At 32.1% G+C, this 268,165-nt stretch overlaps 25 protein-coding genes, 1 long non-coding RNA gene, 1 other non-coding gene and 3 pseudogenes across 51 annotated transcripts; 19 read left to right on the top strand and 11 right to left on the bottom strand.

Moving 5' to 3' along the window:
* Positions 1 to 3,488: 3,488 nt before the first annotated feature.
* Positions 3,489 to 8,692, bottom strand: LOC114413294 (putative amidase AmiD). 4 transcript variants are annotated; one of them, XM_028377605.1, is made up of 14 exons: positions 8,558 to 8,692; positions 7,986 to 8,179; positions 7,328 to 7,375; positions 7,000 to 7,101; positions 6,700 to 6,924; positions 6,517 to 6,599; positions 6,283 to 6,383; positions 5,749 to 5,872; positions 5,505 to 5,659; positions 5,178 to 5,314; positions 4,934 to 5,104; positions 4,380 to 4,604; positions 3,876 to 4,109; positions 3,489 to 3,790 (listed from the first exon to the last, which is right to left on the bottom strand). In XM_028377605.1, the coding sequence occupies exons 2-14, from the start codon at positions 8,139 to 8,141 to the stop codon at positions 3,692 to 3,694; spliced, it is 1,860 nt and encodes a 619-aa protein (XP_028233406.1). In that variant the 5' UTR covers positions 8,142 to 8,179; positions 8,558 to 8,692; the 3' UTR covers positions 3,489 to 3,691. The 4 variants fall into 4 exon arrangements, with proteins under 4 accessions (XP_028233406.1, XP_028233405.1, XP_028233408.1 ...); XM_028377604.1 differs by having other exon boundaries at positions 7,986 to 8,235; positions 8,558 to 8,691; XM_028377607.1 differs by lacking the exon at positions 4,934 to 5,104 and having other exon boundaries at positions 7,986 to 8,235.
* Positions 8,693 to 9,789: 1,097 nt separating this feature from the next.
* On the top strand, positions 9,790 to 10,649 carry LOC114413293. Its single transcript, XM_028377603.1, has one exon. The coding sequence runs from the start codon at positions 10,099 to 10,101 to the stop codon at positions 10,465 to 10,467; it is 369 nt and encodes a 122-aa protein (XP_028233404.1). The 5' UTR covers positions 9,790 to 10,098; the 3' UTR covers positions 10,468 to 10,649.
* Positions 10,650 to 19,595: 8,946 nt separating this feature from the next.
* Positions 19,596 to 25,487, bottom strand: LOC114413292 (respiratory burst oxidase homolog protein C-like). Its single transcript, XM_028377602.1, has 12 exons — positions 24,774 to 25,487; positions 24,519 to 24,681; positions 24,361 to 24,409; positions 24,097 to 24,210; positions 23,556 to 23,978; positions 23,021 to 23,404; positions 22,833 to 22,928; positions 22,606 to 22,721; positions 22,413 to 22,515; positions 22,266 to 22,339; positions 20,447 to 20,958; positions 19,596 to 20,171 (listed from the first exon to the last, which is right to left on the bottom strand). The coding sequence occupies exons 1-12, from the start codon at positions 25,324 to 25,326 to the stop codon at positions 20,062 to 20,064; spliced, it is 2,697 nt and encodes an 898-aa protein (XP_028233403.1). The 5' UTR covers positions 25,327 to 25,487; the 3' UTR covers positions 19,596 to 20,061.
* A 2,167-nt stretch (positions 25,488 to 27,654) lies between these two features.
* Positions 27,655 to 35,913, top strand: LOC114411394 (annotated as a pseudogene).
* LOC114413291 lies at positions 35,054 to 38,025 on the top strand (annotated as a pseudogene).
* Positions 38,026 to 38,619: 594 nt separating this feature from the next.
* Positions 38,620 to 43,716, top strand: LOC114413290 (protein SUPPRESSOR OF GENE SILENCING 3-like). The gene is made up of 6 exons (XM_028377601.1): positions 38,620 to 38,747; positions 39,571 to 40,623; positions 40,982 to 41,279; positions 41,432 to 41,676; positions 42,402 to 42,559; positions 42,845 to 43,716. Exons 1-6 carry the CDS (start codon positions 38,661 to 38,663, stop codon positions 43,065 to 43,067), a joined length of 2,064 nt encoding a protein of 687 aa, XP_028233402.1. The 5' UTR covers positions 38,620 to 38,660; the 3' UTR covers positions 43,068 to 43,716.
* Positions 43,717 to 44,301: 585 nt separating this feature from the next.
* LOC114413289 (VQ motif-containing protein 31-like) lies at positions 44,302 to 47,051 on the top strand. Of its 3 annotated transcripts, XM_028377598.1 has the most exons (3): positions 44,302 to 44,389; positions 44,470 to 44,554; positions 46,261 to 47,051. In XM_028377598.1, the coding sequence occupies exon 3, from the start codon at positions 46,304 to 46,306 to the stop codon at positions 46,862 to 46,864; it is 561 nt and encodes a 186-aa protein (XP_028233399.1). In that variant the 5' UTR covers positions 44,302 to 44,389; positions 44,470 to 44,554; positions 46,261 to 46,303; the 3' UTR covers positions 46,865 to 47,051. The 3 variants fall into 3 exon arrangements, with proteins under 3 accessions (XP_028233399.1, XP_028233400.1, XP_028233398.1); XM_028377599.1 differs by lacking the exons at positions 44,302 to 44,389; positions 44,470 to 44,554 and adding an exon at positions 44,576 to 44,729 and having other exon boundaries at positions 46,302 to 47,051; XM_028377597.1 differs by lacking the exons at positions 44,302 to 44,389; positions 44,470 to 44,554 and adding an exon at positions 44,577 to 44,729.
* A 5,426-nt stretch (positions 47,052 to 52,477) lies between these two features.
* On the bottom strand, positions 52,478 to 58,092 carry LOC114413288 (calcium-dependent protein kinase SK5-like). Its single transcript, XM_028377596.1, has 7 exons — positions 57,318 to 58,092; positions 55,765 to 55,908; positions 55,491 to 55,643; positions 55,250 to 55,365; positions 53,286 to 53,453; positions 52,802 to 53,026; positions 52,478 to 52,692 (listed from the first exon to the last, which is right to left on the bottom strand). The coding sequence occupies exons 1-7, from the start codon at positions 57,877 to 57,879 to the stop codon at positions 52,537 to 52,539; spliced, it is 1,524 nt and encodes a 507-aa protein (XP_028233397.1). The 5' UTR covers positions 57,880 to 58,092; the 3' UTR covers positions 52,478 to 52,536.
* A 6,267-nt stretch (positions 58,093 to 64,359) lies between these two features.
* LOC114411393 lies at positions 64,360 to 66,499 on the bottom strand (annotated as a pseudogene).
* Positions 66,500 to 67,322: 823 nt separating this feature from the next.
* On the top strand, positions 67,323 to 78,239 carry LOC114413286 (E3 ubiquitin-protein ligase CHFR). 5 transcript variants are annotated; one of them, XM_028377593.1, is made up of 15 exons: positions 67,323 to 67,569; positions 68,484 to 68,634; positions 69,135 to 69,232; positions 69,885 to 69,946; positions 70,043 to 70,134; positions 70,225 to 70,348; positions 71,426 to 71,512; positions 73,128 to 73,218; positions 74,262 to 74,369; positions 74,683 to 74,783; positions 75,025 to 75,090; positions 75,189 to 75,276; positions 76,372 to 76,424; positions 77,391 to 77,454; positions 77,680 to 77,871. In XM_028377593.1, exons 1-15 carry the CDS (start codon positions 67,494 to 67,496, stop codon positions 77,691 to 77,693), a joined length of 1,275 nt encoding a protein of 424 aa, XP_028233394.1. In that variant the 5' UTR covers positions 67,323 to 67,493; the 3' UTR covers positions 77,694 to 77,871. The 5 variants fall into 5 exon arrangements, with proteins under 5 accessions (XP_028233394.1, XP_028233393.1, XP_028233395.1 ...); XM_028377592.1 differs by lacking the exon at positions 77,680 to 77,871 and adding an exon at positions 77,919 to 78,239 and having other exon boundaries at positions 67,325 to 67,569; XM_028377594.1 differs by having other exon boundaries at positions 67,325 to 67,569; positions 76,372 to 76,432; positions 77,680 to 77,868.
* Positions 78,240 to 82,069: 3,830 nt separating this feature from the next.
* LOC114411565 (myb-related protein 330-like) lies at positions 82,070 to 83,667 on the bottom strand. The gene is made up of 2 exons (XM_028375208.1): positions 83,524 to 83,667; positions 82,070 to 83,183 (listed from the first exon to the last, which is right to left on the bottom strand). Exon 2 carries the CDS (start codon positions 82,683 to 82,685, stop codon positions 82,272 to 82,274), a length of 414 nt encoding a protein of 137 aa, XP_028231009.1. The 5' UTR covers positions 82,686 to 83,183; positions 83,524 to 83,667; the 3' UTR covers positions 82,070 to 82,271.
* A 6,885-nt stretch (positions 83,668 to 90,552) lies between these two features.
* On the bottom strand, positions 90,553 to 91,385 carry LOC114413285 (defensin-like protein 1). The gene is made up of 2 exons (XM_028377590.1): positions 91,248 to 91,385; positions 90,553 to 90,978 (listed from the first exon to the last, which is right to left on the bottom strand). The coding sequence occupies exons 1-2, from the start codon at positions 91,300 to 91,302 to the stop codon at positions 90,809 to 90,811; spliced, it is 225 nt and encodes a 74-aa protein (XP_028233391.1). The 5' UTR covers positions 91,303 to 91,385; the 3' UTR covers positions 90,553 to 90,808.
* Positions 91,386 to 96,270: 4,885 nt separating this feature from the next.
* Positions 96,271 to 99,874, top strand: LOC114413284 (patellin-3-like). Its single transcript, XM_028377589.1, has 4 exons — positions 96,271 to 97,533; positions 97,777 to 97,901; positions 97,996 to 98,131; positions 99,066 to 99,874. The coding sequence occupies exons 1-4, from the start codon at positions 96,433 to 96,435 to the stop codon at positions 99,321 to 99,323; spliced, it is 1,620 nt and encodes a 539-aa protein (XP_028233390.1). The 5' UTR covers positions 96,271 to 96,432; the 3' UTR covers positions 99,324 to 99,874.
* Positions 99,875 to 103,835: 3,961 nt separating this feature from the next.
* Positions 103,836 to 107,498, top strand: LOC114413283. The gene is made up of 2 exons (XR_003666887.1): positions 103,836 to 104,328; positions 106,470 to 107,498. It is a non-coding gene; the product is annotated as an uncharacterized LOC114413283 (long non-coding RNA).
* Positions 107,499 to 117,557: 10,059 nt separating this feature from the next.
* Positions 117,558 to 121,613, top strand: LOC114413282 (serine/threonine-protein kinase SRK2A-like). The gene is made up of 9 exons (XM_028377587.1): positions 117,558 to 118,230; positions 118,756 to 118,830; positions 118,936 to 119,037; positions 119,143 to 119,196; positions 119,292 to 119,384; positions 119,474 to 119,566; positions 119,866 to 119,970; positions 120,056 to 120,154; positions 120,934 to 121,613. The coding sequence occupies exons 1-9, from the start codon at positions 118,111 to 118,113 to the stop codon at positions 121,246 to 121,248; spliced, it is 1,056 nt and encodes a 351-aa protein (XP_028233388.1). The 5' UTR covers positions 117,558 to 118,110; the 3' UTR covers positions 121,249 to 121,613.
* Positions 121,614 to 124,289: 2,676 nt separating this feature from the next.
* On the top strand, positions 124,290 to 130,286 carry LOC114413280 (ferrochelatase-2, chloroplastic-like). 2 transcript variants are annotated; one of them, XM_028377581.1, is made up of 11 exons: positions 124,293 to 124,555; positions 124,655 to 124,793; positions 125,543 to 125,870; positions 125,980 to 126,123; positions 126,295 to 126,396; positions 127,635 to 127,738; positions 127,847 to 127,973; positions 128,336 to 128,488; positions 129,100 to 129,200; positions 129,350 to 129,551; positions 129,761 to 130,286. In XM_028377581.1, the coding sequence occupies exons 2-11, from the start codon at positions 124,684 to 124,686 to the stop codon at positions 129,983 to 129,985; spliced, it is 1,596 nt and encodes a 531-aa protein (XP_028233382.1). In that variant the 5' UTR covers positions 124,293 to 124,555; positions 124,655 to 124,683; the 3' UTR covers positions 129,986 to 130,286. The 2 variants fall into 2 exon arrangements, with proteins under 2 accessions (XP_028233383.1, XP_028233382.1); XM_028377582.1 differs by lacking the exons at positions 127,635 to 127,738; positions 127,847 to 127,973 and having other exon boundaries at positions 124,290 to 124,555.
* Positions 130,287 to 130,767: 481 nt separating this feature from the next.
* On the bottom strand, positions 130,768 to 136,602 carry LOC114413281 (TOM1-like protein 5). Of its 3 annotated transcripts, none has more exons than XM_028377585.1 (11): positions 136,158 to 136,601; positions 135,730 to 135,817; positions 135,183 to 135,286; positions 134,706 to 134,784; positions 134,358 to 134,456; positions 134,146 to 134,259; positions 133,414 to 133,562; positions 133,103 to 133,178; positions 132,565 to 132,650; positions 131,817 to 131,981; positions 130,768 to 131,366 (listed from the first exon to the last, which is right to left on the bottom strand). In XM_028377585.1, the coding sequence occupies exons 3-11, from the start codon at positions 135,278 to 135,280 to the stop codon at positions 131,033 to 131,035; spliced, it is 1,200 nt and encodes a 399-aa protein (XP_028233386.1). In that variant the 5' UTR covers positions 135,281 to 135,286; positions 135,730 to 135,817; positions 136,158 to 136,601; the 3' UTR covers positions 130,768 to 131,032. The 3 variants fall into 3 exon arrangements, with proteins under 3 accessions (XP_028233386.1, XP_028233387.1, XP_028233385.1); XM_028377586.1 differs by having other exon boundaries at positions 135,183 to 135,280; XM_028377584.1 differs by lacking the exon at positions 135,730 to 135,817 and having other exon boundaries at positions 136,158 to 136,602.
* A 3,605-nt stretch (positions 136,603 to 140,207) lies between these two features.
* LOC114413279 (alcohol dehydrogenase-like) lies at positions 140,208 to 146,822 on the top strand. 3 transcript variants are annotated; one of them, XM_028377578.1, is made up of 9 exons: positions 140,208 to 140,283; positions 140,390 to 140,703; positions 141,124 to 141,259; positions 141,374 to 141,443; positions 141,525 to 141,618; positions 142,096 to 142,309; positions 142,640 to 142,781; positions 143,133 to 143,303; positions 146,225 to 146,822. In XM_028377578.1, the coding sequence occupies exons 2-9, from the start codon at positions 140,442 to 140,444 to the stop codon at positions 146,414 to 146,416; spliced, it is 1,281 nt and encodes a 426-aa protein (XP_028233379.1). In that variant the 5' UTR covers positions 140,208 to 140,283; positions 140,390 to 140,441; the 3' UTR covers positions 146,417 to 146,822. The 3 variants fall into 3 exon arrangements, with proteins under 3 accessions (XP_028233379.1, XP_028233380.1, XP_028233381.1); XM_028377579.1 differs by having other exon boundaries at positions 140,235 to 140,283; positions 140,399 to 140,703; XM_028377580.1 differs by lacking the exon at positions 140,208 to 140,283 and having other exon boundaries at positions 140,305 to 140,456; positions 140,570 to 140,703.
* A 653-nt stretch (positions 146,823 to 147,475) lies between these two features.
* On the bottom strand, positions 147,476 to 154,324 carry LOC114413278 (DDT domain-containing protein DDB_G0282237-like). Of its 2 annotated transcripts, none has more exons than XM_028377575.1 (11): positions 154,192 to 154,324; positions 152,920 to 153,073; positions 152,534 to 152,706; positions 150,999 to 151,417; positions 150,732 to 150,807; positions 149,981 to 150,327; positions 149,351 to 149,787; positions 149,040 to 149,202; positions 148,803 to 148,964; positions 148,628 to 148,716; positions 147,476 to 147,855 (listed from the first exon to the last, which is right to left on the bottom strand). In XM_028377575.1, the coding sequence occupies exons 2-11, from the start codon at positions 153,030 to 153,032 to the stop codon at positions 147,705 to 147,707; spliced, it is 2,130 nt and encodes a 709-aa protein (XP_028233376.1). In that variant the 5' UTR covers positions 153,033 to 153,073; positions 154,192 to 154,324; the 3' UTR covers positions 147,476 to 147,704. The 2 variants fall into 2 exon arrangements, with proteins under 2 accessions (XP_028233376.1, XP_028233377.1); XM_028377576.1 differs by lacking the exon at positions 154,192 to 154,324 and adding an exon at positions 153,729 to 153,973.
* A 4,870-nt stretch (positions 154,325 to 159,194) lies between these two features.
* On the top strand, positions 159,195 to 164,659 carry LOC114413277 (phosphatidylinositol 4-phosphate 5-kinase 1-like). The gene is made up of 8 exons (XM_028377574.1): positions 159,195 to 160,559; positions 160,662 to 160,826; positions 160,994 to 161,159; positions 161,292 to 161,402; positions 161,500 to 161,693; positions 161,790 to 161,920; positions 162,013 to 162,052; positions 163,087 to 164,659. The coding sequence occupies exons 1-8, from the start codon at positions 159,529 to 159,531 to the stop codon at positions 163,385 to 163,387; spliced, it is 2,139 nt and encodes a 712-aa protein (XP_028233375.1). The 5' UTR covers positions 159,195 to 159,528; the 3' UTR covers positions 163,388 to 164,659.
* Positions 164,660 to 171,846: 7,187 nt separating this feature from the next.
* On the top strand, positions 171,847 to 178,562 carry LOC114413275. Its single transcript, XM_028377573.1, has 9 exons — positions 171,847 to 172,078; positions 172,276 to 172,418; positions 173,647 to 173,738; positions 174,877 to 175,024; positions 175,647 to 175,778; positions 175,879 to 176,031; positions 176,352 to 177,944; positions 178,031 to 178,200; positions 178,285 to 178,562. The coding sequence occupies exons 2-9, from the start codon at positions 172,302 to 172,304 to the stop codon at positions 178,427 to 178,429; spliced, it is 2,550 nt and encodes an 849-aa protein (XP_028233374.1). The 5' UTR covers positions 171,847 to 172,078; positions 172,276 to 172,301; the 3' UTR covers positions 178,430 to 178,562.
* Positions 178,563 to 179,938: 1,376 nt separating this feature from the next.
* On the bottom strand, positions 179,939 to 186,119 carry LOC114413274 (MACPF domain-containing protein At4g24290-like). Its single transcript, XM_028377572.1, has 6 exons — positions 185,715 to 186,119; positions 185,208 to 185,446; positions 183,078 to 183,279; positions 182,018 to 182,201; positions 181,407 to 181,573; positions 179,939 to 180,953 (listed from the first exon to the last, which is right to left on the bottom strand). Exons 1-6 carry the CDS (start codon positions 185,964 to 185,966, stop codon positions 180,285 to 180,287), a joined length of 1,713 nt encoding a protein of 570 aa, XP_028233373.1. The 5' UTR covers positions 185,967 to 186,119; the 3' UTR covers positions 179,939 to 180,284.
* A 3,251-nt stretch (positions 186,120 to 189,370) lies between these two features.
* On the bottom strand, positions 189,371 to 194,778 carry LOC114413273 (MACPF domain-containing protein At4g24290-like). Of its 6 annotated transcripts, XM_028377569.1 has the most exons (8): positions 194,390 to 194,777; positions 194,067 to 194,113; positions 193,205 to 193,472; positions 192,870 to 193,108; positions 192,353 to 192,551; positions 191,107 to 191,290; positions 190,588 to 190,754; positions 189,371 to 190,130 (listed from the first exon to the last, which is right to left on the bottom strand). In XM_028377569.1, exons 3-8 carry the CDS (start codon positions 193,454 to 193,456, stop codon positions 189,450 to 189,452), a joined length of 1,722 nt encoding a protein of 573 aa, XP_028233370.1. In that variant the 5' UTR covers positions 193,457 to 193,472; positions 194,067 to 194,113; positions 194,390 to 194,777; the 3' UTR covers positions 189,371 to 189,449. The 6 variants fall into 6 exon arrangements, with proteins under 6 accessions (XP_028233370.1, XP_028233371.1, XP_028233372.1 ...); XM_028377570.1 differs by lacking the exon at positions 194,067 to 194,113 and having other exon boundaries at positions 194,390 to 194,778; XM_028377571.1 differs by lacking the exon at positions 194,067 to 194,113 and having other exon boundaries at positions 193,205 to 193,425; positions 194,390 to 194,776.
* A 3,286-nt stretch (positions 194,779 to 198,064) lies between these two features.
* On the top strand, positions 198,065 to 206,459 carry LOC114413272 (MACPF domain-containing protein At4g24290-like). Its single transcript, XM_028377565.1, has 7 exons — positions 198,065 to 198,498; positions 199,089 to 199,327; positions 199,646 to 199,838; positions 200,829 to 200,891; positions 201,460 to 201,652; positions 203,884 to 204,050; positions 205,470 to 206,459. Exons 1-7 carry the CDS (start codon positions 198,247 to 198,249, stop codon positions 206,151 to 206,153), a joined length of 1,791 nt encoding a protein of 596 aa, XP_028233366.1. The 5' UTR covers positions 198,065 to 198,246; the 3' UTR covers positions 206,154 to 206,459.
* A 2,717-nt stretch (positions 206,460 to 209,176) lies between these two features.
* Positions 209,177 to 217,100, bottom strand: LOC114413271. 2 transcript variants are annotated; one of them, XM_028377563.1, is made up of 12 exons: positions 216,317 to 217,100; positions 214,422 to 214,723; positions 214,198 to 214,290; positions 213,998 to 214,088; positions 213,130 to 213,208; positions 212,147 to 212,244; positions 211,859 to 211,928; positions 211,456 to 211,559; positions 210,993 to 211,109; positions 210,465 to 210,541; positions 210,281 to 210,325; positions 209,177 to 210,155 (listed from the first exon to the last, which is right to left on the bottom strand). In XM_028377563.1, exons 1-12 carry the CDS (start codon positions 216,596 to 216,598, stop codon positions 209,657 to 209,659), a joined length of 1,857 nt encoding a protein of 618 aa, XP_028233364.1. In that variant the 5' UTR covers positions 216,599 to 217,100; the 3' UTR covers positions 209,177 to 209,656. The 2 variants fall into 2 exon arrangements, with proteins under 2 accessions (XP_028233364.1, XP_028233363.1); XM_028377562.1 differs by having other exon boundaries at positions 213,115 to 213,208; positions 216,317 to 217,098.
* A 6,535-nt stretch (positions 217,101 to 223,635) lies between these two features.
* LOC114413269 (probable magnesium transporter NIPA7) lies at positions 223,636 to 227,975 on the top strand. 3 transcript variants are annotated; one of them, XM_028377560.1, is made up of 10 exons: positions 223,636 to 224,034; positions 224,149 to 224,205; positions 224,300 to 224,390; positions 224,672 to 224,832; positions 224,923 to 225,050; positions 225,193 to 225,330; positions 226,724 to 226,816; positions 226,922 to 227,039; positions 227,361 to 227,511; positions 227,608 to 227,975. In XM_028377560.1, the coding sequence occupies exons 1-9, from the start codon at positions 223,914 to 223,916 to the stop codon at positions 227,486 to 227,488; spliced, it is 1,035 nt and encodes a 344-aa protein (XP_028233361.1). In that variant the 5' UTR covers positions 223,636 to 223,913; the 3' UTR covers positions 227,489 to 227,511; positions 227,608 to 227,975. The 3 variants fall into 3 exon arrangements, with proteins under 3 accessions (XP_028233361.1, XP_028233360.1, XP_028233362.1); XM_028377559.1 differs by having other exon boundaries at positions 227,361 to 227,975; XM_028377561.1 differs by lacking the exon at positions 226,724 to 226,816 and having other exon boundaries at positions 223,638 to 224,034; positions 227,361 to 227,975.
* Positions 227,976 to 229,641: 1,666 nt separating this feature from the next.
* Positions 229,642 to 229,713, top strand: TRNAH-GUG. The gene has a single exon. It is a non-coding gene; the product is annotated as a tRNA-His (tRNA).
* Positions 229,714 to 232,474: 2,761 nt separating this feature from the next.
* Positions 232,475 to 237,744, top strand: LOC114413268 (ammonium transporter 3 member 1-like). Its single transcript, XM_028377558.1, has 3 exons — positions 232,475 to 233,335; positions 234,019 to 234,304; positions 236,965 to 237,744. The coding sequence occupies exons 1-3, from the start codon at positions 232,670 to 232,672 to the stop codon at positions 237,471 to 237,473; spliced, it is 1,461 nt and encodes a 486-aa protein (XP_028233359.1). The 5' UTR covers positions 232,475 to 232,669; the 3' UTR covers positions 237,474 to 237,744.
* Positions 237,745 to 240,911: 3,167 nt separating this feature from the next.
* LOC114413267 (probable LRR receptor-like serine/threonine-protein kinase At5g63710) lies at positions 240,912 to 247,105 on the top strand. 2 transcript variants are annotated; one of them, XM_028377556.1, is made up of 11 exons: positions 240,912 to 241,194; positions 241,759 to 241,911; positions 242,466 to 242,598; positions 243,021 to 243,092; positions 243,508 to 243,651; positions 243,962 to 244,027; positions 244,126 to 244,196; positions 244,352 to 244,498; positions 244,795 to 245,136; positions 245,338 to 245,732; positions 246,158 to 247,105. In XM_028377556.1, exons 2-11 carry the CDS (start codon positions 241,803 to 241,805, stop codon positions 246,467 to 246,469), a joined length of 1,791 nt encoding a protein of 596 aa, XP_028233357.1. In that variant the 5' UTR covers positions 240,912 to 241,194; positions 241,759 to 241,802; the 3' UTR covers positions 246,470 to 247,105. The 2 variants fall into 2 exon arrangements, with proteins under 2 accessions (XP_028233357.1, XP_028233358.1); XM_028377557.1 differs by lacking the exon at positions 240,912 to 241,194 and adding an exon at positions 241,292 to 241,598.
* Positions 247,106 to 255,123: 8,018 nt separating this feature from the next.
* On the top strand, positions 255,124 to 255,749 carry LOC114413266 (auxin-responsive protein SAUR32-like). The gene has a single exon (XM_028377555.1). It carries the CDS (start codon positions 255,196 to 255,198, stop codon positions 255,499 to 255,501), a length of 306 nt encoding a protein of 101 aa, XP_028233356.1. The 5' UTR covers positions 255,124 to 255,195; the 3' UTR covers positions 255,502 to 255,749.
* Positions 255,750 to 268,165: the final 12,416 nt, after the last annotated feature.

The raw sequence follows: 268,165 nt of genomic DNA, 5'->3' as shown, positions 1-268,165 counted from the left end.
TTCTTGTGAAGATTGAAGAAAATAAATAGACTCTCATTTATGTTAAGAGAAAATTTGGAAAAATATTACCGTTATAGACAAAATTAATGTTAACATATAAATTAACTAATTTTTTTTAATAACCGTAATTTAGTAAACTACATTTATAAATAGGGATGAAGGAAATGTCGTGAATCTTCTTAGTAATTTAATTATATTAGTTAAAGGAATTAAAATGACTATTTAAGAGTGGAAAACCAAACTAATTAAACCTATAAATTAATGTAACAAATATTTTCTGTTTCAAGATACATGTCATATTTGATAAAAAAAAAAGTTCCAAAATAAATGTCACATTGGATTTTAATTTAATATTAATTATTTTTTCACTAATATTCCTAATAATTACTTTTGCTAGACTCATATATAAGCAAAAAAAACATATTATGTTAGACTTAAATATAAATCAATCAAATTAACTTTTCTCTATTAAATATTATCATTCTTAAAATATCATTTTATTTAATATCAATAATAATAATTAGTTTTCAATTCCTTTAATTATTTAGCCGTGCAAATCTGTGCAAATCTGTTATTTCCAATTCTGATTTGTTGAGAATTATTAGGAGATTGGTAGCTTGATTCACTACATATTAGGGCTGTTCACTTGTATATATATCACTGTAAACTAATATCAAATTTATTAATAAAAGTTACAAACTTATTCCTCTATATGGTATCAAACGATCCACCCATTCCCTATTTCTTCAATTAAGGACGTCGTTCTCCACCCTTGCCTCCCATGGCCGACAACAACTCCTTCATTCCGCTGCAGGAATGTTTCTTTCACAAAGGAAATATATCATTGATCTGCTACATAAATCAGGCATGACAAATACAAAATCAGCATCCACTCCTTTGTCAGCGAGTGTTCAATTACTTAAGGATTCTGGTGATCTCCTACCCTCTCCAAATGAGTACCGCACACTGGTTGGAAGCCTTCAATACTTGAGTCTTACACGTCCAAACATCGCCTTCAGCACTAACAAACTCGCACAGTTCATGCAAAATCCAAGAACGGCGCATTGGTCTGCACTCAAACAAGTGCTCTGATATTTGGCGGGCTCTTGTGACAAAGGAGTCTTCATCTCAGCGACTGCTCCTTTGACCTTTCATGCCTACTCGGATGCTGATTGGGCTGGTGACAAGGATGATTATGTTTCAACCACTGGTTACTTGTTATATCTCGGTAACACTCCCATCTCCTAGAGCTCCCGCAAACAACGTTCTGTTGCTCGATCATCAACTGAAGCAGAATACAAATCATTGCCTGACACGACTAGTGAACTATTATGGGTTCTTTCCTTGTTCACAGAACTTGGTCACATGCCCACTGCCAAACCAGTCATATACTGTGACAATCTTGGTGCCACAAATCTCAGTGCTAATCCTGTCTTCCACTCTCAAATGAAACATATAGCCTTAGCCTACCACTTTGTCCAAGAACATGTTCAACATGGCAAGTTTCGAGTGTCTTTTGTATCTACCGATGATCAACTTGCTGATAGTCTAACAAAGCCTCTGCTTCGCCCTCGGTTCGAATCGCTACTGTCCAAGTTGCATCTCTCATCCAGATTATACAACTTGCGGGAGGATATCAATAATAATAATTAGTTTTCAATTCCTTTAATTATTTAGCCGTGCAAATCTGTGCAAATCTGTTATTTCCAATTCTGATTTGTTGAGAATTATTAGGAGATTGGTAGCTTGATTCACTACATATTAAGGCTGTTCACTTGTATATATATTACTATAAACTAATATCAAATTTATTAATAAAAGTTACAAACTTATTCCTCTACATTTAATTCTAATTCTATTTTCAATGACTTATTTTTATTTAGGACAACAAGTTTTAATAAAAGACATTTTAGAAGTAATTTAATTTTTTATTTGAGATTAGAAAAATCAAATAATGTCATCCAACTTTCTTAATTTCTTAATTAGTGTAAAATTAGTTATATTTATTTATAATAGAATACAAAGAAAGTATCACTTTAATTTTTCGATGTAACACTAATACTAAGGTTAGTTTTATAAAATCACTATATCTTTTATGTATTTATTAATTTTTTAATGTGTTTATTATTTTTTTTGTGTGTGTAAAATAACTTAAAATAAAACTTATTTTGAAAAGAAAGAAATAACAAATTTTGGAGTTTACAAATAAAAAAATCAAGAGAATTCACCATTGTGAAATTTTTTTAAAAATACATTAATTAAAAATTAATTAGTACCCTAGACATTGGTTAAAAAAATTTAAAATATAAATGTTTTTATTAGAATGCAAAAATTTGTGTTGTACATGATCTTTTTGTGCTCTCATGTGATTATACAATAAATAATTTTTTCTTTTAATTCTTTAACTAATACTTTAGTGTATTGATTAAAAAAAGCGTTAAATACATAAAAAAAGTTTACATTAAATGATTTTTTATTACCCGGCATTAAATGCATTAACTTTGTTATATTTAATATATTAGGAAAATGTCAAAAGTATTTATTAATACTATTATTTTTAAAATAAAATATATTTTTATCTATCAAAATATTTAAAACTTTTGATTTTAGTCCACACAAAAAAATTATTTATAAAAATTAAAATCACTTGAACAATAGTACTTTTTGTTTGAGAATAAAATGATAATATATTAAATATTTGATCAGGGTATTTTTAATGAGGGTATTTTTAAGGGTTTTTATTAAAGATGATTGTGTTTCTATACAAATTTTCCTATTTTTTAATTTTTTAATCATGTACAATAACTTCCCTATAGAGAAACTGAGTATAATTTTTTTAAAATTTAAAGAGGATTAGTATAATATATAACGAATACCAATGTAAAACAATAAAAAATGACTAGTGTGATAGAAAAAAAATAGATTTTTTTTTGTAATTTTCCAAAATTTCAAGAATAATTCAGTGTAATTTACTTAAATATTTTCTTTTAGTACTCAAATTTACAGTATGAAATTAATTGTTTATAATTTTAAAAAATAAATTAACATTTTTCATAACTAGTTAACTTGTGCATTGTATATAATAAATGTTTATTTTTATTTAAATTAAAATTTATAAAAATAATATATTTAAATATATAAATTAAAATTATAATAAATAATATATTTAAATATATAAATTATATTTCGAATTTACAATAACTTGATATATAATGTTATTTTTAATTATTGAAATTTAATTTAGTAATAGAGATTAAAGAGTATAAATTGAAACTAGATAGTAAAAAACAAAATCAAGTATATTGATAAATAAATAAAAAAAGAGTGTTCCAAGATAATTGAAAGAAAATGTGTAAATGGAGAGAAGAAAGAGATGTTGAAACTTGAAAGTGCTTAATTGAAAGAATGAGAAGCAAGTCTCCTAGACATTCCAAAACGTATTTAATTTATAATATACGATTTTTTTTATTTTTTTTTTGGGTGTGATATAAGAATAGATTTGAAGATTAATGTGGTATGTTATTATTTGCAAAAGTAGTTTATTTCCTACAACTCGATCTCCTCTACCTCTTTTTAACTCCATGTGAAAATGATTACATCCATATATGCAATATGCATGCTGAAGCTGTTCTAACAAGTTGCTTAAGGACCCAAGCCCAAAACCCTGAGAGGGTAAGTAGCAGTAAGTGAATCAGCTAGGAAGCTTATCATTTGGCCCGAGATCGTTGATAGGAGGGCGCTGTTTATGGTGATTGGTGACCTCTTGGTAAGCCATTGCCAACGCCAGAGCCTGGAAATAAAACATGACAAATTGATGATCAAGTCATAGCTTATCCTAGTAAAAAATCTAAAAGACAACTAACATAGTAACATACAATGTGATCACGGTTAGGGGGAGCATAAATGCCCGTGGGAATTGTCGTTCTTCTTCTAGTGCCACCAGGTGGTGGATCAGAGATATTTTTAAGTCCTGTTGGCACTACTATGACTGGTAAGCCAACAAGATTTCCTAGGCAAACTTTCTCCCAGTCAGTTGCATTGCCAATGAATGCATCCACGCTGAAGGACTCTCTTATTTCCTTTATTAGCCTTCCCCGTGCTCTTTGTGCCTGCACACAATATTTGCAAATAATATAACGATATCAAACCATTGATTTAAATTAATTCCCTCACATCAAAGTTTTTTTTCCCCTACAAGTCTCGTCCTTTAGGAGACAATCCTGTTCGAGACACTGATATCAAATTTGGACACCTCTTTCAGCAGAGATTTGAACATTGGTTAATCACACGTGGGAGATTAGTCCCTTCCACTAAACCCAACCTCATGGGTTTCTTCATATAAAAAATGTGTTGCATTTTAATTCTAATAAATGATTAACCTGTACATAGTCCACGGCTGGAATTAAGCGAGCACGGCGTAGTTCAGTGGGCCACTGATCTTGAGCTTCATACACATTATCCTTGCCTGAGCGTTGCCACTCATCAAAGTGGGCCAGCATGTCAACATCCATTGTGAAATTTAAGATACCTTGAACGGAATCCACTGTGTAATTCAGTTTGAAAGGGACCATCTTGACACCTTTTGAATCAAGAACATGAACAACCTGAGTTGACAAATCAAAAGAAGTTTAAGTCTTTTGTCCTAACATGATTCAAGAAATGCAAATAAATGTCTTCATGGAATTTGGCAATATGTAATGTCAAAGCTTGAACCACATGTCTAAGTGAAAGAATAATGATTGGCGAACACCTCTTACCACCAAACACCTCATTAATGTCTATTATTTTTCTCTGTCTCTCTCTTGTCATTATAGATCATATCACTTATCATACTTACACGTTTCTTTATTTCTCTCACTAGTTGTCAATTGTCAAATAGGTTATTAGTGTCCACCAAAATTTTTTGCTGAGTGAAATTACTTGAATGGCTAACCTCCATTTCAGCATCATCAAGATATCCAACAGTCAACTTTGTAATGTCAACCAGGAATGGATCATCCAGAGAGCTATGTTTTGATGAGGGATCATCAAGATCTTTTCCCCGAACAATATCAAGAATAATAGCACAATCAGTTGCAGATCTACAGAAAGGACCAAGCTTATCCTAGTAGAAAGATTACATGTAAGTTTAACATTCACAGCATCCTACAAATAACAAGGGATGATATTGGTTTTACCAAGCTTTCTGAAATGCTCATTACACCACTTCGACCAATAGTACCAAAAGTTGGGCGCAACGCTGTCACTCCACATCGAGCTGCAGGAAAAGTTATGGATCCAGCTGTTTCTGTACCGAATGCAAATGGAACCATACCTGTAATACAATAAATAAAATCACTTAAACAGGAAACTAAAATTTTAAGCACATTCTTGTTTTTTTTTTTGGTGTGCAATAATTGATAAAGATAAACCATGAAATGGAAAGGACCTATAAAGATAAAAATGAAACAAAGAAAGACAAAAATAAGTGCAGGCATTAATGGAAGATAACCTCTGAAAAGTACCTGCTGAGGTGCTTGCTGCAGGTCCAGCAGATGACCCAGTAGAAAATTCCTCAATATTCCATGGGTTCCTAGTTCTACCACCAAACCAAATATCATCATATGCCAATGATCCAGAAACAAGCTTTGCAACAAGAACTGCCCCAGCGGACTTCAACCTGTGTTAAACTATATCATCAACTGTACACAAAATTGTAACCAAAAAAACAATTTCTGGTTGTAGATTTACATTTGTCATAGATATTACCTTTTATAGACCCAAGCTTCTACGTCAATAACTTGATTTTTGAATGATTTTGATCCCCAGGTCGTTTTGTATTTGGGCACTGATATTATGTCCTTCAATCCATAAGGAATCCCATGAAGAGGCCCTTCAATAAATACCATTATTCAATTTAAAATACTCACTCATAGATTATAAAGATCATCCTGAAAGAAAGTAGGTGACAACTTTGTAATCTTAAAAATACGGCTCTGTTTAAACAGAATGAAGTCTATTACAAGGTATGCGATAGAAAGACCTAAATTCTTGTTAATCCTGTAATCATTAATAAAAGGTGTTTTATCCTTTAAATGTGATTTTTGCTGATATATCTTGTTCAGGATGTATAGGAATCTTATACTGATACTGATGATGCTAGGGTGGGTTAAGGTTTCAGAATAGTTAGTTGGTCCATATTGACTTATTGATCCTTCTAAAACTAAAAGCATCAAGTGGAAGGTAAACAAACTAAAAATAAATCACTTTTGAATGTTCAAATGCTTGGAGAAAAATCACTACCCAGATAGACTCCACGGCTAAGCAACTTATCTGCTTCTTTTGCTTGCTCGTGTGCCAACTCTTCAGTATAAGTGACTACAGCTTCAAGAGTAGGGTTGTACCTGATGTTCATTCCACATTACATAGTTAATCAGGAGGATATGTTTCAAATACATGAATAAGTCACCAAAAACACACAACACAATACATGTTACTACAATTGCTAGCAAATTAGCGTTCCAATACTAGTACTACTTTTTCAGTCTCCGCAAGAATATTTGTGTAAGCTCCAGAGAAGTAATTTGTTTTGTTTTGATGAGTTCACCTAACTCAAGAACCTGGTTTGAAACATGGGAGAAAAAAAGCCATTCATGAAATAGTAACACATACTAAAATGTTTAGAGATATAACCAAAGCCATTCATGATGGATCACTTACACTCATAAAGGCAATATCTTCTTCAGATTCAGGGCTTTGTATCCCAGAGATGGAAGGATAGTTGAAGCTTTTGTTTTCAAAATGAGTTGGTTGAGAGTTCCAATCAGCATTGAAGACTAAAGGAGAGGGATAATGCAGCTCCCCATTCTCAGAAGCTACAAGTTTTCGATTAGCTCTTATGATTGGAATATTGAACTCATTTGCACCCTCGGCAATCTCCCCAATCTAAGAGGAAAAGATTATTAGTCACCTCACCAAGCATATCATAGTAACAAGAAGCTCACAAGTCAACAAAATTACCTGTTTATCCTCGAAGAAGTTGGCATCAAGCAGTCCAAAGAAACATCCTAGGCTGGAAACATAACCTTTCTTGTCTGATAATTGACATTGGTTTTTACTTCCCTGATTGATTGCAAAACAAAGATCAGACATAATGAAAGCAACAAATTATAAAGAAATGCTCACAAGTCAAAACAATTAGTGCCTGAAGATTGACCAAGCTCTATACGAATTGCAATAAGAAACTTATTTCATTTTTTTTTTTCCAGTTATAACTATTTATGAAGAAGATTTTCCAAATAAGTTCTAGCAATCCATATTCATAACTCATAAGCAGTCAGAAACTAACCTGCATTTTCTCGCAGAATATTTTCCATATTCTTTTTATGGTTCTCACCTGTTGTACATTTGCCAGGGGTAAGAGAACTGGATTGAATTGATTTCATTTATTGAGAATGACCACATCATTTTTGGTAAACTATACGACCGCAGGAGTAGAGTATCTAAATTTGGCAATTAATTTCTGTACCCCTTAAGAAGACTGTGGGACTGTGTATCTCTAAAGTTTCCTTGATTGTTTCATGGACAACTACTTTCACACCTTAGTCTCTCTAAGCCCTTAAGTTTCTGGGTCGGTCTTCATTATTTAACCTGGCTGGTTTCCCTTGTTTATTTATGACCGGGGCTCCTGGTTGACAGATTAACGTCCCATTTAGCTGTCAAGCGACTCTAACCACTCGCGATGCTTTCGGGGCAACGGATAGACTGTTGCGTTATACTCTTGCCAGGATATCGATTCGGTCAGTTATCATACAGCCCTATATAGGCATTAGCTCGCTCTCGACCTAAAGGGACATGCTACACTCTACACTTTATAATTGAATGTTCTTAATTATCCTAAGTCTCCTGACTAGACACGATCTAGTTACTGGAACAAATTTAAAAAATGTTAATGCAATAGTTGAGTTGAAACTAACTATGCTACGAAAGGAAAGTGAGAAATTTACCATGTTTGTTAGGTTTGCACTGGAAGAGTGAACAAAGACGAGAAGCAGAAGAACATGACAGCGAACAAGTGTTGTTGAAAAGTGGAAGCAGATTGTGGCACCGCTACCACGTGTCCATTCTGTAACTGCTTCTCGGGGACACTTGTTCTTCGGCATGGCGTCCTCCTTTCTCACTACCCTGGAGTCTGTTCTTTCTGTAAATAAATTTTGATGCTTCTTTCATGCTAGCTTCAACTTCACGGTTCGTTGACTAAGTAAATATTTTTTAAAAATTAGAAGTAAAATTCATCTAAAAATAAAAAGCTAGAGATAAAAAATATAATGAAGTTAATAATCTTTTACAACATAAACTAGAGACACCTTCCCTTTTAAACTGAGGGAATCAATAAAATAAAAGCATAGGACGTAGCATGGATCTCTTAGTTTAAAAGCACAGGAAGACATTGCATCTTAATTAGGAAAGAGTCAAGATCCTTTCAAACCTTGAGACGGAATTCCTTTCTTTACTTAAGCACGCAATCTGTACAAGGAACTCTTATAAAATGATAAGAAATTGCATACAAGGAACTTACTGTGGTTTTGTTTTTCAGACTTTGTCTAGATCAAAGCCATCTCGCCCCCCCTTGGCTTCTCGCTGGGGAATGTAATTGCTTTTCTTTTTTTCGTGAAATTCGTGGCCTAATTAGCCAAAAGAAAACAACAACTAATTAATGATCCTATCTAAATATTTTGACACGTAATAATGATTCTGTGGATTGGAAATGGACGGGTTTTGATAAATATGAAGGTCATTTTCAACGTTGTTTGGTAGCCTTTCAAACGAAATAGTTTTTTCAAATCATTAACTGTTTGGTAATGGTACATATCAATACAGAAGGCTGTTAAATTAATTTGATTATAAAAAAATTTATTACTTAAATATCACCCATGAGAAATTCAAAGAAAGTTAAGACATGCTTGATTCACTTCTCATTTTTATTTATTTTAAAAATCATTTTTTGGTATCTAGGGTTATATATAGGTTACAATTATTCTTAAAATAAGACAATCTTACTTGAAATAAATAAAATTATAAGTGTCAAAGTTCTCTGCAAGTGTTTAATGTAATTACATTAAAATATTTAAACTCAAGATTATTAATTAGTTAAGCAAGAATAACAACAAACTTTATGAATGATGGATTAGATAGTATTTTTAAGTTTGGAAGAAGTATTACACATTCTTTCCTATTAATTTAAATTGACAAAAGAGATACATATATTAAATATGATGTGAAACTTAAAGGATTTTGTGATTTTTAATAAATGATATTATCTAAAAGTCTAGACTAGATTTAAATAATTTCACACTAATCAACAATCAATTTTTTATCCAAAATTTTAAAAATTATTTTTCAAAAATAAATATTTTAGAAACCAGCAGAAAATTAAACAAAAATAGTAGTTGAGATCGAGGCTATTAATTTTCCCATTTTTTCTCTGTTTTCTTCGTATAGTATGGCTAAGTGTTTAGGGACAAATTTTAGAATACAATAATATACTTAGGACAAATACTTTTAAATATACTTAGAAAAGACATCAGAATACTTGTGCCACAAGATAAAACATATATGAGATATCCATATTGATACATGTCATCGTCCTTACCTTAATGGCCATAGGGAGTTTATATTTGTAAGATCACAACCAGTGGAGGCTTTTGCGGATAGTGGTTGGTTGGGAGGAATAAAAATAAATCGTGGTTGCTTGTCTGTGCACTACTCGATCTACATCATACGTTTTGTCAATTTCCAGATGAACGGCATAAAAAGTCAAATTGCTGTGAAAAAAAAAAAATTAGGCATTAGTTTCCTCCTCGAACAGCATTTGGATAGTTCTATGATTGGCATGCCTTGGTCTTGCATGCCTGTCGAGTCAAAACTCATTATTATTAATTGTGTTACATGCTCTTCTAGCAAGGCCAGCATATATATATATAAAACCGAAACCTATACCTAACGCATCATAGATCTATAGAATACCAATTGCTAAATTCTCCATTTTCTGCTTTTCTCTCTATATTTATATACCCTTTTGGCCTCACAAAGGAACCAAGACAAGAAGGTAGCATATAGATGGAGGGTCTTCTGCCTCTGGTTTACAAAGCAATCAAGAAACGCAAGACTCGCAGGCAATACCAGTGTCTTTCTTCAGGGGCTGCTCTAAGCTACAACATGAACGTGGCTGAGTTCTACCCTCAAACTCATGATCATGGCCATGGCTATAATTACATGCAGGAGCCTTCAACTTCAATGCAAAAAGTGGTTGATCATGATGATGATGATACAGAAAACATTGGTTATCTGCGATACAATTCTGTTAGAGAATTCTCTAATGGGTTCTCTTCGCCTCATCAACAAAGAACCTGTGCCGCTGACTCACCCGATTCGAAGCAACTCGTCAGGTTTAGGAGTCAGAAATTATTTTCATGCCTCGCTGGTTAATTTACGTACAAGGTGCATCCTCTGTACGTATGACTGTGATATATATATATATATCGTGTATGTTGCAATTGTAATTAAAGACACTGGTGTGGCAACAATTCAGCTAAATTTGTGCTCGATGTAGGTTTCATGTGTTGATTAGATATTAATTAATGAAAAATAATGTTATTTTTGTGTGTTTAGTTTTGGTGTTTGGATGAGTTACAAGATAGATTCGTATAAATTGCAGATTTAGGCGACTTTTCTAGATTCAAAACCAAACTGCTAATTTACAATCATGAGATCACTTTGAAACTAGATATATTTTCTGGGTTTCCAACAAAGACAGGACCTTTTACAGCAGATCCTGTAATTAAGGTGTGCCAAGTTTAGAAACAAGAAAAGAAAGATACAAGATAATACCCTTTAAATGCTACATTTTTTCATTAAAAAAATCACTTTTAATTCTTCAATATTTTTTTTTTGGTTGGCCTCTTTAATAATTAATTAATGTCCTTGCTATGGTAATATGTAATTACTAATTAGCATTCTCCATTTTCTTATTTCTTAAGATCTGCCGTTAGGCTGATTGATGGCACTCACCTTCTTCCCAAAAATGAAATAATTTAATCATGGGATTTTGAGGTTATTTTTCAAATCTAGATAGTTGATAGGATGGTGTTATTGGTAAAAACAAATTTATTGCAATTTTCCATGTGTTATTTTTTTGGAAATTAAAAGCCGCATTTGATGAGTTGAACTAAATGCACTTTTTCCAGAGATATTTTTGTTTTGTTATGTTTGGTTTAAACAATGAAAACAACTGCTCCCATTTGATTTCAAAAATTCTGAATATAGCTATTGATTGTTAACTTTTAATATTAAAAGCACAATCTCGATCGCCAAAGAAGCATTGTGAGAAATTTGTTTGTATTTTAACACATGATGTTAGTAATATCAGTTTTAAAATTCTTACAAAACTTTCTCTCTCAACAAAAAAAGAGATTCTTACAAAACTTATCACGTTTAGTTAGCGCATGCAGATGCACGTAAGCTCATGACCAAAAATGAAAATTAAAGTACAACCTAAAACCAATTCTACAAATTCTTAGATTACAGGATTTATCTCAAAAAGAAAACTTAGATGACATATTTCTTACTCTTTATGATTTCTGCATTCAGAAGGTATAATTAATGATTTTTTTTTCTTATCAAAGAAGAACCTAAGAATTTGTCCACCAATTCTCTTTAGGTGGAAAACATTATTTCTTAAGTTGACAAAAATAACGATAATGACATAGATTAATAAATTATCTCCTTACCTTGTCCACTGAAATAAATTATTGAACCACTTGTTAAATTTCTTATAAAATTATAGTGTTTGATTACTCATTTGTGACGTGACCTCTTGTTTAGCATAACTTTCACGATTTTTTTTAGCAAATTGAGGTAGTTTTTCGCATTTATAATTAGTGTGTCTCCAAACACGCATTTAGTATACATAACAATAACAATCAATTTTTTAATACATTTCTTAAAGGTAATTCTTATTCAAATTTAACCTTAAAGCAACAAGCCTTGGCTCACTTGATTAACTTTCTACTCATAACATGCAAGTTAACAACTGCTACATGATTTGAATTCAATTCCAAGTATCTTTTTGGACAAATCATCTATAATTCATAAATATTAATTACCCGAATTGTATAGTTTATTTGGACCAGATAATAGAAAGAATCCATCTTCAGCTTAAACTTTTATGTACCATTTTTTTAGCTTGGTATAATCTCTAACATGAGAGTTGCTAACAATACATAGAGAAATTTAAGAGTTTTGGTAGGATTATTTTTTAAGTCAATAGTCAAACGAGTTTAGGTACATCAAGAAAGAGAGAAACAGAATTTTTCAGTAACAGTATTAAAAAACTCTTAAATTTCCAAAGGTACGAAACTCTATTTTTCGTTCCACAAACTCTATTTTTTCTTTAGCAAAAAAAATACGATCACAAATATTTCCCTTGATCCTTGTTGAGCCAGTGATTATTACGGGTGTGATGTGGTGACTATGCTGTTGACACTTTAATTGGAGGGCATGCAAACCCGGCCCTTAGCCTACGGGTGAAGAACCTCAAACCCAGCCGGGTTGACTTATTATATAGGTAGTAGTGGTATCATGTTGACTGCGTTACGTCGGGGGTCACACCCTTAAACCTTGCATACATTAATGAGTTATGAATGCCATTCGAACTTTGTCATAATCTTCTAGCTTTGGGTGCTATAGTGTTGTTTTTGCTTTTGATTTTGGTGCATATTTTTTCACTAATATATATTAGCCATGAAGATGGTGGATGTAGAAGTTTGTCCTTTGTCGTTCCCCACGTACCAATGGTTTGTTGCAGAATGATCATGGACTCATGGTGATGAAACTCTAGTGAAGCATTGGAGATATGCCATGATGGACACGATCTCGAAGGGTACTGCCCCCGACTCCCCGAGCTTCCTATTAAGATCAAACTACAGTAATATTAATTTCCTCTGTTTTACGTAAATTACTTGAGGCACTAGGGCTGACTAATGTTCAATTTTTCTTTCAAACTGAGCGGTAAAAACACAGTTCTTAAGAACTGAACTAAATCATTCACCGGAGAAAAATAATTCAGTTTAATTCTTAATAAAACTAATTTGAGTCTAATGGCCATGTATTATTAGTATAAAGAATCATATATTGTCATCGATAAAAAAAACTATTATTTATATAATTTTTAATATAATTATTATAAAATTAATAAAATTAGAGGATATGGTGATTTGTTATTGAATAATAATATAAAATTATTTTAACTTTCAATAAATACTTTATTTTTAATTATTTTAGATAAATTAATAAAGTGTTAATTAATCTAAGAATCCTATTTTTTTTATATAAAACTCTAATGTAAGTTGATTTCTCTCCTTTTAAAAAATATGAATATTAATATTATAAATATTTCTTTATGTTAGTAAACTTTTTTTAGTGTAATAGATACATGTATTTAATTTTTTTTTAACTTATATTGTAAAATATAAATTTATATTTAATATTTAATATTGTTTTAACATGAAAATTATATAATATTATAATTGTTATTTAAACTATAAACGTATCAAACCATGGGGTTGCACGTGAAAAACACACGCTACGAAAGCTACTATATAACAGAACATCAGGGTGAGCTTTCAAGTTTAAATCTCAAAACTAAAGCTGGATTTCTGTTACATTTCGCGCCAAACCAGAGAGAGATCGTAGAAGAAGCGAAATGGTTCAGCTGTGTTTCGTTCTGGATCTGCGGAGATTGACACCTCCATTGCTAACAGACATAAAGCAGGTACAGCCATGGCTTTAGAACCTGCTACTTCGTCTTCGCTATAATCTCAATCTCTACCATTTTAGTCGTTGCTTTCTTTTCTGAACTCTGCAATAGCATCATTCCTAATAGATCGGCGATTTCTGAATCTTCCGTGTCTCCATTTTCAGTCGCTGCTTCAACTCGCTAATTTTTACGCCAACTCGAGTTCGTCCTCGTCGCACGCGTGCAAATCAGTAACATTCGGCGATAAGATCGGTTTGTGCAGTGAACGAGTGTTGTATTCGTGGCGAGGCAAAGATATAGAGAGAAAAGTGATTGTTATAACTTCGACCGTGCCTGAAGACGTAGACTCTATGGTGCAGAAGAGTCTTATGGTGAGTCAGCGTATCCCTTACATGACTTCTATGTGTTGGAGTATAAGTGTGAGGTAAAGTCCCACGTTAATTAGAAGTAAAAAAATTGAGCACCATATAAATGAGGAAAAGATCCCACAACTCATAGTCTTAAGGTTTTGAATTAAAGTGGGGTATCAAGTTTTTTTATGTGATGTCTCATGGCAGACAAAGAAAACAAACACTAGTGAAATATACTCATATGTGTCAATTTTTTATTGGTGATTTCCTTTGATGATTGTTTGGAACTTACTTTTTAGATTTTGATTTCTCCATATTTATGTTACTCTTAAAAGGGTCTTCATGTTCTAGTCATATATCAATGGACACATCATAATCGATACAATTATATGCCAATTTTGAATGTCACATGAACTTGCACCTTGTAGATTAAGCAGAAGACGTAAAGGTTGTACAATTACTGTAAAACAATTCGTAAAGTTATGACAATATTCTAAAGAATATGTTACACTAAAAACAAATTGCATATACTTGTTGGAGTGACCTAACTGCTGAATATTGGTTTTGTCATTCATAAATCCAGAGACAAACTGGATACACTATCCGTGTTTGGGAAGAATGCCTTTTACACAAGTTATGTCTTCAATAACCTTTCTGAAACATAAGAAACAAGAAAACAATGTAGTCATGCAAAATAGTTTCTCTAAATCCCACCTTCTATTGATTTTTAAATAATTCTGCTTTTCAAATGTCTTTTACATCATTTATCATTGTGCTTGTGCCATCTAGTATCTACAGGATATCTCTTTCTTTTCACTTTAATTTTCAGTTCCACTCATTTAAAGGAAAAGGAAGAAGCATTAATTATTGGAATTGTACGTGAACAGACATGCAGATGTCATGGCATTCCTTTAGGAGATGCTGGAAAAAATTTCAGCAGACTTTCTTGCTCAGTCACTGGCTGCAATCTGGAAACGTGTTGTTATTGAAAATTCTGTTCGAGTTGGGGAAAAAATTATTCTGTTTCTTCCCTCATTCTATAATTCCCTGAAGCTCCTGCAAATTTCTTTATCAATCAACATTACTGTTAACGAGAGGATAAATTCGGCATCTCTTGATGAAGGTATATATATGTTCTTGTGGTCTTTCATTTATAACTTCAGTTTATAGCATTATGCAACAAGGATTTTTCTTTGTTTTTTCGTTTCAAGTAAACTGCAAAAGGCAAATGGCGAGGTTAATGTAACCTGTAGGAACTTGATTGAGTGATTGCACAATCAAATTGATCTATCTAGCATTCGTAGTAATAACCTACAGGAGTGGAAGGAAATATCTTCATTCTTTCACTTCCTCCTTTTCTTTTTTTTCTTTTCACTTCAAATTTTAAAGTTATTTCACACAAATTTTATTCCTCTTTTATGATCGATTAGAGTGACTGATTAAGCAATTCTGTTAGACTGCATCTTGTTTGAAGCCCCTCTATATATGATTTCACTATCTTTCCAGTTTCCACCATAAAAAAATTGATTCCTTAATTTAAATTTTTATGCAGGTCTTATAATGGGTGCCTCATTTGTTGTGATACCATCCTCTTATCATGTGATCGAAACCATTTCGGATGATGCTAATCAGTCCGATCTGAATGTTCAACGTGTGTAGAAAGCTCTGCTCCCCCTTTTAAATTCATTTAACTGTGTGATCATTACTCCTGAACTGTTGTCATTCAATGTATACTGGTCCAAAATTCTTCACTAAGTTTATGTTTCTTCCATCACTGCTATAATTTGACAGTTTTTCGAAGCCTTTCCAGCTTTCTACATTCAATGAACCAAGGTTTAGTATGCTCCTCAAATTGTGATTTAGAAACAATGGCAGAGGCTCCTTATCATTGCTATTATATTCTGCAGCCATCAGATATTGGACCAATGCTTATGAGGGTGAGAACTAGCCCCCTTTTGCTGCTTTTTGTCCCTCTTGTTCTCTGCACATTCACACACAGTAGAACAATTACAGTAGAATGTATGAATTCTAGCTTGTATATCCTGATGGTAATTCATTACTTTCAATGTAACTTCGTAATCAACATCCATAAAACATGCAGCTCCTAGCAGGGGCAGAAGAAATCCTACGAGTTCCTGACAATCAATTAGTTGATTCATCAATCAACAAGGAAATTGAGAGCTCGGTTCAAGCCTGTTTGCTAAAGGTTAATTTAAACAATTTCCTCAAAATATATTTCTTTTTCTTTTCCCCTCCAATGAGAGACTGATGTAGATAAATGAAATTTTATGTTGGCATTATATTGGCAAGTTGCAAATAACTTAACTCCTCATCTTCATGCATGAAATTTTACTCTATGTTTCTTCCTCAATGTGCTGGGAGCTCTTCATTTCCGAATATATCTGAGAAAATTTTGTTTGCTCATCTTCTAAAATTTTTACCAGTGGGACGAAGTGGCCTGTTACAAACATCTCGAGTTCTGGAAGAATTAATTCACCAAATTTTGCAGAATCTTGAACCATTTTTGTTATCAAATTTTAGACGTTGAATTTGAATTGAATCATTTAACAGACTATGATCCGCTGCTGCATGAAAGAGGCTTTCATAAAAAACTAAATGTGCTTGTCAAAGAGAGCCTACAATTTGGGTGAGTGTCTACGTCCAGCTGACGTGTGACAATGCATGAACTTAAGAACACTCTTTGGACATGATACACGAATAACCTCTCAAAACAACAATTTTTTTAAAAGAATTAAAAATAATAATTAAACGACCAGTCCTTTTTGAGAAGATGCTGTCAAATGTTGCAACAGACTAATTTTTTGAAGATAGTCATTACTACACGACCTGAGAATTCTTAAACTTAATTTTTCTGAAGAAAAAGATGACCTTAATTTTAATTCAAGACTTTTTTGGCTGGTTTTTCTAAATGAACCATCTTAGCAAACCAGTTGATTAGCTGAATATTCAAAGTTTTCTATATGCTTGTTAATTAATGATGATATCACTATGTTGTAGGTCAGTATTTTCTAAATCAGAAGATGCATTTTCAGAACTAAGCTCAAGTCAACAGCCTTCGTCAGAGGTGATCGGTAAAGCAGAAGCAGCCACCGGTGTCATAGTGGATGAGGAAACTTTGGCATTGGATATTACGGATCAAGACGACAAAACCACGGCCTGTATTACAGAAGAATGGAAGCAATTGGTTGTAAGCGAAGACCCCAAGTTGTACTCTCCCTCTTGTATGCCCAAAGCCAAGTTGGGTCAATCGAGTGTATCACCACGAGATGGTAATAGGCAGTTAGACAGGGAAACTTCAAGGATTTTGGAGACATTAGAGGTTCAAATGAAAGTTGCATGAAAAATACCAGTGCGCCCGTAAAGAAGCCTCTTATACAGAACAAGTCTTTGTCGGCAGCCAGCTAATGAAACCTAATTTCCAGAGGCAGAAAAGGAAACATAGATGAAAAGAAGGCAACTCCACGTTTCACGAAAACGTATCTTCGAAAGTCGATAAGGTTAGTGTATTTCTTTCCTTTTCTCCATTCTGCTGCAACTGCAACTGATTTTTTTTTTTTTATACAAAACATGAGTAAGCTAATCATGAAACAAGTTTTAAGGGGCAAGAAGTGTGAAAATGTTTAAAAACTAATGTTCATTTGGGTTTGAAAAGCTTACCAGTACACTAGAGTAGAAAAAGAATAACAGCTGATATTACGGGTCCGTAGTAGTCTCAAGCGTGACCTTTTATAGGCCTACTATGATTTTTATGCAAGTTTTGTATGGTTTGTTAGCTTATTTAAAAATTTATTTCATATTAAGATTTTAAATAAATTGATTGGCTTATCCTTAAACTTACCAATAAGTTTAGAGCCTAATGACATTACTAAAAATATTAATAGATTTTCGAGTAAATAAGTCTACAATAAACATATCAATAAACTCATAGCTTAACATACTAATCACACTAGAAACAGTCAAATAGGAGCGTTTACTGAATGAAATTTTGTTCGGGTAATTGGTTTTAATTTTAAAACTCGCGAACCCAATACCTAATCCGTTAATGTGATATTCTCTAATAATTACTATTTATATATTTTTACATTCATTTATTTATTAAATACAATTTATCATTTAAATACAATTTATCATGTCCTATTTCATTATATATATTATTTTAAACAATTCAAATAAGTCTAAACATAACTTAAAACTTCATAATGGAAAAATTCAATGAAAAAAAAAAAGAACATCTGCCATGGTATCATTAAAAAAAATTGAAACACACAGTATCACTAAATTGTTTCATCTTCCATTCTTATTTGCATCTTCCTCGATGTTTCCAAAGATTCAACCAGGGCAGCCATATGCAAATTTTTGTTTGTCATTCGTGTTATTGATGATGTTTCCTTTAAAAGACCGATTTGTGACTTCCAACAACTTGAAGCGCGAACCATGGTGCTTTAGATCTTAAAGATGAGCCGTGATGGATGAGAGTGAATAAAATAAGGTCTTGCTTTTTCACCTATTCAAATTGAGCAGTCATTTTCCTTGTTAAAAATGACATAGATACTCATAGTAGAAAATGGAATCCTGATTTTGAATTTGGGTAGTGTTTGGACCTCCTAGCTGATGCAGACGTATTGACGTAGGCAAGCTGCAAGCACAATCCAACTTGGACAAGTAACGTGTTTGCTTTTCCGTTTAAAAAGAGAGATTAACATGCATTTGTCAAAAAGCATTTTTTTGTTGGAAAAGTGTGTAAGATATGTTAGAAAGCAGCTAATTATATATTAGCTTCATCTACATGCTTATGACACTAACAAAAACTAAAATACACTAACATTATGATTGGATTGGTATAAATAAAATAAAAGAAAATAGAGATGCATGAGAGAGAAAAAAAGATGAAAATACTGCACTTCTACTGTTTATATAATAAAAAGACATATTTAAAAGCAATTTTTTTCTTTTATTTTCCTTTTTAAAAATAAGAAAGCAAAACGATTAGTGTGTATACGATCAAGTGTTTCTTTCATTGTCTGGATTCTGGAATTCTAGATAGGATGGAAGTGTGGTGTCAACGCAAAATATTTGTCTCTGAATTCTTCCGACTTAACTCACAAACAAACAGAGGTAACGAAAGCAAATTTGTTTCCTGCATGGTGACATAAGTTAGCAAATCTATATAATTTCAATGAAAGTTATTGAAGCTCATGCATTTTTTTTTTGTTATATAGTTTAGGGGAGCTGGGATGGGGAATTTGTTTCATTAAACTCAAAATTATGACCATATAAGAATGATTAGTAGGCATCTTGTTAAAAGAATAAACAATATGACCAGCCATACTAATATCTAATTGAATAGTTGAATACTCCTGAATTGTAATTAATCAACGAAAAGGCATCAAGATTAAGATATAAACTACTACTATTAGGTTCACTCCGAGTGGACAAGTTATGTATGATATTTATAATGAATCTCTGAATTCTGCAATTGATCAACAAAAAGGCATTGTGGATTAATACAAACTATCAAGTGCACTCCGGCTGGACATTATTCTCCCTTCTGTATTACTTTCTAGTTTCTCCCAGGTCCTTCCAAAAAGAGAAAAAATAAAATACCCTTGTGGTTATTTCTCCTTAAATTTACATAGACACAAAGACACGCAGACACAATAATAGGGCCATCCAACCAGACGCCCACACCTTTTGTAATTGGTAGCCAACTCACTACTTCAACCATTTAGCAGCCGCCAGCCTTCGTGCTTTTACAAAGCCATAACAACCAACCATATGTAGAAACTTAATTATTTATAGGCAATCATCTAGGTGGTGGGGAATGGGGATCAAGGTGGACGCCTTAGCTCGTTCCACATCATCCTTCACCTGATCTCCGATAATTCCCCTATCTTGTCAGAAATTTTCTTTATGGAAGTCGTACTTGGTGGATGTGTTGTGAGAGAAATCCAATGCTAGCTGACGAAGCTCATGGGTGAGGGCTGATGGCCCACAGTAAAATACCCCTGCATTACATAAATAAAGCATGCTGTCTAAATCTATCTAAATTGTAATTTAATGATAAGTCTTGAATTCGATGAAACATGTCAAAAATCATAAATGATTGATGTTGATCGAAATGCAATCAGCCTAGTGACAACCACAAGCATGCGTCTTTTGAAAAAAAAAAAGAAAGAAGCATATTCTATAATGGATCCGTAATTATTGAAGTGGCTGAATGATAGAAATTAACAAACGCAACGTGATGAGTTGAAGGAGTGGAGTGGGGGTGGGAACTCACCAACTCGGGCATCTGGATGATTAAGCGCAATGCGCTTGTAGACACTGCGCCAATTGGGTTTGGCAAAGTGAGACATGACGCGTGTGCCAGAGACAATGTCCACTCCATTCTTTGCATGGTTTAGGGACTGCAACATAGCAATAAGAGCAGAGCGAGCATCACCCTCTTCGTAGACGCTGGTGCAGTAGCTGTGGAGTTCAATCACTTTCCTTCGGTCCTCTTCGGCCACTTCGTTCATGACCCCTTTGAACCAGTCAAATGAACCCTGCTCTCTAGTCACCCAATAGAAGTATGCCCTACTTGTCTTGAAGTCACTCAACCTCGTTGGTGATTTAGCACCACCTATTCCCTCCTCCTCATCAATGGCCTTAAAATTGTTCACCATGTCCTTTAGTATACTTATCATTGGGGTAGCCCCAATTCCAAGCCCCACTAGCAACACCACCTCATACTCCCTGTAGTCTTGCGCTGGCGCCCCATATGGACCATCCACCAGAACCTTTGGAAAGGAACTGCACATATATATAACACATGATCATAAATAAAGAACCCCTGCTTTTTGTCAATCAACGCATAATTAAAAGGCTTTGTTGCTATCCAAGTGTGATCGACTCCAATCCTCGCTGCCAGCCTGTGCGATATATCTTCTGGGTCATGTGTTTCTTTCTATTTTATTGGGGTTACAGGGTTACTTATTTTTCAATATCTTATGAACTCGACTAATTAAATGCTTGAACTGACAACTTAAACTTGCATGCAGAAATTTTCAATAGGCGTCCTTATCACCCTAATATTTTTTTGAGTCCAGATAACAACCCCACCTTTTCCCCCGCGTGACAATAGAATTTGATTATAAAATATAAATCATACACACACACTTGTAGTAGATAATAATATGATACAACAAGAAGAGCCGAATAGAAATTAAAAGTGTCTAATAAGTATGTGTAATATATGAATGTCCACATATTCTTATTCTTATTTGAACATCAAAAAACTAACATAGTAGTACTTGATATTATATATAATTTTCTATATTTTTTCATTTTGTATTTTTTGCATGTACACATTTTAAAAATATATCTCAAACTCAAGATTGACAGCTTTTTATTATCTCATTTTAATGTTCACATAACATTTTCCAAAATACTAAGCATGTGAGCATGATGCCAAAGTTTTGTTAATTAATTTCAAACGAACGCGCTATGTGCTACCACCAACTTGTTATGTGTTATCCAGCAGTCATCAATTATTGGATCGCTAATTTTCCCTATATAAAAAAAAGGTCAAAATTTGGTGAAGGGTTTTTCAGTATACAAAGTGTCATTAATTTCTACACGTGTTTTTAACAGAGTAGCATCCTAACCTTAATTATAAGTGGTTCTGGTGTGATTTAAACTCCAAGTTTACTAGCAAATTTTACAAATATGGAACTTTCGTGGGTTTTCAGAATAAATAAATTAAAGCATAAACTACATAGTAAAAAGAGTTAATATGATAATTAATTAAATTAATAAATATTAAATTCAAGGTGTTCTGAAACTTTTATTACAGCGCATTATTAAATTGATAATTATTTTTAACAAATTAAAATATATAAACATTCAGTTAATTGTATCTATATTAGATTTGATTAGAGTAATTGATGATTTTTTTTTGGTGAATTAGTAACTGATGGAATTGATACAAACTTTTATATATTTAATGTTATCCCCATCATGGTGAAGTGCCAAACTATAGTTTTTGCCTTGGCTATCCATCATATACTTAGTAAATTTCCCTATTTAAAGAAAGTAACTGAAAACAAAATAGGACTTACCTTGGGCTGTTATCTCCTTTCAAGCATTCAGCTCTTAGGAGTCCACTCTGTCCATTGAGGGGTTGCTGGCACGCCTGAAAGAAACCAAAGCAATATGGATTGGGAAATTACGAGAAACCCACATTCAAGGGGAGGGGTGGAATTCACCTGTGTGAATTTGGCTTTCAGACTTCGAGTCCAATCACCAAGTATTTTTATGTGAACGCTAAGGTAATCATCATCAGGGGCGGAAGTTATGGAAAATGGATGCCTATGAATGCGTAAACAAAGCACCTCAGGGTGTTATGAAGGTATTTACATGCAAACATTTCATTTAGAATATGTTTCTTCAAATGCATACCATTCAAATGGAGACACAGCAGCACAGTTCACAAACATGTATTGTCCACTTTTGTAGCTAAACCCATGCGGCTTTGACATTTTAAGTGATAACACGTTTCCAGGATAAAGAGTCACCTTCAAAGTTGGCGATACGCATACTTTTTAATCTTGGCCAAAAGTAATTTTGATGGAGTAATGTGTTTCTTCATATAGAAAATAATTGAATTTTAATTATTTGATACTTACCTTCAATATTCTGACGGACTTAATGCTCGATCTGAATGCTCTAACCAGTCTTTCCAATGCATAAATGGTGATGGGAATAGCCAGATACATCCAGGTCTATCAATCACATAATGTCAAGTGCATTTTAATCGATTATTTTTCAATCCAAAACAACTACATAAATATAAGGTTCAACTGAAGGTGCTAACCGTTTTCTTGTACCATTCCTTAGTTAAGTAAAGTTTGATTCCATGTACAACCAACAGGGCATAGACAATGACGAAGAGGTGATGCGAATACCAAAAGGCATTGAAACCTGTGAATTTGTTGAAAGGTTTGGGTAGTTTGGCCCGGCCTCTCCTGAACCTAGGATTAGCCAGCGTAAAGGCTATTGCCATTAGCACAACTATTATGATCCCTGTTACTCCTTCCCATGATTTGACAAAATACCAATAATCTGATGGTCTGTCTCCGAAAAAAGGTTGCATCAGCTTGTACTTTTCATCACTTGCATGAAGAAGGCGAGGAAAATCACAAGTAAGATGATAGATGGAATGTACAGCAACAGCAACTGCTATTGCCACAGCTATCACCTGCAAAAAATACTCCCATTTGTACAACTATAAATTTGCATGCCTTGTTGACTTGTGAAAGCTGCTATATAACCCAACAAACATATGAATTGAAGTAGATATGTTTCCTTTTTTTGTCACTCTTGAAGGAGCAATCAGAAGTAAAAATTACCTTGTGGAAGTTGATGTTGTCATCCAAAGGAACTACAACACCTAACTTGGTCTTATTCCTCAGCCAGGTGATGGTGTTGCGGCAAACAGGTAACAAGATAAGAGCCATGTTCAATTTAAGTGTCTCGGCTGCACCTTTTGCCATGCATACACAATGGCCCATCACCTCATAGGCTGCTTTTCTCCTATATTGCACAAATTTATAGGCAAAAAGACCTAACATCACACCAATCCAAAGTGCAAGTACCCAAGATCTTTGCCAATTGTCCAGCAAGAAGTACTTGGCATCTCTACACCACCTCATAATTGCACTGTCGGCAAATGTAGACTTAAGTTTTTGACTTAGCATTTGGCTCAGGTATTTACTTTCTCCTCTTGTGGTTTCCTCTGGTTCATGCAACAAGAGCGTCTCCAGGTTGTCTATCTGTTTTTCCAAATAAAATATGGCCAAACAGCTAAAGGAATTAGGCTAGGTGGAGAATTCTATAAAAGTTAATGGGGCTTTTCCAATCTGGAAATTGCAGGATAGGCTATTCATTTACCATGATGTATCCTGTGTCAGCAGGGTCCAATTCTTCCATGATCAAAGCCGCATATTCCTCTGCTTGTTTCTGGATGTTTGACAGTTTGTTGGCAGTGGCGCTAAGGCAGATAATCTGAGACCAGAATTGATCACATGTGATCAAGGAAAATCTTAATCGGATTCAGACTAGAAGAATTTGCTAATAAAACAACTTTTGTATGTTGAACAAACTTGGAAAGTGAAGTCTGTACAGTTAGTGGTGAATTAATGATTTGAGCTGTACCTCTTTAATTTCTTCCTCGGTAATTCTGCCATCGGCATCTTTATCAACCCTGCATTACAAATCCAAATTAATATTGATCAGGTCAAGGGTGATATATACTTACAGAGAGAACCCAAACAATTGCGTTCATGTTTATATTAACCAAAACATTAAATTACATGTCAAAGAATGTTTTGAGCCTAGTATCAAAGCTCTGGTCAGAAATATGATCCCAGAACTCCTTCAACTGGATCTTGTTAATGGAACCCCCCTGAATACCTCTCTGCCTAGCAAGAGTATCAAAAAGCTTCTCTGCATAAGCCTCAGACTCCTTGTTCAACCCTACAATCAAATCCAATTATATGATATACTCAGAATTCAGAAACTATATATTTACATTCCTATCATCTGAAGCAAGATGGGGGTTTAGGTACCTAAGCATTGGGCAAAGAGAGCACGAGGAAGATAGCCACCAGTGGTAGCAGTAAGCTTGTTAAACTGCTTCTCCACCTCACCCCATCCTGCGCCACCATCGGTCTTGCTGATAAACTTGAGCCCTGTGAGAGCATGACCCACTGCAGACTTGGTCCTTTCAAAGTGTTTGGGCGCTGGTTTTGAAAATGATGCCAAACGCTTCAGCTGCTTCATGCGATTGGCAGCACTCTGAACCACAGAGGCACCAAAGGTTGTTTTCTTCTCAAGCCTCTTGCCCATCAAACCCAATTTATCACCTTCTTCTTCCACCATGTCAACACCGGCTGCAACAGTTTTAACACTGTGTAATGCCACAGAGTCACGATGAATGTCCATGGTCACCTCCACGTAGTGTTGTCCTTCAGCTTCAGCCTGGGATTTGGTGCCACTGTCAAGTCCAACATCATTGCCAGCTTTTGAATCAGAAGCCCCTAACTTCGTGTCAGTCCTTTCAGCATCAGTGAGTTCTATATCTGATTCATGGTGGTGAAGATCTGCAGAAGTGCCTCCCATTGTTGCTGGGTTTTTTTTTGTCTGATGAACACACCGGCTCAACAGCACTTTCAGGTCTCTTTCTTCACACTCATTTGTTTCTCTACTAGCTACCTGCTCGTTTTGCCTTCTATATGTACGTATGCTGCTAACCTCTTGCTATGGACAACAATGACAGCCATGTTTATCAAAGAAAAAGCCATTCAAAGTGACTTTATTTTCTAGTGTATTACAATGGTTATCTTTATTTATTTAAAGTTATTTAACTTATCTAAACACTAAGTTGCACTTCTTTAGAATAAGCAATGTATAATTACAGATACATCATTTTGACTTGACCTAAATCAAATTTATCATATTTCAGAAATACAAGGATTAAAATAGCCCTTTTTAAAATACATATGGATTAAAATCATTTTTTATCAAATTTTGAGAGATTTAAAACACATTTTACCTTCCTTTGAACTATAAAGTTGTATTAACACCTGTACCTTTTATAGTTGATTGTGATTACACTCGATGTTTTCTCCCAATATAGGCTTTCTTCGATTTATTAGTAACATAACATGTACCGTTCTCATTAATTAATATATAGGTTTCTGCTAATTATTTGTATTATTACGTGAAGTGAAAAAAAGAAGTCAATATAACATCACAAAAAATAGGAGTTTCGAATGTAATTTTGCAGAACATGAATGTAATTTGTCATTAATTGCAATGTTTTTAAAATATAATTTTTACCTAAAATCTAAAGATCAATACAATGTAAAAAACAGTGTATCACTATTGATTTGACAGTATTAATTTATTTTTGAATTGAATATACCTGTATTTTTACATTTTAAAAACGAGTTTTCCATTTCATTGGCTTTAGCGAGATAGACGACAAGCTAGTGAGCTACTATACGGAACTGTGAAAAGCAAAGATAATCATTGAAGGGTTCGTTCGTACGAAGCTCATTTATTTGTGTTGCGAGACAAAGGTGGTATGCTTGGAGATGGGCGCCAGAAAATTCTAACAATGATACAGTTTCTTGATAGATATTCTAACAATCATACTAATAATAATGAAATAATGATTGATAAATTATATATACTAATAAATCTTTCTAAGCATTTCTTATCTACTTTACAGAAAACAAAAACTAAAAAAAAGTCACATGTGATGGAATAAAAATGTGATCATGACGGCAGCACTGAACGGCATTCAATATAAATTTTTAAATCCAAGACTAAAAATCTTGCACATGCATGTAGCCACTAGTCACAACATTGGTGCTTTTAATTATTTAATGGGTTCTGTTTTAATAAATAGAAAAAATAGTTTATATATTTTTTTAATATAATAAATATTTTATAGTTTTTAACTAAGGTCTCAAAGTCATTCCCAACATATTGTCTTATTTATTAAAGGTTTGAATTGAGTTTAACGCAGTTAGTGTAATTTTTTCCACATATATATTATCAATCGATTAAAAATTATCTTGGATATAATTTTTAAAATAACTATCATAGGAGTCAACAGTAATCTTATCATACATTATTATACGAAAATTAAATTCTTAAGATCATTCAACTTAATCGGTAACTGCTAAATGTTTTTAACCTTTTTTTCTTTTTTAGCAACCCAGAAATAAGGCTAGAACATAATGTACATTTTTACTGAATCTATAACATTTGCTGATTCAATTAATCAAAGATAATCATGATAAACTCGATAAACAGCGGAAGGAAATGGCTATCACTGCTCCACTTCACATGTTCAAAACAAAAATAATGTTGTTTCTCTTCATTTTGAATTTGCCGGTTGACTTGACTTTTGGTCACTAAGAACAAGCTTTTTAATTAGATGAGTGAAAAGCAATCATTCTAACGTAATTTTTAGATGGGGGGGAATCTTTGCAGTTTGCACAACTAGTCAACACAACCACTCAACAATGCCTTGTTTGGTAAGAAATAATGGAAGTATATTAATGCATGTACTTAATTAACTAATTAAACCAAAAACTTATATAACATTATAACCTAGACATATGCAGTACGCCATATTACTTCTTTATCCTTTAAAATAGTTGGCACACAGGATAACAAGTAAAATTCCATTTCAAGACTGTTGATGAATTAAATTAATTCGGTTTAAATAAACAGTTTAATTCCATTTTTTTATTTTAACATATAGTCATAGATAGAACAAATAAGGCAAAAAAAAAAAAAACCTTTATAATTGCACAATTTCTATTTTAAAAATCTGCACTCAATTACTTGAAGCATGTTTGAGACAAAAGTAATTTCATGGATGAATTAAGACTCTGTTTATTTTATTTTTATCTGTATTGAAACTCCAAAAGCATGCTTTCATCTATTTTTGGTAGAAGTTTGCACACTGCCCCCGAGTTGCATGGGACAGTAGTTTTGATGGCAAGTGACAAATGATTCCTCGCGTCGATTGCTTTCAGCATTGAAATCCAAATAATTTCAATTTGATGATGTACTGTATACACGGATTCTTTGGTGGTGCTAGCTAGGTGGCTACAGTTCTAACATTAATAATGCTCGATACTTTTGTTCATAAAGTGGAAGATGAAGCAAACACTCAATTGATATGTTCAGTGGTGTTTCCATCTTTTGAAAAGTTTGAACTTCGAAGTTTCACACTCAAAACATGAAAAATCTTTTGGTTGAAAGAAGTAAATAAGCTTTGCAATTTCGACATTTTCTCTTGGAAAGGGCCCATGAGACAATCATATCGTATTATATTAATCTATGTTTTGTCCTCATTTTATTTCTACCAACCTGGACAGATCACTAGCCTCCACGCTATTAAAAAAGTTGAAGACATTTTACAATAACAGATAAGAGCTGTGAAAAAAGAATAAATTAATTAGTTGCGTTTTTTAATCTCTTTAATATGAAATAATGTACAGTTTTAATCTTTTAAAAAACCGAGTTAATTAAATTTCTTTATTTTTAAAATTGATTAAATTTGTTTATTTTTGTTACATTTAAAACTTCAAAAGTCTTATTTTGCATATAAATATTTGGAAGTTTATGATGAATTTGAAATATGAAATAGTTTTAAAATTTTCAAAATAAAATAATAATAAGATCTTAAAAAATATTAGATTTTTTTTTTTTGTGTGTGGATTTGAAGTTTGAATTGTAGTTTTCTCTCACCATGATCGGCCCCGATTCCAATCACAGGAGAGCCTTCTCTCAACAAGAAGCTCACAACTATATTCTTAGTCTGTGTCCATTTTAAATCCTTCCGTGTCCCTCTCCTTTCCTCCACCCAAAACGCCACCGTTTCGCCCTGCGGCTCCCTCGATCGGCCACTGTCCCCGCGACCGGCGCGTGAGCAAGCGCCACTGCCAAGTCCTCTTCGACGCTTCCCTCCGCAAGCTCTACATCCTCAACGGCGTTCTTCCGCACGGCCACGGCGACTCCACCGCCACGTGTCGCCTCGTCCACGAGTTCAGAAAAAGGGCGATGATTTCATTTCATGGCAATGGCGACGACGGCGACGGCGTTGCGCTTCTTCGAGAAGCCTCCAACGGGGTTCTAGTGAACGGCGTCGAGATTCAAAAGGGAAAGGCGGTGTAGTTTTCGGTTGGAGATAGGGTTTCACTGGCTTGTGGGAACGAGAAGGGTTCGTGTGGGGTTGGGAACGAAATTGAGTTTGTTGTTGAGAGAATTGACTTCGAAGAGTGTGGTGGTGAAATTGATGGGTTAAAAACATTCGCGGGACACTCGCAGAGTGGGAAGGGGAATAAGAGGGTTTTTGCTGTGACGGCTAATGATCCGAGGTATGAGGGTGTTGTTGGGAGAGCAAGGTTTCTTCAAGATAGGTGCAGAGATATATTGCTTAGTAACGATCCCGTGTCGCGCATTCTGCGCGATGAATCGAAGTGTGCCCCTGGCAATGCTGAAGTGCAATCAAATTTGGAATTGATTGGTGAAAGTAAAGTGAAGAATTTGGATCCCAAAGCGGTTGCTGACGAGGTTCCTAATACGGTGAGAGTGTTAGATTCTGTAGGGAAGGATAATTGTAATCCTCCTTCTGTTGGTGGTGATTGGTGGCAGGGAACAATTGGTGGTGGCGGCTGCAATTATCCGCCGCCTGGCAAGAAGTTTTATCTGAATCGCCTTGAATTTATGGACCACAACTCCTCGGTGTGTCATCTGTCGATATCTCTCCTTGAACTTATTCATCCCGTGGAAAGTGTTTCGAGGATGTTTATTGCAACGTTTACCAGCGACATAAAATGGCGTGACTGCCCAAAATTTTCAATGTACTGTTTTCCTTCCACAGTGCTCTTTCTTCAGACCATGTTGTATCTTTACTTGTGTTTATATGTTTTACAATCCTAACCGAGGTGTCTTGTTAGGTTCTTGACATATTGCAAGGTGCCTTCATCTACCAGTTACAATTGCATGCCACAATACTGAGATGTTGTAGTTCAAAACCTGATGACGGAGTATTTATGCCTTACCAGGATTATCCTAACCTAGTTGTCGTGTGATTTTTTTTTTAATCTTCTTTTTAAACATCTTTTTGGAGGGTGGGGGAGATATGCAGATTAAATCATGCCCTTACCATACGCCACTTTATTTTTCCTATTTGTGAATGTACTTTCTTGTTGGATATTACGTGTCCTCAATTCCCTGAAACCATAATAGCATTTGGTAATAACTGCAAGAGACAGGGGATTGCTTGCCATCATCCAAAGTTGATTGTTTTGCAAAGAAAAGATAGTATTCAAATTGTTATTACATCGGCTAATTTGGTGGAAAAGCAGGTGTTCTATGAACCAAACTTCTAGTTATTAACATTCAGTTTTGGAGGCCACTTCACTCGATTAAGTTAACTTATATGATACTTCAGTTCAGTATAAAAACATTGTAACTCTTAGCATTATACTTGTAAAATGGTTATCTGTAAGACATCAACTGCAATTGCCTTAGTGTCCCTAATATAAACTTTGAAGCCTATAATAGCAACATTTGTATCATCAGGTTATATTTATGTAAATTAGCATTTCTATAGGTACCTTAAGTCATGCTTATAGTAGGTTTACAACTATTATATGATTCTATGTTTGTATGTCATTAACATGGCAAAACTGTTGATCAATTTTCATGGTTATGTAGGGGAACAGTGTGACTAACACTATATGGTGACAAGATTTCCCTCATGCCACTTCTGTTGATTTTGCATCACTTTTCCCAAAAATTGGCAATGCTGACATTCATCAAGGCTCAAACTGTGGGGACAAGTTCAAATTTTGGGAGGACAGATGGATGGGCGGGGAGGTTTCGTTGATTGCAAGATACCCTAGGTTGTATGTTATATCTTCACAACAAAACCATATCATACAACACATGGGGGTCTTCCGAGATAAAGGGTGGGAATGGGATTTTAGATGGAGGAGACCATTATTCGATAATGAAATAGACATGGCGGTATCATTTCTAAGGGAGGTCGAAGGCCACAGAATTCAGCCTCAGCAAGGTGACCAGTGGGTGTGGAAGGCGGATCCAAGTGGGCAGTACACGGCCAAATCTGCTTATGGTGTCCTATGGGGGGAGATGTTCGAGGAGCAGCAAGATGGAGTTTTCGAGGAGTTGTGGAAGCTTAAGCTTCCCTCTAAAATCACCATATTCGCATGGAGACTAATCAGAGATAGGCTACCAACAAGATCAAATCTGCGAAGGAAGCAAATTGAGGTAGACGATCCAAGATGTCCATTCTGCAGATCAGCCGAGGAGAGCGCAGCCCATCTATTCTTTCATTGCAGTAGGATAGCTCCTGTATGGTGGGAATCATTGTCGTGGGTGAATTTGTTAGGGGTTTTCCCAAATCATCCAAGGCAACACTTCCTTCAACATATATATGGAGTGACAGCGGGAATGAGAGCTAGTAGATGGAAATGGTGGTGGCTAGCACTGACATGGACCATTTGGAAGCAAAGGAATAACATGATCTTTTCTAATGGGACATTCAATGCTAACAAAATACTGGATGAAGCAATCTTCTTAATATGGACATGGCTCACACATCTGGAGAAGGATTTTAGTATTCATTACAATCAGTGGTCTTCTAATATCAGGGCAGCTTTTTCTAACAGCGATGTATAGCGTTCTTAAGTAAAGGATTGTACTAATTTTAATCATTTTCTCAGTTGGTGGTTCTGAGAACTCTAATCTTGGGACCAACACTGAGAAGTTTCTTGTACCTTTTAGTACCCCTGGTACTTCAATTAATATACATATTATTTTTGCTGATAAAAAAAATAAAAGGCTCAAACTGTGACTTCACTGCTCAGTTGGCTGGGTTTATGGCATCTCTTGTTATTGATGTACCCAGCCAGGCTCACTGGATTACTCAGCTTACAAAATATGACTTTGGAGGTCAACAGGACATCTTGTTACTTCAGTACCTGGAATTCACTTTTATAGAACTTCTGTTCTGTCAGAATCTTTTGAGGCTTCTCCTGTAAGTACTCAAGTATGTCATGCAGAGATATTGCTGTTTGCAGTGCTGGGGTTGGCTTCCCTTGCCACTGCCTCTGTATTTATTTTTGGATATAAACTAACATACTTTTGTGCTTTTAAATTTAATATTTGCAAACTGTATCAAGTGTTGTTAAATAGTGGCTATGGCCCTGCCATGGTGGATTTTTTGCCAACTGCCGTAGGCAATTTGTGAAGGAAGTCTGGCCATGGTGACGCCATAAGGCGCAATGGCATGTTTATGTGGTGGAATTTCAGCCTTCTGCCATGTTCCGCAGCCATCCGTTATTGATAACTGATGTATTCACCTAGCTTGAGTTAGAATAATATACCCCGAAACCTGACTTGTGGTTAAGGTATGCTAGTAGAATATCTTAGCTTTCATGTTAAATTCCAGCAATAATATCGTCAGCCAGGTAATCATTTGGTGGCTTAGGTGAAGCCACTTCTCCTCTGTTTCTGGATTCTTTGACTGCTATTTATACTCTTGTAGATGCTAATTCCTGTGCATTTTCTTTATCGGGTTTGAAGTTTCTTGGTTCAGTTGTGGCATCTGTGGTTGGTTTGAGCCATCTTTTCCGCACTGTGGCAGACTCAAATAGTGCAAGACTAAAAGAATTCTTTCCTCGGAAAGTCTTGTAAGAATGTTTATCGGAAGTTGGAGATTGTTTTAAGAAGAAATCCAATTATTTCTGTTGATGAAAATGCTGTTAGTGTTCTTGTTCCCAACCCAGTTCAAACTTTTGAGGGAGGTAAATACTAAGTTGCTTGAGAATTCTTTTTGCACCATGTACATTGGATTCCCCATTCATGTCATGATTTTCAAATTTATATTTTATTTCCATTATTTTTAATGTGTTTGGACTCACAGTTATATTGTTGTTTTGGACTTACGCTGCAAGAGCCAACCTCATCTAGCAGGATAAGGCTTTTGTTGTTGTTTTGAACTAACAGTTAGATTTTTCAGGCTATCCATAACGGTAATAATATCTATTGTTATTTGTCCCTTTCTGTAGATTGTGTTCAACTTGGTTTTCTGCCTAGAAACGTAGCAAAATGGGTTTCTCCTCTTTGGGATGCCAGATTCTTCACGTTTTCTGGATGTTTGTCCAAAAGAGGCACTTACAGCTGCCTTAGGAGAAAGCTGCAATAAAGTACAACTATTTCTAAATTTGTCAGAGGTGTGTTGGATGTGTCTTCTATAGGATGACCTGTTATGTGACTTTGCAAGGGCATCATTTTAAAGATATGTCAAAGATGATGCAACCCGAACAAATTGTGGCGTTTTGCTCACTCATTGCTTCAATTCAAAGATGTTATGGCCTTTGGAGATTACAAGAGATAAATGGTGCCAGACCAGGAAGTTCTTTTTGCATTGACTGTGTTAAGATGTTCCACACTAGCTAGGAATTTGGTCAAAATGCCCCTTATAAGACTTTGACGACTCTTTCCCCTTGAGCCAACTTTTGGAATTGAGTTAGGCTTAACTCATTTCTAATATGGTATGGGAGCCTATCTAATCTCTGTGGTAGGCTGCCTGCAAATTTCCAAACCTGTAAATTTAACGGTTCAGATGTTTTGGATGTCCAGTCTTGGGTGTATATTAAGATGTCTCATATTGGCTAGAAATATGGCCAAAATACTCCTTATAAGGCTGCTGCAATCCCCCCTCCCCCTTGAGCTACTTATTTCTAATAGATTGAAATAGTCACACTTTGTTTATTGTTGAAATTAAGGTTATGTTTGATTCCTTGTTTTAGTTTTGTTATCTTTAAGTAGCACTCTTGATACTGCATGCGAATGAATAGATTTATGCTAAAATATTTTTTGAAAAACTCAGTTATGAATAGTTATTGTTACTTTCTGTACTAGGTTCTAAATCAATACAGATGGCCTGAATCATTCAAGTCTGAAATTATATACAGTAAGTGCCCATTTTGAATATTATTGAGTACAATGGCAACCTTTCTTCATTACAGGTTAAAATCAACAAGCTGACCTCATTCTTTTTTCCTCCTTTTGGACTATATATTGTTTGATACCTTTTCTGTCTATCAGGTGCATCTTCTATTGGTTCATCTGCCAATTCAAAATTTCTTGCTGATTTTTCATCTTCTGTTAGGAAGAAATCATTGCAACATTTTGATTCATAAGAGTCTGATCCCAAAGAAATTTGAAGGCCTTTGCTCTTACGTTATATTTCCTTGAAAAGTTTTACATCTTTTCTGCAAGATGCATGATTTGTTGAAATTATGTTTATTATTTAATTCAATAATTTATTATGCCTTGGCAGTGGGGCTGCTGGAATGCTAGCGAAGAACTGAAGAATCCTTCTGTTAGGATTATATTCCCCACTATTGAGAGAGTGAAGAATGCTTATAATGGGATTTTGCCTTCAAGATATATTCTTTGTTTCACAGAGGTAATATGATTTTCTTATCAGCTTTTAATGAATGAATTAGATGTGTCAGGGAATATATATATATATATTAAGCTAGATTCTTGGGTACCCTTTATTTTCGTGATTGTGCTGGTTCCCTTAGTAGGTTGTGGTCAATATTTTGTCAAATGTCTCACTTAATTGAAATAAGAAAACAAAAATAATGTATTATATTTATGTTTTCAAATAACAAATAAGCAGATATTGACCATTAATTGTTTAGGTGTTATCACCAGTACCCTCATTATTAAAAAAAGGGTTCCAGAGAAATGTCTTTTAAGATAATTCTGCATGATGGAGACAAGGACAAATTTGAGTTTTTAAAGTAACAGGATCACATGGAGAGAGAGGCACACACTCTTGCAAAGATTGCATGGGACAATTTGTAGGTCCCTATTTAGGATGTCCATCTCTCTTAACATGTGGAAAACACATTTTCAAAGGGTTATTTTAAAGGAATATATCGAGTCAGCAAATACCCCCCAAAAGCCATTTCAATTTAAAAAACAAATTTGTTTGTTAGTTTTGAAATCTGTTTGGCATCACAGATGTGAATCTCATTTAGCTTGTGACTCTTGTATTAGTATTGAAATTTAATTTTAGAAATTCTTTTCAAAATTATCTTAGGAAGGTGAAGTTTTGACATTGTACATAGATGTAATTATGTGGACAATGCATAGCTGATTCTCTACTTTTGGACAGAAAACATGGCAAAGGTTGAAGACTTAAAATATACTTCATGATGCCATCCCTCATACACATGAAAGAATAGGTCATCCAATGCATATCAAGGTAACTAACTTTATACTGATTTATATTTTATACTCATGTATGTATTCTTGTTATGGAAACTATACTCAAAAGTTAGTTGCTGTATTTTTAGGGACACGCTAGCAAAAAAACATGGTAAAATGTGCAAAAAAAAACTTAGTAGTAAAATTCACAAAATGAAGATAATTGGGTAGTAAAATGTGCAATTAAGCTTTATTTATTTTCGTTTAGTTACATGGAGTGTAATATTTAATATGCTAGTTCTTTTACTCCTGCTGTAATAATTATCAATGTTCTGGAGGCTCCCCACCATTTTTTGTCATATATTGTAAGTGCACATGTTCTGTGTTTTTCTCTCCGAACACGATACTCATGTTTCTAAGGAAAAGGACAGTATCCAAATCTGTCTGTAGGATGAACTTTTGTCATTTCTTTGTTTATGCTTTCCATCTCACAATTGTGTAGTTAATTAATGAGTCGTTGTTGATGCAATTTTACTCTGTGTGAGCATGGTTTCAAAGGACCCAGATATGAACTGTATTAGTGTATTCATTCATATGATTGTCACTGAGTTGCTTCTGTAATCTATGCCCCTTATAATATATATAGGATTTGACTTGGGTGATTAGCTTATCAATTACTAAATGGTGGGAATCTCAAACTTGGGTGCGATCCTTGGGGGTGTCCCCAATTAACACAAGACAACACTTTTTGCAGCATGTACATGGGATGCCAGGATCGACAAGGTATAATAGATGGAAGACTTGGTGGATAGCCCTAACTTGGTCTATATGGAAGCATAGGAATCAGGTCATCTTCCAGAATGCACAATTCAATGGAATCAAGCTGCTGGAGGATGCTGTGTTTTTGCACTGGACGTGGCTTAGAGCTATGGAGAAAGATTTTTCTATGCACTATAACCAGTGGTCTAGCAACCTAATAGATGGTTTTTGTAATTAGGAAACAAAAACCTGTGGGGCAAGGTGTTGTACTTGTTGTTGAGAATTCTGGATTGATCAGACTGATACACAGCCTGATTCCTTATATCCAGTAGCCTATCTATAACTATAATGTATCTTTAATACCTCTGGTACTTTTATCTAATAAAATCTACTTTTGCTGTCCAAAATAAAAAATAAAAAAATTAGTAAATGAATCTGTGCTTTCCTTCCCACATCACAAATGTATGTTTCGAGTGATTTGATTGAAAATGGTTTGCTCAGGTGATGCGTAGATGCTCCTGGTCTGGGAGGGATGCACCTTCTATTGGTTAGGTATACTGTGGGTCTCATAATTTTAGTGCTGCTGCCTGGGGGCGACAAATTTCAAATCCATTTAGGACAAAGGATGATGGACCTAAAAAAGAGGATCCTTCTGTGAATTATGGGTTTCATATTTGCAATTATGAACTTGGGATTATATTTACTTTTCCTCCTACAGAAAATAATGGTTGTCCCGAAGTTAAGAGCCCAAAATTAGAAGATATAACTCTGCCGTTTGTTGTGCCTGCTCCTAGATATAGATCTTGTGACGGCCAGCTACAAACCAGGCTTTGAGGGAGGTTATGGTTGAACTTGCTGAGCGAGAGAAGGAGAAACATACAGAAGAAGAAATGAAAGATGAGAATGATGAAGAGGAATATGTTGAGCTTCCAGAAGAACTGGAAGCAACCAATTATGTTGAACAGGAGAAGGAAGATGAGAAAGCATATGCTGATATACTCTGGAGTCAGGTTGATTCGTTCCAGAGCAGTTGAACTTCTGCAAGGAGCAATATTAGGAGCAGGAATAAGTGATTATGGAGCTGTCAATAGGACTATTTATACACGATTGTTCAGGTAAAAAATAGATTGCAAAAGGGACTGTATTTGTGTTAGGGTACTTGTGTAAATCTGGCTTCGGGTCATAAAATGCAGGTGTCACTTGGAAATTAAACAGAAATAGTGGCACATATTCAACTTGTGAGGATGTGAAGACTTATCCTGAGATATTAGGATTAAAGAGTGGAGCCAATGACCTTTCCTGAAAAAGTGATTAGGAACACTCATCAAGGTTGATTTACATTTGGAGCAGAAAGTGGTATTTCAGACCTCTTGTGGTTCAGCCCATTTTAGACTTGGTGGAGTACTGATACCATTCTATAGCCTCAGGTCCCTATCCTAGTTGCTTGGGTTCCACCTCAATGCGAGTTTCTTAATGAAAGATATTAGGAAGGTAGATTGAAGGACCTACTGTAGCATTTTCCCATAGTTTAAGGATTCAGTTAGAGTGAAAGTGGTGGCTACAATCATGCAATAGCTCCAACAGTGAAAACTATGCAATAACCCCAAGAAGTACAAGGTGTAGGACCTATCATAATTAGATGATAAAAATTATGTAAATTCTAGGTTATGTGGGTTTGTCAGCGTGTAACATTATTCTTATCTGCTAAGATCTTGATACTTTGGAAACGTGCGATTTGACAAGAGGCTGTTGCTTTGATTTCTCCGGCTGTTAAATGGATTCCAGGTTGGCCTTAAGGATCCCAAAATGAATAGACTAATAACAGCAATACCATTCTGTTGTCCAACTAGGGTTGGAACTTGTAAAAACTTAACCTGCAAAATCTTTGGCAGCATCAGCATGCTACGTTGGACCAGTAAGGCTTTATGTTGTTTAGCATTAATATTGGATTCCAAGACATTCTTTGCCGGTAAACTTCAAAAGGATGCGACCGCCTCTTATATTGCAAGATCAATTGGTGGGTATTCCGATTTATGATGCAGCGGAGACAAATGAATGTTGTATTGTTGGAGTCAGTTGACTGCATTATGTAACCATTTTTTTAAAATAGTTTATGTAACCATTCTATTCTTTGAAGGTTTATGTAACCATTCATGGTAGTGTTTGCTTCCATTTTTTTTTAATTGTTAAGATATGCACGAATCACGGGCGAATAAAATGTATATATGATCACTGATTAATGGTATTTGTTGTGTCAAATGTAATTGATTTCCTAAATTTTAATAATTTTCCAATTGTATGAGACATTGGTTGATATTTACATTTTAGTTATGTTGTAAACAGGTAATAAATAGTTAACAGATAATATAAATAATAATAAGAAACAAATAGTGATTATCTTTTTTCATTAAGTATAATATGTAACAGATAACTATTTTTTTTCTTTTTTACAATAGCATAATGAATCCTAGCGTGTTCATTATTAATTTACGTTAGTTATCTAAAAAACAATAAAAATCTCATTAATTTTAAAAAAAATATAAATTTAAGATAAATTTAATAATACTGTTAATTACATTAATTCCATAAAAGAAGACTGAATGAGTATATAATGAGAAAGCGGGTAAAGGAAGATAGATAGATTTCGTAGCAGTAATAGATGATTCGGTGTTGTAAAATGATTCACACTAGTTGTAATGGTTGTGTCTTAATAAAGTTCTTTATGATAAAGATTAATTATAATTTCTGACGAAAATAACTTGGTACTAATATTAAGATTTTTTATATATATAAAAAAAAAAAAGATGATTCGGTGGATCGGACAGCGTTGAAATTTAAGACGCGTGTGAAAATTGACAAAAAATGAAATTTGATAAAAATTTCAAGTCCGAAAATACAACAAATGAGAGAAAATGCCAAGTCAACTTAAAGTTCACTTAGCTATCAGCCCTTTCGTTTTGCTTCACACAACAGCCGGCGATCGCCTTCGGATCTCTGAGGTACCAAGTTCTTTGTTCCTCTCCAACATTCTCTTACTCTCTCTTCTTAGATTTCAGTCTTGTACTTCTATTTGTACTAATTTCTATATAGTATCGAATTTAAGCATAAAGGGAAAGATTCTCATTCATTATACATACACGTAATTTCTATACAGAGACCAGACAGGCATAACTACCTGACCCAAAACTGTCTAACCAACTAACAGAGAAACTAGCTAACTAAATATTACCAAAAATAGGCTTTGTGCAATTAATTAGAGAAAATAGCCTTTTCATTAACAGATTAAAGCATATTTATACCGTTATTTAATTACAAATGATTAAATTTATTGACTTTTATTAAACTCAATTCATTATTGACTATATTTGGATATATCATTATCCTGTAATATTATACGTGATATCATGCTTTGGGTTTTGCATTTTTTGGTCCTTAATATTTCTTTATCTTACGTGAAAAATATCACGACTTTTTTTTCTTTTTTCTTTTGAGAAACGTTGAGTTTCCACGTTACGTGATGAGGTCATTTAGAGAATCTCTAAACTCTAAAGGGAACTAACCATGATAACTTGAAAGTAACAAACATATGTGGTAATATATGATAATACTAGGAAACTTAATTAAGTTGAAGACGAATGAAAAGTTTGTTTGAGCATCATGTATTTTATATTAGTATTGTTTATATGCTATATTAAATAATAGAATGTTAAATTTTGATGTGGAAAGCTTTTTATGCCAACCCTCAATCATTTGTTTGGTGATTCTTTATGAATATTATGGATTCTCTGTTTTTGTGTTTGACAAACAAAAATTGTGATCCAGAAAAGGAATTCAAAAAGAGGGTGTGAGAGACCTTTCACTATGGCAGACATTGGTGATTCTTCTTCCAAAGGGAAAAATGTATTGGAATCTCTTCCAAAAATTGAGCAATTAACTCAAGGTGTTGCTGATGTTAACATAGAGTCAGGACAAGATGATGGTGAATGGGTGGTATATGCAAAGAAGTCCAAGAATAGAGCCCGAAGCACAACTGTTAAACCATGGAGTCCTCCGGTTCATAATTCTAGACCCACTGGAAATACAAAGATGGCTCACAAGCCAGTTACTCGGAATGATGGAGGAGTTGGAAGGGCTTCTGGGAGTGGAAATCCTTGGCAGTCCCAAAATGCTAACTTCAAGAGACCTGCTGGCAGAGGAAATGGAAGGCCACAGTTAACTGCAAGTGAATCTGAAAGCAGCAATAATGTGACTTCTAATCCAGTCATTCGACCTCCCCTCGAGCATGGGTGGAATTGGCAATCTATATCTGGCTCCAAGCAGTCCAAGAGTGTTGATGATAGCCTGGTGAAGGGTGAAATTACAGAAGAGTCCCCTATGAAGAATGATAGTGTTGATGATGAAGGGGATGAAGAGGAAGGGTTTGATGCTATGGAAGATACGGATGATGATCTAATGAGTGATGATTATGATTCTGATACTAGTCAAAAGAGCCACGAGACTCGTAAGAAGAGCAAATGGTTTAAGGATTTCTTTGAGAACTTGGATGGCCTATCTATCGAAAAGATCAATGAACCGGAAAGGCAGTGGCACTGTACAGCTTGTCGAGGTGGTCCCGGTGCTATTGATTGGTACAGAGGACTGCAGCCTCTGATTACTCATGCCAAAACAAAGGGGTCAAAAAGGGTGAAGATCCATAGGGAGTTTGCTGAGCTTTTGGAAGAGGAACTGCGCAAAAGGGGCTCTGCAGTAATTCCACCTGGGGAAGTATTTGGTAAGTGGAAAGGTTTAAAAGATGAGGAGAAAGATCATGAAATAGTTTGGCCTCCGATGGTTGTCATTCAGAATACAAGGCTTGAACAGGATGAAAATGATAAGGTATGAGTATTTTTTTTTCTTTTTTGCATCAAATGATGAATAATTAGTGATAATAAAAAAAAAACTTCGTACCCCATTGCCCGGAGGCTCTTCGCTATGCGAAGGTATGGGGGAGGGATGTTGTACGCAGCCTTACCCTTGCATATGCAAAGAGGCTGTTTCCGGATTCGAACCCATGACCAACAAGTCACCAAGGCACAACTTTACCGCTGCACCAGGGTTCGCCCTCTGAATAATTAGTGATAATAATAGTATTATTTTATTATAACCTTTCGTGTTAATGTAGCAAAATATTCTTAAATTTCCTGAACTATTTCTGGATTTTGTGTTAAATTCTTATTTTCTTCTTTGTATGTAGTGGCTAGGTATGGGTAACCAGGAGCTTCTTAATTATTTTAGCGCATATGATGCTGTGAAAGCTCGACACGCTTATGGCCCCCAGGGTCATCGGGGGTTGAGCGTTTTGATATTTGAAGCATCAGCTATAGGTTATCTTGAGGCTGAGCGTCTACACAAGCACTTTGCAGAACAAGGAACTGACCGAGATGCTTGGTTTAGTCACCACCGTAGATTATTTCTCCCTGGTGGCCGGCGACAGCTCTATGGATACATGGCAATAAAAGAAGACCTGGACTTTTTCAACAGACATTGCCAAGGTTCCTATTTCTCTTCCTTTTTCAGTCCTTTTCCTTCCTGTGCTGCTGGTTGTTTGATGTGATCTGGTTGCGTGTTAACAAAGCCAGTTCTATGGAGAAAGTATATTGACTTGTATTTTGGGGGTAACTTTTTAATCTGAAATTGTGTATAGGTAAATCTAGACTCAAATATGACATGAGATCATACCAGGAGATGGTTGTAAACCAACTTCGGCAAATGAATGAGGACAACCAGCTGCTTATTTATTTGAAGGACAGGGATGCCAAAAAACAAAAACAAACAAAAGCTCTTGAAGAATCTTTGGGTATAGTGACTGAGAAGCTGCGAAGGACAATGGAAGAAAATCGCATTGTGAGGTTGAGAACTAAAATGCAACATGAAGAGAACAAGGAAGAGGTAATACTAACAGTTGACAGTGACAAACTTGTGGCTTTGATTGTGGCATGTACTTTTAGCTGTTGATAGATGAGTTTTGGATGTGCTTCGGAATGAATTGTTTCATTGAAAGGTGTTAGCTGTAATTTATATTTTTATAGTACAATTGCTGAAGTTTCGTTAGTATGTATAAGCTAAACTTCTCACATTTTCCTTCAGTATAATAATGGGCCTTTGTGTCAAAAGAACTTCAGTATAACCTGTCAAATTAGAGGAGCAAGGAAGAAGAGATCTTCTTTGGCTATTTGATCTATGTGCCTTCTCTCTCATAATAAATCATTGAGCAATGTAATGAAATTCCTAGAATTCTTTAGTAAAACAACTGATATTCTTAATTCTTGTAATGATTTAGTAAATGGTGGTTGCTACTGTTTTGTTGTGGAGTCTGTTGCATACTTTCCGTGACCCACCCAGTTTTCCAGATCAGTTTGTGTTGATTAATGAATTGATCCAATAGCTTTTCTACTGAGTGCCCTGATAATTTCATGTGATTCATAGTTAGTTAGCTCTTTTCTAGCTATCTGAAAAATAATTTATTCTTTCAGACAGATGATTTCAATCCCAATTTGCTTTCCCTTCTGGTTATTCCTTATCAATATTTCACTAATATTTTTTTCTAGGTTATGAAATATTTCTTCTTTTTCTTGCTATTTTTTCTGACCATTGGAACTTTGTCTCAATGAAAGATGTACATGCAAGAAGAATTTTTTAAGGAACAGATCAGAATCATTCATGATTCAAGGGCTGCAAAGGAAGAAGAGTTTGAGAGGATGCAGCAGGAGAAACGAGAGAAGGTGAAGCCGTCAAGTACTAGCCCTTTAAATGAAGAGGAAGGGAGAGTTAAGTAAGCACTTTACATTCCTTGAGGTTATATGTTAGATTCAGTTGAAGTGTTGGACTAATCCCTATAATTATTTATTCACATCTGGTGGCATGCTAGTATGTTGTAATTTTTGGGAAACACAATATCAAAGAAACCTAAATTCACGATAGTCTAACAAATTAATATTTTGAGAAGAGATGTATATACATTTATAGAAACACTGTAGTCCAGTTGTTTTGGTTGTGCACTCGTGCTATTTAAATTTTTCATTGGCCTATGATAAATTTTCATTTCTTTGGATGATAGGGTGGACGAATATCTAAAATTTGTTGAGTTTCAAGATAAAGAAATGGAAAACTTTGTTGCTGAAGAGGAGAAACTCCGTCAAGCTCATAAAGACAATGTTGATGCAATGACGCGGAGGCACTGGGAGGAAAAGGTGCAGTTGGAGGAAAGGTTTAATGAGGAGCTAGCCAAGCTCATGGAAAAGTATTCCCTATCTCACCCAGAAAAGTCCAATGGTATCTGATGACAGTGTGTTGCACATCGCAGACAAAAAGATAAATACAGCATTATAAACAGAAGATAAATGGATAGAGTGATTGTTCTAAGTTGAAGACCCTCAGATATCTGCACTTTTGTACTTGAATACAAGGACATGCCTAGAGAATGGAGATAGAAAGCTTGCTAAAATACAAATGACATTGCTTATTTTCTCCTTTGGTATTAGTGGCTTGAACTTTTGATGTAATTGCTTTTATGCAAATTTTTTGAATAGCAGCAATTTGGATGGAGTGAAATACACCACTTTAGGTTATCTCTGGCTTTGGTGAATCGTATGAATGGAAGCCTGATAGCTCTGCTGTAAGAGAAGTGTTAGCGACACACTCCCTAACACACTTCCTATTATTATTAGTGAAAATTTATTGGAAATTACAAAGTTTGAGTGAAACTCATTAAATAGTTAAGACTTACCAATAAATTTCAGTCACTAATAAGTGTGTTAAGTATGTTGTTAACATTTTTCTTACTGTATTCATCTGTGAAGCCTGCTTCTGTATTCATCTGTCAAGCCTGCCTCTGTTGCTTCAAAACTCAAAAGGCCTGAATTCAACGTTGTAATAAATATTGAATTTTGTTTTTATAGGGGTTAATATTTATGTTTATCCTTGTGTTCACTTGTCCGTTCGCCCCATGGTTATGTTTTTCAAACTTTGAGGTAATAGGTTTAGTTGCCTTTAAATGTAACTGTGATTTATACCCGCATTTTTTCCCTTGCAAAGTAAGTTCCTCGTGAATGAAGCAACATTTGTTCACGCAACCAGACAAAAGATACCAATTCTGGTACTATGCATAAGACCGTTTTAACCATTTTATATAAAAAAGAAAAAGATATTTAGATGATTTTGATAAAGGTATTAAACTTAGAAACAATCTACATAATTTTTCTGGATTTTATTTAAATTATTGGGATTCTTTTTACCTATTTAACCAAATGCATTTTTTATGTACAAAAAAAAAAACTAATGCAACTTTATTTATGGGTATTTTTGTAAAAATAAAAATCAAACCATTTAAGAAGGAATCTTATAAAAATAATGGTAACGTTTAAGTGCCCAAACAAAATATAATGTGATGCTAGTTGCATATCAGATTACAGCACGAAATTTTTTTATATTTTTTTCTTTTCCAATGTGAATTGTTTCATGTTTTTTTTCTTCTTACCAAAGTTGTGGTTTAGATGTAGCTGGTAACCTTTTTAAGGTGAATTGGGCAGATAACATTCCAAACAAATGGTTCTATTCAGACGGTGGTGGTTATTGGTTGCTAGGTGGCTGTTATCTAAAAAAGGTAAAAATCCACAAGTTGTCTCTCTCTTTGGAATCATTGTTTTTCTTTGAATATGAATTAAGCCAATCCATTTTTGGCAGTAACTAGGAGGAAAGTGATACGGTACATTGCCCTTTACAACAGGTAGTTGATGTGGCAAAGCTAACGGTAGGACTGCTTTATGAGGTCAGAAATTCTCTGTCCCAACCAGAAATCGTTAACTACACTCAGTCTCTCCCTCCCTTTTGACACTTTTTATTCTTCCTCTTCCTTTTCCTTTCTTTCTCAACTTGTTTTCTTCTTTGGATATTAAGATACAATAACGCAGCTGCATTGTTTACCAACCATCAAACCATCCTAGGTAGGCTAGGCTAGAACCTGTTCTTGTCATTTTAGTTTCCAAGTTTCTTAATTATGGCTTTCTGGAAGTTTGACATGTTATAGTTTTGATTCTGGTCAGCTTTGTTAATTGTTATAACAACAAAGAATTTGAATTTGTGTGATTTTGTATAGATAGAAAGCCCTTTTCCCTTGAATACCGCACAAAATAGAAACAGTGTGACTGAATATTGGTTTCCGTTGCTAGTTTGTGTTAGTTTCTGCTTCATTTCTAGCAATTTCATGGTTCAATTTTTTTTTATCGAATTTGTATCAAAAGAGAAAATAGAAGACAAATTTTTTATTGGACAAAACTTGTAGTTTCTTAGGCGTTTTGGTGTTGTTCTCCAACTAGAATTAAGTTTCACCTCGAGAACTTGTGCAAACTATTGATGTGAAACTTCAATTCTAATTAAAACACGTAAGAATTGTATCTAAGTTTTCTCCTTTTTGATCAGGTCGAGTTCTGTTTTCAATCCATCCTTAATGTTTGCTCAAACTTCAGCTGAATAGGATTATAATAGTTTTACGATGAGCTGAAATTTTATGGAGCATTTTTTTTCAAGCTGGAGCCGTAGAGAAATTAAATCATTGCACGCACATAATTTTAAAAAAAAATAACATTATTTCGAGGTAAAAAAAAAAGGCTTAAAAGTTGGTCTGTGCTCCCTGGCTAAATTTATGAGTTATCAATTTCAGTCAATAAATGAGAGATCAGAGAGTCAATGAGAAACAGGTAATAGACAGTTAGGCATAAAGTGTTTTGAGCTGCAAAATCTCATCCACATCCTATTAAAAGAAAAACACAATTCACCATTTTCTTGACCTGTTGGGTCAATAAATGCCAACCCTCCACCAAGAACATTATTGAGGGACATTTGTATGTAGTGGAGATTCACATACATGTCCCGTGTTTATGGACACTACTTGTGAGAAATCCTCTTAATCTAACTTGTTAGCCATACCCCATTCTCAGAATTATTTGATATGACATGCTTTGGGCAGGACAGAGAACATTTGGCCTTTTCATTCCGAAAGGAGATGTGGGTCATCATGAGTCACCAAATTATTTAAGTTCGCATTTGTTCACAGCCCTCAGCTACAATAGGTCTATCCATGGTTCTCTAATCATATACTATATAACTTCTTCGTTTAGCTTCTTTTTTCATAAGATAAAACTCTTTGCTAAAGTGGCTTTTTGTTTTCTTTTTTGGCTGAGATTGCGAATCTTCTGCCAATAACTATTGATCAAAACATACCATATGAATGATATTTAATTTATCAGTTTCATGTGTTATACCGTGGATCATTTTGTATCTGATTTCCACCTTCTCTTGGATGCAAGTTTGCTTACAATTTGAGTTTAATTTACAGGCATGCACTGTCAATGTAATCATTATGCAGTCAACAAATTAAAAATCATTCTTATTCTGACAGTTTGTGATTGGATGACAGAGTAAATTGCATATATTATTTATTCTTAAGATGATCATCAATCATGATCAATATTGCAGGTGATATGCTAAGTGATTGTAAATCTGATTGTCAAATGTAGTGATGAGAATGGAGAAGCCACCAATCTATGGTGCAGCATCAGATTGCAAACCACTAACCACCTTTGTTCAGACAAACTCAGATGCATTCAGGGAAGTAGTACAACGTTTAACAGGTCCCTCGGAAGCAAGTGCAGCAAAAGAAGGAGATGCAAAAAAGGTTGCAACTATGAAAAGGACAACCTCAAAACTCCATGAGAGAAGGAAATACATGAAGCCAAAAGTTGAGATTGTTAAACCCACTTTTAATTATAAAACAGGTGCATGTTTGTCACCCTCTAAGTCAAGAAGTTCTAGCTTTCCTCCAAGCCCTGGATCAGGGAGTTCAAGCCTTCTTCCAAGCCCCACCACCCCTTCAACATTGTTCTCTCTGTTGAAAATTTTGGAAGATGAAAAGAAACAAGAGTCAGTGATGCCTGAAGTGAACAAAGAAGAAGAAGAGAAAGCTATCAAAGAGAGGAGATTTTATTTGCATCCATCTCCAAGGGCTAAACCAGGCTACACTGAGCCAGAATTGCTTAATTTGTTTCCTCTGGCATCTCCTAATGCAAGTGAGAAAGTATAATTTTGACCATCTGTGACATGATACTCTTTTATGTTCAGCATGATTAATCATATACCAACGTATGGGAGGCAAGTACTTCGAGTAAGTGAAAATATGTAATGTATGCCTCCTATTTATTTATTTATTTATTTATTACCAATTTGTAACACATGCTATTTTAAGGAGAGTTACTTTAGTTCTATCTTCACTTCAAGGTTCCAGAACAATTGCTCATATAGTTTTTTTTATTGTAAAAAAAATATTATAATAATTAGAACTTAGAAGTCATATTAAATGATAAAACTTAGCTACAATATCTTAGATATGTTTTATATTGATTTAAAATTAAATTAGAGTTTATTTTGGTAATTAACGCTGATATTTAATGTAGTCTTTTATTAAATTAATTATCAAGGAAAAACTTCAAATAGTAATGGAATAATAATAACAATAATAATAATCAAGTATTAAACAAATATGAAAACAAGGCTCTTTCTTACTAATTTGCAAAAAAAAAAATATCTAAGTTCTACTTCTCCTCGGATTTTATTTGAAATGTTTAAATTTTTTGGGTCCTTTTAATGAGTGTCATGAGAATATTAATTGAGGAATTAATAGAAAAAAAGGTGTATTAAAAATACATAAAAGATATATTGAAGATTACAACGAAGTATGTTGATAGCATTATCATATACTTTTAAGGACACTCCGTTTAACTTACGGATTGAGCATATTAGGACTATGTAATGTGAAGGTCTGTTTAAATACGAATTTTTTTCATCCAATTTATTTAACCCGTGAGTTATAAAGTTGAAGTAAAACAAATACAAGTAATAAAAAAAAAGTAAAACAATTATAGGACCAACAAGTAGACTATTTTATTTAAATACGAACCATTATTTGTTGATTTGGTATCCTAATTGGCTTAGTTGGGCCTGGACTGAGGCCCATATCCGTTTTTGGTTATCAAGGCCCATATATTAATAAAAATTTAAAACCCAACCTAAATATCTTTATAAAAGATCCATCAAGAACAGCGCATACTTTGAGTTTCGAATTTGTGGTACTTTCTTTCAAAAAAGGCACTTTATCCTAAAACCGTGTTTGGCACATTTTATTTTTCTTTTGGATTTTTTTTTTGTTTGCAACAGTTGCAATTCTATTCTCGCCTTCTGACAGTCAACCACAAATTCCATAGCAGCTGTTCTAGGAAAATACATTGGTTTGTTAGGTGGCTCTCTACCATTTAATTTAATGTTTTTCTTTGAGGTCAAATAATTATAACTAAATGATGAGAAATGTTATAAGCTCGTATCATGGAAGATAACATTGACCATGTTGTGGGTATTGCAAACAAATTAGGTTTTATCACTGTCTGAATGAAACTGAACAATGAAGTTGGTAAGTAATATAGACTATAGAGTGAAGTGAACCAAAAATCCATAACGAGCATATGTTGCCATGTTATCATTAACCATCATTATGACAATAGATCAACCTAATTTTGTTAATTCAGTGAAGAATTACTCTAAATATAATCAAACTAATTTTGACAATCTATTGTTGCTTGTACAAAATGGTTGGATTTGTTTTTGGAGTTTATTTTTTTTCTATGTGGTTTGTTATCTTCTCTGTTTTTAGTGAAAATGGATGGGAGGTGGGTTCTGTTTCTTCATTGGATTTTTATTTTGAGAAGAAATTAATAATAGAATTTCCGTTTTGACTTTGGCAGCGTTGTTCTCCCTTTTTCTTAATTGGAATAGAATTCTCTACACAGTTAGCCAGTCTGATGTAATATTGGTTCTTTACTCTTCTTTTTTTTTTTATTTCATGTCCATGTGAATCTTTTATGTTTATAACAAATATGTGGCTATGTGTTATCTGATGACACTAAGCTCATAATTATATCCATGATATTATGTACCATTACTTGAACTCTCTTATAATGTATGGTAGTTTAGAAAATATTTATTGCCTTTGGGTCTCCCCGAAGCATAAGTGGTTGGTTTATCATCATTATTCACATTACTCAAGGTTAATGATGCTTGATATGGCTCTGATTTTTATCACATGTCTGTAATTCTACTTGTGTCTGTTTATGCCGACAGTCAATCATGTGTAGCTAAGAAAATTTCACAAAAGGTTGAAGGACAATTGTCAAAATCTCAGAATTTCTTCTGTGCTAGCATGTTAGCTTTCTCACACCATCTTTTTGCTAAATGTAAATGCAGGGGTACAGGGGCTATATTGATAAAGATTTACACCTTACTTAAATCGAATTACAAGTTTCAAGCCAACAATTTTCAATGATTGATTATGACAGCTGAATATCCCTTTGAGCATTAATTTACTTTGGACTAGATCTAGAAAGCATTTCCTTTAGTAGTTTGGGATTTCATATTTATATTCATATGTAGGCTCTATCTAAGTATTTAGGTGATACAAACTATCAACTAGCTGTAAGAGATAGTAACTTGGTAGGCATTTTTAACACATGGTTTTGTGGAAGTTATCTGTGTGCTCACTGCTTAAGAAATCATTGTTATGCCTTCTACAATTGATGAGAACAATGGATTGGGGGTTTGCTGCAAGCATGTTATTTAAATATTCTTGGTCTTCAAGCCATCAGTTGTAGTTAAACTTAGATAGTACTATGATAAAACTACACTTGGGTACTTCATGATTATTATAATAATATTCGAAATAAGTGAACAATTGAATATTTATTTCTCTAATAATTTCTACACAGGGAAAAAATATATAAGCCGACTAACTCTAACTTAGTAATTACAAGCACAAAATATGTTGATTTGGTATCCTAATTATATAAATAAAGTAAACTAATTATAGCTTTTTTTAATTTCATCTAATCACAGCTAATAATGAAGAGAAACTACTCTAGTGATCGAGAGCTGAGATGAGAGAAGGACAAGAATGCCTATAAAGCATAGCAGGAGCTGCAGAGTAGTGTTAATGATGTTTACATTGATGACTCACACTATATAATAGGAGTGATGGACTCTTTTGGGTTATTTTTACCAACTTTTAACTAAAATGGATTCTTCTTAAAATAAATTATTGGTATGGGTCTGTTTTCATCAAAGTTCATGATCAAGTTGATAATTTGAGAACCTATCCGGTCAGCAAAAAGGATGAAACAATAATTATAAATAGTTATTTTGTACTTGATCATGCTCGTTACACTAAAGATACAATAAATTGAATTTGTTGGATGATCACTTTAAAGGAAGTAGCAATTTGAAATTACTGATTTATTATGTCAAAATAAAGTAACAATTTGAAATGACTGGTTTATCACGTCAGCATTCAACAAAGGGTTTGCATATATAATTCAAATGTCAGGACCCACACACAATCTAGTTGTTATTGCTCAAAATGGAACTAAACAAATTGTTATTTTGATGTTAAGTATAATATTGTTTTCACGTATTTTTTTTCACGTGACAAACCTGTAGTTTTGAATTACTATTTTGTTTTGACATAACAAACTAAAAATTTTGAATTGCTACTTCTTTTAAAGTGGTCATCCAACAAATCCAATTTGTTGTGTCTTTAGCAAATTGTAATGAGCACGAGAAAGGTGGAACAACTGGTTAAAATTATTGTTTCATTATTTTTGCTTACTGTTAGATTCTGAAGTTATAAATTTGATCATGGACTTTAGTCAAAATAGAACATATTAGTAATTTATTTTAGAAAGAAACTATTTTGAATAAATAAAAAATTGTAAAAGTGACCCAAAAGGTCAACCGTTCACACAAATTCTTCTGTTATAAACTATAAAAACTGAAATAACAAAAAAAAATAGAATTTAGTTTTTTTAGTCAAAATTAAGTTTATTCTTTAAAGCATGTTCGAGTAAAAATGAAAATATAAGAGTGTGTTTGAATTATATTTTCAGAAAATGCTTTTAGTTTTCAAAATGCAACTAAATAAGGTTGCTCATATAGTTATATAATTGGTGAAGGATGGTGCAAGACACAAAGCAAAGGATAAATAGGATGGAAATAAAAGAAGACGAGAAAACATTTTTTGGCTGTTTATATTTTTTAGTTTTTAAAATGCTACTTTTATAAATTATTTTCAAAACATAATAGATTTTGGATGAGAAATTAATTAGTGTAGTCTGTGTAGAGTGTAGACTTGTTTTAGAAAACAATTTTAAAAGCAAAAAATTGATATTGGAATCAAGCAGACCATAAATATGTAACTTTTGTATTTGGTTTTGAGGTTTTATACAAAGTTTTATAATAAACTTATTTTTGAGATAACAAAAATTATAAACATAAATCAGTTTTGTTCAAATTCATATATAATTAAAATTAACTACAAATTTAAGATAATCCAAAATTAAATCTGAAAGGCTCACAACATTACACACTATGCAAATTCATGATGAAAACGTCATTATTTCCTATCAACCAAATGGAAGGAGTAGAGTAGATTAAGTTTTTCAAATGGATAAAGCATTGAAATATATTTTTTAAGGACTGAAGAGCCTTAATCACTGCGAAGAAAATACCTTGATAAAGAATCTACATGGCATCACGATTATTTTTCGCCTTTTTTTTTTATTCAGGAAGCTTACTGCCTCCAAGAGAAACAAAAGCACGGAGATTTTAATTCTCTAATTTATGTTTGGGTGGAAATTAGGGAAAGTGGGTGTCCCACAGCATTTGTAACAAGTCATTTTCTTCTTTCAGGTGATACATCATTCATTGATGATGACAACCACTGCTAGTGAAAGAAGGTAATGATTGTATACCAATCCTTTCCAGTCTCATCCTATCTTAATCGATAGTAGTTTCTTAATCTCCTTGAACTAAGCATTTGTTTCAGTAATCTTAAAAAGAATTTTAGTTTTATTACACTTTTGATGTAAAAATTTAAGTCATTAAGCTAATGGGCCAATGACATGATACCTTGTAGGGAAAAAATGACATGATACCTTCTTTCTAAACGGGTATACAAAAACTATTGTGGGGGTTTATTAGCTTAGTAATCAATGCCTAACAACTACCACAGTCTAATCAATCACCTGTCCATGAGATGAATCAGCTATAATTGAGGTTGTTGACTGTTTTAATAGTGAATATTCTTATCCAAAAAAGTTCAGCATGGTTTTCATTGGTTTGATGATATCAAACTTTAAAGATTTGAGAAGATATTAAATAATCACAAAGAATGAGAGGAATTGCCAGTTCAGCGTGGTAACGTAGCAAAACAATGCAGTGAGGACTGAGGGCAGATTCGTGTTATTTCTTTTTTGTTATATATGAGTAATAGCCATTATTACTGATTAATAATATGTTTGAATAGAAGAAAAGAAAGAGAGAAGTGAAAACATGGATAATAATATAATTTTTTCTCTTGTTTAGTTTAGAAGGAAATAAATCAAAATTTTCTTTTCTTCCACTCTCTTCAATTCAATTTTTTCTCTCAACTCCCTTATTTTTCCATTCACCTTGTCAAATAGACCCTGAAATTAAATGGCGCATGATATTAAAGGAGCTGCAATTCGTTGTATGGACCATTTCATTTTTTCATGGACCTCATCCAGATCAAGATGAAAAACTTTTCCAGCAAAAGATACGCAAAATTTGGTCAAGCAGCTACAAACAACGTAGAAATTTACTAAATTATCTTTAGTCAATTTTGTCTCCAAGTAATTATTACTTAAAGTAGCCCTCAATAACTTGATTGGACCCATTGTCTACTAATCCAAGAGCATCTCTTAAATTTAGTGTTTTTCTCATAGTTCGCCTTCCAATTCCTCCATTGCCCTTTCTCATCATGGCAGCAAATTCCCCATAATCTATTTGCCCATCCTGCACCACAAACCTTCCATTAATACCCCCAACAAACAAGTTGTCACAAACAGAGACATTACAAGATGAAATTTGAGAATCTTATGTGTCATTACAGGACATTACTTACGTTATCTTGATCAATTTCCTTGATCATGTCATCAATATGGACATCATCTAAACCAAAGTCCTTACAGGCTTGTTGTATCTCATCAAGGGTTATGTAACCACTGCCATCTTTGTCAAAATACGAGAAGGCTGACACTAGGTTTTCCTCTCTCTCCAGCTTATTTAAATGAACAGTGGCAGCAATGAATTCACCATAATCAATTGTCCCACTTTTATCAATATCCGCCTGCCATTGCCAAATAAGATCTTATGTTAAGTTCAAAAATTAAAGGCAAAGCAGCAGCATATATCAAGAAAATGGACTAAACGAAAAAAATAATTTACCCAAAAGAAAAGAAAATGCTAATAACAGACACTTTTCAAAATACTCTATTGTGAGATGAAATTCATGTGATCCCTATTTAGGTCAACCCACATAGATTTCACCTAATGATAGTATGTTGAGGAGTGTTACACTTTTATTAGCATTCCTAAAAAAATCTTACAGCATCCATAAGATCCTTGATTTCAGACTCCATAAGTTCAGATCCTACTCGCTTCAAGCCATCTTTTAACTCATCAAACGTTATCGTTCCACTGTTGTCTGTGTCAATCATCTTGAATAACTCTTTCAGGCCACCAATTTCTTCTTCAGATAGCCTCTCCGCAATAACCTAAGTTCAAGCAAGCAAAACTGTAAATGTTTTGGTATTGGAATGACATTCACATGACTAATATATGGATCACATTCAATTTCTTGTTTCCAGGAAGACTTTATGAACTCCGATGTTTTACAAACCACAGACAACATAATGATGCTCGAAGTTCAGGCTAAGGTTGCAAAGTATTTCATTTCTGCAGATTAGCATTAATTTAATAGATAATTTGGCATAGGAACAATGGGGAAAAAATCATAATTTTAACAAGGAATGTAAAAGAACTTTCAAATTATATTTGTGTTAGCTTTCCGACCTTGGTATTCTCTACTTGAAGCAACCAAAACTTCCATGAAAAGAATGGTTCAAGTTCGTTCAGAACTGAACTGAAATTAAGAAATTAAACAAAACAAAAATCATCTAAATGATCTAATAATAAGGATGAGGCTGCCTTGTGGTCCATATCCAACACTCGAAAAAAAGAGACTTCATAGGTCAAATCAGAGAACCAAACAAACAAAATTAGGAAACAGAATCCAAAAGCACGTGTATAACAAGAATCTATATAAAGTAAAATCAGTCTTTACATCAATGAAATATATCTAACCAAAGACAGCTATTGAGAAATCCATTAGGACACAAGGCAATTGTTTGATTCCAACCATGTACTAGTAGCTTTTTCTAGCGCCCATGCATGTAATAATACCGTTGGCCTTGCTTTAATGGTAAGGGTGATCAAGAGTGAAAGTTGGTGTTTATTATTTATTTTTACAACAAAACATATCTAGTAAAACTGAAGTCATCAATGATATGTCATAAAACAAAAATTCTTTATACAATACTTTTTAATTTTCCCATGAAAATATATTAAAAAAAATATAGATACATGGTCAATATAGATATTTTTATACTATTAACCAATTAGACAACACTACTTATCAAAAAGAGAAAGAAAAAAAACAATTAGATAACACTCTTGCTACGACTTTTAGTGTAACTATCATAAAAGTCAATGATTTTCAATGTTATGACAATCCATGATTGGTTAATAGTGTTAAAAACCTTTACATTAGCAATGCATTCCAATTAAATTAATTAAAAAATTTTGGCTCTAGTAAATAACTCCACCAGTTTCTGAAAGGAAGCCAAACCCATTATACATGAGAAAAATAAATATAGTAATTATTGCATTCCTTGAATGTAAGAGTAGGTAATAGGCTAGTCGTCTTTCTTAGGAATCTAATACCTGATGGTGCATCTTGCATTCTTGCAGGCATCTCACCATGTTTTGTAATAACCTTTAGAACCAAGGAACTTTTCTGAGTCGTGTTAAAAAGAATGCACAATAAATTGGCTAACTAAGAAAAGATAGCTCCCAAATGGATCTTGAAATAATAGCAATCTGCTTAGCTGAAATTCTAATAATAAATATGCATATGAAGACACACAACTGAGAACTCATGGAAGCAAACTTGTTACTAAAATATCCAAAAAAATCTCCAATTCTAAATAATGCTTAGTTAGGATGACTAATTATATCTTAGGGTGACAAATTATATTTCCTTATCTGATTATAATTTGTTTCTCTAATTAGATAGGATTTTCATTAAAATAAATAATGGTTGTTGGTTGGTACTCTAGGTCTTATAAACATATAACATAACTTCAATACATTGAAATACATCTTCGTCATTATCAATTTATTATTTCATTCTCTTTTATCTCTTTTCCTCCCTCAATATCTAAATCTCATACTATTCAACAACCACAAAGAAATTATCTAGACTTGGCAAAAAGTTCTAAAGAAGCCTTACACGCAATGCCATCTTTTTCAATTTATTCATTGCAGAGAATTGTTTCAGACGTGATAAAACTGCAGAATCAAGAGGTTTATCAGGTGCAATGTTGTCATCAACAATCCATGGGTGGCCTGACATAGAAAGACATCTTACAGCTGTTAAGCCATTCTAAGAATTGTTACTTCGTAGTTTGTAGTGATCTTGTAAACTTAATAAAGTTACTTCTGCTTGCTCATAAGGAGTTCAAGAGACTTACGGAGTACTTCATGTGCTGTAAGCCTTGTTTTTGGATTTTGATCAAGCATTTTCCGAATTAGATCCTTGGCACTGTCTGAAATGCTAGGCCAAGGCTCAGATTGAAAATCAAGTTTTCCTAGTAAAATCTGTCGGAAGATCCCTGGTTCAGATTCTGAAGGTAACAATTTGCAGATCAGTATTATCAAAGAAGAAGAACTAACATGAAGAAACTACAAATATGCTAACATCCTCAGCCGATATTTCAAATTTTAACATAAATAACAAATTGTTACCAGCCCAAAATGGTGGCACCCCACTTAATAAGATGTACAGAATAACCCCAGCACTCCACACGTCTGATTCAGGTCCATAGTGCTTGCGCAAGACCTCTGGTGCAACATAGTATGGGCTCCCGACAACATCACAAAAGGATTCACCTGAAAAAGTATCTAACTGTGTTAGGCATAAGGGCATATACAGCTTGAAAGCATTTCCAGTTGATCTAACAATGACTGAAATGAAGAAAGGTAGAAAAATCAAGTTGTAACTGTAAGACGAAGATAAACAAATACTTTTCTAAATTTTAAATAGTTAAGTATATTTTACTAAACAAATACTTTTCTTTATTCATAATTTGCACGAAGATAAAACAAGTGCACCTTTTCCCAACACTTAAAAGAGGACTGTTGCAAGAAAGCAACTTAGAGTCAACTGCCAACCACAGGGATGCAGCTACAATACTTCATTTAAGGAATCAACTATTTTCCATGTTTTGCATACAAAGCACACTTAAATATGATTCTAAAAAATTACTTTGACATAGAAATACCTGTTCGACATTATACTCAGTGGAACATATATAGCTATTTCCCAGAGTCCCAGCATATAGCAGTTAGAATGGGAAAAGGTTCATGCGTTAAGACACCAAAGCCATGGAACAAAAAAAAAAAGGTTACTAACTGCCCTGATCCATTTGAGCTCCCTTTACTTTTTTTTACCCATTTTAACCCTGCTCAGATCAACTAAATCCAGTTCATTCTTTAGTGCCTACAGGGATTTCTCACACAACACCAAGCCCTAACTCAATTTCATTGACAGCATGAAAAAGGAGGATAAAAAAAAATTTAGGAGTCTCTACATGAAACATGACACCTGAGGACGATATTCTTGGTGGTTCCACCGTGGAAAACCACTTGTGAACCCCTTAGAAAAGGAAAACCAATATTCTCTTCTCAAAATGATCACATTTCAAAAAGAAACACACCCCACAAAGAACCACAACTAATCCCTACACCCAGTGGTTTCTTTTATCCCATTCTATCCGCAACGACCAGCTCACAATCAACTCCAAAAAGCATCCTTCCCAATCACGCAAGCAAACGGAACAATCATACCCCACAATATAACCAGACCCCTTTCTCACCAAATTAAAACAAAACAAAAAAAAAAAACATTTACCCCATTTCAGTAAAAATAAAAAAAATTGGTAGAAATATTCTTTTGCTGAATCTAGAATATCCCTTGGCGGAGAATCAGAGACTAATATCTCAAGCTACCGAAATCCTCATTTAAGGGTCTGATATCTCCCTAAAGATATTCTTCCACACGCAAGTTCAGAATTGAACCCTTGATCATTAATTACAAGCCAAGAGATAAAACTTGGAATAAGGAATCCATCCACCTCCAATCAGATCAACAATCTCCACACCCGAATTACTAAATTTAGAAACCAAAAAACTAACAAAGAAAGAAGTCATCCACACTCTGACACCACCACAGCAAGCAAAGAAGACAGTAACAAACAAACAAACAAACACAAGTTCAAAGCATAATCAACCAAACCCACCAGGCTTGTAAAAAACAGACAAGCCGAAATCAGTGGCCTTAAGCTTAGCATCCTCATCAACAGTATCAAAGAGGAAGTTCTCAGGCTTGAGGTCCCTATGCATGACCCCAAGCGAGTGACACGCTTCAACAACCTCAACAATCGTCTTTATCAACCTCGCCGCCTGTCTCTCGCTGTAGTGTCCCTTCTGCACGATCCTGTCAAACAACTCCCCACCCTCACACAACTCCATGACGAGGTGCACCGCCGAGGAATCCTCGTACGTCCCTTCGATGCGGACAACGTGCGCGTGCTCCGACAAGTGGTGCATTATCTGAATCTCCCGCCACACGTCCTCGTAGTCCTCCTTGCACAGCAGCTTCCGCTTGGGAATTGACTTGCACGCGAATTTCCCCCCGGACGCGCGGCGCGTGCACTCGAAGGTAGTCCCGAATTGACCCTGCCCCAACTTCCGCCCCACCTCGTACACCTCACGGATGTTCTGCGTGCGCTGCGGGAGAACCCACGCCGCCTTCAGAGTCACCACGTTTGTTGTCGAACTCGAACTAGATTTCGCCGCCATTGTTGTTGTCCAACACGAAGGAAAGGAGATTGTATGTATCAGTTGTTGGAGGTCGTTATACTAAGTTACAAGTGGGAGCGTGTTTTTCGGCGTGCTATATTTTCTCTCTCTCCTTGAAAGACGCCATGGTTTGGTTTGAATGTTCGATTGGTTTCTCTCTCTATATATATGTAGAAACAAATTTCGGGAACTGAACTGGTAAAACTTAAAAGTACTACCTCTTTCGAAATCAAACTATATTGAAATAAATTAACTTTTCTATTGAGATTACTAAAATTAAATAAATACTCTTATTAAATATGTTGTTGCTATTCATTTTATTCAACTTCAACTTATTTTTTTTCCAATAAGAAAAACATATATCGTTTAGATAAAAAAATATTCTTACTAACTAATTTTTCTGATCAATATAAATTACTGCTTTTTGTAACTATGGGCCGGTTGGACTTTGAATGTGATGATGGTTTTCCAGAACTATATCCGCAGACGACTGCTCAACTTGTCAAACCCTCTCTTTGCATAGTATAAAAGAAATAAATAAAATAAATTTAGTTTTGTTTGCCTAAAAGGTTTAATTACTATTTAAATTTTATATTTTACAATTTTTATGTTTTATTTCTTATATTTAAAATTTATTTATTTTAGTTTTTTTTAACCAAAATTTGTTTTAGTTTTTATATATACACTTTTGAACTTCCTTTAATCTTTATATATACACTTTAATCTTACAATTTTCGGACTATAGAGGTGTCTTCGTGGAGCTAGCTACTTTTACTATTACAAGGTGTATTTGCTTTGGGGCACTGGTAACTGATGTTACGTGCCTCATTTTCTTAAAATGTTAAAAAAATGTTTTTGAATGAATAAAAATATATTTAGTTATGTATTAGTCACTGTCACTGGTTTTTAAAACAGCAATACTTACTTAAAAATGGAAAAGATACTCAATTTTTTTTTATTTGGGAAGAAAAACTCACGACGGACATGAATTTCTAAAGAAATATACAAAGAACAGGGTTGAGAGAGAGAAAATAATAAGGATGGGTAAGCGGATCGGTCAATCCTGCATAAGAAGGTATGCTCGCATAAGTCTATATTGACAGCAGACTAGGCGAGAAAATAATAGGGGTGTATAAGCGGGTCGGCTCGTCCCGCGTGAGGCCTGCTCGCATAAGTCCGCATTGACAGCGGACTGGGCCAACCCGTTCCGCATTCTTATACGGATCTAATAAATTGGTCTGTCTCGCCCGGCGGATCCCGCGGGTTAAATGGGCGGGTCCGCAGACCTAGATTTAAAAGAATTTCAATTTCACTAAAAATACAACACAATCAAATTAAGTTCAACACAAATATAAATAAAATATCAATAATCAGTCAATTACATTAATAAAATAAATAATGTCTTAACAAAAAAAATCCAAACAATAAATCTAAAATATGAAACTTAAACATCTCCAACAACAAATGATTTCATATTTGAAGTAGCTTGAGTTTTCTCCATCTCCATATCTTTATATTCTTTTCCTAAAACTCAAAATGATAATAAATATTAGAATCAACTTAAGTTAAATGATTAAAAGACAACAATTATTACACATTATTTACCTTGCTCGTCAAATCCTAGTAACCAATTTTTAGTACATATCAAGGCTTGCACATTATCACCAAGAAGTCTACTTCGATATTTGTTAAGCACCCGTGAGTCAATACTAAATGCCGATTTGGAAGCTATAGTTATAATTTAGATGCTCAAAATATCATAAGTCAACAATGAAAGATTTGGATTAAGCGAGATTTTAAGATGTTGTAGTTGGTGAAATTCTTAAACCATGAATTAAGCAAGCTTACGGGCAATCCGCAGGTCAAACCCGCACAGTCCACGAGTTAAGCGGGACGGACCCAAAAATATTACATAACCATGGACTATTTAAAAAAATAGATCCGCTATCCGCGCGAAGGGTGAGCCCCGCGAACCAGTCCATGAACTTAGATCCATTTACCCATCCTAAAAAATAATGGATGTAAACCTTATCCTTTCATCAAAGATCCCATATTTTAATTATTAAGCTAGCTGTTGATGACACTTTTTCTTCTTTCATTAATGACATATGCAAACCATAGGTGAGAATTTCAAACTTCTTGAAAGAGCCATCATAACTCTCCCATACCACGACGAGCTACCCTGTATCTGGTAGATGGAAACATTTTAAACTTGTTTTTGATAGATTACCACATGAAAAGTAACTAGGAAATTATTCAATAATTATTTAATTTTTGCTCGCATCAGAGAAAATAAAAACATAAAGAAAGGACGAAAGCTTTTCTTCGTATTTTCTTCGTATTTTTTTATAGAAACATTTTTTTTCTTCGTATTTTTTTTTTGTGGCTACAAGAGATAAAAATATTTTTTTTCTTCATACGATAAATATTCAGGAAAAGAGTTTTGATATTTATAATAATTTGATTTGAATTGATTTGCTTAAAAAAACAACAAACTCAACCTAATCCTATTGTGTTTTATTGGGTTAGATCTTAAAATAGATCAAATACAACTCAATCTGAATCACTTGTATTCTTAATCAGATTGAATTATAATTAAATTTTATAAAAAATTATAGTAATTGAATTGAATGATTTTTTTACTTAAAAACTGATTTAATCCAATCCATAAATACCCTAGCTATTAGGCAATGTATTTCTTGCAAAATAATTAAATAACTTAGTTAGAGCAACGTATAAGAAAGAATAAAAAAAGTCAGGTACAGAGCCTAATGATAATAGGAGTCAGAATTATTTTTATTACGCGAGTGCATGTAAAACCAGAAGAATCACATGACCTATAAAGAGGTTGAAAAGGAAATGGGAGGACGCACTATAGAATACAATTGATCACGTGTGTGACTGAATGAACGAATACAAATGTTTTTAGTTAGGAAAAAGTCTTCTAAACGTATCGAATGGAGGGTTTTTTTCTCAGACTCAGGCAGTATTTTGTTGATTTGTGCACTCAGTCACGTACCATTCATCTGTTTGCCATTATCGCTACGCTATTCATGTGCTCAAAACATCAAATAAAATGATGACATAAACATTTTTTTTACTTACTTTCTACAACTTGGCCTATTTACAATTTAAATATGCATAATGCCATGATGGGCATTTTTTGTTTTTACAGGGATGTCGTATTCACTTTAACTCCCTAGAGTAATTTTTTTTCTTCTACGCACGCGAGTCCACCTGCCGCCATATGGTCAGGTATTCATAATTCGAGGATAATAATAATTTATGTATGATCTATCCTTAAAAAACGATATATGAGAATAATTTAAGTTATTTAAAAAAAAACATTTGCTAGTTTCAAAAACATGAAATCAGTAGAAGCAGTATCCTGTTCCCCTCATCCGGGGAAAGAATATTTTATTTTTAAATGTTTGAATAAAGTTTCATAATTTTTCCAAGATTTTAGTAAGGCTTTTTAATATTTTCATTCTATATTCTTTTAAGATATAATCTTCAAAAGAATCCAACTCACTTGGGCTGGTTGCACTTTGGTTTGATTCAATTTTTTCTATAGAAAAATTATTCTAATTAAACTTAAAACATGTGATTTGATTTGGTCCAATTTTTATTTAAAGTAGAATCTAAATCAAATCAAATTAATATTTTATAGTTTGGTTCAATTTGATTTTTATAATTTTTATTAAAATATTATTTCATTAAAATTGATATATTTTCTTTTCATATTTTAAATAAAATTTTATTAAATAAATTATTAATAACAATCTACGAAACTTATTAATATGTTAAACTTTTTACAATAAAAAATTGTAAAATTTCATCTATTTTAAACCAATCACATTTTTAAAAAATCATATGAAAAAAATAATATACATTATATAAATTTCGTATATATAACACAACAAAATATTGTAAAACTTAAGTAGTTTACACATAAAATACATATCAATAAAGTAATATAAGTATTGTGATTTGCTTCAATTTGGATCAGTTTCAAGAACACAAATCACAAATCAAACCAGTCCATTTGAGAAAAAAAATCATCCAAACAAATCTAAAAATAAAAATCAATTTCGTTTGATTTTTTATTTTTTTTGGAGCAATTTTTTATTTTTATTTTGAATCTGTTTAGATTTGAATACCCCTAAATCCACTTGTGTCCCGATGCCCTGAAAGTTTTGGTATTTGTTTGATATACACTCTTAATTAATATCTTTCTATTTGATATAAATATAGATGAATTAATTTGAACCATGAAGATCAACCTAGTAATGGACTAATGAAGAGTTTGAATAGTTTTAGAGGCAAACTTATGTTAAAGTGAAGGTGTTGTTGTGGAAATACACCTGCACTTTGAGAAAATTATAAGTATATATCTAAAGTTTTTTTTATTATGCCTCATATATATATATATATATATATATAAATCCATTATCTCCAATTTTTCACTCTATTTTCTAATTTTTTTAGTGGCTGATTTCTTTCTTATATTTGATTTCATTTTTAGCTCTTTAGGTACTTTACAATGGATATTTTATTCCATTTCACTTTCCATTCCGTTCTATTATATTACTATTTTATTTAAAATAAATTGACTTAGGGTCCCAAATTTTAGATTCAAACCTCAATATCATTATTATACATAAAAAGAAAATTAATTTGATTCTTTTTCTCAAATCAATAAATTTATTAAACTTTCTTTTGATGTTGGGATAATCAATTATCTTTAAAGTATAATTGATTGTGTTCATTCCGTATTTGCTTCATGTTATACGATCTTTTAACAAGTCTTTGATTTGAATGAAACTATATATGTCTCCCTAATAAGAATTAATGAATACTTCACACAAATAAATTGATTATAAAAAAAATGTTATATAATCTGATGCATCATAAGAATCATTATTGATTATTCATGTCCCAAATAAACAAACTTTTTTTATACATTCAAATCAACAAACTTGATTATTAAGAAGTTATAATTGATTATTGACTATGAGTTATGAAAGTTCATAATATAATTGAACATTTAATTAATTATCTTATTGGAATTTCCAATTTAAAAATAAGTCTCTTTTTTGGTTTTTAATAACATGATAGTTTCCTAAAATAGTTTTATTTTATTTAATTGCACCTCAAGGTTTCTGAAAAACAAGATAAGAAAACATTACCTTCTTTGAAAAACCTTTTGTACGTTCTTGTTCTTGTTAATTCCGTTCATCCAAACATGATTCATTTTTGTGAGATTTTAAGTGCTTTAATTTGTGTTATCACATTATTTGAATTACTCTTATTTGAAAATTCTTCACATATTCATTATATTTTTATTTTGAAAAATTTTCAAACAAAACTGACCTTCTTGAGTTTATTGGCTATTTGGATTATAGATATGCAAACAAATGTCAGCCATGTAAAACGGCAAAAAAGAAAAGGTTGAATATCAATAAAAAAATTCAAAAATAGTTTGCATGACAATAATTTGTGGTTATTGATTTGGTTAACCAACTTCTCAGAAAAAAGAAAAAGAAAAAGCAATTCTACAAAAGAGAGCTTAAAATGCAGGCTGAAGGTCGTATTAACCATTTAACATAGAGTATAGATTAGACGCTACCTCCAATTCCTAAAGCAGGGTACTAAGTACTAACGACCGTCTGCACTCGGCAGGTTTGAATCATGAGATTTCAATCAAAGTGAATCAAACCCTAAAATCAATGCCCTCCTTGAAACTGTTTTCTTCGGTAGAAAGGAAACTTGATTCTTACGGTGTAAAATATTCTAAAAGTTTTAAAATTTTAGTGAGTTTAACAGATGCCCTATCAGTAGTTCAGTATATAACAGATCTTACACCATCAACCAATAAAAAGTCATTATCTTAAGTATGATTATTTAGATAATTATTATAAAAATGAATAAATTTACGATATATATAAATAATGATATGAAAAAACCATTACACTGATATATTATTCATTCAATTTTACTTAAAAGTAAAAACTAAATAATAAAAACAGCGTCGAGCTGAGGTTGTGAAGGATAAGTACCACCAGCTACAGATAGTAACTTATCCCCCAAATAAGGTTTAAGGCTTTAAGCACATATGTTCATGGGTCACTCCAGCTAAAAAAGTTTAAGAAAAACCAACCAGAAGAGCTACCAAAAGGAGCTTAATTTTTACTGAACAAAACTAGAAAACTGTCACTGAAAAAAACAGCCCTACCGATGACCTAGTATCCTACCTTAAAACCACTGTACTTTATAGGACAAGGGAAGAATATCAACAATTTGCAGCTCACAGTGGATGACATTCAGACTTCTATTTGTGGTTGACAAAGGATTTCACTTCAGCATTAGATTGGTAACACTGTACAATATCTAAACCCTACACTCTACGAGAGTAGCAAAAGAAAATGTTATAAATTAGAATCCTAAAGTTAGGCTAGATACTTCGATTCGATGTAGAGTCTATTTCATTGTCAGCATGTCATACACAGTATTTGATATCTCCAATAACTGCTGCTCCATTTTATCCCTCGTAAATAATTCCAGGAACATTTCCTGTGAGAAAAATATTATACGATAATTATTAAACTGAAAAATATAAAAATTGAGAAAATATTATATACACACGTAATACTATTGACATCACCTGATACAATGTCAATGAATTGTCAAGGTCTGACTTTGCATTAACAGTCATAGAAGAATCAGGGGTCACATTAGGTTGATTTCCTTTATATTAGGCACCAACTCCGGCAAATTGCTATAATCATAAGAGAAAAAAATGCGAGGGCTACTGAAAGAAGAAAAGCAACATTTTTTCCTCCTTTATCTTTTTTGCCCTGAAAGGGAGCATGAAATGGTTTTAAAAAATATAATTTTACTTGTATTACCTATTCATGTTAGTCAGTTCTACACTGTGCAGCTGAGTTGGTAGGGATGAGTTCAGATCTTGAAGTACAACCTCTTGTGGAACATTAAGCAGCTCAGGATTCCCAAACCAAGGCGCAAGTTCTTTTCCCTGAATATTGTCTATGTTGGTGCTTTCTAGCCAATCCTCCCAACTTACCGGAGGATAACTTAAAGTGGTGTCTTCTCTCAATTTCCGCACATCACTCAATTTATTGGTTATTTCCATTAGCTGTTGCTCAACTTTAGTTTTCCAAATCAACATGTTTTCATGCATGCCTGTCAATATGTAAAGCTACAGTAATCCATATAATACATTCAACATAAATGAATCCCATTAAGGCCTAGTTTGTTATCGTGGAAAACAGAAGATTATAGAAAGGATTTGAGAGAAATAGAAGAGGAGAAAATATTAAAAGTTTTTATTACTTGAGAAACTTTTTGTTTTGATTTTTTTTTATTCACTTACAAATGATAGCGTCTTTCTCTTATAGGAAACTTTTAGATACATCAAGAAAGTTTTCACATATTCTAAAGAAGAGTTTTACACACTTTTTTTAATTATTTAATTCTACATACTTCTTTAATTAAATATTACTTTTATTTATTTTTACACTTTTCTAAAAATTCTTTAAAGTAATAGCACAAACTTAATGAACGAAACACCCGATTAACTTACACGCTGCTTAGTCATAGCTTTCCAATTGGCAACTTTTCTGTGTCTCCAGTCAAGAAATATAAAAAATAAAAGTTCATAAAGTTCTATTCGACACAACAAACCATTGAATTATTAAATTATTCACCTCCATCAAACACATTTCACTTTTTTCTTGCTTCTTGGAAATGAGCTCTTGCATGTCTCTGCAATGCAAATTAAGTTATTAAAATTGAACATATAATAGTAAGCGTACAAAATTATTTATGAAATTTGAGTTTCCAAGTTCAATACTTCTTCATCTGGGCCATTTCTATTTTAAGAATTTTCAGTTCACCAATATAATCAATATTCTCAGTAGGAACACCGCCAGCCCCAAATGTCGATGGTGGTATCCAGTAAGGGTCTTGCACCCCAGTCTCCTGGTGAATCTCATCCAAATTAGCACTCTCCAACCAATACTCCATGATTCCCATGGTGTTGAAACATCATCGGAACCGCTCAGTTCCTCCAGGTGCCACTTTACCATCAATGTGCTTCAGTAAGTGGTCTAATAGTCCAGTATCACCAATGTGTTTACGGGCAGCCATTCTTAGTGCAGGTCGGGTTAATTGGATTTTCAAAAGTTGCACCATCACCTTTTAAGACCTCCCACATGCTTTGCTATGCCAACTCATACCTACATTACATTACTGTCTCAACTTAATATATGTTAGAAGATAGTAACAAGTAACAACACAGAAAGAATATCATAAACTATTTACCTCTTAGCTGACCATCTGTCTCTGCTTTCACATTTCTTTGTTTTATGCGTGCCACTACTTTGCCTCGCACACATATCTGCTTTAATCTCTCTTAAGACAATTAAGGCTAAGGCGTTTTCTTTTCTTAAAATTTGGCATGAAGATAGGTTTAACTTTAATGATTTTTTCTTTATCTTTTGATCCCTCTACTGTAGGAATACTGGAAGAAAGTCTACTTCCATTTTCCTCATGCTGACCAATGAAACTGACTTGATGATAAACACCCAAATGACCCATCCCTGCAGCTCTTAGTTAAACTCTCTTAAGTTCTGTTGGTCCTTCACGACTTCTGTAAACTCAATCAGCTGCATTCCTGCATTAAAAAGCATTAAAATAACAATTCTTTTAATCATATATTCCAGAAAATATAAATCCAATATTTGCATCATGGCATTATCATTTAAAAGTTCAAGAAAAGAATCATGTGGAACCAAAATGCTTGGAGCAATTGCATTACCTTAGATGTGTAATATTATATCCAATGGAACACAGTAAGCCATATATTGTAATTATATATTTTTTAATGACTATATAATTTCACATTAAATTTTAAATTTCACTGATCAATTTGTATTTTGTTGTATGTAAAGTGTAATTGTCAAACTTTTTACAAATTTAGATATTAAGTCAAAATTTTCTTATTCTTTCAAAAATTAATTTGTTATTGATTTATACATTTAAGAATCAAAATAATCATATGCCAAAATACACGAATGACATAGGTTGAGACATATTCATACGTATGATGTGCAAAAATTAATTTGATAAAAAATTTAACCAAATCGATTTTGAATAATTTCAAATCTAAATAGTCAAATTATTTTAAATATCGATTTGGAATTGAATTGGTTTTTAAAAAACTAGGTTAAAGGTTGATTTTGAATCAATTATAAGAATTGAACTGATTTTTAATTGATTTTTAAATTATTTTTAAGATCGATTCAGACTTAATTGTCCCAATCGGTTGAAACTGAAACCGGTTTTGTAAAATGAATTTGATTAATCAATACTACTTTTGTACAACAGTACAATTTTTCTTTTCAATCCAGTTTGAGTGAAAAACGGTTCTGTCTCGGTTTCGAATTCGGTTTCAAACCGGTTCGACCGAACCAGTTTATTTGCACACCCTGGCGATACTGATCCGTCCCATGCACGCTTTTGGACACTATAATGACGATAACCCATTGAACTTCAACTTCTCAGACTCGCAGAAAAGGTCTTTCTTTTGATCAATGGAGGAAAGAGGAGAATGCTCTGCTTCAGCTTCAGCTTCAGCCAATCCCTCAGATGAAATCTGGGCCAAGCTTGGTAATAATCACTTTTCAGCTTCAATTTCTTTCTGGGAATCCACAATCACACTCGCATTTTACAGATACCAAATAAAGTTTCAAACTTGGGGCTTTGCATGTTTCCATTTCTTCCCCTCCCCTCCTTTATCGAATTTCACTTTATTTCTTTGAATTCTAAACGGAATCAGATGGTAGGGTGTAAAAGTTTTTTCTTTTTAGTTTAACGGCCAAGTTCACATTTTGTCGAATGATAAAGCTTTCATTTCATGCTAGCTTCCCGAATAGTTCCACTGATTAATTAGTCGTACATGGGCTGTAACAATTGGTAGTTGTGGATGTCATTTTGGGGCTTTGATTAATATAAATGAAGACGTTAAACGTGCTTCCCATTATCGGGGTATAAAACAAACTAACATTTATCGATTAAAAAAATATGGACGGAAAGAAGAGAGAGAGAAATGGAGAAAAAAATAAAGGAAAAGAGAGAAATCGGATGTATGATAATAATGACCCTAATTTAAAAGGTGCTGCTGTCTTCATGATGACAAGAACTTTGTAGGTTTGGATAGAAAAAGGAGTTGGACATATGTGTCTGTTAGATTGAAGTGGGTGGCAGGGAATGCAGAGGACAGTGATACAGCTGACTTTATACATTTCAAGGGGTTCTTGAGACTGTAATTTGAATGCTTTTTACAGGCATTGTTGTTTTAACTGTTGGTATCCGTGTGGTGTTCCCTTAAACATTAAAGTTTAAAATACATGGATGAACTTTCTTTGAAAATTTGTATGAAAAACACATCTGAGATTTGCATCCCAATTTTAAGGGGATGCCAAATTGACTCCTAGATATAAAGAATTGAGGGGATAAATTTAGTTTAAAGTTTGAAACTCCCTTAAGGCTCTTATTTTGGTCAAACTATTTCCTTCTTGCAGTTCTGTCAGATGAGAGATATTCAGATGTGCAGATAAGTTCAGATGAAAAAGTAATATCTTCAGAGATATCAGCTACTTCTAATGACAAACATAGCTGGTGCAAAATAGTAAGGAATCCTGATCTATGTTCAGCCACAATGGAAAACAAGAGGTGAAGTCTTGATAACTTAATAAATTTTAAGAAATTGAGTATATCATGCTCCCTATTAGCAAAGATAAATATTTGTGGTTTATTAGAAATTATTAGTTTGAGAAGAACAGAGAGCTATTACTTTTAAAACTAAAAAATGCAATCTCTATGGCCTTCTCACCCCATGTTTTTCATCTATTATTGGACAAATATCATTCAAAATTGCAGTTGGAGGAGATAAATTTCTTGATGATTGTTAGTTGGGGCAATCATATCAGTAAAATCAGTTCTGCTTTGTGAGGGTTGAAATCCCTAAAACTTGTTTCAGCTTGATGATGGTGAATGAATACTGATTACTTAAATAATTATTTTAAAATGTTTTTTACACCCCCCATTCTGGGTTGAAGTATTAGATGTTTATGTATCACTTCAAGAAGGGTGTTATCTCCTTTCCTTTTCATATTTTACTCCTTTTATTTTAATTCTTTTGTTTCTGGGTGTATCATGCATTCATGCTGTAGTCAAAATACAATACTTGTTGATGGGGTCAAGGTACACAGTGATGATACCATTGTCATTAAGGATGGAAGTCAAATTATCCCAGGTCCTGATAGAGAAGGTCAGAGTCTTTTAATATTTATGGCAGTGTAACAATTCCTATTATTAACAAGATATATGGAATAGAAAATTGTAAAATTGTGTTGTATGTCTATCATTCAGTTGTTACAGTTCCATAAAGTAGTATTGCCATTGTGCTATTGTCAATCCATTGATTTGTTTCAAGCAAAGTTGTATTGTTTGGTAGCATGTTATACTGTTTTCTTTAATAAGATTTAAACTTGGTTTCACAAAAGTGGTAATATTAATTGTTCAGCATGTTAAATTACTAAGTTAATAGAGGGCTTCAGGATGAAAAACAGGTGATTGATTGGTTATCATATTGACTTGGACAGTAATGTGGGCATAAACTATAACATATTTGTCCCTGTTTTAATCCTTACCCAAATAATCTTCCTAGCAAGTGGGAACTACTTGTCTCAATAGTATTATGCTTTCAGATAGTTAAATTATAATTGGCAGTATCAAATTTCAACTTGTGGCAGATTAACATGATTTTTGTGTCTTTTAATTATTGGTAAAGATCTTTATTGTAGTGTTGGACAAAACAAAATCTGAATGCTAATTATTTGGTTTTTTATACCATTTTTTAATATTTCTAAGCTGGTTATTAAAGTCTTTAATGCAATCTTTCTCTCTCTTCATGGCACTAGGATTTGTCAGCTACAAATTTCATATAATGTCTGGCCCAGATATCTGCCAGAGGCAGCTAAAGGTTGACAGTATCTAATTTGCTCTGCCTCCTGAATGTCTTCTTTAATACTGTTTTATGTGTAGCAATATTGATGACTTGACGGTGTTTATTTTCCAGATATGTGTAGATGTCAATCATGCAAAGTGTAGCATTTGCTTAAACTTATGGCATGATGTTGTTACTGTTGCTCCATGCCTTCATAACTTTTGGTATTGATAGTTTTTTCTCCCCCTTTTCTTAGTATTGTAGTTCTGTTTCAGTTCATTGACTTTTGCTTGAATTGCTATGTGGCATTATAGCAATGGTTGCTTCTCAGAGTGGCTAAGGAGATCAAAGGAAAGACACTCAGCCGTTCTTTGTCCTCAATGCAGAGCAGTTGTTCATTTTGCTGGGAAAAACCACTTTTTGCGTACCATTGCTGAGGTAAATTTAGCTGATTTGTAGAGATAGTCAAGCATGTTTAACTATTAATTGGAGTGTTTCTTGCTTATGGGTAGCTGCAAAAGAGGAGGAAAAGGATGATGTTGGGCATGGATTAGAAGATAGTTTGATACATAAAACAAAGTTTAAGCCTTATTCTCATGCATAATTCCTAGGATGACATGTCCAAATTATAGTTTTCTAAAGCTACCATGCTTGTATTTTTAACAGATTTACAAAATACTGATGAGACAGTTTTGTTTTATTTTTCTTGGGTGGGTGGGGGTGGGGGAGTGATGGAACATGAGTGTCATTGATTTTTTCTCTGCTATGATCTTCTGATTTTACTTAATTACAAGTCCCAAGCTTTGGGGTTCAATAGCCCCTTAGGCTCAGCTCTAAATGCGTGTACATCCTTAACCATGAAGGGGGAGGAACTTGTTCTGATTAAATTAATGTTAATCAGGTTTGATATGAGATATTTTGATCTCTAAAAGCTTCATCCGTTGACTTGTCTTAATCATAAATCTGTTTTATTTCTTTTGCCTTGACAAAATAGAAACTCTAGAGCTTTGCATATGCGATAACTTCTCAGCTTTTAACATGTGGGTTGTTGTTATCATAGATATAGATTTTACACACATTTTTAAATATTTTTATAACTGCTCATTGTTCATGACTAATGATGAATTCTTGAATGAAACTCAATCTACTCTACTTGGAGGAATGTTGGCATCGTTGATTACTGACATTAAGGATACCATCCAGGCATGATAGTTAATATTTGACTGTATTCATGGAAGATGAAATATTTTTCCCATAATTTTGATGAACTTCTAGTTCATACTTGTGATAGTTATTTTTCAGTTTGTTGTTGTACCTTTAGTTTGTTTGATCTATTGATTTTCTTCTCTCTTTTTACTTTTCAGTTTTTTCTAAATTGTTTCACTAAAGATATGTTCTCTTGCTATTGCCCAATGATGTGGATTATCCATGCAGTTGATCCACCTAGTGTTATAAGGCTTTGTTGTTTTCACTCAGTAGTTTTCTCTTTTTTAATATACATATAATTTTTTTTAGGATATGCTAAGGGCCGATTCTTCACTACAACGCTCACATGACGAAGTTGCACTTTTAGATACTTATGCATTAGTACGATCAAACCTGGTGAGTAAGATGATTCTTTTAGTGGTCAAAATCTTCTTCCCTTTGCAATGTTATGACATTCTTGTCCAACCTTACTGAATTTCTCACACACACACACACGTGATGCTATCCTAATGATCATTTGTGTCAAACTTGAAATGATTTAGGCATTCTTAAATATGTAATCTAATAATAGATAGGTTTATTAGGTTAAATCATTTGGTCCCTATGTCCCAAAACCCTAACTTTTGGTCCTTATCATATGTTCTCGACATGACATCGTAAGTTGAAAGTCAATGTGGCTAATGGAATCCCTGCATGGCACTAAAAATTGACAATTACGATAAATGATTCAACCATCCTTCGAACCATTGAAACCCTAACATGTTGTCCTGTTGCCTACCACCCATCATTTGAGTATTATGGTGCAAAATTAGAAAGTGATGAAGACGACCTGGAATGGGAGCTATTGGTTTGACCAGGAAACAAGTGAAATGAGTAGAAATCAAAGGGGTCGCTGGAGGCATGTGCTGTGAATGTGGAGGTAGGGTGAAGGTGTATACATCACGGACTTCTCAGAATCCTGATTGTAGATTCTTGAGGTGTCCAAACTATAGGGTATGTGATATTATGACAAGCAATGCGCATTACCAAGGCTATCTGAATTTTGGTTTTCATGGTTATTGATTCGAGTTTTAGTGTGTTGATACAGGAGGCATGGAGTTGTGGGTTTTTTTATTGGATGGAGGATCCAACCTCTGAAGGCACGGAGGAGAGATCATAGAAGGGCGACAAAGGCTGGTGGTGGCAGATCTGAGAAAAAGAAATTTGTTTTACCAGCTACTTTGGTGGTGGGGTTTGACAGTTATCGTTGTGGTGGTTGCTTCATTTGTAGTAAGATAGGTGGATTTGGAGGAAGAGAGTTGTGAAGAGGAATTTTGAAGTAGGTTTGAAAAATTAATGATATTTTGTAGTGATGTGTAAGTTGATGTTATGATGTAAGGATTGATTTGAAGTGTATCTGAATAGCTCTATAACTATATCTGATTTGGTGGATGCGGTGGTTCTGATTTATTGCTCTATAACTATGTCTGATTGTTAAAGAGTTCAAAAGATTCAATGATGGGTATCTGAATTGCTTAATGACCAACAATAAGCAAGACTTAAATGGCCAACATTTTAAAAACTTGATCCATCCTTTCATTTGTGAATAAAAGTAGCATTAGATAAACAGCACCGTACAAAAATATAGCAAAGTGAATAAAATAAAACAGATTATTGAGTTTTTAAGTAGTATGAAATTATGCAGATTTAATCTATTTTGTTTTAACAGTTGTATTGGTGAAGTTTGCTTTTTTAAAAAAGTGATTAATGGTGTAATTTTACGAAGTTTAGTTAATTCTATCCCATATCTGTGTCTGTATTTTGACGTCGAGGTGTAATAAAACATCCTGTCCTTGCCATGCAATTTTATTGAAAGTTGGTTGGATTGTGATTAAGTTCATATGCCAGACTCTTATATCTAACCCTATAATACCTTTGTTTTTTGGGATTTTATTATCTTGTTTCATGGTTCTGTTGTTAGATATTGTGTGTTTATATTCTTCTTCTTTTTCACGTGTGTTTTTACTATTAGGTCATTGGATCTGGAAAGAAGAATCGAAAGAGGGCCTACACACCACTGGATGATCAAAGTGATGGCACATACCATCAGTGCCAACAGTGTGGTAATAAGAATACAGCTCCGATCTGTAATAATGTCCCTTGGACAATGCAATCTATGTAGCACAACATTTCCCTTTCAATCTCCTTAGTTTGCATTGCTAATTATTCATGGTGTTCAATTATCAGTTATGCTGTCCATAAGAATATCATGCTTGTAGTCTGTGCTGACCTGCATAAAAGAGATTTTTATTATTTTCTTTTGTGCTATGTTTGGACCTATGGTTCTCTCTTTATGTGTAGTTAGCAAATGCTCTAGTAATGTCATTAATGTGTACTTACATTTCAATGAATCTTACGGTGTGGTGGGAAGGAAAGAAATAGGTGAGAAATAGAGTAAATGGAAATAAGGCTGTTTGGTTTAAGAGAAGAAATAAAAATTATTTTTAAAACCAATTTTTGAGTTAAAAAATCGATTATGAGAAACTGATAATCTGATTATGAACAATTCATAATTGATTAGTCCATCATTGGAAAACTAATGATTTTACTTAAAATCAACCATTGATACTCAATTATTGGTGACTGGAAACGAGTTTACTGCTGAATTTCTGTGTAAATAAGTGGAGAAATTAAAAGGTGTGGGACCCACCCCTTTTAATTTTCTCATCCCCTATTTCCACTCTACCAAACACATCCTCTTTTCTATTTCCCATCTATTTCAACTCCCTCTTCTTTATTGTTCCTCTATTTCACTCCTACCAAACACACCTTTAGAAAATAATTCCAAATATAGATAGGAATAGGATGCTCCAGAATGTTGAAGGCATATTTTTTTTTCCAGAAGCTTCTCTTTTTGAAATGACTTATTGAGCTGATATGTTATTTAGATTTAGTTACTTTTTTTGTCTTTCTTTTTGTGAGTTGACCCTAGACCTGAAAATGGATTTGAGTTTTGTTTGCTTGGGTACTTCCCATTAGCTACTGTGATTATGCTCTTTGAATTTCATGACAAGATGCATCACATGTCATAAAATGAAGAAAAATAAAATGTAACTTCTTTCTTTGTCTCATCATACTCAATGAGCACATTACTTGTAATTTTTAGTTACTGAAGTTGCTGGGTTTCGTTGCAAATATGACACTGTTCATCTTCAATGTCAAGCATGTGGAGGAATGATGCCTTCCCGCACTGGTTTTGGCATTCCTCAGTATTGTAAGTTGTCATGTTTGATTTAGTCAATGGCACTGTCAAATTTATGTTTCTGTTTTTTGATGAATGGCTTTTGAGTTTTGATTATGGTCAAGATATTTTATGCTAGCTTGTAGCAATGTGGTACCTTGTATGTTATTCAAATTCATGCAGATGAACTGAAGTATTTTATTTATGGTGGGTTTTTTTTTTTTTTGTCTTAGTCCTCTGGTTCATCAGGGAAAAGGGACCCTGACTAATCCGGGATGGGGTTTGATATTTACATAATTACATTCATTGATAATGTCAGATAATTCATGTTTTTCTTTTATCATAGGTTCAGGATGTGATAGATCATTCTGTGGAGCTTACTGGCATGCTCTAGGGGTAACTGGGAATGGCTCTTACCCTGTCTGCTCCCAGGATACTTTAAGACCTGTATGTATTATTGTTCATCACAATTGTTAATTTTAATGAATGTTTCTTTCTGGAAAGCTCTTATGTTTTTGTGTAATTATTATTGTTCCATTACAGGGTGGATATTTTTATCAATTTCCATCATCCAGTTAACTGTGCAACACAATGTTTCCTTGCTTGGTTCTTTTCTGCCTAGTGAATTAAAGGCTGTGGATATGTTTTAAAGGTCACTTAGTCATTATCTTAGTCCTTTTTTTTTCAGATCTCAGATCACTCTATTTCAAGAATTCCATTGTTAGCACATGAAAAGAATCTCCATGAACAGAATGTATGGGCTTTCTGATCCCTACATTTTTATTATTTTTAGTCTGTTTTAGCTTACTTTGGTTACTAAGATATTATCATTTGTGGTTTGTGGTTTTCTAGATCACTGATAGTTGCATTAGACAAATGGGGAGGACATTGCCGGATGTGATATCAGAGTGGATAGCAAAGTTTGAAAACAGAGAAATTGGTAAAGTGATAAATTTGCCTTCCTTGTAATGGTTAATGAGAACCATTCTTCTTTACAGGTCCCTTGTTGCCTTGTTTCAGAAGCATTGTTAGCAGATATTTTTTACTAATATTTACAAAATGTCGCAAGGTTCAGTGTGATACTGAATAATTGCTGCAAGAGGACTGTATTCCTCAGGGAGACCTTCAAGAATATCATTTATGTGGTCACAATGAGAAACAGTATCTTCTCTGGACAAAAGGATATCAGCGACAGCTTGAATCCTTGCCAGATTCTGCAACTGTGTGATCTCTCTTTTTGTAATGGATTTTAACTCAGTGAAATTGATGAGATTGTGCACACTCATCTGAGAGTGAAAGAATTTGTGGATTTCTTGCCAAACCTGCCACGAGTGCACACAATGAACAACCCTAGGAAGAACCATCTCTGACAGCATTGACAGAAACCATGTAAACAGCAATAAATCTTGCTGTTCCCAATCTGAATAAGCTGGATTAATTACATCAGCATCACAACCTTGCTTTGTAAGATACCTAGAAGGAATAGTAGGGTCAATTAAGAATTCAAGAAACGATGAAGTTTGTGACCACAAACCGTGACAGAATTTTTTTGGAATCAAGCTTGATTGAGATTTGATGAGAAGCCATGACTTGGACTGATTACAAGCTCATGATACCATAATAGAATTCAGAGGGACAGAAAACTGAACTGTGAAACTTTCATTAATTTGAATGTACAAAAGAACCGGATATATATAGCTGTACAATGTGACTCACTGCTGAGTCAGCAACTAACTAATCAGTGACAGTAACAGAATTATAACATAATATAACACCAATGAATTTGCAGTGAAATGAAATTAAAATGAAAAATTTATTGAAAATATATCAACTGAAAATGAAAAAACAAACCAAACACACCCTAAGGTTTCTGTTTTACATTAACTTGCATGTACAATGCAAATTTTCAGTCTAGCAGTAAATTTTGCAAAATATTTTTAAAATTTAGTCATTGTTGTAAATTGATCTGATGTACACTGACTATGTCAACAGATCTTTACTTACACATTCATTGGTCTCCTTTTTCTCTTGGCAGATAGAAGGCGGATGATGCTGAATCATGCTGAGATGATTACTGCTCGAACTTTTGTATGCCAGTAAGCTTTGCCCTGAAAGTGTAATTATCTAAATGTTGTAACAGGTTCAGTCCCAGATTTTTTAGTTATTCAAACAATAAGTTTTATAGCATTCTGTGTAATGTGATACTGATACCTTCACAAAAAAATTTCACAATTCAAGTGGATGCACACTGAGGCTATTACTGTATAATTCCAGCTCTTTCCCATTACTTGCTAAGTTACATGTTATTTTTGGTTTGAAAATGTGGTCCTGCTCCTGGATTACTGCTGTAAATTAATGGAATAACAATTGAAAGTAGCAATTTAGGCTAAAATATAGGGTGTCTATGCAAGCGGTTGGAATTCTCCTTTGAGCTTATTTTCATTTAGCTGTCTTTTTTAAGGATATATTTTATTGTCACTGATCTGTACCTCATCAATTTGTGTTAGTATATCATATATTCCAAGTTTGTGTTGTTTTTTATATGCTAGTTCTCAATATACATCACGTACAAGCATTACATTTTTTTGGGGCGGGTGGGGGAATTTACAAGGAAATACGTTGGAGTAATTTATTTTGTTGTAATCTCTTGCATTTGCTTGTGCAGTCTTTTCTTTTTAGTCTTTGGACTCTTACCACTTTTAAAATCAACTTTCTAAATATAATGACCAATCAGCTTCTTTAGTGGTTTCCAGAATTCTATTTTAAAAAATAACTTTTGATTGCAGTGTCAAAAGGTGGTGTATAATCCACAAAACACACAAGTTCACACTTCACATGAACTAAGTTTTTACCGTGTACAGTCTTCTTTTTTGGCCGTTAGCCTTTAAATGTTGACTAAACTTTTACGAATCTATTTGAAGATATCAACACCTTGAGCTGGTTGCTACTCTAATGGCAAATAAAAACCGGTTGACTATAGTATAATATAGAATTAAGTCTCTAAGTGTCATTTCAACATTTTCATATTCATAATGCATTCTTGTAATCATGCAGGGATTGTTACCACAAGTTGGTGTCATTTCTCCTGTATTGGTTTCGCCTCTCTATACCCAAACATGTAAGTACCTTCATCTCAAAGCATTATGCTAATGAACAGATTCTAGCTCTACTAAAACTATTTATTGGTTTGTTTTTCTGTTGCTCAGTGCTCTGTACTCTTTAGTAATGGATTAAATTTCACTTGTTGCAAATATTAGGTGAAAAAATGGCACACCAATTCTTTTTTATAGGTTGAAATTCATGACTAACAATGATCTTACTTTCTATGTATACTTTTATTTAGTAGGTTCAGCGTGAATTTTAACCGATAACAAAGAAAGTATTTGAATTTGGAATGGTGTCTTGTTCAATATGTTGCTAGCATTCTCCATGTTGCTTGGTTTCTGAATTTAGTAGGGCATGTAAGAAACCAATTGCATGTCTAATTACTGATTTTTTTGTGATACTTTTAATTTTTATTTTGAACTTTGTCTGCAAAGTTGATCAACCCTTGTGTTTTTGTTTCTGTGTATCTACGAAAAGCTTCTTCCACCAGATGAATCAGCAAGAGAAGATTGCTGGTATGGATATGCATGTCGGACGCAGCACCGGAGTCAAGAGCATGCTCAGAAAAGGAATCATGTGTGCCGTCCAACAAGAGGCTCAAACATGTGACTATTGTAAACATTTTTCTTTCAAGTAGAATCTGTGTTCTTAATCTTGTCCTTTTTACAAAAACAAAAGTGCTGTGTCAATTGGGTTTTTTTTTTTATTATCTTGTTGGTTGCTACGAATGCCTGGATTCAAAGCAGTTCAAAATTATGAAAACTGATTATTCGTCATTTAAAAAAAATTCTAAACCAAGGATGTATTTGGTATGCTAATAGGACTTAATGGAGGAAATTTTAAACTTAAAAGGTAAGATTTTCCACAGAGTGAATGATGGGGTAAATTTTAACTCCCTTAAAAATGAAAAATGTTCGGTTAAGATTCTCACTAATTTAAAGGAAATTTTAACTCCTTGGATTCGTAAGACCTCATGTCGAGTGAAGCAACTTAAGCTTTACACACGTAGATTTGTGATCCTTTTTCTATGGAGTAAGTTTTTAATTAATCCTTGACAACTATGTTAAAAATTATATAAGTCAATCTATAACATGCTCAAATACTTTTTTAACATATACTTTATTATTAGTTAAAATAGGAGAAAAACTCATTAAATAATAAGTAAAGCCTAAAAATGATTTTTATAAAAATTTAGCCAATAATAGAGAAGTACTTAAAAAACATGTGTTAGAAATATTTATATAATATTGGAAACTTAGTATCATGTTCTAGTAATATCATGTAATAATAATTATAACTTGATGAAATTATCGCAAATGTCTTCAATAACTTTTTTTAAACATAAGGAATTTTTTACCTATAAGAATCAAACTTAAGTAACATGGAGTTTGTATATTACTTAATAAATTGAGTTAGATAAGGTTAACTTCATATAACAAATATAGTCTAAATAAAAGAATAAAAAATTAGGGCAATGAACTAATCTAATCCAAGGTTAAACTGAATTAAGATTTATACCTTTTTTTTTAAAACTCAACCACATTATTAATAACTCTCTACCTATCATTTTAGGGATTACAATTAAAACACAAATTAACAAGGGGGAAATGTTTTTTTTCCCCTAATAAGTTGCAATTTTAAAATATTTTTTATAACTCGTTTTGTTTCTATCTAAGACACCATTCATCTTATTCGAGACATCTTTTTATTCTGTTGTCTATTCTTTTTTTATTCTTTTGAAACTTTTTTATTCATTCTTGTCTCTTCTAATTGTAAAGAAATTTGTAGAAAGAATTGGATTTAAATGTAAGTACAAATGTGTCATTTAGATGGAATAAACACTATGAATTGAGCTAGCTTAATAGGTTTATTTGCTTAATATACTAATAATTACTAATTATCAATTAATATGTATCTTAAGAAATGTAGGAGCAGCTACAGCCGAGACATAAGCTAAAGATGACAAATCATAAACATAGAGTTAAGAATTGCCATGACATGGGTCAAACTAGTTTTAATAATCAATTTGGTTTTTCAAATTATTTTAAATGGTTTAATTTGATGTTTTAATTTTTTTAGAAAGTTTAATTTGATTCTTAAGTTTTTTAAAATGAATTAATTTATCCTTAAAATTATTTTAAATTGTTCAATTTCATCATCAAATTCTTAAAAATTTGAAAATCAAATTAATTTATTTTTAAGAATTTAATAATTAAATTGATTTTTTTTTAATTTAAAAACCAAATTGATAATTAAGAGGCGAATCTAACACATAGTAGTAGTAGAGTTCCAAACTTGGAAGGCTCACGTGGAGATGAAAACGAAATAGTTAGGGGAATCACGTGGGCTTTTCTTTACTCCTAAACCTTCTGGAACACTTATTGATGCACTTCATTTGAGACACGACCATATATATAGAATGAATATAGTACACTAATTCAAACATATCCATATAAAATCTGTTAAAAACTACTCCAAATATTTTCAAAGTCGCCAACTTTAGTAGCGAAGCTTGTGCTAATGTGATAAATAAAAATAACTATTTTCAAAATGACCACTTTTGAACAGTAATTTGTAATTTTGCATCAAGTTGGTCAATCAGCCCTTCCTTTAGAACGTGTTTTGTTTTAACGTGTTTGTACTTTGCGATGAAGCAGTTGAACGTGACTGTAACAAATTGTTGTGATTCTTTTTGTTTATGTAATAAAGGATAAAATTGTTTGATTCACACCATAAACCCAACACCCACATATTCTGTTATGTGTTGTGTCTGCTGCTGCTCCTAGAGGCTTCACCCTTCACCAAACTCTTCTCTTTTCTCTTCAATCACGCACGCCCTTCTCACTCATTTTCCAGTTCACTTTCTGATATTTTAGGTGGTTGCAAGACATACATGCATGCATAACCATATTCCTTTCTGATATTGTCACACTCTATCCTACGTGTAAATAATAATTCATTTTATTTTACTTATCATTTAAGATTATACACTTTTTTTAATAAAAAAAAAGGCAACTTAAATATAGTTTTATAGATATTTTGTTATTGTTAAAAAATTAGAATTAAAGTAATCCATGCAATAAAAAAATTTCTATTAAATGCTATTGTAGAATATTGAAGTTAAATTTCAATTCAAATTAGAGAATAACACTAACTTCATCTAATTTTTTTCCTTTATAAAATATTTAATCGTATTACAGATAAAACAAACTTATTTAATTAAAGTCAATAATTTTCTGTAAATGACTAAATATATATTGTATGGTTGTAACTATACATTTATTATTTAGTTTTTTATTGCAAAAGAATTCATATCATTTCATTAATAAGTTTGCGGACTAGTATAGAATCATCAAGAAATCCATCCTTGCAATAGAATGAGAGACTTGATTTGTTTGTGGATCAAACTCACTAAAGAGTTGTTTATAAGACTAAGATGATGTTTACAAGAAGTCAAGATGAGCCCTATAGTTGATGGAATGGAGCAAATCATGCACGTGCTTGCGGTCAATTTCGAAGATAACATTGCTGAGATCTTTATCGACGATCCATTTGATGGCAACTAGCAAAGCTGATGCTTCCATCTCTGCTACAGGGACTGCGCCTATATGAACTGAAGATCTAGCAGTAATGAGTTTCTGAGGACCGCACCCATACCATAAAGAGTAAAGACAGTGATGCAGGCCTTTCCATATTCTTCAATATTTTCACATTTCACCTTCTCCATATACATACAACAAAGAGTGGATACAAAATTAACTTGTTGTCAAAGTTGGTTTAGTTTTCTCATATTGATATTTTATATTCCCTTGATTGTATTAGACCCATGTTATTGTGCAGGGGATGTATAATTCTGCCATTCTTCTATTCAAGTTACCCTCGTTAATAATGTTTGATATATAAAAAATTGAAAAAAATTATAAGGTTACATTTAACCATTATAATAAAAATTGAATTTTGTTTGCTTTGTGTTCAAAAACCCAAGTTCGCATTATATTCTTTAATGTGTAACAATAAAGATTTGCTTATTATACAAAACAATTAATAAAGAGTGCTTAAAATTGAACGCGTGAGAAATTTATTGTAGATCTTTACTAGCAACACTTTCTCTATTGAACATGTCAAATAAAAATAACATGTTTAAATGTGTGTGCAACATTAAAAAAAAAATGTAAATTCGCGACCAAGACAAAGAGAAAAGTTTATTAAAACTATTAAGGCGAAGATTCTGTATTGTTTTATATCTTCACCATTAACAACTAAAGAAATTGATGTACCAGGGCAAAGAAGAAACCCTTACACAATCAGCATGCGCAACAGTGTATTAAAACGAAAGCACCAAATTTCGTACGCCAAAATCGTACGCTTAAGACTAGTTGGTCAGTCAGTCATTGCTCATATTGAAATTGTTCATTATAAGCACTTGTAATTGATATAACATTAACATTTAAAATAAATGAAGTTTTTCAACATTTCATTGAAACCAAAATCATCTGAAAATTCCTAATTAAAGAAAAATGTTTCTTAGACATTTCATGTGTTACTCTTAAGGAGAAAAAAAATATGAAAAATATAATAAATATTTAATGTGACAGACATAAAAACAAAAGAAGAATATCATTGGAGTGTCTAAAATTTAAAATTCTACAACCAATCATTGTTACAAGTAGGTGGAGTAACTATAGTAGCATAGTATCAAAACCCTTAGTTTTTGCAGAAACAAGTTGGGTTACTTTGCAACCCTACATTGCACCACAGGCACACACATTGACTCATTAACATTTCCATTTGTTGCTGGCAAAACATGCACTTCTTGTTACTCCTGTGGTTTCAACCATTCAGGGTTTCTTTCATGGAAGCATCTTCAGGCTGAGAGGGTGGAGCAATGGAAAGCTCCAAGTTGACTTGAGGAGAAGCTTCCTCTATGGTAACACCACTGCTGCCATTTGAGTCTGCACCATCAGCTGAACAATCATGATCAGCGCTAATTTGCACCTTTGAATTGAGAAAGACATTAAAATAATAGATGCGGGGGATATTGCTATCGGTGTTGTTAGTTCCATTCTTGCTTGTGGTGGTTACCATAGACACTTGAGAATTATTAGTTGGTGGAGTTGTGGTGGCGTCCTTGAATGGTTTATGGGTTACAGGGTCGATTCCTAGGGCAGTGAGGTAACGCTTGAGGTGGCTTTTCCAGTAGTTCTTGATCTTGTTATCTGTTCTTCCGGGTAAACTTCTAGCCATTTGAGACCATCTGGGAAATCATAATTAATTAATGACATGCACAAAACATCATCAACGCATTTCAGAATTTCTCTTTCAAAACCTTAATAAGTAGAAGAATCATATATATAAAATCATTTAATGGTGAGTGTTATGTTAATCTAACTCAAGCATAGTTTGGTTTACACTATTTCTTCAATTAAATTTGAGTAACTCAAGTCATGTTAACACTAAATTAATTTCATGCTCACACCAAAAGCTTTTGAAAATCTACACACATACAAGTCTTTTGCAAATTATTTTTGTCGACTTTAATTTCTCGTAGAATTGATAAAATTAAACAATTATTTAGTAGATGGAAATACAGAGAACTTGGTTTGTGTTCATTCTTGTTTCCAAGTAAGCTATGGAGGTGAATGATGAGGTTAGATTCTTCTTCAGTGAATTTCCCTTTCTTGACATCGGGTCTCTGGTAATTCGTCCATCTGAGTCTGCAACTTTTGCCACATCGAAGCAAGCCTGTGCACATAATCAATTCATTAGTTAATTAGAACTATATACATACATATATATATATATATATATATATATATATATATATATATATATATATATATATATTTGTGCATGAAAAGGTGCATTCAAAATTCACCTAGCTAGTGAGAGAATTCAAGACAAAACCTGGATGCACTTTCATAAATGTTATTGGAACTTTTTCCATCAGAATTGAAGTTTTATCATAGTAATCTACACTGATCTATGTAAACTTTAATTTACAACATAAGTCATCAAAATGAAATTTTAATTCTGATCAAAGAACAATAAAAAAGTATAATTGTAAAATCTAAAACTCCAATACCTGCTGCTTTGGGAATGGATTTCCAATTGCCTTCGCCATGAAGGTTGATCTAGTTGATGAGGAATTCATCTTCCTCTTTGGACCAAGGTCCTTTTTTGCTTATTTGCTCTTTGTCACAGTAAGGAGTTCTACCCATTGGGTAAGTGAGAGACTGAGATTTGTGGGGTAAGAGAGAGAGGGAAGAAAGAATATAAACGGGGGCCGGGGTGCGATTTGGGGAATTTTTTTTTTTCTCAAAATAACATATACTATTTGACACCACTTTTTATGTCTTTCAACATCTTTTTGCTATTCTCTCCAAATTTACTTTCATTTCTAGTCCTTGTTTTTCTTTTATTCATACTTTCATATAAATTTCATATAAACGTGAAAGAGAAAAAAAATAAAGAAAAGTAAAAAGAAATATTTGAATTAAAATAGAGAAAAAAAATTGTGACATCCAAGTTATTTTTATAAAAATTTCTTTCTTGAATTATAATTTCTTCTCTTCAACCAAAAAGGTTCTTTTAGAAAAGGATTAAAAGTGTTATCATTTTTTTTAACTTATTATTTTTTATATATATAAAAACACGCGGGTTGTCAAGGGTCTGGTCTTCTGTTCATTTTAAATTAATAATTATTACTTTCCATAAAGTTGCATTAATTTTCGATCAAAATTTATAATTTTCACATATTTAAAATGGCTTGTTGTATATTTTACTTTTAGGATTTTTTCTGTTTATTTTAGATTTCTACACTCGGCTGCAACGATCAACTGTGCTGTCATCGCAATTCTGGTCAAATTGGTTTAAATGTCAACGATGTCATAAACCAATTAAAGACATATAAAGCAATCTTATAAAAATATTAGAAGTAAATACACGCCTAAATTGCTTCGAAAAAACGCGTAAATTATTATTTTTTTTGGCTCTAATTTAATAGTAGCATTGATCAACTTAGACCATCTTTATCATTAAGGAGTTTTATATTTTTAATAATTTTTAATCATAAATAAATAGTGTACTGGTGAGTCTTTCCACCATCTCATCATTTAATTTGTCATCAATGCTCCCTTACAAAAATGATTATTTATATTGATTCTCATAATAAAATATTTAATTCATTTGGATTAAATACATTTATTCCATAAATGATTTTATTACATTGTACAATTGTAACTGTATTTCTTACATTTATTTATTTCATTTGACTAAAAAGGATATTGTTCCATATATATTAATAATAATTTCTTAATACTGACATATAATTTAAGATAAAGAAATATTCCAAAAGCTAGCTAGTGACACGTAAAATGAGAGAAAGGAGTACATTGTTAACATTTTCTTTTTATATTTTTATCCAATTTTTTGTTTCTTAAATAGTTTAGGATACGATAAAGATATTTATAACTCTCACTGAAAAATCAAATTAATGAAGCGAACCAGATATAAGTATTATTCTTTGAAAAATGTTTTTTATAATAGTCACACTACTGAGATTTAAATCTATAATTTCATACATGCTACTCTAACTTTTGACCATTGAGCCGACTTTAATGGTTATTTGAAAGAAGCTACTACATGAGTTTTTTTTTCTTCTGAAGTGTAGTACATAGATAATGAAATATGTATGCAAAGTCAAATTAGCCAAAAGTAGTACTTAATTAACTTCCATCAATATTTTTTTTTCAGTTTTTATTTTACTGTGCCATTGTTTAAAAAATTGGATTAGAAGATAGATGACATTTCTTAATTGAATCGTGAATATATATTCAACTAGTTGAATTTATAATTAAATCGACAATTTCACTAAAAAAATAGTCGTCAATTCACGATATAATAGATTCAACTAAGATCATCTCTAATGTCATTACTTATACAAGAATTACTTCAAGTTAAGTGACGTTGTCTATTAACAAAATTTATAATTGAAGCATACGACTTAACATTATTTATGCAAATACAATTATTTATATAAGCAAAGTTGCTTATAAGATGTTAAGAATAAAAAAAATATTTTTTAAGCTCTAAAGAAAAGAAATTAACATATTATAGACCCAAAAAATTAATTAAGTTATGTATTCACTTTAACAATTTTATTATTAAAGTAATATTTTGTGTGAAATACTTAAATTTATATGACATAAGGTCTATAAAACTAAGATAAGCAACTATTTATTCTAGATGTTGTGATGCTATATATAATCATGTTTATTCTTATTAATTAATTCACCAAATATTTACTGATGATGCTATTGTTAGTTAAGAATAGCTTAATAAAAAAAAACCAAGTGAACCGTACACATACTATAGAAAATCAAATGAAGAAAAAAAGAAAAATGTTTGCCTTTTTGGGTGGTCCCATTACCAACTTCGTTTCATGCGACGTGTATGTTCTTTGTGCTGATGTCCCTTGAAAACAAAATTGTTCATAAGGGGACATGGCAGTAACAGTGTGAGTTCATACAAAAACATCACATGATCCATTTATCTTTTTATTACATAACATTGCCAATGACAAGTATCTTCATAAAAAATTTGTCAAAAAAATTAACTCAAAGAATGAGGGTTATTTCTCACTTACAAAATGATGATTATATTGTTAATTGATATGAGATTTGAATTATTTTTAACACATATTCTTATTTTTAAAATCTAATATAATTATATTATTAATTAATATGAGATTTAGATTATTTTCAACGTAAGCACTGAAACAAACAGAAATACATTTAAATAAGGCTAAGAATCTGCGAGGTTGGTGACCCACCTCCTCCTATCCATGTTTTCCAACTTCATCCGTAGGAGTCAGTGTGCCACTCATTTTGTGTGCTCATGATACACGCTATTTTCAGGCTTTTCAAGTTCTTCACCTGATTTGTAATCTTATTTTAAAAATTATGGAATTTTTTTATTGCTTATAGGCTATTTTAAACATAGAATATTTAAATCACATGTTTATTGGTTATTATGTATCCATAATAAGTGACGAATTCATAATTAGATTTCGTGAACGTGAACATCTGAATAAGTTTAAGAATTAAATTTAATTAGATTTAGGAAAAATGAATAAAAAAAGTGAAAGTAAGTAAGATTTTCTTTTTTAACTTTACTTCTTTTTAGAAGTTGATAAACTTCAATTAATTTTTTTAAACGATCTATTTTAACTCTATCATTAAAAATTATTTTAAATTCTAAAATTTAGTTTATTTAGGTTAATATTTGGCAAATATGAAACAAATATAGTAGTACTTCAAGTTAACAGAAAATGGCATGTTAGTTAATTTAGTAATATTTATTAATTTGATGGGAAACCAGCAGTATTGGGTGGGAAACAAAAATCAATATCCCGTTTCGGATAGGTATGTGTATCAGTACAGCACCTTCTGTTTTCCTTTCTATTCTGGGTTTTGTTTCAATGTAAGTCTATAAGAAAATTTGTGTTAAAAGCCTCAACAAGTCAGTTATTTAAATATGATGGGTAAGAAATTAAATACTTTTTACAACCTTTTAAAGTATTGAATCATGTGTGTAAATATAATGGAATTAATGTCAAGAAAGGCAGAATTAATATATACCAAATTCAATTTATTGCTATTATGACCTTAGTTAAAATTGATTACACTATAATATATATATATATATATATATATATATATATATATATATATATATAAGTGCCGGTTAGTGCTATTTATTTGTATATTAATTTGTGACAGTAGTTATATTATATATGAATCTTACCAGTAGCTAAGACAAGGACGATCAAGAACAAAATATAGCATACAAGCTAAATGTTGTAGTTCTATGATTACTGTTCACCACAACGAAGAAATAATATAGTTTATATGTACATAGTAGAATGAAAGTTTTTATAAAGTTATTATTCCTGAATACAAGTTTATATGTAATTTTAAAAAATTTCAATGGAGTATACAATAGTTTTTAAAAGTGAACTGTATTTATTTTATTTTTGTTTAATATCATTTAAATTCTTTTTGGATGTAAAAACTTATGTTATGTTTATGTTTGTGCTTTCTTTTCAGTTTGTTTTGAATTTTATGCTCTCACTAAGTCTTCCTGATTTATCCTCTACTTTCATTTTTTTTCTTAAGATGCATAGGTAGTCAAGTAATTGACTTCATGGAATTTGCTAACTTATGGAGGAGTTTGCTTAACTTTTTGGTAGGCCTCCATTACGTTTGATTGAGAGTATTTTTTGTAACTTTAATATAATGCAACTATAGGAATAAGAGTATGAATAAATATAGAGAAAATCTCTTTATTTTAAAATGTAGATAATCTTATCTCATAGATATGTTTATGGTGTAATTATGATATTTTGAGACACTTTAATGATTAATATGTATAACCAACCTTACTATTAGTTGATATTTTGGATAATATATCAAGGATCTATATTGTGATTTGTAGCTTTGATATTTAATTGTTAGACATGAATATATGTATATATAAATTTATATAAATATATGATATGTTTTTACATATTATTCAATATAAAATTTATCTTATTTTTAGGAGAAATTTGGTTGAATTTTCAATAATTCTTTCCTTATTGATCTTTTAATTATAATTTAGAATAAGATACTCTTAAACTAATCAGACCTTGGCTTATAGAGCTGGAAAAGAAGATCAGTTTCGCATGCAAAGCTGCAACACGTGTGCGTAGAGAAGGCTGGTAAGCTGCCACACGTACGATAAGCTTTCTAGACATAAGACATGCATGCAGCTCCAATAGGAGAAATTAATGACCACGCACATTAATTTGTCGGTGCCTTTATAAGCTATGCTTCTTGATACCCTAAACAGATTGTGTTTTTACTTTTCAGATTACATATTAGAATTGAATTTAGAAGTGATCGAATGGTTATTAAGTGGTAAATCCAGCTATAAATGCACAATATCTTTTTGTTGAGGCCAGTAGCTATGTATGCTTGAACTTGAAATATGGATATAATCTTTCTCTTTCTCTAAAATTTACTTTTGAAGAAAAAAAAACAAAAATCAAGAAAATGACGCTTGCATATCAGTTTTCTTATATGATTTTGAAAAATATTATTCATGGAGTATTTTAAACTGAGAAAATAATTTTCAATGGAATTTAAAATTCTTTATACTATACCAATCTTTATCTCGTTTGGATATTTTATTAGATGAAATTTAAAATTTAGGTTAAACTTAATCTTTATGCTTGTTGCAGATTTTAATTCGTTCCCTGTACTTAAAAAAATATTAAATTTATTCTTAAATGTTAGGATGGACATAGAGAAATCCAAATATGCTCTTAAAAATTAAATTATTGAAAGATTATACAAGATATAGTTAGATATTTGTATTATAATTAAATTATAGTTTTATTGTTAAATAATAAGAAATTAACACATAGATAAATAATACTCATTAATTAATATCAATTATGTGTGTATATATATAATTGAATGAAAAATATTTCAATCTTTATTTTATGATTTATTTCCTTTTTACCTTAGTTTAAGTTATTTTTTTAGACCTAATTTTAGCTTTGTATCATTATACATATAAATGTAATCGATTAGGTCCTTCCCATATATTATACGTTAATAGTTAACTCCTGTTCACATTCTTATAGTCCGTGTATCATTCTTAATATGATCCCTATACGTAAATATGCATATTCTTAATTTAGTCACTACCTATAACATACATAAGTCAAATTAAGAATGTTCAACATGTATATAAATCAAATTAATTAAAAATGTACTGCCTCTCTGATTTTTATTAGAAGATATCAGAGAGGCAGTACTGCCTCTCTGAATGTTCAACATGTCATTAAGATTAACAAATTTAGTTAAAAATATAAAAAATTATCTTAAATTAATATTTTTTAGAACTATCATACAAACAAAACTAACAAACATTAATTAGTTTTATTTCTCTTGCTATCATATTATTCTAGAGCTGACCTTAATAAATGATATTTTTATAATAAAAAAAAATTAATGAAAAGACATTTTGGATTTGATATTATAAAAAATTCAAGACACATTCTTAATTTAGATCGACTTTATAATAATTAAGTAAGGTAGTATAAAGGAATTCACAATGATAGAGATCAAACCGTACGTTTACATGCACATGGATTGATTTAATAGATTTTTTAAATATAGAAAATAAATTGCGAATCCATGACATGTACATTGACAAAATTATATCTTTAAAAATGAAAGTATTTTAATTAAAAAATTTGCTAAATTCTTTAAAATTCTCAAATAATTCATTTAAACACACTAGATTTTTTTTTTCTGAACAAGAGGGACCAACAGCCCAAACCAGAAACAAATTAACTACAGAGACCCAACTAAAGCTGCACAATCTGCAGCAATAAAGTCCTTAATAAACACACAAGATGAAAAGCAAAGAATCAAGAAAATGACACGCGCTTGCATATCAATTTTCTTATATGATTTTGAAAAATATTTTTCCCTCCACTCCTCAATTATTGCCTAATCCATACGTTCACCCTTTTGATATAAAAGGAAAGATAAATCTATATATATGAAGTTTTTATTTGCTCCTTAATTACTTAAATTTTTATTATAAGATTTGGCAGTAGGAATAATAATAATAAAAATAATAAAATTAAGAAATGTGCAAATTGAGTTTCTTAAAATCGTGTCGCAAAACATTTTAAAAAACGAAACTAGTTCACAATTCAGACGACGTCTACAAAACTAACGTCTTGATCAAAATAAAACATTTTTTCTATGTTGGAGGCAATGTTTGAGCTAGTGAGGTGTCTATTTTTACTGCCTTACACTCAAGCATGTGTAGATTGAACAGAATAATCTGACTTTTAAATCTCAGGGAATGCTTGCGTTGCATATGAGGAGTAGTATGGATTGCGTGTAGGGGGTTTTGTTTGGAGTATATATAAATTATCCTCAAGAGAGGTGTTGTAATTTTGTTTAGAGTATATACATTACGGTTATGGTGGGCACCACGTACATCGGATATTAATTTCTCATTTACCACTAATAATCACATCAGGGGAGAATTGAAAAGGCATAACTAATTTATTAATTTCCATTATAATTTATTGCTGAACAGAGCAAGATGATCACGACATATATATATAACTAGATCATGATGCCACACTTGCTCCACCAAACTAGGATCGATAACAAAAGACACACGTACCTACCTAGCTAGCTAGAACCCCGACACTACGTACATATGTGTCGGTTAGAGCTATTTATTTATTTGTTTGTTTGTTTATTTCATGGCCTCTTTGGCAGTAGTAATTTCGATCAACATGGCCTGCTGCAAAAGCATTTGCGAAGAGGGCCTCGGCACTGACCACCGATGAAACCATCGCTCCTGCACACATGTGCACATTGCCTGTCGAATAAGCATCTACCCTGGAACCCGTGCCTCCTTGTCAAGCAATCTTTCGCCTCTGCTCTCTTCACCGTCACATCTATTTTCACACCATCAGATTAGTCACAAGAGAAATTAAAAGTTCATTATATCAACTTGTCACATATATGGTCAAGATATTCCTATCTTCCCCCCAAAATAATTATTAAATAAATGAAAAAATAATATCAATATTAGATTAAAAAAATTAATTAAAGTATTAATAAAAAAACAATTAATATTAAGTTAAAAAATCAAATACCATACGTGAAAAATAATTTAATTATGTGCCCCAAATGAATAACACGGAACTATAAATATGTATCTTACCAGAAGCTAAGACAAGGAGGAGCAAGAACAAAAACCCAAATGTTTTCCTCTCCATGATCGAGGCAGATTGAATTGAATTGTTTAGTTCGAACTCAAAGTGGAAAAAAGTGTGGCTCTTTGGATCTTCTTATATAATATGGATTGGAAGTGTGAATGACGTGTGATCAGACCTTGGCTTACGTATGGAAAAGATCAGTTTTACATGCAAACCAGCAACGTGTGCGTAGAGAAGGCTTGTAAGCTGCCACGATAAGCTGCTACTCATGTAACTCCAATAGGAGAGGAACAGAATGACTACACACAATATTCATAAAGTTGTCGTTCGGTGCCATTTTATGGTATGCATCATCATATCTTGCTTCATTATTAAACAGGTTAACTGCGTGCGTTTACTTTTCGAATTACATATTAGAGTTTACAAGTAAATGGTTAAGTGGTAAATCCAGCTACACATGCATGCACATCTTTTGTTGAGGCTAGTACATAGTATGCTGCTTAATTAATTGAACTTGAAATATGGATAATCATGTCTTCCTCATTCTATAAAATTTTCTTGTAAAGAAAAACAAAAAAAAAAATCAAGAAAATTAAGATGCTTGCGAAAATTACGTAACGGAAACTAATTTTTACAATAAAAAATTACAAAAATTAGTTTTCATAAGATCACTCTATGAAAAGTAAATAAAAAAATAAAAACGAAAGAGTTGGGATGAGTTTAGAAAAAAGAGTATGCGTATGGTGGGGGGAGTGAAGGTGAGAAAAAGGTGCATGGATGGCCGGGGTGGGATCAATCGACGGGGGAGGTTAGAGGGAAGAGAAAAAGGTGAGCTGTTCATCTTCATATTGACTCGATGAACTCGATAATGCAAAGTTCAAACCAAACAGACAAATAAATTTAGCTCGAATTGGCTAAATTAATCAGTAACTTTCACTAGTTCAAAATACGAACAAAGCCAATTATAATTGGTTCAGTTCTCAAATATATCTTTTTCCAACTCGATGACCAGTTCAACAACTTCTTTAACTTTTACGCTAATACATTTTAGTATACTTTAATTTTTTTTTTTTTTTGTCTTTTCTTTCTTTTTCATTCACTTTAATCTTTTTATAGTAATGTTTCCGAATATCTTAATTCAGTCATAATATTTATTATGCAGTTTTCTTTCATATTTTAACTGAAAGAAATAATGACATGTATAAAAGTGATAACTATAAAAAAAAATATTAAATAATATAAATAAGTTCAAATATAAAATAGAAACTTAAAAATATAATATATATAATAGATAATAAGTTCAAATAGAAACTTAAAAATATAATAAATTACTTTTTATCATAACTTGACCCTAAACACGTGTATGTTTTCACGTAGGAATCTCCTCTCCTCGATCTTAGAATTGCCATTGCCTCGCTCTCACCGCTCCTCAATCTTAGTTTTTTCCGTTTATATGGGATGGATATGGGTTTTGTTAATTCCAACGAAATCAAATTATCACGGTGTGGGGTGAGATGGATATCATTTGTGTGAGATTTCCGTGTGATTTTATAATGTGAAATTAAACTTTGTATCTTACACGCATAAACATTACATTTTCATTTAGATGTTTTGTGTTGAATCGTCAAAGCGGTAGGAAATTAAGTAGTAAGAGAATCTCTCGAGACCCATTTGTGAAGGGAGGCACTCTTGGCCGCATCGGAACAAAAGGGCATTTTTTAACAAAATAAACAAAAGGGAGAAAGAGATGTCATAACAATTGAAAGATGTTTAAAGCGCTTCAGATGATTCTCAGCGTGGATAAAAGCAAAATTAAAGGGCATTTTTTAACAAACAAAACCAAAGGGAGGTACATTATCAAAAGAGTGAGGTATATATAACAACTGCCCTAATTTCGTTATGAGTTAGCCCATGATGAATTGAAAGAGTGTTTAAAACCTGACAGGCCATGGACGTTTGTCCCATGCCGAACCCGGTTTCGTTTAGGTTGTTGCTTACTGCACCTCCAAGTTGCTTTCTACACCCTTTCTAGAATGCTTATTTACCTTTTGGATTGGCCATCCTGAAAGCCACAATCTGTAATCATTTTGAATCGGTCATTCTGAAACTAAAAAAGAAGTGCAGAAACAACAACCTTTTATTTATATGGGACAAATTTATGATTTCTAGCCTGAGACTGCGAAATCTACGAGCCCATGTAGCCATGCATTGCTTCTCTTCCACTCTTCGCGCTACATTTTTTTCTTTTTGGTATTTACACTACATTTTTACAGTTTTACTTCTTTCTATGTTCTCTAATGCTTCCTTTTGAAAAATATACTTGTACAGTAAATCGTACCATAAATTTTATAAAAGAAAAAAGAGAAAGGAGGGAGAGAAAATTGAAACGAAAAGAGATAGACAAATAAATGATGATGGGTGCCGATTATAAATAATGATGAATAATAATTGAGAAAATAATAAGATCAATTAAAAATCTGTTAAACGACCAAAAGTAAACTTCCTGAAAAATATGAGAATCTAAAATCAGTCAAAAGAATATTAAGGGAATAAAAGTGAATTTTATGAAAATATGAGAAATTATATATATAATTTTCCAAAAAAATATTTACATTTAACTATCACATCAAACTAATTGATGATATAATTATCATTTGACTATCACCTTATTATTTAACAATTTTATTTGACGAGAGAATCTAAAATGTTAACAGAAAAACAAATATACAAAATAAGATTGATCCATTTTTTTTACTAAAAATAAAATTTTGAAATTGTTTAAAGATAAAAAAATTAAAATAAAAAACATTTTTTTATCAACACTTCGTGTGACCATCTACTTTGTCCGATTCGAATTATGCCGGACCGAGCGATACCGTAAAGAGAAATCCCTCAGTAGGCGAATCTTTACCGTTTCCATTTTTTATTCAGAAATTGCGCCAAGCCCAAACAGTTTTAGTCCATATAAACGTAGGGGTGTTAAAAAAATACTGTTATATAAAACCATTCCATAATGATTATATGTAAATCACTTTTAATCCATTTTAATGGATTGATTTTATATTCAAATTATTTTTTTGGATTTTAAATCAAAATTAATTATTTGGATCTGAATTGGATATTTTATTAAACTTTTAGATTTTAAAATATTTATGTGAAAATAATCTAAATCGAAGTCGGTTAAAAGTAAATTTTTGACTGACATCGATTAAGATTATTTTCGACTCATATTCATCAATGTTTTTTCCAATAGATGTTAGTCGAAGTTTTTTTGCCAACATCGATTGATAATGTTTTTCAACCGATATCAATTGAGGATATTTTTCAAATGTTGACTATAAATTTTTTCAACCAACGTTGCTTGGGATTATTTTTTTCCTATGTTGTCTAGAGCTTTTTCGATCAACATCGGTTGATGATATTTTTTATTGATGCCATCTCGAGTTTTTTCAAATGATGATGTTTTTCCGCCAACATTGATCGAGGTTGTTTTCCTGTCGACATCAACTAGAAATTTTTGTAGTGTATGTCAACCGAGACTATTTTTCGACCAACATCATCTAGGGTTTGTTTCAATCGACATCGATCAAGACTATTTTTTGGCAATGCTATTTTAAAACTGATGTTGACTAGGTTTTTTTAGTTGACGTCAATCAATGTAATTTTTTTTGTCGACACTAGATAGGATTTTTTGGTCGACGTTGGTGGGAGCTATTGTCTAGCGCCAAATGAGATTTTTTTTGGTCAATGTCAACTCGGATTTTTTTCTGAAGTCAATTAGTGATGTTTTTGGTTCGACATCAACTAGACCTATTTATGGTTGATGTCGGTCGAGGCTAATTTCAACTGATGACAATTAGGGTTTTTTGGTCGACACTGGCTACAAATTACCATCATCCTACATCAGCAAAAAAAATCCTAGTCGATGTCAACGAAAAATAACCCTAGCTGACATGAGTCAAAAAATATCTCCCACTAATAGTCTTGACCAACGTTGACCAATAATACCCTAATTGATGTCGACAAAAAATAGCCCTCATTGTTGTCTACCAAAAAATATCATCGACCAACGTCAACCAAAAAAACCTTAGTCACCATTGGTTGAAAATATTTTCCACCGACACCAATTGAAAACACCCTAGCCAAAGTTGACTGAAAAATCCTAGCCTATATCAACAAAAAAAAAATAATCATGTCTATTATCATCCAAAAATAGCCCAAACTAATGTTAGCTAAAAAAATATCATCGACTAACATTGATTAAGAATCCCTAACCGACCACAACCAAAAATAATTTTGACCTTGGGCAAAAATAGCCTCGATTGACTAAAAATAACCATAATCAAAGTCGACCAAAAATAATTATGATCGATATTAGCTAAAAGTTGTCTTAGTCAAAATAGGTCAAAAATTAATTTAAGATTTAAAGCTAAATTTAAAACAAAAATGATTTTAAACTATAAACCGATTTTAAACCCATTTTAAATCAATTTCAAAAAAATAAAATCCCTTTTATCTAATTAAATGAATATGAATTTTAAATCCAATCTATTTAATTGGATGTAAATTTACAACAATCAAATCCATAAATATTCCTAAATTTCTTATATTATATAGTTATATCAATGTTGTGGTTAGATAAAATAAATAAAAAATTGATTATATACTTACGGTATAAAAAGTTTTATAAATCATTCTATCATAATTTATTATATATAATAAATTTATTAATTTTTAATATAATTTAAATAATAATTTATAATTAAATAATAGAATATAAACATTAAACTCATAAAATAATTTAAAAAAAAGTTATAAAAAATGAGTTGGGGTTGGAAAGTGGGGAGTGAGTAACTGGTAAGTAGGGCCATGATCTGTTGGATAATTGAGAAGGTGTAGCCAGCAAAACTGCCGATGATTTGCCTAATTACAACGTTACATTACGAATGTACAGAACAAAACGGGTCCCACATTTTACGTTAAGGTTGCCCTTTCCTAGCTGGCACAACGCAACACGATCTTTTCTTACACCCCCTCAACTACACTACAATCCACACTTATAGTCATGACTCCCCCACCTTCACCACTCTTTATAACTCCTCTCTCCCTCACATTCTCACCACCACCACTATCTCCATCTACTACTCCTTCCCCTTATTGACGACACCACATTCATTTACCATATCCAACATGGCCGAGGAAGCTCCAAACCAGACAACCACACCACCACCTCCTCAAGAGTCAGTGGCGCAAGTGGAGGAAGTGGTAGTAACCGATGTTCCACAGCCACCAGAAAAAACAACAACCACTGTTCCAGTTGAAGAAACCGTCACTCTCGAGACTCACCTCTCCAAACCCAATAATGCTGACGACAACGACAACATCATCCCTGAATTCAAGGAAGAAAGCACCAAACTCTCTGAACTCCCAGAAAACGAAAACAAGGCACTCCAAGACCTCAAGAAGCTCGTTCAAGACGCTCTCAACAACCACCACTTCTCTTCCAAAGAAGATAATAAGAACCCACCACCACAAACTGCTGCTCACAAGGAAGAAGTTGTAACTGAAACTAAAACTGATGCTGCCCCAGCAAAAACCGAAGAGGAGCAAGCTGAAACAAAGGAGGAAGAGGAAAAGAAGGAGGAAGTGAAAGAAACGAATGAAGAAGCTGCGGTGGATGATGATGGAGCAAAAACTGTGGAGGCCATTGAAGAGACCGTTGTTGCTGTCTCTTCTACCGTTCAGCCTCAAGCTGAAGAGAAAGCTTCATCGCCACTTCCACCTGAAGAGGTTTCCATTTGGGGGATACCGCTGCTTGCAGATGAGAGGAGCGATGTGATTCTGCTGAAGTTTCTGCGCGCGAGGGAGTTCAGGGTGAAGGAGGCATTCACCATGCTGAAGAACACGATCCAGTGGAGGAAGGAGTTTGGGATGGAGGAGTTGATGGAGGAGAAGCTCGGGGATGAGTTGGAGAAGGTGGTGTTCATGCATGGCTTTGACAAGGAGGGTCACCCTGTGTGTTACAACATCTATGGGGAGTTCCAGAACAAGGAGTTGTACAAGAAGACTTTTTCTGATGAGGAGAAGAGGGAGAAGTTCCTGAGGTGGAGAATTCAGTTCCTGGAGAAGAGTATAAGGAAGCTGGATTTCAACCCTGGTGGCATATGCACCATTGTTCATGTTAATGACCTCAAGAATTCCCCTGGACTTGCCAAGTGGGAACTTAGACAAGCCACCAAACATGCCCTACAATTGCTTCAAGACAATTACCCTGAATTTGTTGCCAAACAGGTACTCTCCCACACTCCTTCCAATTCATTGTTTCTAATGATAAATTGTTGGAATTTCAAGTATGAGTAGCTATTATTCTAGATTGACCAGAGAAGAGATATAACCTATATAATGTATTCATTGAATCGGAATTTTGAATGACAAAGTGCAAAAATTGAGATTGTGACACAACACATTATTTCAATAGACCTGCTGATCAAATTCAGATGTATGTTATTCTAATTCTTTGTTTTTTTGGTTCAGGTGTTTATTAATGTGCCATGGTGGTACCTGGCAGTGAATAGGATGATAAGCCCTTTTCTTACTCAGAGGACCAAAAGCAAGTTTGTCTTTGCTGGGCCTTCCAAATCAACGGAAACCCTTTTGAGGTGAGGACATAAAGTTTCAATTTTAGCCTTTTTCTTTGTTGTTTTTCAGTTTGGTTTGTTGGTGATTTTGATTTTTGTCCCTTTGCACTTTCAGATACATAGCTCCGGAGCAGCTTCCCGTGAAGTACGGTGGACTAAGCAAAGATGGGGAGTTCGGAAATATCGATGCTGTCACAGAAATCACAGTGAGGCCGGCAGCAAAACATTCGGTGGAATTTTCAGTTACTGAGGTGGGTTTTCCATTGCTTTTTTGTCGTAGTAAATTGGTTTTTGAGAATCCAAAGAATGCAGCATTGGAATGGGGAATCTTTCATAGGATTCCTTTCTTCTCAATATTATTTAATTAATTCATTGTTTGCATATTTCTCATATTTCATGCCACAAATTGTGCTATCCAGAAGAAAAATTCAGGAGCAAACACTCATATTAGTAAATTAAGAATAAATAAAATAAATACAGAAGGGTATACTCCAATTGAAAAAGAAAGGTGAAAATAAACATAGAAAGCAAGTTTCTTTGGTTAGCTATCTATTGCCGCTGGGAGGTTGGAATATTTAAATTTTATTTCATGTAATTCTCATTTCTCAATATTGCTAAGAGCCAAATTTCTTCTGTGTTTAGCAAACCAATAAAACGTGTGGACCACTTTGATGTTTGATTAGCTAGGTTGTACAAAAGATAAAATAACCTTGAATATTAAATTTGTCAGATATTCCAATTTTACCTCAAAATGATTGATGAGAGAAATTCATGCTCAATCAAGAGCCACCAACATTTAGCAAGGATTTATAAATATGGGAAAAAACATTATAGAGAAAAAGAAAGAGGCAGTAGGTTCAAGAGGACAATTAAAGTGCTAAAAGGACAAAAAAATTCAACAGCCTATAAACTCTATCAAGTCTTGATAACTACCTAATGATGTTGATTTTGACATTAATGTCCATTCATGTATAGGGTTACATACTTATGCTCTACATCTTTTATTTATTATTAGAAGCTGTTATTGGACTTAACTCTGCAAATTAAAGCCACATGTAGCAATTAAATCCTATACTGTACCTTATTATTACAATTGATGAATAGATAGAGACTTCATGTTTGCCTTGTATGGTAGAATGGTTTTAATGTTATTTATTTATTTTTGTGTGTATTGGGGACGTGCAGAACTGCTTACTCTCTTGGGAGCTTAGAGTAATAGGTTGGGAAGTAACTTATGGGGCAGAATTTGTGCCAAGCTCAGAAGGAAGCTACACAGTAATTGTCCAGAAGGCTAGAAAGGTTGCTTCATCAGAAGAACCAGTGCTTTGCAACAGTTTTAAGGTTGGTGAACCTGGGAAAGTTGTTCTCACCATTGACAACACAAGCTCTAAGAAGAAGAAGCTCTTGTATCGCTTGAAGACCAAGCCTTCCCCTTCTGACTAAAATCATCATTGTTATGTGTATGTGCAAGTGGGAAGGGGAAGAACAGTGCCAGAATTGCTTGCTTACATTCCTGCATCAACTTCTACCAAGACACCAGTGCTTCAAAGATTAACTTTCCAGCTGTTCATATATGAATATAAAGTTTTTGTTTTTAATTTTTTGGCCTTTTTGTTTTGATGATTATTATGTGTTCAACCATATTATATAATTATATATACCTCTTTCTGTGTTTTTCTTGCTATGATTATTTATTGTTGTTGTTATCACTGAAGATAAATATCAAGGTCCTTCTTTCAAATTTGGGGTATCTTTTGAGTTGTTCTTAGGGAGGGACTTGTTGGCTGTTGCCCTATTTGTATGTTATAAATATCATGTAAATTTTTGTGGGGTCTCTCTCTCTATCTCTGTCGCTCTGTCCGTACCTAAGCATGAAGTGTGTTTGAGAGCTGTCATGATCTGTGTTCCCACCAGGGAAAAAAAATGATGTGAATGTCTATCATGGCTCTGGACTTCTGTAATATGTCACATTGTTACATTATGGTTGAGATTTAGATCAGCTTTGTTTTCTTGTCACAGCCAGGATCTTTTGGTTGTCTATTTAGACACATTATCAGTTTGGTTCACAGGATATGTAACTGATAATTTCTCTGCTGTTAACAAACTTTTTAAATCAAGTTCTTGGTATGACTAAATTTCACACACAACCTTAATTGTTGAAAATATTCTTCAGGAGTCGACCTAAATTGTCTCTTATCTTTTGAAAAAACTAGGTCCCATTAGATATTTAGAATTGGAGAGTTGGAATCAAATCTTAAAATTATAGCCGAACAATTCCATTTGCTGCCCATATTAAAATTTAAAATTTAATTTTATCTTCAAATTCTATAAAATTAAAATTAACTAATTCATAATATATTTAATTCCAAGTTCAGATCTTGAGAATTATGATTCTAATTAAATATCACAATAAAAGTTTAAAATTCTCAAATAGTTATCATTGTAGAGAGCTGTAAAAATAATATTAAAGAACATAAATATTCACCAAAAAAAAATTAAAGAACATAAATAAATTTTCCTAAAATTTGAAGTTAAAAAATAATAAACATTTCTTTGATAATAAAAATTGAAAAACTAGAATATTTTTTTTTTTTAAAATAGAGTATATTTTATTGTTCATCATCTATTTTCTCTATTACCATGGACAACTATTTTTGGTGGCACCAACCAAACATTGTCGCCGATGACTCTCGGCTACCACAACACAACTACTTGCAACCATTAACATGGTTGACATTTTTAATTAATCATTGTTGCCGTTCAAGTCCCTCAACTCTCCTTGCCGGCCGGCGTCTTTTAAACCATTAACCATGTCGTTATCGGCGTCCTCCATTCAAATTGTTACTCTATCTCTCAATTCTCTATTTGTCCTAAATATAAAATATTTTTTTTAAGCAACTTTAATTTCAGAGCAGTGCTGTTTAGTACAAAAGTTCTTTTGTGCGAATCACACGAATCACAACATCTATGGTAAGATTTTTTGTAAAGCATATCTTGGTGAAGATAATTATAAAACTAAAGAAGAATTTCATGAAAATCAACCTTGGTATTTTGACTAAAATAAATTTCGTAATTTTTAGCATTTTCCTTAATTCTATCATTAAAATAGACGCTTCTTCACAAGAGTGCCTAGAAGTCGCCAAGAGATTTCACTATGTGCAATTAAATTTTTCTAATACCCATCCATTTAATCAATAGAGGGGACAACGTTACTTCGAAGACTCAAAGGAAATTTCATTTTATTAAAAAAAATCAACTATATTTTCTCAATTAAAAAATGCCAGAGTGTGATTACTTATAAACATGATTAGTCTAATTATTATATTTGTAGCCGATTTTTCTTACCAGCAACCAATATTATAATTCGTATACCATCAGCAAGGCAACCACGTATTGCAAGATATTTGTATAATTATACACATACTCTATAGTATTTTCCCCCTTTTTTTCAGCTATCATATGCTTTTAATTAGTAGTAAAAATGTACCGTCAAGCTTTATCAAGTATATCGACCCTTGAATCTTCGACGAATTGGATATGCCAGCCATGAAGAACAACTCGCATGTGTAAATTGACAAAAATGAAGACATTGAAAGAGCCCCAAAGATCTTCAATATCCATGAGTGCAGTGGCTACTTTATCTTTTGTGCACCGAATTTCACCATAAAGCCCACTGGCCACTGATTACTTTAAACTAGCTTGTTTTTTTTTTATCTGTTTAAATATTCTTTAGGCACTTGTTTGCCTTCTTTTTTTCAAACAAGTTTTTGATCCTTTTAAGGCATGAAGTGCAAGAAGAGGAGGACGATCATACCATCATTTAGACCAGCCAGGCAGCAAAGTTATAGAAATGTTTTTGTTTCTTTAGTTAGGTAAAGGCATAAAACATCTTGGTACTTTTTCTTCGTTGATCATGCCTGTCAGATCATCAATAACGTTACTTGTATAAGTGGATACACTGCTCATTTTGCTTTTGTTTGTTTAAGGAAAAGTGAAAGTAAAAAAGAAAAATGGTTTTATAAATTTGAAGACATATTGTATCTTTACTGCTTAGTTATAAGAAAAGATAGAGAAATTAATATTTTATTGGATTTTTTTTTTAACCTGGGATATTCTCAAGTTGAAAATCAGAGATTAATATCTTGTAATACTAAGAATCATTTAAAAAACACGGATTTTTTTCAATAAATGTTCTTTTAAATACTCATGAATAAAGAAATCAAACCTAATTACATACATAAGAAACATGTTATTTGTCAATCTCTTAATCATATCTTGTATGTAATTTAGATGGAACCTATAATAACATTTTGGTCTCTACGTGTAAAAGAAAGAAGAAAAAGAGAAATAAAATGTGTTGAAATAATACATTTATAAATTATTATTTTAAAAAATATAAAAATTATTTGACAATATATATTGTATTTCTCTCACATTTTCTTGATTAGATAAGAAGAGAGAAAATTAATTATTTTTTATTTAAACAATAGAAAATAAATAACTTTTCGGTTATTTTATTTTATTTTCTCTCATCATTCAAAGTCCAAACAAAAACTTCTCTTTCATTTTTTTTCTCTCTCGTAATTTTAACTAACTAAAATCTTTTGGAGTACTTGTGGCAATATTTTCCCTCTATCCTGTCATCTACTTGCATTATTTATATTTATGTAAAGTGGCAATAGTACAAATATTGTTATATCTTTGGGTCAAGTCAAACAGAAATTTTTCTGGAAAAGAAAAGGATTGTTAAAGGAAATTAGGAAAGGAGTAACGGGATTTAGAACAATACTGTAATTTACCTCAATGGCGGAGTTCACATTACTTTTACAAGTGTTAATGAAGTGACAAAAATATGATTCGGTGATAAGGGAAAGGGTAAAAGTAAAGTGGTAAAGCAGAAGGCATGGCTTCCAAAGATGTTATGACTAATGAGGAGGCTAGGGAGATTCAGAGACGCCAAGGCAACAAAGTAACAAACATGGTGCCACTTTAGTTGACTAGATGCCTTTGCCAGTACTGTGTGCGAGGCTTCATCTTATTGTTGCTTTTATTTTTTTATGTACCTTTTCTCATGGTCATGGACGTGCTTTCAGCTGCAACTATGAGCCTTGTATTTGTCCAACAGAGTACGTTATAACGGGTATAAAATGCTTCTCTTGTCGGATCATTGAACAAAATAAAGCACTTTTAGAAACTAATAAGACTGTTATGAAACATACTATTAAGACTGTACCAAAATCTAGGGTTGTTTTGACCTGATTAAAAACCCAATGCTTAATCACACCAGAGGGTTCCAGGCCACATCAGCATTTTTATTTTTCATTTCTTAAATTTGGATGGAGGGCCCTATGTAGCATGCCATGTGTACAAAATGACAACTAGAGATGACAATTGAGTGAGATGAACACACATAACAACTACATATTACTTGTCTTGTTGGATAAAATACTCACATATTGTTTTAATTTTCGGGGGTATCTACACTTGCATATTTGTGGATACCCATAGATATTTATTAAAAAATAAAAAATAATTTACAAATATCTTAAAATACAATTAAATTATATTTTTATTTATTCTAATTTTTTATTTTTTAAAAATAGTTTAAAAGACAAAATTAAAATTATTCAAATATTTTACACAATTACTCTATATAAATATACTAACGAAGATTATTCAATCTAAAAACTAAATTTAAATTTAAAATACTTCAAACCCATATGTCCAAACAACAGTTAATAAAATAAAATAATTCAATCTCGTAAGTTTAAACAAAAATTAATAAAGTATAATACTTCAATATTACAAGTTCATACAATGGATCATGCGCTTTAACCTGGCACAGTTGGTTGTTTAGGTATTTTTTTTTATATAATTTTATGTCATTAATATTTTAATAAGTGGAAACTGACCTTTTTACCCTTGATAAAAAAATAAGCGTGGAATTCCTGTTCGGAAGAAAAAAAAAATAGACCAAATTAAGCCACATGGGTGGTCTCGTCCCCGGCGTCATCTCCAATCTCAGACTCAAAAAAGTCTTCTTCAAACCTCCAAAAGAACACAACTTTGGACCAGATTCGACAAAACAACGTTAAATAGAAGTGGCAAAGTTGGCACATTTTGTGGATTTAGGAAGTGGTTTGTGGCCGAAGAGTGATCGGAGATCAGAGGGGATCTGGGTCGGAAAGTGTCTGAAAATCGAAAACTGGAAATGGTTTTGATTAGAGTGTATGTGAGTGGATAAACACAATGATGATGGCGTCGATTTTAAGAGCGACGAGGATCTCGTCGACGACAACGGCGACGATTTTGACCGGCTGGCCGCCGAGTAGGTGCTGGGTAATGCAGAGGAGAGCTTTCGACTGGTAGATGTCGTCGTCGGAATTGAAGAACAAACCCCCAGACAAGTAGCGTCGTCGGTATAGGGCATAGTTTGTGGTGTGAACAGGTACAAATTGAGTGGCACTTTTTGTTAAGGAAAAGGAAAAGGAATTATACAAAGCATAATGGTTAGCATATCACAAATGGTGACGGTGGTTGGAGAGAAGAAGCCCCTTCAACGACCATTGCCATTAGTCTTTTCAATTTTTGAATTTGGAATTTCCCTCCTTCAATTTGATTTTGGTGGGTTTTGTTGTTTGCTTTAATATTGTAGAAACCAATATCTGAAATACTCCATGCTTGATTATAATTGTGATTTCGGTTTGTTGTTGACAAGTGAGGTTATATTGTGGGGTGTTTTGATCACCAATCGAGCTTTTCACAAATGGTTTGGGAAATCAAAATTGTAGATCAGAGATTTGGAACCCTCTCAACTGGTAAATTAGTTATAAATAAATTAGGAAGGAGAAGGATTGAAAGGAAATAGAAAAAATGGAAAAAAAAAAACAAAACAAAACACCAACTGATAGGAAGATGCAGCGGTAGGCCCAAGAGGAACACTATCAGACCAGCCTATTTGGATGATTTCGTGTAGTGTATGCAGGAAGCACTAGCAATTGTATGTCTTAGGAAAATGCCAAATGTTGTGTTATAGGTTGTTAGTAGTGAAATGTTAAAGCTGTTATATTGGAGAATCAATTCTGTTACGATGCAGCCCATTATTCTTATAAATACACAAATGTTTGAATAAAACAGAATGAATTTGATCAAAGTGATTTAGTGCAGTAAGGAGGTCCTTGTCCTCCAAACAAGGCTAACCACTGTCCTTGTTTGTATCACCAACTGTTCCAAATAACAAAAGGACAAATGAGTCAAATAACAACTTAATTTAATTACTTGAAACTGGTATAAAGGGTTCATAAGACAAATCCTAATCGTCGATTATCTTACAAATAAATCTAACGGATATTATAAAATGTACCAAAATGAACAACTTAACTCACTGGTTCACTGTAGTCTAGGCCCTGAAACAAAAACATATTTTAAGTAACTTCAATATCACAACAGAGTGCCTACACTTTCTTCCTTAACAAGTTTCCAAACTACTGTAACACACACCACAAGCATATAGTGACAAGGCCTTATGTTAGCTATGAACCTGCATCAGGTTGTTTGTACTGATCCTGATTTTGCTTCAATTGGACTCATCTCTTCACCTGTGTTATAAATTTCACAAGATAAACATCTTGTTTGCATATTTACTAATTACTAGACTCATACACTCCCTCTGTATATGTATGAAAACTCAAAGGAAATCTGTGTAATATTCAACTTCAAAATATTTCATAGGAGTTCACTAGAAAAATTTCAATATAAATATTGTAATTAATATTTAATAATAATTGGTCTTTGAGTATTGCCAATCAAGAAAATGGAAATGTATAATTAATTTTTAATATGTCTTGGTAATAAAGTAATGGTGAATCGACTTTGTATATATGTCTCTTTTTTTGGTACAGAACTATGTATGTCCCTGGTGCTTTGGTTTGTGCCTGGTTGGCTGGGTAAATTAGACCTGTGCTTATGAGATCTGAGATAAGAGAAGACATTTGAGTTGAACAACTTTATAGAAAATTGTTTTGGGATATTTATTGAATGGGATTGTCATAGAAGGTCAGGATATTGTCATGCTTATTTGTTTGAAATAAGGTATCTCATATTTATAGTTGCATATGCTGATGTAGTAAAAAGAAGGGTTAGTTAAGATTTTAATTCTCAAGTTTTTAGTTTCTAATTTTTAGTCTCTTTTTTTTACAACTTTTATTTCTTTATTAATTTTTTTTTATCATTTTTAGTCTTTTTAATTTTTTTTGCCCATTTTTAATTTTTCATTTATTTTTATTGCTTAAAATTAGTCTCAAATCTCAAATATAAAATAAATGAGGGACTAAAAATAGATTAATTTTGAGTAATAAAAATAAACAAGAGATTAAAAATAAATAAATTTAAAATGACCAAAAATACTGATGAAAAATTAATGAAAGATAAAAATTTATAAAAAAATTGAAAGACCGAAAATTAAAACCTAAAAAATTTAAAGAACTAAAAACTTAATTAACTCAAAAAAACAAGTCAAAGTATACTATATTAATTATTTAATTGCACTTGATACCTCTTAACTAACATTACTTATGATATTTCTCTTAGGTATTTGCTACAACAGTTATCTGCAAGAATTTGGATGTGGCTTCAAGGGTTGCTCGTACTTATGGTCTGGATTGCATAACACTAGAAGGTTGGCCTAGTTCTTTTCATTGTCGGTAACACTGCATAACACTGTTTTTCCCTGACAAATTGTCTGACTTATTACTGGCGATAAAGTAATTAAGCAAGAATGGTAGTATGACTAGAGGATTTTATGATCACAGACGATCAAGATTGAAGTTCATGAATATCATTAAGCAGAACGAAGACAAAATTCACATTAGAGAAAAGGAATTGGAGAAAGTTAGATTTAATCTACAAAATTCACCTGTGATTTACGGCATTTTACATTTACAGTGGTTCTTTTGGGGTCTATTATCTAGGGGCTTCTTTTATAAGAGAGCCTCAATTTGTTTTAGACCCGAACTATTCCTTGTCGAGAAACAATTTCCTCCATGGTTGTCAATTCACAGGTGGTGTAACTTCGGACAAGCTTATTAGGAGGTGGAAGATCCTTTGGTGCTCAGTTGTTTGGAACACATGGATAGCTAGAAATTCCTGCATTTTTAGAGACCAAGCTTTTGACAGAAAAGTCCTAATGCAAAACATCATGTTCCACACGTGGTGTTCGCGTTAAGGTTTGCTAGAAAAGATTTTGAAGCATCCTTCCCACAATGGTCATCATAGCCGAAGTTGTTCCTTTGGGATTGTGTAACCTAGAGCCATAAATTATGGTAGAGCTGTATGAGGGCCACGTTGATGATATTCGATGATATGAAGAGTGCTTGCGGATGCTTGTTCATTAGGAACGGTGAAGAGAATATGATATTCTGTTATATGGGACAGCTAGTTGTACTATGTTTTTTCTCTTTTATCTGTGGGTTATGTTGAATTTATAGGTTCATAAGTACCCTTAAACTCTCTATAACCCTTGTCTTTGTTTGTTGTTTGTATCTATGGGTTTAGGTAACTCTTGTGCGTGTGTGTATATATATAGGTTTTGTTAATATATATATTCTTATTTTTTCAGTATAACTATATCAGTAAATTATAATTAGAAAATATCTTACAACATATAATGGTGTAACTAGTTAATACACTTATATAAAAAAATAAGGATGTGTAAGTTGGCAACTGCCCGTGGGGTTTGCTTTGCTAACATATACACTATTGTTCTTTAATATGAATTTCTTAATAAATTATATGTAAAGACATATTATAAAAAGATGATGGATTGAATAGTGATTTATCATAATTGTTGATGAAACTTTTTTAAATCAATAAAAAAAATTGTATGTGAAGATAACTTTGTAAAGAAGTGTAATAATCTTTATTGCAAGTACACCTCAGACGATAAGAGAAACCAGTTCGCAAAAATACGAAATAGAATTCAGATTCAAAGTCAGTTAAAAAATAGAGAGAAATCAAAAGGTACTTATACTTCCCAACACACCACTTTTCCTTTTCTTCGTTGTGTATTTTGCCCATCGAATCATATTTTCATAAAGAGAATATTTTTGGAGAATAAAATTTAAAACACACTTAAGAGTACTTAAGAGTAGTTAATAACAAATTTAGAGATGGGAATCTATACCCGATCTGTCAATATAAACTAGATGACAAGACCCAACACTTTTGTTTGGTCCATTAACAATACCTCTTATCTTAAAAAAAAATAATAGGGTGTTAGGAGTATGTTTGTCTCATCTTATTTTTAGCTTAAAATTGACTTTTGAGTTTAAGTTAAAAATTAGAGTTAAAATATAAGTAAAAATTGTTTGTAAAATTTGATTTTTTTTAGCTTAAAAGTTCATTTAAAGATATAAGTTAGTTGGTAAAATTATATTCATAAAATCATAGAAAAAAAATATATATATATATATAATGAAAAATTATATATATAATTAAATTATGGAACTTTTTATTTATATACAATTATTTTAAAAATTATAAAAAATAACGATGATTTAAAGCCTTTAATTTTTAAACAAGTCAAAATTACTTTAATTAATAGAATTTTATAATAATAATGATTTACAAACAATATATATACATATATTATTAATTAAATAAATTTAAATATTAAATAAAAAATTAAGTGCTTAAGTTATTATATTTGTTGTTCAATGATTTTTTAAAAAAAGTTAAAAAAAATAAATTTTTTATTTTAAAAACAATATGAACATCACGTGAAATTTGTTGGTGTATTTTATTTATATAGATATTGATAGTTTGAAAGTGTGGGTCTCTTGTCTCGAATATAAGACCCATAATGGTATTCAAAGAGTAAACCATTAAAGCTAGACACACGTAGATAATGTTAGTTTCATACTAGGTGCATAGGTATATATAATTTCCTTAATATGAACATTATGTGTGGTATATAGCATATCTGATTGTGAACTTTTTGATAGTTTGCACTTTACGGTATTTTATATTTTATATGACGACACTTCACTTAACATATTTATTAATCAGAATTTTTTATTGGTCAAAATCTTTCATAAGTATCCCTTTTCAAAATCTCAACAATTTGTTTCTCTTACTTTGAGGATCAATGACTATTCCCACAAACTAACATGAGATTTTTTAGTGTATGTTGTCCTCACTCACGTTTTCTGGGAAACTTCTTAGAAGGTGAGTCATCTCATAATTACTCAAAGTCAAACAATTGAGGATGCATTTTATTGGTATGAGTAGTATCAATTAATTCCTTTAAGTCATCTTCTTAACACCTCTTCTCCCTCTTTCCTATGCCACCCAAGGTTCAGGTATCCAACCCAAAAACTAGCTTAAGGGGTGAGGGTTGTCCCTCACTTATATATTCTAATGTGGGATTACTTTTAGCCGATGTGGGACTTGGATTATTTCCAACAAGCAATGCTAATGACAAAGCCTTAACTTCAACATATACCACCACCTTCCTTAGAGGTAATCCCATATCATGGCACTCCAATAAACAAAGAAAAGTTGCAAGGTCATCCACAGAGATTGTGCAACTATCGAGATTATGCGGCTTTCAAAATTGCTTACTTAACATCACATCACATTGTATGAAACTCTTGAGTTGTTATGTGATAATATTGGTGTTACATACTTGTGTCTAAACTTAAAACCTAATAACACATTCTTGTATAAAGTACATTTAATTCTTTGGATTCTTTGTAAGAGAACACGTTCACATGACAAAATTACTAGTTTCTCATGTCTCAACAAAGGATCAAATAAAAAACATACTTACCAAACCACTTCCAACCACTAGATTTGAAGAACTTAGGTTCAAGATTAAAGTTACATGTGATTATAATTTCATCTTGAATGGTGTAATGACTCAACAAGTGTTGAAATTCAAAATTTAAACGTAATTTCGTATATCTCTTATATCTTTGTAATTGATCAATCATTCTTTGTATCAATCCTGTAATAATAGTAACAAATCTCTCTATGCATGTTGTATATCTTGGATGAAAACCTATTTTGCATAAACCTCTATACATAATACATCCATTAAGGGAAATTTGTTAAAAACTGTGTGGAGATTTGTCTCTAGGAGAATTTGGTTCTTACTTTTAATAATTAATAATGTAAAATCGAGTATGATTAAAAAGTAACAAACAACACATACAATTAATATGACAGGTAAGTTTTATCTACAAATAATAAGGATCTTTAGGTAGCATCTCCAATAAGGAATCTTATAAAGAGATCTTAGCATTAAAATCTGATTTTGTTAAGATTCATTATTGGAGCATAATGTTGGCTCTCCAAATGAAAATCCAATAGAATAATTGTCAAAATCCTGCATTCATCTAAGAAAAGGATTTCTCGCTCTCTCTCCACAAAATTGATTCAAGATCTCAAGATGAGATATACTATCCAAGTAAAAAGTAAAAAATGAAGGAGATTTTGAGAGTGATGCAATACTACAGGATTCATACAAAAAATGATTAAGATCTCAAAATGAGATATTCCATTGAAGATGCTCGAGAAATGTTGCATACCCAGCCCCAACCAACTGTCAATGGGAATTGAAGGACTAGGTCCAAATTTGGAAAAAAAATATTTTAAAATAAGTGTTGCATTTAATTTTTTAATGTAATATTAATTATTTTTTCCACTAATATTCCTAATAAATGTCACCTTAGTTTTAAATCTAATATTAATATTTTTTTTCATTTATTTAATAAGATTAGTTTTGTAAAACTAATATTTTTTTTCGTCTATTTATTAGTTTCTCTTTATCTATATAAAACAAATTAGAATGACACTTATTTTGAAATAAAGGGAGTATTCTTTATATTGTTTTATTTTTTGTTTTTTTACAATTTATGCTGCATATACTACCTCTAAAATCATAAATTTTATAGTGCGCGTGTTTTAATAGAAAATTTACATTACAAATACAGTGTGATAATATTATAGATAAATAATCTTACTCCTGAATCATGTAGTTATTAGAGATTTGATTTCTAAATTTTTGTGTATGAAAAAATATTTATTAAAAAAAAGTTTGTTTCTCAAATAAAATTTAGGTAAATGTTAACTAGTGGGCATTGAATAAGAAATTTAAAGTATAAATATTTTTATTGGGAGATAAAAAATTGTGTTATTCATGATTTTTTTATATTCTTCTATGATTTATATGATAAATATTTTTTTTCTTTTAGTTTTTTTTAACTAATGGTACATGTTAGTAATATCCTAAAATTTAATAGGTTGAGAGATTAATCTTTAACTTTTTATGAAAGATAAATACAAAATGTATGATTTAGATTAATTTAATATTACCTTTTATATTATATATAAGCAATATAGTAAAAATTATCAAGATCAAGCAAAGTGATGGTTAGATTTAATATTTCATAAATTAAAATTTTATTTCAAAAGTATCCGTAAATTTAAATTTTATAAGTGATTATTTGATTTAATGTTAATGTTCATAGTCAAATGAATAGGTGCCTAATAAATAAAATTAGTAATAAATTAAGAATATAAAAAATATTTAACTATAAGTTTAAAAATTAATCATTATTACTTATAATTAACACAAAAAAATCATATTACTTATACATAAGATCAGAACTAATATATTTTAATCATAGTTAGTAGTTTAAAATAGTTTTTTTGTTTAATTTCAAGACAATATATAAACCTTTTAGTATCAACTTAGTCTGGACTCAACAAATGAAGGGAAGAATTCAAGAGACCAAGAATGAGAGAAGAAGAAAAAAGTGAACGATAGGTGAAGATAATAAATGCAAGCAAATGATTGGGTAATGAATAGGAAGAACATGAAAAATTGAGAGATGACACATGATACTGACAATCGCATGTGGTGAAAACGTGTGACGACGTTGCACAGATTGAGAACAATAACACCGAACATTTCTTAATTGTTTAAGGTAATACTACACAGGTTAAAAATAAAATAAAAAAATCTTGCTCATTAGTAACTCAAAGAAAACTAGTTAAAAAAATTAAATTTATTTATTGAAAATAATATAAAATGCGTTTAGAAATTATAAGGAAATTAATTTTTTATATTCCAATAAATATTTTTTCTTCTACTTTCTTAACAATTACATTAACTAATTAGCATTTGTAAAAAAAAATCAATGTAAAGACACTAATAAAAAAGTAAATTTCTTTTTTAGAAAACACGTAACAATGTACTCTCCTAAGATTTTAAAATGTCATCTCACATTATTTTAATAAAAATATTTTAAAATGTAATATATAGGGATTGAAATAAGTAATGTTTAGATGTAAAAACTAAAATGAAAAGAATGTATAAATATAAAGAATAAATGGATAATTAAATTATTTCTTAAAATGTGAAATTTATTTGAAGAATGATAGGAACATATTTTTTATAACACGGTTTTTTTCTTGTGAACATGTATATTTCGGTCAAAAGTAAAAAATTAATATCATTTCATTTAAGAAGTTGATATTTTTTATTATATTTTTTTCTATGCACATATCAAGAATTGAATCTATCATCACATACTTAAAAGATACTTCCTTGGAATTCATATATAAGAGAAAAGTGATATTGTTTATTGGATTTAAATATAATAAACTTTAATTAACTTTGTATTATTTAATGTTATCATTTCTAAAATATCTTTTATTTAATTTTATTTCAATTTTCAATGATTTTTTTTATTCATGATAGCAAATTGTAATAAATAACATTTTAGAAATAATTTTATTTTTTACTTGAAATTAATAAAATTAAATGATATTAAATACTTTTCTTAATTAATGCAAAATTAATTATTTTTGCTTATATATGAATATAGAAGGAGTAGAGTATAACATACTCTTTTTAATATATTTTTTCTTATTTTTTTAACATTACAAAATTATAAGGATCATTTAAAGGGGTCTAAGACTTGTAATTTTTTAAAGGAAAGTATATTCAAAATAGTGTTAAAAAAATATATTTCTCATATTCTAAAATATTTATTATAGTACTTCCTATGGATTTACATATAAGCAAAAAAGTGATATTATATGTTAAACTTAAAATATAAGTAAATATAACTAATTTTATCTTATTTAATGTTATCATTCCTAAAGTATTTTTATTTTAATTATAATTTTATTTTCAATAACTATTTTTTATTCATAATATAAAGTTTCAATAAAAGACATATTAGAAATAACTTTATTTTTTATTTGAAATTAATAAAATTAAATAATATCAATTAACTTTCTTAATTAGTACAAAATTAATTATTTTTATTTATATACAAGTTAAAAAAATAATGCATATTTGACGGACGGAAAGATCCACAAAGCCTGATATAAGTGATAATTAATTATTTTTTTGACAAACCAATAACTAGTTTGGATCATTTAAACATATGTTAGAAACTTAGGGTGTATTTAAGTTATATTTTCATTTTCTGTTTTTATTTCTTATTTTCATTTTCTAAAAACTATTTTCATCTTTAAAAGATTAGAAGTATGAAAATATGTTTAGTTTAACTTCTTATTTTCTGCTTTCAAAAAAATAAAAATACTGAAAATGTGTTTTCAAAAGAAAATATATTTTTAGATTGGCTTAAAATTACATTCCTTGTCATCCTGTTTTTATTTTATCCAAAATGAGATTCGTGGTTTCAACTCAAAACGAGATTTTAATGTTTTCAGTCTTTGGTTCGTTTGAGAAAATATTTTCACTGAAAATTAAAACAAAAATCCAACCAAACACATTTTCATCCTCATTTTCTATTTCCAATAAAAATTTCCAATAAAAATAAAAACAGAAACAACCAAACCAAACACCAATAGAGCCACACATAGGAAGAGAAGAGTTTCTTCTTAATTAATACTCTATTTGTTTGAAAGATTAGTATTATGATTCAGTAGAGATTTACTTTATTTAGTGACATTTAGTATGTGTATGGATCTCACAACTTCTGTCCTTTTCTTTTTTAGTGGAAATGTCAAATATCTGGAGAGAAGGCTACTCGTGACTTCTAACGGTGTCAGAAAAAAAAAAAACGTACTTTACGAAGAGAAGTAGGCTTGCAGTAGTAACTGATTCCATACTGTTTGAGGAAAGGAGTGTCAGTTAGCCAATCACAATCTAACGACGGTGGTGCTCTTACGCGCCGACGGGATCAAAGTCCAGGATGCTCAACGCGTTTTCTACATATCCACATTTATTTCCCTTTTTGACAGATACTAATAAAAAATTGCTAAATTTTAATCATTATATTTTAAAATAAAAAATATTTTTATATCTATTTTTAAGTAATAAAAATGTTTAATGAAATATAGTATTTTTTATTCTTAAATTATTCATCATAGTAACTAACAATATAAAAAATCTTATTCTATTCAAAATATGAAAAAGTATTTACTATTTTTAAATACTTAAATATTTAATAAAATATATTTTTACTTAGTAATTAATTATTATTGTTTGGACGCTCAGCTCTTTTGTTTATTATAAAGAGTTTTTTATGTCATTGTCTATCAATGGTATCGATTTTGAAAAATTGATTTATATTTGAATATGATATTTTGAAAGCAAGTTTGATTTTATTTAGTTGGTAAATAAGATCCAATATTATCATTAATTATTTTTAGAAATAAGATTCAGTTAAGTGTATTATAATAAAATATATTGTTTCAATTTATAAAGAATAATAAAATATTTTCGTTTTGCAAATTAATCTTTCAGAAATATACTATCAGATATTGGATGGTACTTAAAACACATTATTTACATGGAATATTTTGTAAATCATTAATTTACTTATGGAATGATATTATTTTTTACAACATTCAGTCAAACCCTCTATGTTTTTAATGAAAAAAATTAAATTAGGAGAAGATATGCCTTTTTGTATGGTTACAGAAGACCATCAACCCCAACAAGAATTTATAAAGTTTAATTTAATTTACATATCCTTATCAATAAGAAAAATATGAGAATTGAATTCAAGGTTCAGAATGTTTTGTTCAGGAGACAAGCTAATGCAATGTGTGTTTGGATAGCCTCTAAATTATGATTTTAATGATGTGAGTCAACTTTAATTTTCATCAAAATTTTCATGTTTACATTGTTTTCAAAATTTTGGTAAAATTAAATATGATACAAAAATATATGATAAAACTGAAGCTTTATTTCTATCAAAATCAATTCTATAATAATCATTTGTGTAAAATCAATTTTATCATCACCAATCCATACACATATTAGCTCCTTCTCTTGCAGGATAGGCTACACGCCATGCTAGTCTTTTTTTATTCTGTATTGCTTTATTAATATATATGAGTTAAGTTTCGTTCGGTAAAAAAACAAATAATATAAGTCTTATATGTCTTTTAAGGTTATAAAATGTAAATTACTATTAAATTTAATTTAATATTCTTATTTATAATTAAAATTATTTGTATCTTTAACTTTTTATCTTCCTTATTTATCATGTTGGTATTTTTTACATATATATGTTTTTCTTTCTAACAAGAGTAACTATAAAGATATTATCAAGTTTTTCATACATATTACGAATATTTTAGTGTAAGTATAATAATTAAAACAAACTATATAAGAAAATATCATTATTTTTTTACATAAAAATATCACTATCATTATTAAATAATACTTGTAAATTTACATATTCTAAAGAGGGTTTTACATATTTCAAACAATAATATCATTATTTTTAAATTGCAAGTAGTTTTACCTAGTTATATACATGTACAGGTTCAATTTAAACAACAAAAATATGTTTAATCATTTCACTAAATAAATTGAAAATTAAACAAGTAGTCAAGGTTGTAAGACTCGCGATTCTATGTAGACTCATTTAGGTTTCGTACACTCGATTTATAGAAATTGAATCGTAAACTTGAAAGAGTTTACTCAATTTAAAAAATATATTAATATTCCTATATATAAAATCATAACTAAATATTTCAATCCTAAAATAAATCAAAATAACAAACTTTAACAATATTTCATCTAAGATAATCTTATATAATCATCATATTATGAGATGTTTCTTAGATATTCTAACTGACCTTATATCTATCGTTTAAGGAAGGTTATATTTGTTGGAGCTGGATCTCACTCATGTTGCAGGTATAACACTTGATGCCTCACTACAATGGCTATTTGTGATTCTGCAGTTGAATGCAGAATAATACACACTCAGGAGATGAATGCAGAGAGAGAAGGAAGTGAATTTTTACACATATACACATATTCTGTTATTAATTTGGGGCTCTGAGTAATATTTATTCACAATAATACTTATTGTTGTTTAACAAAAATTCAATGCTTGGTAAACCATTAATGGACATGAACATGATTAACCATCCGAAAAATTAGAAAAAATACAAACAAATAAACACATTTGGATTTGACAATTGAAGCAAGTTTTGGAAATGCACAAGACTTGAAATGATGCTGCATTTTTTCAAACAAGGAAACAACAGAAACGTAAACTCAAAGAGAAGATCAATAAAGCTGAGTGTCATCAGATTGACCACATCAAGGTAAGCAAAAGAGTTAGACTACAAATTTAACAAGAACCTAAATATTTAACCATCAAAGAGAACTTCAAATAGAGAATAGGAAAAGAAGAAAATCTACCGCGGAGGATGAAAAGGGAAAACACAACACATAAGAGAATAGTAATTAGTGACTCTGTCTGACTCCCTTCAACATCGTTGCGACCACGCAATTCACTTTCATCGCGGACACCACGCACTTGCACGGTTGCAGTCTCACGGAAGAAACATGCACTCGGCGTCTCGGCTACTCACACTTCTGGTTCTCACCGTCGCCGCAACCACCATGTATGAGCACGGAGCACCTTGCCTTCGCTTTCGCAATCGCACCGTTGTGATGGAGTGACGGAATAGCCGATATAGAGTGAGGAAGAAAGAAAAACACAAACCCTCAAACAACAAGCACTGGGGCGTAGGCATGAAGGGAAGATGAAGAAAGAAAAATGAAACAAATGAAATGACGTCGTTTCATTTTTCCGCAAACTCGTCTGAGTCTACTCGAATTTCGATTTTGCTACCGTTTAAACTCACAGAGGCTTTGTAAAATTGTAGAATCATACGAATTAAAACGTGATTTTGATAACCATGCAAGTAGCACAACCTAATAAAAATTTATAAAAGGAAAGATGTACCAAAATTTTACACCAACCTAATGTATATACATGGGTTACATTACCTATTAAGATTGATTAATTAATTAATTAAATAGTGGAGTGGTTCTTGGGTGACTGAAAAAAAGAAAAGATGCTGTTAAATTAAAATAAAAAATAAAAAAATAGAAGGTTTAACTATTCATTTGATCCTTATATTTTTTAAATTTATCCTTTTTAATTCTTGTAGGTAATAAATAAATTTTTTAATCTCTGATGTTTATATTTTTAATTCCCAAGAGGTCTATATCATTAGTTGTAGTTAAAAAAATTAAAATGATAATAACCTTTTAAAAATTAAAATATAAATTTTAAGGACTAAAAATTTATTTATTAATGATAGAAATTAAAAAGAATAAATTTAAAACTATAAACACTAAACCAAAATAAAAAGAAGGGAAGGTAGCTTGTGAAAACGACAAAGAAGATTGAGGAATGAAGAGAAAGGTGTCCCTTTCCTGTCCCCTACAGCATCGGCGTTGTAAGAGATCCCATTCCAAATTTCCAATCTCAATTCTCATTTCTCAGTTTCACAAACTCAAATAAAAAAACCAAAAGGGCAGTTACTAATTTTCACAACTGGATTCAAGCTGGTTTCTCTTCCTCTTCTTCATGTTCATTTATTGAATCCCACCCCAAATTTCTAATTCTTTCTCTTTCACTCTCCCACGTGCACCTTCCTCTTCCCCGCTCTAAATAATTCTCCGTTCCCATCATTCTCTCTCTCTCTCTCCCAATACATTATTATTATATGTGTGTGGAAAAAAGAACCGTTTTTTTTTTCAGTGAAAGCGACCACCTTTATATTATCCTTTTGATCAGAGTGTAAAATGGTGATGTGATTTTACAAGGGTCTTGCATGCCCCTTTGAGTTTCAGTTTTCAATTTTGAACCCCCTTTTTTGTAATCCATAACCATAGCTGGTAGCATCCTTGGTTGAGTCGAGGGATTTGATTATGGATAAGTATGAGGCTGTCAAGGATTTGGGAGCTGGGAATTTTGGGGTGGCTAGGCTCATGAGGAACAAGGAGACCAAGGAGCTTGTTGCCATGAAATACATCGAGCGTGGCCAAAAGGTTTCTTTCTCTTTTCATATTTTTAAATTTTTTTTCCTGATTGTTTTCCTTGCTTTTAATCTTCGATTTTTTATTACCACTCCAACGTTTTCCGTTTGAGATGATCAACGAAGGACTTGTGAGGTTGAAGCTCTGATTTGTGAAAAGTGAAAAATCTAAACATGTGCATTTGTCACAATTTCGTTACACGTGATTGAAATAAATAATGTAGAAGGGGATGGAAAATACTATTATAAACTATTTAGTTTTTAGGTGTGAGGCAGCTCCTTCCCGGAGAGAGTTGATTGTGATTACTAATTAGAATTAAGAAATAAAAAAAAAGTTATCACTTAATCTTTGAGTTAGCAAATCCAACAAATCGGTTGTTCATTTGCTTGTATTCTTCTGTAAGTAAAAGCAGGCTAGATGGGAAAGCATGATACTCCTATTTGTTTCTTGTTTATTTTTTTTATATATGAAATTGAAAAGCTATTGTTTTGGTATCTGTGATTATAAGTTTTTTTTTGCCCCCTCCTCCAATTTCAGATTGATGAGAATGTGGCAAGAGAGATTATCAACCACAGATCCCTTCGGCACCCCAATATAATTCGCTTCAAGGAGGCAAGGACCTTATTTGTGAACTTGTTGGATCACTTAGTATTGACTATTGAGTACTCGATTTAATTAATTATGTACTCTTATTTAAATGGGATTTTGGTTTTGCAGGTGGTTTTGACCCCCACCCATTTAGCCATAGTGATGGAGTATGCGGCTGGAGGAGAGCTCTTTGAGAGGATATGCAATGCTGGAAGGTTCAGTGAAGATGAGGTTGACAGCTTACTCTTAGTATTTTCTGCTTTATTTCACCCTCTTGCTTTTAGTGTCATGCCTACTGTAGCCATATCTCATTTATTTTTCCATTTGATTGTTCAGGCTAGATATTTCTTTCAGCAGCTGATTTCTGGTGTACATTACTGTCATGCCATGGTATAATCATGCTCAAGTTCTTGAGAAATTATTGGATTTCCTGTACTCAGAAATACAGAGAGTGAGAACCTATGCTTTTACTCACTTTTTTGCAGCAAATATGTCACAGAGATTTGAAGCTAGAAAATACCCTTTTAGATGGAAGTCCTGCACCCCGTCTGAAAATTTGTGACTTTGGTTATTCCAAGGTACTGGAATGAATACCATCTACTTTCAAAGTTCTAATAATATGTACTTTAGCCTTCATATTTCTGAATTTTTCATATTTTTGGTTTAGTCATCATTGCTTCATTCTCGACCAAAATCAACTGTTGGAACTCCAGCTTATATAGCACCAGAGGTTCTTTCCAGGAGGGAGTATGATGGCAAGGTATTTAGTCTACATATAATTGGTTCTTTGTAGTTTCGTACATCTTTGTGTGTGTGTGTGTGTGTATGTTGGATGTTAACTTTATCTTTCTGCCTTCTTGCATGTCAGAATCATTTGTTTTCTTTGAAAGGGGGGAAGGGATTTGTTTTCATTTCTTGTTAAGCCTTGCTGATCTATAATTTTGTAGCTTTGTTCCTTTGATCATGCTTCCTGGAAAAGTATTTTATGTGCATCTATTGGTAAGTGGTAACCAATATATTCAGGATTCTATTAATGTTCTATTATAAAAATTGTTTCAGTTGGCTGATGTATGGTCATGTGGAGTGACTCTTTATGTCATGCTGGTTGGAGCTTACCCCTTTGAGGATCAGGATGACCCTAGGAATTTTAGGAAAACAATTCAGGTATACACCCTTTTAATACTGATTTTCATATTGTTTCATGTTACAATCACATCATCTTACCCACATATCTTGCTCTCTTCTGCAGCGTATAATGGCTGTTCAATACAAAATCCCTGATTATGTTCACATATCCCAAGACTGCAGACACCTCCTTTCTCGTATATTTGTAGCAAATCCATTAAGGGTATGCTATAATGGTTAACTTTTTCTTCTTCTATTATTACAATTTGGACAGATTGTTGTGTCTGTTTAGATCATGCATGCATTGTTTGTATTATATTCCAGAAGTACACTTTTGTTATTGTGTTTACTTGAAAACCCTTGCGAATCATTATGTCAATGAAATATAATCAAAAGAAATTTTGCTTGAAAAATAAACTCTGTTGACTGAAAGCTATACCTAGTGAGAAATTCTACACCCATGACCCAACCCCTTTTCTTCTTGTTAGTTTATACCAGAACTTGAATTTGGTGTTCTTTTCTCTCCCTTGCACTGTTTTCCATATTATCTTGCTTAGATTTATGTCGTAGAACCAGACACTGCAAAATTTGAGGCATATACAATTTGAATAGAATTCTTATCATATTTTATTGAGAACTTATGGTGTTTGCCTTTTGCAATTTTGGTGCCATGTACTGACTCAATAATAACTTTGCTGGCTATTGGTTGCATATTTTTATATAAAAACAAACAGATCTTTTTTTACTTATATTCCATTCAGTCCTTATTAATTAAATTTTTTGTAAGGGTTTTTCCATCTATATACAGCTCCCTATTTTGATGTTGCTTAATGTTGTCTTCAGTTCATTCTCCAGTTTTGATGCACATACCTAAGCAAAAGACAATATTTTAAACATAAGCATGGTGCTTTTGAAAATACACTTGCTACATTTGATATTAGGAATCAATATCTTGTTTACATCAAGCTAACTGCCAGATCTTGTTATCTTTGTGGTTTACAGAGAATATCTCTTAAGGAAATTAAGAACCACCCATGGTTTTTAAAGAATCTTCCAAGAGAGCTAACAGAATCAGCTCAAGCTGTCTATTACCAGAGAGGCAATCCAAGCTTTTCTGTTCAAAGTGTGGAGGAGATCATGAAAATTGTGGGAGAGGCAAGGGACCCTCCTCCAGTATCTAGGCTTGTCAAAGGTTTTGGCTGGGAGGGCAAAGAAGATGAAGGGGAAGAAGACGTGGAGGAAGAGGAGGATGAAGAAGACGAGTATGACAAGAGGGTCAAAGAGGTTCATGCAAGTGGAGAATTTCAAATCAGTTAAGCAGTATAATAATTCTTGTGTACTTGGTTAAAGTATTATTATTTTTTATGCTAGAAGTCATCTATTTATGTGTACTATAATTTATAATAACTACTATAAACCATCGAGGCAGTCTAACTTATGGCACTTTCCATGTAATGTATTAGTATTACCTGTATCACCATGGAAGCCGTGTATGAGAACAGTAGTTATCTGATTACTTCAAAATTACTCATGCCTGTTGTAACCCGCATAGTTAAAGCTTAAAATGCTTTTTAATAGTAATATAGTAGATGAAAGAATGGCCTCAGTCATGTCTTGTGCCTAAAGTTCTTGTTCTTGGCTTTGCCTCTACTTTGAGTCGCATATTATAGCAAGCGGATGAACTTGCTCAAGTGTGAAATTAAAGTGGTGATATTTTGATAACCTTTTATTTTAAACACTCAATCAACACTTCTTATTTTTGTCTCTTTCCTTTACTATCACATCACATCATTTATCATATTGATGTTTCTCTCTTTTCTCTCTCTATCTCTCTCAAGTTGTCCGTTGATAATGGTGTTAAAAGAACTTTTTCAGGTTAAATTAATCTTAATCATATAATCCTAAATGGTTAAGATCAGATTTTAAAAGAATAATAATTAGACTAGACATTAAATGTTATAAATCTAAATTTAAATTAGATCTTAGTTACCATTAAGAGTAGTACTATTCTTTTTTTATTATTCATGGGAATCAAATATGATAATAAAGGATTTATAACAACTTATAATTTGTTCAATCAATTAAGTTAGATTCCATGGGCAGAGTATTATTTTAAATACTTTAGAAAATTTTTTAAGATTGATATGTTTTACAGTAGTGACTAAAAAGTCTCCGCTCCACCTCATTTTAGTCATTTCCCGAGGTGTGACAGGTCAGGTGTTAATCTTGAGCTTCGAGGCTCCGGCTAGTAAGACCTAAAAAGAAAAGAAATATTTGAGAAATATGATAGATAAAAAAAAGAATAAAAAAAGTAAAATAAAAAATATTTGATTCAAGAGAAATAGAAACAAGTGAATATATGGTGACAAATAGAGTGAATATAGAATGTGAGTTTACAACTTTAAATTTCTCTTCTCCCTTATTTTCTTATCATCAAACGCATCATTTTTTCCTCCTATTTCTCTTTCTCTTCAATTTATTTTTCCTCGTTCAAGCAAAGCATGAAGGCGATGGTTTAAGTATATGTAAAGATATTTCAATCATATAATTGAGATTTGAGGGAACGCTCAACTTATAGTGATAACATATGAGAAAGTAGGTGTGCTTAGTAGTGTTGGCAAGACTTTATTTTATAACGTGGATGCTACCGCTAGTGAGTCATAATCATAACATAACATTATATATAACTCAGATAACTTTTTTGGGTGAACCTAACTGAAGATAACATTATAATGCCATGAGATAATCCTAACAGAAAATGGGCTCCTTTTAAGTGTTGAATATTATAAAGCCATGGACATGGAGGTATAAACAAGTGTTGAGGGTCTTATTATTAAAACTTAAGAAATACCAAGCGATACAAGTTTGAGTCTAATAATGAGAATCTCACAGGAGTCCTCATCCCAATGGACTTGGACCATTTCTGGGGTTGATGCTGAGTTGGACTTAATTTGTGTTGATTCCAAATAATTACTAGTATTGATAACCTTTTAATATAAGGAGTTCTCTAATCTGAATCTGAATTCTGTGTTTATTACTACATTCAAGCTGGGACTAGATATGGCCACAGGCCACGTCCCACGTGGGATAGATTAAAAAAAATCTGGAATTCAGATTGTGCTGTACTCAATCAAACAAATTATTGTGCACCTTTTTGCGGTCGAGAAAATAAAGGACAAACATTTGTGTACCTATACGCATGGTAGCTTAGGCATTTGTGCCTTACATTACATGGCACCCAGAGTATCTGACTCAGACTTACCTTATAATAGCAATTAGCAATAGCCCAAATCATGACTTTGCCCACATATTTATAGCTGATGCAGTACAGTACAATTTTTTTAAAAAAACTAACTAACACGTCCTAACAGAAGTAAAAACAGACACACACCAATATAAATTATAGATGACTTTTCTTATCTTTTTATTTAGTTTTAAATTAATCAGAATTTCTTTATTTTTATAAATCGAAGGATTAATATAAAAAATACTCATTATAGTTTAACTTGATAAATATTTCATAATTCATTTCACACCAATTTTTTTTTCATAATTCATAATTTATCCACTATTTTTATTTAATGAGAAAGAATCTCATAAATAAAGCACTTTTGCATGCTTAATTACATTTAAAATAAGTTTTAGCCACGTTTTTGTTTGTAATATTTTACTTATATAGTTATATGCCTTTTAAAAATAAGCTAATTCAAATAATGATTGGTTCTTAGCAAATTTTATTAGCTAAATGTTACTTTTACTCTTTTATGCTTTAGTGTTTTAAATTTTCATTCACTAAATTTTAAAAAATCTCATTTTAAATTTTTATGTTTTGAAACTTTTACTCTGATAATTTCTTTCATTTTCTGTTAATTATTACATTAATGTTTCATTAACTTTTGAATTTTGAATAATTAATTAGTTAAAAATAATATTAACTAAAAATTCGTCATTGTACGTTTTTTAATGACAAACTACAAATAGTAAAACCACTTGGAGTCACACTATACTCGTCATAAGAAAATATCAAATTCATCTTCTAAAAAAATCAAATTCATCTTATTTATCTATCCCTAATCTGGAAAAAATTTATTAAAAATATATATACCATAAATAACTGATGGGCGCAATGTGCCTACCTCCAACGGATAATTCAGAAATTCCCTTAATTTTATTTTTTTTCATTTATGAATTTCTTGTATCAAAATATTTGTAAAAACAAGAGCATAAATACAAAATTATTTAATACTACAAATAAGGCCAAAAAAGGTATACCAATCAAGGATAAAAACACATAATCCTGGAAAATGGTGGGCAGTAAAATTTGTTGGAGATGAGATGAGATGATAATAACAAAAAAAAAAAAAAGAAAGAAGGAAGTCTGGAGGTGTGGATTTTTCTCAATCTCACCCGTCACTCTCAACCTCAAGGGTCCCTCTCTGCATTCAGATTTCAGATGCAAATGGCCTTTGAACATTTATAACATTCTCCACCTTTGTATAAAAACCACTGTAATCAGAAAAAATATGTAATAAAATAAACTAAAAAGGAGATTTTCATGGTCTTCATTCACAGTGCAGCCTCTTCTTAGGAGTAGCTCCTTCTCTTCCAGTTTTGTGGGAATTTGGTAAAGTTTATTACTTTTCGGTAAATTATTTCTGGGTTTTGTTTTTTGAGCTTTGAGTTTCGATGCTAAGGGTTCAAGCATGCATTTGGTATTGCGCAGTAACAGAAAGACGAGCAAGCGGTTAAAGTATGAATTCTCCAATTCATGCCCCTTCACCTCCTTCTTCTTCTTCTTCTTGCTCCTATAACCGTCCTCCTCCATGTCTCGCTCATGCTTCTCGTAATTTCAAGTTTCCTCTGTAAGTATTCCTTTACCATGACATAACTATTATTTGCGTTTTTAAGTTTTCAGTAACTAACTTTTTTCTCGGAAGTATTTGAAAAATCGTATTCTAAAATCTGAATTGGTGGCCCTAGCTGTTATAAGATGGCTTTACATGTGTAGATCATGTATAGTGAGGGTTGATCTCTAATGTTATGTTGCGTTGCTTACATGGTATTTGTAGTTGAATACAATCTTTGTATTTTAGAATGAAATATTTTATTACTTCTGAATTGTTGCTATTCAAGAAGTTTTATTTTAAATTAACTATTCTATACTTTAAAAACATGTAAGGGTTTTGTTGAATCCAATTCCAGATTTATTTTAAACAAGAGTTAAAATATCTTAAGTACTCTTTCTTTCCTCTCAAGTTTACCTAAATTTTCCATGACAAGTTTTTTTGCATTTAAAGTGGTCAATTGGTCGTGATTTAAACTCAAGTTCCATTTTCCTGCCCTGTTTTCTTGAAGCCGTGAAGCGCTACAATCATCCAAATGTCTTTATGTTTATAAATTTCTTTCCCATTATGCTTCAGAGCCCAACCTGTCTTGGCTATCTAAATTTGCATGCCTCGAATGCTAACATATAACTTTCATTTGCATGTTTAAAATAATTGATTTTTACAGTTTCATCTTAATGCCAACTGTGTTTTTCTTGTATTTTTATTATTTTATTACTAAATGTAAGCAGAATTTTCCAATGATTTTTAATGTTTTATTTTCATAGGCTGTTGCCACAGGCAATCCGTACCTCTCAAAAGATGTATCGCTGCTCTGGAGGCCATGTGGAGGGTTCTACTAACACTAATCCCTTGAAAAATTATGTAGTGGGCAGAAGTACTTCAGGATGGTTTGAAACCCAACCCTTGGTTTCTGAGCAATTACTCAACAGGCGCTTGTTGCCAGTGGAAGCTTTAGTAACTCCCACAGTTCAAGATTTTTCTGATACACCTCTTATTGGTGATGATAAGATTGGAGTGTTATTGTTGAACCTCGGAGGTCCAGAGACTTTAGAAGATGTGCAGCCTTTTTTGTTTAACCTTTTCGCTGACCCAGTAATACACTAGCTTTAACTCTATTCATTTGAGCTAATTGTCTTCCTCATGTTTCCTTTAGGTTGAGATAACCTAAACTTTTGATTTCATATTTTTGATGGTTATGCAGGATATTATACGACTTCCAAGGTTATTTAGCTTTCTTCAAAAGCCATTGGCCCAATTTGTATCTGTTTTAAGAGCACCAAAGAGCAAAGAAGGCTATGCTTCAATTGGTGGTGGATCTCCTCTTAGACGTATAACTGATGCACAGGCACGGCACTTTCCGATAATTTATTTTCCATATATTACTACAGTACATATATTTCACTTTCAACATGTTAGATAGTGTGCATTGGGAATTTCAAATTTCAAGTTATCAGATATTGAATGTCTTTGTTTTTCATTCTCATTGTTCTAGCTTTTTTGATGGTTCTGTGCACAGGCTGAAGAGTTGAGGAAATCTCTTTGGTCAAAGAATGTCCCAGCCAAAGTGTATGTTGGCATGCGTTACTGGCATCCATTCACCGAAGAGGCTATTGAACAGGTATTTGGTCATCTTGTTCTTAGATCACTATAGCATTTCATTAAGATTATGTCTGATAGTGCCTTTTTTTAACAAGTTTCAATGGGTTGTTATCTGATGTTCTCTGATTAGTTGTTTATACATATACGAAAATATTCATTTTTCACTGATTTGAAAATACAAAATCTGCATGACTGGGTGGGATATGTTTACACACATTCTCTGCCTTTCTCTTTATTAGGAGATTTCTTGGCTGATATCTTTCTTAGAGATGTCATATAAAACTATGCATGTGTCTTTACCTAAGAGCAAAGTTTGGTTTAGTTGGTTCATGACATGGTATTAGACAGTAGAGCCTTTATGACCAAGTGGTCTATACTCTATATAGTTTAGAGTTTGAGTTTGATTCTTGTGACCCTCCTTTTGTTCTAATAAAAACTTGAATTTCAATACAAGGTAGGTGCCCCTGTGCGATGTGCACTGCCCATGCCCATGCTTCAAGCCCAAATGACTATTGTTTGAGGGGGTGTGTTAGAGATGTAATATAAAACCAATTATGCTTCTTCACCTAAAACACGAGCTCTTGGGAATTGGGATAGTTGGTGTAGTTGACCATATATCTAATTTTAATTTTCTAAACTTAATTTTAGTTCAGACTGATACTTTTTAAATAACTTGGTCTCTTTTCATTACACTCTAGCAGACACACACTAATGTGTTTGCAGGAAAAGATTCAGAAAAATTAACCCAAAAAATATATACAGAAAGGGGGATGGTGGAGGGGTAAAACAAGAATATGTTAGTGATAAAAAGTTGAAAAAAAATGCTAAAGTTGCTGTGAGAAAATGGATTATATAATCGGTCAAAAATGTCAATTTATTTTGTTAATATTTATTTAAACAACATTCAAATGAATCAAATGAAATAAGACATTATTTCCATTCTTAATGCATAACTTTTGTATTCTTTGGGACAGTTGAAGGTTGCTATGTTATATAATCAAAGATATGCAGTCTAACAGGTTATCCTCTTGAATAATCTTTTACCGTTAAATTGGTTCATACCTTAATCTATCTATGTATATACGTCATTTGAGTAATAAACTACTGAAAACTAGATTTATTCATTTTGGGGATACGATATAGGGAACAGGGTGGACTAATATTTGTCTAATTAATAGAACTTCATTGGTCCTTTGTCTGTCTGATATATTTTCAATCTGGTATTAATTAATTTTTGCCTCAAAATATATCGAGTAGATTAAAAGGGATGGAATTACAAAGCTTGTTGTGCTTCCACTTTATCCACAATTTTCAATTTCAACCAGTGGTTCAAGTCTTCGTCTCTTGGAGAGTATATTCAGGTGGTTACTATAAATTTAAAAAATGTACTGTTATCACATCAATATCATTAGGCTCCAATACATTATCTAACATTCAGTCTGTTATGAATTATGTATTTGATTCTTTAGAGATGATGAGTATCTAGTCAACATGCAGCACACAGTAATTCCTTCATGGTACCAGCGTGAAGGATACATTAAGGCCATGACAAATTTAATTGAAAAGGAGCTAAGAGGTTTTGACTGCCCTGAGGAGGTACCACATCATGTTATGTTTACTTGACTTAGACAAGAGTGTGGTTCTAGACATTTTTATCATATCATTGTTATTCCCCTTTGAATGTTGATAGCATAATTTATATAGTCAAATTACCAGTTATTTCTGGTTAGGATAGTGGAATGATGATGGTAAGAGTGACTTACTCTACTTTGTGAAATGGCATTGTGCTTCTTTCTTTTTTCATCAAGATCTTTCTGTCACCATCTGTTATTCTTTATATCTTGTTTTGGCATTGTTGATGAAGTTTTTCCTGAACTTGAGTTCCCCTTAGCTTGAGCTAGGTAGTCACTTCATTGTAAACATTTGTTGTTACTGCTGGTGATTGATGCACATTGTAGGTCATGATATTCTTTAGTGCACATGGGGTGCCTCTTGCTTATGTAGAAGAGGCTGGTGATCCATACAAGGCAGAGATGGAGGAATGTGTTGATTTGATCATGGAAGAACTTGAAAAGAGAAAGATAACTAATGCATACACCCTTGCTTATCAGGTCACTACTTTTTTTTTTGATTTGTTATCCTGATATTCTGTTTCAATATTAATACATGATATTGATTTATACTAAGGGAAACTGAAAAAAAAAAACATAAGTACTGGGGTTTAACCTAGTATATGGAATAAGGTACACTGCAAGGGGAACCGTAACATCATCCAAAAATGAACATTCCTATCAAGGATGGCAATTTTCCAGCACAAGAAAGTAAAAAATCTAGACTCTAGAGTGAGATCTCTGTTTATGTATAAACTATAAAGCTATTGGTGCTGAAATCATGATTGGATTTTTTCTTAAAAAATGATTGCTCAACTAGGCAATAATATTCTGAACAATTCATGTAATTCACCCATCAGAACATAAAGAAAGATCTATGCGGAATGTATGCCTGTTTGATAAAAGATCTTGGGGAATTTGGAAATGACTACAAAACAGCATTGTTGCTAAAGACTGTAGACTAGATTACTCATCATGGCCAATAGGTGCAGCAGATTACTTATCTCACACAATTAATCTGTACCAATCTCCTCCTATAGCAAAACCCGGCTACTGCTTTTAGATGCATCCCTTTTTGAATTTCTTACAATTGGCTATTATTCTTGTTACAGAGTAGAGTTGGACCTGTGGAATGGTTAAAACCTTATACAGATGAGACAATAATTGAACTTGGGGAAAAGGGAGTAAAAAGTCTGCTGGCTGTACCAATTAGGTGACACAAGTCTTCATTATTTTTACCGTTTCTTATTTTCTCTATATAGTTGTTGACTTGTTTCCTTCTCTCATTCTTAGTTCCTCTGTCTCATACCTACACGAGAATAAGTGACCCTAGTATTTTGTTAAAATCTGCTTGATTCACAGCTTTGTCAGCGAGCATATTGAAACTCTAGAAGAAATTGATGTTGAGTACAAAGAATTGGCTCTAAACTCTGGTATAGAAAAGTGGGGTCGTGTTCCTGCTCTAGGAACTGAACCCACTTTCATTTCAGATTTAGCAGATGCTGTAATTGAGAGTCTCCCTTATGTTGGTGCAATGGCGGTTTCAAACCTTGAAGCTCGACAGGTAGCATGATATTTACATTTTTGTATTCTAGCCAGAAATATTTTATTCAATGTTCTGTGTTGAGTTGCTACAGAAACACGGACTTAGACAATTTCTTTTTTCAGCAAACTGTTGATACAAATTGAGCTGTATAGGATTATGTGATTCTGTATTTTGTAGTTTTTTACTTGTATCATGTGATCTAATAGAAAGTTTTGTTTTTTTGGCAGTCTTTGGTTCCACTGGGCAGTGTAGAAGAGTTATTGGCAGCATATGACTCGCAACGTAGGGAGTTGCCGCCACCAGTAATTGTGTGGGAATGGGGATGGACCAAAAGTGCTGAAACTTGGAATGGAAGAGCAGCTATGCTTGCTGTGCTTCTTCTGTTGTTTTTAGAAGTCACCACTGGTGAAGGGTTTCTGCACCAGTGGGGAATATTGCCCTTGTTTAGGTGAGTGAGTCCTCACCTACCCTCTATGGCAGTGGAATTTAGTTTTGCTTGTATATGTATACCATTAGCATCATATGGCCCTTGAAGGCGTGCGTTCAGGAGTTCTCAAATGTAGTTTAGACACATAATTTGTGGATGGAAATGAGAGAAAAGTAATGTATAGTGATTTGGTTTGTATACTACGCAGAGTACCTCTTGTACGTATCTAAAGCAATTTTACTTGGGTTCCATGATCCATGATACCTACTCGGTGGTTGTAGCTTAAAAGCAGTTTTTGACATCACAATTTCCTTGTGAACTCTTAAGACCTTCTCTCTCTCTCTCTTGTGTGTGTGCACTTGTATAATGACTGCAATAAGGTTTGAACCTAAATTGTGCAAATTACCCAACCCTTTTCGCCTACTAAGCCAACCTTAGTGGGTTTGACCTTGTCAGATGTAATATTTTGTTGACAAAAAAAGGGTGGTATTTTGAAAAGGGTGCAGTAGTTCTTGTTCATGTTCTCGTGTGGGTCTGAGTATACTAGAGGCAAGATTGTGGAGGTGTGAGACATGGTTTGAAGGGTGCAAAGAACGTGGAGAGCGTTTGTGGATATGTGTTGGTTCATTGAAAGGAGGGAGGGAGATGAAGGAAAATGGTTGGGAGTGAGAGGTTGGTGATGTATGAAGAAGAGGTGGTTGAGTAATCCAAAGGAGGTAGGACTCACACTTTTATACCCTAATATATTAAGAGCTTGTAAGTTTTTTTTTTTTGACAGATAAGTGCTTGTAAGTTGAGAGAAGAAAATGTATAGTTACAGTTCCCTAGAAATTAGAAAGAGAAAGCATTATCACACTAGGATTGCAACTTACAAAACCTCCGGTCTCATAGCACATGATCTCATAAACACCCTTAATTACATGCATTCTTACAAACTGAAGCAGGCATATCACCCCCTCCCCCCACCCCCGCACACACACAAAAGGACTAAATCAGAAACCATCAACTTCAATTCCCAACACCATAGAATTGAAAAATAAAAGTTTAAAAAAGAGGTTCTTATGTTAAGAGATCAATCACTAAAATCAAAGCTTCCACTGTGAGAGCTGCTGCCATTGTGACTATGTAAGGAGAGGCCTCTCAAGTGGCCAGCCAAAGTAGCACCGTCCTTTTTATTTTCCTGAAAATATCTCTCCCTCTCAATGTGCTTTGAAGGCGGTGGTGGAATTGCCATGTGAGGAGGAATCACAGCAGGTGCAGAATAAGTATTAGCTTCTCGAGATGGCTCCAAAGATAGTGGTCTTATTAACGGCCGGTTGAGTCTCTCTTCCAGAAAACACAAGTGAGGAAACTCAGGTTCTCTTTCTTCATCTTCAGGCCTTGCACAAGCCTTTCCTTTGCGTAATCTGCCAGCCATAAAAAAGTTATTAACTCACACTGACCCTATATTCCTAGGCTCAGTTTGGATAAATTTTTTAACAAACTCTTAATGGGAGAAGAAAATGAAGAAATAAAATGAATCAAACTTTGTCTTATAAGTTAACATAAAACTTTCTCCAGTTTGGATAAGTTTTTCAGAAGTTCTGTCATCTAAGTTCTTTATAAAGCTAAGGTGCATGATTTGATTTTAACTTATCAGAGACGTTTGATTCATTTTATCTCCTTATTTCTTCTCCTACAAGTACTTGTTGAGAACTTTAACCAACTAGGACTCTAGTAATCAAAACTGCTTTCATTTGATTACACTGTTCATTTGGTAAAATAAATAAAACAAAAAGGAAATGAATATTCAAGATACAGTTTCGTCCTTCATGAAAAGGAAATAAGTTTAGCATGATAAAGAATAGGCAAGGTACCTCCGGAATAACTGTTCTGGTTCTTCCTCCTCATCCTCAGCTTCTTCACACTCCAAATGATTAGCTATTGTTGTGGGCCTGCCCGAAAGAAGGCTATCATGTCTTGCAAGAACTTTCTGAAGTTGCTCATTTAATTCAATTGCTCGAGAAACTATCCTCTCATCTCTTAAAAAAAACAGAGAAAAAGCAGTTGAAGGTACAAACTAAACATAGAATAAATGCATAGAATAAATGCATGAATGTGCAAAACATGAATATTAGGGAAATTTACAAGAACATTTTTGCATAAAAATATTTCCAGTTTCATAACAAATAACCATTGAATAAATAAATTATATTCAAATAATGATTAATGAGTAGCCATTTATTGATTTAATTTTTTAAAACAAATTTCTAGAAATTATTCCTTCATAATTTTCCCTAAATTAATATATCAATTTTCCATTATATTATATATTAATTGAAAAAGTAAATAAAATGTACATCTAATAAATTGTGTACCTCTTAAAAAAATAAAAAAGAAGCAACATGAAAAAACTAAAAATTATGCCTTTCTTAGTTCAATAGCAAAAATCTGCTGCTTATGAATCGTTAAAGTGGATCAAGTATCAAAGCAAAATCTCTATAGATGCGACAGACCAAAAGCAAAGGCATTATAATCCATCCTGTTAAACATTTCAAGTCTAGAAATGAGAAACATAAATTGTATATGCTTTTAGCAGAAAAGAAAAATTTACAGCAGCCTTACCGAGAAGCCATCACAAGATGCATTACCCTTTGCTTCTGAAATGAAGATTGTTCAACAAGGTCAAGGGTGAATTCATCTCTTGCAGCCTAGAAAAGAAAAAAAAAAAAATAAGTTTTAGCTAATGCAGGAATGTGATTATTTACATTTTACATACGTGTATCTCAGGTTTGGTTCATAAAATAAAAAGTATTTAAAGAACATAATAGTCATATGTCAAATCCCTTCCAAGTGACAGCTTATGCCTCATGATTTTTTTAATTTGTTGTAGAATCTTGAAGAAGTTCCTATTGTTTCCATACTATTTCTGTTTATCATCATCAAGAACTATCTCGAGGCTCTCAACCTCATTCCTTGTTGTCAATCTCAAAAACAGAAGCAAAACAAATTTGAGAGTGAGGCCTATTACTTTGACCGAAAATTGAAGAAGCATCACAAGATGTATCAATGCAAAGGTAGATCAAGTATGAATCAAAATGAAGAGCAAGTCATATCCTAGGAATGCAAAATCTGATTTCAGCATGACAGGTCCTTGGCTCACCTGAGGATGTTGGGCATCGATAGCATCAAGGACTTCTTTTAAAACTTCTAATGCATTACTAGCCTTTTGAATAATGCTGCAAAACACAATTGCAGATTAAGAGATGTGCTTATCTGGATAAAAAAGATGACAGAACAAATATTTTTTAGAATGATATTTCTCCACCAGCTAAGTGGACAGGTCTCCAGATCAAGAATCATCCATGATTCTGAATTTATACAAAAAAAAAAAAAAAGGATCTAATGAAACAAGTTAGAGAAGGATTTCTATAGATCCTGTCCACAAGTTTACCAAAGATGAAGATAAGTCACCTAGATTCAGGAACAGTTTGGGACTCTGCTTGCTGATGTCTAGGCGGGACCTGCTCCCTGTTCGGTACATTGTTAATCCCATTAAGTTGTGAACGGGGACGATTTGATTGGGTCACTTGATCCCTTTGAGGAAACTGCACCCCAGCACTCTATAAAAAAGTAAAACAAAGCGTTGACAAATAATAAACTAGTATTGACAAAAAAGTGTTTCCATGACCATATGATCATTTGAATCGTACATATACACAAAGGGAATAGGAGAGTCATGACTGTCTATAATTCAGGTAGAAAATATGTCAGATTTTTTATAGCAAAAATAGAGACTCTAAAGCCTAATACCAAGCATATTTGCATACCACCCACAGGCTCTCTCTAAAGGAAAAATACCACCATTTTCTGTAAACAGAACTAACTTGGGATCATTCTTCCCATTTAACACAAACTTCTCATACAATAGTTACAATTTTATAACTGTGTTCCATAAACTCATAACGGAGACTACCATATGACCTGACCACCATACCCATACCATATGACCTGACCACCATACCCAAATTTAGCATATATAGTAAAAACCAAAACCATATACATTTTAAAACCCATAACGCTTAAATTACTTCACTTCTTTCATACTCTGCCGAAACAATAGTCTAGCTTCCACTTATTAATCAAATAATCTATATCAGAATCATAAGGAAATCTCGCGGTTGTACTTCACATATCTGTACCTACCACCAAATCATAATATGCATTATAATACTGTGGAAACTTTCCAGAAGCACCACCAAGGGATGTTTGTGTGGCATCTAATAGGAGAAATATCCGCTCCCTTACAGGCAAATCTGACTGCATGCCAAGGAAAAAAAAGAGAGAGAGAGACGATTAAGGAAAAAATGAAAAATAACTTTGCTAAAGAACAATAGTCAGTGTGGAGAAAAACTCACTTTTTTCTTCACAATTTTCACAAGAATAGGAATAATTCCTGTATCAATCACCTGCTGGTGAACACGATCTCCAATATTGTTCATCAACATTTCCAGCAACTAGAAAATCAAGTAATATAAATATTCAAGAAAAGAAAATCACATAATCAATCTTCTCCATTTCAGGTATGGTGTAGGTAAAAACTATTTAGAAAATTCACATGAAAAATTATAAACAGAGAAATACATTCAAGAAAAGAAAATTACATAATCAATCTTCTCCATTTCAGGTATGGTGTAGGTATAAAATATTTAGAAAATTCACTTGAAAAATTATAAACAGAGAAATACAGAAGTTGTTATACTCACCGCGACAGCATAAAGTTGAATGTTTGGGTTCTTGTTACCCAGCCTCTTTTTTATAGCTTTAACAACATCTCTAGCTTGCCTGAATATTCAGAAAAACAAAAATATGATGATCATCAACATCAACATTGCTTGGAACCTAGGATTATTCTGGCACATTTATGATTTCATAATCATGTGATAGGCCAGCCAGGCTAGCGCATCTAGGAGTAGCAGTGAACAAGTACCATAATCAATGAACAATGATCAAACAAAAAGAAACAACATCATCAAGGTTTTAAATTATGGTCCCAGTGCAATTGCAGTTTTGTCACAATCCTTGATATTGTAAAAAGTAGCAGCAATTGATGTAGCTGCAATTGTGATTGCAACGTAGTCAGAAACTCCAAAAACCTTGATGTTGCAGTTGCAATTACAGTCAAGGACTTTTTTTAAAAAACCTTGAATATCATATAAGGAAAATAAAGCTTTGTCGGGTACCTTTGATCATGAGCAACTAATTCACAGATTTCAATATTTTTCATCCAGTCAGTTTCAGCCAGTTTCTCACTTGTTGCAGCATTGACCAGAGCTGCCATCTTTTTCTACATAAAAATATAAGAATTCAATAAAATATAAAATTTAAAAGATAATTCGGAATGGAAGGCAAACATTAAACAAAGAGTAAATATCATTAAAATTAAATTAGGTCCACTTTCACTTACTAGAAACAAACGAGATCTATCTCTAAAGAGACAAAATACAACCTTAAATATTAAGTCAAACTGAATACCAAAGAGAAAATAAGCATTTCTGCCCTTGAATGAATAGCACTACAGAATATAGTACTATAAACTAAAACTTGGATTCCATGTTACATTAGACTGTTAACCATTATATATAATTTCACAAGGGAAGTGAAAGTTAACTGATCCACAACACACAAAAAAGTTGCGATCACACGACTCAGAATTTGTCCTATATAAAACATTTTCCACCATAAGGCAATTAAAGTGACTTAGTGACCTAAGATAGAGATGAAACTCACACGTTGTGGCAGAAGCAGAAGGGTAGTGCTAAACTAAATGCTTAGCAAGTAGCGATAAATTCTGAACTGCTTATATGTCATGAACGACCTGCAACAGCACAAAATTTAAGGCGAGATAACTCAGCATTTAACTCAATTTCGATGTAAGCTCAAAGAAATGTTATTGAGAAAAATGAACAAAAATTATAATCCTTCATGCCCACAACCCAAACGATCAGATCTTAATACTTAACACATCAAAGAAGTAAGTGAAATAAAAAGAAAAAATGAAACCTCAAAAACCAAACTTGCAGTGCTTATGATTTAGGGCCAAGATGAGCACACTCAATAAACAAAAAAAAACTACAACAATAATAATTAAAATATATATTTTTAACTTGTACAAGGACAAAGATCATGAGGAAGATGCCAAGGATTCAGTGATAAACCTCAGAGAGCTTCAGCATTTCAATTGTAACCCAGAACCGAAGATCAATTTGGTTGTTGCTTTTTTCTTTCACAGAGAGCTTTTCTTTATGGTTAACTTTAAAGTTGAAAGCTTTTTAGCATATGACGATGAAATAGTTAATTGGGCAAGTAAGTAGTAAAGTTAAAGTGTGTGACAAATTGTCAGATATGATTATATGAATGTGTGTTGTGTGAAGAATTGAAAATGGTCAGAGAAGAAACGAAGAATGAAATCTAAGTAAGGTTTGGGTTTGGTATGTGTTTGTCGTTGTTAAGGTAATTGTTGAACAAACAAACTTCAGCACCGCCATAAGACCTGTCCCTGTCCCTACTCTTCCGAAGCTAAATCTTCTTTTCCAAGGAGAAGCTGCAATTTGATAACCTCACCTTCCCTTTGTCTACTCGCCTATGCTTCACCCTTTTACCTGTTGACGCGTATGATTCAAGATTTTAATTTAGAAAAAATCTTGAATTCCTCGATAGTACTTTGGGTTGATATATCTAGTCAGAGTATTACCATTGTCAGTAACAAAAATTTGCATTAAAAAAGTAAGAGAAAATAATATATATACTGAGAGTATCATGTTTTTATTATTATTATTAAATCATAAATCATGATAAATATTAAGTTTGTTAATTTTAATAATAAATATTTTTTAGAGGAAATAATTAATATTTTAAAAGCTATGTAAAAGGGAATTTTTAATTAATTAACTACTTAAAAAAGTGATTCTAATACCATGTGATGTAGTTGACAAACAATTGTGCTCTTTATTAACAAACTTTTATTTATTTGACAATGTATCCCAAATTCACTATATCTATATTCCATAAATGTGAGAACATCTTTGTTTAGGGTGCTATAATTGCCCCTTACAGAAATGATTTTCTATTTGACATGCTCAAGTTATTCACATTGCAACGACTCTGTTCAATCATATTAATATTTTCAAAAAAGAATACTTATTAGAAAAATTTAAAAGTTATTTTAATAATAGTTTGTGCCATACATGTGTCCTATAGGTACAACGTACTTTTTTTTTTTGAATGAGAAGTATTATTCAAGAAGCTAAAAGCCTCTAGGGAAGACGACTTAGCCATATAAGCTCTTAACTCACAAACAATAGAGTTTAGAGCAAAAGAATAAACATGAAAATTAACAATAACAGTCATAACATGCTTAGCTAATCTATATGTAACTTGTTAGCTTCTTTAGTGATTCTAAGTGAAATTATAGGTACAACGTATTTATATTTTGCAATAAAATTAGTCTTTGTTGTAAAATATTATTTTATAGTATTTATATGGTGAGGTTATGTCATTTAGTGAAAATCTTTTTCATATATAAGCTTAAAACCTAATAATTAATGAAAGATGATTAAATATGTGTTTACTGTGACTTTTATGGATGTTAGAAACCTGTAAACCATAAAATCAATTAAAAAAATATTGCAATTTGTTTCAATTTTTGGCTTTGGCGGTAAAAATTAAACCAAATCAGAACACATGTTATATTATATTAATCTTAATTAATTAATGTTTAACATTATTTAGTATTGTTTAATTTTTTTAATAATAACTATATGTGATTTATAATATACCTCTATTTACTCTTTTTTTAACCGAAAAAATAAGATGTTTTTTATGAGAGATGGTCTCAAGTCGGTAGAATTACTATATCCACCAAAATTATTCTTTAAAATATTTAATACAATTATATATTTAAATTTGACTTCAAACCCGTTAAACTAAATTTTTTTTATTAAGTTGATCTACATTCAATAAAAAAGTTTGTTTAATGTTTTAAATTTAAATTAATATAAAACATGGGCCAATGTTACAATGAACAATCTTGTATATGATCTATTACGAACCACTTATGCACCGATTTGCACATAGATTAAGTGCATCATATGTGTCAAATCACCGATTAATATTCCTCTCACTCACAACAACTTAGTCGTCGTCGTGGCCAACAAGGATTCTTTTGACAACCGCCACAATCTCATCATGCTGAACCATCGTAAGCCAAAAAACACAGACAACGGGTTTGATTTGATCTGTCTCACGCAACTCCATAGCGGTCGTCCTACGCAACTCTGTAGCTCCACACCTCCATCGCGTTTTCTACCAAGTATCTCGAATGGAACCATAACGGAGCACTTGGCATATTTGTTTCAAATATGATCATTTTTGTTTCATTTTGGAGAGGGATATGCAAATTAAGGCGGGTGGTTTCAGGTGATTGCAGATTAAGAATGAAAAGGGAAAAGAGAGAAGAATAAAAGTAAAAAAAATATACTGTCGGATATTCTCTGATAGCAATAAGCAGGAGCCAGAGAGTTAGAAGAATTTAATGTGGTGTACATATGATAACAACATTAATCTAATCTAATGGTTAAAAAATTATTTATTGTTCATAATAGGTTATTTATGAGGTGGTCCACCTTAACCTACTCCTAAAACATGTATTAAAAAAACAAAGATGTTTTTCCTTTTTTATGTTTGATGTTGATTTAATTTCTTAAGATTACTAACATTATGTTTTACCAAAAGAAGAAAAGAGAATGGTTTCCTTGATGAAAATAATTATTCACAAGATTTTATTTAACTTTTAGTATCATGGAATGTGAAGTTGTCCCGGAGGCCAAGTCATCGAATCAGAAAAAAAGACATTACCAACGAACATAGCTTACAAGTGTCACTCAAACAAAGCGATTAGTAACATTTGCTAGTGACTTTGGTCGTGGTTGGTCCCAGTGTCAGGTATTGTCCTCTGGCTCTGGAGTACAGCACACGTTGTCGTTTTCTTTATAAACCTTTGTTGATTTGTTCACTAACATTACCAACATATCGAAAATACGATTCAACCGTGACACAAATGCATTTGACTAGCAACGAGCAAGTGATTGTACATATATTTATATATTTTTAATTTAAGTGAAACTAAAACTAAAAATATTTAAAAAGATCAGATAAATATGAACAATTCATTTAAAACAAAATAAATCTTACCAATGTAGAAAAGTTATATAACACCTTTTAATCATCCAAAATTTAAAACGCTTTTGTTTATAGCTTTATATTGTCGATTCAATTCGTAAGTGTCTATATCTAATCCTATATAATTACATGAGCTAAATTTACAATTCTTTTTTTTTTCATAATATAAATATATATATATATATATAATATTATATATTTATATATTTATATAATTATCCACAAAATGGATTATTTTGCATGTCGAGCACTCTAGTCTAGTATCCTTTTTAGTTTTTATTATATAAATAAACTGTATAAAAGTAACTGTGTCGTCATATGTTTTATCCGAACACGCCAGATTGGTCTTATCCAAAGGTTATTATCAAAATAATTTACTGACTACTTGCATATTCGGGAAATAGTTTAAAGTAAAAATTCAAAGCACTACGAAGAATGTTTCTTTTCAAGACGTAGGCAATTATTGAAGTTTAATAGTAGGAATTATGGAATTCAATAAAAAAAAAGTATGGGGATCGGTTTGAAAATTGGTGTTTGAATGCGTACACAACTCTAGTATCAAGTTTATTTATTTTTCGGATAAAAAATGTTTATTTATTTTAATTATTTTTTATAATATACCATTTTGAAATAATACAATTATTTTTTCCAACTATAATTTTACCAAATAGGCGTGCGAAAAAGAAGCAGGACTGTGTGTGTGTGAATTTTAATAAGTTTCATGTTTTTTTGAAATGAATATTATTCGGTAAGGAGTTCTTCAAGGGGTGGTAGTCAAAGAAAGCCTAAGTTCAACCAGATTGACCTGAGCATTAAAATTAGATTGGATAGGATACTCTGTTAATTTCAATATTCGACCTATGACTCCAACATTATTTTATTATTTTACAAAAAAGAAAACATTAATTTCTTAAAAAATACCAATGTGAATCATACCATTTATCTATCCTTGATCGCGGAATTAAAAAGTGTTAGAACAAATAATGGTTCACCCACAAAAAAAAGAAGAAAAAGTACTATAATTGATTATACAAATATTATTAGTCGTGGCAATGGATTTGGCATTTGCTGCAAGTTGTATTTAAGGTTGAGTTGAATACTAAGGTAAGATGACACGTCAAGTTGGGATCTCTATCTCATCTCATAGTTGATTTAGTATTTAATTCCTATGTAGTTGTTTGTACTTTGTTGTAATCATCAACTCACTCAGTTCCCGTAGGTTGTCGTGATTCATCACAGCATATTGTCTCTGAAATTCAGAAATGACATCTGCAATGGTTCGTAGGAACATCGCCACCCACTACTCCAAGTTTGCTTCTTCTTGGTCTTTGTTGTCTCGCCATTCCTCAATCCTCAACCCTCTCTCTGTGTCTTTTTCTTCATTTCATAGCCAAGGTGTTGGTGGTGATGCATTGCCATCTTACATGCGTGGAGCTGTGTATTGGGAACCCAACAAGCCTCTCACCATCGAGGAATTTAACATGCCTCGCCCCAAGGCCGGTGAAGTTCTCATCAAAACCAAAGGTAAGGGTACCCTTCAATTCTTGTGCATCCACAACGTTAATGGCAACAAGGGTCTTCCCCGAAATTCAATTTTTTAATTTTATTTTTTGTTATTATCTACTGCTCATCATGTGTCTTTTCAAATTTACCTCATTTAATTTTGTCGTACACTGATATGATTCTGAGGGTGTGCTTTGTACAAGTCAAGTGAGAAATGAAAGGGCGTTAGAAAAAAATGAAACCTGCTTGTAGAGTGTCAGTTTTTAGATACTAACCACTCTGAGTGATTGTTTTCGAAGTATACACACACACAAAAAAAAAAAAAAAAAAAAAAAACAAGAGGGGGCTGGGGAAGGATCCTAGTGTCCAGTGGAGGGAATGAGATGTGTTTTTTTATTGAAGAGGTTTCTTATCATTGAATCTAATTGTGTTTTGGTGTAGCCTGTGGAGTATGCCACTCTGATCTACATGTTATGAAAGGTGAAATTCCGTTTTCCAGTCCTTGTGTTGTGGGGCATGAGATTACCGGTGAGGTTGTTGAACATGGAGCACTCACTGACAGCAAAACCATAGAAAGGTGAAAGTTATTGGCAATGTGATTTCTGTGTCATGATGTTCTACTTAACGAAAATATAATTTCATTCTAGATAATGACCAGTAGGAATGACAATTTTGCTTCTCTGCGTTTCAGGCTTCCAGTTGGATCTCGAGTTGTTGGGGCCTTCATCATGCCTTGTGGCAACTGCTCCTACTGTTCAAAGGTAATACTGTGTTAAACACTTCACTCTGTATGTTAACTGGATTCTTGTTCATTGTTGATGTTGTCTCCAAATGGTATACAGGGCCATGATGATCTATGTGAAGCTTTCTTTGCCTATAACCGGGCAAAAGGAACCCTCTATGATGGTGAAACTCGACTTTTTTTTCGAAACAGTGGTTAGTATGATTTACCTATTATTTCAAGCCTAACTATGTTGCTATATTTGCCCTATGTCTACTACCAGCAGCTGCAGTAGTGATTTGGATATTATTTAAAAGTCTTGTAATTTGACTTTTTTTAATCTTATTTTCTTATCACACTACTACAAGCATCACCACTGCAGACACCTGAGCTACTTTTTTCTTGATAGTATACACATACTACTGATTTTACTAATCCTTAAGCATGCCAACTTCCTTTTTCATCAAAGAAGTGTATTTTCTCAATATTTTCATTTATCATACAAGCTTAACTGTAATGAATTATAACTTCATACTAAGAGTGTGTGTCTATTATTCCCATTTTTTCTCTACTATGATGTTCTATATTCAGCTAGTACATATTTCAATGTTCTTCAAGTGCATTTATCCCTAATTGTGGGATCATTCATTATTGGAAAATTTGGAATACTGAAAAAAGTTTGCTACTTACAGGAAAACCAGCATTCATGTATAGTATGGGAGGGCTTGCTGAATACTGCGTTGTGCCAGCAAATGGAGTGTCTGTATTACCAGACTCATTGCCATATACAGAGTCTGCAATTCTAGGATGTGCTGTTTTTACTGCTTACGGCGCTATGGCTCATGCAGCTCAAGTGCGTCCTGGTGATTCTGTTGCTGTTATTGGAACTGGAGGTGTTGGTTCTAGGTAAATAATCTATTTTTGGAAGATTTTTATGCTGTTAAATCTTCACCTAGCTGTGCCTATTGCCTTTTGTAGTTGTCTTATTTATCTTGAGTTAATAAGAAAAAAACATAGTTCTTGTTTGTGATATGCAAAACATTATATGTGCTAGCCATTGGCAATTGAGAACTTGAGAAGAGCTATATAAATTGTAGAAACCCCACTGGTCACTAGATTAGTTAATACTCATTTACGGTATAATTGGGAACCAGTAGATTTCCTATGTTGACCATGTATCAGCTCTATTGGCTCTAATCAAATTGTGTATCCTTTTAACTTTGTCACCCATTCCAGTTGTTTACAGATAGCTAGAGCCTTTGGTGCCTCAGATATAATTGCTGTGGATGTACGGGATGAAAAGCTACAGAAAGCAAAGACATTTGGTGCTACTCACACTGTAAATTCAGCAAAGGAAGATCCCATTGAAAAGATACTTGTATGTGCATTTCTCTATATGTATCTACCTTGAATCAATATTTGTTAGATAAATTCCATTAGAAAACTTTCAAAGCAAAAAGACCTTCTATGGCTCTTGAATGACTTCTATATCACAAAATTTAAAAGGGATTTGCTGTGTATTTCAATATGTAAAAAGGAAGAGCAGTTCATTCATTACATGTTTATATTGACCTTGACATACTTAATGGTTTGTGTACTCTGCCAAATCACCTTTTTACATACACACACTGCCTGTTGGCTCCTGATATGTTATCTGCTCAAACTATCATGGCATCATTTTGTTCACTTGAAGAGACTCTCTTTTTTAATTGTTTACATTATCACACAGGAAATTACTGGTGGAAAGGGTGTTGATGTTGCTGTGGAAGCCTTGGGGAAACCACAGACATTTGCTCAGTGCACACAAAGTGTGAAGGATGGGGGGAAAGCTGTGATGATTGGACTGGCACAAGCTGGTTCTTTAGGAGAGGTGGATATAAATCGGCTTGTTCGCCGAAAGGTGTGTTCTCTTACTTAACTGTTGTCAATGTGATTGTTACCGGTACTCCCACATATAACCACTACCTCCATTCAGAATGAATTTAAACTGCTTATTATGATTATAACATATTAATGTTTGTTTTGTCATCAACTTCGGTTTTCCTTTTTCCAATTTCTCTTTAGTAGCCATCCTCTTTCCCTGGCTAAACTGAAGTTTGGCTTTTAAGGACTAGAAAGTAGAAGTAATTTGCCTTTACTTGAACAAACTGATTGAAGATGATCTTTTGGTTGAAATTGTACATGCCAAGGGGCCTCTTTGAAACCTAATTCAGTGCAAATTATGAGAAATATTTAGACTGAAAATATTTAGTAGTCTTTGTTGAAGACTAAATGAATCCGTGAGAGAAAATCTGAAAGAGAACTAAATTGAGGTGAAAAGATGATTGTATTCAACCCAATTGAAAACAGTTTACAATTCTGTTTATATAACAGTTACAGTTATGTAACTATCAACTAACCTGAGTTAGTTAGTGACAGCTGTCCTAACTGTTAACAACTCACTATAGATTAACTACTAACTATAGTTAAGCCTTACATATTAGCTGAAGGAAAAAGAAAACTACTACACCGAGTAAGTGTACTCCTATACCCCCCGCAAGCTCATGAGGGGTTGGCAGAATGCTTTTCAACCACTCTGAGCTTGGACCTATATGTAGTAAAATTAGGAGTGAGGGCCTTTGTGAGAATATATGCTCTTTGATCAACAGCTGGAACATGAACAACTTGAAGGTGCTTGGCAATGACTTTCTCCTTGACAAAAAATAAATCAAGTTCCATATGTTTGGTGCGAGAATGCATCACAGGATTATGAGCAAGAGCAACAGTGCTCATATTGTCACAAAATGATAGGAGTTGCATGAGAATTTATCCATGTGACCTCTGCTGTAGCCAAAGCCAGACTACGATATTCAGCTTCTATGCTGGACCTAGCAACCACAGATTGCTTCTTAGACCACCAAGATGCCAGATTTGAGCCAAAGAAACTGCTGCTCTTGAAGTAGACCTTCAGTCATCTGGGTCAGAAGCCCAGTCAGCATCAGAATATGCATGCAGTGAAAATGGAGGTCCAGAAGAGGAAGGAAGGAAGGAAGCTTAAGCCAAAACTAATAGTGCCTGCCAAGTATCTGAGAATCCTTTTTATTGCTGCCCAATGCTGTTCAGTGGGATCTGACATAAATTGACAGACCTTGTTGGCCAAGAAACTAATTTCAGTTCTGGTGATGGTTGCATACTGCAAAGCACCCACAACAGATCTGTATAGAGTGGGATCAGAAAAAGACTCATACCCTGATTTGGTTAACTTGCAGCCACCAACCATTGGAGAGGAGATGGAATTAGCTTCATCCATCTTGGTTTTAGTCAACAGATCTCTTGTATACTTGGACTGAGTTAGAATAAGAGCACATTAGGCTGAGGTCTGACTTCAATACCCAGAAAATAATCCAGATTACCTAAATCCTTTAAAGAAAACTCAGAATTAAGTTTAGTAACCAGGATTTAATGAAATTAGGATTGTTGCCTGTGACAGTAATGTCATCAACATACACCAACATGTAGATCACAGTGCTGGATTCAGTGTAGATGAATAATGAAGTATCACATCTGCTGGACCTGAAATTGTATTGAAGAAGAGTAGCCTTAGGTTTGTCAAACCAAGCTCTAGGAGCTTGTTTTAGGCCATAGATGGCTTTGTGCAGCTTGCACACAAGTTGCTTGTTGCTGTTTTCAAAACCAAGAGGCTGACTCATGTAAATATCCTCTTCAAGAATGCCATTTAAAAATGCATTGTTGACATCTAAATGTTGAAGACTCCAGTTGTGAGTGATGGCAAGAGACAAAAGAATTCTGACAGTTACTGGTTTGATTACAGGAGGATGTCTCATTGTAATCATAACTAAGTTTCTGATGAAATCCCTTTGCTACAAGTCTTGCTTTGTACTTGTTGATAGTGCCATCAGGGTTTTCCTTCACCCTAAACACCCATTTACAGCCAATTGGAGCCCTAGATGGAGGCAGTTTAGTAAGAGTCCACGCAACATTTTTCATCAAAGCATCATGCTCAGTCTTCATTGCAGCAAACCAAGTAGGATTGGAAAAAGCAGTTTTTGTTGACTTGGGCTCAGAATGAGCTAGAAGAAGAGTAGGATGAAGTCTAGGATTGACAACACCAGCTTTAGCTCTTGTGCACATTGTGACAAGATCATTTTGAGAAGTAGTAGCTTGAGGTAAAGAAGCTGTTGCAGGGGAAGGTGAAGGTACCTCGGCAGTAGAAGCCTCAATATTAGTTTCTTCCAAAAATGAATTCGAGTGAAGTGCTAAAATATTCAGTATATTTTACTAAATGACAATAGATTCCTTTAGTGTAGCAAACTAGCCTCATTTATTTTACTAAATGTCAGTAGCATATTTTAAGGGAAAAAGCCACTCTAAAGTGAGATTGTCTCTGAAGCAAGCAAGGAATGTTCAGGGGGTTAAGATCATGATGTACTTTAAATTAAATGAAGGGTGGATTCATTCTAACTTACTTTAGAGGAACCTTGTTTTATCTTAATACACCTTCAGTACCTAAAATGAATATATTCAAACATTACAAAAGTTTTAAGTTTATCAAACACACTCACTTAAGTTTAATATTGTTTTGCGTTTTGTTAACATGTGAAATTAAAATAGAAACTATCAACTGAAAAGTAAAAGCATTTAATATATTGAAAATCCAAAAAGCATTTGATATTTTCTTCAATTACTAGGATAATATAATCAGGGACAAAAATGCTTCTTAGCCTGTGTAGGACGCATGTTAACAAAACCCGTTTGTTTTCTGCAATGTTAATTGATTGTATTCTCTTTTCATCTAAAAATGTTAAATTCTTATTTGAGCAGATACAAGTTATTGGCTCATATGGAGGCAGAGCGAGGCAAGATCTTCCTAAGTTAATTAGACTGGCAGAAACAGGAATCTTCAATCTTGGCCATGCTGTTTCTAGAACATACACCTTTGACGAGGCAGGAAAAGCATTCCAAGATCTCAATGAAGGAAAAATTGTCGGTCGAGCTGTGATCGAGATAATATAGCTCTATATTCCCAGCAATGCTTTTCTGCAGCAGCAATAGCTCTGCTTCTCACACCCTACAAGATATACATGCTTTGGAGTTGCAAGGTGTTGGTGCCCTGAGAACACAAATAGATAGATGTCCTCTGATGTGTCATTGCAGGGACATGTTCAAATGAAAACTGTTTTTCTTTTTGTGCATTGCTTTGCTTCTAAGTTCTAACTCATGTAATCAAATAGGTACACCAAGGTGAAGAATAATAGTCTCTGAATGCTCATCATTGGCATGCCATAAAACTGATGATGAAAAAGCAGGAAAATAACAGAAAAGCTAGACATGCTCCAAGAAAGTAAATTTAAAAAAAATGTTTCCAAAATGAATTTTTGTACAAATTATGGGTGAATGTGGCTTTTACTTTTTAACTTTACGTACTTAGAGCAGCCAAATTCTTGAAGATCCTTTGTTAAATAATCATTGCATCTCCAACAATGTCGGAAATAGGATCCTAATTCACATTTGTTGGTACTCTCCAAGGTATAGATTTAAATCCTAGTGCTTAGCAGTCCCACTAAACAACTCCATAAATTTAATAAACTTGGAGTTTACGTACCTTGAAAATTATTCGAAATATCCAATGTTAATTTTCAACTTCCCAAACTCCATAACAATACAAACAAAGTAGAGAAAAAAATATTGATCAACGGTTTTTCAACTTTCCAAACTCCATAACAATACAACTCCTAATTCACATTTGTCAAAGTTTACACGATCACAGGAATTTGATTAAAAGATTTTACCTATGATTCAACTACATAACCGGATCCAGATCATGTTAAAACACCAATTAAATTAGTTTAACAAATTAAACCAAGACCTAAAAGTCTCGCTTATTGAATTTTTGGTTCAATTTTTAAAATATTGTTTTGAGTTTTGACAAGCACGGTCTCGTTCAATGGCCATTCCTTTCCAAAGAGATTCCCTAATGCCCCCGGGGTATACAAGTGAGTTGTAAGGATACATACATGTGCCTTGGCGGTACTGGAATTACTTATCCTTGCTACGTCAATAAAACAGAGGGAATAAAACGGCATTCAATTTTTGCAGTTTCAGATATTATTGATGAATCGAATAAGTAATGTACAAAATTTCTGAAACAAGCATACACGCATGCTTGTCCATCATCCAAAAATGGATCGGAAAACTGCTTAATCTCTATTACAGTCAAGGCAATGAATCAAACTAAGCTCCTTTAAAAGTTCCAAGTTCCATTCGTTTGAAGGTAACTTTACTGAATTTCCCCTAGCACCACCTATTCTTCTTTATGGTACTTGTTTTTATATCTGAGGCAAGCATCGGAGGGGTTCTGCCCTGGTTGAGCTCTAACACGAGTAGACCTACGAAGAACAGACTCATCTACAAACCTGTGCATCAAATCCTTAGATGTTTTCTGGAGTTCTGAGCTGAAAACATAAAAATAAAAAGAACGAATCTCAGAAAACAAGGGGGGGGTGGATTAAAAAATAAAATCTTAACTAATAAAGTGAACACAGAGGCAGCTTTCAATCTTCACTCTATTCCAAAAGTTTCAAAAAATTCCTATCTAATTCAGATGTTTGTTACCTAAACTACTACAAATTAGTACTATTAAAGTAAATTTAAATCCCAAGAAGAACAGCGAAACATAATTTTTTGGGTAAAAACCACTAGATAGTATTAATTCCATAGCTTCCCTTCCCTTTTCTTTGTTTTCTCAACTCTCCTCTCCACCACTTTTTCTCTTAATTTTGCATGGTTAAAGTTTTAAATTCTTGTACTCAGTTAAATATAGTACGTTTATTCACAACATCTAAATCAGAAACATGATAGATGGAAATAATGTCACTATCATGGTCACTAATATAACCACATTTATAATAAATTTAGAGAATATTATATTTCACTTAAGCCACAGCCAACAACTCCAGAATATTGATTAGCCCAACTTGAAGATCCTTCTACATAAGTAGAACATTATCAATCTAACATCACACACACAACAGCAAAATATCATTTATTTTTATCTGCTAACAGTACAAGCGACCTTAGAAGCATATGTGCACATTGGACAAGTCTAAAAACCAAGGCTTCTGCTGAAGTATGCATCAAGATATAACTTAATTATCATGCAAATAGAAAACAAGGGAAAAAGCCATCTAGGTATTCTTCATACATTGAAAAACAAATCTGACTCACCATATTGTACTATAATATTTTTCTAGCTGCTTTCGCAGTACCCTTTCCCGCTCACCCTTGCAATTCAGTGAACTCATCAATGCATCAAGCTATTCAAGCAAGCCAACAGAAAATTAGGAAAGAAAAATGTGGACAAATAATAATGGGAATATAGAAAGCTGTTTTCATCTAGTACCTCTTCCTTACTGCTGTAGTATCCCCACTTCTTGGAGTCACAGCTTTCAACAAATATCCTCCCATAACGACAGAACCACCAATAATTATTGTAATCTCTGTCCTTACCTAATGGGCTCCTACGAATAAATCGCTTCTCCATCTCCCGTTCGAAATATTCTTTCTGTACAATAGGCAATGTCAATAAAAGATCAATTTAAGGAACAGACAACAATCTAAACAGGGAGATAGGCAGCACCCTCTGTTCGTCACTATTCTTCTCTGATGAATCCTTATCAGCCTTCAACTGTTTTGGTGATTCCTTTCTGGATAATTCTTTTCCATTTTCCGTTGGTTCTTTCAGCTCTGAATTTAACTTCTTAAGTGTCTTTTTTGGAGCAGAATTTAAATGCTTGATCCCACTACAAATTAATTTTTAAAAGGAAATAAAGTGAAATGTAATAACCACCAAATTTTTTTTGGTGAACTTAATAATAACCTCCAAATAGAATAAGGTGTTTTGTAGATATATATTGGTAAGCAGAAACAGCACACATGATAAAATCTAACCTTCTGCCCAATGGATCATTTTGCCCAGATGGTTCTATCTCTATAATTCTTTTCTCTCCCACATCTCCATTTTGTATACTATTGTTTGCTAGGACATTTTCACCGTTCAGATGATACCCATCCACAAATCCATTGCTTTCCGACTCAGCTTTCAACCGCTCCTTTTCTTCTCTTCTCCTTCTACCATTTTCCAAAGCTTCTCCCCTTCTAGTGGCCCCAAGTGCCTGTCGCTGTTCAATAATCTCATCTAACTTTCCCCTGAAAATTGCAGTTTCAAGGGCCCGATTGACCAATTCGCCTAAGATTCTTAATTTAGCACTGGCATCTACAAGGCCATAATGTCCCCGTTTTATAGTTGTTTTATGTTGCCATAGTTCAGGAATATTGATCATCTCTAGAAAATGACATAAATATTCTGTCCAATTATTTGTTGTAATCTGAAAATAAAAACGAATGAGACATTGTCACATTAAAAACAATAATGAAAAAACCATCAACCAAGTCACAAAGGATACCAGACATAGGAAGAAGAAATATTCAACTGGGGGTCAAGCCATCTCACGAAATATGGACAATTATCTATTGCTCATACTAATACTAACAAAAAATTAATGTAAGTGAGATGGTAACCTTAGACTTCAATTTTCGATTCTTCACAGCCAAAGAGTATTCATCGTCATCTTTGATGAGAAGTCGAAAAAGTGCTGCATGAGATTCCACAACGAGAGCCACATTGCTATCCTTATGACAGATTGCAATTTCAAAATCTTCTAGAGAGTAGGGGCTCAGCTGCAACAGTCTACCAAAGGAACTAAGAAAATCCCAAACCATCAAGAGTTCCCCTACACAACTCATTGGAATATTGAAGCTTTTTGCTGGAGAAGGACGATCAGTGAAAACAGGATCATCTGGACTAGGGATCACCAATAGATCATCAATGGGGTATTTGATTGCTGCATCCTTGGGTTGACCATTTTCTGGAAATTTTGTGGTTACAGAAACCTTTTAGATAAAACTAAATCACAAGGGAAAGGGGTTTCATGATTTTTTTGTTAGAGATATTATGTATAGTTATAGGTATATGATGTAAAGGGAAAATATATCTGACCGTTGTAGTTTCTAAACCATAAGAGAAAATGCTTTCTATGTAGTACATAGGTAAACAACAAGAAGAGATTCACCTGCAGTCCCACCACACCAGCCAGCCAATTCCAACAAAATAGAGACAAAGAGGAGATAAGGGAGAAAAATGACTTCCAAAACTCCAGGACTCATGATAAGTATTTTATCAGGAAACAAATGAATTAAACAACTTCACATAATAAAAGGACAGAACCAAATTAACATGTGGCCCAAAATGATTTCAATCTCTAAACTCTACCTTTCTCTTGGACAGAATCATCGACTTGTGCACCATCCAACTTCTTTTTACAGGTATCGGTGTCCTCCCGTGATTCCTAAACATGACAAATTTAGGACAGAAAATAATGCAATAAAATTAATTAAAAAAATAATAAACCAATCATAAAAGCCATATATTAGGATTTCTAAACCATGTTCTTATACTATCTCATTTATCAATAATATAATACTTCTATAAAAGAGCAAAAAGAAACAGAAACTTTCATATTTCCCTTATCCTGTGTACCTCGTGTTTCCTTTTCTTGGAGCAAACTAAAAGTCCATCTTTGTAAAAAACCCTTCCTCTTAACTCTTCAGGAATGTCAGTTGATATTCCATGATTTTTAGCCAGTTCATCATGTAAAACCCAAGGGGCATTCCGATATGTAGACTCACGAATAAAAGACTTCAAAATATTTCTACTAAAAAGCGGCTTCTTATGCACCAAATCTTCTGCACTGACTTCTGCTTGTTCTCTTATATTCTTGTTTTTGTCAAGCCAAGCTACCTCATAAGAGACTGTGTCAACTCCTTTCTGAATGACTTTTAATATTTTGCATGGATGAACTCCATCATCCTTTTTCCAATGTAGTTCAGCACCCACAAACAACTGTTCCTGCAATTTCTCACCAATAGAATCAGCAAGATCCTTCAAAGGGAGCATACCTGCAAAAACAAAAGATCACAAATCAGTCCAGTACAAAGTGAAAAATATTGCAAAATTTTGGATGAAAAGCAATGTATAATCAAACTTGTATCAACAGCTGGCATATGTATCAATAACATTTTATGTAGCAATTCTTAAACATGCATGGTTTTTGTAGTTGAGAATCTCAATTCTCAGAAACATGTCTTCTACTATTTTTCATAACTGTTCACGAAACACATTTAAGTAGTCTTAACTCCAGACAAGTTGTTAATCACTTAACCACTTCAATTTAATCTCAGCAAGTGCTGCCAGCATTATAACCCAAATAGTCAAAAGTCTAATATAATGAACAAAAATATATGATATACAAGGAGAATAATCAAAATGTCAATGCTCACAATGTCAAGGACTTCTCTAAGAAAAACAGAAGTCTTTATATTCATCCAAAAAATAAACCTAGAACACACTTTCATTTTCTGTACAGCATTCTATGATCAAAAGTTAAGACCTTCTATGACAGCTCACAATAGAAGCAATACGTATAAAAGGATATATCAAAACTGAAACTCTAGTTGTCTCAATGTCTAAAAGAAGAAATCTAAACAATATGGGGATTATCCTGGTGGGATATACATGAATAGGCTTAAAATGTATACATGTTTAACCAGCTGAATAGTAAAATATCAACTAGTTAGTCAAAGTCTCTAGTCCACAAAAGTCAGGAAACACAATATCGAGGGCATCATATTGGAGGTACCGTATGTACTGAAACATAAGTTGATAATTAATAGAATAAAAATGGGAACCTAGTTTCAACCCTTTGGTAGACACTTGATAACTACACATCCAGACAAAACAGGAACCCCAAACTTCAGTGCAACACGAAAGTACAAACGTAACAAACCTACTCTCATTTAGTCATTTTCTCTTTTGAATACCATCATTGGATCAAAATAGAATCAGAACCATATTTTGGCTGATGTAGAGGGATTATAATTGAAGACAACATTATAATTATTCATGTAGAACAAAAAGAAATATATACAGAAATGCATAAAGTAAAAAAAAAAGTATGCATAAGTGTATGGACATATATTACTTCATCACAGAACTCAGAAGAGAGTAGTTCTTACTGTATTGAATAATCCTTAAAGCAATAGTCATTAATTCTTTAGGAAACTGTTGAACTTTCTCGGTAGCAAGTTGTTCAGACACCAAAGCCTCTTCATATGTCAAGCCAGTTTTTCCAGTGACTTTACACATCCAAACCCTCTGGCGGTATAGATTCAATCGCTTCAAATAATCACTACTCCTTGTTAAGGAACCATTATCTCTCATTGCCAGAACTAAGGATGGAATGACAAAGACATATATTATTAATTAACTTTGCAAAAACTAGCCTAAAATGCTAAAAAAAACTAGACAAACGAATCAATATATTTTAACCACTTTCAAGTTACAGTTAAAAAGCAACAATGCCAAAAGTAAAACAACAACAACAGATAACTACATAGGATACTGATAATCTTGAAAGATTTCTTTTGTAAATCGAATTTGGTAAACAGGCTCATCTGGCTTCAAATCCTCAGGAGGCTCGGCCAAGGAAAAAGGTTTTCTCCTTAAAAGTGGCATTGCGGATGAACCTCAGTTCTCATCAAACAGAGAATTGCACCCTACACCGACAATTTGATAGAACAGAAACCAGTCAGTGGCATGATCTTAGCAGTTCCATTGATTAGGGGGCAAATAATAAAAGAATCTCAACAGTTCCAGAACAAGCAATGAGGAGCCACAACACAGAAGCCAACTCAAATAATATACATCGGCACTACAGTTAGTTCTAACTGTCTGAATTATTTTTAAGAAAATCACAATATCTGAATTTTGATAAAGAAAGTTACAAAGGAAGGAAGAAGAAAAAAGTATCTTCATTGTTTTCTATTTGGTCTCCTTCCTCAATCACAAGCAGCTTAAAAACTAAACAAATGAAAATTAAGACCAGTCTAACCCAAAACAAGCAGCAGATACACTTTCCTCACTGAAATACACAACTTTGAACCGAATAACAATCTCATGTCACTCAAACTCACTCGTTGAAGCCATTATTCTCAGAAGCAGGAACCCTAAGAAAATCCCAAATCCCAAAATTGATAACTAACAAACAACGAAAACCAATCCGCAACAATCTTAACGACAAAATTGAAAAACACCACAAAAATCCAATCTAAAACCAATGCAACATGCTAAAAAAGCAACACGAGGTCGAAACAAAACCCCGAGACGTCGGTTCAAAAACCCAAAAAACAAAAAAAGAGAGAAGACAATTACACATATTTATTTTTCCAAGTAATGCACGCTACGCAAAGCCCAACATTGAAAATCAAAGCGTAGAGCATCGCAGAATCCCATGAAGAAACCCGACGCAAGAGAATAGAAGAAAACCCTAGAATGCGACCCTATTAGGGGATCACATAATAACGCGTAACTCTCGGGGCACCGAAATAATACGCAAACGCCACTGCAAAACGCGGCAACAAATGTCCAAAACGCAAACAGAGAAAGGAACGAAGGCGCCATCCCGCATTCACGAGAGGCACCGAATCCGAAACGAAGGGACAATCTTGAATCGGCGAAAAAACCCGGTTCCCGCCACAAGCAATTAGCGGTTGAAAATTAAAATTAATTAATTAATAAATGAATAAGTCAAAAGTTGCAGAGTGGAAGAGAGAGGGATTAAGTGTGTGTTGTGTGTGAAATGCGAAGAGAGAGAATGAGAGAGAGAGGATCTTACAGTGAAGAAGTTTGGTGAATGGTTTGAAAGGAGAAGCGAGACAGTTGAGTTTGTGTGTTCGTTTTGTATATTCGGAATTGCGAGCCAAGTTGTTTCTCACGTTTTCGCTTTCTCTCCCCTCCTCGTGTGTGGGAAAAAAAATACACATTTTTATGCACTTGTAACTTTGTACCTAAGTTGTTAGAATCAATAACTATTAATCTATAATTTATAAATATTAATAATAAAAATTATCCTAATTAATGAATATTTTTATTGAATAATTTTATTTTTAAATTTTAAATTTTTCTTTTAATTTATACTAACTTTTCATTATTTTTATATTATTTCTTTTTTATTTTTTTATTGAGCTATTTTTTTATTCAAAAAATTTAGAGAGTCATGCCTCTAGTAATAAAAAAAGAATATATTTCAATTTCCGTGGCAAATTTGCAATTGCATCCCTTGCCAATTTAATATTGTGGCCCGCGACCCCAACACGTGTTTATTCTCGCTGCATCTTGGAATTCAAATTTCAACTTGTCAACCAGCATTTACGTGCTCTTGGAATCAAAGCATTGGGATTAACTAAAAAGGACTAAGTTAATAAACTGGACTGGGTGAGATTATTAAGGGAGGACCATGAAGGGATTTGAACCCTAACCATCTTTATAACCCACTTCTCATCCTAAAAGCTAAAAATCATAAACAAATAGTTATATAGGAGTTAATTAGATGTTTAGTTCATATTTTTCATTATTTGCTTGTTTATTACCATGAGCATTCAAATAGTAACATAGTGTTAGAATTGAGTAAGAGAGACAATAAATTGAATCAACATGAAAATTAATTAATTCGCTAAGAGCCATGATATTCTAAACCAATATTTATGGTCGGCCTACAACTTACTTGCATGACTGACTTGAGTGACAACTTAGGTTATTAGAACTATTAATACAGTCAGGCTTAACGAGCACCTCCTTGATCCAAGCACTTGAAGGGTGCAATTGCTTGAGCGTAATTTAAGTTCTGCTGCAAGTACACGAGCTTATAGAATAGGAAATTAATGGGATGAGAGCTTGCATTATGAAATTATTGAGAATTTTGGGTCCAATTAATATGTGTTGATGAGACCACACAATGCCAAACTTACCGTTGGTGAAAACTCGAAGGCTATCGAAAAAAGGAGAGTCGGGGAATCTTGCTATATGACATTTTTGGCCAACTCCTTAGCTATTGATATTGATTTTCACCCAACACACTAAATTCCCAACTCTTTTCCTATTCATATCGTCAAATATTGTCTTATTTATAATTATTATCACTTGAGTATTTAAGAGATGATGCGGTCGTGCATAATTATATACAGGTCATCTTGAGTGCCTATTAAATTGCCAAAAGCATGCATATATATATATATATATATATATATATATATATATATATATATATATTCATCTCAATTAAGTATGATCTTCTCAAACAAATGTAATTTTTCTCGCAATACGTCAACAACAACAACAATGCCTTATCCCACTAGGTGGATCGGCTACATGGATCAACTTCCGCCATAATGTTCTATCAAGTACCATACTTCTATTCAAAGGCTCAAAATCAGAATTAGGTTTTGCATGACGTTGAAAATGAAGAATATCACTAGTAGTATAAATGTCATGTTACGTGTTATATACGGAGACAGCGTTAATACATCCTAGTTTTTTTTTATTTTTATGATTATACATCCTAGTTATAGGGATACATGCTTATTCTGATTATCCGTAGAAACTTATCCGATTTTGGAGTTTTGTCGTGAGTTTATATATTTATGGTAAGATTAGTTTATTAGTCTTTTAATTTATTTTTTAGGTTTGATTTGATTTTCTAACTTTTTTTAGATTCAATTTGATTTTTTAATTTTTAAAATCAATTTAATTTGATCTTGTCACTTTGTGAATACTTAAAATTACTTAATAACTATTTTAAACACCACAAAACATACATTTAGAAGGTAGAATCAAATTTAAACGGTATGATTACTTAAATTAATTTAGACAGCGTGACAAAAATTGAACTGATTTAATAAATTAGAATATCAAATTGAACCCAAAAAAAAAAATAGAAAACTAAATTAAATTAAAAAAAACAGATAACCAAATCAAACTTGAAAAATAAATTAGAGAAAAAAAAAGCTGATTTAACTTATATTTATTGATTATGGTTTTTGGGATACCAATAGGATAGCCGTTTTCCACAACTTGCAATTCCGTGGAAATCACTTTGAGTGGCTTATGATTTGCTACGTGAATATTATTTTGACAAATTTATAATTAGGACAATAACAAATGCACGGTAAATACAAACACGTAAATATTATAAGGAGTAAAAAAAAGGTTTTTTTTTTTTTTTTCTTTTATAATGAGCCAAACATGGGTGGAGGAAATTGCGCTATGGCAATCACCATTGACTGGAATCTTTTTTGCTTTCGAGTTTTATTCGGTGGAATTATGGGTTAGTGACCTATTGGGAATGCATTGTTGACCTGCCTCAAGAAACTCGAGAGAAGAGTGGTTATGCCCGTGATGACCCTCTTGCATTGTTATTTAGTCTAGTTGACAAAACGTTTGATTATATATGTTTACGAACAAAACAAAAATTACCTAATTAACTTTTTTAAGGACCTAATTAAGACTTTTAAGACGATAAAGATCCAGCATGCATATAGCTAATTTTAAATTTATGTTACAAAAACTTTTTCCTAATACTAGTCCGATAATGAATTCAAATGATACAAGTCATTAAGAAAATAATATACCAAAAGAAGAAGCATTTCGAACTTACATCGTATATAGTACTCTCATAAATTGAATAAAGATGGTTTATTGAGCAATAAGCATGGTACGGCTAAAAAGTAAAATAAAGTAGTATCTATATTTGTAGAATAATATATAATTCCCTCTTCCAATTCACCAAGACACTAACCAGAGAGTATACATTGCGAACTTTGAAGCTGTTTAGTGATAATAATAAGGTTGGGCCACCCAAATGGTGCCAGTATTTCCAATCTTAAAGTTCTCAAATACCCATACGATGACTGCTACCTAGCAAGTATAAACAACATGTGGACATAAAATACTAAGCACTATAAACAACAGGTGGACGTAAAAAGCCAAGTATAAACAACATAAGTCCCAAAAAGAAGAAGAAGAAGAAATCATTGTTATTTATTTATAAAATGGATCACAATGATACTTGTGGAATTTGGTTGGTTGAAGATTTGGATTATTGTCTTTATGGGCACCGTGTGGCCCAGAAATCATTGACCCAAAATATGGACCGATGATCTGATATGATATGCATCATGCATCTTATTTTGTTTTATTTTTTTGGCCGACAATTATCAACAGATCAAAGTGACACACTTTTGTTTAATGCTTCAATGTGAACTCGACCTACTGAATCATGGCCAAACACTAGTTCTTCCCCCATGTCTCCCAAAACACCGTGCTGGAATTGCATTTTGTCCTCACAAATTAGTTAGATGTCCCACACAGGTTAATTGAACTCAATCTCTTGTAATAACTTTCTGTTTTTTCAGGGGGGTTTAAGGACTTGAGATCGATCATTGGCCACAATCTTCCATGTTCCGGCGCATAAAATGAAGTGAACCGATATTTTTTGTAAAAAATAAAAAAGCGGCAAAGATGATTTCTTAGTTCACTACAAAAGAAAAAATCTTCATAATTTAAAAACACTTTAAAAATTATATTTATTTTATTAAAAAAAATGAATAATAACTTAAACGTTTAACAGTTTAACTTGTCATATGAACGATTGTCTTATTTTACTTGACAAATGGTTGGAATGTTTTTATTTCATGGATTAAAAGTCTATTCGCAAGAATGTAAGCATGAAAATGTAACATTTTTATGTTACAAATTTTAAAAAATATTTTCAAATATTGTTGATTAGGAATGTCATAATTTTATTTTTTATTATGTTTTTTCATGTTTTTATTTCCCACAAAGAGGGAGGAGAATGTGATATTTGCATCGGAATATGGAAAGTTATCATATAATTAATACAATGTATTTTTTTATTATTTAAGTTATTTTGAATTTTAAACAATAATCCTAGAAATATTAAAATGTAATCAAACATCTTTTTAAATATATCCAAGAATAATAACATTTTTAGTCATATATAATTCTTTGGAATATGATTCATGAAAATATAATATTATTCCATGAAACAAACTGGCTTTAGAGATAACAAGAAATATTTATACTATTAAAATATTTATTTCCTCTTTTTATCTTTTTCTTTTTTTATAAATTTAATTAATTATTTTTAGTGGAGCTAGTCTCCAAGCTTCTTAATCATATTTTTTTATTTAGAAAATTCAAACTCATGAATCAAGATCATACTCAAGAGATGTACATTTTATCTCTTTTTGGAGGCATTACTTGGTTTGAGATTATTGTAGTTTTGCATACATACAGTGAGTGTTTGTGTGTGTCTTGGATCCATGTTCGCCCTCAAATTCACGTCAAAAGTTGGAAGAAAACGCAGAACAAGGCTTTTATTGATTATGTGAATCCATGTCCAAAGTAGACGAGGCATTACCAAACATACTATATGGCTTTTATTAACTTTTTTGTATAATTTTTTTTAATTATTTTCTTTTTGTTTTTCACATGTATTCTTATTTAAAGGCAAATTTATCTTGAGAAGTTAAATATGGACATTCGGTCAAAATATGAATCTTAATTTATCATATTACGTAGACTACCATCTCTTCCTAATTAAATGACTTGAGATCATAAAGAGATACTAGTGGTGTATTATTAGTAACGGATCACATAGTAAATTGAAACGTGATTTGAGCATCATGCCATTTACCACCGCACTAGTGGCGATTATGTTATGAGCTACGCCCACCTTTCTTTCCTCGCCCTTTCATTATGACTACTACAGCACCAATAATAAACTTTACGTAGTATAATAGTATTAACATCATCATGATAACAATACACACACGAATAGGTAACGTCGGTGACGGAGCACAACAGCAAATAACGTTGCCAAAAAAACATCGTAGTACAACATTACATTGACGTACATGTTGGAAAGAAAAAACAAACCGTAAAAAGCAACACATTACACATTGCTTTGCAGCAGCAATGGGTGAAAAAACCAACTAAAGCAAAGCAAAAACACAAACCTCCCTCCCTCCCTCCACTCTTTGTCTTATTTCTCTTTCTCCTTTTTTTTGTTTTTGTTTTTGCACTTCGCCGGAGATAATGCTGCCGCCGTTGGTTAATTCTCCGGCTTCCCTCCGGCGCCGGTGATACCAATACCATGCAAGAGACCCTCCTCACTCTCCCTCTCTCCCACCACGAAGACATCCACATTCGCGCCAAGAAGAAGAAACCGCAACAGCATCATCACAAACCGGGAAGCGACAACAGCCACCCCACTCGCGTATCGCGGCGCGTGAGCCCGGCGGTGTCTCCGTCCTCCGGCGGCGAGAAGTCCCTCCCGAACGGCGACATCTACAGCGGCGCCCTGTCGGGGAACGCGCCGCACGGCACCGGCAAGTACCTCTGGTCCGATGGGTGCATGTACGAGGGCGAGTGGCGGAAGGGCAAGGCTTGCGGCAAAGGGAGATTCTCCTGGCCCTCTGGTGCCACCTACGAGGGCGAATTCAAGTCGGGTCGAATAGACGGGTTCGGATCCTTCATTGGCGTCGACGGCGACATGTACAGAGGCTCCTGGGTCGCCGACCGAAAGCACGGCTTCGGCGAGAAAAGATACGGTAACGGTGACGTGTACGAAGGTTGGTGGAGGTGCAACCTGCAAGAGGGTGAAGGGAGGTACACGTGGCGGAACGGGAACGAGTACGTCGGGGAGTGGAGGGGTGGTGTTATTTCGGGGAAGGGGGTTCTGGTTTGGGCGAATGGGAACCGTTACGAAGGGTATTGGGAGAATGGCGTCCCTGTGGGTAAGGGTGTTTTCACATGGTGTGACGGGAGCACGTGCGCCGGGAACTGGGGGAAGGAGTTTGTGGAAGAGGCACGTGAGGAGAAGATGAAGAGGTCTTCGGTGGATGGCTGTAAGAGTGTGAGTTTTCCCAGGATTTGCATTTGGGAGCTCGACGGTGAAGCTGGGGACATAACTTGTGACATTGTTCACAATGCGGAGGCTTCTATGTTTTACAGGGATGGTACTTCTACTACTACTACTGGTGAATCTGAGAATGGTGGAGATAATAAGAGTCTTTGTTGGTCTCTTGATGGTACTGCCGGTGGGGATGTTAAGAAGCCTGGTCAAACTGTGTCCAGAGGGCACAAGAATTATGATCTCATCCTTAATCTTCAACTGGGTATTAGGTATTGTTATTATTATTATTGCTTTTTTGGAGTTTTGCTTGCTATGTTTAGTTTCATCTCTCTCTCTTTTTTTTTTTTTTAATTATGGTGTTTTTGTTGTAGGTACACTGTTGTCAAGCATGCTTCTATTGTGAGAGAGCTTAGGCCAGGGGATTTTGATCCTAAGGAGAAGTTCTGGACGAGGTTCCCACCGGAAGGGTCTAAGTTTACACCCCAGCATCATTCAGTGGACTTCAGGTGGAAAGACTATTGTCCCATGGTGTTCAGGTGTGAACAGTAACAATTTTTCTTCTGTGTTGGTTTTTCTTTGTATTGATTGATGTGTTTTTGTTTTTCTTAGTAAGGAAAGATTGGTTATTGGTTGTGGATGGTATACTAATTGTGTCTGTGTCTTGGTGGTTACTTGTTGGTTGGTTGGTTGTTGGGGTATTTAGACATCTAAGGGAATTATTTGCCATAGATCCTGCGGATTACATGCTTGCTATTTGTGGAAGTGACACACTTAGGGAGATGTCTTCTCCGGGCAAAAGTGGAAGCATCTTTTATCTCACTCAAGACGACCGCTTCATAATTAAGACCGTCAAGAAGTCTGAAGTCAAGGTTAGTTAATTGGAATGCATTCATTAATTTGAAGACATTATAATTGAGTGAGGTGAAATTTGCTTTCACCTTTGGTTGGTTACTTGGTTCTTTTATGTGTGTTCAATAGTGATTGGTTGGTGTCCATGTCAGGTGCTCATAAGGATGCTTCCAAGTTACTACCAACATGTTTGTCAGTACAAGAACTCTTTGGTGACGGCATTCCTGGGCGTGCATTGTGTCAAACCTGTTGGAGGTCAAAAGGTATGGTTTCAGATTTTAGTTTTGCAGCAGTAATTAAGGTGCCATCTAAAGGCTTGTTAAAATGTAATAAAAAGTTGTGATGCTATGTATAAAACAGACCCGGTTTATTGTAATGGGCAATGTGTTTTGCTCGGAGTACCGGATCCACAAGAGGTTTGACCTCAAAGGTTCTTCTCATGGTCGAACAACGGATAAGCCAAGGGAGGAGATTGATGAGAATACCACTCTCAAAGACCTTGATCTTAATTTTGTCTTTCGCCTCGAACAGTCTTGGTTTCAAGAGCTTATATGGTATTGATTTTCCCAAGCTCCACATTCTTTCATTTTCTGAGTTTTAATTTTGTGTTTTCTTACTTGTCTTGGTTTTATGTAATGGCTTATGCTTAGGCAACTTGATAGAGACTGCGAGTTCCTGGAGGCAGAGGGTATCATGGATTACAGTCTTCTAATTGGCCTGCATTTTCGTGATGATTGCTCAGTTGATGAAATGAAAAGTTCACCACGCAGTTCACATTCAGGTATTTGTATAGTTGTGTAGTTCTTTGATTCCTCTTCAAATGTTAAATCATCCTGGAGGGATATAAAATCTTCTGGGTTATTGATTTGTCAGGCAAGAGAGACATGCTTGATGATGAGATGCTCACATGCCGGTAAGTTCTTTTCTCTTTATTCGTATTTGAGCTTCCTTCTTGTTACAAATTTATTAATTGTTTTAAATTGTTCTCAAGCTCCTTTGATTTTTCATTCATTATCTAATAGAAGACGATGGTTGGGTATCTAGAGAAATCTTGATGCGCTTTATGTCAGTTTCTGGCTTGAACTATTAATGCAAATTCCAACTCAGCATTTCGTGTACAAATACAGTCAAACAGGAGAATCTGGATTGATTTAACTATACACCAATTTTCAGTTACTAAATGTTACTCCTAGATGATTTATATGGGGGATAACCTTTTTGGCTTTAACATCGTTCTCTTTTTTGTACCCCTTGGTGGCAATTACTTTCCTTGTATCCATGTGTCATGTCCTTGATATGGTCCCCGGTCTAGAACATGGAGAGACTAAATGCTTTCTGTTTCAAAATTTCAATTTGGCCCATGCGTTTGCAAAATGCCAAGAGGATGTGGCCGCAAGTTGGGTACAAACAAATCACTAGCTGATGAATGAGCATTATATTTGCCATTCTCTAGTCCTGTCCATCTATGATTTAGGGTGACTTGTTGGTTTCTTTTTAAGAATATGATGGCAATGGCTGAGAATTGAGATGCACCGAAGGTGACCTACCTGAGTTGTACTACCAAAATTGGAGTTAGTTTTGTTGACATTTGAATCAAAATGTTGGTGGGGTCTTTTTTGATTTTTTTAAAGTAAGGGCATAGCTTTCTTTTCAACAGCCAAATGGTAGCTGACAGGGATTTTGATGGATCAGAATGTTTTCTAGGACATGAAACTTGGTAGATATATTTGTGTGCCAAATGATAAATATTTTCATTGTTTGGAAACGTTCCACCAATTTTTTCTCTCTTACAAACCTAAGTCCATGGTGTAAATCTAGTTTACTTTCAGGAAAATCACTACTACTTGTAAACTCAGTAATCCTGTTTCTGTTTGGCCTGACATATGGTTTGGATCCAAATTATGCAAATTCTTAATCCATAATTGTGATTCTTAATTAATATTCCAGGGGACCTCTAATTCGGTTGGGAATGAACATGCCTGCCAGAGCTGAGAGTGTGTGCAAGACTGGATTGGATCACCAAACAATTAGTGGAAGTATCAATTCAGAGAGTAATAGCCAAATCTCTGATGTAATCCTCTACTTTGGAATCATTGACATTCTCCAAGACTATGATATTAGTAAAAAGATTGAACATGCATACAAGTCACTACAAGTGGACTCCGCCTCTATCTCAGCTGTTGATCCCAAGCTATACTCTAAAAGGTTTAGGGATTTCATTCACAGAATCTTTGTAGAGGATAAATGACAAAATGATATGCTTGGGTGACCAAAGGAGTATAGAATGTGAACCGGGACCAACTCTGGCTTTTGCTAAGGTGATATTCCATGTACCCGGAAATGCTACAAATATGGGTGATCTAAACACACATGTAGATTGGAAAACATCATGGTTGTTGTTGATGGCTAAATTTTTCTCATAGCCATTGCAAATATAATGGTCGAATTGGGACACGAATGACATTTTTTTCACTTTAGTTGGGGGGAGAGGGATTGTCACACTAGCTTGTACATGGCATGTGATTAGAGTTCTTTTTTATTTTATTGCTTTTGTTATGGATGTAGACATTGTGGGGTGTGGAGAGAGATTCAAATTGACCCGGGAGGGGAGGTAATAACTGTACAGACAGACAGTCAAAAGATTGATAATAGAATTGAATTGAACATAAACATTTTTGGTTGGAGCAATCAAAAAGAGTTGAGCAAGAAAGAAAAGTTCCAAGAGGGGGGGCCCCTTGTGGCCCTCAACCTCTCTCTTTGTGTCTCTGTGATGTGCATTCAAACGGATTTTTTTAAAACTTTTGCAGCAATGCATGAAAAGAAGAGAAAAGCACAAGAAAGGAAAGGGAAGAGGTGGGTGTTTCGTTGGTTCATGTCCCTTGCAAAAACGAAGTTTGAAAAAGCAGAATATAACAATAATACACAGTGGTGTATGGTAATGGTAATGTGACCCTTTTACTTATTTTGAACAATACCGAGAGGTAGATGCAAACAAGACGACAAAAGCAATCACGTCAATGTGGACCTGTGTGTGGACCAGTTTGGCATCCGATAGCTATCTATGCATGTTATGCCTCGGCATTTTAATAATGAGAAAAATGATGGAACTTGACAGAGAAGTCTCTGCTTCACTCAATACAAGTGACCCCACAAAGACCAAAAAAATAGTGATATTGATATCTCATCACTCATGTGGTCAAATCAGAAGGAGGAAGAGAATAGTGGATTTTGTGTTGGCAAACAGATCCTACTGTGATTTGGCAGTTTTTGAGCGTGACAATGTCCGACACTAGTGCGAGTGAAACATCCTTGTAGAATAGTAGTAATTAGACTGAATCTGGCACTGTCTACTTGGTATCTGTTGTTGGTTTCCAATTTCTTCTGACAACACTAGATTTGATTCACCCACTCACATTGATTATTTATGATAGAATTTGGTTGGTCAATGAAGTTTCTTTTGTTGCTGTCTTTTCATAAGGCAGTATTATAATACCAAATACCAATATTGGATGATTATCAATTATGTATACATTTTTATTTTTCACGTTGCAATGGAATTGAACCTCTACCTCTCCCCCTTCCCAGTTCGTTGTCATCAGTGACACAAAAGCTGAGCTGCATGAATCACCACCATCTCATCTAGTGGCCTCTACCTGTAATCTGATTGCACTACCACTTCGCAACTTTTCCTATTTTATTATATGCTTTTGATGCTTACTAGGGCTTGCTTGGTTATACGGTTAGTAGCTTAACGTTCTTTAATATAAAATATGTAACTAGAAAGATATATTCCAATCACGTTTAATAGATGTAACATTTTTTTCTTCTCAAATCTTCGGTTGCATACATTGTCACATTATGTGTTTGGTTTATAAAAAAAATTTAGGGGTAAGGAAGAAAATAAAGTAAAAATAAGTAGGTTAGAAAAAAAAATGAGGTTATTGCTCCCATTCACTAAAATAATCTTACATTACTTAAAAATTAAGGTTAAAGGTACTCCTTAATTATTGAGATACTTTTTAAGGACAAAATGTGAGGCTTTGACCGGTGCGGAAGCAAATAATACCTTCGATGCAATAAACCTAATAAAGTAGCATACTAGAGACCAGAACATGTTTAAAGGATAGTTAATTGATTTTGTCATACAACGAGAGCACACTTCACATTTAGTGGAGAAATTCATTTGCATGATCCCACAAATTTTTAAAATCTCTGACCTTTTCTATTGTACTAAACGAAAAAAAAAATTATCAATTTCTGCACACTTCCCTCCTTTTTTTCTTTTCTTTTCAAACTACTTCTAACCTACCAAACATACCATAAAATCTTGTTTCATTAGGAAAAGAAAGTAGAGGAAAGAAAGAGAATACAAAATAGGTTTATTTGTATTTTTAATAATTTATTAAATGAGTGATTTTAATCCCTTTAATTTTAATTATTCAAATTGAGCACTCATATTTTTAAAATTAATGAAATTACATGATGATCGAAAATAAAGTTTGAAAATTGAAAAAAGTGTTCAGTGTGAGATTTAAAGTCATCATACCATACTTTAACATCAACTGTAGGATCACAAAGACACTAATTAACTTAGTATATGTATGAAAAAATATATTATATATACAAAGATGAATCTAGAAATATATTAAAAGAAGAACAATTTTTTTATTTCATTATAATAATTTATAGATAATAAAAATATGATGATTTTTAAGTTGTTTGGTAGGAGATTTTTTTTTCTTTTTCTTTACTTGACTCGAATATAAGTCAGAGGAGATAAAATTAAAATAGTAAAAACCAAAATTCAAAATTACTCCACTGCAAAATCAACATTCAAATAACGCTCCAAGACTCCAGTTGATTGCAGAACGCGATTGGTGGATGAATTGTTTTTCGGTGAATTTTTAATGCTGGTAATAAAGTAGTGGTTTCATGACGTTAAACAAATGATTTTTTCACCGAATAAATGATGTCGCTTTATGAATCCAAAGAAGAAATCAGAAAAGTAAATAACAAAAACATAATAAATTAACTCCATTACTTCGATAAAATAATAAATTTTAATTTTGGTCATGAATTGCATCTCTTTTTCTTGTCTCTTGACTAATTATTACTAACATAACACCATCAAGTGTTTTAAAATACAATAATATTTAAAGCAAAACGTTTTTTAATTATATTTAACTTAATTAAGTTTTTTTCCCCTAAAAATAAAGGATTTTTCTTTTGTCTATTTTTTAATTACAATTGATCAAATTACACCACTACAATTTATACTAACTATCATGCGTACCGTGTAATAACTTTTTATTGAGTAATTTTGTCTTTAAATATATTGTTAGACTACGTTTTTATCATATTGATCGTGTATATAAAATCTTATACTACGTATTAATATAAAGTTATTTAATACTCCATTAATATGCACCAAAATTGACATAATATATATCTTTAAAATATAAATATATAAAATGATAAAAAAAACATAGATATAAAAATAAGAAGTCTGTGATTAAATATTCATATTTGTTTAGTTTTTATAAATTTTGATAGAAACAGTGAAGGTAATATGCAATTATATTTTAATATTAAATTGATAAAAAAAATACGTTCTGTATAAAATTATTAATGATGCAATTTGATTCCTTCCATTTTTTTCAAACGAAACTCATAAAAATTATCATTTTATTAGTCTTTTTTTTTATCATTTCTTTTAAACATGACTACTTATTTAATTTTGCTAGAATAGGAGTGCAAATGTAAGATTTGTAACATTTAAAAGAACCCAATAAGAGACAAAACGAAAAGTAAATGAAATATTAACAAAGAATGAAGCAGGGCTTAGTCCGAATGCTATAGACTTGATAATTACCATCATTCCATTATGTTTGGATCTCATTTTTGTATTTTTGGTTTGGTCATTTTATCATTGTGAGTTTTTAGTTATGTTATATTTTTTTTTATCAAGCATCATTCATATAAAATATTTATTTATTTTATTAATAATTAATTTCTATCAAAAAATTTAATTAATTATATTTTTCAAACATAAAACTCAAATTCAAAACCTTATTTAAATAAATTGAATTGAATATCATTTGAACTGACAACCTATTCATCGTTATCTTATGCTATATTGTTATTAGTGTTTTTACTAATTCTAACTAGTTATTTAAAAAAAAAAAAAATAACAACTAGGTGTGTTCTTTACTTTAGAAAAGTGAAGTTAAGGAAGAAGAAAATTAAAAGGTCAAAGAATCTACAAGTCTAGGACCATAGCATTAAAGTAAAGATACACCACCATAAGGCTGGAATAGCCTCATGAATTTTACTTTTATGATCCTATTCCTAGCCCCGTGACACCCAAGTTGTGGCACCAAAGCTGAAACCGTCAGAAAAATACATTCTGCCTACCTAATATCGTGCAACTGGAAAGTTAGTTGTTTGTGCCATAGCACTAGCAGTTGCTAAAATAGGATACTCAATGGAAATAGAAAGAGGGGTTAAAATATAGTTTTATTAAGAATATGCTAATAAATTAAACCATGTTAACATTTTTTTCATACCAACCTGTTATTTATCGGAATGAAACTGAACTTGGTATAATTAAAAAAAGGTCTCAGATTTGTGAATAAAAAATATAAAATATTATGACTTCAATCAATTACTACAAATGATAAAAAAACACTTTACATATTTACTTATTATTTATCAAAATTAAAAAAAACTTTTTATCACATCATAGAAAAAAAGGAATAATAGAAGTTATACTGTGATTTTTCTTTCTCCCAATTTCAACTTTTTATATGATTTTGTATAATTAAACATTTTTTGTTGACTATAATTGAATTTCTTTATACAATGAATAGTTTGATAATAAGTTAAAAGAATTGATAAACAAAAGCTTAATGCAAATAGAAAATGACACTTTGCTTGGATTTTCAATGTTATATAATTTACAAAAGCTAGTCTGTATAATTGAATGTTTTTATCGGGATTTTACGTGTTTAACTGAAAATAAGTTTTTCAAAATGATTTTTTTTAAGATTGACAATATTTTTATAAAGATTAAATAATTAATTTTATTATTGAAAAATAACTAATGTACCTTGATAAGTAACTTTATATCTAAAAAAAATTTGAAAGATGAATTTTTAAATAAAATCACAATAAATTTAATTAATTTAGAAAAGCCTCATTTTGAAATCCATTTTTCAGCCTTATTATGGATGGTGCCACATATGTCATTCTCATTTATTACTTTCTTCTAACTCAACTCAGGAGCTAACGTAGAAGGAAAGTTAAAACTGGTCTCGTATGCAGTTGTAGTTGGAATCCAGTTAGATTGGTTTCTCTATAAACATTTACAGGAGACAAAAATAAGAAAGAAAAATTAAATACTTTTTACTTTGTTTTAATTATTTTTTTTGGGATAATTGGATTTTTAAAATATTACAATCTATAAAAGAATAATGTTTTTATAACAAATTGAAAACCAAATAATATCATAAAAGTATTTTAAGAAAACCAAATTCATTGCTTTATTCTGATGAGCAGGCCCAACCCAGATAGATGAAACTGGACTCACAATTGTGTGATCTGTCATAGGCTCCGATCCATAGTCCAATAACCAGCCCATCTAATCTAACTCTTTGTGGGCCATACCCAAAATGCCTACGAGTGCTGAATCACTATTAATAGCCACGCTTGATTAGACACCCCGTCTCCTCTAATAAAAAGGCATGCTTGATTTAATTATTGTGTTGTTAAGAATATAAAGAAGAAAAAAGAGTTCCATCAGATGGTGAAAATTTTGTTTGCATGTGAACTTTTTCTTATACAATTCTTTTCATCGCATTTTTCTTTTTCTTTTAACAGATTAACGAGGACTTGATGTTACTTAAAAGATTTTTTCAACATCAGTTTCCCTCCCTTTATAAAGGCCAGTTCAAGAATAAACTTGTTTGTATTTGTTGTAATTTAACTTATATAGCTTAACTTTATAACATATTTTAGCACATTATGATATTTATAAAACGAGTTAATCTTGGTTTCCAATTGCAATAGAAATTTGTAATGAAATAATATAAATTGTATTTGTCTGTTGTGGTCATATCCGATTTTTAGTAACATCTTTTGTAAAAATATTTTGTTTTATAGAAGGATAGAGCTAGCTAATTCTAAAATTTAAATAAAGAACAAAATAGTAGGTGTCTTATTATGAAACAGATTTGAGCACAAATGCAAATTCCATAACTTTTTTAGCTGAAGCACGAACCTTAGCCGGAGAACTAACAAAATGGATTAGACTAGTTGGTCTAATTTAAATATTCTCGATAAAATGTAAGGTTTTAATTTTAAATTTTAGAGTTAAATTAATGTAAATATTTTCAACCTATCTGCATTAATTTTATTTGGGATCTTTGTTATTTATAATTTTGTCACAAGATAATTGGATATTTTAGTTCTCATTTTGTTCATCTCTTTTTTTTGGTGTTCTTTTTTAGTATTTGACCAAACAATCTTTTACGATATCTGCAAAAGATATTCTAATGCTCAAGTTAGGTTAGATTTATGTGTAAAGGAAATAATTAGCACAATAAATGAGAGTGAATAAAATAATATATGCTACCTAAAAAATTTAACCATTTTTATACACATGCATATACTAGGCTATGTTGAAGGGATTTCAAGTTGTGGTTGAGAGGGTACTAGGCCATGCTGAAAATGGTGCTTAAGTCATGCCGAAGGGGTAGGTCTAATCCTTGAGTTTTTAAGAGGATGAAGAGAATTAATGAGTATTGTCTTATCGAAGGGGTATTAGGTGGTGATCGAAGGAATCCTAGGTAATACCAGTATAACTTTGACTTTCTAAAAACTCACAACCTCTAACTGATCGATTGTAAGTATTAAACATGCAAAAATTTAGCAAAATAATGCACAAAAAGATCTAGTCATTTGTATTTGTTTGGGTTGGTTCAAGTTAGAGCCATCAAATTTTCAAGAATAGGTACACACTTTGTTACAAAAAATCAACAATTTTAGGATATATGATTTGATGATATAAAAAACTTTTATACTAATAATATTTTCTAATTAAATTCTAAAAGTATTATTTCATACTTTAACTTTTATAAGTTTCTATAGTCAAATGAATAATAATAACAATAATAATTAAATATTTATTACTAACAATTATTGAATGATAAGTAAATATAAATAGGTTAATATTATTAATAAAAATGTATATTAAATATACTTTGGGAAGTAATATAATGAAGAACATACATTAATACAAGTAAGAATGGTGGTATAATATATTATTTAATATTGATACTAATAACTAACAAAATGCTTTAATAACTAAAAAGCCGCGTGGCTGAATTTTATAATTTTTGTGAGAAATAACAAGACTTTGTCTAACCACTAAACTTCCAATTTCTACCAGTCTTACTAGCTCCCGATAGGTCATTCAAATTTGGCACTGAATTGATTCATTCATTATTATTATGTTCTAATATGATTTTCACAGATTCAGTGTTGGATCTTTAACTAGATGCATTCTTCATATATATTTTTTTTCTTTTGGCAGGATTGGAGTTGGAGGGAAAGTTCTGAGCTGCAACCAAATCCTATCCATGATTTCATATTTCATTCCAATTGATAATTGTTTTGAGTTGTGCAAGACAAAAGGGAATCACATGGAGACAAGTTTCGAGGTTGTGCATATGGAGAGGACACGTAACGCAATCCCCGCATGATGTGTTGTGGGTTGTGGGAGCTAGATCGGGTCCATGCCCAATGCCCATTCCACGTAACTACCTTAAATGCCTCAGGCAGGTTTTCCACCGCAACTGTTACGCATATAATAAAGGGTTAAATATATTTTTCAGTTCATGAAATTTAGTATTTTTTTATTTTTAATTTTTTTTTCATTTTAGTTTTTATAAATTTTTTTTTTATTTTTTCTGAAAATATTTTAAATAACATTTTGAACAGTAAAAAAATATTATCTAGGAACTAAAAATAAAAAGGACTTAAATAAAATTTTCTTTTACAGAAACGAAAAAAAACTAAAGAAACAAAAAAATGTATTTAAAATTATAATAAATAACCCTGCCAGCTATCATAAAACCCGAACACACTTGGTTCATTCAAAGTTAATTAATGTAGACATTCATTCTAATGACGGAAGACACAATAAATCTTTTCTCGTCATCGATCCTAAGATAATTATTTTTTATAGAAAAAAGGATAGTTGACTGTATCGTTTTGTTTTAATTTATTTTTCTGGTTCAAAAAAAGAATTTGGATTTAATTTTAGTTTCATATATCATTGAAACATTAGTGGGACCAATCAGAATGGCGTTTATTCTTATCAGTTGAAATAAAAACGTCAAAGAAGGCAGTCTGAAAATCCTACGAGTTAGTATAGTAGTATAACATTACCAACTCCTCGAAACATGACATTAAATAAGGAATACATACTTTTTGTAATTCAAAAGTAACACCTGTTGCAAACTAATTAGTGTTCACACTTCACACATGAGAACATTTATTTAAGAAAGAAATAATAATACCAATACTAATTATTTATTTTCCCCTTAAAATAAACATAGGATGGGAGAACACACATAATGGTATTTATTTATAATTATTGAAGGAGATGACAGGGAAGAAAAAGATGTTGACCCATCTACCAAACGAAACACAGGATCGAAAGCGTGGTTGCAAATAGAAAGTGTGGCTTAATAACTATAACTAGGACCTCATCGAATGATGTACTTACACTATTTCATTTCAGCTTTCAAACCTTCTTTTATATTCTGAGGACAGCTAAAAAGGCCACTAGCCCGAATCCCCGGTGTGTCTTTTGTGACACACCACTTTTTGTCCGTCACAGGAAACAGTGGAACACAAACCAAACCAATACTAAAATGTAAGTGCTAGGTACCAGCTTGTTACGTACTAGTATTATGGATATGTTTGGATATAAGGTATTGGTGTTTTTGAGAGCTTCTATGTGTGGAAAAACAGAGAGAAGCTCTCAAAAACTGTTCTTTTAATCTTGTATCCAAACACGTTCTATATAAAAGTGTGTCGGCTATTACTTACGCATTGAATTGGGTCTATCAGTTTTGGGGGGAAAGCAGAACAGAGCAATGGTTTGTGAGGATTCCTCATCGCAAACTGCTCCATCACCCGAACTCTTCAGAATCGCTTCGTCTTCTTCTTCTGCCGAATCCAACTTTCGTGAACTTGATGATGCATTCCTCCAGGTTTATCACTCTCTCTTTCACTTTCACTGTTTTGATGATTGTTTCTAATTGCGATTTTGCAACCATTGTATTGTTTGCTTTTAGAATCAGATTGTGTAGATTCTTTGGCAAATAGTCTGAGCACATGGTAGAATAACAGAATTATATATATATATATATATATATATATATATATATATATATATATATATATATATATTCTTTCTAGTTCTTGTGGTACCATAGATTGAGTTGCTTTGATGTAGAATCGGGAATCGGGATTTGGATATGTATAATTGCATATCAATTTAAGTTGTGCATATTGATTTTGTTGTGTTTTAAGATTTGGCTCTACGAGGCTTATGTATTGCTATTGTAGTATTGTACTAGTATTGTGTAAGTCCTTCCAACAGGGCATAGAAAAAGTGGAGATGTTTTGTGTTCTCATAAATTTTATCGATATTTAATGAAATTCATTTTGAACTGATAAGTTAGGTAAGTATACAAAAATGGGTGGATAAAATTTGGTTTATTAGAAAATGAGAAGTTGAGATGATACACTGTTGCTATGGCTGTTAATGTTTGAGAAATATCCGGTAGTTATAGCCAATTGATACTGGTAGAGAATTTGTGGGAAAAAAGATAACTCCTTATTTCTGAAATTATCCGTATAAAAAAAAATAAAAAAATGGAATAGACCGAAAAAGTATTAGGTTTTTTACTCTGTAATTCAATCATGTCATATAATTGAACATTGATAATTTTTATTATAATTACTTTAAAAATCAAATTTAGGATAATTTCTCATTGTTTGATGATAGAGTAAAAATATTTTTAGTGTATCAAAATTAAAGTAAAGAAAGAAACAACTCTTGCTTATTTATGGAGGAGCTTTCTCTTCTTCAATGTGGAATTTGGGGTGGTAATGTTGGTGCAAACTTCAGCTTTTAAACCATGTAAAGTTAAAGGTTGAACGAACTTCTTCATTGTACGTCTAACGAATAAATACAGGCAGATATAGAAGTTGCTAGAGAAACACATCATCAAGTATTAATCACTAGAGAATCATAATTGTTTTTCATCCTCTGGCCGTGAGACATGATCAGTAGTTCTCTGGTTCAGTGTTCGTAAATAAATCTTGCACCATATAATATTATAAGTTGTTTTCTTTCCCTTTTCCTTGTCACTGATTTTTAGATGATATGGTTTGTTCGTTATAGCTGTAGCTAATTTGTTTTCCAATTTACAGACTCAAACGAGAATCTGGCTAGGAGAAGTGTTGCAGATAAGACTAGATGAGCAACTCATTATATCAGAACTACTTGCTGATGGAGAATTGCTGTACGTATATTGATACTATGTTTGATGGACAATTTTGTTTGAAACTTTTTTTTAAATTGCTGTTAACATATTAAGCTCGAGATATTCTGAAAAACAATTTATAATATATTATGCTTACCTCTAATCTATTAAAAATTGGAAATTTGAATTGTTTCTCAAAACTGTTAAGATTATTAGCATGTTTAATGTAGCTTTTAAACTTGTAATGGAGATTAAGATGCCTACCCTAGATGAGAGGGGATCGAAGGAAGGGTTTAAAGTTTATCCATAAAAACTTAGATTGAATATGAATAAAATATTGATGAAGTTTTTCCACATAATATATCTCATTCTTATACAGATATCTCTATAAAAAAAACCCATCAAATAGAAGGCACATTAGATGATTCTTTTTGTTGGTTAATTTTGGATAGAAGACAATTAAAACTACTAATAATTAAAATTACTAATTATTAAAACAATTAAAGTAAAAAAATTTGACGATAAAGCTTGAGAGAATGTGACCAAAAAAATATTAGTGAACGACTAACACATACGATTTTCACCACCTGGATGGAAAATAGTAGGAGTTGGAGAAAATCTTTTTATGGACTGTTTCTATCTTTTTAAGTAAAAGATTTTTTTTAAAAAAAAAATTAAAAGATGTGTTTGAAAAATTATACTAATTATGTACGTTTTCAGAAAAAACCTTGAAAAAAATATATTTTGATACTTCTTTGATAAATTGAAAATGATAGTTTCTGAATAAAAAAAACTAATAAAAATTACACCATAAATTTACCTTTTCAAATATAAACAAATCAACCGTTATCGATTCACGATTCTAACATTCATTTGTGAAAATCTTTGTGCTATAATTCTATTCTATTTCTGAAGAGTAAATCCTAAATGTTCTTATGTTTTATTCCAGGCAAATCTACATGTTCAAATTAACTCCTTATAAGAATTTGATTTCACCAGAATATAAGTTGAAGAGTGTAATTTACTATGTCTCTTTTGTATGGAAATTAAAGGATGGGACTACTTTCATGTCTGATTAGTGAGTAGAATCTAACTCCCAAGAGGCATCACACAAGTAGCCCCTGCATTGGCACTTTACATTGCTTGGAATCTGAATACAGTTTGAATTGGTTTTCAGGTTTCAAGTATCAAAAGTGGTGTGGAAATTGCTGTTGGCAAAGCATATGGAGTTAAGGCATATTAAAGCATACAAAATCCAGCCATTTGCTTCTAAGAAAAACATTGCGAGATACAGGCCTTATTCTAATGTTGATTCATTTCTGAAGGTAAATTGTTTGATTATCATATCTTCTCCTTTTGACAAATTAAGTGAACAATTGCTAAATTTTCCTTACTTCCAATTTATAAGAGAATATTGTTAGATGCTTTTTGAAGTGATCGAACAGATCAGTGACACTTATTACCAGAATATAGTTAAATTATATTTTCAGTAATGTTCTGATACCAGCAATTTTCGTTGATATTTCATTTGAATTTAGAGGCATGCGGTTGTGTGGAAAATGGTACTGGCTTTTGTAATTTGAACCCAAATTGAAACGCAGTTCTGTGGATGTTTATACTTATGAAGTTCTGCTCAACCATTCTTTAGTTCTTCCTTTCCCTTTCTAATGTAATCGAATTGCATCCCCTTGATGATTTTTAGTGTTACTCATGGCATGAAGACACAATAATTATTGACCACTAGATCATATCAATTTTAGTTTGAAATCTCTGTATGTTATGTTGATACTGACTTATTTGAAATAGTAGAAAATCTCTTGATGTAAGCATAGGAATACAAGAAAGACAAACTCTGAAACCTCATTTTATTCATTTATATTTCCAACTTTTGAATGATGTAAACAGGTAAAAATGATCAAAGTAATCTCAGTATCTTTTAATTTGCAGATTTGCAAAATTTTGGGATTGACTGGCGTTGACCTCTTCTCTCCATCAGATGTAGTTGAGAGAAGAAATACTCGAAAAGTTTGCATGTGTATACGCTCATTCTCCAAAAAATCTAGATCTATGAATATAAATGTAAGAGAGTCTCATAATATTCCTCACAATCATAATTTACTTGCCCTTGCATTTTATTCTCTAAATAACGGTCTTTGCTAATGTAGAAACGTGGTGACAGGTTCCAGATTTTGACATTGTGACCTGTATGGTGGCCATGCCCAAGGATTTGGTTGGATGCAGGCGTAGAAGCATAGAGCTATCACACAGCATCCTTGCTGATTCCTCCGGTAGCTATTACTTACAAAAGCATGAAAGAAGAAAATCTAGACAGGTTTGTCCTTGAATTCACTAATCAATTAAAACAAAACATTAAAGTGCTATGCCAACGAACCTTTGATTCAATTAGCACCAGCCTAATTCTTTTTAAGACTTGGGTGTGATAATAATGTTTGAGGTTGAATTCCCCACCAATCCACCAATCCTCTTGTTCTTGTATCCAAGTGTTTTGGCATCCAATTTAACCACAAAAGAACAAGTAAATAAATTGTCAATGAGTATGCATTTATGGGAACGTCATGCGCTGTACCTTGTGCTTCTACTTCTACCAAATCATTTTGCTACTTGTATTTCTAAAGCATGCTGCTTCTGTAGGGTTACCCCATTACAGACTCCACCAAAGATTATGAGACATATTCAGATCAATCTGGGAATACAGAAAACAAACCTCTAGTGCTTCAATTTGATGACTTACATACTGATGACTTGTATGATTATTCATCAGACATAAACAACAGCATAGCCTCTCCAATGGTTGAACATGTTTATTTGCCCGAAGAGTTAGATCAATTGGACATCCAAAACCAACGGAGAAATGAAATATTTAATGATGACTTTGAGTTGCTATGTTCAATGGAATCATTGCAATATCATTGCTCTGAGGATATAGAGCATGATTGTGAGCTGACTTGGTCATCATCTCCTACCAGTGGGGATTTACATGCCGACCTTATTGATATGACATCTCATTTAGATACTGGAATGGAACAAGTCCAAGAAAGTAGAAGTATTATGGACTTTGATTACTTTGAGCATGTGTCGTTAAGCAGTAATGCTTCTGTCATTGTAACTCCTAAGAATGACAAAACACCAGGTAAAAGGGATGCTAGCTTGCTAACAAAAGATAGGAAGGACACTGATCTGTTTAATGAAGAAAATAGTACACCAAATGTATATCAAAGTGCCAGCTCTCATGGTTCAAATCCAACTCCACAGACTGCTGAAAATGGTAAATTATTTGAAATTGGTGATGACAATGAGGCTCTGCTAGTAGCTTGCATGAACTGTTATTCAAGGGAAGTGCTGAACTTGGGAGATCAAGTCGATGCACAGAACAATTTTAAGAATATTGAGTCTTTCAAAGTGCACAGTGACAAGAATGGTCAATGGGACAAGATAAAAGAAGAACATGAATCTCAAGGCATAGTAAAATGTAAGGACATGCTGTATCAAATCATTTCTAGCGCAGGATATTCTTATTCTGTAAAGAAATTTGAGGAAACTGAGACTTTGTTATATTCACCTGGTTGTTACTTCTGCAATACTAATTCTCTAGATGGAATTGTTCCTCATAGCAATGAAGCTAGCTCAACTTCACTGAAAATGTTTCTAGCATATGAAGAGAGAGATTCTCAACTTGATTTGGATAATGCTAGTTGCTACCAATCTCAGGAGTCACTGTCCTGTCAGTCTTATGATTTACCTGAGTCTTGTAAATGGGATCAGAAAGGAAAATGTGCTATAACATCATATAAAGATGAGAAAAGTTCGCATATTTTGGAGGATGGATCGCGTGAGGAAATTACACCTTGCAAACAAAAAGCTTCTGAAGTCTTAATGTCAACTGTTGTTAAGTTGGACACTGATGGTAAAGAGCTAAGCATTGACTCTCTGGCTCTGGCCTCAAATGCTCTAGCTGCTGATGACTGTGAAAAATGTTCCACTCTTGGGGATGACCCTAATGATTTCTTCAAAGGTGACACAACTGAAGACAATGAAGAGCAAGGTCAGAGAGTGCTAGATATGTTAACCAATGGAGTTGTAGTTCCTGCCAACTGTGATGATGACATACCAAGTCCTGAATCTTGTATAAACTCAAAACTTGAATTGAATGGTGATCATCAAGCATGTCAATATGAAAAGGATCCTGTTTATCGTTCAGAACATACTCGTGTGGTGCATCTTAAAGTAAGTTATTTTGACCCTTTTTCAGGCATTCTGTGTCAATCATTTCCGTTTGTAAATTGAATCTGTTTTGCAATTTTGTTATATAGAAAGAAATAAAACCAGAAGATGAGAGGGTGCACATATTTGAAAATTTAGCTGGAACAGAAGAGGAAGGTAAAGAAATACCAAAAGCAAAACCTCAAAAGAGGCTACTGCTAAGATCAGTATTGGGTGGTGCAGCTGCTGTTGGTTTGTTATTCATGATTATGCACCTAAGGTTTGTGTTTGACCCGTTTTTTGTGGCAGGTAGTGCTGATTCAATTAGTCCATTGATTTGACTTTTTGGTCTTTTATTTGATAGGAGGAATGGCGGGGAAAAAGCTCCACAACCAAGTATGGCATCTAGTCATAAAGGCAAAGAGAAGATTCAGAAAAAATCTACTCGGAAAGTAAAGAGAAGTACAACGAAGGGGGTTTATCCCGCTGAAAGGATCAAGTTAAAGTGATTAGGATTTGGGTCTCTTATATTCAAATAATGATAATTATTGAAGGAAAAAAAAGGTAATAGTTTCAACTCGTTGGTTACACATTCCAGTTAACTGAAGCTATATACAACAAATGGACGAGAATATACAGATATGCGCTGTTTTCTACCACCACCCAGCAGGCCACGATATGGCTAATGTACGAAATATAGGATAATGGAACACTGCATGTACACACGTATATACAACTAGTACGACAAAAAATATCTAAATTGATAATTAAGATTTATATATACAACTTCTAAAGATGAAGTTGTTAAGTTTTACAATAATAATAATAAAAAAGAATACTAAGAAGGATTGTTTCACATTGCAATCTTTTTAAAAAAATAAAAAATCTCAAGATAAAAAAACCTATCTTATCTCCTAAAAAGTTAATTCAACTGGTTAAGCCATATGATAACACGTTTAAAAAAATGCTAAGAGCCTTGCAATTAAAATATAAGTTTTTTTTTCAATATTTTAACATTTTTGTGTAGTATTCTCTTTCAACTCAAATATAAGTAAAATTAATTATTTTTTGTGTTAATTAAGAAAATTAATTAATATCATTTAATTTTACTAATCACATTTATATAATATATTTTTTTTCTCAAAATATCTTTCATTATTGGAATTGGATATCTTGAATAAAAAAATCATTGAAAATAAAATTTCAATTAATTAAAAAATATTTTTAGAAATGGAAATAGTTTACTTGTGGTTATATTTGAGTCCATCAAACCTTTATTTTATTTTTGTTTATAATTAAGTTCGGAAGGAATAATGTCTAAGAAGTGTGGTGTCTGGTCAAGAGTAAGTATTGGTCACTCTCTTGGCTCATGCCCAAGCCACAATAGGAAGGTGTCTGAGCTGGAATTTTTTTTATAATTGTGACACATTGAAGAGTGTTTGACATCGGTCCTAAGCGGGTCTAACAAGTGTCATATCTAAGAAGTGTTCAACACGTTGATAAGCTATTATGTAGAGGTGCATGTTCTTTATAGACACAGAAAATAATTAAAGAGGAGAAAAACAAATATAATGACATTCACAAAATGAAAAAGTCTCACCTCTCACAGAAAGAAATGGGAGAAAAATAAAATATTTAAAATGAAAATTTTACTTGATTATTTCAATATTTATTATGTTATTAATCCCCCCCCTCCCCCGGCAGAGTTCAAGTTTGAAAGATGAAGATATATGATGAAGTCGTTTAAGGTCTAGTTTGGTCCTGAAGATTAAAATATAAAGTTATGTAACATTTTAAATTGATCATGTCATCATTAAATAGCTTTAAATCAATAAATCCAACCCATTCATGTATGATTGCATAGTTTAAATTTATTTTTCCCACCCTTTCATACAAACACTCATCTAACTTGATATGTCACACATATATGTATATGGTGAGGATCAATTGGCACAACTGATACCATGTATCAATTATCTGTACTTACACTACACCATTTAATAACTTTCCCGTAGAAGTTAGAAAACAAAATTATACCATATGCCAATCATAAATCATTTGATATTCTTTTTAGTTATGTACATAAAATCTCACATAAATTACACACTTCTTGACGTATTATCTAAGCAATTGACATTTATTTATATTTCAAACTACATATTATCTGTCAAAATAGTGTGAAGGACTAATTTCGCATTGGTTGAATCGAGAGCAAGTCTTCCTGTCGAGCATGGAAAAATATATCTCCTTGTTAAGTATTCACTATTTTCCAGTGAAACTGAAAGCTTCATAGAAGAAGCTAAGCATGCAGGCAGTGAGGCGCCTTTAACTTCAAAGGAAGGTGAAGTGATCATTAAAGCACTTCTATGAAGCTTCACTTTCACTTTGCATAACAAAGGATAATAATGAATACTTAACAAGGAGATATATTTTGCCATGCTCAACAGAAAGCCTTGCCCCGGACACAACCCAATATCCGGGAGTATCTTCTGGTCCTCTCATCATTTCGGTTGTGTCAACAAATCTTTGAAGCTTAGGTGTGTGCACTGGCGCAGGGCGTGCAGACGAATATGTATTGGAACCAATGGTTTTATCACCTGGCTTTGGATGACCCCTCTGTCCCTCTTTGGAAATAAATGCTAAGATACCCCCAGACTTGTTGCTAAACTGGCCAAGACTGGAGGATTGATCCCACTCAGGTTCCTTCTGCAGAATTGCACCAATTACTTTAGAGAAACGCAGCCTCAAAAGGAGACACTTCTTTTCAACTTGTAACTGAGCTCCTGTCACAATGGAAACACTATCATCCGACTCAACTGGAGCAGTACAAACGTATGAAAAGGAGTTCCATTTAACTTTCTTATGCAAGTTGCAGCTATATGAGTCACAAGACAAGTACGTATTTGCGTTGTCAGAAAGTGGTAAGGACTTGGGTAGAGAAGCCAGATGCTGCAGATGAATGGCCAACCGGTTGCTTGTTCTCCCTTCCAATTGTAATCTTAGCCCAACTACTGGTCTATTACCTACATCTACCTGCCATCAAGGAAAAACGAACCAAGATTATAAATTCATTATTTTATAATGTATAGAAGCTGCACTTCTCCTAAGTTGCGAATGTTACTAGTATGTTAGTACTTCTACTATATCAATATGTATGTAAAATGCAAGGTTGGTTGGTGTTTACTACCATCAGAGCCATATACCCTTTTATCAACAGAAGGTCACAACATTTTAGATGATTAAATCATGAACCATGATACTTATATTAACTTCTGAGTAAAAAGAGAAAGCAACACACCACGACATCATACGTATTCAACATGTATGTAGAGAAACTACTCCTGCCTTCTATATGTTTATAACAAGAGGAAAGAAAGAAGGAGAGTAAGGTACATCTTTTTGTGCTCATAGTTTATTAGAAACATTGAAAGCATGGGAACATTTTACTCATAAAATGCACATAAAAATGCAAGATGGAAAACTTACTGGAATTGTATTTATGTAAAGCTTGGGACCCAAGATACTAAATTTTAGCCAGGTGTTCACTTGATGCTTCCAACGGGAACCAAGACGAATCTCACTAAGTACAGGTGCCCATTGTCTTGGTAGCTGAAACTCACAAAATTGATGAAGGTCTTCAATTGAAGGTTTGTCTGTTTCAGCAGTCACAGTTTACATGCAGGTTCAGCTAATTCAGTTTCAGAAAGAGTTATTATATACATATGAGAGTTTATCCATTCTAACCCTTTTAAGTTTACAACAGAAAAACCCATTACTAATTTCTACCAGTGTGCTAGACAAAATAAAGGAAAGTGGTCAATTGAGTTCCCTTCAAAGAATCACTTAGGAACTGTACAGTCCGAGAAAATGTTTTCTAGAAACAAAGTAAAAATAAGGAGACATTCTTGTAATTGAAAATGAAGACCAGAAATGAAAACATTTTCTAAAAGTAATAAAGCCCCTAGATTTTTTATCTGTGGATAAAAAAGAATTTCATGACACGATGATCATCTTCTGAAATTTAGGTAGAAAGGACAAATGTTTACTAATGTTCAGTGAAATATTTGTGCAACAAAACAAATCAAATAATGGCTTACAACGGAGATACAGATTTATGGCATGGCTCACAAATCCACTCCCGCGGATACTTGTCAAAAGGGATGTCAGAGGGAGAAGGAACAATGATATTACATCAGGTTCCAAGTCAATAGTATCCAACCATTCATTATGATACATCTTTTGATTGCTTCCTCCCCTCCTACTATGTACCATAAAAAGATTCTGCAAACATAGTTGAGAATTTATTAATGATCAATGCAATTAGGAAATTTGAAAAACTTTTTGGTTGTAACATCAGTTACATTGCACGAGAGGGACTTGGGCAAAAATGCAGTGCATATATTAACAGAGCATAACAGAACAAACATTTCTTCATTATATTGGAAATTAAATATTAATGATGTGACACTAATAGTTGCATTATACTAGTTCTTCATGAAAGGAACATTTACACAGTAGCATTCTAACAGAATTTAAAATTTCAGGATGAATTATTTCATTGTAAGATAAGAAGAGATAATTAATGGTAGTATGGTAATAAAGGAAGGTCCAACCATTCTGTGCAGCTGGACATGCATAAAATAATAATCATTCTTGTAGAAGAAAATTTCTAAGTTGAACGAGCAATTCCATATGTAATGTAAGGCACATACTATTTGCAAGTAAGAAATTCTGGTTGCACTTGTAGCACCTTATGATGCAAATATTTTAACATGTAAATCTGCAATGAGTTTAAATTTTTCACTAATTGCATACTGGATGCATGAGTTAGCAAAGTCAGCAAAGTCATAACTAGATAATTAACTCAACAAATTACATGTAAGTTAATGATCAACAAACAGAAATTGCACTAAAAATTCAATTTTTATAATTTTATTATATTTATGGGAATAATACTTTTTTAGCAAAAACAAGCATACTCAAGTTTATTTTATTTTTGAGGGCATATGGAAGGGGAAGGATTGTCTACAAGTCCTGCCTTAGAATCAACCAATATATAAAATATTCACGCAAAACACCTTTTATGATAATTATTTTCTTTTTCCAACAAAACTTGCAGAAAGACAACAGTGAGTCAATGAAGAAGTGCAATGACACCTCTTTTTGGTTACATAAGTCTTCAGAAGCCAGGCAATGATTGTCTGCAGAATCCTTGAACTTCATATTAGCTGTGTCCTTCAAAAGTTTCTGAATACTAGTAGGACCAAGATATGATGTATCCCCTTGTCTAAGATATAGCACATCCTTCCCTCCCATGCTCACCCCAACTATGACATGAGTTCCAAAACGTTCTATAAACCTTGCATGAATCAATACAAATAATTTTATCATTGTGAAATTACAGTTATAAGATGTCAATTGCTTCACTCAATGACAGCCCTTCATAATGTGATTTGCATTGATTAAAGGTTTGATTAAGTTGTTCATACTGAAATATAAGTTGCTTTTAAATTATTATTTAATATTCATTTTTTTCAACTAAGCACATGAAAAAAATTTTAGTTTCATTTTACTATTTGTCGTTAGTCGTCTTCCGTTAAGTGATGACGTGACAAATAGAGTACTACATCTTCATGTACCACGTCATTACATGCATCATTACCTTCAATGACGTGACACTGATGTGTAAGTGATTGGGCGTGATGACGTAACACTTCTATCACGTCATCATTTAACGGAAGAAAATTAACATGTAGTAGAATGAAACTAAATTTTTTTCAGGTAGATATTTGATAAAAAATAGGTAGTAATTTGAAAACGATTTATTTTTCCAAATATGAAAAACTTATTTAAACCAATTTGAAAAACAATTTTTTAGTTAACAAATGATAATGAGGAGTTTTATCAAAATAAATAATTTAATTTCAGATAAAATGATAAATGATAAATTTTATTATTTTATTGAAAATAAAAATAAAAATAGTAATCGTAAATTTAAGTTATGTTTAAAAACAAAGCTTATAAGTTAATAAAAAAAATCATTTCTCAAACACTTTTATTTGATCAAATATTTGTAAAAATTGTCAAAAAAACTAAAAATTAATTGAAATAACATGATGAACATATATGTAATTTACTTTAAGAAACTTTTTTTTTTATTTTTTAAAGATAATTCCTTATTCAAAATAAGAAATACGTCAAACTAAATAAGATATTTTTTTATTGGTAAGAATAAAAAAATACTATTTAAAATTTATAATAACCCACTATCAATTTATCGTGTTTAATTAATTGAGCTAGATTAATAAGATAATATTAAAAGTAAAATTAAAGAGTTAAATTACATACATTTAATACCTGAATAAAGCTAAAAGAGAATCCAACAGTGAGATATATATTTTGGATCAAGAGAATAGTGAAGGAAGAGGGAGGGATAACATGTTACATGTATACATTAATCATAAATTGCAAAACATCAATTATATATCGTTTAAATAAGTTTTTCATGTCATATATTAAATAAGTTTTTCATACCTGAAAAATAAATCTTTTTTAGATTATTACCTAAAAATTTATTCCTTGTCAAATATCTACTTGAAAAAAAAATCAATTTTATTTTACCACCTGTCGTTAGTTGTCTTCCATTAAGTGATGATGTGCCAAACAGGATGTCACATCATCACGTCCAATCACTGACACGTTAGTGCTATGTCATTTAAGGTAATAATGTGATAATGAGATGTCCGTGACAAAACGTGATGATGTGACACTCTGTTAGGTCATCACTTAACTTAACGGAAGACGACTAAATACAGGTAATAAAATGAAATTGAAATTTTGTTCAGGTATTTAGTTAAAAAAAATGAACATTAAGTAATAATTGAATAATTAATGATGATAATAATTGAATAATTAATGCAGAGTAGTGCATGAGGAGATTTTTGGAATATACAGATTGAACTTTATAATGACATTAATGAAATTGTTTTATACATGATACATTATATCTGATGAAAGAAAGCATTATATGTGGTCTATAAATAGATTGAAATTAACAAAAAAGGTTTGAACTTGCATTAATTGGACGATTTGTTATTATTTGACAGAATGAATAACTTCGATCTTTAGGAACCAAACAATACCTATCATGATGGTATAACTCTGTTGAAATGGTAAGTAATGTGCAAGATAAGCTCATAATTTCTAAGCCAGAAGACTTCTTTTTTTGATACATGGAGTAGTAAGTTGTTACTTCTTACTACAACAAAAAAGGCCTCGGGATCTTACCTTGCCAAGGCCTCAGGATCCCATGATGATGGCACTGCTTCTTTGACATGATCAAGGAGTTCACCCTGATACCTTTCTAATTCAACGGCATAGCGTTTGATGAACCACCCATCATATGCAAGAGACTTGATAGAAGCCAAATCTTTTATATTTCGACAAGATAACCCAAATGAAGCACAGAAATGGCCAGATGCAGTTTGTCCTCCAAGGCACATTTCCTGGTTGAAGTGCTCCAACATCTGAAAGACATCATAGGGTCACAAAAAGTAGCATCTATCTATAGGTCAATACAAGTACATAAAGAAAAGAGCTAGCAACTTTCTTACTGTAATACTTCTTCTAATCATGAGTCGAATTCATTAAATAATAAGTAAAATTCATAAAATTGTGATTTTTTTAATAAATTTTAACTAATAATTAATAATATATTAACAAAAATGTGTTAGAAAATACGTTATTAACATTTCTAAAGTATATAAACACGGTAACATAATATTCTTAACATGCCTGTTGCAAGGTGAGAACTTCTGAATGGACTCTAATGGATTCCCCTCTGACACATTTGATAGAGTTAGGGACATTTGGAATTGAAACCCCTCCAGGAATCTCCAGATTACGGCACTGCTTCTCATTGACAAATATCAACCTTGAACCCTTCTTACAGTTGTCAAAAGCTATATCTTGTGTTATGTCAAAACCCAACCCAATTGAGTTTATGGCTTTCTGGGCTGCTTCTAAACTCGAAACTCTTGGTGCCATCACTCAATTTGAAGGTATATAACATGGAAGCGAGGCAAATATTAAAGGAGAAGAGAAAACTAACGCACACTCCATTAAGATCAACATAGGCAAAGACTTAATTTTACAAAAAAGAACGTTCTAGGAAGTTACATAGATATTGGGGAGCAGAAGTTGGTGTCATTGATTTTGCTTTTAGAACAGTAGGAAGCAGCAAGGAATCAGGACCACGTACACGGAGTTGACTGTTGACTTGAGTGGATGATATCATCATATCATAATAACGCACAACATCTTAGGACTCATGAACAAGATACAAAACTTATCATAGTTATGGTATTTTTGGTAGGTAAAATAATTACTTGTGCTGATTGATCAAGAAATAATAATAATAATAATAAAAAAGTAAAGATTCATTTAGGTTATGAGAGATACAAAGGACTTAATAGAAATTTAAAATTATAATATTTTGATAAAAAAAAGAAGGAACTACAAAATAATAATAATAATCATGATGATAATAATATTTTTTTTTTAAAAAAAAGCTACTTCTTGTGAACTTATCATATTTTGTAACTTTTTTTTAAGAAAAATTATAACATTTTGTAGTTATTTTTTTCTTTTCCTTCTTTTAAAAAAAAGCTAACTTCTTGTATGATGATAGTTTTTAAATAAAAATTTATTATTTTTAACACTTTAATATCAATAATAAAGGTTAATATTAAAAAAAACCTAACATAAAAAAGAATACCATATAACGAATAATCTAGTTCATTTGGTTGACTAGAGTGAGTGAATTATTACTAATATGGAACCACTTAAAGATTAGAAGGTGTATATTGGCATCTAACATCCTTTAATTTGAACAACAAAGCCATTCTTCTATTACTCAAACATTGAATTTTTAGCCTCTTTCCACAATATAGTTGCACATGTTAGATACAGAACGATCCATCACTGGACGACCCAGACATCTCTTAAGGTTTTGATAAAAATACAGATATAAATTTGTTTCAACCATTCTATTACATGTAAGTCAAACAAGTTTGATGACTAGAAGAAACATCATATGAGACTTATCCAATAATAAATACCTCGTCTACTGAAAGTAGGGAGTACTCATCCAGTTCATCCAAACAATAAATGGAACAAACATTTCATTTGAATTATTAATTTATTCCAGTTTATATGATTTTGTTTAAAAGGAACATATCTGCAAATCTATCTTTTATTTCCTTTTATATGTCTAACGGTCATATTGAGCTATGAATGACAGATATGAAAAATCATGATCTTATTAAACAGAAACGCGTAATTTTTGTTTATTTTAGGAAACAAGATTAATATGCACAATAGTCATATTATTCAATTTCAAAGATACTCTCCACGATCACAAGCGTCTCTCTACCTATAAATACGATATCAAGGATTGAAGAATGATAATGAACAAGTGCAGAAAAAATAAGAGTTCTGAATCAAGAAACGAGAGAAAAGTAAAACATTAGTTGAGAAATACACTAAGCTTAAGAAAGTTCATTCTTTGTGATACACAAAGTACTTGTGAGAGATTAGAACTTTATTGTAAATTCACTTGTTGAGTGTTGTAAAGAATTTATGATTTTATATCAAATTTTTGTTTGTGAAAGTCAGGACTTAGTGACAAAACAATACTTGTGTGTTCATAAATTTAGGGAGAATCTAAGGATTATGTCAATAGTGGCCTTGAAAATACTTGTAAGCAAGAAGTGGCAGAAAAAGAATACTTGTTGTAATCAAATTTGATTAGTAGAACCCTTTATTGGTTGGTAAAGGAGAAATAGACATAGCTTTGGTTAAGTAAATCAGTATAAAATGAAGTATTTTTACTGCTTTTTCTTAACTTATCAAAGTATTTCAAAGTCCCTTATTGGCACATTTTGCTCACAAGATTTTCACAGAAAATAAGTTTTATACATCACTGGACGACAATCCACTTTTAGTACTAGACGAAGGTTCTTATCAACTTGTTTATTATAACATCTTCCATTTCGAAAAGGTTTTATACTTTGACTAATACACTATTTAACCCTCATTCTTGTGTGATTTATTGTATTTCAGTTGACATTAGCCCCTCAGGTTAAGTATTTTCACAAATACAAAGGAAATATCCTAAAGTCAAATAGATATGAAAAAAGGGTATACCACAAACAAACCTTCATTATTCAAAAGCGTCAAATACAACTACTGGAAGGAACATATAATAGCTCATTTCGAATCCATAAACATAGACCTCTGAGATATCATAGAACATGGCAACTATATTCCATTGGATGATCAGCTGAATAAAATTCTCAGAACCTCCTAGACAGATGCTCAAAGATATAGGTTGTTGCTGAACTCTAAAACTCAAAACGCTCTGTTGTGCACCCTCTTTGAGGAAGAATATACAAAGGTACACAACTATAGAAGTGTAAAACAAATGTAGGACACATTAGCTTTAATGTATGGAGGATCCTCACGGATAAAATGCAACAGACTCAGCTTCTTGACACGTAAGTATGAACTCTTCACTATGGAAGACGGTGAAGATATACAAGTCATATTTGGACGCTTCCAAACTATTTTAAATGAATTACATTGTCTTAACAAGACTTTTGATAACTATGATAATATTGACAAAATTCTAAGAAGTTCCTGGACTCCATGTCCATTGAAGATCTTATTAGGACCTTAAAGGTTCATAAGCAGGAAATTCAACAAGATGAAGGGTTCAAAAAAGAAAAATCCTTGGCCCTAATAACACAAAAAGTAAAAGCATCTTCAACTTGCAAAGAATCCTCATCTAGACCTACATCTAAAAGCTCATCCAAAGGTATCAACACTGGTACATCTTATGATGATGAGTCCAATGATGAAAGCTTAAGAGAATTCATTCTTTGTAATACACAAAATACTTGTGAGACATTAGAACTTTATTGTAAGTTTAAGGATTGTGCTAGTAGTGGCCTTGAAAATACTTGTAAGTCAAAAGTGATAAAAAATACTTGTTGTAATCAAATTTGATTAGCGAAACCCTTTACTAGTTGGTTGGTAAAAGAGAAATAGACATAACTCAGGTTGAGTGAATCAGTATAAAACAAAGTATTTTTGCTGTTATTCTTTAGCTTATCAAAGTATTTCAAAGTCCATTGTTGACACATTTTGCACACGAGGTTTTAACTGAAAATAGGTTTTATACATCTCTAAACGATAGTCCACTTTTAGTCACTGGACGAGAGTTCTTATCAACTTGTTTATTATAGCATCTTCCATTTCGAAAAGGTTTTATACTTTGACTAGTACACTATTTGACCCCCTTCTAATGTGATTTATCGTATTTCAAACACACGAAGAATCTAATTAATGTGAAAGGATATGAATAAAAAACAACAAAGAGCAGCAAAACATAACCAAAAGAAGTTAATTAGCTATGCAAGCAACAAGACAGTGAAGCACCTTTGATAGAAAAGGAAGGTGAAGTGATGATTAAAGTACTTGTGAAGCTCCAGTTTCAGTTTGCATAGCAAAGGAAAATAGTGAATACTTAACATGCAAATATATTTTGGCATCCTGAACATGCAACCTTGCTCCGGATACAACCCAATGTCCGGGAGTATCTACCGGTCCTCGCATAATTTCCGTTGTGTCAACAAACCTTAGAAGCTTAGGCGTGCGCACTGGTGCAAGGCGTGCAGCAGAATATATACTGGAACCAATGGTTACATCACCCGGCTTTGGATGATCCCTTTGTTCCGCTTTGGAAATAAATGTTGTTAAGATGCCCCAAGTCTTGATGCTGAACTGGCCAAGACTGGGGGATTGATCCCACTCAGGTGCCTTCCGTAAAGTGACACCAATGACTTTAGAGAAACATAGCCTTAAAAAGAGACACTTGTTTTCAACCTGTAATTGAGCTCCTGTCACAATGGAAACACTATCATCCGATTCAACAGGAGCAGTACAAACATATGATAAGGAGTTCCATTTAACTTTCTTATGCAAATTGCAGTTATATGAGTCACAAGACAAGTAAGCATTTGAGTTGTCAGAAACTGATAAGGACTTGGGTAGAGAAGCCAGATGCTGCAGATGAATGGCCAACCGATTGCTGCTTCTCCCTTCCAATTGTAATCTTAGCCCAACCACTGGTCTATTACCTACATCCACCTGTTATTAAGGAAAAATGAATAAAGACTATCAAATTAATTATTATATAATGTACAGAAAGATGTTACGAGTATGTTAGTACTTCTACTATTGATATGTATGTAACATGTAGAGTTTGATACTAGTAAGATTATTATGGGAGATAATGCTACATGGCCACCTAACTGTTAGCAACAGAAGGTCAGAACATTATTGAAAATTAAATCGTGAACTGATATTTCACATTAACTCTATCAATGTAAAGAGAAAACAGCACTCCGTACATATTCAACAAGTATGCAGAGAAGCTACTCATGCCTTCCTTGTATTTAATTATTTATAACAAAAAGAAATACAAAGGAGAGTAAGGTACATCACTTTACCATCTTTTTCCACTCACAGTTTATTAGAAACACTGGAAGCGTGGGAAACTTCAACTTATAAAATGCACATTAAAAGTGCAAGATGGAAAACTTACTGGAATTGTATTTATGTAAAGCCTGGGACCCAAGATACTAAATCGTATCCAGGTGTTCACTTGATGCTTATGATGAGAACCAAGGCTTATCTCACTAGCTACAGGTGCCCAATGTCTTGGTAGCTGAAACTCCAAAAATTGATGAAGGTCTTCAATTGGAGGTTTGTCTGTTTCAGCAGCCACAGTTTACATGCAGGTTCAACTAAGATAGGAGCTGTTTGATTTAAAAACTGTTTTCTATTTTTACTTCACCTTATTTTCACTTTTTTTCTGATTTCAAAGATTTGCATACAACTAATGAAAATAAGATGACACTTTTATTTATAAGTAAAAATGAAACCAGCAAAGGAATTTTTTTTTTTTAAAGTAAACAAGCCCTCACTTAGGTTTATTGTCAGTAGATAATACCATTTTTCTTGACATAATGATCATTTTCTTAAATTTAGGTAGGATAAAAAGGACAAATTTTACTGTTCTATGAAATATTTGTGCAACAAAACATATAAAATAATCACTTACAACGGTGATAGAGATTTATGGCATGGCTCACAAATCCATTTCTGCCGCTTCTATTCCAAAGGGATGTCAGAGGGAGAAGAAGCATTGATATTACATCAGGTTCCGAGTCAATAGTATCCAACCATTCACTATGATACATCTTTTGAATGCTTCCACCTCTCCTACTATGTATCACAAAAAGATTCTGCAAACCCAATTGAGAAAATTTATGGAGTATCAATGCAGTTAGGAAATTTAAAAAGCTTTTGTGTTTGTAACATCTGTTGCATTGCATGACACAGAAAGAGGCAAAAATGCAGTAAATATATTAACAGAGAATTACAGAACAAGCCTTTCTTCATTATATTGGACATTAAACATTAATATTGTGATGCTAATACATTAACCTAGTTCTTCATGGAGGGGACATTGACATAGTAGCATTCTAAACAGAATTTAGAAGTTCAAGATGAGTTATTTTAGTGTAAGATAAAAGAAAATTAATGGTAGTATGGTACTAAAGGAAGATCCAACCATTCTGTCTGGCCGGCTGGACATGTATAAATTGAATTATCATTCTTTGATACAAGAAAATTTCTATGCTGGGGGGGCAATTTCATATGTAATGTAAGATACATGCTATATGCAAGTAAGAAATTTATTTGCACTTGTAGCACCTTATGATGCAAATATTTTAACATGTAAAGTTGCAATGGTTATAAATTTTTCATTAACTGCATTTTTTATGCTTGAGTTACAAAAGTTATAACTAGCAAATTAACTCAAAATTCTTGATGCTTGATACTTGAGTTGCACTTGTAACACCTTATAATGCAAATATTGTAGCATGTAAAACTGCAATGATTTTAAATTTGTCACTAACAACAGCATTCTTGATGCACAAGTTAGCAAAGTTATAACTAGCAATTAACTCAAAAAATTTCAAGTGAGTTAATGATCAAAAATAGAAATTTCTATCATGAATTCGATTTGTAAAATTTTCTTTTATGGGAATTGTACTCTTTTGGCAGAAAACATGCATACTCAGTTTTTCTTTCTTTCTTTTTTTTTTTTGGCGCGGGGAGGGGGGGGGGGGGGGGGATGGAAGGGGAAGGATTTTCTACAAGTCCTTCCTTAGAATCAAATCCATATATAATTTTTCATTAAGAAAATTTTTTTGATTTTAAACTTATTATAATAATTATTTTTTGTTTCCAACAAAACATGCAGGCCAAAGTAAGTCAAGAAAGATGTGCAAGGACATCACTTTTTCGTTAAATAAATCTTCAGAAGCTATGCTATGATTTTCTGCAGAATCCTTGAACTTCCTGCTAGCTGTGTCCTTCAAAAGTTTCTGAATACTAGTTGGACCAAGATATGATGTATCCTCTTGTCTGAGGTATAACACATCCTTCCCTCCCATGCTCACCCCAACTATGACATGAGTTCCAAAACGTTGTATAAACCTTGCATGAAGAATCAGTACAAATAATCTTATTACCGTGAAATTACAAATATACTCAATGACACCCATCATAATAAAGTTTGCATCAATGAAAAAAGAGCATGATCATCAAGTAATTAACGAAAAAATATATTATATGCTGTTTGTTGGATACAAACTTAGTTTATGGGTTGGGTGGGCTGTTTTTATGCCAGAAGGAATAACTTGGATTTTTAGGAACCAAACAATACCTATATATCATGATCTCGTATAAGTCTGTTGAAATGGTAAGTGTGCAAGAGAAGTTCAATTGTTAACGTGTGCAGTTCTGGGGTCTTACCTTGCCAGTGCCTCAGGGTCCCATGATGATGGCACTGCTTCTTCGACCTGATCAAGGATTTTACAGTGATGCCTTTCTAATTCAATGGTATAGCGTTTGATAAACCAACCATCATAAGCAAGAGACTTGATAGAAGCCAAATCTTTTATACTTCGATCAGATAACCCAAATGAAGCACATAAATGACCACTTGCAAGATTTCCTGAAAGGAGCATTTGCTGGTTGAAGTGCTCCATCATCTGAAAGACATTATAGGATCACAAAATTAACATCCGTCTTAAGGTTAATATAAGTATTTAAGTTTAACCATGGTACCATATTCATAATTAACATGCCTGATCCCGGGTGAGAACATCCGATTCGAATCTAATTGATTCTCCTCTGACACATTTGATGGAGTTAGGGACATTTGGAATTGAAACCCCTCCAGGAATCTCAAGATGACGGCACTGTTCCTCATTGACAAATATCAACCTCGAACCCTTCTTACAGTTGTCAAAACTTATATCTTGCGTTATGTCAAAACCCAACCCAATTGAGTTTATGGCATTCTGGGCTGCTTCCAAACGCAAATCACTTGCTGCCATTACTCAATTTGAAGGTCTAGAACATTCAATGCAAGCAAGGCAAAATCAACACAAATAAAGATTATAAAGAACATATCCTATGATGTTTCATAATCTTTCAGCCAAAATTTGGGAGCTGAAGTTGGTGTCATTGATTTGCTTTAGTAGGAACTAGACAGGAAGAGGGACTACGTACGCGGAGGCCTTGACTTTAGTAGATCAGGCTTATGGTTTTCATACTTTAGACATTATGTGCACGTGTCTGATTGCTTTAGTAGGAACTAGAATGCCGTTATACTTAGAGGATTTTCAGCTTTAATTTATATTATATTAAGGTATTTAATTGGCCCTAGCTGTAGTGATCATTGGGTCTTTGTCACCTACGCTATGAGAGCATCTTTAATGTCACATCTTGAGCAAGATCTGATCTTGTAAAGATCTTACAATAAAGATAGGATAAAGATCTCCAAAATAGAGAATAAATTCTTGTAGAAAGATCCTGAATATCTCAGCACAATGTTAAAAAAATGTACAAACAAACCAACAACATCCTGGGAATAAGAAAAAAACAATGAAAGAAGAAAAAAAATAAGAACGAAAATGCAACAGAAGAGGAAGGGAAAAAAAATACCTTTAGTGGACGTTGGCGTCGCGGGAGAGGGAGGTGGAGTGGCGGTGCTGGAAGGAAGAAGAAGGAGCTCTATATGTAACCTCGTGCCTCTTTCCCAGAAGTTATGAATTAAGTATTGCATTTACATTTTTCTTAATATTTTATTATTCTAATTTCTAGTTGCTAGATAGATAGAAATACCTATCAATGCCACTAATTCTTGTACTGGCCCAAAGTCAACAAACAACTCACGACCAATTGTATAACTAGCAAAGTAAAAATTTTAAAAAATGCCAATTTTTGTAGAATATCAAGAAAAAGCTAACAGAAATTTAAAAAATTACCTTCAAGTCTTCAACAATCCACTTTCATCGTTCGTCATTGGCTGCCCAGCAAAATTGCGATTTTTTTTTCCTCCTCTTCAAGGTATGCCTTCAACCAGTAAGTTATTTGTCCCCTCTCCTCTTTTCTGGTGTTTTTGGACTAACTTGTATTTCACTTGATAGCAATAGACTTTTTGTTGGCGCGCGTGTGTGGCATCTAGACTATTCTTTTCAAGCAATCCATGTGAGGATTTTGACGGAATTTTGCCAGTTATGTTGTTGTATGTGTTTATGGCTGTCACGGAGAACTTCTGGGTAATGGAAATCACCACAGATTAAAGGGGAAAATAAATACTAATGTAATTTGTGACTATTTTTATGTTATTCATGCTAATTTTTAACCTGAAAATTCAACCTTCACAAACTATTGGAGGATGAAAACATATTTTAGTTTTTATATAAAGTACGAACAGAGAAACATTTTCACACTCTTGTCCCCAAAGTCTTAATCCACTGGAAATGTGATTGAACTAGGTCACTTTACAATTTCATTTACACGTAAAACTCCTGTTGAATTTGTTCCAAAAAGCATTTTTTAAATATTTACAGAAAAAAATAAAATAAATATATAAAATAATTTTATATTATCATTCAATTATAATTCATTATTTATAATAATTATCTTAAAAGTGATTGATATTGATTTAGAGTATAAAACATTATACTTATAATTATATGCTAAGGTGATAAATTATATCTAATTCAATTCCATTTGTTAGCAATAAGATAGTTGCACAAAAATGATAGTTGCAATAAGATAAATTATATCTTATGTGAGATATGTAGCTTATCATGCGTATATTATCTATACTAAAATTTCTCCCATGTAACTAGCTTCAGTTAATTCTTATTATGTTTAATCAGTGAAGCAAGACAATCAAGTCCTTTCTGCATAATTTCTTTCTGGGTGACCCCAGACATGAAGCTGGACTGGCCAAGACAGGTAGGTGCCTTCTGCAGAGTGGCACCAATGACTTTACAGAAATGCAGCCTTAAAAAGAGACACTTCTTTTCAACTTGTAACCATTTAACTTTCTTATGAAAGTTGCAGCTATATGAGTCACAAAACAAGTAAGCATTGCTCTCAGAAAGTAATAAGGACTTGGGTAGTGAAGTCAGATGCCGGAGATGAATCGCCAACTGGTTGCTGCTTCTCCCTTCCAAATGTACTACTGGTCTATTACCTACATCTACCTGCCATCAAGGAAAAAAGAACCAGGATTATAAAATTCATTGTTTTATAATGTATAGAACTATAGAAGATGCACTTCTCCTAAATTACCAATATTTTCGAGTAAGATTATTAACCATATTTATAACTATTAATAAAGTTAATTATGTCTTTTCGTGTAAATATTTTTTATTTCTAAATTATCTTTTAATATATATAATTATTTTTATTTTTTTATAAGCCTTCAGAATATAAGTGTTATATTTTTTCCTTAAAAATATATTATTACTGATTTTTTAATTATTTTTTCTTTTTAAAAATAAAGATAAGATGTCTCTTTTTCAACTAATAGGAGATAATGAAATAAGGAACTATGACATTTCACATTAACTCTATCATAGTAAAGAGAAAGCAACATAGCACACCATACATATTCAACTAGTATGAAGATTCACAAGTACGAAATTCAAATATTTTTAATTATAAAAATGAAAAATATATCTTAGCTAATAAAAAAATGACATATTTGCTAACATCCATTGCAATTAATTATTTTAAATATTAATTAACAGTTTATTAAAATTGAAAATGTTCATATTTCATTCTTATAAAATTTTTAATAGGTTTTTCATACTTAAAAAATTAAAATATGTCAAATTTTGACTCAAAGCAAACAAAAACATATTTTAGAAAGAAAAAAAATACATATTTGTTAACTGTTTATTAAATTAATTACTTTTAAATATAAGTTAAAAGTCCATTAAAATTGGAAATATTCAGCTTGCAAAATTTATAATATAGTTTTTATCTTCATAAAATTAAAATATGACAAATTTTGATCCAGAATTTTTTTTAAAAAAAAAAGAGAGAGACTGTTACTTTAAAAAGTTACGCGGAAGCAGCTGGACCTCACCAATAATTAGTTGTTATGTTGAATTATAAAATTAGAAATTGTAGTAAGGCATGAGGCGTAGTAGCCGCCCTCGAGCTTTGACTTTTTCTAGAAAGAAACCGTACATACCTACCTAACCTTCCGATCCGATGAACAGATTTTTGCATATGATCATAATATTCCTCTATTTAATTGTTTTATCAAGAATGCCACGTATTAAATTCGACATCGAGTGTTCACAATATAATTGTGTTAAAATTATGTAAATATTTTTTAAATAACACTTATTACTTATATGCACAGTTTATTAGAATCTTCTTGAACTAATCATATTTTTTTAATCTCATTTCTTAATTCATTTTCAAATTTGTCTAGTGTTCTCTAAAGTTTTCTTTTCTCATGTAAAGGGCATGCGCAGGAGCCTAATACCGCATCATCATTCATCAATTTTTGATATATATGTATAATGAATTTCTCGCACACTTTGCTGTGCGAAAGCGTGGATTGGCCTCTACTAACACAGTCAAATAAGAACGACAACCTCGTTGAGTGTTGCACTTGTTTCTATCAAAGATGCATATATAAAAAAAAATAAAAATCATTTACATTCTAAACTATATTCATGAAAACTAGAACAATTGATAGTATAAGCTATTTACTTTGTGCGGATCCAGACTTTATTATATATACATGCTGCTAATTTCCATGTGATTTGCATGTAAAGGAGTTAGAAACGAAAAATCCACATGTATTTATATTCTATGGTCTGAATCCCTAAACATTCATATACATACGAAGCCCACCAACGAAGGAAAAAAAAAAACAGTTGCAAAGTCGGCGTTAAACTCTAAGGTTTAATAATATTAACAAAAAATATTATATGGTTTTACTTTTAGTTTCATCATTCAAGCGTGAATTGGCTTTCTTTGACAGTGAACCTATGTGCACCAAAAATTATACATACATACATGCATATACATGCTTGTTCTAAACAAGTTGTTGGAAAATTTGGGGCATGACACAACAAGAATAGGCGGAAGTTAAATTTTTACAATTCATTTATTTATCTATTATTTCTTTGGCCTACAAAAATAACAATATATTTTTATTTTAAAAAAATTTGAAGCAAGTAACCATGTGATAAAATTGCTCTCAAATTGACAAATGGAGAGAGACACCCTATGTTTGGTCGAGAGAGAAAAAAATGAAAAAAAAATATTGAAAGTTAAATTAAAAAGAAAAAATAAAAAATGAAATGTTTAAATTTTTTTTATCATGAAGTTACTTATTCCTCTTATTTTCTTATCACTTTCTATTCAAAGCAAAAGAAAAAACTTTGTGATCCTATTATTCTTCCTCTTTATTTTCTTTTCTTCCAAATGGACCATAAAGCTAAGCATAACCGAAAATGGTGAGGTGTGACATATAAGCTAAAAGAAGTATTTAAATTTTTTAGTTTAGTAAAATTGGTAAATTTAAAATAAAAGAAAAAGTAGGTTGAAAAGGGGTTTAGATTTGAGAAGGTGACTAGTTTGAGCAGTCTTGTAATTAGGCAAGTAGTATATTAATAATACTACGTCTCCCTTTGACTATAGACATTATCAAACGGCCATCTCCAATTCCAATTCTCGTGAACTCCATTCATTCATTTTCTTTTCTTTTGTCTTCTGCACATCCATCATCTTCACAAATTCCATTCAAACAACATAGGAATTAATTGATTTGGGTGATGAGCGCGTGAAAAAGAAGAAGAAGATGATGGCAGGGAAGAATAAAGGGGTGGCGCCGGAAGACGCCATAAGGGCCATTGGCTTGGGTTACGATCTCACCAACGATCTGAAGCTCAAATCCTGCAAGAACCACTCCAGATTGATCGCTATTGACGATGACAACCTTCGAACTGTCGAACTCCCTCCTCGGATTTCCATCCCTAATGTCCCCAAATCCATCAAGTGCGATAAAGGTGACCGCATGAGATTGTGCTCCGATGTCCTCTCTTTTCAGCAGGTACTACCATATCCACAAGTTGTGAATATTGTGTTTTTATGTACTAAATACTTTTTAGTAACAAAAATTGTTTTTGACTTTTTTTTATCATGGGTTTTAAGTGTAGAAAATAGTTTTTTTTTTTTTTTGTTTAAGTCAAAGGTTTCGTTTTGGTGACCAAGTTTAAAACTTGTTCATTGTGGGCGGAGGAGAGGAAGGACCTGTTCATTTTAAAATTCCATAAAACTAATTTTGATATATTTAGTTTAAACAGTTAAAAATGTGTTATAACTGGGGAATTGTTTGTGAATATTTGCCAAAGGCCACGAAATTGTTTATGTGTCCATGTTGAAAAATGTGTGTGTATTTTAAAAAAAGTTACATATCTGTTTTTGTTTTATAAAATGGGTGGAGGAAAATGAAGAGGCAGATAGGAACAAAAATTGAGGTCAAAATGAGATGTTAGAAAAAAATGGATTTATGATAATAATATAACTTTTTGTTTTAGAAAATCGAAATACTTTGGCATGTCTGTTATTGTTATTATGTTGTTGTTGAAGAGTGTGGAGGATTGATTGTTTATCTGACAAGGCATGTCTACCTTGTTTTAGATGTCAGAGCAGTTCAACCAGGACTTGTCACTGTCTGGTAAGATTCCAACGGGCCATTTCAACTCTGCGTTTGGGTTTAAAGGAGTTTGGCAAAAAGATGCTGCCAATACCAAGACTCTTGCTTTTGATGGTGTATCCATCACACTCTACAACATTGCATTTGAGAAAACCCAGGTAGTTCTTCATGATCATGTCAAACAAGCTGTTCCTTCGTCCTGGGATCCGGCTGCATTGACAAGGTACTTCCTTGATTCAGCAAAATATAGTAGTATAATGCATAGTTGAAGTGTTCAACAAGTGTCCAGAAAGAGCTAACTAAAGTGAGAAACAGAGTCCAATAGGTTTATGCTAATACATACAACCCAACTTGTGTCCTCAGAACTTTGACACCACTTGCAAACCCTTTACCAAAGGTCTTGCTACTTACTGCTTATAACATTTCCCCTGCAATCATAACAAGTGTAGTGTACACATTTAACTGCTTTGCCAGTCATTTCCTTTAAAAAATACACTTGCAATGTTTGAGTTGCAACTCATCTTTACATCTTTCATTTCAGATTCATTGAGAAATATGGAACTCATGTTATAGTTGGGGTGAGAATAGGAGGAACTGATATAATCTATGCAACGCAGCAGTACTCATCTACTGTCCCACCTGCTGAAGTACAGAAAAAATTAAAGGACATGGCAGACGAATTCTTCATTGACAAAGCTGGACAGTATAACAGTAGGTTTAATGCAAAGGAAAAGGTTTGAAGCTTTCCCAGTTCAAGTTTATTTTTATTCTGGTTAATTTTGGTAAATGCTATAAGATTACACCTTTTTGTGATGGGGTATGTGAATACATGGTGGGGTCATCAAGGACTTCCGTATAACTACTGGATTACATCAAGGATACATGTGACAACCATGTCATAAGTAGGAACAGTAGGACCCGATAGTATTTGATTGCGTACTGCATCAAGGTCCACTGTGAGTCCGGCTAGAGTAACCACCATGAAAAACTGACCACATTGCTTGTAAAATGTCTCTGCATCAGTAGTAATGGGCATAAGAGTAAAATATTCCACGATCAAGCTTACCAAGGTATGTCTTAGAAATTTTGACTGAGGCTGGAATGCTTGATTGTCGCCCGAGTGACACACCTATGGATCCTAATGTTAAGCTTCTTCCGGGTCAGGGGGAGCCTATGGAAGACCTGGGAAGATATCGACAACTTGTAGGCACACTTAATTATCTCATTGTCACCATACCAGACATCACGTTTGCTGTCAATGTGGTGAGCCAATTCTTGAATGCTCCCTGTGATAGTCATTATGATGTTGTCACACATATCCTTCGGTACATCAAGAATAAACCAGGCTTTGATACCATATAGAAGTGTTTAGTGTAATTGTGTTGTGTCAAGTATGACCACACTTGATCTCTATTTATAATAGAGAAACAAAATCAGTATTGATTACAAAATCAATCAATTACTGATTAATTGGAAATAGAATATCTGATTTTTGTATAACAATAAATACAACATTAATGTAATCTCACAAGATCAAATAAAAAAAATTAGGAAATGAATTCAAATGATCTTCCTATTTATTTGCGGTAAAACCAGTCCACTTATTTCACCCAAAAACAAAAAACAGTCCACTTATTAACATTTATGCTTTTTTCTAATGAAAATATTACATAGTCTTATGCAGACAGCCATCATAACTTGTATTTTCCTCTTTTTTCCCACAGGTTATGAAGGATAATGCGCTAAATTTCATGGATATTCAAACCAGATCCTACTATGAATCAGAGGTAAATACATTTTATTTTAAAAATTGAATTTATGCCAGGTACAGGATCCTTCATGTTTCTCCTATAGGCTTGGGCTTAAAGAACTACTACCCAATTCCCTTGCCATTTTTTTATAATTTAAATTGCTGTGCAACATTTGGCTGATAGACTTGTTTGTTCTGCTTTGTTTTTGAAAACTCCTGTGTTTTCCAATGCAAATTTTAATATCGTTACTAAAGAGACTTTTCCTGCTCTATCAGTTGTTGTTAGTACTTTATTAATTCATAATTATTTTACTTTTATTCAATATACATCATTTTGTTCTTGACATTTAATCTTTGAAATTGTATGTTCAATCTGGTACTTTCATGTTGAATACCAAAACCAGCATTTAAGCATCTGAAATTGCTTTGGTGGATCAGTGTAATTTGTTTTGCCTCAAATCATTCCAACCAAGAAAGTCATCAAATTGATGTCTTTTTCCGTAGCAATGTCCCCTTCTTCAGTCCAAAAGCAAAATAAATAAATAATACATAGGTCACACAACAATTATTCTTACTTTTTTCCCACTTTTCATTAAACATTTTAGGCGCAGGATATCAAGTTCATGTGCAGGAGGAAAGGTGGAAATGGGAAAAGATCTTTGTCCCATAGTGAGTGGTGCCAAACTGTTCTGTCTCAACCTGATGTGATATCAATGTCATTTGTACCAATTACATCTCTACTTGGTGGAATAAATGGGAGTGGATATTTAACTCATGCCATGAATCTCTATTTACGCTGTAAGCGACTAAGTGTGACTCCATTAGCCATTTTCTTATTTACATTTTGCTTCTAAGCCTGTGGATTCAACAGATACTATGGCAGTATAGATTCATTTTATATATTTTACTTTGGGATATGATATATTTTGGTTTGTTAGGGAAAACCCATGAATCCATGATTCTTTTTAGCATAGTTACCAATAGTGTGCTATAGCAGTATGGCGATGCCGAGCAGCTATGGGCTGCCCACCACAAAGTTTTGAATAGCAGTGCATTCTAGTGGCTGTAGAGTGACGCTTTTTTGAAAACCCATTTTCACCCTCAAAATAGCACCATTTTGGGGAATTTTCAGGGTCAAAGTTGAGATTTCACTCCATTTTGAAATTTAAAAAATCCCTAATTGATGTAGTTTCCCATGCTTTTATCTACTAAGAGACTCTCACATTGTTTGACTAACACCCACCCATTTCCAGCTTTATTTCTTATGACAATCCCCTCCAAGGTTATCAAACTCAAGAGTTTACATAAATTTGTGAGAGTTTCAAAGACTCGACTCCTGAACTCAACTCGTAAACTAAGAGTCCACTTCATATAAAAATAATAACAAAATATTTATAAATAACATACCAATTAAACATTTCAACAATTTAATAAAGTAAAATAGTAAATTATAAATTTCACAATACTTAAATAATCAAGTCTAGTAATGCATCACTACTAGATAATAACTTACAAATGTTATAGTAGTGGTAGAGCATTTCTATCGACGGTTTGATGTTATTAGAGAACAAGAGTTTGATATTATTAGAGGTGGGAATTTTTCGATTCGGGAACAAACACTAAATGGAGGTATGTTGAACACTAAACAGATAGAAAACAACCTAAAATGGCTTACATTTTGTCTAATTTTCTTAACTTGCTGACTCGGTGGTAAACTCGAGAGTCTATCGAGTTTACTTAGAGTTTGTTGAGTTTACCCAGAGTCTAATAAAAAGAGAGTTTTACACATGAGTCAACTCACAGAAGATAAGTGGATTCATAAACTCATAAGAGTTAGCGAGTTAACTCGAGAGTTTGATAACCATGATCACCTTCCATTCTTTTCTCTACTCTGAACTATTTTGAATCCTCAGGATCTCAACCACCTTTGTTATTTTCTCTGGGCAACACTTACCCTCACTTTTTATTGAATGTTTAAGATGTCTTGTATTTGAAATTTGAAATATGAATATGCCTTTTCATTTTGTTTGTTTCCTTAACTTTTATTGTTATTTACTTGTATTTTTTGCTTAAAATCTATGACCTTTTATTGTTAACCATGAAGATATCATAAATCTTGAGTACCTTTTTAAATTTTATATCATTTATATATGGTTGGTATAAATTATTTAATCTATATATACAAAATCAGAATAACGGTCATCTCCCTATGGGGTATACCGCTACAATGTTTTTGGGGTCAGCCACTATGCGTTGCTAACCAAGATTGATAAGTATGCTTTTCAATAATGTTATATGGATGATGACGCAACTTTAGTTAAAATGGAGGTTAGTTGCTGAACATCCGTTACAAAAAAGGAAACAGAATCAATCCTAATAAAAGGAATAAAAACTTGCCTAATTAGTTTTTTAAGTGAATCCCCAGATTTAAGAGACTTTCAGTGGATTCTCCTAATGATTAGATTTACATACTGACAATTTAACAATCTCCCTCAAGCTGGCAAATAGATGTCTTCCATTCCCAGTTTGGCAGATCATAAAAACCCAAGCTGTTTAGCCCCTTTGTGAGAACATCAACCAGTTGGTGTTGTAACGGGACATGCACACAAGAGCTCCCTCCAACTTTTCTTTTATGAAATGTCTATCTATTTCAATATTTTTTGTCCTCTCATGCTGCATAGGATTATAGGCAATATTGATAGCTGACTTCTTGCTGCCGTAAAGCTTCACTGGACCCTTCAATTCAATTCTCTAGAATAATGTTCAGCCACATTAATTGACATAGACATTGTGCAATTTCTTTAAATTCAGATTCTGCTGAAGATCTTATATATTTTCTCAATTTCTTGTCTGAAAATTCATTGGAAATGATTATTCAGAAAATTACTGTTTGTAACTATAGTTTTGTATCCTATTGGAAATGGTCTAATTATATGCCATAATTGTAATTCTTAATCTTTGCATTGGAGGTTAAAAAACTGGTCTTGAAGTAAATTATAACGATCATCCGTTGTAACTTCTAACTGCAGATAAACCACAAATTGAAGAACTGCATCAATTTTTGGAGTTCCAGCTTCCAAGGCAATGGGCCCCTGTATTTGGTGAGCTTGCCCTTGGTCCTGAAAGGAAGCCACAAAATGCTGCTTCTTTACAGTTTAGTTTCATGGGTCCCAAGCTCTATGTAAACACAACACCGGTAATGCTACTTGTTTTATGTTGAACTTTTTGTATCCAGTTGGTTTGTTGTTATCTTTGGTTCCATGATTTATGTAATTGTGCTCACCCCCCCCCCCCCCCTTTTCCCTATTGAATAACAGTGATAGAGGGGGAAGATGGTCTATCCAAGATGTGTTGTAATTTTAAAATTGAGACTCAGGATATTAAGATTATTGTTGTGTAAGAAGTGTTGCTGCGCTAGGTTTGTGCTAGTTGCTCTTGTACTGGACCTAGAGCATCAGTCTAAATAGGAATATTATGTCAATTTTTGTATCATCACAACATTGCATTTTTGCAGAATTATAGTAATCAAATATACTGAGGGTGAGCCCTGGCATAACAGTAAAGTTGTGCCTTGGTGACCGGTCATGGGTTGAAATCCAGAAACAGTTTCTTTGCATATGCAAGAGTAAAGCTGCATACAATGATCCTCCCTCATACCTTCGCATAGTGAGGAGCCTCTGGGCATTAGGGTACACTAGTTTTATAGTAATCAAAATACCCTATCTTTCCCACTTTCCCATTTGGTCTAAACCACCAACAAAGTTTTGGAACTAAAGAAATTATAGCCTAAAGTTAGGGATCATAGTTTGCTTTTTTAGTATGTTTTTTTGCTTATGTTTGGATGCTTTGGTGATTTTCTTGGGTAAATTTGTTCAGTTCTTCTCAACAAATGAGGAATATGATATATACTCTGATGTGTGTACCTTTGCCTTTTGTGGGTTTAAACTAATACATTAGCTAATAGTTTGGCTATTTCAATTTTTCAAGTCTGTCTTACTTTAAGAGATTTATTAGACCTCCTCTTCAGGCATTTTGTTTTATTCTCCCCATGACTTGATAGATTCTTGGTCTAGTTCAGCAATGATTGGGGAGAGATGAATGACAATTATGGCCACCTATTTCGTTCATGAATTTAGAGTTAAAATCACCATCTAATTTGTTTAATTGAATATTTTAGCCAAAAGTGAAAATTAGAAATATTAGTATCATATGATTTGGTTTTTCTTTTTCCTGCTCCTGTCTAATTGATTATTATCAAATATTGCCACACAAATGAGTAGATGAACAAACTTCTTTTAAGTTTTAGTGACTAGATTTTATGTTTCTGGTGGCTGCAAATCACTCTCGTCAGTTGTCACATTTACTTTTCAACCCTATATCTGTGGTTTTTGTACCAAAAGTCTAGTTAGATTTTCTCAATAATTTTGGCTGAAAATGTAAACCTGTTTATGACATTAAATTTTGTTGGTCAATAGTCAAATAGTTGTACACTTGTACTGATGAAGAGTCTTCTATTTCTTTATCTAGTCATTCCAAAATAGTCAGCTATTGTATGCATTATTAGATCTTTTGTACATATGGTGATTTAGACTGACCTTGAACTACTTACATACAGGTTGATGTGGGAAAGAAGCCCGTGACAGGCCTTCGATTGTATTTGGAAGGAAAGAGAAGCAACTGCTTGGCAATCCATTTACAGCACCTCTCTTCCCTACCCAAAACCTTCCAACTCCAGGATGAGCCTATTGGGAATGTGTCTAACGACTCTTCAGAACGCAAGTACTATGAGAAGGTCCAGTGGAAGAGTTTCTCTCATGTTTGCACAGCTCCTGTTGATTCAGTTGATGACAATGCTGTCGTGACTGGTGCTCACTTTGAAGTTGGAGATACTGGCCTAAAGAAAGTTCTATTCCTAAGACTTCATTTCTATAAAGTTGTTGGTGCTACCCGTGTGAAAGAACCTGAATGGGAGGGTTCTCCTGGCTTGACCCAGAAATCTGGAATAATCTCAACATTGATCAGCACTACCTTCTCAAGTCCACAAAAGCCACCGCCACCACGGCCATCTGATGTAAACATCAACTCTGCTTTATACCCTGGGGGGCCTCCTGTGCCTACTCAGTCACCCAAACTTCTAAGGTTTGTTGACACAACTGAAATGACAAGAGGACCACAAGATACTCCTGGCTACTGGGTTGTGTCTGGGGCAAGGCTTTTTGTGGAGAAGGCTAAAATATCACTGAAAGTAAAATATTCCCTTTTGACTGTGATACCTGATGAAGAGAGGGTAAGTTTTTGAAATTATCAAATGAGGGTTGTTGGAAGATAATCTCATCAGGTAAAGTTCAATGAGATGGGCGTGTGTATATATAATAGTCTCTGATTCTTTTTCTTTGTACATTTTCCATTACCATTATTTGTGTATACCTGCACTGCAGAAACTTTTGGGGAATTCCTTGTAGTTTTGGGAAAGGCTTGTGTAGTCATGCCCGTTACATTTTTGTTTTGTTTTGCCTGTATGTTTGAATGCACTCTTATTTTAGTGACCTCTTCTATGCAGTAGTTTCATTTAAATTTTACTCTCAAGACAACGAGAGGGCATTCATTTCATACCTTGGGAGAGTTATTTAGCGTGTGATAGGATAAACAGCTTAACCTTCGCTTGTTGAATAAGAATTTATAATGTGAGTGGTTATGTATAAGTTATTTCTATTATCACAGAGAGGATGAGACTAACTAATTTTATATAAGTTGTAAGTTATTTTTACAAGTTATTTGGAGAACTTATTGAAATAAGTTAAAAATAATTTATAAACATATTTGAAACTCTTTCAAACACTTTCAAAAGTCATGTATCATATGATAAATTCAAACAGGATGTGAATAAGTTGTTCCAAATGCACTTTTAGTGTAATATGTGTGATGGGTATAAAAAAGTTGCATGCAAAAATCAAAGCACTGTACATAATTTGAAGGTGCTTCTAACTACCATCATTTATTCATTGCAAAGCCTTCCTAGAAAAGTAATAAAAACCCAATAGCTTTTTTTACCCAATGGCCTTCCTAGAACTACTTTAAAGACATCGAAATTTTAAATAATTTACCAGTCGGATGTCACATAATGTTTGAAACATTTCCATTTATTAGTGTACTCAATTCCCATTTGGATAACCTCTTTAGTATTAAACGATAAGCTGCGTTTAAATCATCTTTAGTTTGCTAAGAACGACATTGTACTATATTATTTATAAATTATAATTTATAATATTAAACAATTGCCAATTTTAAAACTTAAATTAATTTGGTAAAATAAAAGTCAAAACCAACATTGAACTGGTTTAAAAGTATAAAATATATTTATTATTCAGGTGTTCAGGATGCAAGAAATCAAATATAAATCCAACTTGTTTTCAACAATAACATTGTGACACATTACACATGCTGATTTTTTTTTTTATGCGTACGGAAGCTGATTTTGATTTCAAGCAATAAGCATGATAATGCACATTGGTTAGCCTTGCAATTAAGCAGTCATAAATAAATAACCAAGAATAAACTTTTGAGTGGGTCCCGCTTCTGTTTTGATCTGACCAAGGCATTTTTCTATTTCTAATAATAAACAACTTTTCTTAGGTCAAAGAAAACAAATTCCCGCATTGCGTGCAGCGGCGGGCATGCGTCCACTTCGCTTCCGGCACGATTCTTCTTAGAAACGAAAACAAAACGTTTTTTTATTACTTTGCACAAGCATTTTTTATTATTTTATGGCTAAATTACAAATTTAGTCCTCCTATTATCTTAGAATTTGGTTTTAATATCTCTATAATTTAATTTATGAATTTAGTCATCTAGATTTTTGTAATCCCGTTATTTTGATTCTCACCTTAAGAACTCAAATAACGAGATGGTAAAAAACTGAGAGACTAAATTCGTGTCTTAAATTATAAGAATACCAAAATCAAATTTTAAGATAAATAGGATAACAAAATTTACAATTTAATGTTATTTTATCTAATGACATATATACATTTCTATATATCTCATACATTTTTTCTCTTTTACTTTTTTGGTACCATTTACAACGTAGAGGTGGGTAGGGAGAGAAAAAAAATACATGTATCTTTGCACACTTTACTTTTTATTAAGGACATTTAAGCCATTTTATATACATATTTAACTTTCTTTTTTTCATTTTTTCTTATTAAATAGCCTAAAAATCACTTCATCTCTTCACTTTTTATTGATTTTTTTCCATTTCCTTTTACTTTCTTCTCTATATCGAACATACTGTTCAATGAGAGTATGAAACAAAAGTTTAAGTTTTCTTTTTTCTGTATAATTGTATAGAAAATGATAGAAAAAGAAAAGGCATATTTGTAAAATAATATAAATATCCTTAAATAATTTGTCCATTTAATTCAAAATGTTAGTCTCTCTCCCCCTTTCCTACCAAATGGGGGGAGACATTTGAATGTGGGACTCATAAAATATAATCATTCCTTCCGCTCTAACTAGAAAACCAAACTAGGGAAGGATGCTTCACTATCTTGCTTTCTTTCCTTTCTTTTCATTCCCTCTATTTTTATTCGTACTAAACAAAGTGCAAGTGTCAACCACCTATTATTTTATATCTCCATGGTGACACTCATGAATGCCATTCATTAATCAAGAAACACCTATATTACAACACCCAGTATAGTTTGAAAGGTTAACAAGAAGAGATTCGGTCGTATCTTAAATAGTGATTAATCAAAGGAATAATTATTAATTAAGTGAATGAATCGGTTATGTTAATAATTAAATAAATTTATGGAAAACTAACATTTTTTTTTTAGAAACTAAAAGTTTCTCCTTACCAAACACTTTGATAAATGTAATTTGTTAAAATATGTTTAAATACAATTGGTAATGATTTTCGAATATTGTTTATTTTAAATTATTTACCTTCAATTTAATAATTATTATGTTAATTAAGATTAGAAGCTAATGTACCAGTAAAAATATTAGAAGCTAAGTAAAAAAAAAACTAAATTCTAGTATTTTTTTCTATATGATTTTAGTGTTTTCCTGTATATGGAGTTCCATATACTACAAATTAGAATACATAATTTGAAGAGTGAGGCTCTAATTCTCCTCGCTCTCTCAATTAAATATATTTTTAATATTTTTTCTTCCCCTGTATTTCTCACATTACTCTCGCAATTAGTAAGGAAAAAAATATCAACTATCTCAAATATATTCATTTTATTTTTATCTATATACTTAATCTTTTAACCACCTAAATCTTTATTTCTAAAAATAGAATTTTAATAGATTTACCCATTGAGATGGACAATGATCTAGCACAAGCATGATCAACATTTGAGAAAAATAGTTACCATTTTCGGCTGTGTCAAAAGACATACAGGCAAGGTAACCAAACCAACAATTATACATGTAACAAAAACCAATCATAAGTTACCATATCCTCACTGTCTATACACTCTCAAGAACAAAAAAACAGAATCCACTCCGCTCCAATAGCAAGTGACCACTTCAATCACATTGGTACAAGCAAGAATGATTATCATCTCAACAATTTCCTCGGTTCCATATCTACATCATGATGTAGAGCAGCATATCACCAAAACAAAGCACCCTAATGCAGCAAAGGAATTCAGGATGCCAAAAAAGCAGCCAAAATTTGGCACTCAACACTTGCAGCATGTGTATGGTTGTATATTTACACAAAGAAGTCCCATTCTTCTGTCCATGTCTTGCTACTACCCTTTCATTTCAAAGGCACTCAAGAATAGTTGCGAATTATCTGGCCACATCTAATCTGTCAATCACATCCAATGCTCTTTTTTTGTCAATACCAAAATCAATAACAGGAAGCTTAGACAAAATTCTATTAAAAGATAATTCCTTGCTTCTACTTGTTGATGAATAAGAATAACTGCTACTCTTAGTAAGTCTGTCATTATCTGTCTTCAAACTGTCAAAGTCCAAGCTTTTACTGATCCTTCTTATGTGAATTTTATTACTAACATCTTGCAGCATTTTCTGCTCGTCAGTTGTTAACAATGGCAGTAAGGCTTTTGTTGATTGTTGACTTGTAGTTTGAATGGCAGTGCCAACATGAGACTTTAAGGTAGACCTCGTTTCTCCGGTATCAATGCCATCTTTACTTTTGATGGCCAAGCGGTGAAGCCATATGAGAAGTTCAAGAATATAATTTTCTACTTTAGCTTTATCGGCATGGTGAAGCGTTTCAATCCGCATCACATCAGCCTTCATGGTCTTCTTATTTAGCTCAGAACTGCAAGAATCAAACAAGAATTTGAAAACAGAAAGGAGAAGCATAAAATTAGAATAAAAAAAAGTGGAAACTGGTAAAACATAAAAGTTTTTATTTCAAAAGAGAAATAGAAGATTGTTGCTTACCCAGTGCTTGCCCACTCCCCTACCCAACCAAAACCATGATGTGCTCTGAGTCAATTTTAGAGTAACCAACCAAGAGAACAAACGGTTAGTTTATATAGAAAGTAAATGAACTAGTACTAAAAAAAAAAATCTTATTATTCGACAAAAAAATCTCAAAAAGGTAGTACAGAGCTAGACATCTTACTTGGCCGTGTTTGTAGCAATCAGAACCAGCCAATGCAATGTTTTCTCCATCTCTTCTTTAATATTTGATATGGTGAGCTGCAGGAAACAGACAACACAGGGAAATAGTAAATACACAATAACAAAAACTAAATTTATGTAGAAAATTTCCTCATTGGTCGAAAGTAGAAAGCTGAAAGCCGAAGAGAAATACTAATTTTGTTGATCATTATCCTTTCCATTCAAATTATATATGAAGTTGCAGTATGTTAAAAATCTAGGAAGGTCATAAGGAAAGACCTATGGATTATTAAGTATTGAATGTTAAATCCATGGTATTAGTTGAGGATTGATTATGGGAGAGAGATTCAGTCTGTTAAATAGGGTGCTGATTGAGGGGTGATTAATCAACAATAACAAAAATACAATTGTATATTTGACCCTCTAAAGGCTTTTATATCCTCTCGATCTCAAACTTCTTCAGACCACTATCTTGTCTCAATTTTTTAACAGTGGTAATAGAAGAAAGTACCAGCAGATAAGACTGTACCTGCTTTACGACATGAAAGCTTGGTAATTTGGAACGCAAAGCTGATTTTATATTAGGAGGCAAGCTCTGATACAATGCATCCCTTGTATTTGCAGGCATAGAACTGGATCTGGCAACCTGAAAGCATCAACAATGGCTAAGTACAATGTTCTTCAGTGCATAAGCTTAATTGCACGTGGCAGTAAGAAGACAATTATTTGAACAACTATGAACTAGAATAATTACACCTGATACAGACCAAGAACTCCAAAGTGATCAGAGCCGCAAACAAATCATATACCGATTTGCAAGCAAATGATAAAAAATAAATGTACAACCTGATAAATGCTCAAGAGTCTTAAATAAAGAGTGGCCTAGTTCCCTATTACTCTAGTTGAACATTTAACCAAAAAGATATAGATAAAGCATACTGTTTGTACTAAACCAAATTATGAAATAGACTAAATAAAGAAGAAACACTTACAAGAGTATCAATTTGGAGCACTATATTAGCATAATGCAAAGCAAGGCCTGCAGGACCCAATTTTTGGCGACTGCTGATGGTTTGAATTAATGGTTTATGGTCATCTGCAGGTACCCACGGATAAACACCATTACAATCATGAACAAAAACACAGCTTTTTGGAAGAGTAATTTGATGAGAAAATCAGATTAATCTTTCCCTCCCTTCTTTTTTCTCCCTTTCAAATTTTAAGAATTTCAGAGAGCTAAAAAATAAGGGTAAAAAGGATGAAATTTGCAGTGGCTATCAATGATATCAAATAAGTTATTTTATAGATAAATAACGATTAAATTAGGTGATACTAGAAGAGTATAATACAGCAAGTGAAGCAAGTATGATCCTAATGCCTTAAGTGGGTACATACCTTCAGTGCCAAAGGCATTGTTTATCTCCAAATGCAAAAAATGGACTATCTCTACAAGCTTCTCCATAATCTGTAATCCATTAGATTATGAATTATACTCTACTTTTCTCAATTTTCCATGTATGTTATGCTCAAAAAGAACACACCTCTATCAATAAAAACATTTTAGAGTCTGTGTACTTGTTATTGCATTATACATGGATAGAATGCAATGAAAGGATAAAACATGTCAAGTAGACGAGAATAAGAGATGATAATCATTCATGTACAATAGTAATCTAAACATACCTCCTCCAAACTTCTGGACCAGAGTGACTTTTTTTTCAAATGTTTAACTTGCTTTTTTTGACTTTTAAGTTCTGCCCTCAAGATTGAAAGGCCATCACCTACATGATGAAGAGAGAGTCAAGATTTTATGCATAACAAATTACCTATAGAAATATTGCACAATGTAACAGTCAAAACTTCTAGGTCAGAGTGACTTTTTCTTTGAAAGTGCATTATACAATAACCAATCCATTGTGCCTTCATGCACATGCTCAACAAGAATACACAGTGCAGGCTCTAAACTTTCAAATAAAATATCTATGAAAATCAAAAGAATGTGCTTTGGCAGCTGTGACATGACTGAACAGTCATACACTTATTCTTTGATGGGGGTGACTTGCCATGGGATTACTTACCCAATGCAAATGACAGCATTCAGAACAGAAAAGCCAATTTATAACAGCTAAACAAATCAAACCTAGTTTTTCTATCCATTTCAGAATCTATAGTGAATTAATTCTACTCCCTACCTGTTTAGTTTGATAACAATCACAGTAGTTAACATAGGAGTAGTACAAATCCTGGAAGTGAATCAGCCAGAAACATTTGTGTGTGACCATAAGTAAAAGTCAAGGATCATTTTCACTAGAAATCTGAATAATTGAACAAGTAAAGCAATTGGTTTAATTTATGTGAATCTTAAACCGTGGAATCAATAACACAACATTTGGGGATCATTTTCAATATAGCCACAACAAATAGTAGATAACACTATGATATATCTTTCTCCACCATTTCAGAATCAATTATGTTCAACATGTCCTGTTCAAATTTCATACACTCCACCATCTAAATGTTTATTTTACAATACCAAAATTAATCTTCTCTTTCAAATTAAAACCCTTAATAGAATTTTGGATTTTATGTCAATAATTGCTTGTCACAAACAAAAATTGCAGATTATGTCATAGGTAGTACTCTTCAATTACCACTTTGAGCTGCACCTGAATTATCATCCTCTTCACGCTTATGCTGATAATCTTGTGCAAATCTATCCAAAGCATGTAACTCATGGTATAATTCCTGAGGCCATAAAAATTGATTTTCCAATTTCTTTCAGACTTAAATCCCACAAACACAAAAAGAAATAAAAAGACAGTTGAATGAATTAAAAATGCAGGGCAACAAATACAGTTCCTACCACCTCAGCTTATTTACCAAAACCATCAGTATATAAATAAGTATATAGAATACTTTCACAATCATTTATGAAGTTATATTCCTTCAACAATAATCAATTTGTACCTACTCAACCATCACAGAAAAAGGTACAGCCAAGCATCACATTTGTTTCATTACGAAGCGTTCATGTTATTATGAAGTAGTACTGAACTACTCATATATGTTGATGTCTGATATATTAGAATACAAGCTTTACAACAAGGTGATGATAGAAATTATAACAGTATAACACCCACAGATTACAAGTTGAATTTGAATACAGTAATTTCAATTAACTTTGAACATAAATCATGGTACAAATAAGAGACACAAAGTTGGAATAGAGAAAGTGAGGGATATGTAACACAGGTATAAGAAAAGTAGTGAAACACCTTTAAATCAATTTCCTCAACAAGAGTACAAGAAATTTTTGGCAAATAGTACAAAAAATTAAATTTTGGTATAAAAAAAATCCAATTAGGAACAATTAATTACTGAAGTATTTAACAATATTCAAAGAGTGGTTAAAATGTAACCATTTAGTGATTGAACTAACCACCTGAGTGTTTTAATTTTACAAAATAAATAAATAACTCCATTCACATTTTCAGCTTCAAAAGTAACCATCTTTTAGTAAAGAAATACACTCACAGCTGTTAACTGAACCAACGTCATCAATTGTTGCATTAGTAATTCTGCCTCCTCCTTTGGTTGTCTTTGAGAATTAAGTTCTCTGCTAACTCTAAAATTTACAATAAAAGATGGGTCAGAATGAAAATATGAAAGGCTAAAATTTGTTTTCCCGAAAGGCTAAAAACTTAGATGAATTGAGTGAGTACAATTTATATTACTTCTCAAAGTATCGGTCCAAGTTGTGCCACTGAGGATCCTTTGAACGATTTCCAAAACGAATTACCTCATCAGAAAAGACTTTCAACTCATCCCTGGAAACATAAATCAAAATCACATAAAGTTTATCATTTTATAAAGTCCTGGTAAACTAAAATAGTTGTTGGTCAGGTCATGAAACAGAAGCCCCCCTTGTTAGGAATTTGATTTAATTCAATAGTGTTACCTTTTGTCTGCAGCAACAATCCTTAGAAGCTCATCCATATCCTTTGATACTAAATCTTGCACAGCCTCTAATGGAAGCACCTCTTCTTTTAAATGCTTAATACTTTTTGTCGAAAGAGATTCCATAAGACTAAAACCCTTGACAATAGTGTTTGCAACCTCAAATGCTAAAATACCAATTTCATTCCCCTTTGTCACAGCTCCAGATACAAACCCACCAGCACTTAAATTTGTCATACTGCTTCCAAGAGTGTCCAAAACGTCAATACCAGCTCTGCCCAGGCGTAAACTCACCTCTGAGACCTGAAATAGAAATATCTCAGTAGATAACTTCAATTTTACTACCCTATGCTAGTCTACTTATCCCTTTTCTACTTAAAATAAAGGAACACTATAATGAAGAGTAAGCATGTTTGGCAGTGGAAATTTAAAAAATAAGGGGAAAATGACAAAAAGCAAATCAAAGCAGATTCAACCAGTATAATGAAGATGAAAAATACAAAGAATGTGATGTTCAGACAATAGAAGGAAGTATTTCAACCAATTCAATGGACTACTAGTCCAGGATTCATTTATTTTAGGACATTGGTTACTCAAACTTTCAGTTTTCTCTTATTATTTCCATTGGCAATTCATCAACGTCCCAATATTTCAAATTCAACAATAACAATGAAATTCCTAAGATGGACAATATGCTTTACACAAGCAAAGCAAAAAATCCTAGTAATGCTATGGCCAGAAAACCTAAGCTAAGACTCAAGTAAACATAAACTGGGTCAATTAATCTGTCCAGAAACTATATATCCCAAGACCCAAACAACTAGGTTAAGAAATTCTAAGTTAAAAATAACATAGAAAGCCTAAATCTCCCTAATCCCCAAATTATGAATGTATCCATCAATCTTAAACAGTACTTTCTCATACTACATTTCTCCCCTCATGAAGAAAACTCGTTCTTGATTTGAAATAAGGATGTAACAGGAAAATGTAACAGGTGGCAGTGGAACAACCAAGGATGAAATTGGGAAATAACAGAAAAGTGAAAAAAATAGTGGCTGAAACAAAAATGGCAATAGGTGGTGGAAGAAGAAATGATAAAATCACCTTAGAATTATAAGATCAGTGGTTTGCTAATAACAATATCTTAAACAGCAATAACATTACTAAGACCAACCTAGGTAATGCGTTTCTAAACTTAATATAGTTGTTCCAAACATGCTTTTATGAAGTGACTGCAATTTGAATGAAGGTTGTCTCTAATAGTAAACTGAAGAACGGCAAGAATAGTTAAACTAGTAAAAATCTCCAAAGAAACTCAAATACTTAATATTCATACTCAACAAGGGTGAAATCCCTAAGCCCAATAAGGCTGCTCAAACAACCCCAATACTGATTAGGACAAGGCAACCTAACCAAACCTTAAGACTCAAGTATACATAATCTATGACATTTGAAATTCTTCATCACACAGCAATATATCGTCTCCATTCCAAAACGTTCAAAACGAATCCTCCTTGCATAAATCCCATTCCCTAAAAGCTATTCTTTCAATCCGAATCAAATTTGTAACATAAACCAACCAAATTTTCATTGCCAACGACACCACCATCTTTGTCAATCACTTACACCTGAGAACAAAATAAACAAACAAACAAATAAAAATCTAAAGTAGTAGTCTGAGGACAACTCTACTTTCACCCTGGATCTATCTAACCCAATCCACCACCAACTGCAACATGCATGGTTCATGAGTATACCAGGCTTCTGGTGGTAGACTTAGACTACTGATTGATCAGTTCACAAGTTAAGCAAGAAACAAAATGTTACAAAAAAAAAAAAAAAAGATTGATGAAACGGAAGAAAGAGGGAGAGAAACCAAAAAAAAAAATAACCAACCTTCGCCACAGCATGCCTTGATTTTACTGACCTAGACTTGTGGGAAAAAGAATCAGTAAACCGTGGGATTCCATCATAGAAATCATCAGAACCATTCCCTGCAGCAGCAGCAGAACCTTCTTGTTTTTTCTTGTCCACTCCATGTTCCCCTGCACTAGTCAAATTACTAGGCATGCTGGTGGACTTGTGGTTCTTACCATCAGATTTATGTTTATCAGAATGTCCATCTGATTTGGCAAACACCTTGTCACCTTTGGCAGACTTTGAACAAAGACCCCCCATATCAAAATCTCAATCTTTGCACAGAAAAAAAAAAAAAAAACTCTTCTGGCAGCTCAGTTCAGCTCAGCTCACCCAAATCAGGAACCGATATAATTATAATAGACCACCCTTTTATTTGTTTGTTGTGCTCAATAAAGAATTATATGGCAATAATAATTGTAAGGAGAAAGAATAGGTGGAAGTTTGAGTTCTGGGAAAAAACATGCAAGTTGAGAAAGAAATTAAACAGTTCCAGATAGAGAATAGAAGAGAGGTGGAAGAGGTAATGGGACTGAGACAAAGATTGAAACTTTGGGAAGAAAAAACCCACCCTCAACTTCTCTTTGGTTGCCAAGAATATATAATATATAATATAATATAATTGTCCTTTATTATCATTATAAATATAAGATTAATGATGGAATAGAAGAGAGGGAAATCATAATTTAGTGTTTTTGTGAGAAAACAAGAAGAGAAATGGGTTGAGTTATGTTATGTTATGACAATCAAAAGGACATGAATGAGGCGGCGGTTCTAGTAGGTTAAGGAGTAGCAAGTAGTAAGTAGTAAGCAGTAAGCAAACTGCCTTGGACTGCCAACATTGGAACTGGTCATGTTCAACCTTGTCGCTTCAACATTTTTTTAAGATAATAATCAAACGTAAATTTGGTTTGCTGCATATTAAACATTTCCATTAAAACAAGATAAAACTTTAAGTAATTTAATTATAATACTTAACACCAACAAAACTGAAACTAAGAGTATATTGTTGTATCCGTTTCAAACTTACTAGTACGTTGCTAGCAAAACGTTTGCAAAAGCATTACACATTTAATTTGCGTTATAGTGTGTTTGGAAACAAGTTAAAAATGATTAATGTGATTTTGTTTTAAACATGGATCTTTAATGTAAAATCAAACACGCATGTAGATCGTTGGATCTATTTTGAAATTTGTGCGACAGCAATTAGATGGAAAATTAAACATGCACTAGGTCATGTTCATTTAATTCTCCAACTTCACTTTTATATTAGTTTTCAAAATCACGTGTGCTAAATTAAGCAATAAGTAGTTGTCCGAGTGTTTATGAATTTGAGTTTCTTATGCAAGTGGTTAGAAATTTGACTATAACTCGTGCATGAAGAAAATATGGAGACAGTTCACTTTTAAGAACCTTCCGATCATTGAAAAAAATTAGTCCAGTTGAACTTAAAATATTTCTTAAATTATATGGGTATTAAAAAACAAACATACCAAAGTAGCTTTTAGTATTTTGAAAATTTTAATTTAATTTATAATTCTAGTTAATGTTAATCAAATTTAAAACATTTGAATTTTTTAAGAAATAATGGTGATATAAAAAAACACAAATATAAACATATAAGCGTAAAAAAATTACACATATTTGTTTGTAAAATATATATAGATTTAATGTTATTATTGTTGTTGTGGAATTGATTTAAGTGATTTTGTATGTTGGATTATTAATGGATTTATTGGAATAATTTTATTTGATTTTTGAAAATTATAATTGTTCATTTGGCTTATAGTTTTTTAGAATGAGATTAGTTCAATGGTTTTGTTGTTCATTGTGGTGTTCATTGTTGCACACCAATTTTCTTTTTTTTTAATCAAAATTGTTCCATATTTGAAGGAGGAAGATAATGATATTTTTAGAAGAAAAAAATACTTATTAAATGTCGCGTGTACTGCAGGTTAAAAAGAGTTTCATATGTTCTTAAATAGTTTCCTTCAAAAAAGTTTTTACTTTCCAGAAAATGTCTTGGTAAAAGATATAATTTCTTTGAATTGAGATTTATTTTTAAGTAAGCACATAACTCAACAAGAAATTTTCATACCAATTCAATTTCTAATGAATCAAGATAATCATTTCTTCTGATATAAAAAAATAGTTATTATCTATTCTTCCATAGTAAGAGAAGTTGATTGGGATTGTTTAAGCAACTCACCCAATCCTTGACCTCTTGCTAGTCAATTTTAAGTAGCTTTATCGAAATCAGAAATGAATTGGACAAAACTTATAATTTTGTGAATTGTGCTAATTTCAATTTAATTTACCATACTTGCTTCATGACTTTAATTTGAGCCGCCCATCCAACTCTAAAAATGGAAATACCGAAACTTTATATGCATATACAATACTTAAAATTTAAAATTAGTAGTTAAACTAAAATAATTTTATACACTGATGCAAGTTAGTAGTTGTATTTGGGGATGTTTCTTGTTTTGCTTGTTATTGCCATTTATAGGCAACTCAAAATAAAATCATCTAGTCCGCAAGTCTCACCTTTTTGGCTTTTCCGCGTATACAAAATGTGTACGGGGAAAAAATAAAATAACAATTTATGAAATACTACTAATTAATATGATTTTTCTAACTCGTTGATATAGAAAAGGCTAGAATATGACATATTGAAGTTTTCTTCTCTCTAGCTATTGTTTTCGGATGAGTATATCTGTATATGTTTGCAAAATTAGTTATAATTAATTTTAAATTATATTTGTGTGCTTTTTTTGTAAAAGTAAATGAGTAGTAAAATTTAAAATATTTTTTTAACCAGTTCAAAAACAATTCAAAATCAATATCTTATAGATTTAAAATGAATTCTTTAACATAAGACCAAACTATTTATCTGAAATTACATTAAATGATATTTGATCATAATTTTAAATAATTTGTATTGAAAAACATAATGGTAAATAACTCAATATGAAACCAAATACTGGTATGGATTAATATAAGAAAAACCTAACCTTTTGGTAAAAGAAAGTATCCTTGGTAAACCCTAAAACAATTGTCCATCTTACTGGTGAACCAACATGATACAAACCAAAAGGCATTGCCATTCTGAATCTGACAAATGGCAATGGATAAAGAAAAACCCTCCACTGCACGCTCCCCTGACCATGTGGGAACGATTGACCTATTCCCGTGTTTGTGTTCTTCTTTGAATACTTTCGTTTTATATATATATACATATACGCGCGCGCACCTTACGTACGCTTTAATTTCATCATGTCTCTTGTTTTTTCGACGCTTGAAAACTTATCCATATTTCTCTATATCATCATAATAACAATATTCAATATCAAGTTCTTTCCGATTTATTAATATATTAACAATTTTATACAAGTATTACAATATCCGTGAACAAATTAAAGCCACCGATATATTTCTAAAAATTTAAGCCAGAGCGGTGATAATTTAATAAATTGGGCAAAAATGGAAAATCTAGAAGGTGGCAAGGTCAACGAATGAGTGTTGAGTAGTCATGAATGGAGGAGCAAGAAGCAACTTGGGCAGACAAGCCGACTAAACAAACAAACAAACTTGTTTACTATGAAAGCCAAGAAATCATTAGTTTGAACTTTGAACAAACAATGTAAACACAACACGCATGTACATCAGTACACATATGCAAGTGCATAGAATACAATAAATAAATCAATAGTGTATCAAATCTCTCATAAAATATAATAAACAGGTGGTTGGTAATGGTAGTGATGGGCTGGGAAAGCGACTAGTGAAGAGTTTAAATTTTCACATATGAAAAATACTTGATTTTGGAGAAAACATCTCACTTTTGTGTACTTTAAATCCCCCAAAGCCACGTAAAAAAAAAAAAAAATCCCCCAAAGTAGATTAATCCCATATATTGAATCACGGAAGATACTCCTCACAATTATATTTGTACTAAAAAAATCTCTCTGTTAACTTTTATAAAGTTGGCTTAACGTAAGGAAAGAAGAAAAAAGAAAAAAAATCGTTAATAAACAAAAAAATTACCCACATGCAATAAAAAATTAAATTAACAATTTCAATAAAACAAAAAAACTTTGTCTAAGTATTTGCTAAACTCCCCAACAAATTTGGCTGTCAAATCACTTCTTGTAGAATGAAACTAATTTTATTTTAACAATTTAAATTTTAAGATTTTCACAATAACAACTGTTCATTCATTTCAGGTTAGCAGTAGCATTTGTGGTGCACATTTCACAATCTTTGACTGTTTTGCATATTCCTCAAAATAGTCTAATAATTCTGTCTTGTTTTATCAATTGAAATAGTCTAGCATGACAACCCATGCATTCACCGTCCATAGACAGCAAAATTTGCTCCCCAACAAAATAAGATAATTAGTCAATTGAAGTCACAAACAATATAAAACTCTCAGAGGTTTGGACACAGTATTTGGAGGGAAAATGCTCATCGAAAAGGACAGGTATATAGTTCCAAGTCTGGCCAAAATTTGTCATGATGATCTTAGATTTATAGAAAATATATTAAAAAAATAAATTATTGATAAAAGCAGAAAAAAGAAGACAAGGTGGACAGTTGTCGCCGGAGAGAGAGAGAGAGAGTGCAGAGCCAACGAACAAATCAATGAAGACGGGAAATGTAATAACGAAAGCCTTTAAATGTTTGATTTTAATATATATGTTATTACATTTTGTCTGTATCTATGCGTTTCTAATTTCTATCTTCTCTTTCATTTGGGATAATTTTATAACTTTTTTTTAAAGAAAATTCGTAAGCTAGTAGTATTTTTTTAAGAACTATTAATCAAACACTTCTATAGAATATTATTTTTAGTCAAATAGTAAGATAGTTTATTAAAAAAGTCAAATAAGATAGTCGATTAACTTATAAGTTATCATTAGTAAAAAAAATATTATATGTTATCTAATTATCTTGTCAAACACTTGATTTTCTTTTACATCACATTAATAAGGTCAAAGAATTGAAATATAAGTGTGCAATTTTTTTTAATAAGACCATATATAATTAAATGACGAAAATGATACGCATGTGAAATAAGAAAAAAAAAGTGACAATCTTAAACTTTGACATTTTGAAAATTCATATGGTGAACTTTAAAATCTAAATTTTCAAATTGTTATTTACAAAGTAAAGTTAGGAATATATATTTTCACGTTTAATATAAAATTTTTAAAATATATATAGATATTATTTATTTTAAAAAAAAAGTAACACTCATATTATACTTAATTAATTCAATTGAAAATTGTGGTGTGTTTAATCTTACAATATATGAAATAATTACATGGCTAAAACAAAGTATTCTCATGAGCATTCATCGTTTATCATTGTCACAATTTGTAAGGACAGAAATGAAATAATATTTTTTCACGTAGGAAATAAATTTCAAATCATAATCAGGTATAAGGACAATTTTTTTAATTTAGCATAGGTATTCAAATACATGTTGAAGTCAAATCATACTCCATCAATCAGGTAGTTAGGCCGACTGACTCAGACTATGTTTGATTTATGGTGGAAGCTGAAAAAATTTACACATTTTATTTATTATTCATATTTTTTTACATTTTATTTTAATTTTAAAAAAATATTTTTATTTTCTGAATCAAACACATTTTTACGGAGTTATGTTATGAGTCTTGTTTTGTTTGACTATAATAAATGGCAAGAAATTATTTGAAAAAAAAATAATCTCGCGGACAAATATATCACATTAAAACATATATATATATATATATATATATATATATATATATATATATAAATCAAATTAAAATAAGTGTCAAGTCAAAAGTTTTAATTCAATCTACTAACTAGTAACTATTCTCATAATGATAAACAGAAATGTATATTTTTCCAGTAGGCAATAAAAAAAATGTGTTAAAGAAAAATATATGTCAAAGACTGCATGTGTACTGGCATTTCTCAACTAGGTAATGCGACATGTGCATTGGATAATTATGTAGTTTCCACAAGTTCATATAAAAATTGTTCATTTTTATTCATAACAAAAATGAAAAGTAACATTCATGTTGATTATATAAAAAATAAATTATAAAAAATGGTTAGTAAATTTTTTCAAATAAGAAAATTTTCATATAATAAATTTATAATATGAATAGAAATTGATATTTACACAAATAAAAATTTGTATTATGCAGTAAAACTATAAATAATTATAAGTATAAAATATCATAAAAAAGAAAAGCATTAAAATTTTAATAGCATCATTGTTATTTTGATTTCTTTTAAAACATTGAATTGCATAAAAAAGTATAATCCTAAATAAAATAAATAGTACTATTGAATTCAATAAAGATATATATATATATATATATATATATATATATATATATATATATATATATATCAGAGGAAAGATTGATATCTCATTTGAAGACAGAAAAATTTTCTAAATTCAAAAGTCAATAAAAATATATTACTACATAAATTTAATATTAATATATATTATTAACATAAATAATTATACATTATTAATTAACTAAAAAAGACTTTAAATATATTTCCTTTGTCCCAAAATATTTGTTTTCCTAGGTTTCATTTACACAAATCAAGGAACGAAAACCAATAAAATGATGAAAGAAAGATATAATTTTACAAAATTATTTTTATTATCATTAATTTACTTATAAATTGCGTTGTCTTTTATTAATATTATAACAAATATAAGTTAAAAAATAATATTAATATTACATTGAAAAATTAAAATGATTATTAGTATGTTTGGGTCAACTTTTCTTAGAAAAAAGTTGTTTTCAAAATAAGTTAAATGTCTGGGATGGTAACTTAAATTTTTTAAAATATATATAAAAAAAGAAATTATTTTCATGAATCTGAAAATTTATAGCTTATGGTTGTTTTTTCACGTTTTTTATTTCTACTATTTTCATACTCTTTTACTTTAATTAGTAGAATTTAATTTTTTTATTACATCCAAACAAAATTAATTATTTTTAAATCAATTTTGAACAAACTTACCCAAGCCTAAATTGAATCTAATTATAATCAATTATAACAATATTTGATTATTTAAATAATCTAATTTTTGTAGCTGCTCCAAGCACACCATTTTTATTCTTATAAAAGAATTATTTCGAGGTGAAGGAAATAATAGAATTTAGAATATATCACTACAAAAATTAAGAAATTTGAATATGATGAAAATTCAGCAATTAAATTCCTAATTCGTATGGAACAAAGTAATTGAGCTACTTTGGACAGTGAAGAATAAATGGAGAGGCTACTAATGACAAACTTTATCTAGAGATGCGACCAAAGCCAAGGCCCGTTCCGACAGACAAGAGCGACAGAATTTTAATTGATTGCAAAATAGAAAAAAAAGAAAGTGAAGCGTGTTAGTTAGTTAGTAGTTGGTGCGCTGCGTTGTGAGTTCGAAAGTGAATCTAGGAGAAGAAGGAGTAAACAACACAACCAACAAACATCTTCGATCTTATTCTAGGGTTTCAATTGTGATGTGAATCTAATGAATGTAACGGGAAAAGACTGTAGATAGATGAGCTCCAGCAATTTGACGGGGTTTGTGTTGGCCGTGCTTTCCAGCGCTTTCATTGGCTCCAGCTTCATCATCAAGAAAAAGGGTCTCCAACTCGCCAGTGCCAATGGCCCACGTGCCAGTCAGCCTCTCTCTGCTCTCACCCAACTTTTTCTTTTCTTTCTTTAAAAAAAAAATACATTTTTCTGGGAAATAATGTTTCATTCGTGGTCGTGTTTTGCATTGTGGTTTTTAGGTGTTGGTGGCTATGGCTACTTGCTTCAACCTCTCTGGTGGGTCGGAATGATTACCAGTATGCAACATTTTCTCTTTTCTTTGCTTTTTTACCCTTTACTTCACCCATTTCCAGATTTTTTTTTGTTGCTGATTTTGCTTTTTTGTTGTAGTGATTGTTGGAGAGATTGCTAATTTTGTAGCCTACATTTATGCCCCTGCTGTTCTTGTTACTCCACTCGGTGCTTTGAGCATTATTGTTAGGTAAATATTTATTTCCATTTTATACTATACTAAATACTATAGCTGTTTCCATTTCATGTTTTAGTCCCTATACAGTTTCTTTGTAGTGATTTTGTACTGCTACAAAGTCTTCTATATTAGTGAGAGGGACCAAAATTTTGTCAGGCATGCATGTGCAGGGACTAAAACTTATAATTTTCTCGTATAAAAACTAAAACTTAAAAATGGGGACAACTATAGGAACCACGTGAATAGTTTAACCTTATTATTAAGGAGCTGAGAATTGCTATGGATATGGGCAGTGCTGTCTTGGCACATTTTCTCTTGAAGGAGAAGCTGCAGAAAATGGGCATGTTGGGGTGTCTTCTGTGCATTGTGGGATCAACTGTTATTGTGTTGCATGCACCCGAAGAGAAATCTCTTAGTTCTGTACAAGAAATATGGGAATTGGCCATTCAACCTGGTATTCTGTCAATGTTTCGTTGATTATCCATTATGAAAAAAATGCCTAATGGTATTTTCTTGATTATTGCTTTCTGCTTTTTGCATCCAGCATTCCTCTCGTACACTGCCTCAGCAATTGCCGTGACATTGTTCTTGGTTTTGTATTGTGCTCCCCGTCATGGCCAGACTAATATTTTGGTTTATACTGGAATATGCTCGATAGTTGGGTCCTTGACAGTAAGTGACTCTACCCAGTTAACCTTGTCATATGTGATATTTTTATCATTTTGGATATTTCTGTACTTTCTAGCTGTTGACTGAGTTGTATACCATAGTCCACCATTTGTTTTATCTTTCTGATAAAATACTAATTTCTCAGGTCATGAGTGTAAAAGCAGTTGGCATTGCGATAAAACTTACACTGGAAGGTGCAAACCAGGCTTTCCACTTTCAGGCATGGGTTTTTGCAATGGTTTCTGTCACCTGCATCATTGTCCAACTAAATTACCTTAATATGGTCAGTACTATTTTTTTTTTCTGTGCATAATTTTTTGCATTACACATTAACTAGCTGTTAAAACCAGGCGTGCTTTCTTCAGATACTTTGTTGCATTCTGTTGCTTTGTTCTCTGTGTTTTACATGTATAACATGTCCTACTGAAGACAAGTTAGGCTGTTTGTGTTTGTTGAAACCTGTGATTGATGAAAACTATGTGAACTTTGTTTTCTTGTTTAATATCCTCTTAATTGTCTTCATTTTGGAGGATACACTCATTCATGTTTGCTGACCATTTATAAAATCTTGATTTTAAAATTATTTATTTTAATGATTTTCTTTGCCTTGATGCATTTGGCTACATATTTTATATGGTCTAATTGTCTAACCAAGAATTTGATGAATTCTAGGACAAGGTTTAAAATTGAGCTTTAGTTTTCATCTCCTATGCTATTGTTTGCAATCATACCTTATATTTTTTTATACAATTTTCTCTAGTAAGTAATTGATTGATTGATTGATTGAAAGAGACAGGTGCATTTTCCATAATGCAATCAATGAATCTGTTCATCCCACCACTTAGTTGATCTGTCTAGACTTATAACTTTAACACCAGTTCATTTATGAATTGCATGATTCAAAGCCACAATTTTATCAGTGATAAATAATGACGCCAGTTCATTTATGTATTGCATGGTTCAAAGCCATTTATGATTTATCACATGATATGAATGGCTTGTGGAGTTGTATGGAATCATTCAATTCTAACAACTATGGTTCAGGTAATTTTCAATTTGGAGCAGAACTCTTTTTCGAGTAACTAAGGTTGAGATTAACTTTGAATAATAAATACTGTGGTTAGGAGTGTATATGCCCAAAACACTACTTATTTTTTAACTTGTCTGTTGAGTATATGAATAAAATTTTGACGTCCAGAATCATTTGATTTTGAAATAAGATTGTTTGTCCTTCCTTTAGAAGAAAAGATCTAGCTCGTGTTGGGTTCCTGTTATATGTCTCATCTGATTATATGTAGTATGGGGAATTATTTTAGTTTGGAGACTTTGATCATACTTTTCTTGGCTTCTTAACTTTTTCTTTGATCACTAACTATAATCATGCTTGTATTGTGTTTCCTTGCAATTCTTCTGACTCCATGTGCCCATTGATTGTTCCTTTCTAAATTAAATTGCATATCCAATTTTTTAGAAACTCTTTGAAGGTTGTGAAATAATTTAGAAGCCAGAGATGTAAATCCCTTGTCCAAATAATATCTATGTGATGCTTGAGCTGAAGCCTACCACCTGCATTTTGATTTACTGGAGTGTTTCTGTTCCTTTTAGTTGTCATAATTTTCTTGTTATTTAGTCTTCAATCCTGGCTTCTATGGTGACCAACTGTTCCATGGTTGCAGGCATTGGATAATTTTAACACAGCAGTTGTTTCTCCAATCTATTATGCATTGTTCACTTCTTTTACAATATTGGCCAGCGCAATCATGTTTAAGGTTTATACTTTTCAGAAACATAATGAGAAAATTTGTGTGTGGAAGGAGACATTTTATGGTTCAAGTATTTTTTGTAATCCTGCCTCCTCTGCTTTTCTTATTTAGGACTATTCTGGTCAAAGTATAAGCAGTATTGCATCAGAGCTATGTGGTTTCATCACTATTTTATCTGGAACGACTATATTGCACAGTACAAGAGAGCCAGATCCTCCAGTCGTTGCAGGTAATACCTCTTGCACTTTAGTGTGGAGGACTTGGATGATAGAAGCTCATCATTATTCCAATCTTATGTTTACGTGGATAAGGGCTTTTCTTATGTTGTTCAATATTCTAATCAGTATATTGTACATTTGTCCTAATCCTGAATTCAATATCTGGATAGGGGTCGCATCAGATAGTGTAGGATTTCATAGCATAATAGGATATGTTTACTCTTGGCACTGAGATTGGAAATTATTTGCTACTTTCTAGTAATCTTAAGTTGAGATAACTAATGCTGTTTCCCAAAAAGTACATACACTATCTTATTGTTCTTCACATTCAGATTTATATACACCATTGTCTCCAAAAGTGTCATGGTATATCCAAGGCAACAGCGAACCCTGGAAACAGGAGGAGGATGTGTCACCCTTGAATTTAATTGCGATTATACGGCAAGACCATTTCAAGTGACAAAGGAGGCTAAACTGCATGAGGTAGATCTATCATGTGCTATCCTTCCATTAAGCTAGATATAGCACCTGCATTTTTCATATTCCTTAAGCTTGTTTATATTAAGCAACACTGTGCAGGCAGAGAGGAGACAGTGCTTCCTTTTTTGGGGGGAAATCTAGGTTTTTGTCTACTGGTAGCACTTGAAACGAAGGCTTGAGTGCTATCACCTAAGAATTAAAATGGTCCTTTGACCATGTTCATGTTTCTAAGGAGTGAGTTATAGTCTAGCTTGCTTCCTTTTTCTCAACTCTCTTGTATTTCTTCAATGTATTTCCCTATTGGTTCTTCTCACACCACCCTGTCTTTTTTATTTCTTATTATTTTTTTTGTTAAATGAAGAATGTTTCAGTGTTCTAGTGTTTTGCAGGCTGTGGAAGCTAATAATGTATATCGATCCGTGTAGTTTCAACTTTCAATTATTTAATTAATTAGTACTTGAAAATTATTGGTAGGATCTATGCATACATATGTCATAGTAGAAAACCTATTTGTGCTAACTGCTACTGCCTAGAGACCAGTAAGGTTTTGAACCAAAATGAAGTTATTCTGGCTTAAATTGTGGGATTTAGCTCATATGAAGCGAGTGATTCACTATACCGAGTACATTGAAGAAGAGTTACAGTCAGTGATTAAAAAACTACTGGAGAAGATCCAAACGACATCCTCCAAATTACAGCCATTGGTTAAAAAAATTTATAGGTTAAATTGTGGTAAAAATTAAGTAGATATGTGACAAATGTTTTAAGTTATTAACAATATCAACCTTTAGTTTTTCCAATTAATGGTTATAGGTGTGCTTTATCTTCTAAATTACACTCTTTTCATTTTAGAGAAGTCAAAAGCTATTTGTTACAATTTTTTTTTTTCGAATGGAAGGGGCAAAGCCCAAAATACAGTTGCAACGAATTACACCAAGGTCTTCATTTCTCGTGCACAATTCCCAGGCAACTTTCATCATGAAGGCATCATTCACATGCCTTCATCATAATCTTAACCAATAATTTTCAGGCAATAATCTTAGTTTCTCACATAAATTTGTAAAGTAAATCCTTTATTTTAGAAGGGTTAAATATTAAATTGTATGATGGCAGTTTAGTCATTAGAACTGAATGATACTACTATGGAATTGCACATAAACCAACAAATAATGGCAATATATTTTGTAATTTGATATAATTGTTATTGACAATGGAAAAAGTTAATAAATTGTTGCAACTGTGAATATGTTGTTATATCCTTATTATGTTAATCATTTAAAGTTTATTAATATTGATACTATTCAAATTATTATATATTTTACAAATTTTCTCTTTTATTAAAGTTAACTACTTAATTTTGGTACATTATTAGTATAAATATTTTTAGATTGTTAATTAATTAAAAATTATCTTAGAAATCTGTCAAAAAAACATCTTAGAAATAAATTTTAAAGTCATTATCATAAAAGTTAATAATTTAATGATACATTTTAATGATTTTTATCATAAAAATACATTAAAATTTATGATTGAATCATAATGTAAAAATTATTTACAATATTAATACATTCTGATTATATTCTTTTGGGATTTACTTTATTTCTCAATCATATTTTACTGTCAAATATTATTGTTAAGATTTGGTTAATTTTAATTTAAAGTTGAAAATTAAACATATTAAATTAAATTAATAACATGGAAATTATGTATTTTTTTATTTAAATAATTTATTCTATATTCTATTTTCAATTAATTTTTTATTTTTATTAATAAATAAAATTTCATTATTGATAATGAAATCATCTCTTATCATATTTTTCTTTCACAATAAACTCAAGTTTATCATTATTTAATAATGATTTTTTTTATCTCTTATATGTTTTATTATCTTAAATTTAAAAAATACTTGTATAATACATCATAGCAAAGAGTTTAGCCGCGTCATTCGTTTTTTCTTTGGAAAATTATTGAAATCTTCTACAGATAAACTTAAGGGATGTGATTTCGTGTAATTTTAAAGAAGATGGAAGCAGGATCTGGAGAACAAGATCCAAATTCTGAGGAAAGTGGGCCCTGTTGTATTTGTATGCAAATGAAAATTATACAAAAATAAACATGAACTTATCAGACAAAGTGGCTGTAGTTTAGTGGTAAGAATTCCACGTTGTGGCCGTGGAGACCTGGGCTCGAATCCCAGCAGCCACATTCTTTTTTTTACGTGCTTCAGTTTTCGTTCTCCTTCTTTCTTTTCGACCTAAACAAAATTGTATCGGTTTCTTTTACAATTTCATTTTATTTAGTGAAGTTTGATTTGATTAAAAATTACACCTACTAATATCTAATTATCTTTTTATTCAGAAACAATTAAGGGGCCCAATAAATAAAATACTACCAATAATAAAGTTTGAATTGTAGTGCAAATTAAGTTAAGCCAACCTATGTGATGTTCAAGAATGCATTTTTAACTGACTTGACCCGATCTCATATGATCCAATGCAGGCAGCTGGTTGACATTTGAACACCCCGAATATGCGAACTTTTAAAAAATGTCAAAATTAATTATTATAAGCATTAAGTTTTTTTTAATGTTATTAATATATCTTTTTTTTAAATAAATATTTACGAAGTAACAATTAGTTAATTGACACCAGAGTTAATTACAGGTCTAAATAATTAAACAAATTAATTAACGAATGATTGATTCACACGTATATGTTTGATTTCTCTTAAGAAAGATTTAATTTTTGAAAATTGTGTTTGAAAAAAAACTTTATTACTATATTTTTATGTTTCTCATTATATTTTTAATGATATATAGTAAGAAACTTTTCTTATTTAAAAGCGGGAAAGAACTTCATAGGTTTATGTCAAAAAAAAATCATAGGTATTTATCTGATATTAGACTAATTTGTTTAAATTTATGTTTTTTACTGCATTTGTTTTTGGTTGAGAAACATTAAGATTTAAGAGAGAACGTGGGATAATATCTTTTGGAGATCATTTTGGTTGACCTTAGATACATTAGTTATTAATTAAATCACTGTGATTAAGGAAGGAATAGTTGCAAAACAGGTCATTACTCAAGCGCTTCAATATTGTAAATTGGTCCCTAAAAAAAAGACTAATTATTCAATCAAAATTTGCAAATTGCGGGTATTATAATCGCTGAAATGCTCCTTCAAGATCATTGTAGAGATTAATGGGGGAATCTTAATTAAATTAATCCTTGAAAAACGCAGTGAGATGGAATTACAATATTTTTTCCTAATAAAATAGTGTTCAGTGTCAGTTCACAAAAAAATTGTATTGCGTGACATATATATATATATATATATACATTTCTCTTCTTTGACAAAGCAGGATATCTTTAAGTTTAAGATCGGATTAACATCTGGCTGATTCATGACTTTGACAAATTAATAAGCCCTTAATAATAATAAACGATCGATGATTCAGGTTAGCTGGCAGTTAACGTTAATTGCTGCTGAGGTTTTGCTTATTAAAACACCAAACTACAGATAACTTATATAAACGACAACTAATTATACTATTATATACATGCTAATCGCGCAATTACAGATAATTAAAAACACAGCTTCCAATCTCTATTATCATCATCATGTCATCTTCGTGCATGAGAGAATAATGAGGGTTGAGTCTAGTCAAAAGTGTTATTCCTTTGTAATAGTTGCTTTTGCATCATTTTTTTTATATGATTTTATGTGAAACCAAACACGCATCCAATGATAAACAATGTTGGCTGCAAAATTCTATAATATTTATGTTGTCTTTGTTTTAGCCGTTAGTTGCCTTATACTGTTGCCCTATGTTTTAATGGGTTATCAGTGTGAATTGATATGATTGGGATAGCCTAATTTATATTCAGAACCTGTGCATTGGTTTTGATCTGATTGGTATATAGCTTAATGTCATGGTCTAAATTCATTCAGGATACGTACTTACAAAATACAGAATATTGCATATAATATTTAGAAAGTGAGAATCAAAGACAAAATAACTAAGTAACTACATAATAAAATGTATACATTTTTATGAGAAAAATATGCTTTTTTAATTAATGTAAAAATGTTTAATTTTAATTTCATTTTACATAATTTTAAAAAACATTAAAATAATTTTATTATTTTTATTAATTAATATATTTAACTGTATCCTATTAGATGTCAATATCATCACGATGTTCATATAGTTAAATATGTAATATCAACATTAATTATTAATAAAGATTATTTTCAACAAACTTAAAATTTACAACAATAAAAATCAATAAATTTTAAAGAAATTAGAATTAAATTTAACTATATTTATTAGAATTTAAAAACATATTTAAGTTCCTTTAAAAAATAAATTTATGTCTTTATATTATTTAGAATTATAAGATTAATTGATGGTAAAATAAAAAAAATTATGAATTCGATTTTTCAATCTAAAAGAAACTAATAATTAATGCAACAATTAATACACGACTAGTAGTAGTGGGTCTGGTTCATGTGCCAAGCTGGCTAATACGACAACCCGCAGCGCTCTAATTCGTGCCACTATCCTCGTAATCGTATGCCTCCAATTGTCAGCTTTGGAACCTAAGAAGGAATCTATCTATATCCTTGTGACATTTGGGCCAGATGCCCCACCAGATTATCATTTTTCTTAATATAATATATACGATTCTAAATTATTCTCATAATTTAAAATGTAGTAAAACAGTTAACTTATAATATAAATGTTGTTCACAAATTTATATATGTCAGTATTGTTTTTATAATTTAAAATTTCTAAACCCACCAATTATATAGTATTCTCATTAGACACTTAAGGAATATATATATTTTTTATAGCTTAATGAAGTGCATAAGCTCACTTGTCCTATAATATTATTATCCTCAATATTAGAAACTTAATTAAGGAAAATAAAGAAAGAATATAAATGTGCAAGAATCCTGGGATGTCAACGTGGAGGATCACCTTTTACTTAGACAAGTAGATGGAATCAGTAGGGAGATGCATCTTCTCTTATATCTTAAAAAATACGTAATTATTATTAGGAGCCAGGCGTACACTTGAAGTATGAATAAAAAGACACACCAAAGATACCATTGTTAAAAGTTTGGGCAGCCCTAGGCACAAAAGAAAGTGGTGATTGATGGCTACTCCTCCGGTGAATTCGTTGCCAATAGCATACCAAGCATGGACAAGCCTGGGAGTCCCAGATTGGTTGAACAAAGGAGACAACGCATGGCAAATGGTGTCAGCCACCTTGGTTGGGATTCAAAGCATGCCGGGCCTCGTCATCCTCTACGGAAGCATCGTCAAAAAGAAATGGGCCGTCAACTCTGCCTTCATGGCCCTCTACGCTTTTGCGGCGGTTATCATCTGTTGGGTGGCGTGGGCCTACAAGATGTCGTTTGGGGAGGAGCTGCTGCCGTTTTGGGGCAAAGCCGGGCCCGCGTTGGGCCAGAGGTTTCTGATAAAGCAGGCGGGCCTGCCCGCCACGCCGCATTATTTTAGAAACGGTGGTGGTTTGGAGACGGCGGAGATAACGCCGTTTTATCCGATGGGTACTATGGTATGGTTTCAGTGTGTTTTTGCGGCTATTGCGGTTGTTATATTGGCTGGGTCGGTGCTGGCTAGGATGAACTTCAAGGCGTGGATGATGTTTGTGCCGCTTTGGCTTACTTTCTCTTACACCATTGGGGCGTTTAGCTTGTGGGGTGGAGGGTTCTTGTTCCACTGGGGCGTTATGGACTACTCTGGTGGTTATGTTATTCATCTCTCTTCCGGGATTGCTGGCTTCACTGCTGCTTATTGGGTTTGTTACTTCACTTCTTACACTTCCACCCTAAGGTCATCATTTTTAATTTTCTATATGGCCGCAACCATGCAACCTAATTTCGTTTCTTGATGAGAGTCTAGGATTAAAAAGACAAAGTAAATTATTCAACATACATACTAAAAATGAACAAGGATGTGTATACACGATATGCATGCACGCTTTCACTGTTTAGTATTTTCTGAAATGCATCAAAATTATATTAACTTTAATTTAATTAATGTGTGTTTTTTGCTTTGCCTTGTTCCACATGACCTTATTTCCTTCTATAATTAAAAATTAAAAGATAAAAGTCTAGTTAAGAAACATAGTTTAAATGAAAACCGGAACCGTTTGATAGTGTTTGTATTTTATATATCATTAATCTCTCACTATATATCTAATAATTTTTGTTAACATAATGACGCATCAACAATCACATATATATTTTAATAGGGTTAGCTAAGCTTACACGTTAAATTAAAATGTAAAGCTTAATTTTCTTGGTGATGCAACCACAATATTTAAATAAAAGCGGGAAATTAATCAAACAGAATTAATAGAGTAATTATCATCATCGATCGTTATCATGGAATTTGAAAGCAACGAAATTAATCTGAAGACAAAGAACAAGGTGGACCGATGGAGAATGGTGAAATGATAAAATTTTGAAAATGAAACAGGTGGGGCCAAGATCGAAGAAGGACAGAGAGAGATTCCCGCCAAACAATGTGTTGCTAACGTTGGCGGGGGCAGGGCTACTATGGATGGGATGGGCAGGTTTCAACGGCGGAGATCCGTACGCGGCAAACACGGACTCGTCGATGGCGGTGCTTAACACCAACATTTGCGCCGCCACCAGCCTCCTCGTATGGACGTGGTTGGACGTTATTTTCTTCAAGAAACCCTCAGTTATTGGAGCCGTTCAGGGCATGATAACTGGCCTTGTTTGCATCACTCCCGGAGCTGGTAAGTCCCTAATTATAACAAATCCTATCAAGTGGTTTTTATTAGGATATGTAAAATTATATTGTTTATATTTTTTTTATGTGTTTTTATAATTTTTACATTAATTTTTTAATTAACATCTTAAGAATCAGATTCATACTTAGATTATGTGTTAATGGATACTTACCAATAAAAATAAAAGTGAACATTAAATTTAGGAGCTAGGAAGTTGAACGCTCAACCAAGTTAATTAGTTCGATCCGTTGATCACGATATAAATCCTTCTTAATAATCAGGAATTATCCTTTTTTAATTTTTAAATTTTTTGGGTACGAAACTAGCTGGGAGATTCCACTCTTAACTTTGGGATCCCAATAGAGTTGAATGCTTAATTAATAAACTAATCAATAAACTTTAAAAAATGGGAAGATAAAATTAAAGCATGAAACATTCAACATTAGCGGAAACAAACTGCAACTGGTTTAATTATATTATCAAAGACCGAATACTTAATTATTTGAGGTCATGCTAACGAAGGGCATAGATTAATAAATATAGTATTTTGAAAACTATTAAAAAAAAGTAATTTTTAAAAGAGTTTAATGTTTATACATGATAATTTAAAATAATTTTACATTGTTATTTAATCACAAATCATCATTTAATTATTTTAAAATAATTATTTTAAAAATCAATAAATTTATCATATGATAAGTTATGATTAGATTATTGTGTAAATTTTTTTACACTATAAAGGCATAACTCATTTTCTGTTTTTGAAAAGTAACTATTAAATAATTTTATGTTTTTAATATTATAAGTGTTTTTTTTTTTTTACTTTCATCGTAACGGGATCATATAACATTTGCTAATTAATTTAATATGTCAGAATATGATATTGCAAATTTTATCTATTTCAACATACAATTTGTACTCAATGATAAAAAAAAAGTTAAATTAATTTTTGTTCACTAATTTATATTTTAGATTCAATTTGACTCTTTAATTTTTTTGGGATTGATTTTTGAATTTTTTAAAACGATTCAATTTGATCATATCATCAAAATTGAGTCAATATCCTTAAAAATCATAATTTATAACGATCTTAAATCGCATAAAATATATATTTTCTAAACGAAAGGATGAAATTAAATCAATTTTAAAAATTATAAGATTAAATTGTGCCAAAAAAATAAAAGATTTAATCGAACCTAAATAATAATTTTGAGAAAAAATAATAATTTAACCTTAAAAAAAACATACAATTTGTACTCAGATTCATTCCAATGACTTCATCACTTTATACATACAATGACTATTCAAAATTCATTATATATACCCAATAATTTGTACAATTAATGCGTCTAGATTTAAGGGTATACAATTTTATTTTATTTTTTTGCTGAAATTAAGGGTTTACGTACATTTCTAATCTAGAATATATACGTGTGATGATTCTTTTGCGTCCTATTTACGAAAAAAGGAAAAGTCAATGCCTGCATGTGTGATTCATTTTAAACTATGTTTTGTTTTGAAAAGAACTACGTATTGATATGATATAATCATAACCAGTCATGGTATACAGTATACACAAAAAAAATTATTATTTCACGAAAAGCCTTAATTACCAACCGATTATTTCAGCTAACAAATGATAATTAAAAACGAAATAGGAAAACAAACTCTTAACATAAATTAATCGGCCATAGTAGCACTTTCGGGTATTTTGTTTCCTATCAAGTCTAGCTTTTTTTTTAACGCAATCAAAGTCTAATATTATATATATTTACATTTTTCAAATAATATATGCAAATGGATCAAGTCTTGATTTATTGTTATTAATTAATCGTATATTTGTCTAATAATATGTATGGATCAAGTCTTGATCTGTTGTCAATCGTATTAATTAATCATACCTTTTTATTATTCAATTAGCTGTTTTATAAAAGTTATTATTGTAATGAAACTCTTCATATTGACGTTGATCATATCAAAATTAAATTCATATAAAATATTAAGATAAATTCTTGCCGGCGGTCAATCAAAACTTAAAATTCGCTATATCACAGACTCCCGGTGATGTTGTCTACCCTTTAAAAATATTGTTTACCCATCAAAATTTAAAAGCTTATCTTTTGTGTGTCTATCCCTTACAAAATAGGGTACGTAGAAATTAATTATCTAGCTCTCATCATTAATTTTATAGAGTTTTACTTATTTAATTTCTATCCAGACAGATAAATTTTAAGCACGAGTTTATTATTATGTAAAAGTTTTTTTTTACTGCATTATGTAAAAGGTTAAACTGTTCATTTCGATTCTTGTTCTTATCTTAAGTTTTAATTCTTATACAAGAAAATTATAAGTTTTAGTTTCTAGCTAGACAATTTTTTTTAAGATTTATTACCAAGGATTTTTTTTTTTATAGTAATTTTATATCATCAGATAATTTTCTCTAGTATTAATGCCAAGCATCAAAAGTTATCTTTTATCTAAAACTTACAATTTTCTAGAATAAGAGTAAAAAGTTTAAAATATAGACTATAGAAATCAAATGAATAGTTTAACCTCACGTAAATTTAAACATAGGGTAGGATTTAATTTTCCCTTAATACAACCAACATATTCAGTCAATTAATCTTTGTGCCAAATGTTGGCATTGGATCTTAATTTGTGAATAGGTCTGGTTCAAGGATGGGCTGCCATAGTGATGGGAGTTCTTTCAGGCAGTGTCCCATGGTTCAGCATGATGGTATTAGGGAAAAAGCTGAAATTGTTTCAAATGGTTGATGACACCCTTGCTGTGTTCCACACTCATGCTGTGGCTGGCCTTCTTGGAGGCATACTCACTGGCCTATTTGCCGAACCTCGTCTGTGTGCACTCTTTCTACCTGTCACCAACTCCAAAGGAGGAGTCTATGGAGGCCCTGGTGGAGTCCAAATCCTTAAACAAATCGTGGGAGCTTTGTTCATCATTGGGTGGAACCTTGTGGTCACTTCAATTATTTGTGTGGTTATTAGTTTCATAGTTCCACTTAGAATGACAGAGGAAGAGCTTCTCATTGGAGATGATGCGGTTCATGGGGAAGAGGCTTATGCTCTGTGGGGTGATGGAGAGAAACTTAGCATCTACAAAGATGATACCACTCACCATGGAGTTGTGTCTAGTGGTGCCACTCAAGTGGTCTAGATGATCGAGGAGTTGTACTTGAATTGAATCAATTGATTCTTTGTTGCTAATTTGTGTCATTCCATAATGTTTCTTTAGGATATAGCTGTTGAAGAAAAAGAAATCTGATTTGTTCTGTCATCTGTGTTTGTGTTAATTAATGCCTGCAATGTTGATTTTATTAGTATCATCTTAGCGCTTTGGTCTCAGACTCTCTGTTTAATGATTTCTTCACAGATATAAATGTACCAATGGGCAGTCTTGGTAATTATGTATTTGAGAATTGAGCTTATGAGCTTGGAAGTTGCATTTACGAAATTTCGGAAATGAGAGTAATTTTAATAGTTTGGAATATTTCGCCGTTTGGGGCTAGCTCTATTCTTTTCTTTTTTATATTCAAACTATTAAATGTGGTAGTCTCTTTTTAAGAATTTAAACTTTAGATCCTTGCATTGTTCATATTGTTCCTTTATATTAAGTTCAACTTCAATGGTCTTGAATCTCCGTTTGGTAGGGAGAAATAGAGGGGAGGGGAGGAAAATAGTGAAAAAATTAGATAGTCTTATTTTTTTATTAGTAAATATTAATTATTAATATGTTAATTATTTTGTTAAGAGAGGAACTTGAATCTAATATTTATCTTTCCTCCTCTTTTATTTTTACCATCGAATCAATCTTATTTCTTCTAGTAAATCTTATGTGGGTATATATTTTTAAATGATGCTTTAATTCAAATATTTTTATTCTCCCATGAATCAATTTATTTGATGTATTTTATTTAAAAAATAAAAGTAGGATTTATTTAATTATTTTTTCGCAGTTTTTATTAAAACTAGATTAAATTGTTACAAAAATAAACTAAGTTGTTTCTCTTAGTTATTGCTCATTGCTCATGTAACGAGATCATTGTAGCTGGAGATTTTGTTAGTAAGAAGCAAAGGGGCCCCAAGAACAGTAGTATATTAGTGGGGTCTAATTTATGGTCATGATATCGCCTTATTCCATTGCCATTGAGCTTTGTGGAGTGGCTGTCTTTCCACCCTCAACAATTAATTAAATATTTAGACGTGATGTGAATAGTTTCGCTCCCATCAGTGGATGCTTCATTATCTTTTGGATTGAATCAAAATTTAAGAAAACAAACCATCAAATTTTTTTTTTAATAAATTTATTTTAAAAAATATTTTTTATTTTTATTTTAGAATTTTTAATTTCTACTTCTTATTTAAATCTCAAGATTCAAGAATGTCTAACTCAAAATATTTTTTTTAAAATAATTTTATATTAAAAATTAACATTATTAGATGAACTTTTTGTAAAAAAATTCTAATTTAAAATAGTTTTCATAAGTGGTAAAGGAGTTAGACTAACTTGTTTGGTTCTGTTTAATGTATTAAAAAAATCACTTATTTTTTAAACATTTTTATAAAATAAGCTAAGGTTACCAATATGTTGGTTTGACGGGTCAATTTTTTTAATAAATTTTTTAGTTTGAATTTTATAAATAAATAAAAATAAAAGATAAAATAAGACTGATATATTAATAAAAGGTGTCACGAAGTGACCCTAAAAAGAATATATCAGCACAAAAACATACAAAACAAAACGAAAAGAAAATAAAAACACAATTCGACTAAAACAACAAACGATTATATGTCAAAACAAGTTAATGTCCCACGATCCATATACTGAAGTCATGACCAATACCAAAAAAAAAAACTAAGTTTATGTTTAGTCTATTTTTTCCTTTTAAAAATAATTAAACAAAATTTTTAAAAAAATATAAAGTAGAAGTTGTTTGATCATTTTTATTTAGAATCTCCTTTTCTACTTAAAGTCTTGTTTCTTTGTCTCACATTAAGGTATATATGCAACTCATTTTTAAAAGTCACTTTAGTTAGTCTTTTTCATAGCTAATTTTATTTTTATTTTATAAAAAAAAAACAAAGTCTTAAATATATTTTAAGAGTTTCCTCTAGATGTTTGATTCAGCCTTGTCTTTAAAGGAAAAAAATTACTTATTAAGGACTAGTTTATTATAGATTATAACGAATCAATTCTGACGTAAAATATTTTAGTTATTATTTTTCAAAAAAATTGAAAAATAATTTAGTTCATGTTTGTTTATAATTATAAAATTTACATTTTGTAAGAGAGTAATTATTTTAAAAATAGTTTATGATTTTATTAGATTTTAAATTCTTTTTAACTTCTAACTATTTTATATATAAAAAAAAAACTAAAGCAAATGTATGAAAAACTAAAAATATACTTATTTTAAAAAATAATTCTCCTACAAAAAAAAAATAGAGTTATAACTAAACAGGTCTTGAACCAAGATGTAATGCCTTTATTTCTTGCATTTGGTTATCCTTGTATACCTTTTCCCTAAAAGAAACAAATGAAAATAGTAAGTCAACACGTGAACATTTTGGCTTTTTGGAATTTTCAATCCAAACAAGTACAACCATAGATAGATAAGATACTATCTTTCTCCTTCCCTCCTTCCTTCTCGTTGCTAATTGTCGTCGAAATATCCAACAGCTCCACATTACAGCAATTGCCCAACCTTCCTTCGTTTCTCCCACTCCCAACAGTAACACCAAGTACTACTGTGTGCCTACAAACGTTGACTCCCACGTCAACCATGTTTCTAAGACACCACCACTTTCAACAACATTACATGTGTCACAGTCTCACTACACCATACCAATTCATAATGTCACAAAAAATTATTAGATAATCCTAAATCATCATCAATTATCATCAAACATACTTCATTAATTCGTGTGTGTGAATTATTTGAATTTAATTATAGGTGTCAATTTCGAATTTTGAATATATTTTTTTAAAATATTTTAAAAAAAATCTTATTATTTATAATAATTCTATCAAACTTAAACAAAATTATTTTTGATAAAAAATCCATGTGATTTATTATAAAAAAATTATATTTGTCATTTCAATTCAATTATATGTGATAGAGAGTAGTTGAGTTTTTTAATTTATGAAAAAGAATTAATAATATTTAATTATATAATATGTAAAAATTGACTTAGATAATTGGGATAGTCTCACATCATATAATAATTTAATTTTAATTTGTACACAGTGATGCCATAATTATCCACAATTCCTTATCCTTCTTAAAACATTATTATGAGTCTTCCTCCTCCCCCGCCACGGTCCACAAATTTTACTTAATTTATTATTATTAATGGCACCTTTTAAAATCTAAAGTGGTTCTTTGCCTTTAAAAAAATTGAAGAAGCACCGTCACGGAACAGGAGAATATATAATGAAATCATTTTTAGTGGAAGCTTCATTGGTGCCACAGCTCAGCATAAATAAAGATGGGAATGAGATATATGCTTGGAGTTGGAGCATTGTCTTAAAAGAGATATAAAGGGGTGATGAACAAGGCGATTATTATCAACAAAGTGAAATCCTTGTTTAGTGGGATTCTCATTCTATTCCCACCACTCACACAAACCAAATACTAGCTCTCATATTCTTTATTGTTTTGTTTCATCTATTTATTATTTTGTTTATTCTAAAAAGGAGTCCTCGTTGCTTCCCTTTTGGGTCCTATTGCTCATTGCCACGTGGGTCCCTGCCACTCAACTCACTTGATCTTGACACTCATCATTGTGACAACAATAAAGTTTTTCCCTCTTCGACTGCCTCTCTCTCCTTTCAATGTTCATGGTGGTGTCACTGGTGTGTGCAGCGCGCTAAACTAGTATGTTTTTTCTTCCTTTTCTCCTCATTTTGTCCCCCATTGTTAACTACTTCATAGAAATACTAGCTAGCTTCTTGTTACATGAGCATCCATGTGATGTGAAAATATGTAAAATATGTATAGTGCATGCTTTTTTGGTCTATATATATATACCAAAAAAACATGCACATATATTATCAATCATGGCTATACATATTTTCACATCACATGGATCCTAGCTCATATATATATATATATATGGCCCCATCTCCTGGCTTACTTAATCTAATTAGTCACTCTAATAAATTCCATATTTAGAGTTCTTGCAACTGTGTCCGTTTTTTGTTGAATAAATGTTCTATGTTCTATGTTGGTTTTCTCTCTTGCATTCATCTTTAAAACCAAGGAGTTGCTGTTGTAAACTTGTATATCCTGCTGGCTATGATGTTACTATCATCTATATGTTTCTGGACATACTATATTTATTTATTTGTTTGCATAGTGTTATTGTTATTTTTATGTTAAAATGTTATTAATTAAACTGTTTCTGTTGGTGATTTTTTCCCCGTGGAAACTTCTGAAAAGGGATTCGAACAGGTGAGATTTCCTTGGAGACCAAAGAAGTTTATATGTTTCGCCAAAATTTTAGTAGGGGTCCTCTCAAAATATTGACGAGGTGGCTCATATTCCTTACTATCTTGCAAGTTGGTTGTGCTATCAAAGATCCTGATGTAGAAGGTGCGGTAAACTTTGTTGTTATTCTTTCCTCTCCAGAAGCATATGTTGTTTGAATTTAATTTTTGATTCCCTGTGTTACCGTTTTAAAGACTTTTAAGCTATCAATGAACCGTATAATCATACATGTTTGAAAAATTGTTTAAAGTTCTCAGTACAAATGAAAAACCTCAGTTACTGTAATGATCTGACCCTATATTGTTTATTTTTAGTGTCAAAAGTCAGTTAAAAAGTTTTTATACTGACAGGATCAAATTTTAATCATTGTTTTCCACTTGAGTACCGGTATTTTGATAAATTTGACATCAAGGGTCACTCTTGTGTAGCTTCATTCTCATTAGTTCTTCTTTTTACTAGTTAGATTACTACTATGTTTGTTTCCTAAGACCATTTTTAGCCATGTTATTCTTTGGTTCATGCATGACTTCAATCCCTACGTGATAATTTTTTATTATCTATTGACACTCTTAATAAAATAATTCTTAATATTTTGTCTTAAAAAAAACACTCTTAATTAAATAATTCTGAACTAATTAACTATTTTGGCTAATATCCAGGTGAAGCTCTGCTTGATGTTTTGCATTTCCTCAATGATTCCAATAAGCAAATAACGGACTGGGACAGTTTTTTAGTGAGCCCGTGCTTCAGTTGGTCTCATGTCACTTGTAGAAACGGGCATGTCATATCCCTGTAAGTTCATTCTCATAGAAAGTACAAAATGCTTATGATTATTATATTCTAAGGGTATGTGTGGATAAATTTATCCATAAAAACTTACTATAAGGAAAGAAAAGAAATGAAGAAGAAAAATAAAATGTAATTGGCTTCTCCATGAGGTAAAACTAGCTTTAACACAAGTTAAAAATAACATTTTGGAGAAGCTAATATGAGAAAGTTTCTACAAATTAACTTATGCATAAGTTAAGTTCAGCTTATGAAGAAGTTAATTTCATTTTTGCTTCTCATTTTATTCTTTTAAAAGTGCTCACGGAAAAATTTATCCAAACAAAACCTTAATCTAGTTTTCAGCCTTTTCTCTACCATTTTTATGTCGCACCCTCAACTTCTAAGACTTGTAGTAATTTAGCTTTTTAATTCTAATCTATCTACAGGGCCTTGGCTTCAGTTGGATTTTCTGGAACACTTTCTCCCTCAATTACCAAATTGAAGTATTTGTCTAGCTTGTAAGTGTTCATTATGATAACTTGACGTTTATTATAAGATTTGCATCTACTGCGGCTATACTAATCCAGATAATGAGACCATCATCATTTATCTTGAGTAATTTTTCCAAGAATTAGGAGTATGATGCCATAAAAATCAAGGTAGCGTTTAGTTTTACTTTTGTAAATCTTTTTAGTTGCATGTTGGACTCCTCATTCTCTGTCTCATGTTCTGAACCAAATCATCATTTTACTAAGAATAGTTTGTCATTATGAATAGGTAAGTCATATCACTTACTTTGCAGATTATTTGAAATCAATGTAAAATACATCACAGGTCTTTGGTGAAACAGATTGATCAGTGATGCGATTTTTTCCTTCCATGATACAGTGAGTCTGACAGTTGTCTTAACACTTAACTATACTCTTAATGCAGGGAATTACAGAACAACAATCTTTCAGGACCCTTGCCTGATTACATTTCCAACTTGACAGAGCTTCAATATCTAAATCTTGCTGACAATAGTTTTAATGGTTCTATACCAGCTAATTGGGGTGAACTACCGAATCTAAAGCATCTGTAAGGCATCACTTTCCATTTCTTTGGCCTTTCCATCCTTGTATGTTGTATGTGTAAAAATAGATTTTATTTTTAAAAAAAGAGTCTTCTTGGTTCAGTGTGTTGAGAGGGAACATCCATCTGTTCCTGATGCAATTGCAAATCTTAAAGGGCCAGTAAAACTAAAAAATTCTGCATCCTAGATACTATTTTTGTTTTTATGACTTTAGTTGCTGCCATACTTCATTTCTTAAAAGTGTGTGGTGCATTCCCTATGCTCCTACCCTGATCTTGAATATTATATTAATTGATTTATGTTTTCACTTGACAGGGATCTTTCATCTAATGGTCTTACTGGAAGTATCCCAATGCAACTCTTTTCAGTTCCATTGTTTAAGTAAATTTCATTATATTCATTTGAATATTTTCTTTTAATAACAAACATTTCTGTATACTCTTTAATTATGGATTTTTTATTTCTATCATTAATTTCAGCTTTTCAGATACGCACCTCCAGTGTGGCCCTGGCTTTGAGCAGTCTTGCGCTTCTAAATCTGAAAATCCAGGTTTGGTTGTTTAACACAGACAAAAGGAGGGTGTAATTATGTTTTGGTACATATTAAAGAATGTGTAATTTAACTTGAAGAATAAGAACTAGAAATAAAATGAAAAATAAAAAAGATTAGCTAGGTAGCTACTTAAAGTTTACCTCTTCCTGCAGCTTCAGCCCACAAATCAAAATTGGCAAAAATTGTACGTTATGCAAGTTGTGGTGCATTTGCACTTCTGTGTCTTGGGGCTATCTTTACGTATCGACACCATCGAAAGCACTGGCGAAAAAGTGATGATGTCTTTGTTGATGTTTCAGGTAATTTTTTATTTCTATTTTCAAAGCTTGTAGTATAAGATTCAGTGATTTATATATATATATATATATATATATATATATATATATATATATATATATATATATATATATATATATATATATATATTAAAAAAATGACATCTTTATAATTAAAAGTAAAAATTTTAAAAATGTTATAGTTACCATTTCTAGTCTTTGTTTTTACTTTTAAAAAAATTTCTCTTGTCTTCCCCTGTGAAATTAATTTTCCATACACATTCAAAGTAATACTAATATCTGACAAATTAATTCCACAGGTGAAGACGAGAGTAAAATTTTTTTCGGGCAATTGAGAAGATTTTCTTGGCGTGAACTCCAACTTGCCACTAAAAATTTCAGTGAAGGCAATGTAATTGGTCAGGGTGGCTTTGGAAAAGTGTACAAAGGAGTACTCTCTGATAACACAAAAGTCGCTGTGAAACGCCTCATTGATTATCACAATCCTGGTGGAGAGGCTGCGTTCGAGAGAGAAGTTCAACTAATAAGTGTTGCAGTTCATAGAAACCTCCTAAGACTAATTGGATTCTGCACAACCACAACTGAAAGAATCCTTGTGTACCCTTTCATGGAAAATCTAAGTGTAGCATATCGACTGAGAGGTAAAACTATATATTGCTGTTTTTAACATTTTGATCAAGCTTCTTCAAACTTAAGTTTCAGTATTAAGCATGTTAAAATATTTGAGAACACAACATGTATATTTATTTTATGTTGCTTTACTATTCTTTAATACAATTTGAAAGGGTGTGCAAAGATGAAGAAATGTCATTGTTTAACACTATTTCTCTGTGCTGACTTAGATTTAAAACCTGGTGAGAAAGGCTTGGACTGGCCAACAAGGAAACGCGTGGCTTTTGGCACTGCCCATGGTTTGGAGTATCTACATGAGCAATGCAATCCTAAGATAATACATCGTGATCTAAAGGCTGCAAATATCCTACTAGATGATGAATTTGAAGCTGTTTTAGGTGATTTTGGGCTAGCCAAGCTGGTTGATGCAAGGATGACTCATGTTACCACTCAAGTGAGGGGCACAATGGGTCACATTGCCCCTGAGTATTTGTCCACCGGAAAATCTTCAGAGAAGACTGATGTTTTTGGATATGGCATAACACTTCTTGAACTAGTCACCGGTGAGCGTGCAATAGACCTCTCTCGGCTTGAAGAGGACGAGGATGTTCTTCTGATTGATTATGTAATCTGCCTCACCATTTCCTTGATCACGTCATATAAATGCTGCTTACTGGTGATACAAAAATGTGTTATTGTATTGTTGTGGATGCTGTTATGGGCTTGTTCCAATGCTCTATCCTTTCTTGCCTCTAGACTTGCAAATAATATATGAATTAAATTAGAATGTGCTAACCATGTAAAAATTTTATATTATCATCTAATCATGTATTGTCATTTATAGTATGTTTGTTGACTTTTATAATAACTTCAAAACCATATCTGAGATGAATTCTACAACGTAAATAACTTTACACTCATAGTGCATCCAAATTAAACTCATACTATATATTTTCACCATTTACTATTTAATTGGTCCTTAGAGCTTTTGTGATCATTTACTTTTTAAGATGTGGTGATATATTATACTGATGAAGCTTCTATACACAGGTGAAAAAGCTGCTGAGAGAGAAACGGTTGGAGGACATTGTGGATAGAAATTTGGAGAGTTATGATCCAAAGGAAGTTGAGACGATTCTTCAGGTTGCGTTGCTTTGCACCCAAGGCTATCCCGAGGATCGTCCAACCATGTCAGAGGTGGTAAAAATGCTGCAGGGAGTTGGGTTGGCAGATAGATGGGCTGACTGGCAGCAACTTGAAGAGGCTAGGAATCAAGAATTCTCACTCATGACTCACCAATTTGTTTGGAATGATGAATCTACTCTTGATCAAGAAGCCATACAGCTTTCCAGAGCAAGATAAGCAGAGCTGGAGAGTCAATTTTGAAATTTGGTAGCTTGTTATGGCATAGAATATAACATATACTTGTATGTACTTCAATGTACTCTAAAGGAAAATATATAATTACCTAAAAAGGCCTGTGTTTGTATAATGCTGGATGTACAATGGAAAAGAAAGGAAAGGAATGAGGGAGATTTGGCACAGGCTGCATATCTGAACAAGGGAAAATTCTTGTTGCAATATGTATATCACAACTATGTGTTGCTTTTGTAACCTTGGAAATGGCTTGTGCTTGTAATAGTTGCTATATTCTTTCTTTTCTAGCTTCTTCTAGTTTTTGGTTTTCAGGATTCAATCACACTAAACCTTAGCCTATCCTACATGAGAAGGTTTCCAAACTCAATGTCATTACGCAGCAGGGGAGTGCTCAAAAAGTTTTAGCTTGAATAGCTAGAGATGTTGTATGTCTGACCATGAATGCCATGCTAGATGGGGGAATGGGCTTTGCAGGAAAAAAAATCATATATATGTAATTTCTTACTTGACTTTCCAGAGGGTATGTAGCATAAATCCAAATGATATGCCCCACAAATCCTCTGAGTGCAATCTGCCATGCAAATTATCAGGGCTGCGAATTCATAAGATAAGCTTTGTTCATTTCTTTTGTTGTCTTCGAGCCTAGAAACTCCTCACAACTTTCTTTACACACATGCTTCTATATTCAAAAACTACAGCGGTGGTTCCCACTTGCCCTACATATGAATGAACCTGGTTGAGTTCTAAATGTAAGGCAAACATGACACTTCAAACACACAGAACCGATCATATCCCAATGTTGTAAATTCACTTAAACTTAGTTCAATTTTTATGCATAAAAAAAAATCCTATATATATATATATATATATATATATATCAAACTACTCCATTTGGATATTTTATTTTCAATACTAGAAAGACCCATCGTTAACGTGGGAACATAGACTGGACTGGATCACTGGACCCAGAAAAAATCATATTTTTCATGCTGAGAACAGAACTCCGAGTTAGGCGATTGTGGACCCGATCACCAGCAACGTGGCGAGTTGTGGAACAGAACAGAGGAGGAATCCGTATTGATTTTTTTTCTCTCATTTTCATTCATCCATTTTCACTTTCCGTCCATAATTTCCGACCAAAAATGACCTATAACGGAAAACATCACCCACCCACCCTCCTCCTCTCTTTTCTTTACATTCGAATCATGCTCAAGAAAAATTATCTCCTTTATTAACTTTTTCTTATCAAAAACATGAATCAATAATTCAAATAATATATTTTTTGAAGAAAAATAAACTTTTAGCTTAATTGCATTGTTTATCCTCAACTTTTTATTTTTTGACAAATTTTACCTCAACTTAATAATTTTGTGTATAAGATAATTAAGTTAATTAAAAAATCAGTGGCAAGGGACTGCTAATCCTGTCCTACGCCGTCCCCCACCCCACAAAAATCAGCAACGAGTCGTGGACAACTAAATTGAAATGCCGGCACAAGCAGTCGTTGAATTTAAAATTTAGACAGCGAACGCTGAAAATACCAAAAGCCATGATAAATACAAATTTTGAAATTCTTCAAAGCCAAAAGGAATATCGTAATTTTAATTTGAGGTTAATATTGTAATTGTGATTTGATATGCAAAATTACAAATAAACTCATACGATGTGAGTGTGAAGAAATTCAAAATATCACTGCAATTGTGAGTGTGTCACAAATTAAACCATAATTTGATGCTTATAGCGCCATGCATGCCTAATAATTCAAAAATGTTGCCATGGATTAGTTATCTGTCTTAATGGTGGCACTTAAAAATTAAATTAAAAGTAGTTCTGTCCCAATTATGATCCTCATTGGTTTCCCGATATCTTGTTTTAATTTTCGTGTATAGTGTTGGGATTGGGATTCACGAAACACCCAATTTAATGCGGGCGATGGCGGTGACATTGAAAGGACTTGGACCACCATTCATATTTGATAAATGTAGCAGTGAAAATAGGTCAGCTTCACATAAACTTATCGCCTAACTTACTTCAGGCCTTTTTAAAAATTAGGTTAGGTCTAGATTTTTAATAAAATTTGTTTAAGGTTATCGATTATTTTTTTAAAAAATTAGAAAATGGATTAGGTCAAATTTTTTAATAAAACTTATTTAGTTAAACAGTAAGTTTTAAGTCATTTAAAAAATCTTTTAGTTTATTTAAAAATTATAAATAATTATTCGTTATTAGTATTATTATTATATTAAATTTATTATAATTTTATATTTATTTATCTTTTTAAATATTAATTGTGTTGATTTACATAAAGTTAAAGTTTATAATTAAATTTATTTCTTATTTAAATATTTCACTACAAAGTATATTTTTAAATAAGATGATGAATGTTATATAAAATCGTATAAATAAATTAGATTTAATTCTTATAAAATCTCATCTATATATTTTTATTTTTCTCTTAATGTTAAATTATCACAAATTAAATCTTTTAAAATAAATTTGTGTGTCAGATCAAATTTTTATGTTGACCTAATTCAACTTTAACAAATTTATATTATATTTTAAATAAATAGTTCAGATTAACCTATTTATATCCCTGGATAAGAGAAAATTCTCAAGAATAAAATGTAATATTTTAGTCTCCTTTAATATCAATTGCTCAGATCAAATTTTTATACTTTTAAAATTAATGAAATTTAGTTTAACACTTAATTTATTGTCAAATTTCTAGCACACTCAATGCTTTGAGAATTGAGACCATTAAGACATTAATTACTACTAGTAAATAAATGATAATATTGTAAAACTAAATAAAAAATAACTTATGTTTTTCAATACCGATTATCTTTATTATAACTTAATCACTCCGTATTAAGCGTTTTTTCTTTTATAAAATTGTGATTTATTTTTTTTCTTTTGATATTTAAGTGACTGGAATAAGAAATTATTATTAATGTAATATTATTTTTTGTATGCTGCTAAAAATTTAAAATTAAAATAAATAATTATTTTTAATATTATCTTGAACTTTTATTTTTTATTTCAATATTTTAATTAAAAATAAAAACCTTTTGTAATAAAATCTTGAAAATCAATATTTTGTATTTCACTAAAAAAAACCTTTAGATCAATAATAATACATTATTTAATCACTAAGATATCCTTTTTAATTTTAGTACTATGTAAATTTTTTCTTATATTAAATTTAAAAATTATTTTAGATAACTAATTATAGAAGCATAGTTGTATTTAGCAAATATTTTTTTGTTGCATACAAAGAAAACTATTACATCAATAATAATATCTTATTTCAACCACTAAATAGGCATGGCAACGAGCAGGATAGTCCCGTCCCCAAATCTAGATACCGTCTTCGTCCCCAATCTCCAGTAAAAACTAAATATTTACATCCATTCTCGTTCCTGTTTGGGGTTAATTATTCCCACCCTATCCCTATCCCCATCCGCTGATTCAAAAAATGAATAATAATTTACAACAAATCTGATTTGTGAATTGTGATCCACACCTAATAAGTCTTGGTTCTTTCATAGTACTTAAATTTACAAACACTTGAACACAAGGTTGAGACTCGACCCATGAGTTTTACAACGATAAGGGATTGTGGGTTTAACGAGCACTAGCATGTCATATCCCAAGCACTTGCAATAGAAAACAAATAATGTACAACAACAAAGGTCCGTGAAATCAAAATACCTAAAACAAAGTTGAGACTACGTGAGAGAAATGAGGGTGATCATTGAACAAATAAGGGGCGTTGAAGCAAATAGGTAACCATCAACGGTGCAAACTAAAAGGGCCTAAGAGATGAGCGATCGATGATAGAAAGGAGTGGTGGTCGATGAGTAGGAGTGGTGGGTTGGGTTCGTCGTGTGAGGGAGATGGCACAGTAGAAAAGAGACTAACGAAGTGTTTAAGGGTTTCTATCTTTGTCTTGTGCAAGTGTAAGTTGTAGCCCTATGTAATTAGGGGTGGAAATAGGTCAGGTCAGACTAGGCTTTAAAAGGCCTGAGCCTAGCCTACGATTAATTTTTTAGGCCTGAGCCTGGCCTATAGCCTATCAAAGGCTTTTATTTTGGCTCGGCCTGGCCTTTTTAAAAGCCTAGTCTGGCCTGGTAGCCTATTTAAAAATCTTCTTCACATTAAATCTTTAATATTCCTAGTTATTTTTACCAAAAAAAAATAAAATAACACACCTTCTATAATAGGCTAAAATAGGCCTTAATATATAATTTGCCTTAATTTTTAATCTAACGTTAATTTAGTTGGTGGTCCTAAAAATATATTAATAATATAAACAGAAATCACCAAATGATATAAAATAATCTAAAACAAAAGAAAACCTCATACTTGAGGTAGTATCATCCAACTCTATCAAACCAACATATTAATTATTACAATAAAAAAATAAAGCCTACATCTCCATTCTATTTGAACAGAACCGGTGCATAAAATATCTATCAATAAAATTAATAGTAACGTCATTTCATCATTAGCTCCTCCATATCCATTATAAGATAGGATATGATTTTTGTATAGAAACGTAATAGAATATGATAGGATATGATTTTTGTATAGGAACGTAATAGGATATGATAGGATATGATTTTTGTATAAGAATGTAGGATATGATTTTTATTTGCTCTAGAATAAAGAAAACCTAATAGGAATAGAAAAAGGAACTGTTAACAAAAATAAGAAAACTAATAAAAATAATGAAAAATATAAAGAAACTCACACCTTGTAATTAAAATTTTACTTAATTATAAGAATGAAATCTGCCAATTTTTTTAAAAAATAATATTAATTGTACCCAAAAAATAATACATATATATATATATATATATATATATATATATATATATATATATATATATATATAGGCCGGCCTATCAGGCTTATAAGGCTTTTTAATAAGCCTAAGCCTGGCCTATTTAATTTAATAGGCTTTTAAAAAAGCCTGAGCTTAGCCTTTTAATTAAATAGGTCAGGCTGACCAGTGTTAGAGGGTGGGTAAGAGTACAAGAAAAAATAGTTATCTATTCTCATCCCCAAAAATAAAACTCAAGGATTAACCATCTTCATATTCATGTCTTATCAACTTGAATATTACTTGTCAAACTTGAGACGGAGATAGACTGGTACATGCTCACAGTATTATTTGTCATCTCTATTATTAAAGTATCAAAATAAAAAATGAAAATATAAAGTAATTTTATGCAAGAACAAAATTATTTAATATGGGATAATAAGTTACAAGAAAATAATTAGTATTAAAATGTATAATATTATTTATTTACTAGCTGTAAATATACGTGCATTTTTAGTTCTCTATACATTAACTTATATATAATATATTTTTGATGTATACAACAAGAATGTTATAGTGTGTTGTGCTTATCGTTAAAGTATTGGATAATGGGTTCAAATCCCACCTCGATTAACAAATGTATGAGAGCTTGATTTTTTGAGCAATTGAAAATAGAGAAATTAAAATTATCTATTTGATAAATTATAAGAACCAAATATACAATTAAATATTTATTATTATATTTTATTTACTTGTTATTTCATATTTAACTAAACATTTATAAATAACGTACCACTAAAAGCTATATAACTTTCACAATTATTAAATGATATAACCATAAAATAATAAATAATTAATATTTAAAAATTTATTTGGTCTATAAACTGATATGATAACTCAAAAATCTCAAACGGTATAACTTATAGCTATTTGGATATAAACTTTTTATATACGTTAAAATTAGTCTATATAAGTTTTTTGATGAAAAATTTATGAGTTAAAAATTATCTTTTAGAGAAATTAATATAATAAAACTTTTACACTTAGCTTAATATAGAAACTAATTTGAACTTATTTCATCTTTTCAATTATTTTTTTCAAAAAAGTTTATAAAAAACATTTTTTTATATACAAATACTAAGATAAAGAGGTGTGTTTGGTTGAGGAAGAGAGGAGAGAAACAGAAAAAAGAATTATGTAAATTTCAAATAAATCTCATACTTTCTAAGTTTTATTTTAATTTTAAATTTTAAATTTTTATTTTCTGAATCAAACATTCGTAATCTTGGGAAAAGTGCAGCAGCACCAAAGTAATTAAGTAAAGCCGCAGAAAAGGGTATGGTCCGCATATATCGTCCCTTATCCTATTATTACATGGAAAATATTATTATTTTTTTATTTTGAGATATATTTTTAAAATGAGCATATAAAACATTTCAAATAATAAAACTTTTTATTTCCGTATGCTTTTGAATTGATAGATAGAGACACGGCCGCTTGTGCTTGTTTACGATAAGAATCATGTCATAAAGAAAAAATTCCTACTACTTTTTTATTTTGGTTTCCCAGAGAATCACGTCATAAACGTGAACCCTTATCGTTGAAATTAGTTCTTTTAGTTAGGCCGAATCCGTTAGTCAGATTTCTCATTTTGTACATGTTTAAAATGAATGATAAATGAACAAAACACCTATTTTAAGAATTTCTTAATAATAATTAAACTAATTACTAAAGCTTTTATAATTAGTTTAATTATTATTTTTATACTTTTCTTCCTTTAAAAACATAAATTATTTTAATTAAAATTTATAAAACAAAGAAGAGAAAATACAACTTAAAAAATTTAATATTGGCCAAATTATCATTTAATGGATTGAAATTATTTAATATTTATTTTGAACATACACAAGATTCAATAAAGATTTAAAAATATTTCAATCTACTTAATTCACAAAAGACATGTTAAAATTATTTATTTTGACATATTGACAATCGAGATTGAAAATCCATGTTAATTATCAATTTGTATGATGAACATTGGAGATCACATATTTTTAAGAATTAATTTTACGTCACAAATTATTGAAATTACTTTTATTTTTTTTATAAATACCACATGCAAACACTCCTTCGATTATATTGTTTTACTCTTCTACTAAAATCTATTGAATTATATTCTTGTAATTAGGTTTTACTTAAGGTTTATGAGACTCAATTTAAAATTATTGAAATAAAAAAGTATAATTGATCATCTTAGATTTGTTGTTGGGGTTCTTATTTACATGGTCCCCTCTACCATGAATAGTAATGGTAGTTCAAGCTTTAATTTTGTATTAATTGTCATGATTGGTATCTCATTACTCTTAGATGATTGATATGACTATCAATACTAAAGATGTGGGTGAGTAAGTAGTTGAAAGTCAACCATTAAGGGATCAGTGTTAAATTGATGGAAGGATTGACATTCGATCAGAGAGATACATAATTTATGATTCTTGAGTGCATAACCACATAGATATTTGAAGTAATAAGGTCAATCAGATATTTGATCAAAGAAATACACGACCTTGAGTTTTGAGTGTGAAGCACGAAAAAATTTAAAGTAGTAAAATTGATAGACATATGATCAAATACATCAATATATAACTCCTCACCCTTGAGTCCATAAGCACAAAAAAGTTTAAAATAATAAGATTGAGAGACATATTACCAAATAAGCACAAAATTCATATTAAATTAAGTATTAAAGTATATTTTTCTTTTCTTTTCACTCTCTCTAGGTGTATAATATGATTTGGGTGTTAAAATATATTTATTCTAATTAATTTGACAGGAAAAAACTAGACTTTAAGATTTTTATCTCTACATAACTTGGCATATTTTCCATTTTTTTAGGACTAAAATAACAATTCACTTAAAATATTATTACTCTTAAAATAAGGACAGATCGAGAAATGGCCGGACAATCCGTACGTGTAGGTTTGGACTAAGAAGACAAAATTGACTAGTTTTTATTTATTTTAGTTTCAGTATTATAGTGCCGTGTTCAACTGCGAGTCTCTGCGATTTTGTTATGTACTGACTCTACTAGATCGGACGGTTAGAATTTGGATAAAGAAAAAATAAAATAAAGCATATCCGTAGGATGCTGAGTGATAGTTAGTGTGATACTAATCTGACCATGACTGCATTAATTGTTTTCTTCGTCATCATTCATTAGGTTGTTGTCTTCTTCTAATTATAATTGAGATTTTATTTAATCCCCAACTAACCGCAGCGTACAAGAAAAAGAATTAAAAAGAAAAATCCAAAAGAAAAGATAATGTTGATTCGCATAATTTAATTTTATTATTACAAAATGAAAGCAAAATATTAACTAAACGATAAAGTACATCTCCATCGTAACTTTTATTTATTGTTGTAAAAAAGCGCAACCACTAGTTAGCCACTTAGCTACAAAGCACTCCATTCATGTTTAGTGGGTATCTTCTTAATTATTTTTACGTTAAAAGCGGCAAATGACGCAAATTTAGAACTACTCTTTACAGCTTTTACTAAATAAGCGGGATTTAAGTAAATTTTTAGCCATCTATTAGTTTTCAATTTTAAGTAAATTTTATCAACCTTAAATTAATTTCAAGTCCATATCATGAGTAGTAGTCCCTACAATTCCGGAACTGTTTTGATTCCGTATCACGTACACAACATACATACGGATACAATACTACAACAACAAGTTATTATCTCTTTTATTATTACAATTTTACAACCCTATTTATTTGTTTTTTCTATATAAAAAAGAAAAACCACATTACCTACCCTTGTGAGGGAGCACCTATAATACTAGGGTTCCTTTGCTTTGCTCTCTCAGTTTGCAAGAAAGGAGATGAAGGTGAAGAAGGGTTGGCTCGCGGTTCAAGTGGAAGAAGAAGGTGGCGGTGGAGGGTCTCAAAGATTTGTGATCCCAATTTCGTATCTTTATCACCCTCTCTTCAAGCACCTTTTGGATAAGGCTTATGAGGTTTATGGCTACCACACCGAGGGTCCTCTCAAACTGCCATGTTCAGTCGATGACTTTCTTCATCTCCGATGGAGAATCGAGAAAGAATCCACTACCCATCACCACCACCAACATCATCATCATCACCATCATCGCCAACTTCCTCACGCCTTGTATTTCCATGCTTGTTAATTCTAGCTCACTTTTATACTCTTTCTTTCTTTTTCTTGCTTTTGCTTGTGCTTCTTTCTTTTCTGCCAAGCTTCACCTTTACCTCTTTTTTTCTTTCAAGAAATAGAGGAAAACATAAAAAGAAAGAAAGATTGACACCGCTCTGTAACTACACACTTGGAGAGAAATATTACCATGCTTTAGAGAAGTCTTTGTCTATGTGATTTTGCTTATTTGGAGGATTGGATCGATATGTTTATCTCTTTAAATTTTCTCTCATTTTTCCAAGTTTTCTTGAATTTGAAGAGAGCCCAGAATTAATGTGGTTCATGTTTATCTACTGTACGTACAGCATAAATTCGATCGAACTTCTTAGAAAAAGAAAAAAATCTAGCCGAGTGATATACTGTATATACGTGCACGTAAGGGGTACAATTAATTTTCAATTGGCGATTACGTATTTAATTAGCATCAGCATGCGTTGTCGATCCAAGACAAGAGCAAGACAATTAATAGGCATGATTGTTTGAGGTGTTTATGCGTAGGATATGAGTTTAATTTTAACCAAAATATATATTAACTAACTTCATTTTTTATTTTTGTTATGATGAGCTTAATTTAAAATGCACTTTCGTATCAATACAATTTTATTTTTATTTAATTGCAATTAAATTTGATTGAGTTACGTTTACAATTCTTTAAATATATAATTAAGTTCATCAATTAGGTTATTATTTGTAGACTAGCTATGGATGTGTTGGATTAGTCATCACTTAGCTTATAGCTCATTTGATTAACTTACAGGTTTTAAATTCATCTAAAAAGGAGATATTTAGTAATCAAGTTCTCATTTGTTTATAACACCTTTGCAATTGCTATTAAAAATAATGTATGAAATGTTGATTTTTAGCTATATCGAATAATATTATGTGATTTTTGTAATCGATCTTATATAATGAAATAAAACTTTGTTGTTGTTAATTTTGTGATCAATTGATGACAACTAATCCGTGCATGGAATCACGAAGAAAACAAGTGATGCCATGATTGGATTATAGTTTGTAAAAATCATAGTTTGGTCATAGAATTTTTCTTAACTTTTACTAATAAATCATGATTTAAATTTAAAATTATGTTCAATCATAATTTAATTATATATTTTTCAAACATATTATTTATGTATGAAACTCAGTTAATTAGACTTGCATGTCCCATGATGGAAATTGAATAGTGTAAATTATATTTAAACATGTTAACAGATGATTTTTTAAGTATTAGGGACGAAACTTAGTGGTTAACAATCTTAGTAAATGAGATTTGATATAATTATTTTTTCAATAAAAACAAGAATTATTTAAATAAAAATATATAACCTCAGTTATGCAGATTATTATGATCATAATTTATTTCACTTATACATATACTTTTGGTGTAATGGTTTGGTGGATGCACACTAACTAATTGTTCCATGTTTATGGTCCCGGACCAACATAGTATTTTACTTTTTAGAAACAAATTTTCTTTTGACAACATTTCCACTTGGTGATAAACTGATAATATAAAGATTAAAGTTAATGGACCATTGAAAAGCTAGATCGACAGGTTTGGCAGCGAGTGGTGGTCGAATTCACAATAGCAAAGGTCTCTTTTTTGGTGGATTATTCTACAACTTAGGGATATGCTCTTTTGTTAAAGCAAAATTTTGTGGCCTTGCGTTGAGTCTCTGTCTGGCTCCTACTCAAAAGTTGTAATTCATTTGGTGAGAAGAGGGACGATGATCCCATCAATGTCCCAACTTCTCATTTCGAACATGTGTCTCTTGTATGTATGCTTATTGGGCGTGTCAACCCCATATTATTTATAAAGAAAGACTTTTTTTTTTTTTTTTTTTTAATGTTGAGTTGAGTAAATTTGGCTACTCATTTTCGAATCTGTGATCCTAGAATTAGAGAGAACAAAAAACAATCTTCGTCACTAATTCATTGATTTCACGTAGTCTTCTATTTGTTTGTAAAAAATGAGAGAAGAGAGAATTTTTTGAAATTTGAATCAAAGAAAAATTAAAATACGAAAAAATGAATTTTGGTTTTTAAAAATGATTTTCTTTCTCTCCTTTCCTCTGTTTTTTTTTTAAAAAAAACAAACAAAAAACATCATTATTTATTTTCTTTCTTGTAGAAAAGAATAATGATCTTTATGTTTATTCGAGTGTGAATAAAGAGAAAGGGTAAGAGAAGATATGGAATGAAGATTTTTTTCACTGAGAGTATTTTTTTTTAAAGGTTTAGGAAATAGAATTTTTTTTTTTTGGTATTACATGTAAAAAAAAAATCCTTCTAAATTGCCAAGACCCGGGGAGGGGGGGAGGGAGATGTTGGGTTGCTTAATTTTGTGTTTATTTTTCTAAAATTAAATAAATTTTATAATATTAATACTAATAAATACTTTTATATTAAAAATGATTTTTTTTGTATTAGATTTAATATTTTTAATTGGTAGGAAAATCTTTTTGAACTATTTATTTATTATCTATTTCTGTTCACTTTTGACTCATTCATATAAGTAAAGAGGAATTTTTCTACTCCATTCTTTATTATTTGCATCCATTCAAGTAACATATTTTTAAATTTATTTTCTCCTTTTTATATTTTATTTTAATTCAAAGAGCCTAAGTAAAATGAAATGGGAAGAAAACCATAGAAATAAGAATGGACGATGGGCCAGTATTATTTTCGTTCATTAGCTGGGTGATCTCATAAGCCACGTTGGGCTAGAATATTTAAGAAAAGAAAAGTTGAGACTGAGTCTAGATTATGGGCTAACTCGCCCATGGATGCTGTTTCAGGTTCACCTTAATATATTTTTATTTCAAGTTATGGGCTAGAATATTTTTATATTTTGGAACATTAAGATAGATATGTATTATATGATATATCTTCAAGTTTTTTAAAGAAAAATCTCGCTTCAAAATTATTTTTAGACATATTTTCAACATTATTCCCGTCAATTTCATATGTATAAAGAAGTAGACAAAAATTAGGGAAAGGGAAGGTGATTTTATTTGCTCCATTTGTTCTTTATTTTATGTTAGTTTTGACTAAATCATAAAGATTTAAAAAGTTGATTTAAATGAGTTAATTTGAATTTCTAAAAATGATATAAATTTTCTAAAGTTATCCTAAAAAAATAATTTTTACATTAATAGTAAATTAAATAATATTTCTCTATGCTTAATTTTATTTTTATTTTTTTAAAAAGAAGGTACATTACATTATATCTTTCACAAAATAAATAAAAATATTTATAATATTATATACTGAAAAATAATATATATTAAAATTGTCCAAGGCATTATTATTATTATTATATATAATAAAACAGTAGACATTATTATTATTATATATTAAAATAGTATAATATATTATTTGTTTCTTATTTTTTTTTCTCTTGATTCTTTATAAAAAATTTACTATTCTTTAAAGCTTTTAATAATGAAATCATTTTTAAAATTAATAATATTTATAGTCGTTGATTATAAGTAAAATTTTACTACCATTTTAATATAAACTCTACTTCAAAGGGTTATAAATATCCATCCAATTTTTTTCGAGTGTGCTTTTTATCTTTTTTTTCATTATTATAATATCATTTTTTCATGCTTTATTTTTATTTTTATGTATGAAAAATGATACTTGAATGTGTTATTGATCATAGTCAAAATTGAGAATTTAACTCTTCGAAAAGGCATAAGGTAAATCTATATTCATAATTGATAAAAATTAATCTATTTAAATTTTTATTTTTAGTGTTATTTATGTTTATATTTTGATGTTATGTCTAACTGTTTATTTGAATGATTTTTGCGAGGTTGAATAAATATTTGAATCAATATCATGATTTTATTACAAAGTTCTTATATAAATTATTTATCTAATATATTTTGTGAGAGTGAATAGTAGAAATTGGAGACCATGTTTGATTAGATATATCATCTTAGTTTTTTTTTTCTTTTATCATTATTTTTTTCTTTGTAAGTATCACTCACATTATTTTTCTTTTTTCTTCATTTTATTGTTATGTCATTATATGTTTTGATTTAATGTCATTTCTTTTATTCTTCTTTTTTATGTATGAAATGATACTTTGAACTGTGTTATCTATCAAAGTCAAAATCAAAATTTAACTTTTTTTAGATTAGTAAGATATAATGTGAATCTACATTCATCATTGATAAAAAATAAATTTGCTTATATTTTTATTTTTAGTATTTTTTATATTTATATTTTGATTTTAGGTCCAATTATTTCTTTAAATAATTTTTATGAAATTGAATAAACATTTGAATCAATATCATGCTTTTATTAAAAAGTTGTTCTTACATAAATTATCGTTCTCTTTATCTTTCATTATTTGTTCTTTTTTCCTTGCAAGAATCACTTTTATTTTTTCTTCTTCTTCTTCATTTTAGTGTTTTGTTATTATAATTTTTAATTATTATTACTGTTCAGGTTTTTTTATATATACTTCATATTTTTTCTTTTATAACTATTATATTAGAAATCTTACTTTTATATTATATTTGTTCAACAACACATGAAGAGATTCTATTATCGTAACATTTTTTTTTGTCAATCATATTTTAAATAATTTTATTATAAATGCTTATTTTTCTTACTCAAATCAATTATGGAAGGATATGAATAATAAATTTTTCTTATGATTAGAATTATAAAGATTCCTGTCAAATAGATGATTGGTTGTTTGATAGAATGATAGAAAGATGGAAGCGAGACAGAGAGGTAGTATTATTCGAACAAGACAAAATACTCCCATGCAGAAAGATTACTGTACAAATCTTCATTTTCAAGTAATCAATTGTTCAATACTCCTATCTCATCTCAATTTAATTTCAGAGGCAAAGTTGGTGCCTTCATTGTCAAACCTTAAGCCCAAATTCATTTGAGGGATTGCATTAGAGGTATAAAGTATACACATAGACTTGGACTAAATATATATCTTAAGCTTTCAAGATGATTCATTGCTTGATAATTTTTATCCAAAAACTTAGTCTATTACATCCGGAGTTTAACTATCAATGTTTTATATATTAGTTCTCCGTAGTATGTTCTCAGATTTTGTTTCTATTTTCACCAAAGTGAGGAATACTTTTCTTGAGGGATAAAGGGAGGAGGGTCTGGTAGACTTGGTCATGACCATGAGCCAATCATTCCATGACTCTTTACAACTAAGATGTTGTGTGCCTTTCTCCCCACTCTTTTACAATATTTGGCCGCATTAATTGATATTTTTATGCTTTATTTCTAATTTTGTTCATCTAACAAGTAACAACATGAAAGATGGGAATCAAGAATTATAGAGTGCATACCGATACCATTAGAAGGATTGTCATAGGTCATGCCAATTATATAAAATCGGAGCATATAATTAGCTTGTGTTTATCCCCTAAGAAATAAAACAAGATGATGAAATTTTTTTGCTCTATGTATTAGTTCAAGAGAAATAAATATAGAATCAATGGTAATAGATTCTTGGGCAAGAAAGCTATTCTTTACAAGGGTGATAATTTCTATTATTAAATGGTTACTACAGCCTATTGTTCTATCAAGATGGTGCCCAATTTCTTACCAAAAGGACTCAAAACATTCTGATCTCATTCTCTTCCGTCATTGATTATTTTCCATCATGATTTAATATAATATCAATTTATATATTTACTTGTACTTGACTTTTCAAGCATGACAAAAGCACAAACTGAAATATCAAAAAAAGAGGATAAAAATGCCTTTAATTGCTACTGATGAATCCTATTCGTAGACATGAAGCTTATAACTTTAAGTTTCCATTTTGCACTCAAAATGTGTCTGCAAAACTCCTAAGTATGAATATGTGTTTGGGTAAACAACTGATTTAAGTGCTTGATCAATAAGCTCTTATCACATGAGCTTATGTCATAAATTTGACCATAGAAGTTATTGAAATAAGCCAAATAGAGTTTATAGGAGTCATAAGCCTAAATAAGGTCCTCAAAAGTTCTTCTGAACACTTAATTAGTTTTTAAGAAAATTGAATGGACAAGCATGGTGTCTATATTTGGTATACTTAATCATGAAGTGAGAATGCCCCAAGGTTTATGGAGGAGATGTGCTGTTGAAGTTGAATTGAATGCCTCTTTGCTTCTAATTTAAGGAAGATCTATTGTCTTCAAGCTTTTAACTATTACCTAGGCTGTTTGGGATTTTGGGTGTAAGATTTGATTAAGCATATTGCTGCTTAGTTGCTAAAGTTGGCTTGGACTAATAGTACTTGAACTTATGTATATGTGTTCTCTTTTTGCTCATCCCTTGGTTGCCCTTCATTGGGAATTCACCTGTGGTATGTGTTCTTCATTTCATGTAAATGTTGCGGGAAATGATTCTGTTTTTAAATATTCGGTGAAATAGATATTTGTATACTGCTATGTTGAACTGATAGCAATTATTTTTCTCTACACCATCTACTGCTTCTATTGACTAATTCATCAATAAAAACATTCAACACTTGGAGCTTGGAGGAGATGAATAATGCAACAACTGTCCTTGATTAGTAAACTTTCTTAGTCAGAATTGCATGTGTTGCCTATCACCTGTGTCATGAAAGGCAGAGTTAATCAGTTTCTGAACTTAACCTTGTGCTGATTTAGTGATTATTACATTATTTTGGTTATTTCATTTATTTTCTCTTTGTAACTGAATGCTGGTATTATGATTCTTATTTATTTTTTTCCAGTTTCTCCTTAGATGTCATGCATCTACCTGATAAACTCCATGGTTAATTGTTGAAGTATTCTGTTTGTCAGGTTTGTAATGATGCATATCCTTTGCAGTAGAGTTGTTGAAGATATGATTGTTTAAGTAAATGAGTTCACAAATGCTTTACAATATCCATCAAGCTAATGTCTGGATATGCATATGCATTTACGTAAGACTTACTGCCTCTGTGGTGCCTTGTAGAAAGCTAAAAGTGTCCTATCAAAAAGCCCAAAAAAGGAAGAAAGCCATAAAGATAGGGTTTTCCACGATTGAGTAGTAACTCCTGGGCACTGCTAGCTTAAGTTGAAGCAAATTGAGATGGACTGATGAAGTCTCCACTAACAAAAACTAATAATATTAGCAACTAATAGTTGTCATAAAAAAAAAGGAAGTTAACGGCCTAATGCCCTAACAAACATTTGGCTGACAGAAAAAATTGTTACACATAGTTATGTAGTACTAGATCTGAGGGAAATTCTTATCTGAGTAAAGTTGGGGATGTTTTTGTTCTATGTCCCATCTTTAGCTATTTTAAATTAACATGTAGGATAGCTTAACTTAGTGCACATGCCATGAAAATCTGCTCTTCATTTTCGTTCCTTGTTTTACCATTTTTGTGGTATTTTGCCTACAATTCTGTTTATGAATCCTGTTGTTCGTGTGTGTAGAGTTTTATTTTATTTGATCACGTATTCTTATATACACATTTTTTTTATTTATCGAATCACTTATCACACATGTCAATTTCTCACCCTACCTATTTTTTTTACTCTCTCTGTCTCTCTTACACCCCAAAAGGGAGCTAGTTGTGCTTTGTGTTTTGCCAAGTTACACACATAAAGCAAATGCCATTTGTCATTCGCTTTGTTCCCCGAAAAGTTAACCAGGTGGTTCTAGTAAATTGTAGTAGTAGGTGCAATTATATGAACCTTTATCTTGTTAATTGTCACCCTACGTCCTGATGCTGAATGTGTGTATGGATATTGTCATTGATGTAATGATGTCTTGTTTTGCAATTCTCTACTGAAGAGCCTGCCTATGCATCAAGATGAAGAAGCATTTAGGAATGCCAGAAACATGGTACGGCAGTGGGCTCATTTTCAATATGAAAAAAATTCGGACAAAAAGATGTGAGGGAATATTAATAAGGCGTGACATAGGGTCAGAGAAATTAAAACAGATACTAGTATCGTTTATTTCTACCCACAAGACCTACCATGCATTTATTAAAAGGAAAAATAGAAATGTGATTTGATCAACATGAAAATGGCATTACAGTGGTCCTGTAATTCAGCTTTCTTTTGTAGCCATTAATAAGTTCGATCCTTTGTGAGAATTAATGCAATGAAGAATTAAAAACATACTAGTAAAGCTTAACTGTTGGGATGTGAAAAAGAAAATGGTTTTGAATTTGGAAGTTGAAAGAAACATCTTTGGATTCCCCCGCGCTTGACATGCACAGATCTAGATATATAAAGTCGACGGTAATAAATGTCTGCGCTGATTAGTCAAAACATTGGGACATAGCTTTCCTGTTGAGCTTATGGCTCGAGAATTGAGACTCGATACCTCATCCACTCACTCCCACCGTTTTTAAAAACAACAACCTCATCCCTTCCTCTTAATTTCTTACTTATAGATACTCTCTCTAATCACTGTGTTGCCCAAGACTTCTAATTAATCTAGTACTTAAAAGCTTCTTTCATAAATGAGTTCATTTTATATTATTTTAAAAATATGAGTAGCTAGTTTAACTAGTAATTTTATCTATCTTGTAGCTTTTAACTATCTTATCCATTGATTTTGTCAAAGACACCCAGTATCTATCTGTCAATGTTAATTTCCTGTTTTATTCTTGAGAGATACTACTAGTATTGTACAATGTTTCTACATGAGCTGCGGGTCTTAAAAGCGTCAACTTGACAGTATGTGATTCTAGTTTGTTCATTCTTGTGTTTTATTTCTCTGAGTTATTAATTAGTGTATAGTTTGTTCACATACTAATCATGATGCACTTTTACTTAAGTTGAGTATTTTATCCCTCTTATTATAATTATCGTGAAGGAATAAAAATAATTATTATTTTAATTTTTTGAAGTAACATTAAGTATTTTTTTTATTATATTTTTTATTATATTAATGATGAATAAAAAAGTTTATAATAATATAATTTTATTATTATTATTATTTATCTAGGTAAAATAACGTAATAAAATAATTAGTTTGAAAGCAAGGAAGTATTTATTATATTTTTGTTAATAATGTGATAATAGGAAGTGAGATTGATGTGCAGTGGAGGGGACATGCAGGTGATATGTATATTAGGGGAGGGCCCGAGAAATGCGCAATAGAGGGTCGCGGAGCTACAGGGTGTTGAAGATGCCTTAGCAATAATAAGATAGTGATGAGCCCATAATTGAATTGAAAAGGGTGGTCCCTACTTGAACAAGAACAGTAACAGGAACCAAACCTATCTGGTCACCATTGCTGGTCCCCCACGTGACCCAAGTCTTCAATTCACACCACGTGCTCTTGTCCCCTCCCCACGGGTCCCACACCCCCGCCGTACCAACCATCATTTATTGCTATCACATGCCCATGCCTGCAGCGTACCATGCTCGGAGAATCTCACCCGTCCATTCCACGCACACCGCTTTGACTCCCTATTTCCTATAAATAAATAAATCATTTTCTTTTTTCACTTCTTCTCCTCGCCCTTCATTTTAAATTAAACAATTCAATTACTCTAAATGTAGTATTTATTAAAGATAAATAAATTATTAATATTTTCGTAATTTTAAGCTAAAATATTCGAAAAATAATAACATCCCACAATACTCTTATTATTAACACGTAAATAACTGTTACGATATTAGTATTTCAGTTTAATTAATATTGTAAAAAGAAAAAATCATTGTATAAAAAGAAAAGATTTGACTTAATAATTTTATTCCTAAAATATATGATTAAAGAATAGGTTAAATCCTTAGATAAATTTTAGTATTTCAAGAAATTAATTTTTAACTCTCGAGTTAAGAAATAACAAATTTATTAAAAAAAAAGTGACTTGATGAGTAACTTCTCTTAGTAATAGCCTCTAATGCCTAAAAGGACTAATTAATAAATAGCAATTGGTAGAATTGTCTGCAATATGGGTCTTGAGGATAATATTCCAGACGTTTTTATACAGATAGTTTTATTGTGTAATTGATTTCCTATTCAATATCTCTTTGTTCTAGTATTTTTAATTTAAAAAAGAAGAAAAAAGTATTTTGATTGAAAAAGTAGTAGGAAGAAAGGAGGAGTGTGTTTGGTGTTGGAGAGGTCCACGTGAAGAGGTGCTGGTGTGTCTTGTAGTCATACTCATAATATAATGGTGATAGGTGAAACAAGTGTTTTTGGTTTGGGGTGTTGTTGTTGTGCTCCTCCTCGTTACTCAGCTTCTCCCCATCCTACGCTCCCGCTGACACCGACATGTCCGGTCTCCCTTCTAGCCCTCCGATCCTCATAAGCAACGGCTCTGATTCACCCATTCCCTATTCGCCGTCTTTCCCATGACGTCTTTCACGCAACACACACTTCAGTCTTCACGCTCCCACTCATACCCCATTCATTTATTATCGGTATAAATAAAAAATATCACAAAAAAAAGTAGTGTCTTTACCAACTGCATGCATGAGAATTGAAGTTTGAAGCACCGTTGAGTGTGTGTGGTGTCTTAAAAATTAATTTTAGGGTACTCCTCGTATATATATTTATTCCTCCCATTTCAAATATAAAAAAATATCATAGTAACTAAAAAAATTAATTAATCATATTTATTTATATTAATTTTAATCAAAAAATGTTTTTTTTCGTTCTTAGTGATAAAGATCTTTCTATTATTCACATTTCTCAACAAGAATTCTTAATTAATTACATTAAATTTATCAATTATTTATATTATTATTTTTTTTTATCTTTTTATCTACTTAACTATTTCTCATAAATATTTGGAGAGAATATGATTAAGATAGGATATGGAGATAAAAAATAATTAATGTATCTAGAAATTAAAAAAAAATTATAAAAAGAACAAACAAATTTTTAAGAGTCTTATAATCAAGGACGGAAGAAATAATTTTTTTAATTTATCTTTCATTGGAACTTTTGGAACTTGATATCAAGTCATTGAAATTAACATCTTAACTAAATAAAAATTATTTTAAAAATAATAATATTAAATAAGATAAAATTAATTGAAGTTTTATTATATTTAATAAAAAATTCTTATATTTGAGAAAGAAAAAAAGAGAGAGAGTATATAAGCCGTCCTATTTTCCTCTTTTATTCACTTAGATGGTGAGACAAAAGTTCTATGCCATACGGTTCCACAGCTTCAACTTACTTTTCTAATGCTACATAACTGGTCCTTTTGGTGCAGGAGTGCAAGTAAATTACTATCTCTTCTCTAAGTTATAACGCGTGGTCCACTCATCGATCTTTATACCAATACGTAACTCTATCTAGCTACTTTCTTGTGCTTAACTAAGATATATACTACTTTCAAATCTAAAACGGCCATGACTTATCAGATCAATTAGTAAGACAAAAATTTAAAAGCAGAACATATATCATATCATTGAATGAATTACATAAAATTGGTGTACCTAGTCAAGCTACCTAGCTATAGTCATACGGCTATACTATTTGTGAACTTCTATGGCTTTGGATCCTTGCATTAGTAAATAGTAATAATATCACTATGCTTTAGAAGTATTATGTCATAAATTTAACTAATGTTGTAGTAGTAAATAATGTTTACTAACATTTTTAATTAGCTTGATTTTTTTTTGTTATATTCAAGACCAGGAAAAATGTCATAAATTTAACTAACAAACTTGTTGGAATAAGCTAAAAAAAACTTATTTTAATCAATTATACTGATAGAGTTATTGAAGTATGTCATTTTACTTTTTTATCCATCATAAAAAAGTAAAAAAATTTAAAATAACTCTTATATCTTATTTAATTAATTAAATTAGACTCTTTACAAAAATCACTTCACTTGAATTGACGTTTCCATTATCAGCTGAATTCAAGTATATTGTGTAATCACGTGTCTCTTATATGGCTCAATTGGCGTAAATGGTGCAGTCTAAGTTTATAAAATTTAGATTTTTCCCTGAAGACAGGACTATGGATCGAGCTTGGAAAATGTTTACCTATTTATCGATAACATAATCAGGTCACATGAATTGAGAATTCTTTTATAGGCAATCCGCATAAAATGTGCAGCTTAATTTGTTCTTCACTTGAGATTTTCGACGAACATATAATATATGATTAAAAATGTTGCTTCCTTGGGTAACAAATAGTCTTAAAAAAAACTTACTAAGTCACGGAATTTACAGTAGGTTAGATGTTCGAATATTAAAAAATAAATATTTGTAAGAAGGAGTGACGTGAATACTTTTTTACATAAAGATTAGTCTTGCACACATTAAAAAAAACTTGATAACACAACTAATAATATATTTTCGATCAAAATAATGGCGTTACCTTATACGTAGGAAAGAAATAGTAAAAATTCAAGCACGAGTAATAACGTAAAATAATGTGGGAAAATACATATTACAACTCACCCAGTGGATCGTTAGTTTCTTGAAACTGTAAAATGAGATGACCTATAAGAAGCTAGACATTAGACATGACACTGGTTGAGTCAGACGTGTATATCTGGCCCTATTTATGATAGTTTTTATCTGCCCCACATGAAATTCTAATGGTATTTAGGTACCGTAAATAGACTAACTAATTGTATGCTGCTCATTAACCCATTTCTTTGCAAATTTAAAAGATAAAATATTAACTCTCTTCCGCCCACGTCTTTTCTC

The sequence above is a fragment of the Glycine soja genome, chromosome 5 (assembly GCF_004193775.1).
Source record: "Glycine soja cultivar W05 chromosome 5, ASM419377v2, whole genome shotgun sequence".
Classification (NCBI taxonomy): Eukaryota; Viridiplantae; Streptophyta; class Magnoliopsida; order Fabales; family Fabaceae; genus Glycine; species Glycine soja.
Note: the sequence above shows the minus strand (reverse complement) of the source record. Positions and strands in the feature narration are given on the sequence as shown.

What these genes read in the sequence shown, in the direction of transcription:
- LOC114413275 (XM_028377573.1), top strand. Translation starts at nt 172,302, where the DNA reads ATGGTTTGTGAGGATTCCTCATCGCAAACTGCTCCATCACCCGAACTC. An exon ending in CTTGCTGATGGAGAATTGCT is followed by an intron (nt 173,739 to 174,876) that starts GTACGTATATTG and finishes ATTGGTTTTCAG; the next exon opens with GTTTCAAGTATCAAAAGTGG. An exon ending in CTAGATCTATGAATATAAAT is followed by an intron (nt 175,779 to 175,878) that starts GTAAGAGAGTCT and finishes ACGTGGTGACAG; the next exon opens with GTTCCAGATTTTGACATTGT.
- LOC114413277 (XM_028377574.1), top strand. Translation starts at nt 159,529, where the DNA reads ATGCAAGAGACCCTCCTCACTCTCCCTCTCTCCCACCACGAAGACATC. An exon ending in AACCTGTTGGAGGTCAAAAG is followed by an intron (nt 161,403 to 161,499) that starts GTATGGTTTCAG and finishes TGTATAAAACAG; the next exon opens with ACCCGGTTTATTGTAATGGG. An exon ending in GATGAGATGCTCACATGCCG is followed by an intron (nt 162,053 to 163,086) that starts GTAAGTTCTTTT and finishes TTAATATTCCAG; the next exon opens with GGGACCTCTAATTCGGTTGG.
- LOC114413293 (XM_028377603.1), top strand. Translation starts at nt 10,099, where the DNA reads ATGGAGGGTCTTCTGCCTCTGGTTTACAAAGCAATCAAGAAACGCAAG.
- LOC114413271 (XM_028377562.1), bottom strand. Translation starts at nt 216,598, where the DNA reads ATGGGGGGTCTTTGTTCAAAGTCTGCCAAAGGTGACAAGGTGTTTGCC. An exon ending in TTGGACCGATACTTTGAGAA is followed by an intron (nt 214,089 to 214,197) that starts GTAATATAAATT and finishes TGTAAATTTTAG; the next exon opens with AGTTAGCAGAGAACTTAATT. An exon ending in GCTTTCATGTCGTAAAGCAG is followed by an intron (nt 210,542 to 210,992) that starts GTACAGTCTTAT and finishes TGTTTCCTGCAG; the next exon opens with CTCACCATATCAAATATTAA.
- LOC114413278 (XM_028377575.1), bottom strand. Translation starts at nt 153,032, where the DNA reads ATGCCACTTTTAAGGAGAAAACCTTTTTCCTTGGCCGAGCCTCCTGAG. An exon ending in TGATTCTGTCCAAGAGAAAG is followed by an intron (nt 150,328 to 150,731) that starts GTAGAGTTTAGA and finishes CAAAATTTCCAG; the next exon opens with AAAATGGTCAACCCAAGGAT. An exon ending in AATGATCCATTGGGCAGAAG is followed by an intron (nt 149,203 to 149,350) that starts GTTAGATTTTAT and finishes ATTAATTTGTAG; the next exon opens with TGGGATCAAGCATTTAAATT.
- LOC114413282 (XM_028377587.1), top strand. Translation starts at nt 118,111, where the DNA reads ATGGATAAGTATGAGGCTGTCAAGGATTTGGGAGCTGGGAATTTTGGG. An exon ending in TACATTACTGTCATGCCATG is followed by an intron (nt 119,197 to 119,291) that starts GTATAATCATGC and finishes ACTTTTTTGCAG; the next exon opens with CAAATATGTCACAGAGATTT. An exon ending in TTGTAGCAAATCCATTAAGG is followed by an intron (nt 120,155 to 120,933) that starts GTATGCTATAAT and finishes TGTGGTTTACAG; the next exon opens with AGAATATCTCTTAAGGAAAT.
- LOC114413286 (XM_028377591.1), top strand. Translation starts at nt 67,494, where the DNA reads ATGGAGGAAAGAGGAGAATGCTCTGCTTCAGCTTCAGCTTCAGCCAAT. An exon ending in CCCAGGTCCTGATAGAGAAG is followed by an intron (nt 69,233 to 69,884) that starts GTCAGAGTCTTT and finishes TCATGGCACTAG; the next exon opens with GATTTGTCAGCTACAAATTT. An exon ending in AGAATCTCCATGAACAGAAT is followed by an intron (nt 75,091 to 75,188) that starts GTATGGGCTTTC and finishes GTGGTTTTCTAG; the next exon opens with ATCACTGATAGTTGCATTAG.
- LOC114413266 (XM_028377555.1), top strand. Translation starts at nt 255,196, where the DNA reads ATGAAGGTGAAGAAGGGTTGGCTCGCGGTTCAAGTGGAAGAAGAAGGT.
- LOC114413281 (XM_028377584.1), bottom strand. An exon ending in CAAACTGTTCCTGAATCTAG is followed by an intron (nt 133,179 to 133,413) that starts GTGACTTATCTT and finishes TGTGTTTTGCAG; the next exon opens with CATTATTCAAAAGGCTAGTA. An exon ending in TCGATGCCCAACATCCTCAG is followed by an intron (nt 132,651 to 133,102) that starts GTGAGCCAAGGA and finishes TTTCTTTTCTAG; the next exon opens with GCTGCAAGAGATGAATTCAC.
- LOC114413273 (XM_028377566.1), bottom strand. Translation starts at nt 194,187, where the DNA reads ATGCAATACTTAATTCATAACTTCTGGGAAAGAGGCACGAGGTTACAT. An exon ending in GACGCCAACGTCCACTAAAG is followed by an intron (nt 193,450 to 194,066) that starts GTATTTTTTTTC and finishes GAGTAATGGCAG; the next exon opens with CAAGTGATTTGCGTTTGGAA. An exon ending in GACCCTGAGGCACTGGCAAG is followed by an intron (nt 192,552 to 192,869) that starts GTAAGACCCCAG and finishes TCTTCATGCAAG; the next exon opens with GTTTATACAACGTTTTGGAA.
- LOC114413289 (XM_028377598.1), top strand. Translation starts at nt 46,304, where the DNA reads ATGAGAATGGAGAAGCCACCAATCTATGGTGCAGCATCAGATTGCAAA.
- LOC114413268 (XM_028377558.1), top strand. Translation starts at nt 232,670, where the DNA reads ATGGCTACTCCTCCGGTGAATTCGTTGCCAATAGCATACCAAGCATGG. An exon ending in GCTTCACTGCTGCTTATTGG is followed by an intron (nt 233,336 to 234,018) that starts GTTTGTTACTTC and finishes AAAATGAAACAG; the next exon opens with GTGGGGCCAAGATCGAAGAA. An exon ending in TTGCATCACTCCCGGAGCTG is followed by an intron (nt 234,305 to 236,964) that starts GTAAGTCCCTAA and finishes ATTTGTGAATAG; the next exon opens with GTCTGGTTCAAGGATGGGCT.
- LOC114413294 (XM_028377605.1), bottom strand. Translation starts at nt 8,141, where the DNA reads ATGCCGAAGAACAAGTGTCCCCGAGAAGCAGTTACAGAATGGACACGT. An exon ending in GAAGCTTGGGTCTATAAAAG is followed by an intron (nt 5,660 to 5,748) that starts GTAATATCTATG and finishes AGTTTAACACAG; the next exon opens with GTTGAAGTCCGCTGGGGCAG. An exon ending in CAGCCGTGGACTATGTACAG is followed by an intron (nt 4,110 to 4,379) that starts GTTAATCATTTA and finishes TATTGTGTGCAG; the next exon opens with GCACAAAGAGCACGGGGAAG.
- LOC114413279 (XM_028377578.1), top strand. Translation starts at nt 140,442, where the DNA reads ATGACATCTGCAATGGTTCGTAGGAACATCGCCACCCACTACTCCAAG. An exon ending in ACTTTTTTTTCGAAACAGTG is followed by an intron (nt 141,619 to 142,095) that starts GTTAGTATGATT and finishes TGCTACTTACAG; the next exon opens with GAAAACCAGCATTCATGTAT. An exon ending in ATCCCATTGAAAAGATACTT is followed by an intron (nt 142,782 to 143,132) that starts GTATGTGCATTT and finishes ATTATCACACAG; the next exon opens with GAAATTACTGGTGGAAAGGG.
- LOC114413267 (XM_028377556.1), top strand. Translation starts at nt 241,803, where the DNA reads ATGTTTCGCCAAAATTTTAGTAGGGGTCCTCTCAAAATATTGACGAGG. An exon ending in TTCTAAATCTGAAAATCCAG is followed by an intron (nt 244,197 to 244,351) that starts GTTTGGTTGTTT and finishes CTCTTCCTGCAG; the next exon opens with CTTCAGCCCACAAATCAAAA. An exon ending in ATGTTCTTCTGATTGATTAT is followed by an intron (nt 245,733 to 246,157) that starts GTAATCTGCCTC and finishes TTCTATACACAG; the next exon opens with GTGAAAAAGCTGCTGAGAGA.
- LOC114413274 (XM_028377572.1), bottom strand. Translation starts at nt 185,966, where the DNA reads ATGGCACCAAGAGTTTCGAGTTTAGAAGCAGCCCAGAAAGCCATAAAC. An exon ending in GATCCTGAGGCCTTGGCAAG is followed by an intron (nt 183,280 to 185,207) that starts GTAAGATCCCGA and finishes GATTCATGCAAG; the next exon opens with GTTTATAGAACGTTTTGGAA. An exon ending in CATAAATCTGTATCTCCGTT is followed by an intron (nt 181,574 to 182,017) that starts GTAAGCCATTAT and finishes CTGCTGAAACAG; the next exon opens with ACAAACCTTCAATTGAAGAC.
- LOC114413284 (XM_028377589.1), top strand. Translation starts at nt 96,433, where the DNA reads ATGGCCGAGGAAGCTCCAAACCAGACAACCACACCACCACCTCCTCAA. An exon ending in CTGAATTTGTTGCCAAACAG is followed by an intron (nt 97,534 to 97,776) that starts GTACTCTCCCAC and finishes TTTTTGGTTCAG; the next exon opens with GTGTTTATTAATGTGCCATG. An exon ending in TCAACGGAAACCCTTTTGAG is followed by an intron (nt 97,902 to 97,995) that starts GTGAGGACATAA and finishes TTGCACTTTCAG; the next exon opens with ATACATAGCTCCGGAGCAGC.
- LOC114413292 (XM_028377602.1), bottom strand. Translation starts at nt 25,326, where the DNA reads ATGGGAGGCACTTCTGCAGATCTTCACCACCATGAATCAGATATAGAA. An exon ending in ACAACATCAACTTCCACAAG is followed by an intron (nt 23,405 to 23,555) that starts GTAATTTTTACT and finishes TATTTTTTGCAG; the next exon opens with GTGATAGCTGTGGCAATAGC. An exon ending in AGGAATGGTACAAGAAAACG is followed by an intron (nt 22,929 to 23,020) that starts GTTAGCACCTTC and finishes TGTGATTGATAG; the next exon opens with ACCTGGATGTATCTGGCTAT.
- LOC114413272 (XM_028377565.1), top strand. Translation starts at nt 198,247, where the DNA reads ATGATGGCAGGGAAGAATAAAGGGGTGGCGCCGGAAGACGCCATAAGG. An exon ending in ATGTCCTCTCTTTTCAGCAG is followed by an intron (nt 198,499 to 199,088) that starts GTACTACCATAT and finishes ACCTTGTTTTAG; the next exon opens with ATGTCAGAGCAGTTCAACCA. An exon ending in GATCCGGCTGCATTGACAAG is followed by an intron (nt 199,328 to 199,645) that starts GTACTTCCTTGA and finishes CTTTCATTTCAG; the next exon opens with ATTCATTGAGAAATATGGAA.
- LOC114413269 (XM_028377560.1), top strand. Translation starts at nt 223,914, where the DNA reads ATGAGCTCCAGCAATTTGACGGGGTTTGTGTTGGCCGTGCTTTCCAGC. An exon ending in GCTTTGAGCATTATTGTTAG is followed by an intron (nt 224,391 to 224,671) that starts GTAAATATTTAT and finishes GGATATGGGCAG; the next exon opens with TGCTGTCTTGGCACATTTTC. An exon ending in CCAGCGCAATCATGTTTAAG is followed by an intron (nt 226,817 to 226,921) that starts GTTTATACTTTT and finishes TTTCTTATTTAG; the next exon opens with GACTATTCTGGTCAAAGTAT.
- LOC114413285 (XM_028377590.1), bottom strand. Translation starts at nt 91,302, where the DNA reads ATGGAGAGGAAAACATTTGGGTTTTTGTTCTTGCTCCTCCTTGTCTTA. An exon ending in CCTCCTTGTCTTAGCTTCTG is followed by an intron (nt 90,979 to 91,247) that starts GTAAGATACATA and finishes GTGTGAAAATAG; the next exon opens with ATGTGACGGTGAAGAGAGCA.
- LOC114413288 (XM_028377596.1), bottom strand. Translation starts at nt 57,879, where the DNA reads ATGGCGGCGAAATCTAGTTCGAGTTCGACAACAAACGTGGTGACTCTG. An exon ending in TGAAAAAGATGGCATTGCGT is followed by an intron (nt 53,454 to 55,249) that starts GTAAGGCTTCTT and finishes GCTTGAACTTAG; the next exon opens with GTTATTGCGGAGAGGCTATC. An exon ending in TCAAGGATCTTATGGATGCT is followed by an intron (nt 53,027 to 53,285) that starts GTAAGATTTTTT and finishes TGGCAATGGCAG; the next exon opens with GCGGATATTGATAAAAGTGG.
- LOC114413290 (XM_028377601.1), top strand. Translation starts at nt 38,661, where the DNA reads ATGCCAAGTCAACTTAAAGTTCACTTAGCTATCAGCCCTTTCGTTTTG. An exon ending in ATCGCCTTCGGATCTCTGAG is followed by an intron (nt 38,748 to 39,570) that starts GTACCAAGTTCT and finishes ATTGTGATCCAG; the next exon opens with AAAAGGAATTCAAAAAGAGG. An exon ending in ATGAAGAGAACAAGGAAGAG is followed by an intron (nt 41,677 to 42,401) that starts GTAATACTAACA and finishes TCTCAATGAAAG; the next exon opens with ATGTACATGCAAGAAGAATT.
- LOC114413280 (XM_028377581.1), top strand. Translation starts at nt 124,684, where the DNA reads ATGAATTCTCCAATTCATGCCCCTTCACCTCCTTCTTCTTCTTCTTCT. An exon ending in CTCTTGGAGAGTATATTCAG is followed by an intron (nt 127,739 to 127,846) that starts GTGGTTACTATA and finishes TTGATTCTTTAG; the next exon opens with AGATGATGAGTATCTAGTCA. An exon ending in CAAACCTTGAAGCTCGACAG is followed by an intron (nt 129,552 to 129,760) that starts GTAGCATGATAT and finishes TTTTTTTGGCAG; the next exon opens with TCTTTGGTTCCACTGGGCAG.
- LOC114411565 (XM_028375208.1), bottom strand. Translation starts at nt 82,685, where the DNA reads ATGGCTAGAAGTTTACCCGGAAGAACAGATAACAAGATCAAGAACTAC.